This window comes from Larimichthys crocea, chromosome XI, assembly GCF_000972845.2.
Source record: "Larimichthys crocea isolate SSNF chromosome XI, L_crocea_2.0, whole genome shotgun sequence".
Classification (NCBI taxonomy): Eukaryota; Metazoa; Chordata; class Actinopteri; family Sciaenidae; genus Larimichthys; species Larimichthys crocea.
Genome location: NC_040021.1, coordinates 20893721 through 21148790, shown reverse-complemented (window position 1 = coordinate 21148790; position 255070 = coordinate 20893721). Strand labels below are relative to the sequence as shown.

The 255070-nt window shown below is 41.5% G+C and overlaps 10 protein-coding genes across 24 annotated transcripts; 6 read left to right on the top strand and 4 right to left on the bottom strand.

The window, feature by feature from the left end:
- Positions 1 to 17993: 17993 nt before the first annotated feature.
- Positions 17994 to 20916, top strand: LOC104927238 (thrombomodulin). Its single transcript, XM_010741270.3, has one exon. The coding sequence runs from the start codon at positions 18178 to 18180 to the stop codon at positions 19765 to 19767; it is 1590 nt and encodes a 529-aa protein (XP_010739572.2). The 5' UTR covers positions 17994 to 18177; the 3' UTR covers positions 19768 to 20916.
- An 828-nt stretch (positions 20917 to 21744) lies between these two features.
- Positions 21745 to 23951, top strand: thbd (thrombomodulin). Its single transcript, XM_010741269.3, has one exon. It carries the CDS (start codon positions 21967 to 21969, stop codon positions 23611 to 23613), a length of 1647 nt encoding a protein of 548 aa, XP_010739571.3. The 5' UTR covers positions 21745 to 21966; the 3' UTR covers positions 23614 to 23951.
- A 1252-nt stretch (positions 23952 to 25203) lies between these two features.
- LOC104927236 (toll-like receptor 7) lies at positions 25204 to 30834 on the top strand. The gene is made up of 6 exons (XM_019267725.2): positions 25204 to 25552; positions 26595 to 26654; positions 27038 to 27288; positions 28813 to 29006; positions 29306 to 29394; positions 29929 to 30834. The coding sequence occupies exons 1-6, from the start codon at positions 25349 to 25351 to the stop codon at positions 30172 to 30174; spliced, it is 1044 nt and encodes a 347-aa protein (XP_019123270.2). The 5' UTR covers positions 25204 to 25348; the 3' UTR covers positions 30175 to 30834.
- A 3916-nt stretch (positions 30835 to 34750) lies between these two features.
- disp1 (dispatched homolog 1 (Drosophila)) lies at positions 34751 to 117679 on the bottom strand. 4 transcript variants are annotated; one of them, XM_027283983.1, is made up of 12 exons: positions 117601 to 117679; positions 111090 to 111168; positions 89634 to 89712; positions 56923 to 57640; positions 42395 to 42424; positions 41551 to 41674; positions 40982 to 41109; positions 39153 to 39247; positions 38779 to 38876; positions 37096 to 38685; positions 36740 to 37003; positions 34751 to 36631 (listed from the first exon to the last, which is right to left on the bottom strand). In XM_027283983.1, exons 4-12 carry the CDS (start codon positions 57597 to 57599, stop codon positions 34814 to 34816), a joined length of 4824 nt encoding a protein of 1607 aa, XP_027139784.1. In that variant the 5' UTR covers positions 57600 to 57640; positions 89634 to 89712; positions 111090 to 111168; positions 117601 to 117679; the 3' UTR covers positions 34751 to 34813. The 4 variants fall into 4 exon arrangements, with proteins under 4 accessions (XP_027139784.1, XP_027139783.1, XP_027139782.1 ...); XM_027283982.1 differs by lacking the exon at positions 117601 to 117679 and adding an exon at positions 114531 to 114622; XM_027283981.1 differs by lacking the exon at positions 117601 to 117679 and adding an exon at positions 113255 to 113464.
- Positions 117680 to 117764: 85 nt separating this feature from the next.
- hmbox1b (homeobox containing 1 b) lies at positions 117765 to 137925 on the top strand. 3 transcript variants are annotated; one of them, XM_019267690.2, is made up of 10 exons: positions 117765 to 118077; positions 120081 to 120743; positions 125621 to 125706; positions 127075 to 127185; positions 130326 to 130479; positions 130705 to 130787; positions 131211 to 131306; positions 132818 to 132912; positions 133901 to 133984; positions 134610 to 137925. In XM_019267690.2, exons 2-10 carry the CDS (start codon positions 120085 to 120087, stop codon positions 134751 to 134753), a joined length of 1512 nt encoding a protein of 503 aa, XP_019123235.1. In that variant the 5' UTR covers positions 117765 to 118077; positions 120081 to 120084; the 3' UTR covers positions 134754 to 137925. The 3 variants fall into 3 exon arrangements, with proteins under 3 accessions (XP_019123235.1, XP_019123236.1, XP_019123234.1); XM_019267691.2 differs by having other exon boundaries at positions 120078 to 120743; positions 132821 to 132912; XM_019267689.2 differs by having other exon boundaries at positions 120078 to 120743.
- A 1661-nt stretch (positions 137926 to 139586) lies between these two features.
- LOC104927233 (kinesin-like protein KIF13B) lies at positions 139587 to 173804 on the bottom strand. Of its 4 annotated transcripts, XM_019267732.2 has the most exons (43): positions 173628 to 173804; positions 173277 to 173490; positions 173044 to 173133; positions 172652 to 172734; positions 171513 to 171606; positions 166785 to 166797; positions 166621 to 166681; positions 166051 to 166143; positions 164245 to 164425; positions 164056 to 164143; positions 163765 to 163899; positions 163314 to 163426; positions 162771 to 162882; positions 162080 to 162292; positions 161886 to 161996; positions 161385 to 161519; positions 161173 to 161303; positions 159957 to 160043; positions 159566 to 159756; positions 157914 to 158145; positions 157628 to 157790; positions 156841 to 156987; positions 156424 to 156573; positions 155941 to 156069; positions 155178 to 155351; positions 154913 to 155070; positions 154583 to 154715; positions 154266 to 154412; positions 154028 to 154057; positions 153828 to 153927; positions 152107 to 152233; positions 151747 to 151802; positions 151511 to 151629; positions 151251 to 151424; positions 151020 to 151112; positions 149205 to 149357; positions 148745 to 148822; positions 148369 to 148425; positions 147752 to 147845; positions 147315 to 147433; positions 143463 to 143528; positions 140900 to 142280; positions 139587 to 140806 (listed from the first exon to the last, which is right to left on the bottom strand). In XM_019267732.2, the coding sequence occupies exons 4-43, from the start codon at positions 172719 to 172721 to the stop codon at positions 140556 to 140558; spliced, it is 6159 nt and encodes a 2052-aa protein (XP_019123277.2). In that variant the 5' UTR covers positions 172722 to 172734; positions 173044 to 173133; positions 173277 to 173490; positions 173628 to 173804; the 3' UTR covers positions 139587 to 140555. The 4 variants fall into 4 exon arrangements, with proteins under 4 accessions (XP_019123277.2, XP_019123278.2, XP_019123279.2 ...); XM_019267733.2 differs by having other exon boundaries at positions 147315 to 147397; positions 173277 to 173804; XM_019267734.2 differs by lacking the exon at positions 148369 to 148425 and having other exon boundaries at positions 173277 to 173804.
- Positions 173800 to 194900, top strand: elp3 (elongator acetyltransferase complex subunit 3). Its single transcript, XM_019267735.2, has 15 exons — positions 173800 to 173821; positions 174100 to 174199; positions 175080 to 175218; positions 175448 to 175518; positions 175676 to 175739; positions 176000 to 176068; positions 176653 to 176807; positions 180899 to 181060; positions 181234 to 181360; positions 189729 to 189922; positions 190483 to 190573; positions 192236 to 192301; positions 192406 to 192633; positions 192749 to 192830; positions 193934 to 194900. The coding sequence occupies exons 1-15, from the start codon at positions 173800 to 173802 to the stop codon at positions 194023 to 194025; spliced, it is 1662 nt and encodes a 553-aa protein (XP_019123280.1). The 3' UTR covers positions 194026 to 194900.
- Positions 194901 to 197603: 2703 nt separating this feature from the next.
- si:ch211-63o20.7 (Serine/threonine-protein kinase pdik1l-B-like) lies at positions 197604 to 204739 on the bottom strand. Of its 2 annotated transcripts, none has more exons than XM_010741261.3 (4): positions 204586 to 204739; positions 203463 to 204234; positions 202576 to 202801; positions 197604 to 199806 (listed from the first exon to the last, which is right to left on the bottom strand). In XM_010741261.3, exons 2-4 carry the CDS (start codon positions 204201 to 204203, stop codon positions 199562 to 199564), a joined length of 1212 nt encoding a protein of 403 aa, XP_010739563.3. In that variant the 5' UTR covers positions 204204 to 204234; positions 204586 to 204739; the 3' UTR covers positions 197604 to 199561. The 2 variants fall into 2 exon arrangements, with proteins under 2 accessions (XP_010739563.3, XP_019123237.2); XM_019267692.2 differs by lacking the exon at positions 204586 to 204739 and adding an exon at positions 204312 to 204490.
- Positions 204740 to 204855: 116 nt separating this feature from the next.
- pnocb (prepronociceptin b) lies at positions 204856 to 232441 on the top strand. Of its 4 annotated transcripts, none has more exons than XM_010741260.3 (4): positions 204856 to 204939; positions 207086 to 207251; positions 225234 to 225429; positions 230666 to 232441. In XM_010741260.3, exons 3-4 carry the CDS (start codon positions 225292 to 225294, stop codon positions 231317 to 231319), a joined length of 792 nt encoding a protein of 263 aa, XP_010739562.2. In that variant the 5' UTR covers positions 204856 to 204939; positions 207086 to 207251; positions 225234 to 225291; the 3' UTR covers positions 231320 to 232441. The 4 variants fall into 4 exon arrangements, with proteins under 4 accessions (XP_010739562.2, XP_019123239.1, XP_027140259.1 ...); XM_019267694.2 differs by having other exon boundaries at positions 225172 to 225429; positions 230666 to 232440; XM_027284458.1 differs by lacking the exons at positions 204856 to 204939; positions 207086 to 207251 and adding an exon at positions 210623 to 210707.
- A 1911-nt stretch (positions 232442 to 234352) lies between these two features.
- znf395b (zinc finger protein 395b) lies at positions 234353 to 245844 on the bottom strand. 3 transcript variants are annotated; one of them, XM_019267695.2, is made up of 10 exons: positions 245566 to 245844; positions 242855 to 243033; positions 242113 to 242291; positions 241914 to 242026; positions 240668 to 240867; positions 240450 to 240550; positions 239000 to 239294; positions 236616 to 236735; positions 236342 to 236448; positions 234353 to 235240 (listed from the first exon to the last, which is right to left on the bottom strand). In XM_019267695.2, exons 2-10 carry the CDS (start codon positions 242984 to 242986, stop codon positions 235129 to 235131), a joined length of 1359 nt encoding a protein of 452 aa, XP_019123240.2. In that variant the 5' UTR covers positions 242987 to 243033; positions 245566 to 245844; the 3' UTR covers positions 234353 to 235128. The 3 variants fall into 3 exon arrangements, with proteins under 3 accessions (XP_019123240.2, XP_019123242.2, XP_019123241.2); XM_019267697.2 differs by having other exon boundaries at positions 236640 to 236735; XM_019267696.2 differs by having other exon boundaries at positions 239000 to 239291.
- Positions 245845 to 255070: the final 9226 nt, after the last annotated feature.

Here is a 255070-nt window from a genome sequence, read left to right as displayed (position 1 = left end):
GTTTAACAGTGCAACACACAAAAAGGGTTACAGAGAAAAGGCTCCCTGAGGAACTCTAACAGTTGGTTCTTATACATTTTTTTTTTTTAAAGGGCTTTCTCGGACACCTCCCCACTGCTACAGTTAATATCATAACATCCTTTTTTGGTTTTCAGCTCATTAATGAGCATTATGTTTTATATCCAAATAGTACTCCCCTAGCCTGTCTCTCCTAACCTTGTACTATTGATTTATAATTATCTCTCCCTGCCAGCCTCAGTAAATCACAGGCCAAATAAGGGAAGTGCACGAGACATGCAAAAGACAGGACACAGACACACTATATGAATTAAAACACATGAACCCCAGTATAATCCTAATTTTTATAACAAATAATAATAATAATAATAATAACAACAATAATGATAATAATAAAAAAGAGAGTGAATACTGGAAGTTGTTAGCTATAGCTGCAGCTGCACCCAAGTTGCCAAAATGTTTCACAGATTATATAACTAGATTCCTTCAGTGTAACACAGCTGTGGAAATAAAGAACTCCTTCAAATTTTATCTGGCTTCTAAAAGCTAAGAACGCTAAAATGAATTTGGATCTGCAGAACATGCAAAACACAAATATAACAGACTCTTTTTGGGAAGTTAAACCTGACATCACAGCAGTTCGTAAATCAGTGTCAGTATCAGGGCTGCTGCCTCAGGGTGATTCTGAGAGCTGCTAGCCTTGTTCCAGATGTGCAGAGCTGAGTGGAAAAATATGGGCTAAGAATTCACTCCTACTGCTTAGCCAGACTAAAACTCTGCAGTGCAGTGATTATTTAGTAGCCTAAAACATTAGGATCAGCCTTTGTTTCATTCAAGTTGAATCTCTGACAAAGGAAAGAACATATAAAAGGCAAGACTTCACACAGCATGGTTCAGTTTTGCATGGATTCCTAATTCTTCTCTGTTCTTTCAGGGACACTGGAGCATCCAAAATCAAGTCACAAAACCATAAAAATCTCACAAAGCACTCTTCATCTAACGCTGAATTCTCTGCTCATATTCTCAGTAGGTCCAAACAATATTTTATCCTCTTAAGCCTCAGTCAATCCTGGACAATATTTCATTATTAAATCCTCTCCATTCAGTCTGTATCATATCACTATCTGCTGATCATTTCCATCGTAACCTCACCATTCTCTTCCGGTGATATCAGTTTATTTGAGATATTTCAGCACAATTTTGATTCTGCTTTGTTCACTCTGCAGCAGCAAAGCCAAAGCTGTCGCACAAGATTTCCATTTGGGTTTCACTCACCAAGTGTTATTACCATCTTTGAACTTGGTGGAATGTTTATGTAAGAATACACCCATTTTATCAGCTTTTAACACAACCTTTGCCAGAATAATAATAATACACTATGTTATGGTTTAACATGCTTATTATTATTCTTCTTCACACAATTTGTATATTAAAACATGCATATTTAATGCATTATTTTATTCATACTGAAAGATTTTTAGATTTTTGGTACATATCCAAGGTGATACATATGTGTCTTTTGATAAATATACGTTTTAAATCCTACAACTATTGTATTTATAACTCAGCTATTGTGTGAAGTACAGCCTCATTGATATTTTTAAATGTGCAGTATTGCACTCTGATCAACAATACATGAATTCAATATGATGACACAGATTATGTTTATATTATGTTTATAGAATATATGATTTTTTTGAGTCCACACATGAAACTCCGCACATGTTTGCTATGAAAAGACTTCAAAGTGCTCACTCTTATGCTTTCTACTTTATTATGATTACGAGTATACATCAATCATTGTATTCCATACAAACTGTGTTGACTCAAATTCCAAAATGATCTATGTTACACACTGATGAACAAATCACATTTTGATGATGTGCAATGTATAAGCAGTTATGACTTATATAATGCATGAATTCCTGTTACGTTTAAGAGCAAATAAACCCACTGTGCTTGAAAACAGCACTAACACACAGTTTCTTCAGAAAATGGAAACTTGGATAGGACATGGGTACAAACAGTACATATTTTATTGGCCATGAAGACCTTCAAAGCTGAGAGTAGCTGAAGTTCAGACTGCATGTGTCATTACCATTTTGCGTCACTGATAAAATTGAATTTATGACTTTATATAATTAATTATTTTTGTTATTTTCCATAAATTAGGTTACAGAGCTTGATTGTAAAGGTACACATTCATGTAAAACTAAGATATAAGATTTATCCTAAAATTACAAGGAAATTGTTTAGTTATTTTAGTTAAATTGTTAGTACTTAAACTTTTATGTAATGACCCACATATTTAATTACACATAATTAGTCATTTTACATACATATAACTTACGAAAGCAGAAAAAATACTGCACGTATTATCAGTATTATCATAGATTGTTATTGTTGTTATTATTATTATATAATTAATGTTATTATGAATAATATAGTATTTTCTGTACAAAAATGAGGAATAAAAATGTGTCACTGACATAATACTAAGCTAGACGACACTTGGGTACCCACAGTTCCTCAGTCTCGTGTAGCAATTGAAATGGCAAGGGAACATAAATAGAAGGAAACTCAACCAGGAACCGGTGTGTTTACTCGACAGGAGAGCAGGCCAAGACAAGAAACACATTCTGAGAACTGAGAGGATTTTTAGCTTATGTAGGCTACAATTGTTGCTAATAAGACAGGAACTGAATGTCTGCTTTAAAATAAGGTGTCAGCTTGTAATATATATTGCTAACATGTGATAAGACAAATGAATCATCATCAATCTGACATAATACTTAAAATACCAAAATACTTAAAATTACTGTAAAAGGTTATTTTCTGTAAATTTACAGTTTCTTTTTACAATTTTCTGTTTTTGAATAAAAAATTCTTGCTACAATTAAATGAAAAAATAAAAAAGCTTCATTGTGGTAACAACAGGTTGAGATACCGACCTTCCTTCATACACAGCCTTAGTTATTGAGTGACTAAATCAAGTTTTGACTTAAAGTGGGATTTGAATGAAGTACATAAAAACTTTACTAAATTTTAACTTTTTCACAACCTTTGCATGCATGTTTGACACTCCTTGGTGGCCCTTATGTGCAAATGTGCAACAATAAATAAAAAAAACACAACACCAACAAATCAGAAAACACAACAACAAAACAGAAAACACAACATAAAATCAAAAAAACACAACAACAAAACAGAAAACACAACATAAAATAAAAAAAACACAACAAAACAGAAAACACAACAGCAAATCAGAAAACACAACAAAAAATAAAAAAAACACAACAGCAACAAATCAGAAAACACAACAATAAATAAAAAACACACAACACCAACAAATCAGAAAACACAACAACAAAACAGAAAACACAACATAAAATCAAAAAACACAACAAAACAGAAAACACAACAGCAAATCAGAAAACACAACAATAAATTAAAAAAACACAACAGAAAATCAAAAAACACAGCAACAAATCAGAAAACACAACAGCAAATCTGAAAACACATCAGCAAATCAGAAAATACAACAACAAAACAGAAAACACAACAACAGATTAAAAAACACAACAAATCAAAAAAAGCAACAACAACAAAACATAAAACACAACGACAAATTACTAAACTCAACAACAAAACATAAAACACAACAGCAAATCAGAAAACACAACAACAACAAAACATAAAACACAACAGCAAATCAGAAAACACAACAACAAAAGAGAGACGATAACGACATTAACCAAACTGGAAAAGGTAGGTCCACTCGGGTGATATGAATCGTCGTTGATTGGACTGGTCTTTACTTTGAACTGAAAGGACATGGTTGACACAGTAGTAGTAGTAGTAGTAGTGGCAGTTCCGGACCTGCCGGGGCAGTTGCCAGTTTCTGGGGCAGCTGCCGCTGACTGCCATGGCAACTGCTGCTGTTATAGGCATCCGTTTTTTTAATTTTTTATTTTACAAAACAGTCATCAGAGTTGTATTCATTGTGTTTTCTGATTTGTTGTTGTGTTTTCTAATTTGCCGTTGTGATTTGCACTTCAGGGCCACTGTACTGCACTGCTTCAGATGTGTCCAGCTGGAAGGAAACAGTTTCTAAACAGCCACTGTCTCTACACTGCAGGTTACTTCCTTTCTGCTCATATTTGTTTGAAATTAATGCCATGAACAAAATATGTTCCAAAGCCAGCCGAAGAAAGAAGAGCAGCAGTGTGCTCTATAACCCCATGTAGGTCAGATCATTAGGGAGGAGGCTGCTCACAAAGGGTTTATGGGGAGGCCTTGCTGTGTGGGAAAACCAGGTTCAGAATCACCAATGCATCATGTGCCAGCGAAGACTGACGGGAATCACAACCCCTTCCCCTTTCCCCCATCCCTTCAGGAGAACATATTACTGCGACCTACAAGTAACTGACTTCCCTACAAGTTATTGTTATCCAGCTATGACTCCAGGGAGCATTTTGTAAATTAATTCAAACAGATGGGTCATTTCCCATTCTCATTCCCATCCACTTACTTACTCTTTTTCTTTAATATTGTAGTACGTCTATATATATAATACGCCAAGACTGTGGAGAAAAGCACAGGATGTGTGGGAATAGTTGCCCTGCAAAGCGATGCAAACTGTAACGTGAACTCTACATGCTTTTTAGTCATGGAAAATACGCGAATTCCTTGGTAGATTAGCCCAAGACCTTTAAACTCACCATCTCCAACACATATGCACACATACAGTATACTCACCTCCAGATCACTAACAGCTGAAGTCAGACACCCTGAGATTCCCAGTAAAGTTCATTTCTGCAGAGTGACCTCTGTGCTCAGGATTATATATGTCTCCGAAGATACATATGCACATATATGAGCATAGAATGGAACACTAAAAGGTCAAGGGTTACACAAATATCTGTGCTGTATAGGAAGAGTCTGTTTATTGTAAAATGGGGGAAGGTGGAAAACAGCTGGTCCTCTAAGGCCTATTTAATATCCAAAGTTCAGCAACTTAAAGACAAATTGTTGTTTTTGTTTTTTTTCCCAGAATCAAATACTGTGTGAAAATATCCAAATGTAGAACATAATGTAAAGAAACTGCTGTTATGTGAATGTTAGTAGATGGTTCATCAAGATAAACTGTTGGTCATGCCAATTCTCTAGTTGGTGTCATTTAAAGTGACATGATATATCTTTTAAATTACAAACTTTCATTGCCACTCTGCACCCAATCAGCTTGTTCTTGCATGTAACTTTGTGCTCTGGGTACGATCACTTGTGAGAAGTACGTAACACTTGGCAGTAACGGCTAAATTCCACTAGGCGCAGATCCGTATAATCGCGGCTGTTCACCCCACCAAGCAGATCTCCCTTCAGCTCCACGGAGAATAAGTTGTCCTATTTTTGATGGACACACAAGCAGCCTGCATCAATCTGCACAAAGCAACTTGAGCTGGGCAGAAATCAGACACAGAAACAGCATAGAGAATCCGGTCGAATTTCAAATTAAAATACCCCTGCTGTCGTACAAAGAGCCAAAAGGAAAACAATTTAACTGTAGCATATTTACATATTCAGAAGCATATGTAGAATTACATAAACCAGGGGAAATGGCCAAATCTGAGCAAGTTAGCAAAGTTTGGTGAGCAAAACGCTCCCAGTGGGGTTTTAAATTGCATGGAGAACAGACTAAAAGAGCATGCCTGTGATGGAGACATGCACAGTGGGGTTTTGGCATTCATCACACGCTACAACCTATTTCACTCTTTTTTTTGTTGGTGAAACTGATTTCTGGGTCTTTTAACTCTGAGCTTCCTGGTGGACAGTAAACTAAACTACTGCAAACCATCACGTTAGCTGCTGTAAGCTCAGTTTGTAAGCCGGGCTGTGAGTTTAGAGAGACAAGAAGTAAGTTGATGGGAATAGGAGTGTTAGTGTTTGTACCACAGGATATTTGGACCACCATGAAGAGGAGGTTTTTAGACCCAGGGCGTAGAGGAATGCTGAAGGAAGCAATAGAATGTAATATACAGGTGTCCTTTAAAAAACAACAACAAATTCCTACATAACATCACTTTAAGAAGAAGAGGAGGGTGCTACAAGAGGGCACCAGTCAAACCTCAAACTGGATCCGCTGTGAACACATCAGTTTTACAATGATCAGGTGATTATAAAGGACGACAGAGGATTTTGTTGACTATTGTAGATGGTGTAAATTATTTGTTGAAAGTGACTGCTGCCTTGTGATCTGTGTCATACATCACAAAAGTAGGACATAGGTTGCTGGAATTTCCTTTAAATCTGGGGCTGTATGATCTTCCTCATTTTCAGATTTCCACTCTCACTCGTTCATCCTGTCATTCCAGCCAGCAGCATGAAAACAATCCACTAGTCAAATGTTGGACTTTTGTGTTCTCCTTTGTAGAACAAAAGCTGTGTTAAGAGCCAGAAAATGTGTGTCTGCAGCACACGTATCACATGGAAACAGTCAAATTATAACATGAAAAATCAATTTGTGTGTGTGACTTGTACTTGCATCCACCTTACAAGGGTCCACAGTGATTGTTCTTGTTTCTGGGGTCACAGGAAGTTCAGAATATTTTTGTCAGCGTGCCAAGATAGCCTTCTCAGAGGGTACAATCGTATTTACCGCAGAAGCACAGAGAACAGATGAGGGGTGTTCCTGTCCATCCCTCCATGCATCCGTCTGTCATCGGGCAGCAGTGTTCCAGGTGGAACTGGGAAGAGTGAGGAGGGAAGCTGAAGGGAAACACTGGTGTTACTGGGCATTGTGAGGAGGCACAGGGGAGGCTGAGTTTGTGGCCCTGCAAACACAATGAGATAGATTTTCCTTGTAATCAATCTGTCAGGATCAGTGTTTTTGGGAATCTGTGCATTAAACACAGTTACTGTCCTGGTTTGTAGAGCTATTTTGCAAAGACATTTTTTTCTACAAAAGTTGTTCTAAATTGTAGCCGAAACAATATTTACGCAAGGTTATAACTTTTCCAGAACAGCAGCCACTGTGGTCACACCAGGCAAATCACATGATAATGAAACATTTTCCCGTAATTTCCCAAGATTTTAATGAGTCATTTGCTGCATCAACCTACATTGCATGATTTTTGTTTCCTTGTTTTTTGTTTTTTTTGGTTACTTGGGGCAGCGAAACATCCTGAAACTACAATGACATTTTATCCCCTCATAAAGTTGTTGTGGTGAACGTGTTAGCATCAGACAGACATCTGTGGTTTGGGCTGGGCTGCTGGTTAGAGTACAGTGAGTTCATACATACATATATATATATATTGATGTATTTGCTAAAAGTAAAAATGTCTAAAATGTAGAACTGAAGGGGTGTGAATTGATCATTCTCTGATAGTTCATCACCATGACTGATCCTGTCCACATTACACAAAGTAAGTTGATTAATTGTTAATATGATCATATGAATTAGTGTAGCTTTAAAGACGTCATCATTAGGCAAGCACTAAAAGTGACTGCAAGCAGGAAATAATCATTGTGCTTCAGATATTGGGGCCAAAATGTTTTCTGATGAGCCCCGAATCTTTCAGGTTTTTAAAATAACTTAAAATTCCCATGAAAAAGAAAAATCATAGGACTGCTACACAGAGCTAACAACAGTTAGTGATTCGCCACTTAGCAATCTTTCCATCAGGAAAGTCCATAAATTACCTAGATGGTATAACAATATTCCCAGTTGGTGGCTGTGCCCAAAGCCAATCTGGTCCTGCTACTGAGCCCTGTTCTGTTGTCTGCTAATAGGAGGGTGAATAATGTGTGGCAGTAATGTGGTATAATGAAAAATAGGGCTATCACTCTTTGTGGAGCAGAACACACAATCTAAACACTGCATCTTTCACATGTTGTAACTGTAGTTTCTTCTTCATGGAACAGCAGCCTTACATTTCACTGCTGAGCAAAAAGAAACCTAGCTGGAGCTCGGATAACTTTATCATCACATACAGTGTAAATGAGAATTCCTGCATGTTTTTTCTGCATATTGCTCAGAACGTGTAAGACAGTGTGTTAAATCACTGATTTTCTTTGCTGCCTGCATAAAAAACACAATAGGAGGAAATGGAGTGAACAGTGACTTGCCAAGGAATCTGCATTATGTCTGAACACAAAACGCCACTGTTTTTTCAAGCTTTTAATGAACACAGACATTAAACCGCAATGTCTCGCTGTGATTTCCTGTTAGAAAGAAGCAAGTTTTGGGGTCTCTGGGAGAAAACAAGCCTCCGCTTGACCTGTCCTCTGCTCCTCTCCAAAACACAGAATAATCTGCATTATGAGAGACGAGGCTCATTCAGGTCAGCAGATTCCAGCAATTTACTGTGGCATGAAAAGACCAGCTGCAAGACTCCATGCAACAGAGAACAACAGAAGACACTCTGAGCTGTATTCATTATGATAGCCATTATATCTACTAATATTCATCAAATATTACTGGGCCAATCATTGTTATATTGACAATAGATCAACAGACTAAGTAACTAACTACTAAAATACTTAAAAACAAGTTAATTGGACTTTATTGGACAGGTTGGAATGTTCTCACAGCACTGGCAGACATTTATAAAAGAGTCAGTGTGCTTTGTGTAACAAGGTTTACAACTCTGTCCACTTGCCCTCCTGTTCCAAGCTTCAGGGAGAGACTATGGTGGCCAAGAAACATATTAAAAACCTACGGCTAGTGTTTGGTTTGTCCATTCTGGGAAACTGTAGAAAAGTTTCTATAGATATAAAAGGCTCATTTTAAGGTACCTAAAACATAAGGGTGACTATACAATAATGAAAACATAATTATACATAATATATTCCATTTCTGTCATTTTCTATAAAAGACACCACCCTAATCTTACACATAGATTCATTATTTTGTACACTGACAAATGCTTCATATTTTACAAACTCTTAATTTGCTTGAGAAATAAAATCTTAGGATGCACAGTGATAAGTAATAATAAGTAAAAAGTAAATACATGCTAAACCTACATGCTAAATTAAGATATTAACACTCTGTTAACTTTCATCAAACGTATACTGTATATATGTGCAGATCCAAACACAAATATGGCATATTCCCAGCTAATCTAAAAAATTGGCAAAGTTGTGGATCATCAGCAAATCTGAGGTGAGCTGAATGACACCTGGGAGCCCAAACAAGCCATATGTGACGGCACCCACCTGTCAATCAAAGTGGGCAAGCTCTTAATTCTGCATAATTTTAAGACTTAATATAATGTGAATGTGTGAGTTCTATAAAAATTCACCCTCAGTACAGTTGTCATGAACGGTGAAATTAGCTATAGAGACCAAAACTGTTTTTTGTACCAGGCTGTAAACATGTTTATTTCTGCTATGAAATGGACATTTGAACATGGAGACTTATGGAGACTGACTCGTTCTGTAGCCAGCCTCAAGTGGACGTTTGAGGAACTGCAGTTTTTGGCACAAATATTAAAGATTTCTTGAGTGAAACAACTTGTGTCTAAGCCTCATTTTCATATTGACATATGTAAAAACACAAATACTTGCTTCTTAATCACACATAGGACATATGAGCACAGAATGATGGCGCAAATAAACACCAGTGAACCCTGTTTGGAGTCTTTTAGTCTAAACTCTTTTATTTTGTTTTTTTGCATAGTAATACAGCTAAATCCTCAGTTGGTTACAAAATCTTTATACAGGAAAACCCGAGCCAGATACTTTCATGCAATCATTTCCTGTGTTCATTTCAAAATGTCTTTCCTAACTTCTGGTAGAGCTTCTGTGCCAAAGCTAATAAAACTCATCTCTGTCAGACCAGCAAGAATTTTATCCTGATAGGCTGATTTATCCTGATAGACTGATCACTCATCAATCACTCAAGAATGAAAACAAAGATGTTAAAGATGACAGAGTTTTAATATATGTTTTGCTTGTTTAACCTGAAGGCTTATGATACCACAATGTCCCAAAGGGGCATTTCCTTCCATTGAGGAGTGGGTCTATCCCCCCCCCTTGCCTGAACAGAGGACATGATTTACACAACTGATATTTATCTGTGGGTCTCACATGGTGAAACACAATATCCTCACAGCAAGTTCCTCACAGGTCAGTAAAGGTCAGAGAGAGAAAGCAAGGCACAGCCCTACCTCGAATTTCAAAACTATGACTGACTGAAAAAAGGTTGGTTTGAAGAATGGCCAAAATATTTTTGACATGATCCTGAACATGTGGGTGTTACAGCTCAGATTCAGGTTTCAGCTGTGAGAAAAGGAACATTTGAAAACAATTTCTTAGAGAAATAACAATAAAGTATATTGTTTATTAGGCAGTTTTAACATGGATGACTAAGTTTCTTTGTACTTTTTGCACTTGAGTTGACAAAAATCTCCAGTGTGACAATAGTACTAATGATAAACCACTGATTGTGACGTGGAATGAAGAAATTTTCTTCACTTTTAATGACAGAATTTCCTGTGAGGTCAACAGAACATCACTGTTGACCTCACAGGATATTTATATAGTTGGCAAGAAAAACATTGTACGCAACAGGACTAAAGTCTATCTTATCTTATCTTTAACAAGTTCACAGGTGAGCTCTTGTAATGTAGTGACATCGCTAAAAAGAAGTCCAACATGTCAGTCACAAAGGTTATAAACGAATGCCGAGATCTGCCAAAACTTAAAGCTGCCCTGTAAAGTATTTTCTACATTCAGTGTTTCTCACCAAAACCCATTGTGTGTATCACTGAGGTCAAGCAAACCTGTTGGATGCATTTTGTTGCATTTGAAACATTTGGAACATTTCAGATTATCTACTGTTTACATCCATGTTTACTAGCTTGCAGTCTTCTTCCTCTTCCCTGGCTTTGTTTATGCATCATTGCATTTCATAAAGTATTATTATGAAAAAAGGCAGGAATAGAAGTGATGACAGTGGCTGAGGTGAGTTGGAAGGAAATGGGTGGAGGCCTGACAGAGGAAATCCCAGGGATGAAACGTGGCTGACGGATTTGGTGTATGGCAAGATGGACAGGCAGGCGTCTGTATAAGCAAGCAGCCATCTGTGAATGAGGTAGTTAATCTGTTAGAAGTCACTCACCAAAAACGTGGCTCATTGTTCTGAACAAAATGAAAAGATCTGAAGGAATCTTATGGAAGTGACATTACTGAAAATGATCCATGATGAATGAGACTCCGTTGAACTAATAACAATAGATGTTTTTTAGGGTTCATTGGAAGACCCGTCAGTCATGATTGCTCATAATAATATACTGAAGCAGTAAAATTTCCACTACAGGAGACTTAAAGAAGATAGAAACCTCTACAATTTATTTATTTTTTTGTAAATTTACAGTAAATTACTTTATACTAAAGTGACTGTTGCTGTTGTGAAAAATATTGTTTTGAAAGGTAATTAAAACAAAAAAAAATCTAAATTTTTACATTATAAATAATAACAGTGATGCCAGTAGCCAGTAATCCACAGTTAATACCCACCTACAGTGATGAGCTAATACTGTTTTCTTGTTTACTTTACTTTAATTTTTATCTGTTAACATATACCAAAGCTACAGTATAACATCCATCCTTTTTCTGTAACAGCTTATCGTTATCAGGGCTGGAGACAATTCCAGCTAGCATTGGGTGACAGGTGTGTTTAGATGCTGGACAAGCTTTCAAATATTTAGTTAAAAAAAGTAAACTGTTGACTATAGTACTATAAGCATTTAGTGGCTAAATAGCCAAATATTTCCCTCAGGAGTTGGTAGAGACCAAAAACAGAGTGAAAATAAAGTGGATAATTGGACTGAATTTACCATTTGGACAAAAACACAACTCCTAATAAATGATAATGCTGCTTTGTTGTCACAATATAGTTAAGCTGGGCTCAAATGAAGACACGGGATAGAAGAGAAGTGACCTGCTGAGGTGAAGAGAAGGAATCTGGGTGGAGGCTAGTCAGAGGAAATCCCAGGGATGAAACATGGCTGATGGATTTGGCAGGCAAATAATCCTGAAACAGGATAAACCTATCCTAAATCTAGTGTACTGTATAAACTAACAGTGAGTAGTACTGTGATGCAGTGAGGACTGGCAGTTTGTCCAAAGTTCTTGAAGACAGGGAAGATGGCTTGACCACGGTTAGGTGATGATATGTCAATATTCAAAAAATCAGTTATTGCAGGTATGTAACAACCAATAATGTAAAAATGTCCAATAATGTTATACCTGCCAAAAACGTAATAATTTGGGCCATTTTAAATGTAATAAAGCCAATAACGTAATAACATGCCAATAATTTAATAAAGTTTTTGAGCCAATAATGTAATAACATTTGCCTATAATGTAATAAGTTAATAATATAATAATGTAATAAGTTATTACAACATAATAAGTTATTACGTTATTGGCATAACAAGTCTAATCAATTTAATTAAGTTGAGTCCAATTACTAAGTTATTACATTATTGGCTTTATTACATTCAAAGTGGCCAAAATGATTACATGCATAGATTACACTATTGGACGTTATCAGATTATTGGTTGCTACAAGGTATAAAAACTGTCTTTGGCTTTTCCTTCTCATATGTTATTTTGTGAAATATCAGTTAAAGCAAGTATCTGTTATCTGTTGGAACCCACTCACCAGAAAAAAACGTTGCTTATTGTTCGGAACAAAATTTTAAAAATCTGGAGAAATGATGAAAGTGTTGGTGTTGACAGTAAAGAACGGACAATATTGGAAATAATCCAAACCAGGAGTCACTAATTCTGAAGAACCATGATGAATGGCACTCTGTTGAACTAATAGATAGATAGCTAGATAGATATACTTTATTTATCCCAAGCTGGGAAATTACAGTTATACAATTAATAACAATAGATGTCAACATGATGTAAAAATCATACACTTCCTTCTCTTTTTTTAGGTGTTTATTTGAATAACCGTCATGATCACTCATAATAATAAAATAATTGTATATATATTTAATAATTGATAATAATAGTAATTCACATTTTAATATTTAATTCATAATAATTGTATTTGTTCACCTAAAACCAAGCAGTAAAACTTCAACTAGAGCTGAACTAAGGAAGATAGAAACTTACTGGCTACCAGTTACATTACTTTGCACTTTGTTAATGAAATTAGATAAAGTTACGCATATGTGTACAACTTCTCATTAACAAGATTTTAGTTGTTTAAATGTTAAAAACAAATTCAAATTATGATCATAAAGAATCTATAAGCTAATAATTGACAGCCAGTTATGACAGCACCAGAGACACGAGGTAGGATTTTGTTGATATAGACCAACAAACTAAAACCATGGAATGAATTAAAACTCAAGTATGCATGTTTACTATGACAGATTTTTTCTGCCTAATACAGAAATCAGTACTGGGGATTAAACAAAAAGCTGTAATGTTTTTCAGGAAGCTGATAAGTTGTACTATGTCTCAGAATGTCCTTTCAGTATGTGTGTGTTTACATAAGGACAGTGGTCATGTGCTCTGTGTGCCCACTGCTGCCACCCATGGCATAGCAACAAGGCTTAGTCAGTCTCTCAGGGTGTGGGTGGCATGAAGATAAATGAAAGTGTGTGTGTACGTGTGTAAATAAACCTTCACTCTCTTTCCTTTTATCCTCATCCTGGACACTGACGCCTCCCTTTTCCTCTTTGGCTGGTGACAGATTTGTAGTCCTTGGCTGTACCTTAACATCGTTGGCAACTGCCATGAAACTGAAACTTTACTTTAGGTTAAAGGTTAGGAAAACACTGTGTTCATGCTAGTAAACAAGGCTTGTGTTGTTATTGATGGGGGGACAGAGTAGATTCATTCAGACTCAAGTTTTTCTTGACAACACAGCAGGAAAAAGAGGAGCCATGGCACGGCGTTAACAAAAAACTCTCAACTTTAGCTCTTCAACATGTAAAAACCAAAGAGGAAAGTAAATGGAATGCTTCCTGAAAAGAAGCACCAAAACTTAGTTATAGTGTCTACTTGTCAACTACTACTGGCGGAATGGGTAACCAGATTTTAAGATTGTGACTGGATGTTTCCCATAGAGTTAAAAAGATCTGTGCGGACCAGTGGAATTAATCCATGTGCCTGAGTGAAATATTTGGTTATTTGGATACCATTTGGAGTCTTGGAGACATGTAGCATGTAGGTTTTACCCTAGGTGGGCAAGTGACCATACATGGTAACTTTTTTTTACTTTGATTTGCAGCCTAAAACTGAAACTTGTTTTTTTTTAAGTCAAAAAAGGATAAATCTCTTTTTATACCCACCAGTAACACTCCAGGGTTGAAATTTCCAAGTCTTTCAATGAGTGCCCTATAAAGGGTTAATATATGGAGTAATTCCTTTACTTCTTTGTCCTTAACATTTGGCCATCACTTGGGCGTATGCAATCTTTCACAGGCAGCAGGAAACTAGCAAGGCCTTCATAGGTCAGTAAAGGCAAAGCTCCTTTAACAAGTTTAATCCAAATTATGGAGTAATGTCACAAATATCCAATTGAAAACATGACTGTACCGAGGTTGTTGTTGGTGGCACTGACACCAAACACTAATACACTGTAAATGTGAAGACAAGAAAGGGCAGGCTTTGAAAAACAAAACAGTCTTCGATCACGTCTTGAACGCTCCCCTGGTTGAGCTCATTGTGGACATTAACGATAGATATCAGAGAAAATATTTAGTGAGACAGGCCTGCCCAGGTTTTGTCGCCAAGCTGGCTTCTTGTTGAGGTTCCACAGAGTGGAGTGTGTGTCATTGTATTGGACTGAATCCATGCCACCCGATGGTAGGCGTCCTGGCAAGATTTGGAATTTTCAAATGAAGCGTTCACTACTCAAATAAAAACACAGAACTGATTATTTTGTTTCTACAGCATGAACAAAGGATTCCCTTCCCTGTACGCCTCGGTCACATCCCCTCCACCCCACTCCATCCCACCACACCCCTTTCATGATGGGAAAATAAGGAGTAGCAAAATAGCATGGAACCTACCACCGCTCAATGTCTGTAATACAGACATTCTGTAGTACAGACTGTCTGTATTACAGCAATAAATCTGTTTTCATGTCTCTAAACACAAATTTGGTTACAGTTAATACTCATTTACATATTTTCCTACACTCCGTGGTTGACAGCTCATTATATCCTCTGAGTCACTCTGTGTCACTTTGGGCGGGAATCAATCGGATGTAATCACATTCCTTTAAATCTACTCAACCCAAACTCCACCTGGGAAGTGAGCAGCTGAAGAAATGAGAATGAAGGTTCTACGTAATACTTGTCACGTTTTGTGTCTGTGCCCCATGGCTATAGGAAGTGTGTCAAGCACTCTTGTTCTTTCTTCCTCTTCAAAGCTCCCTGAGGAAAACTGAAGGCAGATCTCTTCCTCCTCCGCCAGCCACACTAACCTGAGAGCAGACATAGTTATATTCTAAGAATGATGATTGATTTAGATTGACCATAAGTTAAACAATTGGTTCTCTACCTCTGAAGTTATTATTATACCTTGAGGAAGTTTGTCTGCTTTCCAAAACCATGAGTCAGTGTCGCTCCTGGAAGCAGGGCTTTTTTTAGTATGTCTATATGATCAGGTAGTTCTACATTTGAAATGATATGCTCACTGATTTGAGTGATGGTTATTAAGAAAATTATATTCATATTCTTTACTGACAGCAAGTAAAGCAGTCTGCGCAAAGTAAAAACTAATTAAAATTTGGTCTGTTTGGTCAATTGGTTGCAAAATAAGAAACTGAAAACATAACACTGACACCGTCACCATATAAAGTTGATATGGCTAACATGCTAGCAAACAATTGCTTATTTGCAGTAGGAATGGAGAATTCATTTGGAGTCACGTCTCTGTTCACCTGACAATTATTCACATATTTTTAGCTCTGTTTTGGTCTCCACTAACTCGAATGGTAAGTGTCTGGCTCTTAACCAGCTAGTGAGTAGATACCTGCATAATACGGAATCATCTCGCACTGTCCCTTAATGGATCAATATGGGACTCGATTGGTCCCATATATTCGGGGACAACTAAACTAAAAGGATTTCACAAAATATAGCAGACAAGTAAAAACAGAATTTGCGAAAGAGAACTTAGAGTAACGGGTAAGATGTCTGTCAGTCAACGTCATTGATGCCCTGTTTATGGAGTTTCCGATGCTGGCAAATACCTCAATTGAGGTCGGCCCATCCAAACGACAAGGCTGTCCAAATGCTGATCTGAATAGCAAACAGACCAAAAGTGTATTCGTCCAGTCATTGGGAATGAATACAAACTGTAACGTTTGCCACAGAATGAAGCAAAGTCCAGTCAAATTTTATTTATGTAGCAAAATGACAAAATAACAAAACACAATTTGCCTTAAAGGGCTTTGGAATCTGTTCAACATTTAACACCCTCTGTCCTTAGACCCTCAAATCGAGGGGGAAAAAATGCAGTTCTAACAAATAAAAAATGGAAGAAACCTCAAGAACATACATGTTAACAATGGTGGCTGCTAAAGAAGTTGGTATAGATACTCTTAGCATCAGTTCTATCAGAACTAGAGAGAATTACTTCAGAAGAGAAAACAATGGCACAGAAGGATTTTTCCTAAATAGAGAAAATGTTTTCATTCTTCCCCTGCCCGGCTTCAGTAGGAGTTTGACTATGTTTGTTGGTGTGATTTGTTGAAGTTTACAGTTCAGCCATGCGTTCGTTTTTTAAAAGTGTCTGCCCTTTTCCAGTTTCCAGTGACGACCTCCCAAATGGTTCTGTAGCAAACCATCTGGCACAATCTGGTTTAAGTCCGACCTGAAGCAACATTCAGCACGGGACTACCATGTCCGAGCAACACAAGGGCAGAGGATGCAGAGATGAATTGCTCGATTCATGACACCCCAGAATTCCCCAGAGGGAGATACCGTAAGTTGTTGGCAAATGTGTGTACTATTGTTATAAGATCTGACTGTGTTTAGAGTCATTATAGCGGTAGCGATAGTTACGCTGTGCTATTCTCACAAATACAGAAAGTTAAGTTCTCTGAGTCGAAGACCATGTTCAGCACGTTTGTATAGTGTGAGAGAGAAATTTAACCAACTTGAAACTTGGACATTAATCTTTCAAAAACACGGCTGCCCCATCCTTCCTGAAAGTTTTTTAGGCTGAAGGTTAAATTGGGATTTATTTTCTAATGCCTACTCTTATCAACACTTATTTCCTTTACATTCATGTTGATAGCAGCAGAGGACTTTCAGACTGAGGCGTGATAACACTGCTGGAAACAAGGTGCGTGAGATAGACGAGACTGAGCCAGAACATACGAGTTGCGGGGTTGTAAAATCAAAACAATGAGCTGAAAAAAGAAGTTAACACGCTCCATGGATCTGAGAGAACTTCAGAGTTTTTCATTACGCGTGAACGCTCTCTCAGGACACACACATTTAATTCATTGTTACTGTAAAAATATTGATAGGTGGACTTTTTAAGTTGAATTCTCTTCAGTTAAAATTGAAAAATATGAAGGTCAAATAAAACCCTGTTTAACTTTTTACATATGAAATATTATTTCACAATGATTAACATATTTTTGACAGACTATTAAACGTATTTCAAGGACAGAGAAGTGTCAAAATAAAATCTGGTAAAGATGTGTCAGTTTAATGAGAGTTTGGCAGAGGTCTCTCTGTCTGCCTTCCTACAGTATGTTATGTTGAAAAATGGTTAAAGTCCCTCATGGGGGAGGATTATGGGATTTTGGTCATCCCTTCTTAAAAGTTTGCCCAAGTGTCTATGCGCTCTGTCTCTGAGTGTGTGTGTGTGTGTGTGTGTGTGTGTGCGTGTGTAAGGGTGTGTGCGTGTGTAAGGGTGTGGGTTTGTGTGTGATGTGTGATGGGCAAGACTCTTTGATAAGCATTTTGGAAAGCATGGGGGCTGAGCAATCAGACCGGGGCTTATACCACAGGCCAGGACTTCCTTCCTCTCCTGGAGGAAAAAAAAACGTTGGAGGCTTTTATAAAATGGGGGCTATGTTCAGCTTCCAGACGCTCTGTGAGCTTCAGGTCGTCGGACACAGAAGTTTTTAAGACAATCTCCAGCTTTTCTAACGTTGACAACATGATTCTTACAAGTAACGCGTTCCTTATCAGCCTGTTTTTGCTCTGCGGGCTGGAGGAAATGGTCCTCTCACAGCACGGACATTGCGCCGAGGAGCAGTGTTATGTGCTTTTCCAGGAGCCAAAAGACTTTACAAGCGCAGAGAAAAAATGCAAAGACACGGAAGGTCGGTTATCCACGGTCATCTCAAAACACATAGACAAGATGTTAAAGAGTATACCCAGCGGAGCCAGCGGGAGTTACTGGCTGGACCTGCACAGGGCAACGGCAGATCTCCAAAACTGCTCCTCCATCGCTGTGAGGGAGGGACGGAATTTCACGGTGTCTTGGGAGCCGTGTGGTGAACAGCTGAACGGATTTCTCTGCCAATACTCACTCGGGGGCGAGAGCTGTGACGGCTTGAAGGTAGGAGCAGGCGCACAGGTGAAGTACATCGCGTACACGGGCTACGAAGTGAGAGATTCAAAAAGGTTTCCACAAGGAACCATCGCTGTAGTGGGAAAGGTTGGCAGTAAATATCCGGACTCAAAGCATGTGTGTAATAACAAAGACTGGATCCAAGCCCCCTGGTTCTGTGAGGTGCTCAACGGCGGCTGTGAGCACAAATGCGATAAAAAAACCTGCCTGTGTCCCGCGGGTCAAACCCTCCTACCCAACAAGATCACCTGTGCCGCAGATCCGTGCGCCAAGTGCGCGCACGAGTGCCAACGCTGGGGTGACACCTACGCCTGTAAGTGCCGCAAAGGCTACATTCTGGCGCCGGACAGGAAGAACTGCGTGGACGTGAATGAGTGTGTGGCGGAGAACCCGTGCACAGGTGAGGGTGAGGAGTGTGTGAACACCCGGGGAGGTTTCCAGTGCAGGTGCAAAGATGGCTTCGTAAAAGAGGACGGAGTGTGCGTGGACGTTTCAATCTGCTTCAAGTGTGAGCATTTGCTGTGTAACAAAACCAATGGGGTTTATGCGTGTCAGTGCCGTGAGGGGCACAGGGTGTCCAAGAAAAACTCTACTAAGTGTGAGATGCACTGCACAGAGAGAGAATGTCCAGCCAAATGCATCCTGAACAAGGGCCTCAGCAACAACATAACTAGTCTGGATTGTTTCTGCCCTGATGGTTACATTAGAGACGGTGCAGACAGCGCAAACAGCACTGAAATGTGCATAGACATAGATGAATGTGAGAGTGGGACAGAATGTGACCACAAGTGTGAAAATTTCTATGGTGGTTTCAGGTGTGAGTGTAATGAAGGGTTCAAGCTGCACAATGTGCACGAGTGTTTGCCCAGCGAAGAGGAAACAACGGAGAAGGGGAATGGATCAAGCTTAGGTCCTCCAAACCCCACAGCAGCCGCCAGTCACCCAGCTGCAGTGCCCTCTTACATCAAGACAGGCAGCGTCCTGGGTATCACCATGTTTCTGATGATGTGTGTGATGCTGCTGCTTTTCCTGCTCCACAAAGCATTCAAACGCTGCGGTAAATTTACGTTTTCCACCATCAAAAATCAAAATATCGATATTTTCTACCTGCAGCAGGTGACCGCGGAGACATACAAGAAGTTATCCTTTGACAAACAGTTCACAAGTGACTAGATACTCTACTTTAAGGATGTATGCTGCTTTTGCACCTCCGTCCCATGTGACATACTGTATTTTAGGGACTTTTTCACAGTTATCTCCAGGCATAAACAGTTTTTTTTATCTTTTAAAGCTGCAAGCAATCACATTTTGTCCTTCTCAATTAGGCCAATTTATGGGAGTTATGTATAACAAATGAGATGCTGTTATCCTAAAAAAAGTCCAATAGTAGTGGTACTAAATGGTTCTCATAGTGCAGTTCTCAAAATTCTCACAAATCCAGCAGTATAAACTTGTCTTTTCTTGTGAATGACAAGCTTTTCACATGACAGAACCTCCCTTTTGCCGTCTAATTACACTGCACTGAAGTTAAGTCCTTTATAGGAAAAACAAAAAGTTCCTCCATCTTTGTTCGACACTTTTATTTAGTATTAGTGATGTAACGCTCCACATATTGTTCGTTGCACACACTGTATTTGTGACTGCCGAAGTTAAAGTTATATGTTTTTATCTTTTGGTGAATTATCACTTTTATTATTGATGTTCTTTTTAGTCAAATGCACATCATGTTTTTTTTTGTTTCATGGTTTTGCGTCTGGATTTATGATGAGGGACACTATTTGTTTGGGGATGTATTGGTTGCTATAGGAACCATTGCTGATGTATATTAACTCATGGCTGTGTGCAGGAACTTTTTCACCTTCATAGACCTGATGTGTATCATTCCAAAATGACAAAGCCACACTTGATGAAGGGCCGGGTGTTTAACTTAAAGATATCTGGCAGCTTCGGCTTGATTTTGAAACACAATTCATCTTAAGACATTAAACTGTATAAACTAAAACAGTACTGTTTAATTGGCTCCTTTACCAGCTGTACATTCCCACTGACATGTAAATGAGGTTGAATGTTCTTAACTTTACTGTATAACATGTTGCTCTCTGTGCCGCAGACACTGTGCTGCAGGCTTTAAGAGATCAACTAAACATGAATGTAAATCTCCGCTGCTGTGGTCTACATATAGGAACCTCATTCTGATATGCTCAGCCACCACGTGTCTGTATAACAGGCTTATTTCAAGCTTTCACTTGTTACACTGTTTGATTCTGTGTTGGTCAGTATGTCACTGAGTGATGAATTAAAAGACTAACAGCTGCAGTCATATGGCTTGTATTGTATTTGTTTTCTATTTTGACATTAAATATTAGTAAAGTCTCCGGTATATGTCAACTTTGAATACATACAGATATATTAAGATGTTTCCTGTGGAAGACCTCCATATCAATCTTTGGTTAAATGGCTTTTCTCCAGCTGGCTCCTGTTAACTTTACACTCAAACTGCATGGTTGCTGTGAGACCCATGAACGCATCATATCTGTTTACATCAATACCACTTTAGACATTTAGGACATACAATATCTTGGATAGGACATGTTGCAGTGTCTGAGCAAGATTTATGTAAAATGTTTATAACAGCATAATTAATCCTTTTCTGTAACTGCTTATTCTTATCAGGGCGGTGGGGGGCTGGAGCCAATCACAGCTGGCACTGGGCAAGAATATAATAATTATAAATCCACATAAAATAAGAAGAGAAGCTGAACACTGATTAATAAATAATATCTGTGCAGTGAAGTCAGTGTGATAGAACATATTCATCTTCATGTATTTTTTACTCATCATCTGTATTTCTGTATTTCACTGCTGATCTATTGTCTCATATCAGATTAGAACAAACTCATGTAAACATTTTAATGGTCTAAACTTGTTTTCAGCTGGAATGACGCTCACGTTGGTCTCCAAACAAAAGTGTTGGAGAAAGTTTCTAACCTCGCTTCAAGGAAAACTGAAGTCTGACCATGAGACTAGGCTGGACTGTCTGGACTGACATGTTGTTTAGAGTGAAGCTGGGGAGGGGCTTCTGCAAACTGGTGGGCGTTGGGTAGATGCATCGCCCCCGCTCTTTTGCGTGCGCGCGGCGTACATGCGTAAAAGCCGTGCGTAAATTGGGGTTGTGGTCCGCCGTGCAGAGTAGAAACTTTGTGAAGGGCGAGCGAGCGTCGCAGTGGGATGATTAGGAGCCACTTCCTTCCTTCGCCGGGGTACTAACATGGAGTTAGATTATAAATACGAGCAAAACATTTTCTCAAACAAACAAGTCTATAGACTGCTGGAACGCGCGAGAACTTAAAGGGGCACAACTGAAGTCCAAACATGAAGGATGTTACGAGGCTGTTTGTCGTCTTGTTGACTTTCCTGATGGGAAGAGCCGGCGGGATGGAGCCGGATAGCGGTTACTGCATCGGGAACCAGTGTTTCACTGTGTACCAAGCCCATCATGATTACATGTCGGCGCAGAATCAATGCGGAGATGATCGAGGTCACTTAATGACAGTGCGCTCGACTGTAGCCCGAGATGTTCTTTCTATCTTGTTGGGGAACTCTGTGGGTCGGTTCTGGATCGGTTTGCATCGAACATCCGGGTGTCCGGACGATGCAACTCCGCTGAAAGGCTTCCAGTGGGTAACCAAAGACACAGAAAGTGACTATACCAACTGGGCGCCAGGATTCGACAGCAGCTGCTTTTCTCATCGCTGCGTCTCAGTTTCTAAAGTGGACGACTTCAAATGGAGCCAGGAGCCGTGTGACGAACAAGCAGCAGGCTTTCTCTGTGAGCACACCTTCACTCAGATGTGCAAAAGTCTAGATGCTGAAGTAGGTGAAACCGTAACCTACACGACCCCCCTGCGGTTTGCAGGGGAGGATCTGCTGTCTTTGCCGCCTGGAAGCACCGCTATCCGGGTGCCGGGTGAGACTAAATACGTCTGCGTCGAAAAGCAGTGGCTGCAGGCGCCCTGGAACTGCGAGATATTTGAAGGTGGGTGTGAGTACAAATGCGCAGAAGACTCAAATCATGCGCCCTCGTGCTACTGCCCAGCGGGACAAACCGTCAACCCTGCAAATAAAGTCACCTGCGAGGTGATCCCAGATGATCCGTGCGTGTCCCTGCGCTGTGCGCACGCCTGCGTCCAGAAGGGAGTCTCCTACGAGTGCTTTTGTGACCACGGCTTTCAGCTGGCTCAGGACGGCAGGTCGTGCGTGGACTTTAACGACTGCACGGACAAGAGGCTTTGTCCCGGAGAGAACTTCATGTGCCTGAACACGGTCGGCGGGTTTGAGTGCGTCTGCAAGGGTGGATTTAGGTTGATCGACGGCAAGTGCGTCGACGTGGATGAGTGCGTATCAGCGCCATGTGAGCACATTTGTGAAAACAGTCCCGGCAGCTACACGTGCTCCTGTTATGACGGATATAAGGAGGACCCAGAGTCACCGAATAACTGTAAACTCCACTGCGGGAAGACGGAATGCGTCGCCGAGTGCGACCCAAATGACAGGTACCAGTGTTTCTGCCCTGATGGTTATGTATCAGAGGAAAGAGAACACGAGACGGTTTGCATTGACATAGATGAGTGCTCTTCCAATTATTGTGATCAGGACTGCAAAAACACATTCGGCAGCTACGTGTGCTCATGCTCTCCAGGATACACACTGGTTAATCAGGACAAGTGCGAAAAGATCGATGATGATTCGGACGGAGATGGAGGCTCTGGAGCAACCACGACTTCGACCACCCCCTACGACACACCACCTGTGCCAAACCCAGGTCCAACAAGGAAACCCTCAGCCGTGACAGTGGGGGCTTTCGTGGGGATAATAGTGTGCACTGTGTTTTTTGTGGTCTTGGTGGTTTTTCTGGTTCATCACCTCCTCTGCAGCAGAGGGAAGATGGAGAGCGCCGCTGCGCTCAAAGTGACGGAGGAAGAGGCGCACGGTTTGCACAACGTGAAGAGTGACACTTAGAATAAAATAAAAGCACAGAGAGAGAGAGAGAGAGAGAGAGAGCACGACATGTGAATGTACAGGTGAAGCCTGGAGAGCAGACCTGCACAGACAGCTTTGGTCAGGTTTTTTTTAAGATTTCACAGGAGAAACGTGGTGGTGCCACAACTCACACACAACAACAGAAATATTACACAAATATTACAGTTTACTCTGTGGATGGATATTCACTGCCTTGGGAGACTTGGTTTTAATCTGCCATTCAGCTCACATACAACAGATGCAATGTAACTAAACAATGACAAAGAACTTTGTTCGTGGTGGAACAGTATTAAATTATATAAATGTGATGAACGAGACGTCTGTTTTTCTTTCTCTCAGCCATTCTTGCTTCAGACAAAGACTGACTGCGCCATCATGTGGAAAAATAAGCGCACTACAGGTCATCCCTGCAGAGCCTCAACTGTAAAATCAGCTCTTTGGGGGGAAGAAACAAAGTGACATGAACCTCAGTAAACTAATGTCCTCCACACACGCTGTTCAAGCACACATAAGCCTCTATAACAACATGTTTAGTGGACATGAGGTGAAGTGTTGGAGAGTAACTTATAAAAAAATGCAAACTCCCCAGAATAAAAAGTTAATAAAACATGTATATTATGAATATTTAAATTAATTCAATTTAATTATTGATTCCTAAAATGTTATTTAAGGATTGAAAATGACTGTCTTAACAAAATTATTTGTAATATTCTAATGTTTAAGTTCACAGAGGCAGTGCTATAGTATTAGAAGCAGATGTTGCAAAATAGCATTTTCCATATAGAGCACTTCTAGACCATAATATGATATGATTTACAGTGACGCAACACTTCCCACCATGAGAAAGTATTGGCAACAGTGGCAAGGAAGAACACAGCGCAGCAGCAATATTAATAACAATGACTATGTATTTTAATGGAAATATGACCAAAGGTAGTAGTAATAAAAAACAACATCAGTATTTGTAGTGAACGTCGAGCAGGACTACAGCTGCCATCTCAATCAAGGTGTAGCCTGTAATGTAATGAGAACGCAGAAAGGGAAGAGGAGAAGGAGCTAAGTTACTGTTAGTGTTAACTTCATGTACTGTTTTGTGGCTTGCTCTCTTGTTCCTAGCGTGAAGGAGAAACTACAGTGACCATGAAAAATGCTAAAAGCCCCATCTAGAGCAAACAAAACCACAACGATTCTTATTTTCAGCTGACATGAAAACATAGTTATGCATATTATATTCAATTCCCCACCAAAATCCTACACACTGGATGTGTACAGATGGAGAAGGAAGAAGGCCAGAAGAGATCAGTGCATCATAGCTGAAGGCTCTGACTCCCACACTACCTTTGGAGACTTTAGGAACCGCAAGGAACCCTGAGAGTAGTGCTCCAGTGGGGTAACAATAATAGCAGTAGTAGTTACAGAAATAGTAGTGGTCATATAAAGTACAGTAGTAGTTAAGCTACCAGTGTCAGTACCCAAGAAATACTAGCAGTGGTAGTAGTACAGTGTTGTTGTATAGCACCAGCAGCAGCACAATAGTTTGTACTTCACATTTATATGCACCTGAAGGAAAAGTAATAGATAAAAATGAATTGGATAACTACTAATAGTAAAATAATCAGTAGTGGTACCAATAAGTACCTGTAGCAGTAGTTATAGGCTGCAGGCTGAAGTAGTACAGAACTTGTCTTAGCTGTCAAAGAAACAAAGCTGGTGGATGAAGCAGTGCTATGAGGATCCACTGCAGCAGCTGAGGGGCACAGTGAGGAAAGGTCTTTCGAAAAGGGAAGAGGAGATATGTGTTCATTCTGGGGAATTGCGAAATTCCTCCATGTTGTCATGTCCGGCGGGCAGAGAGCAGGGAGAGAGGAGCTGCTGTTCAGAGAACAAACTCTTTCTCAGCATCGCAGCACCTACACAGGTAAGATTTGTTATCACCGCAGGTTACGAATGACACAGAATGTTTGTGAATTTGTGTGCACGGAACATTCATGACTGACACGGAGTGTTTGTTGTAAGTCGGTAGAAATGTTGAGCTTGTTCAAACACCGTCCTTGTTTCTGAACGACTCGAGTGCTGTTGAGATTGCGGGCAGGTGATAGAAGCTGTGTGAATGTGTCGTGTTGGCTTGCTCAGCATTACACTCGGTGTTAATGAACTTGTTTTAAACAGATTCAGCTGTCACTGAGGAAAAAACGCAGGTCGTGATAAAAACATGTCGCCCCCCACTCAGCTAAAGCACACAGAGTTTCCTCTAAGCGCTCACACAACAAGCAGACATGCTGTCATGTTTTGTGTCACAGTAATCCACGTACAGTAAATGGCGTTAGCCAGGAATATTTCAAATATATATCATTGCACTTCGATGAAGTTATGGCAGTAAAAAAAAAGAAAAGAGAATCTTGATTTTTAGTTTCTAGTGTGTGTGTGTGTGTGTGTGTGTGTGTGTGTGTGTGAGTGATCCTACATTTCCCATTGTGCAACTTGATGAACCGTTAAGGGTAATTTCTTCTGACTTTAGAAACCTCCTCCAGAGCCACAGAAGACATTGTTTTCATTTCACAGGCCATGTGTTGGGATTTGTGGGATTATTAGACAGTATAATATTAGACTTTAACTGTGTAAATCTAAACCTCAAACAGGCACTTCTAAAAATATAACTCTAGCATGGCAACAATAATCAATACAACATGACACTGTTAGAATTGTTAGCTCATGGCAAACACATCAACTGTGTGAATAGAGCTTTATTATCAAAGCTCATATGAATGGTTGTATATAGAGCGGTGTGACCGTGGACTATGAACCTGTTGAAGCAAACAGCACAGTTTTCCCTCCGTATCTTATTAAATGTTCATGTGACACCTTGTCCTTAGTAATATTTACACTCATGTGCCAATCCAACAACATTGCATCCCTCAAACGTTGCTAATTTTTGACTTTCTCTTTGGATGTCTTGCCAGGGTGAGGACAGTATGTGGACGCTTGCTATTTGGTTGGTTTTCATTGGTTTTTACCTACAGGTATGTGAATAACATTGAATAGGTCAAAACTGATCAGTTGTATTCCCAAACTGTATAGTTAGAAAACTGTAACCATAAAGGTAAAAGATAAGCAAATTCACTTTTTTTGCTGAGAGTCCAACTAATACTATTCTCATATCTGTATATTAGGCCGAATATGAAGCTACCACCAATAGATTGTTAGCTTAGCTTAGCTTAGCACAAAGACTGAAAACAGTTGTAAATGTTTTTCTAGGCTAGCTGAAAGTCAGATGGTAAAAAGCTCTGTATATTTATTGTACAGATGTGACAGTGGTGTCAGTAACTCTCAGCAATGATTCCTTTAGCTGTAGAGTTTAGTTCTTTTGTAATTTACCGACATAATGTAATGTTCCTACCTGCAGGTATCCACATGCTACCAATCATGCACTTTGTACAACCTTGTAGCTGATTGTGGCCAAAAGCACCACTACTGGGTTCCTGCTCTGCCTTTCAACATCACCCATCTTTACCTGGAGATGAACTACATCAGTGAGATCAACAGGACCTCGCTCAGAAATTATGACCAGCTGATAGAACTAGATCTTGGAATGCAGTATTCCCGAATTCTCGTCATAAGAAACAACGCTTTTCTCAGGCAGAGAAAATTGACACGGTTGGTTTTGGGAAGCAATATTAACCTTCAGCTGGAGCCAAGGGCATTTGCGGGGCTGTACAATCTACAAAACCTTTATTTGGATTTTTGCAGTTTCACAGACTCCATACTGTCAGGAGAATTTCTGCAGCCACTTTTGTCCTTAGAAATGCTTGATCTCTTTGGTAACCATATAGTGAGACTCAGGCCCGGACTGTTCTTTTCAAAACTCACAAAGTTCACAAAGCTAAACCTCAAATTAAATCAGATTCAAACATTAAGTGAAGAGGATCATCCTAAAAACCTCATAAAAGAATTGCAGAGGGCTGTTTTCAGTCCTCTGAAGGATGCAACAATTATTGACATTTCCCAAAACCAAATCACTAAGATTAATGAAAATGCCTTCAGTGGTCTTCAAGGACATTTACGTTTGCTCAACCTGTCATACAACCTCATAGGAGGAATATATTCTTACACATTCACAGATTTGACAGACCTCAGGGTGTTGGATTTGTCTAACAACAATATTGGTAAATTGGGACACGACGCATTCAATGGTCTTCCCAATTTACGAGGATTATTTCTAACAGGAAACTCACTGCGAGACCTGGGTTTTCCTGCATCATTACCAAACTTAGATTTTCTTCTTTTAGCTGACAATAAGTTAAAATCAATTTACGGTATCAGTAACTGGGGCAATAACAGTCATTATGTGAATGTTGAGGACAACAGATTAACGAACTTGGAGGATCTTTTTGTTATTTTATCTCATTTTACTCGTCTCAAGACATTCTTCTACGGTGGCAACACCATTATGTGGTGCACCCCAAAGAATGTTATAGTACCACATAATAATAGTTTGCAAGTGCTGGATCTTTATGGCAGTTCCCTGCAGATAATTTGGACGCAAGGGCATTGCCTCAACCTGTTTGATCATTTTGAAAATCTTCTTGGTCTAAATTTAAGTTTCAACTCACTTGCGACTCTACCACAAGGAATTTTCAATGGTCTACACTCAGTCATAGACATCGACCTTTCGTTTAATGCCTTAACCTATCTGCAGGTGGGTATCTTTCCGGTCAGCCTGAAAAGACTTGACCTCTCAAACAATTTCCTAGCGTCCCCAGACCCTTTGACTTTTTCGTCTCTCAGCTTTCTCAACCTGGCAGTAAATCGCTTCCACTGTGATTGCCATCTAGAGAGCTTCCTGAAGTGCCTGAATGTGACGAATCAAACTTTTCTGAGCCCACTAGAGTACAAATGTGAGTTTCCAGCTGCTCTCCATAACCTTCCTCTGCTGAACTACTCTACGATCATTGAACCATGTGAGGAAGATGATGAAAAGACTGTTCAAGAACTGAAGTCTTATCTCTTTATCTTATCCACTCTCCTTATCATCACGGTTGTCCTCAGTGGCATAGTTTACGCCCGTCTTCGAGGGCAAATATTCAGTATCTACAAAAAGATCATTGGTAGGGTTCTTGAGGGCGCAAAACCGATGCCTCCTGTGGATGAGGTACAATATGATGCTTTCCTCTGCTTTAGTGACAATGACTATGAGTGGGTGGAGGCTGCACTGCTGAAAAAGTTGGATAATCAGTTTTCAGAGGAGAACAACTTCCGCTGTTGTTTTGAGGCTAGAGACTTTCTGCCAGGCCAGGATCATCTTTCCAACATCAGAGATGCCATCTGGGGCAGTAGAAAGACTGTTTGCATTGTCTCCAAAGAGTTTCTTAAAGGTACCTGGTATCCTTTTTTTTTTTTTATCTCTGCATATAGCCAGGATAACTGTTCCCCCCTTTTGGTCTTTATGCTAAACCAAGCTAACCATCTGTAAGCTGTAGATTCACATTTAATAAATTGCAATTAGCGATTTAAAATGTTCTATTCTTTTAAAAACAAAATCCTTACTGAAAGCTAGTGTCTTTCTTATCTTTCTTCTTTTTTTTAAGCCTTCTATGAATCACAAAATTACCAAATGAAAACTTGAAACGTGAAAATAGTAAAAGAAACTGACTGGTTTAATGCCTCTTTATAGATGGATGGTGCTTGGAGGCGTTCACTTTGGCCCATGGTCGGATGCTGGAGGAGCTAACAAATGTCCTGATTATGTTGGTGGTAGGGAAGGTGTGTATTAGGCTGTTGCATTTCATTCTTTAAACTAATTCTCTGAGGGTTACTAAAATCATATTTATAAATTTAGGATTTCAATGTGTGGGTAGATATTTACATAAAGTGCAATAACTGATTTATTGGCAACTTGAACATGACACTAGTCTGGTTGCCTTTTCACAAATTGAGAAGATCCCACCAACTCCTGATGGAAATACAAAACTCTTTATCTGCTAAATACACTATGTTCAAGAGCTTGTCTTTAACTTTGTCTTTACTGCTGTTTGGTGCTGGGCAGATACCCTAGTGTACTGTAGGCATTAGAAGCTTTTTGCTGAAAAAGTATCTGCCTGTAAACTCCCTGTAGAGAAGAAACATAACCAAACATTGGTGGGAAATGAGCAATTCAGTAAACACTTTTCACCAGTAGATGTCAGGCTTCATACAGATTTAGATTAATATTGTTTTACAAATGCAGTGCAGATTTTACTGGATTGAAATTTAAGTTCTTCATTACTCACCTATATCTATAATACAATATGACTCAAGGTGGCTCACTACCAGCTGATGAAGTACAATGCAGTCAGAGCTTTCGTCCAGAAGAGGGAGTATCTAGTCTGGCCAGAGGACCCTCAGGACATGGAGTGGTATTATGAGCGGCTGGTCTCACAGATACTCAAAGACACTAAGGTGAAAAAGATTGCAGAGGATAACCCTGAGCCTGCACAGCCTGACATTCATCCTCAGGAAGAGGACGGTATTGAGCTTGATAACATCGGAGCGTATGAACTCTAAGAAAATTCACTTACCAGGATAACCTTAGTTAGTACTCAGGGTCCTCAGCAAGATGAGGAAGTGGTTCTTTCTGATTCAGCCTTTTTTCAAGGTGAAAGAGTAAAAGAGGAAGTAACGGCTTAAGAAATGCTGTAGGCAAACCTAAACAGTTTGTGTATGTAATAATATGGCATATCTTTGTGTGTGTTTAAGTTACTTATGACACTTTTATGATTTGTTTTTCTATTTTTCTGTTTTGCCTTTTTTATTTTGTCAGCATTTACAGCACTCCATGAGCTAAATGACATGTACAGTATAAAAAATGATTATGATCTTACTGAATGAATAAAATGTAGAGTAACGTGTCAAGAGTAATAACAATGTTTGGTAGGCATTTGCAAGTCAACTGTTCTCACAGCACAGATGAAGCAAAACGCTTTTTTGAATTTATTTTTGAATTTTGAAAAGAAGAATCACTGTAGTTGTTATAGATCTGCAGCTCCAGGCAGAATTATTATTTCTTTTCCAGTAAAATGTCACAGAAATAAAAAATATGAGGAATAAAGCATGGGGTCATTGTTTGGGGGCCTTTTGGAATTTTATTTACTGTCTTCACCACTAGATGGTGAGTGTTCGCTGTCTTTACTGGCTCGTCATATCAGGCTTGAGTGCTCAGCAAAAAACCTGAGCGAGTTTAGTGATCACCACATGAAGACTGTTTATAATTGCACTGGGTGTGTCTCCTTCAACAAGAATTCCTTTTTTTGGGGGGGCCTTTTTGGGCTTTATTTGATAGAGATACCTTGAAGAGTGACAGGAAATGTGGGGAGAGAGAGATGGAAAAGGACATGTGGGAAAGAGCCACAGGTCGGATTCGAACCCTGGGTTGCTGTGGCAAGGACTGAGCCTTTGTTTTTTGTTTGTTTTATTGACTTTCTTTATTGGAAGCAATTTCACAGGCAACAATATGACAGAGAGGACTTCCATTCTTTCATTTTTCCCTGGTCTTTTTATCCTACCCCACCCGAAAGAGGACAATTCTCAATGTAAATCCAATATTGACATGTGAACAGTACAGGATACATACAGAAAACACATAAATAAGGAAAATATTGAAATAAATGAGTAAATGAAATAACAAATGTTTGAAAATAATAATAATAATAATAATAAATAAGCTCAGTCGTCACAATCAGGCAGAGATGTCAAAGATTCAATATAATTTAAGAGAGGTTTCCAAGTTTTTTTCAAATGAGTTTAAGGGGACTGTGAGGACTTTGGGTTTGTTGGGAGCATAAGATGAGAGTGAATCTGAGGTCAGTCGGTTTCCTTTCATTTGAGCTGTGTGTCTGAAAACAGGAAGCTACTGGGCAGAGGAAAGCTTCCGTCCTGTTGGCCCGGCCGCCTGCATCCTCCCCAGCCTTTATGAGCCAGCTGTTCTGAACATTACAGCTATTACAGTCTGTAGGCTCCTGCTGCTTATACACTGTGGACAGTCCATTAATCTGAACACAGTGCAACATTAACATCTGTCCGGCCTACTTTTAATGTACAGTTGTTATATTCTGGGGGGATTTTTTGTACCCCCAAGATGTGGTGGGTACATGATAGATTTGAAGCTGACTGAAGGTTGATAGGTATGGAGTCCTAAAAGTGACAAAATGCAGTGAAAGATTATCAGATTATGCAAAAATAGTCCTGAATCCTTCAATAAATAAACTTTGTCATGATTAAACTTTGATGGAAAAAAGAGTCAAATCATTTGATTATAAAAGGAAAACCTTTCATTTTCAGGCCTTTTTAGTTTTCATTAATACAAGTTATTTTTTGTTGTGCTAATTTGAATCTTGGTACACAATTAATCAGTTCTCAGTTTTCCCCAAACTACGTTTCCTGTTTTCCTCCTCAGTGGTGCTTTAACGCACTGAGTGTATTCACCTAGCTAACTTCTAGGTAATTTGCAGATTCATAATTTCTTCAATCCCCCCCCCCCCAAAAAAAAAAAAAAACTTCTGTTCTGCACTGATCAAGCAAAAAAGAAGGGAAACCTGTCTCACTTACATAAATCTGGACCAGTCCAGCAGCTCCACCGAAATCTAATTTGAAAAGTGGAAGCAAATGTTTGCCTTGTAAACAAGCTCTCTCCAGCTCGGCGGCCTCTTCACAGTTATTTCAGGCCTGCAGAATATACTTAGAACAGACACACATGCTTCTGAGATTCTCCCTCACAGGGAAATGTAATAAACCCTTCCCCTATGACCATAGCTAATATTTGACCTCTGTTTAAGCAAATATAATTAGAGGGATGCCCACGCAAGCCTGAGGAGTTGATCCTCTGAGGGAAGTGGACTCATCTTCACTGCAATGATTGAGAGGAGGAGGAGGAGAATAAAGGCAGCCATGGGGGATCTGAGGCAGAGAACACAAACTGATCTCTGTGAGCCAAAATAAGATCTTTCTTTCAACACAGCAGCATCAAGTGAGCCCAGTGTGGGTGGTTTACTTACGTAATGTGTTTTATAGGGTTTGTTTGTTTGTGGAAGTTTGTTCCAAGGTTAAGGGGGTGTGACGGGGATGAGAGGAAAAAAATAGCAAAGAGCACAGTGGTACTTTTCCCTCCCTTCTCTCTGGCACCGTCGGGCTGGCTCACAGGGAAAGATTTGCAGGCTACAGGAGTGTCATCGCTTCATTTTCCAACTGCTTTTCTGAGCCAGGGCTGTGGCGGAAAAGTAGCATTTCATACTGAAACTAATGCCCCAAGATGAGTTAATCATGTTTCCAGAGAAACATGCGAAAAGTGTTCGGGGATGCAAAATAAAACAGTAAATTTGAGATGTCAAAGAAAGCCTTGAAGATGGTGTGAAAAAGATTGGCACTGTGATCTCACATCAAAAGAAATGAAGCGAAATGTGGGATCTGTGGAGCAACTTCTGACTGGAGTTCCAGAGGGTGAATGAGAGCCAAAAAAAAGCAGTGACTAACTTTAGCTTTGTGCTTCAGTATAAATTCCGATGTCTGCAAAACAGAGCTTTAACCCACTGCGCATCTTCACATGGACTAACTGAGAGCAGATCAGCCTCCACATTCCACACTGAAGAGCAGAAAGACGATCGGAGCGGATGACTACTTCTTTTCCCAGCTGACCTCTGGGGAAACAGGTGTTATCTGCACTTGGATTTAGTAGCAGAAAGAAAGAGAGAGATCGAGGGTGAAGGGGTCGTGGAAGGAAAGAGGGATGAAAAAGGAGGGATATCATGTCTACATCTGTCACCTGTTCCCAGAGAGACGGCTCAATAAGGCGCTCCACAACTGAGGGTTGGCCACGCTGGGCAGCTGCTGAGTGAATTAAATGTGCAACAACTGATTTTTGGCCACTTTGGGGCAGCAGAAACCAACCATGAATTAGCAGATGCTAGTTATCATTTGGAGTTGTGCTCCTTTAATATTCTCACAGCAGTCTGCACTCAGGTTGTGTTTCAGAGACAAAACCCGGCACAACAGTCAGCAGATTTTGTTCCAACGTTGCCCTGGAAATATTACGAAAGAGTAACTCATTCAAAATATATATTTGTTAGACAAGCAAAACCACTGCTGATGGCAGCTCGTTTGCTTGCTTAGTGCTTTGTGCCAGAGTGTTGTCTCCATGTAATTAATGCTGTCTGCCTCAGCAGGCCTAAAACATTAGAGCACTTCCTTCATGAAATGATGCACAAAACACATTAACCAGATTCCGAAAATGATTTTTATTTTTTTTATAAAATTGATTTCCAAATAGTTCCTGAATAGAAAAGATGTAGATGGATGTGGATCTATACTCACAGTAATAAAATCTGATTCTTCTTCTTGTGTAAACGAAGTCTACATGAACATTACGAGCAGCCTAGCCCAGTTTAAACCCACTAAATGACCTCAGGCCAGATGCAACAGATAGCACTGAAGGCGCCGGCAGTTATGAGACAATGAAACAGGTGTACACACTGATGATTAAAGATCTACCATCTCCTCTGAACACTGCCTCATCTCATTTTATGGTCTCAGTGTGTGTGTGTGTGTGTGTGTGTGTATATGTGTGTGTGTGTGTGTGTATGTGTATGTGTGTATGTATGTGTGTGTGCGATTGAAATAGCAGAGACAGGACAACAGTGATGTAAAAAAAAAAAAAGACATTTTAATCATACAGTACATCTGAGGCATGTGGCGACATGAACACAAGAGCACACTTACAGTTACACTAGCTCCCACAAATACAAAAAGTGTCAGGCAACGACTGTCGGCTGTGAAATGTGGCATGTTTCTGTTACGGTTGATGTGATCATATCTGATGACGTGTATCGATAATTACACACAATATCACAATATAGATACTGTACGACTTCATGTCGGTGCAAATGGCTGCTGTGTATGTAACACTTCAGTTAGTGTGTGTGAAAAGACCATTCGTTTCCCATAACGACGTAGCTTTAACGAGTGAAATCAAAAGACCTGGTGAGTACGACAGGAAACACGTAAACAATATATGAAGTTGTGAGGCACACTGAGGCACTTGGTCAACAAACACAAACCTTGTTTGATTGCACAGATACTTTGTATGTCATTCTTTTTTTTTTTTTTGGATATTTGCTCTTTGTTCTGGCGTTTTTATTAAAATATCTATCTGTCATCAACATAAGCTTTCAGAAGAGGGGTTAGTGTTTATTGCAATAGGAGGCACGCTGGTTTCACTTTTTGGCACGTTAAACTCAGAAGCTGAATTGCACTTCACTTTCAACGTCCTGTTAAAACAGTAGAGTTTCTTTGGAGAGGCGGAGGACGCCCGCTGTCTTTTGGAGTTTCGCTTGCACTTTTTGACACTTTCCTCCCGTGTGACGGGAATATTTTCAAGCTTCTCCTGGTTGCCAGGGATTTTACAACAAGCATCCGTTTGCATTGTTGTATCTGTGGTTGTGATGGAGACATGGTTATCACAACAATGGTCAGTGCCCTTTGCCTTTTGTCTTTCATGCCTGGTTGTGTGTGGTGAGCCCAGTGAGGGGGACGGGCATTGAATATGAGGTTGTTTTGAGGATGGGGTGCTGATATTTTGGCTGCTGTCGGGGCTTGAGGGTCTCGTTTCATGTTTATTGTCACCCTCTTGCCCTGCAGGCGGAGTGCCAGTGACTGAACCAGGTGCTGGGCCTGTGTCCTGGCTCAAAGCTGAACCAGCCTGCAGGCTTGCTGTGTGGACACAATACTTTCTGAGGTGGCAGCTGTGGGCAGGTCCTTGCCTCGGGGCCACTACTCTTCCTTGGGAGCAGTGGTGGAAATGGGCAGGGGGACAGTGGACGTAGTGCATACGGCACTCCATGTGTGTGTAGACTGGGTCCAGGTTTGGAGGCAACAGAGCTGTGTTCTGCTTGCCCTGGGGGTTTCCTGAGAGGGGGAAGGGCTGAGGGGTGGTAGGGCAGGATGGAGAGTCCTGGGGAGGTTGAGCACAGGAGTGGGGGGTCCACTGCTGAGGGAGGTGAGGAGCAGGAGGAGGGTCCCCACATGTGCAGTTAGTGTTCTGAGAGTACTGGCACCTGGACGGTGTGCTCAGCGTGGCTACGGGCCCGTTCTCAGGGCCAGACCTGCCAGTCTCAGCCTTGCTCTTATAATGGATGTGTGAATAAGAGCCGGTATGGTGGAGAGGAGCGATTCCATTATAGAGCTGAGCACAAACCTCCTGCTCCTCTCTGGGTTTATCTTCAGTCTTCTGACTGGATGCCAAGGGCTCCAACTCATAATGCTCCACCTCCCCGCCCCTGCTGTCCAGCTGGTACTTCCCCAGCCCAGAGCCTTTCCCTTGAGACGATGGGCTCGTGGATGTTACCTCAGAGAACACCTGACACTGCAGCTTTTTAGGTAGAGGGATCTGACCACAGGTCCCCTGGGGTCCCAGACAGCGACACATGCACTGAAAGAAGAAAGTAGCAAAGGCCCAGCTGATGCACATGATCAGCATCATGAACGTGCCCAGCTGGGTGTAGGCTAATACGGTCGAGGGCATCATCATGGCCCCTGCGACAAAGGTCGTCAGCGCCGCCATGGCGATAGCAGAGCCCATGCGGCTGAGGGAGAAAATCACCTTTCCCTCACGGTCGGGCTCAGGAGCAAGCCGGTACGCCACGCCATAGTGGACGGCAAAGTCCACAGACAATCCCACTGCGACAGAAATGGTAACGGACTCCAAGACGTTCAGCTCCCAGCCCAAAAGCACCAAAGACCCGACCGTGACGAAGATGGTCCCAGCGATTGACAGGATTGCATACAGACTGATGATGACATTCCAGGTTGTGAGGAGCATGACGCTGAAAGCCACAGCCACCGACAGCGCCATGGCAACCAGAGTGCCGTCGGACAGACTGTCCTGCAGGTCATAAAACTCCAGGTTGCTGATGTACCAGCCGTGGCTGAGGCCTGCTGGGGCGTACCGCAACTCCTCAGTGATCCAGGCATCCACCTACAACAGAACCACAATCATAAATGTGAGGAGAAACAAAACTGATCTCGAATGTAAAGTGGAAAAACAACACTAAGCGTGTACAATTTAACACGTGGCAGGCCCTACCTCACGGTAGAACTGGTACATCTTCTCATAGGCCAGTGTGAAGAGGTAGGTACTCTGGAACTCTAACACTATGGCTCTGATTGTGTCGTTGATGTCAAATCGAGGTCCAGGGGTCTTGCTATCTAGATGGTAGTTAGTACTTCGATCCAGCTCCATGATGGCTCTCTTGATGCACAACTCAAAGACATCCTGCTTGTAGGGGAAGGTGGACTGACTGCAGCAGGGGTAGACAGAAGCCTCCTCACAGTCCTGGTTCTCCATCCACTGATAAAAGAAGAGGAAGGTTGAAGTTGATGATACATACTAACGATGTCTGCTAACATACATGTCGTTACTTTAATACATGCAGTACTTGCCTGTTTGAATGTCTCGATGAAGCAGCTGGTGAAGTCCTGCTCCTCTGACTGAAACACAAAGCTCTGATTTCGGAGCTTCTGGCAGAAGTTGAGGATCCACAGCTGAGAAGCCGGACTTGCTATGTTGAAGCTGCTATCAAGAATCAGCTTTCCCTTGTTTTTGGGGTTCAGGGGGTCCCCGTTATCCACAGGTGTCACCCCCCAGATGATGGTGATAGGCATGTGAAGGTCCTCACCGTGATGGACCCTCTCGAACATAAAGAGTTTCTTGTACTCTGCGTCGTAACGCTCAAACGGGTGCGAGGATCGGAACACCTGAAACTCTGCCAGCTCCAGAGACGGGAGCTTCATCTTTGGGTTGACGCAAACCACATAGGCCCCGCCCACCGTGATGGCAAGGAACCAGAAGAGCCAGAGGTAGCGCAGTTTGATGACGATGCAGGGCAGCACCTTCTCAAAGAAGATCCTGGAGGCCTCAGAGACTGTAAACAGGCATTTGTTGGCCTTCTGACAAAGACCTGCCCAGAACGTGCGGGTGCAGAAACCTCTCTCCTGGTGCGGAGGCTTGGAGCAGGGGAACACATTGGGCAGGTAGCGTTCATGTAGCACCACCACAGCTGGAAGCCATGTCACCATGAGAATATAGTTCACCAATATGGCAGTGCCCGCGTAGACACCAAAGCAGCGTATGGCTGTGATGTTGCTCACGTAATTGGCATAAAAAGCTGCAGCGGTGGTGAAGCTGGTGACAAACATGGACAGAGCAGCATGCTGCAAGGTCACGCTGACTGTCTCTGCCAACTCAGCATGTGGCTTATCAAACTTGGTGTAGTTCCACACGTCGCAAAGCACAAAGGCGTCGTCCGCACCTATGCCTACCAGGATGATGAGAGCCGTGAGGTTCATGAAGGGGAAGAACTCAAAGTTAAAGACCATTCGGTAAAGAAAGTAAGACACGATCAGCGAGCTGATAATAGCAATTATTGTCATTAGAGTGATGAAAACTGAGCGTGTGTACACACACATCACCAGCAGGACTATCACTATGGCTATGGCAGGGTACACTGTGTCCGTGAGGAGGTAGTCCTGAAAGAGGTCGTGTTTGATGCCAAACTCAATCCCAGTCACTGTGGTGATGCCATCTGAGGAGTTCCAGTTCTCAAAGTTGTCTAAATAAATGTTCATCATAGACTCTCCTTTCTCTGTGGGGGAGAAGAGCATGCTGTATTTAAGCACAGGTGGAGGATACTCCAGGCTCTTGGGACTGAGGAAGTCTTTGTCCACCAGGAAGTGAAGGATTTGGTAGACGGCATTGTACTTGGTGCACTTCCGGGGCACGCTGGCACACTTGAGTTGGTCTTTCCGTCGCAGGGCCATGTCCCAGCAGTCGGGTCCCAGAGTGCCATTGTGGTAGTACTTGGCACACGAGCGCAGGATCTTGAGCGTGTGCGAAACGTCACGCTCTGTGATCTTCTGACAGGACGACCTGTTGGTGAGCACGGCGATGTAGTTACCGAGTGTCCAGCTGGGACAACAGGAGGCGTCATTAGTGCGCTGACAAAGACTCCAGTAGTCACGATGGGAGCGCACCTGGGAACAGAGACGAGTAATAAATACACAAGAGCCAAAAACCTGTGAAGCTTTAGAAGTTTGACTACACTAAGAGGACTGAGCTGTTTGTACCCTCGTGTTGTCCAGATTGCACATGGATTTGATGGCCTGGATGTTCCACAGGTTCTTCCCCTCAGCTGATGCGAACACCAGTCTGGAGTAACTGTCGCCTGCACAAAGAAAATAGTTTTATTACTCAATGGGAAAAGCATCTTTTCTGATTTAATAAAACCTTAGGAAATATGAGACCGACAATTCTACCATCTGCCTGACAAAGATCATGTGGCTGGAAAACAATGCAACGCAAAAGATATTCAACTAGCCTTCTGTATTCCTTTTTAAAACAGCCTACTATTGCATACATATTTTCTGAGATCAACTTGAGATTGATCTGTTAATTATGTTGGATTGGTTTAATCTCTCATTTCTATATTCAAAAATCTTACCTGGAACGTCACAGAAGAACTCTTTGCTGAAGTCCCACTCTGCTTGCCGTTTGTCTCTGTCAAAGTGGTCTTCGGACCACCTTGGCTCTTGGTGACTACAAAAACAAGTAAAACATTAGTGCTGTCTACATTACTCAGATGTGCAGTATGTTTTACAGTCAGAAATGTGATATTAATTCATTCTAAACTTGGACAATTCCAATCTTCAGACATTGTTTTCTGATTTCTTTCTCAGATCTGTTTTTCCTCAATGAGTTTTTAAGGAGTTATGACTGATGCGTTTGCCAGCACGTCTTTGCTTTAGATCATGTTTATTTTGTTCTTTGGGTTTCGCAGCACTTTGTTGGAAGAAATGTATCATTTCATTTATCATCATTTGTAAGATTTGTTTTTTAATAAAAAGGGCTGGCGATGATAATGCTGTACCCCAGGAGAAGAAAACCATTGCTAATCAGTCCAACCCAAGAAGGAACAAAGGAAGACAGAAAGTCTGTTTGCATAATCTTATAAATTACCAAGCAGACAGGCAGAGATATTGCTGTGGCTGCAGAGTCAGCATGAAACAAAGTGAAGGAAGCAGATCTGATGCTTAGTAATGAAATAAGCAGCAGTAATTGCTGTTCCCCCACAAAATCAGATGAATGACTCAATACAGCACTAGCATACTGGTGCCATTATTATAATAATCATAATAGCAGCTCTGATTGAACAAGGGGCCCAAGAGGGCGACGTGCAGACAGTTCTCTGCTGTATGTATTGCTCTGTTTTTGTGCAAGAATGACGCTGCAGCCGTGTTTTCTGTGCGGAGTAGCGCCTACATGCCGGCGAGCGGACGAGAATGGCAGAGTAATCAGGTAGCTGTCAGAGAGAGACTGAGGGGTTGACAGACGGAGGGGATGAGGCAGGGAAGCTTGCTGACAGCAGCAGTGGCCTCTCAGTACACCATGCGCACAAAAGTACACAATTACATCTGCAGACAGACGTGCGGAGCGAGATGGATGGGAAGACAAAGACAGCCACAGACGCAGCGGGAGACGGAGAGGAAGATACAGCCTGCAGCTGAAAGGATCCATTTTCTAATCAGCGGTGGAGCTGCAATCTTTAGAAATACTAATCTTAAACACATGGACACAGGACACCAAACCCGTTTCACTATGTGTGACTGCACTCACTGTCACTGTTATTCATCAGACAAAGGGCTCAGGAATCTGGTGACAAAGCTTAGAAGGCACAGCAACAATTAAAAGCAAAACGTGTTGGAACAAACACAAGTTCTGGTTTTATTGATGGGAGCAGGAAGAACTAATCAGATACGAGCAGTGATTTGAAACGGAGCATGAAGGACTGAAGAGAGATCAGTCAGAGATAGAGTTGGACGTAAACATGCAAAGACCTGCTCTTGATTAGTAAACAGACTCCCACTGACAGAACACAGTGGATGACCCTCTGGACCAATCTGCTTTTTGCCCCCCCCTCCCTTCCTCTTTCAAGAAGGGATTCAGACTTTTCCACATGTCTGTCAACAGTATCCTCTGCCCCCCTGCCCTCCCCCCTCAGTCCCCAACACCAGCTCACCCTCAACCCCTGCATGAGAGAAATAATATTTACAACGTGGGCTGGGATTGCGATGCTACATGCAGCAATACTTTGCTGTTGGTTTGTAGCTCTACAAAAATCAAGTATGCTGTATGAGAATTTTGTCACTGTGCTTGAAATATTTTTATCCTCATTTTTCCAAACAGTTTTTTGGTCTGAAGTGGACTTCATGCACTTAAACAAATGTTACAAACTCTCACGTGTGAATTGTGTAAGAGATGTGTGTGAAGTACTTTTTGGCCTGCTCGTCAGCGTATTTGAAGGGGTAGTTGGCCAGCGTGGCTTTGTAGCCCGTGTTCTTCACCATGTTGTTCCATGTGACCAGTCGCTGGCCAATGGCTGTTCCCCGTGGCTCAAAACCCTTTTGGGAAGAAAGAAAGCAAAGATCAGCAAAACAGGGTGATGAAAAGGGAACAAGTCACTGTCTGAAGTATAAATGTTTCAAAGAGACTTGCTTGGTCCGTTCAGTAGGAGTTCACAGATATACCAGTCACACATATCTGCACCTGGATTACTTTCAAAGTGAGCCGGGCTGTCAACATTACTCCTGACACACAAACTGAGTACTTTTTAAAAGGAAAACCAAATGGACCTGATGTGACACTTAATACAGAATACTGCCAAAGTACTGGTACTTGTTATATGTGCAGTGGAAAATCTCTCTAATAAAATTTGATTCTCTTTGAATAAGTCCACTTATAATTTTAAACAGCTTCTGGGCTGAAGCCATTTTGTTCTCACTCCAGAGACCACACATCCTCTGTCCTCGGGTCTCTCTGAGCATGGTGGTGTCTGTACTCACCAGCAGCGGGTCAGAGAAGTCAGGCAGGTCAGGCCCCAGGATGCCCACTAAGGCACACACCACGATGAGCACTGTGCACACCCCCAACACCACCACGGGCCAATCAGCTATCAGCTCGGCATAGCTTCAAACAAGAAGAGACTTTGAGTTAGTGAACACGGTGATGACACAGAGTACAGAACCTGACAGCTTACTCAAAGTATTTGTTATTACGAGGACAGTTCATTCCATACACTACATTTTATATGTACACATATTTAGATATGAATAGAGAGAACCAGAAGACAAATGCTCATGAGCAATTTGTTACGTGGATATTTCAGATTCTTCTCACTTAGCCCTCAGAACCCTTGAGAGCCTGCTGGCACAGGAAAGACTGAAGGTGTTCAAAATTATTACATGGGAGGTAAATGGAAAATATTAGATACAGGATTCTATTTCATCTGTGCTTAAGGCATTTTCTTGATTAGTTAAAGTGTCAGTGGTCGTTGTAGGTCTCCTTCTCTATGCAAAACACCTGTAATTTTGCCCCTAAACCTCTCTGAAAGCCCTGGAAAAGCCTTAATCCTCTATTAAACAATCTCCTGGATTAGGTTTAAGACAGCGACATTTGCTGCGGTGCAATGGAGAGATGAGGAGATCCAAGCTGCCGGTTAACAGAGGCCAGGTACAGAGAAAGACGCACAACTCCCATCGATAACTCTCATGACTCACTGCTGAGGAATGATGGCTCCACGGGAGCAGTGATGGATGGATGACAGGAATAAAGGGAGGAGGAGGAGGAGGAGAAAGCTTTGCAGTCCAGAGCATCAACACAGTAGAAACTGTTTTTGGCAGGTCTTACCTTTTGGGGAATCGAAAGGGCCTCGCAGGGCTGAAAAACAAAAAGAGGAAGATAAATCAGGTTTACATTTTGAAGTCAAAGCAACAGCCAATCAAAACCAGATTTGCCTAGGCTTTTGAGCATGAGTGGACATCTTTTCTTTATAATCCAGTCTTCTTTTTTTTCCACAGCAGCAGCACACACCTTGAGTACTGGACCACTGCAAACATTCAAACTGACGTGGCTGTCAAAACCACTTTACAGTCAACTTATAATACTCTTTGCTCATTTTTCAAATCCCTTTCAGATGGGACAGAGAAGCCTGTGTGCCACACACAGACAGCTGAGCACATGCACAAGACAGAAACATTACCGCTACAGGCTGACTGACACACACCTGAAAATTCATCACTGACCCTGAAGGATTTCTGACTGAACCAAACCAAAACTAAAGGGGTCAGCTCCACCTATAATAATAATTCCCCAGATGTTCCCAGTACATTTTTGACAACACTTCTAATCCGATCAGAACCTGTGAAGCTACATGAGAAATGTCTTCACAGTAACCTGTTCAATGTGATCAGCTCTAACACACACAGAAGGCCACATTAGCCACCGTAACACACACGCACAATTTATTTTCTTTGGATTTCTGTCCTGTAACGTGGCCTCCTGATACTGTGGTGTTTTACCCAAGCGCACACGCACGCGCACGCGCACACGCACACACACACACACACAGTCTATCTGGACTTCTCGTCAGCTCCTCTTGGGAGCGGTGGGGGAGCGTCCGGTATGCCTGAGTGCAGCAAACGCCCCGGGTGGACGGGAAGAGGAGGGAAGAAGAGGAAGTGGGAGGATCAGATATAGCCACCTGATCACAGCGGGGCTGAAGGAGATAAATGATATGGAGCTGAAGAGGTCAGGGGGGATATGAGAACTAGTGTATGTGAACAGTATACAGAGGGAGGAGAGTGACAGAGTGCCAAGAGATACTGTGATGTCCTGAATCTGCAAAGGTCTGTTAAAACGCAGTCTCGCTATGTCGCCTGTACTCACAGAGCTCAATATGCTAATGTATTAGGTAGAGCTGTGTAGCGGGGAGTCCAATCTTCACTTAAATGGGGTGGCATTAATAACCAACCCCCCTAAGATGAAAGGCAGAGACAGCGGATAGATTAGAACTGCCACAAGAAGACATCTGTGTAGATAAATGATGAGCTTTAATAGCCCAAACTAACATTTCTCAGTGCATCACAGATTATATTCACATCCCCGCTGTGCGTAAAGTGCCCTTAATTTACCCCTGAAACGCCACAGAAGAACAGGAAGCCCCTTCTGAGGTCGCCCTCCGCTGCAGCCAATCAGGTTGTTTAGCAGGACATCAGTGCTGTGATTTAAGCAATCTGGCCAGAGGGGCCAAAAGAGGCTGTTGTCGTATTTTTGCCCGTTTCGCTGTCAAAGTGAAATCTGCGGAATGTTATAATTAGTGGTAATGGGAAGCACAAATGAAGTCGAGTTATTGGCGAGGAATTTTACTCCACGGGGGTAGGTTGTAGGACGGCTGTAAATCCCTTTTGAAAGTTTCACTGGACATATTAATATGACAGCCAGATGTCAAATGGCACGGTCTCCAAATACAAGCGTTCACACACACACACACACACAAACAAAATCCTTTCATACTTCCATTTTCAAAATCTATGCAACATAAATGTGAAAACGTTACTTGGTTTAGTCATAAGTCAAAATCTGTATTTGGTTTTCAAACTCTTGCAGACTTGATGCTCTCAAATATTGAATTATTCTTGATTAGAATAATATAACTGACCTCTTCCGTCAGGTGGACTTTCCCTTCAACTAACAAAGTGACCTTTAACCTGGTTTAAACCAACAATGCCTAATGAAAGCCACATTTCCCCGCCCTTCTTTCAACTAGTAGCCAAGGGAAAGTTGTGTATTGCTAATGTAATTCCTTTCACTGTGCTCCGTCTCTTGACTTTCCATGTATGGCCTTGAACTTCAGACCTCAGGACACAGATATGGCCCAAAATGGAGGAGATGAGTTATTGGAAAAAGTTGGAATGGATTCAGGAAAGGACTTTCAGGCATATCTATTTGTCTACTGAAGGTCTGTTTTGAATTTCGGTCTGCGGCGCTTCAATCTGAATCTATTTCAGCCAATTGGAAAGACACGTAGCATACCTGAGCCAGCCATTTGGCCGCAGACTTTTAAACGATAAAGATGAGAATCCATCAAGTTAATAGCAATCATTTCTGCCGTTCTCATAAAACTCAGATGGCCTTCTCGTAGCAATTTCAGGAGATGAATTCAAGATCTGGCATGTTGAGAAGAACCTTTGAGACTTTTATTTTGGGGTCTGTCTATAAAACAAAAAGGAAACCAGGGATATAACACCATCAGACTTTATGTAGAGGAAAGGAAATGAGGAGGGTGAAGAAAACGCCACAGAGGGGTGGTGGGGTGAGAGGTAGTGTTGACTGATGATCACAGAGGCTCTAAATTCAGCAGGATGACAACCCATTGCGTCGGGTTTCCTCCCCGGCTCTCTGATCACTTCTACTCATGACATCCCCAAAGCAAACCTAAAATACAGACCGTCTCTCACCCTCAATGTCCAACTTCCTATCTCCTCAGTCACTCACTCTTTCTTTCCTTTCCTGGCTTCTGCCCTCTCTCTTATTTTCATTCCCTCTCCCCCGGCCCTGAGTAACCTTTCAGTGTTATTCTATTTACCAGAGGGAGAGTGTTTCTGGATCACTGGGCTAATTAATAAGGTAAACACAGACCGCCAGCCGCTCACTCAGCACTATGCTGACAGAGCGGAGAAGCAGTTGGGGACTGAGTGTGTGAGGGTGAGCTGTGTTTATGTGTGCGTCTGCATACAGGAGCTACACACTTTGGGGCTGCCCCAGCTGAAAGTTGAAGAACTTGAGACAAATATTTGAGGTGGTGATCCAAAAATGGTGGTCAAGAGATTTCATTGAGAGACATGTACAGCGGTGAAATGTGTCCACATCTAACATACCACATACCACATCTAAAAGGCAGAAGAGTAACCTTTTCCTAATCCTGTCGTCATAAAGACGAATGCAGGGCGATGAATCATAGAAAGGGGAATAATGGCAGACACTTTTGGACAGCCTCTCCTCAAATGCATTTATAATGTTGCACTTGTGTGTACGCTGGCCAATCCATGACTTAAGAAAGCATGATTGTTGGACTGTCGGCCCAGTTCCAATATTGGAAAGGTGTAGGTGGAGGAACGATCACACTAGCACTTCGATTTTAAGCAGATTTAGAGTCCAAACTAATCTGGGTTAAAGCTCTGACAGTGTTAGAAACTTAGGAAAAATGAGTTTGTGGAATTCTGGCAGAGGAAACCTTGAGGTGCCAAAACTTTAAAATGATTGATTACATTTTCAGAACATGAGTTGCTCTTTACATCATGGTGCTCAGTCAGACACAAGCCGTGACCAATAGTTTATAAGAACGTGGGGGCCTTATGTGAGATAAGTGTATAGTATAATATATTATTTGTGGGTGTGTAGAAAATGTCCACCTAAATATAATTCACGTTTAAATTTTAGATATTTTCATGGTCAAGGTTGTTTGAAATGTCTGAACTGAAACTAAATGTGATGTTGAACTTTTCTTTTGAATTACATTACACAGAGAACATAAGATAAGATATTGAGATGCATATTTTCCCTCATGTGAGTAAACGTGACCATATTTGCCCATGAATGTGCATGAGCATCTGTGTGTTATTGTACAGGAGTGTGTACGTGTGCCGGAGGGAGGAGAGGGTGAGGGTTCAGAGGCGAGGGGGGCGGGGGGGTTTTAACTGTCAACAGACGGGCGGGTAAATATTTTATGAACAAGGCCTTCAAGTCGGAGCAAGAGCAATTAGTGTCAACCGTCAGGCTGCTGGGCCCGCCTCACCCTGATTAGTGCCTCGCTGGAACGCTGCACACAATTAGAGGCTCGACTTAGCCATGAAATAGGTCCAGGCTACCCGGCGCTCCCGTCCAAATGACATCATGAGACTAGTTAGGCAGAAAAACTGCACTGCGCCTGATAAGTAGGCCTGTGTGTTTATATTTATACAAAGACTCTTATGGCTAAAGCAGAATACTCAGACGGATATTAACAATCCCCCAAAGTGAGCCTAAGTGTCTGCTAGGATGACATTAACAAGACTGTAAATATCAAATAGGCCCATAGGGAGTATGGAGGATAAAACTACATCAGTGTTAACGGTTTGTCAGGTGGAAACAGTTCAATAAACAATTCTAATGTTTAAAAATGAACTGTTTACGTATGCCTATGTTCATGCAGAAAATTAGGTCTATATAGGGCTTTTGAAGAAACATGATGAGTGGAACAAAAAGGCCTGAAAAATCAATTAAGATGAAATTAGTGGGGCAGCGTTTCTGTAAACAAGTAATAAAATCCAATAGTGTAAACATTTCTTTACCAATAACTCAATATATCAGAGAAAGATCCAGCCAGAGCGACAGAAGTATAAACTTTGTGTGTCAACAACAGCTCTAACCTCAAAAATGTGACAGGCAAGAACTAACAAAAGAAATCTTAAAACAAAATGTCCCGTAGGAAACCAAATCTAAAGGCCAGCGCTGCACCAGAAAAGCCGAGATAATAAGTCACAGGGAAGCTGGATGTTCGGGGGGACGTTCGCTCCAGTGCTCGCTCACGCAGTGTGATTCACGGGGCATCATGTTTCTAACAGGCCTCCAATAAACACTGGAACAGGCCTGTGCTGTTTAAACACAAAGTTTAAATGGAGGTCAGCCGGGGACACTCTCCTCTCATTATCACATGGGAGAAACCGAGGCCGAGACACGGGACCTTTCAGAGTAACGTCGTGGTAAAGGTGTACATAAGACATGTCACTGTTTGCTTCAATACATACTTTTATATGAACGTGTATGACAAAAGTTTGATTAGGATTTTTTGTGGGAATCAAGGCAGAAACTAAACTAATTGCCTTACATCTATATTCTGAAGCACTGAAAACGGACGTCGCTGTCTGTGTGTGTGTGCGTGTATCCACTGGTGAGCATGGCCTTTTCTGGCTGCACCTGCCATTCCCCCCAAATTCTTGGAGGTGAAATACGGGCGCGCACAAATTCCAGGCATACAGGCGGGATTTCAGCACTGAAGCCAATAGTTACAAGCTGTCAGTCAGTGTGACGTCTTTATTATGGCTGCTTCTCGCCTCATCTTTATGGCTTTAAGCTCGCGAATGTAGATCCGTGCAAAGCTGTGGGGCAGCTGCTTCAGAGACCTTGAAAGATCTTCACAGAACAAGGTTATTCTTTTTTTTTTTAAGTGAAGAAAAAAGCAAGGCTCTGATGTTATTTGAAGTGTAGTCATTTATGTGATTAGTGCTTTCTATGATGAGGCAATATGGTGTAGAAGTGGTGGGGAGTGCCAGCAGGGATCTCTGTTCCACACGAATGAAGGTGCCTGGCAAGAAAATCTGAATCCTGAAATCCTTCTTAACCTGCCAACCTTACACTGCATGGTTGAGTTCAACTGTGAGTGAGCCAACTTTAAGTGGGTGTGTGGCCGGTGAGAACAGCCGGGTTTTCCTTTAAGACCTCCAGAGGTGGAACCAATGGTTTTCACCTGCTGTTGCACCGGAGACCCTTTGACATCCTCCCACAGGAATCCCTTGTTTAAAAAAAAAAGAAGTCAGGCAGACAGGGAGACGAAGACCACGGGGCGGGGGTCATGATCAAACATGTGAAAGAAACCAAAGCCGAAGAACACGGTCCGCAGAGACATTTGGCTCAACCCAAAGCAGAACCCCACCTCTCCCAATACAAAGCACAGTTATTTTAAATTGGGAGGAGAAACTTGGAAGATTGTGCGCGGTGAATTCCCCTTTTTAAGCAAACGCACCTTATCAAAAACAGGATGAGTCACTTAAGCTTATTAACACAAAAAAAGACTGGTGTGTTTCATGCGTTAAGAGAAGGATGCGTGTTCAGGCAAAGGCAACAATTCTCATCTGAGGGAATTTAGCTACAGATGATTGTGCTCAACAGGTAAAACACTAAAAGACACATGAAGCCACTTTTTTTAAAGCCCCTACACCGTATACACGTCACCATCACCTCTAAAAGTAAAAACACACCAGCCAAATTAATAATAAACACACAGACAATGGTCTGCAGTCTGCTCTAAAAAGTCCAGAAAGTAAAAGGCGATATCAAGATTGTTTTGTAGAAGGGCAATTTTTCACACTGCACCACTTTCCTAACTCCATTATAACCTCATTGCACCACATCATCAATCTATCTTCCTCTCTGCTTTTGTTGTCGTTCCTTTGTGTCCGACTCGAGGCCGTCTGAGGACACGATAGCTGCGGGGTCACCGTTTGTTCTCTTTCCTTTTCTTAAGCACTCTTTCTTTTCCTCTCATCATTTGCTGGATTCTTTTTGGTTCAAAATATCTCAGGTTTGTCTGGTGATACAAAGACACCTGGTGTAGCAGACAATAGCTCCAGCCTCATTTATCAATCCTAATTTGAAAAGGATCAACTGTATCTCATTAGATGATATTATACGCTGTTTCGACCAACATGCTTTTTAGGAAACCTGGCCCCAGTTGAGTCCCTGAGGCCAGGAACCTTAATGATGATGGCCGAGTCAAAACCTGTCCTCCCTACTCCCTCAGAGAGACACTGTGTGTGTGAAAGAGAGAGAGCGATAGGAAAGGTGAGTGCTGAGGGTGGAGGGGTCTGGAAAATTCCAAGTGGAGGTTCACAAAGTGCAGCAGAGGAAATACAAGCAGAGAAAAAGGTGGTTCATAAGAAAGCTGCTGTTTATCTGAAGAAGAGGTGCTGGCTGCTTTCAAACAAACATTAATGTCAATGTAAAAATGATCTATGACATCATATACAGCATTACATACATGCATGCACCCGATATTCCATCAACTCACTGTAAACAGACAGAAAATATTATATGTTACAGAAAATATTTTCAGTGCATTTCAGTGTTTTTAAGTGAACTCCATTTAAACACTAAATGTTCTAAATGCTCAGAACAAACATTCTCACTTTGTTTTCTAACAACATACAGCGGCACGCATGACAAGTAGCACCAGCTTCTCAAATGTCAATATTTACTGATTCAAGTGCTATAGAACTAAAGTTTTAGATTACTGTCACACAAACACATCAATTTAAGTGTCAAATTTTTTTTTTCTCACTTTTTATGTCCTAAACGCCTTATCGAGGTCATAAATCAGCACAAATATTAGGTAAACTAACAGCTAAGGAGAAACATTTTTTGATTTTAGACTTTTATGTATAAGCACAATTGCTACAGTAAGTAGGCATATTATTTTGCCACAGTTTATACAGTATGCATTTATAGTGTAGCAAAATAAACAGCAAAAATCAGCAAATATTCATTCTCTTGATGTACTACCTTGTAAATAAAACAGGCTGTTTTACACCCTCTTAAAAACATCGGGGGATTCCCACACTGGCATTTAGAGGAACAGTCATTCACTGACTGCTTTGCTAATTGATTTACATGTGGTGGAGCTGGTTAGCTTATTTTAGTCTGCTGATGATGTTTTTGGTCAGGACAGTTGGGAGGAAGAGTACAGGCTTGTTCGCACCAGTCGGCTTTTTTATCTGTGTGCCTGCTGCAGCCGCAAACACAAACAGCACGTGTTTTTGGAAAAGTGTACCGAGCCTCGCCTCTCCTAAAGACGGAGCAGACAGATGCTCAGGTTTTCAGGTATGCCATGTTATTTAGGGCAGCAGCTCAAAGACTTTGGTTCTGGAATTGTTCAGTTTAAACCAGTGTCTTGGAGGTCCTGCAGTACTTGTGTTATGAACCAACAAATAACCAATATTGTTGATAATGTCGACTAATTACAACTCACTACATCCAGTCAGTAAAACATTTATTTAGCCAGTCTATGAAGTAAATCCCAAATGGATAAATGAAAATAAAGCTCCAAACCACAGTCTGGACACATGTAGGAGTTTATCCCCCTTAAGGTGCACTGATAATCTTTACCAGCCAACAGCAGCAAGCCATCTTTATCCAGCTGAGGTCTGGCTAGCTGCTCAGTCAGCTTATGAAAAGTTATGACAACGTCGTGCTCACACACCGGGCTTTGATCCGGCTTTATGGGACAGCGTGGGCCTTTGATCTGGGATGGCCATCTTTATGGGCTTTGCTTCATACTCGGGGAATATGCGGTAACACTGAGGGGGGTACAGGCAGAAATGAAAATGACAACAAGAGAGAGAGAGGAAAAGAAAAAGTGTAAGGTGAAGAAGAGGAGAGCAGAAAGGGAGGGAACATCAGGAAGATAGTTCAGCAATAGTACAAAAGGTCAGCACTGAAGTGTGCTAAATATCCAAAGACTGCTGCTGCTTAAAGGTACCTGTGGAGTTTTTGTGCACTAGTCCTTAGCCCAGCACGTTTTTACAATGTGTCCTTGATTTGTTTGCATCATTGCAAGCCTACGAGCAACAGATCACAGTACACATTACTGCTGACGGTTTCAGCTGGCAAGAAGGTCTGTATTCAACAATATTAAAAAACAAAGAGTATTTCTGGGATTCCTTTATCTCTCTCTTTACTATTAATATACTTTTACAGTATAAGGGGCAGAGCGTGAATACCGTATGGGAAATCTATTTAGTTAAGCTTGCTCTCTTAATGGCTTTTTGGCCATGGTACCACAGACCACAGTCTACTTACACAACCCCACAGAGTTTAAACCGTGAGCTGCGGTGATGTTACTCAATAACAGCCATAGATAGATGATAAAGTACACTCTCCACAGACAAAGAGAAACAGACAGGATTAAAAACATTAACCAGTGCATGACAAGTTAAAACCTGAACTGAGTTTTAATCTAAAAAAAGAAATCAAGCATAGTTCCCTTTAAACAAACTATCATACAATCCCTAAAAATAAAGTCCTGCATGGATATCTTTGTTTTTGTATTGAAAACCCCTGCATACGTCTCCACACATGTATCCTGGGCTAACCTTGTAGCTCCGAGTGTTGGAGGATTAGACATGCAGGATGTCAGTAAATCTCAGCCATCCATCACAGAGCCTTCACACAAGCCCCCGGAGCCATGAAGCGTACACATACATACGGACACGCTCTTTTTTTTTTTCTTTCCCTTTTCTCCAGATGCACTCTTCTCATTTCAGTTGAGTAACGGGGCCATTCACTGAAGATTTCTGTGTATTAAAAAAGCTAGAGAGGAAAGGAAGCCTGCAGGCTTTTAACCGACTCAGATAGCTGCTTTCTGTTTGCAAATTAACTGAAGGTAAGGCAGCCTCATTGCTATTTGACCCAACTGCTCTTAACCCTTTTGTCTTATTCCTTGTCCCTGCACTCTCTTTTCTTTCATTTCAACAGTCAGACGTATCGCAGCATATTCTCCTGCTGCGCTCATAACTTGCTCTGAAGGACTCGGCTTCAGTGTGTGTTAAAGTATTTTCAGGTGTTAAAGCAGGTGATGAAGGTCCGGTGTGGAGGTATGCATGAGGTGAAAACGCTGTTTAACAAACTTTCACTGCCTGAGGGGCTTCAAAATAGACGTGTGCTGTGTGACTTTGAGATATGCAACACACACACACACACACACACACACACACACACACACACACACACACACACACACGCGCGCGCACGCGCACACACACACACACACACACACACACGCACACTTAGAGTGTCGGGCCTTTAACTGAATGTGTGTACCTGTCAATAAGTATCTCTGATTTGTGTGCCCCATGTCCTTGATGATCCTTTACACTAAATTATTAAAGTTTTCTGCTCTTTTTGTAAAATCGGCATGTTTTGAGTACCATTGAGCCATTAGTCATATCAATATCTTTAAAATAGCACTGAAACAAGGCAGAGAGGGGCAGACTGTACTGGGATAAGGTGAAATAGTGTCACTGTAATGGGTATTCTCTTCTTGTTTTAGGAAAATAAAACCGTAAAACTCAAATATGGACCAACGTCCTTGTTAACTTGAGGATGTTCCCTACAAAGGCTGACCCCACAGCTCTTACAGCAGTATCCATCCTGGTGGAAATGTTGTTCTGAAGAGAAGCGAAAAGCGCCAGCAGGCCTCATTCGGCCCAGACGACCCGAAGGCTTTGCAAACAGTTTGCAAACAGTTGTTATTCTTGATAATGTGCAAAGCCTTGTCAAGCTGACACCCTGAAATACAGAGCACACAGATCACTTTCAGACAAACCCTTGCTGGTTGAGGCTTGCAGCTGTCTGGACAGAGAGGCAAGAGCATTGGGTGGGTGGGGGGGGTGGGGGGGGGGGGGGGGGGGTGGTAAGACAAAAAAAGAGAATAAAAGGAGAAAGAAAATTTGGGCTGTGTGCTGTTCACAAAGCTCAGAACTGTGCAGACATATATGGTGCACCAAAAATGTTCAGACCTGTCTGCTGATAAAAAGTTACTAAATTACATATGATGAACTGCTCCGCACTTTGGAGTTGTCATGTTTATCGTACAGTTTTTCCCCACGTGTCGTAGCAACCGATCCACCTGGCGCCTACAAATACTACAAAATTCAAACTTGCTTAGGATAATAAAAGCTGACCTTTCCTGAGACTGCGTCGGAGGGAGTGCGAGACGAGAATTCTTGCTATCTGACAAGGCATGAATCTAAACCAAACTTGTGGTTGCCATAAACAACAAGAGCTGTTGCGAGAGGCATCTGTGAAGAGGGCAGAAACATTTCGCTCCAGGAGTTTAGAGTGTGAGCCGGAGGGGGAAGAGAGAAAGGTTAAATATGTGATGTGACCCTGGGATGGTTAAGTGTCAGTGAGCTGTTCGGTGGCTGTTGCGGGGTCATCGTAGGTGTAGGTAGAAGCAGGTTAGGCTGAACCTTAGGTGCCCTGAAGCTACAACATTATCTGTGTTATGCTTACTCCTCCTCTGACAGCATTCTCATTGGGGGCTGCGTCTGCCGTAAGTGTGCACTTGAAGCACCAAAAGTAAAGCCTTCAAACTGTAGCTATGGTCCAAGTGTGCACACTTAACTCTAGATTAACACTTTTGGACTGCGCGCTCAGGGCACATTCGTTGGTACAACTTCTCAAAGAGGCAGCCACGGCACCAGAGAAACGGGAGCATTTCTCCTGTGCTGGGGCTCCAAGGCTTTCACCTGAAGCCTTTAAAACCTGCTGGCACACACTGAACTGACCCGGGCCAAACAGCTGACATCCCAAGGACACACTGTTTCCGTCCGATCTTAAATAATACACATAAAATGGCTGTGAGAGGTAATCTTACAGCGGAGACACAGACGTGGTCTTAATACTTTTAACAGACGCAGAGAAAGAGAGAGAGCGTGCGAGAGAGAGAGAGAGAGAGAGAGAGAGAGAGAAAAAAAGAAAGAGACAGATAAAAGACGGATGGCTGAATCTGTTTTTTTAGCCACAGCTACAGAAACTGCTGAGTTGTGCCTCGCCCTTCGCAAAGATTTGGTTTATTTCATACACGGACAAAAGCGTTTGATCATTCTCGAAATAGAAAGTACGGACTAATCTTGGTAAATGGATTAATGTTTTGTGAAGCCGAGAACAGGGGCATAAAGATCCCCTGTTGAGAAATACACATAAAAAGGTCTCCCCGGAGAGCTAACGTTACAGTTTGACTGCGTGTGTGCGTGCGTGAGAGATGTAAGTGTGCTGTGATCATAGATGTAATCCCTTGGCTAATCTGGCAGATCACAGCTCTGAGGCAGATCAAACTGATATCTGACACCATCTTGTCTGCTTCCATACCCTCAAATTATCGAGGGTATTAGGAATATATAGTATCCTGGTGCGTGTGTGTGTAAGTTATATTTAACTACCACCAAACTCCAGCAGCCTTCAGTGCAGGGGTGGAGGTCTGGAGGAGGAAGAAGACAAGGTCTGAAGGTTTTTGTTAACGTCTGGGTTCAGGGCAAAGCTATACAACCGAGACAGGTATATCGTTTCTTAATCTCACCATCTAACACACACACACACACACACACACACACATAAATATATACACACACACATACACCGACAACACTGTACAGGAAAGGGGGGAGTTTGGGATGTAGTCCTGGAGCAAACCCCGGGCCTGTAATTCAAACCTGTCATCACTGAACAAGAGGGACCTGTTTGGTAAATAAGAGAGTGGTTCAACATTAGAGACGTATACGTCCCACGCCACATCTGCTCTCCATTCTGATGTGGAACAAGAGACGGAGGAGAGAGGGACAGAGAGAAAGAGAAAGAGAGTGTTAATAGAGTGACAGAAAAAACTGAGAAAGAAAAAAAAATGAAAGTAGCAGAGAGTAGAAAAGAGAAAAAAGGCCCACAGATGCTGCTGGATGCATCTAAATGCCTGCAACACGATCCCTGTTCGGCCTCTCTGCCCACCCAGGCTTTAGTTTGTGCACACCGGGTTTGGTTGTATGTTCCTGCTGTGGCTACACAAACCTCATCTTTCAACGCCACCCACAACGTCCCTCGTTCTAATGAAAATTATGAGGGCAAGATCCAACTTTGTTTTTCGCCGAGGAAAATTCCACGTTGAGGAGTACGGAGAGGTAAAGTCTCATGCTAATCAGCTTCCCCACAACGAGCTGCTGCCGTAAAAAAGGAGCCGACATGGGTAAATAATTACTTGTGCAGAGTTTTCACCTCCTGCCTACCCTTCTCTGTGGAGATGGTAAATATAGGATTATGCAAATGATCATCATGCAAGGCATTAAATGGTTCCAGTTTCAAATGTGGTGGAAGGCCTGCGGTTTTGGAGGAAAAGGGAAAGAACCAACTCACTATATATGGATCACTTGAGGAGTTTGCCAACAAATGAGTTCAATGCTAACGTTCTGCTTTGACTGGAGAAGGCATGGTCGCCATGTGTGTGTGTATATACACACACACACACACACACACGCGCGCACACACACACACACACACACACAGGAGTGTGCTTGCATGCATGTTTCATTTAATTTGAAGAAAAACTTCCTCTCAAATGTCCTCTCATCTTGTGGATAAACTTTGCTTTGGCTGTTTGTATCCCGACAGCCAGGAGGGTCTAGCAAATGCAAGCCATATAACACTGTGAGAAAGCAGCAGTTATTTCCATGAGCTGAAAAAGATGTCAACTACCGGACCAATGCTGAGCAATCCTGTCTTGGACATGAGATATTAAACTTCATTCACGCTGCAGTTTGTGAAGGGTTAAGAGACAGAGAGACTCAAACTGTGGCGTCTAGAGACACACTGCACATGCTACACTGAGCCAAAAAATTATTGGGCTTGAGGGAACAATTCAGGCCTGTCACAAAATGTCTGAAGTGTTCTTTCCAACCGTTACAAAGAATACTCCAACGTTTTATAGAGTGTCAATAAAAACAGCATTACCGTCATTCTGAAAAAGGCCTTATGACTCAGTACGGCTTTTATTTCCTCTAACGGATGCCATCAAAGTTTCCCCCAACGTTTTTTGGGGATGAGAAAAATGCCTGTCTGCTCTGTTTGCATTACACCTGCTCGGGTATTCTCAAGTATTGCATTGTCAAAGTTGCATGCAAACCTCGGAAAATCTTCCTCAAAGAGTTTTGCCGCTCTTAATGGGAGGTCGCAGCACTTTTTTCAAATAAGGTCTGATGAACATTTAAGTGGCATGACTGATCAGCTGGTTTCCTCAGGCATTCTTAGATCCGTCATTCTGTTGCGGACTCTTCTTCTGCTTTTCAGACTGGAGAGTTGGCGCCACCGCTTATCTCATGAAACAACTCCTAATACTTGGTATGGTATTGTTCCTGGACGGAAACGGAAATTGAAGCATACATCACATTTTTTTTAGCTAAATCTATGATTGATTTGGATGGAAACGTAGCGAGTGAACGTGTTAGAGCTCAGTATTATAGCAGTACCTTCACTTTTTGAGTCCAAACTGTAGGTAGTACAAACAGCTGGTTAGATTCTCAGTTTACATATGTGAAGTCTTTCATGGCAGCTTTGCCTTATGGCAGAGAAAAACAATTATGTGTTCAAGAGCTTATTCTTCCAACATGCTGGTGTACCCTTGTAACTATTACTGGTGTCATACCATGACAGGCCTCTAATTGGAAAAAACTGTTGGTAAAAACCTTCCTGCATGGTGCCTAACAGCCGTAACCACCTACTGCATTCCAGGCCTAACATGATCCCTAAACATGTATGGGACATGGTATTAAACATGGGGGCTCAGTGAGGGGGGTTATGGGGGTCTGGGGGGCTATGAGAGACCCTCTGTTTCCCTGAGATATGTTTGGAGTCAGTAAATACACAGTCATTTACATGCATACAAGCAAACACACACACACAGTCAAGCAACAGACTTGTATGCTCAGTGCAGACAAACACACTCTGTGGAACTAGAACCTAAACACTTCAGAACACACGTATAAGATAAATAATTGTCATATCAGTCGCTCTCCCCGTACCTGATTCCAGGTGTCTGGTTCTGGAGGTGCTCCTGCCAGCGCTGGTGATGGTGGTGATGGAGACAGAGAGGGGAGGATGGGTGAGGGGGGTGGGAATGGGGGTGAGAGTATGTGCAGGCAGAGACGCAGCATGGGCAGGATGAAGCGGCCCCTGGATGGGGGACGGAGCCGGGTCCTGGGCCTGTGGCGGGATTCTGGAAGAGGGGGCAGTCCTGCTGTCCGCAGGGGCAGCAAAGGGTGGACTGGAAGTGACAGTGCTGGCAGCAGAGTGGCTGGGGCTGAAGAGTAGGGGCGGAAGAGGATGAGGAGAGGGTGGAGGGAAGGTGGCGCTTGGCCAGTCTCTGGGAGTCTATGACAGCGGGGGAAGAAGAGGCCGAGGACGGGGAAAGGTTCCTCAGGGAGCCGTTCTGCTTGACCACGCCGCCGTTTTGGCTCGGTCTGTTCGTTCTCTGGACAATGTGCGATCTCTGCTGAACTTTACACGCTGCATCCTTCACTGTGACATCTTCGTCTCCGTCTGCTGTGGGGCGCTCGCCACTGGAGGCAGCTGTGAGAGGGTCCTGGCCGTTGCTGACTGGTGTGCTGGTGTTTGTGGGGGTGTTTCCGTTGGCACTGAGAGGGTGGTGCCCTCCATTGCTCAGGGCCACAGGGTCGCCACTTGCATCGCTCAGGGCCATGGTCCTCTCCCAGAAGGCCTGGCAAGGACACAGTCACTCCTCTGAGGGACGAGAAGACAAGAGACAGAAAGAAGATGAGACTTTGTTTAAGGTTCTGCACTCTGTAAAGCAACCTTAAACAGCAGTGTGTTGGTCACAAATATAATAAAACCTAATAAAGGAACAGTTAAACATTTTGGAAAATTGATTGACTTTCAACATCAACCTCCGTCTGTCCATTAATTTAGAGGCTAAAGAAAACAGTTAGCATAGAGACGGGAGGCAGGGGGAAACAGTTAGCCTGACCCGTCTCCTGTTTGTTTAATCCACACAAAACTCATGTTTTATTGTTTCTATGTGCAGTTTTGAGCTGGATTACTTCTTGCCCACAACAGCGAATTCCTGGAGTCTTGTCGTCACCATGAGGTTACCATGCAACAAGCAGAAATCACCACTCCCGGGCAAGAAATAGTCCAATAATAAAACTGACACTGTCAATTGACACGTTGGTGTCTGGATGTATTTATGTAGTTAATAATGTGCTGATAGGTGGATTTTATTTAACTCTGGACGGAGCTAGGCTAACTTTATGCTAAGCTAAGCTAAACGCCTTCTGGCTTATGCTTCATATCTAGACATATATGATACTGATCCTCTCATCTAACTTTAAACAAGGAAGATCCTCTCATCTAACTTTAAACAAGGAAGTGGGTAAGCATATTTCATAAACTGGAGCAATATTCCTTTACAGTTTAGAATACATGATGTATTTTTTCAGCTCTGATCCTGGTGCGGGACAGGGCACTGAGACAATGACTGGACTAAATCCCAGTAGAAAGTTGGTAAGACACTGCACTTGTGATCTTTTCATCTGGTACTGACATAAAATAAACTGAGATTCAATCGAATACAACAAGAATCTTAGATTTTTTAAAAGACTGGACAGTCTAAAAACTGCGAACAACAAGTCCTCAGAAACTGAGCAGGAGAGCTGTTTCCATTCAGGATAAATGGCGCCAAGTTCCAGTATAAGTGTACACTCAGCAAGAAAAAGAATATTAAGTTGTTTTGCAAACTGAGGAAACACACTAATGACATTATAGATGTGAAAACAGTTATAAAAAGTAGCCTTCTTAACTTCTCGAATGTAGCATGTTCAACTAGGATTTGTGGACACGTAATTTAGAGTTTAATATCTGATGTGACACACATGTAATGGAAAGCCTGCTCAAGAGTCCTAAACATACAAACGGTTTGCCAACCAAGCGTAACAGAGACGCACCAACAAAGCTCATATTTGGTCTTTGCAACCATGAGACTTTTATCAAGGTGCACATTCATTTATTTATTATTTGACCCGTTTTCTCTCCACCTTTTAAGTCTATTTTTTAGCCTGTCTTGTGGGTTCAAACGCTTCACAAATAAGAGCTGAGGTAAATGATTAGAGTGGAAATGAAAACCATCGCTGACACTGCAAAAAAAAAAAAAAAAAAATTCCCAAGGCTATCTTGCAAAACAAAGAAAAACAAAACAGACAACTGCCCAGAGTCAGATAGGGAGAGAGTTTCTGATGATTAACTGAATCACTGCTGAAATATTTGGCAAACTAATGTATTACTAATAAATGAATCATCTCACTGGAGTCACAGCAGTCACATCAAATAGGGGCCATTTGAGATCAATATGATTTACAGAGCATGAATGAAACACGGCATAAATCTTCAGTGTTTGTATAGATTACAAAGGAAGAGACACTCCTGCATTAGGAGGCTAAAAAAAAAAAAGGGTTCCAACTGAGTGAGAAAAAACAGAAGGTTCACGTTATGCTACAGTTTCGGCCCCTATACATGCTCTGGCTTAAATTACAAAACACTCACAGGAGAGCGCCATGTAAAAAAGTGATTCTGTGGGATATTTTAGCAAAGCAGGGAGGGGTGAGAGCGAGGGGAGAGAAGGAGGAAAAAAAAAAAGTACATCTGCGGCTTTGTGCTGTGATATGCTTGACACACTTCAAAAGCGGTTGAGTTGTGTTTCACAGGTAATGCAGGGTCGAGGTGGGCCGTGTTGTTGGAACAGAGCCCAAAGTACAGCCCCACAGTGGAAAGTAACCTGACAGGAGCCGGGATTAAATAATCGATGTGCAAGGCTTTCGGGGCTGGACACATTTAAAAACACACACATTTAAAAAGGCAAAGTGACACTGAAGTGATTTATTGATCGTTATACAATTGAGTAGTAATACTTTTGATGCCAAAGATGGCAAAAAGTGATCTGGTTTTGGCCTCGTGTGAATATTTTCTGATTTGATTCTAGTCATGGGCCTTTGTGTCATTTTCAGCCAGTTTCTGCTTGGTACAGAAAGTTAACAGCTAAGAGTGCTGTTTGACTCCAATAACAGATCTCCATCTCTCCTCCACGTTAAGTATTATTTAACCTCTAATATACCTCTAAACAACTACACAACAAGGTGTGGAAGTGGAGAGGTCTGAAACTTGCCACTTTATGAATGCGACTGACTGCATCGACATGTATTGTGAATAACTCCTTCTTGATGCATGAACACAGCCAGGACTCCCCTATTGGTGATGCCGTCGAGAGATAAACCCTAAACTGAAGGCCGATGACGTGGAACATGTTTTCAGATGCTGCAGACCTAAACTGATTGCTGCGTGGCTGTAATAATGCACCCGTATCGTGTGAAATGAAGCCTGAAGCCACTTCAAAATGACTTTGATCTTGTGTGTCTGTTTGTAAAACTGCTAACAAAATCAATATTCACTATATTTTTAAAGAGATTTAATCGTTTTCTCCAGTTTAAGGTGAATTGTCTTCATTTCTAAAGTACACATGCTCGTCTAAATCTACACGGGTGTACACACAGGTTTTCATTTCACCCGGACCATGAGGGCAGCTAAATATTTCACCGAGAAATGGATGTGCTTGTGTTTTGAGTGCCAAGCGATACATCACGCCAGCCCCCTTTTTCCCGTCCGACACTGAGTGAAAGACACGCGGTGTATGTGACCAATGTGCTCTGTGACACCTCGACATGAGTGAGCGCTGAAACCTGAGCGTGACAGCCCCCCGTCGGGTCAGGGGTGGCTGGGAGGAGGAGAGGAAGAATAATTCCGGAGCCTGAAGAGCTCAGAATAGCAGAGGACTTAGGGAAACCCAGATGAAGTCATTAGTCTGGCTCCCACAGCTGTCAGGGGTCTGTAATGACTTCAAGAGGCAAGATGGAGAAAAAAAAGGGGAAGTATATGGAGAATATAGTGATGTGTGGCAGAGTGTGCTTAATGTTTGTGTCTGAAGGAATTTAGCTTCAGCTTTGAGTGCGTGCATGAGTGTGTGTGTACCAGAGCACTGACAGTCAGGTGAGACATCTATAGGGCAGACTGTGCGGACACAAGCAGGGTCTTGTGTCTCCCTTCAAAATAAAAGCTGACAGCTGCACCGAGCTGCGACGACGTGAAGCACTGGAACTAAAGCTCGAAAAATGCTTCCGCCACTCCGTCTATTCGGACGGAGGAAATGTAGCTGGTGTTCTGGATCAAAGAGACGCCAGAATAAATGAATTAAAGTACATTACCATTGTAGCGAGTGTAGCCTGGTAGTAATTAAGGGGACGAGAAGAAAAAGAAGAAGGTAATGGCAGTGACAAAGTAAGGGATGAATGTATATTAAGTAGTGGAATTAGGATTTCCTCCTGCTTTCTAATTTCTTTACCTCATCCTGTGATTTGGCTCAAATGTATTACATCTGGATTTCTGCACTTTGAGCACAAACATGAACTTTTAGGAAGGAGTTTCTTTAGCATTTTAAATCCACTACAGCAAAAAGAAATATCAAAAGCAAAAAGGAAGAGTCTTTGGTCGTATAAACGTGAAGTTCTTTCTAGCTGGTTTTGAAATTGTTTAAAAAAAAAAAGAAGAAGCATGAAATCAAGTGACCCTGAATCCTAAACACCCAATGCTAACGGGTCAAACTCTGTCTAGACTCCCGAAAGTGATAAAGTGTCATTTCCCCTTCACTTTCACAATAAAACCTGCAGCTTTAGAAAGGATTACTCGTGTCGGTAAGGAAACATCCTCAATGAGAAGAATTATTTAGTGTGTGTAACCTTCAAATAACCAGAAAACAACCTAAGTAATGATTCCCAGGGCGAGCACTTTGGAATAAGGCAGGTGATGACGAAGTGCTTCTTCTGCCGTCTTTCATGTGAGCTTCATGATTACGGGGTGTGAGAGAGATGGAGAAGACCTTCGGCGACAGACAGCTACGCAACACAAGGCTAGGCATCCTGCATCCCTTTAATTAAAGCTAATAGGCAGTAATTACCAGGAATCAGTCAAGAGACGGTTAATAACCACATTGCTTCTGATAATATCATCAACAACAACAACAGGCAGGAGTCGGCCCTGATAGGCAGTCTCATGCTCGATGCGGCTTCAGGACTCTTTGACATGTTTGTGGTTGTCAGGAGAGGTTTGGGACATACTTGACCCCTTTCAGGGTGTTTTTTTTTTCTTTTCCTTAGCCGGCCTTTAAACATTTCACAACTTGACGGTGCTGCCTCAAGGCTACAGCGCAGAGTCTCAAGGTAAATCAGGCAAACGCAGCAAGTCGACCTGGCGTTAATCACTCCATCAGCCTCAGGTGTCCAACACGAGCAGGGTGACAGCTGACACGGGAAAGTAAGAATCAGGGGAATTTACATCTTCAGTGTTTAAAGAATGTATGAAATGCTGCAAATGACATACATATTGTACAAAGGTGTATGATGATCTATTTTAAAAGACTGTTAAAGTTCATGTAGGAACTCTTCCCAGCGGGGTTAAAGCAGTTAGTCATTCAAACTGTAGACAAAACTGTTGTTGATAAGACAACGGTTAATGAATTTATTCCTCCATGTGATGCAGAGATGAAGTGGAGAGTAAACTTAGTCCAGCTGCTCTTTAATGGCTGGCATAAATCATAACGATAGTGAACTTATACATGTGTCAAACTCAGGTAATTTATACTAGGGTGACTGTAACATGCAGGACTGATACAGTAAACTAAGCAGAGACTCTTATGACAGTTATGTTAATAACCTCTAATAAAACTGGATATTTTTCCAGCAGCAGCTTTAGAGTCTACTGTTGGCTTGAGTGGAAATCAGTGTTACTAATCTAATTTACCACTGTCATATGAAATAATAGTTATTGCTGCTTTTCAGCGTAGCTCTATCCAGAAAACAGTGAAAGGAAAAAGACATCCGTGCACTCCAGCTTCCAGCCAAAGCTCTTGGACAGACACACTGACGCTCGGCTACGGAGTCGCATGGACCCAAACTCCCAATTTTCTCTCCACTTCTGAGCACGATAACGCACACTGCGACTGTAAACTCGCCGACTCTCTCGCCTGAAAGAAGCTCGCAGGAGTCTGGAGGAAACGTACAAACCGGGAAAGCAGACCGGGACAGCGTGCAAGGCTTGAGTATTCATCGTATCCTACCGTGTTTTGTGTCTCCCGGTTGCTTTGCGCTCGTTATCGCCGGTGGGATCTGCAGCACGCGGCGCTTCGTAACCGCCAAGAAAAATAAAAATAAAGACTCCTCCGGTTTGAGTTCAAATATCCGCAGGCGCTGTTAAAACAAACAGCACACCCCCCGAAAAGGCAACAACAAGTCTCGGGGAGAGCGGCGGGCTGTTTCTCATGGGAGTGTGTCCTGCCAGAATGACAAACAGCCACTCATACACAAGCCCCGGCTCCCTCCCTCTCTCTCTCTCTCTCTCTCTCTCTCTCTCTCTCTCTCTCTCTCTCTCTCTCTCCCTCTCCGGAGGCAGGAGGCGGTGGACTGGGCCGCACCGTGCAGCACTGATAGGACGGTCACACTCACTGCTTTAACCCGCTCGCTGCCACACCGGTGGCACGCGCCAGGGGACCGCTCGTGCGCGTTAGAAAAGTTAAAAAAATGGAAAAGCTCGAGGCCAAGGACATATATCCACAAACACAGTTAAACATAATGATATATATATATGAAGGTGAATACATGAAGGACAACATTCATATGTAAATATATATGTGTGTGTTCACGCATGTGTGAAGTGACTGTGTGCTAACCTCTTTAAATATCACTAGAAACTCATTTCTTACACATCACATTTTTAAGTTAATTAATTCAAACTAATTTCACCTGTGCTGTTGCTATGGTTACCTTACCTTTCCTTACAGATGCTACTAGCTGAGCTAGCTTACACTGGGAACTAGAAAGAGTGGTTTAAAACTAGAAAAGACAATACAAAAACAACTTTAAAATTAAAAAAAGTATTATTTAAAGAAAATAATTAATAACTTCAATCAAAGCTCTCCTCTCCAGAATAAAACAGCTAAACCTGTTGTTTGCTCACACCCCACTAAGGGACACTCTGATTTAGTCTTAAAATAAGGTTACTTTATGAAACAGTTATCAAACAATAGAATTTATCTAGATTAAACCATATTTAATAGAGCTGGCATTCACCAACCCTACTTACACATACAGTAATCAGTCTTTAATTATTTGAAATTCGGCCACATAATCGTTTAATAAGGCCACTCCCGTTCTTAAGTCATCAGTTTATTTAAATTATAGATTACTGTTCAAATGTGTTGGCTGCTGTTTGAGGTTTAGTTTAATAACTACTTTAAAATGCTCTGTGCGCCTGCCCAACCAAGGCAACAAAAGCCCTGGTTTTACTCAAAGCTCAGAGGGGGTGGAACTGTCCAGATACATCCTCAACTTCATTGTCTAACTATTTTCATTTTAGAGTCCAATATTACCCCCTGGATCAAGGTTAAGAACACAGCTCATGTCAAACATTTCATGAACAGTGTTGAAAATATTCAAATAATTAGTTCACCCTGCTAGGCTCATAAATAAAAGCATCAATTAAAGCATACAGTTAACAGTTTCTGTCTTTTCTTGTGTGCTTTTTGGGGGTTTGGAATGACAAACAAAATATTTAAAATATTTACTGATTGAAAAAGATGCTCCCACATGATAAATGTGGTCAGATAAGTGTGTTTGTTTTATGTCCTATTGCCCATTATAAATGAGAAAAAGCCTCCCGTTATGTCTTTGATTAGAAGACTATGAAACAGTTGATTTATGAAGCAGAGGCGGCATGGCACATGTAACGTTTACAAAGCCAGGAAACATGCACAATACAATGCGTTTACTTAGGACCAAATGCACAAATTGTAACCTCATGCTGGGCACAATGCTGAAATCACATTAAAATGAATTATAGTATGTCATCCTAATTTTGTACAATTTAATCAGGGGGCCCCGATTTGTTAGAAGAAATACTCAATTTTTACAGACTGGAGACTTTTCTGGATGCACAAACAACTGCTTCTTCTCAGCAGGGGAGGAGGTTTATCACAGGGAACTCTGGAAAGGCAGAGGGCCATACCTGGCTTTAATTTCAGCTGTCCACCAGGATTAGGACACAGTTCATATAGCAAGCTGTAATCATCTGCAGTAGTGAGGCGCTCTTTCACAGCTGGCCCTGAGGCCAGTCACAGCCTAAGCCATTTAGTGCTTTGTAGTTGTCTCTAATAATAATAACCTGGTCCTAATAAGTTCAGTTTATTGTGCTTTTCTTTTGTCTCTTACATTGTGATTTGTTTCCATACTCATCAGGCATGTATTCTTTGTATTCTTTGTGGTTTGTGTTTTAAAACTATATTCTGATTTTGGAGTTATATCGCCATTAGATCACTGTCTGAGAATCAACAACACCAATAACCTTGTCTTCACACTGCAGTCTCTAAGAATCAGCTCGCTGCTGTTGTTTTCGCGATCCAAACACACTCTATAACATGCTGCTGAGGCTCAGGTCCAGCTCCCTGTGGGCACAGCAGAAAGGGAGCTGCCTTTGAGTTACAATGCAGCTCATCGCCGTTCCACTGATGGTGGTCGTGCGGCCGGTCAGCTCAGGACATCATCTGAAATAACACCACAAAGCCCTTTCAGTGCTAACACCACTGTCCAGCTTCTTTCCTCCAACCAAGAAGAACACTAAGTTGATATGCGGTGTTAAAATGTGTTAGAGAAGCCGAGTTTGGGTTCAGCTATCCAGAGCCAAGGTCTGCCCGCATGGAGCTAAAGAAGGAACCACATCAAAGGCCGCACTGTACCAGGAAGGACGGAGGCCCTGGTGAAAGCACAACGGCCCCTGGGATGATTGCACACAACTCATCAAAGTGACAGGTTTAGCGGACAACAAAAAAAAAAAGGAGGGGGAACAGTTAAAGAAGGAGGGAGAGAGGCATGGGAGGACAAGATGTTTCGAAACCGTTTAAGGCTTTTGCATGGCATGTCAAAAATAATTTTTCCAAGGCTAATTCCAAATTTTGGGGTTAGAATAACTATCATTCCCTTTCATTGCGGATTGGTTGACTGAAGAAAATGTGGTGCACAGAGCAGACATGCAGCCCAAACAGCAAATTGTTGTTTTCTCTCCATGTCTAACATACAGAGAAGGGCATAAACCTCAAACAGCTGCAAAAAAAAGAGGAGAAAACAAGGAAGGAAAAAAACTCACCACAAAAGTCTTCATCCTGTAAGTTTAAACATGATCCAACTCGTTGTGTGATTTGAAAGCACATTAACAGTGATCTAATAGCAGAGTGTTCAGAGGCCGAATCGTAATGTGCTTCGACATAAATGCAGGAAGGCAGCAGGTAATCCTAGAAGCCCTCAGAGCATTGGAGCTACCCCTGCATGTGATAATGTCTGGCTAACGAGAAAGAGAAGGAAAGCGGGGACCATGAAAGAAAAAATGGGAGCTGAAAGAGTGCGTAAAAACGGAGGAATAAGAGTGGCTGAGTGTACACTATGTGAACAACTCAATGAACAAAGAGTCAAAGTATGACTATAACTGATTGAATGAGAGAAATAAGGCCTACAGGCGCTCTGAGGCAGCACTGCTCACATTGCTCCCTGGCTTCTGTAGGGCTGAGATGCGGAAGCCAGGGAAACCCTATCCCTTCGACACCTTGGCTGTGAGGACGGACATCTCCCACCCGATTAGTGCGGAGCCCCCTGATGTCTGCCCACAGGGACCCAATGGGGGCTGAGGAATAGCTGAAACCAAAATGAGAGCTAATGTGTAAGTTACTCTACATTCAGATCTTGGAACAGGAGTCTTCGTATATGGTTGGATTTCATCTCTGAGTCTCTGCTGTAGACTGAAAGCCTGATGAAAAAAACTATTTATTGTATAGAATATGCATGAGGAAAGCTTGATTTAGCGCTCATAAGGAACCATGTGTTTCACACATGTGCACATGTTTTAGTTTGTTGTGAGGGGATGGTGTAATCCATTGGTTTTTCTACTGTGCATTTTCTTTGTAATGTTTCCAAGTACTGTGGGCCTATATGTAGCTTTGCATGTGTACACTGTGATGTATTGTAAGCTGTGGAGTCAGCTTGTCTATGACAGTTTGGACCTCGGAGTTATGAAGACCTGTGGTTGGTTGTTTTTTTTTTTCTATTGTCACAATGTAAAGTTGAGTTTATGGAAACATCAAAATCGTGTTAATTCATTTCCTAACACGTTTGGAACTAAACATGAGCATTTCTTTTCACAGGGCCAAGTCTATCTTTTGTTAACTGTGACATGTAAATGTGCATTGTTGACCTTCTTGACAACGCTGACCACTGAAACAGTCCAAAATGGAGGGAGCTATCATGTCTTATTAGCTGAGTCACACTGTCCACTCTTAGTAACAGTTGGAGCATGCGCTTTGGAAAACATGAATGATTTTTAGAATGATAGTTAAGAGAAGGACAGAAGTCAGTGGTACAAATTGGGACAAGTGGGACACCCATTTTCCACTGGAACCCTACGAGGCACGTCTCCATCACATAGTGGTTGCAACACTGTTTCGGTCCATTCTCCAGGCGACTTCAAACCCACCAGGAGCATTCAGAAGTGGAGCGTTTTTCCACCAGACTTTGTTAACTTGCTCAGATCTGGTCATTTTATGTGCTTCTAAACATGTAAATATTCTACATAGTTAGATTGTTGTTACGATTGGAAGTTTACACAGGGTGTTTTATTTTGAAAGTCGACCGGATTCTCTATGCTGTTACTTTGTCTGACTCCCAGCCAGCTCGATTTGTCTGTGCAGATTGACACAGGCTGCTTGTGGCGTCTGTCAATAACAAAAACAGCTTTGTATTCACAGCGGATCAGAACAGAGACCAGAGTGCAGAGTGGCACGGTGAAATTGTGCATGGTCATGAAATAGGTGGTTCTGGAAGCATAGTGACATACTGATACTTTCAGAAGTGTTTTACTCTAAAAAAAGTGGTATAAAATTTGATGGTGTGACAGCTGATATAATCACTCCCAGCATTTTGGACCTTGAGGTTCTGTGGTATTGTCAAGATGTTTCACAATCGGTCAACATGTGGAAACTTTATGTGAAAGCTCTGGGACGATTTAGCCTCCACAAGCAAATCAAGTGATTGCAGGGACTCTATTGAAATGAACTGATTTTGGTTAGAATGTCTGCTGATCGACTTCGTAATACAGCTGTCACTACAGAAAAGGTTGACATTTGACCTGCGACAAACAGAAGATGCATGTACTGAATTATGCCTGATATGATCATGTGCAGACTCAGAGGACGGGGGCAGAACATGCGAGTGGAGCAGCCATGTTGCCGTGGCTGTGCAGAGACATACTGCATCCAGATGACCTGTCTGTTTCTTATCATTTCCTTTAATACACAACGCAGAGATAAAAGAAAATGACAGACACAATGGTGAGGGGAGAAGAAGTGAAAACTCTTGGCTCCAACTATAAGAGATTGGCAGAGCGGCTAGCTGCACTTCTAGTCAACATTCTTCTCTGAGGTGCTGACTGGCAGCTCAAAGGTGTGAATGACATCACATGCACATGTTTGACTCACAATGGTTGGCAGGTGCAGAACCTAATGGCGAGGATACTTGTTGATTTGTGGATGATAAAATGATTTTAATGTGCTATGATTTTGAAACTAACGGAGAAAATAAACCGAAGGGGAGCCAAGAAACGTCACTATATCAATCAGCCCGTTAACAGATAGCCAAGGAATGTCTGAACTGAAACTGAACTGATTTTAAAAAAAAAAAAACAAAAAAAAAAAAACATGGATTAATTTTTTTAATTTAAAAAACATTTCCCCTCTGCTGTCGGTGTTGAGCCACTTTTATCAAAATCATTGTACTATACTGACTGATAAACCCTAGCCGTCTAATAGAGCCACAAAAGTAGCATTGTGACATTCATATACACACTTTATATTTCTACAGTAAATTGTGTAACTGTATTCAAGAGTTTTTTCTTTACTCGAGAGGAGTAATGGCTAAATTCCACCAGGCACAGATGCAATGCATTTTAAGTGTGCAGTGGCCACTGGAGCTATTCACAGCCATTCTAGTCAATGTCTGAAACCGCACCAAGTCCGTCTCAGAGGTGTCCTAGAAGCGGCTCTTCACTCTTCTCCACCAAGAATATGAGGCTATATATATACATAAACCAAGGAAAATGTACAAATCTGAACAAGTTAACAAACTCTGGCAGGCAGAACACTCCTGAAACACTCCTGGTGGGCTTTGAAGTCACATGGAAAATGGAGACGTGCCTGGTGGGGTTCCGCCTCAAGTCCCAACATGGGGATCAGGAGCTTAACAAGGGCTCGCTAGATCAATCTGAGGGATCCTGAGACAATTCAAAGAATAGATGTTAGAGAGATAGCAGGCTGTACTTTGAGCTAAATGCTAACATGCTCACAATAAGAATGCCAACATGCCATTTCACCGGAAATCACGTAAGATACATGATTTTGGTGGCAGAACTTAAGGAGAGTTGTTATTAGGATACATCATCTGGGCACCATGAATGCATGCCTATATATCACAGAGATGCAGTGAAAGAGAGCATGTTATATAGACGGTCTCTGGAGAATTTTCTGAAAAGTGGATCACCATTTTTAAGATGGATGCTTGCCTTTAGGATGGGGATCATCCATACGGTACCGTCAGGTTTACAAATTGAAAGCAGAATCAATACTGGCCAGCTGCGATTATTTGGCAGAAGAACAAGACAAGTGTAAAAATAAGAAACAGAGGCCTGTTGTTCACATTCAAACATGCACACTTCTTGCACAAACTAGGCTCAGCCTTCTAATTACAGCTGCTTTTCCTGAGGATTTCACATGGTGTCAGGGGCTTTGGAGCAGCCTTTGTCGTTCTTCAACACACATCACCCTGGTCTTTCTTCCCCCCTCCACTCCACTCCACCTCTCTCCCTCCACTTTTCTCAAGTGCCTGAGCAACTTCCTAGTCTGGGAAAAGACACAGTTCAATCAAAACTTTTCTTTCTGTTGTTTTTCAGAGGGAGAGAGGGGTATGGAGGGGAGGGATGGACCAAGAGAGGAGAAAGTAAAGAAGGGAGAGTGGTGGTATGTAAACGCAGGGTTCTTATCAAGTAGAAGAGAGGCAGCAGCAGGACAAGCAGAGTCTGTCTGCAAACTGCAGTGCAGAGAGGCAGAAAAGAGATCTTAATTTGTTTGAACAGAGTCCTGGTTTGATCTCCGACACAAACAGGGCAAGAGGGACGTTATGCAGCACGGAAAGAGGTCAGAAAGGAGGGAAGGAGAAGAAGCAGATGGATAGACATACAGAGGAGAGAGAGAAAGACAGACAGACAGTTCACACAAAGGACTGCTTAGGAGGAATTTGGTGGACAGATGTTTGTGTGTGTGAATTAATGGAAGAGAGTTCCTCTTTGAGGGGAGCAAAGTTAGCGTTTGCTCATAAGGAGAAGAGCCTTTGAGGAACTGCCCAAACATACACAAAGCCAGGAGCTTTTTTTACACTCCGCACCCCCCAGCTCGACTCAACAAACACTTTGTGTGTGTGCGTACCTCTGGGAAGGGGAGGCAGTGGAGTCAAGTCGAGCCAGCTTTATTTATATAGCCCAATATCACAAATCACAAATTCGCCTTCACAATCTGGACTCCTGATTTGTGCAAGGAACAACTCCCCAAAATACCTTTAACAACGGGGGAAGAAAAAAAGAAAAAAATGGAAGAAATGTCAGGATGAACAACAGAGGAGGGATCCCGCTGCCAAGACAGACAGACACTGTTGATCGTCCTGTCCACTGTGAGCGATCAGGATGACAAATGTGACAGGAGTATTTTGTGTCTGTTTGTTTAACTGACACATGCGTATTCCCTGTCCAAAAAATCTTTCTGCAGATGCGAGGGCGTAATGCAACATGTCCGCCTCATTTTGTTTGACTAGTGACTTTCTCTTGAGCTTTGTAATCTTTGCATTCCCCTATATGTAATGTTCATTCATCCATCACTCAGGTACCAATGAAACTGAATAGAATCTTCAGCTGGGTTATAGTGCATCACCAATACAGAAAATTATTTGAAATCATTCTTTTTGAATTTTTTTGGTTTAATGGCACAATGATCATTTTTATTGTGAGGGCTTTAACTAACAGTCATTTTCATTACTGACCATCTGATTATCTAATATCATGGTCTATAAAATCTTAAAATGCTTATTTTGTATTATATAATGTCAAAAAAGTATATAAGTATATATATATATATATATATATATATAAGATAATACCATACACACATACACACTACACACACACATACAATAACAGAAAAGCAGCAATTCCACACCTCTGAGGAGCTGGAAGTGTGTCATTACACTTGATAAATGACTTAGAATAATTAATTATCATATTGACTGACTGCTCCATTAATCAATTAAATGTTCCAGCTCTAATAAAAATCTTATTTGCAAGGTCAATATACAGTATTTTAAACAGCTTATATGCTGACTGCTTAAAACCAAACTTCCATTCTCACAGGTGAACAAATGAAGGTAGGAAAATGTTTAAAAATGTTTTTCAAAATAAGTGTATTTCAAATGTTTGGAGGATTTGAGACATTTGAAGGCAGGGAAGGTCAGAACACTGGAGCTCATGATGTCTGTGCGATAACAGTAAGAGTGCAGAGCAGAAACGGGTCTGGAGAAAAACTGATAAAAACTTGAAAGATCGCATCTGTGTGTCAAATTTCTCTGGGGGCCTCCGAGGGCGGGGGACTAGATAGCCTTGGGGAGGAAAAAACGGGGGAGAGGAAGAAGGAAAAAAAAAAAAAAAAAAAAAAAAAAAAAGATCATGACATTTTTTTGTGTGGTTGAAAATGTTGGCGGGGGTGTGAGATCACATCCTGCTGCCATAAACCTTCTGACAGCAAGAAATACTGAGGTGGATGTGAGGAGACAAGATGAAGGTTAAAGAGAACACGCTGTGAGAATGAAGGACAGAAAGGACGTCAGGGTGAGAGAAGACATAAAACACTCTCTGGCTCTCCAGCATACAAGACATACTGAAGCTGAAGTGTCGCTGAAGTGTCACCACAGTCGGCAGCTGGAATGCAGACAAGGCCGGTCTATAGACTCTAGTGACTTCCAGGCCACTTCAAAGCCTGTTCTCCTTCTCAATCGTCATCTGCTCCTCTGGGATCTCCACGTTGCCGACCTTATCGCAGACAGATGAGCTTAATATACGAGCTACGCTTGACTTCACAGGGCGTTCATCACGTGCTCTTCTGCGGCGTTTCGTGTAGGACTGTTTTCCATCAGATCCATTCAGATCTTATCCGCTGTGCTGTTTTTTGAACAGTGTTATTTGTGTCTGACCACAAGAATATCACACAGGGCTGCCGCAAAACACATTTATAATACCGACTGTCTGTTTTGTTGCTATTGGTATCTTATTCACCCCGGCCGCAGCCACCGCAAATGACTAAAAGACCTGTGGGATGCTGTTTAGAGTTATTACTACACTTCTGAAAAGTGTCACTGTGAGAGCTCGTTACACAAGCCAGTCAAAATGGCTTGTACCAAACTGTGCCAAAAAAAATCTGTTTTTGTTTGCTCTATTGTTTCTACTGTACGCTCCAAAGAATCTCTAACAATGTGCCACTGTTAGCTTCAGAGCCCTGATCTCAAGTAGATCTGCGGTCTGAAATCTTCTATTTTTACTCTGAGTTTGGTCAGAGGAGGCGGTCAGCGGAGGTATTCTGTTTTTCGTCAACACTGTCAAGTGCTGCTTTGATGAATTACAGCTGAGCGCATGTACGACGTGATCCATCAATCACCTGCTCACCTGAATCGGATCCGTCACATCTCGTTATCTTTGTTTTCACTCGACGGCCGTCGACCTTATATTTTATTAAACCTTTGATGAGAAATGTTGTGATGTTAGAGTTGCTCTGCATCTCAGAGGGAGAAGACATTTGCTGGTAAAATGGTTATAGTTATAATACAGTTACAGTTAGAATTGTGCAATGTCCCCTGTGTATGACAAAAAAAACAAAAACAAAAGTCTGGCACGCTCTGTCCTACACTGCAATTTGTTGTGCTACACAGAGGATACTTCAGTTTTTATGGCCATGTCCCTCTCACAGAGGACTGGGTAGAACGCTCTGCTCTGAGAACGTAGCCCTTGGCACATCACCACAGTGCCTGAAACAAAGATGCTGGTGCCAAGGCAAATGGAGTGACTTCATCCTGTGTCATCTCACTGAAGGACGAGTGGGCTCTTGGAGGGCCCTCTGGGGGTTGGGGGTGTACAGAGCTGGGTAGGAAGGAGCTCAATTAGACTCACTAAAAAGGCTTTCTGGCTCCGGATCGCTGGTCTACGTGTACGTTAGACAGAGGGGTATAATTTATACAGCATCTACTCCATTGTTACGCTAAATTGTACCCCTTCAACATCAGCCTCGTCTTCAATGGATGCTGTCGTAACACTTTTCGAGCAGCGGGCCAAAAAGGCCAAAGTAGAGAGGACGTAAGGCAAATACAAGTGACAGAGCCCTTGAGTGCATGAGGCATGTATGCAGGGTGTGTGTGTGAGAGTGTGTGAGCGCGAGTTGTGAGAGAGAGTTGTTTCTGGTTCTGGGGGTGGTTAGAGCCGAGCTCAGGGCACTTGGAGCCATTCCCGCTCCCTGCGGAGAGGTGTGCGCCAGCGAGACGGGAACCAGGGCCTCTGCAGCTGCTCTGCGAAACACACACACACACACACACACACACACACACACACACGCACACACACACACGCACACACACACACGCACACACACACACGCGCACACACACACGCGCACACACACACACACACACACACCAGTCTAACACAATGTTCATTTCACATCTCCCTCATAGCCTCGCCTCTCTATCTCTACCTCTGTCTCACACTTTGTGCCTTAAATTCTCTCCCTCTTCATTTTCCTACAAACTCCGCGAGCGAGAGGATCACAACAGAAGCTGAGCGCTGATAAACTGAACAAGTGTGTAACATAAATGAAGAAAAGGAGACTACATTTCTTCTCATTTCTCTCCCTACCTGCTGGCAGATAAGTAGACAGAGTGGTCTAATGTAGAGCTGAAACAATTAGTTACAATTTGATCAACAGAAAACTAATTAACTAATTTTGTTTTAATTCAATTATTAAACCAGAAATGCCAAATATGATCTCATTTCAGCTTCTCAAAAGTTACAATCAATTTTCTCTTAAATAATTAAATTAAATTATTGAAAATAAAACGTACTTGAATGTTTGTCATAGAAATAAGCATCATGAAACCACAGCTTTATACTTTGTCAATTATTTTACTCTATAGCAGCTACTGGAAGATAATTTCCACTTTACTTCACTGGCCATTACTGCTGGTGATCATCAGCCTGCATAACATCTTTATGAATAAAGCGTTTCTCTTATAGATCTTATGGCGTGAATGTGATGCATTCTATATGTCCACCAGAAGCGCCACAGTCTGTTTCAGAAGTGGCTATTCTATTTTTTATTGGAAGCACCCCCACATCAATCATCAGCAGGCCGTTAGTCAGACACACAAAAGACACAGGTTGATGTTCAAAATAAAACACCCTGTGCAAATTTCCAATGGTAAAAGCAGTAAGAGGGCAGTGAACTGCAACAGGTTATCAAAGTGTGCAGGCACAAAGCTCTGCACTTGCTACAGGTAGGGTTTGAAATGGAGTGGACCAAAACACCATCTTGGCTGTGACATGACAGATGTGCCCAGAGGGTTCTGCCATTTAGGATTTGACCAAGCACCGACTATTTATTCACAGATTTTTAAAGATTATTCATGCTGCTTTGCAAACTGCCAAGACTTGAAGAATAAACTTTGATTCCAAGAGATTATTTATTATTATTTCAGGCTATTTGTGTGCCTCAAACTTAGAAAGTAAAAACTCCACCTGAACAGCTGATGAGGACAGTAGGTTACAGTCTGAAATATAACAGAAGATTTTTACAGAGAGGTGAGAGAGCAGCCAGTCTGGTTGAGGAGCAGCTGAGAGATGCTGTCTGACTTTTGGTTCATGATATTTTAAGGACAATGTGAATGGCATTACTAAAATAACACTGCAGGGACTGGATATAAAAAAAAAGCCTGAGTGCATGTCAGGTCCAGGAGCACTTCATTGGAGCAACCTAAAATAAAAAGAAAACTGCAAAGAAGAAAAGGGGAAAAAAAAGAATGTGAAGAATTCATCTCGACTTTCTGTGAACTGTCTCTCACTCGGGTTCATTTATCCGATTCATTTATCTTGTGTGTCTGGGTCTCACAGAAAGATACTTATTGTGTGCAAATCTGTGTGTGTGTGTGTGTGTGTGTGCAAAAGTGTGTATAACTGACCGTGCCTGTGTGTGTGTGTGTCAGGTCAGGTGTTGAGTGTCAAAGCGAGTACCAGCACAGCGTAATAGAGACATGGTGGGAAAGCAGCAGGCCTGACACCAGTGGGCTCAATGATAAATGTGTGCTTTGACAAATGGACCCTAGAAATAATCCCATATAAGTACTCCTGTGTCTCTCACCACACACACACACACACACACACACACACACACACACACACACACACTGAGCTCTGTAAATGAGGTGCAGTAAATGTAGGTGAAGGAAGAAAAGCAGGAGCAGACAACGTGAGAGAATACGTTACTGTATGAAATCTTTCGGCTCATCAAAGACGCCGTCTTTAAAAATAAACAAACTGTACTCCAACAATACCGGCGCCCCTTTCTCCTCCTGACAGCTCATCCACTTCACACAACATCTGACTCCTCCGCGACCACTGAGCCTCGACAACCAAAAACAAACTGTGCATCAAACGGGAAACTGATACAGTATCATGAGGGAGGGAAGAGCCTACAGGTGTCTGTGTACAGGTGTGTGTGTGTGTGTGTGTGAGAGATACAGCGTGCATGCTGTGTGAAAACATGCGGGCATGTACGGGGGTGTGTATCCGTCAGCCCCGTCCGTCCATGCCACTACTTGCAGAGCAGACGTTCGCTGTGGACACATGAGGGTATGTCTGTCTGTGCCGTGCGTGCACATGCATACTCGTTGGACCAAAGGTCTGTTTGCAATTTTTTTTTTCATCTTTCTCTTTCTCATGTGAGAAAACAAGTTGTTAGTATTATTATTATGAGTCAAATGGTGGGTACAGCTTTTTGGCACCGGGAAGCGAGGCGGCAGAGAGGAACCGTAATGCTGAAAAAATGAAAATAAGTGGAAAGTTGTCCAGTTTCCTTTCGCCAATGCTGACTTTATTAGCTGTCTGTATATGTCCATAAATATTTATAAACAGTGTTAAATTGCTATAAAAGCAGACGAGGGGGAAAAAAACTCCACACCCTCAAAATGACGGGGCCCAGTCTTGGTCTGGCATTAATCTCAGAGTCATTAAAAATGAGGGGGAAATTATTAGTGACAGGCTTATGGAATTACATCATGCTTCGGGTCAATGGGCCTACCCTTACAGGAATAATAATTGGAGGACCAGAGGTACACCAGTGATATCTGTAGCTTTGGATCGGTGTCGATCCAGCACTGCAAAGCCTTGAGTTGGCTAAAACTTTAACTGGTTTTCACCACAGGCCAAAGGCAGGTCAACATTTGGTTAACAACATCATATGACCTTTTGTGGTTTGGGGGCATATTTCTGCTTTACCTGGTCTATGACTTATTTCTACATTAGATACATAGACCTGACTTCCAGTCAGAGCGACGTCATGTCCAAGTTGCAACCTCCGTGACTCTGAAGTGAAAAGACTCCTGTTCCTCGAGGCTGGCTCTAGAAGTGAGTCAGTCTCCATAAGCCCCCGTGTTTAACATGTCCAACTTCCCAGCAGAAATAAACATGTTTACAGCCTGGTCTCTATAGCTAATTTCCACACACCAACTGTACTGAGAATGACATTTTTTAAACTCTCCTCTCCTCAAATTATATCAAGGCTTCAAGTTATGCAGAATTAACAAGCGTGGCCACTTTAACTGACAGGGATGTGCTGTTACAGATGGTTTGTTTGAGCACCCAGGCGTCATTTAGCACGCCTGAGGTCCACCGATGATCCACATCTTTCCTGATTTTTAGATTAGCCTGGAGACGGAAGAGGCAGGACCAGAGGCACCACACTGACCGTCAAAACGCGGCTTCAGAAACCTGTGGGTGACTTCACACATACACCGTCCATTCTTTAAAGTGTCAGTGGCACAACCACAGTTAGTGACCAACAGGTAGTGTTTCAAGCCATGAATACACTCAAAAAAGAAAAAGTGCTATTCAATCTGCAGAGCTCAGTAGCCAGGTTGAACAACTTCGGGCTGAATCACAAGTCCCATTGAACAAGGCAATAGCAGAGTGGACTCTGTAATGATTGGCCATTTAGACTCCATTACTACCCTTGAAGAAGAAATTATCGGCATGAAAGAGAGTTGACAAAGTGAAAACTGAACCGAACGATGACAACAAACCACCAGCCTTAGTAGTGATATGCCACTACTTTTCTGAAAAAGAGGAGATCATGAAGAAAGCCAAAGAAATGACGTCTGTGACAACAGGTTTCACATCATACCTCATTTCACCCAGGCGCAGATTTTATTAAGGCCAGGGGGTTACTCTGAAACTGTGAGGGAGTCTGCTACCGCTTGAGATACCGAACTGTTTTGAAGATTAAAAACAAGAAGGAAGGGAGAGGTGTTAATGTTGGCTTCAATATTCCACAGTCCAATTTCTTTAGGTCCTTTCTTTGGGCTTTTCAAAGAGATTTCAGTGTCAGTGCTTCAATTACATGTGCTATATTAACTTTTCAAAAAAATATCTTAAAAGCTGAGCCTAGAGCTTTGTAGGATAAATGCTAAGTGCACTTAACATGACATTCTTTAAATCTTAGGTTATTATCTCAAAATTCCATCAATAAGCTGGATGATGTGAGAGTGCTGCAAAAAAAAAATGTATTTTTCCATTAACAGCCTGCTTTCTGTTTCATGATCATCTGTCAGAGTTGAAGTTAAACTAGTATCAGAACCTCTACCTTTAATTTTCTTTTTTGAAACATTAAAGTATAACTCCACACGTACCACAGTAATTCCACTTATGCCTGAAATGTGCACATGCGTCACATGTTTCCAACAAAGAGAGCCTTAAAGCCAAGTCAAGTGTCTCATAAACATGCAGTTTTCTGGCAGGCACCAGCCACATCCCCGCCAACCCTTCACCCCCCGCCATTTCACACCATATCTGACATATTAGTGTCTCGTTATGGATCTCCGCCAAAACTAATCTTATTGGGTCAATTAACAAGCCTACAGAGAGGCAAAGCGTGCCAACAAACCGATGTCCTTGATTTGATTTGCTTGCTGCCTTTCGTTAAAAAAAATAAAAAAAATAAATACTCACAGGCTGTGTATTCTCATTAGCTAAGAATATAAGAATGTGTGTTTATGAAATTGGAGCATTGCAGATAAGAGTCAGCAGATAGCAGCCAAAAGAAAGGTTATATTTCATACCAGAATGTCGTGATTCTGTTGTGCTTGGAGTGTCAATCCCCATCGGTTGTCTTTTCTTCAATCTGCCAAACTCAGCTGCAAACTCAACTTGCGTAAGAGCTAAAAAGGGAAAATTCACTGCAGCCTGACCAGTATCAGTATCAGTTCTTGACTGTTCTGGATGATCTTCCCACCCATAAATTAGATTTTGCCCCCTCCAGACTTAAATGCCCTTTGTTCCTACTGCAACATCAGATAGTTGGGTAAGTATTTAACAACTGAGCCTATCCAACGTTTCCATATTTGACCATGAGGAATGTTCAACCGCTTAATTATCCCTCAAACTGAACATGTGTGGAAGCACCTGCTAGTAATATACTCGGTTAGTCACTGGAGTAAGTGTTTCCTTCATCGTATATTACAAGACATTCTGTGCTGAATATATTTCAGTATTTCTGCTTCATCTCTATATAGCTGCATCCATACTGCTGCTTAAAGATGCAGTCAGCTTTCTGCTGTGAATCTGTGTCTGTTTTCCGTTTGTGACAGGTCCTGTTTCCAGTGCCATGGTGGACTATACTGTACATCAGTAAAGTCTGTTGCAACATTATTCAAATGACATTTTACATTAAACACAGGAGAGCCACTTGTCCTGATTCTGTTTCACAGTAGAGACAGAAAACAGATAATAAGGCTTCTATTATTTGTTTCTCTCCCCTCCAAATCACTGTCAATCTTTCTTTCTGGACATGTATTGTGCAATAATGTAGGGTCCATCTATCTGCCAGCCTCCATACCAGTCGCCAGGCCTTTGGGCCATTAATGTCTCTTAAAGAGTGGTGGCATGTGACACGAGGAACAATGACCCTCTTCAGCACCGTCTGTTTCCATGAAGCATCAGCCAGGCTCTCTCCTCAACACGTGGCTATTAATTGTGCTGTGCTGTGGTAGGGTTTAATAGACACTAATCTTACTCTGCAGAGGAGATTACTGAAAGAAACTTCAGGGCTCAAGGGCACTGATTGAATTTTACTACTTGTCTGCCATCTTTTAAGGCAATCTCATTACGTTGACTTGACAGCACAATAACTTGGTGTAACGTACTGTACTAGCTACTGTAACTCTTATTTCTTTTTTTGGTTGCAGTTGCTGATATAAACAAGAATATGGTTGCATACAGACAGGTGATGAATCGCATAGTGTAAATTGCAAGCCAGCTGGTACATGAACTGAACAAGGCCAGAACACACACAGGTAGAGTATCAGAGTTTATCCCATGAATCCACCTGGATGGTCTCAGAGGCATTTCAGGCTGACTGTGGAGGGTGTGACCGCTCTGATTGGAGGCTGCAGTGTGACTGCAGGCTGCGTTTTTTTCCAAAAGTTGGAACTGACTTAACTTTTCTGCCACAGGATGCTGTTTGGTGGACACCCTGCAAATGATACAATTCAGCTTACTAATAATGACAATGCCAATATGCTAATGTTTAACAGGCATTATGCATTCAATGTTCACCATATTAACATGCTAATATTTGCTAATTAGCACTAAACACAAAATACTAATGGGATGACGGGGCTGTTGTTAGTTTTGCAGGTCAAATAAAGAGCTTTGGTTGATGACGGCAATAGATCAAAAGTAATGGGATAACTAAAGTTATTACAATTTACTCTGAGGGCGGCAAGAGTGGCTAAACCACGTTTCAGGTCATTTTACTGAGAAGTCTTTAGGCTACATCATCTGGGCACCATGAATGCCTGTGATCTTCCTGTGGATAGGTGAAAACTTTGACCTGCTGGTGGCACTAGATGAAAAATTGGGGGAGTACCAACAAAGCTGGACCAAAGTTTGTCAACCCATCAAATATTTGTCAAGACAAAGAACAGTCAACCTCATGGTGATACTAGAGGAAAAGTCATCAAGACACATCATCTGGGAATCATGGCAATCCATCCAGGAGTTCTGAACGTTGCCATCCCTAGAGTCACAACAGTACTGTTCAAATAAGAGTTCAAATGCTAAATGTGAGTTAATTCAAGTGTTCACCCAAAACCTGAATTAGCAGTCTTGTGAGGAAACTTGTGTGAAATGTGTTTCAAACTTGGATTCAGTCCATCAAGTGTCAGAACAAACAGTACTGGTGGTGTAATCTAACCACTAACTTAGGGAATGTATTTCTCCACAATATTCTGAGGCTCCATCTTAATCTTCCCGCAACCCATCTTTAGGCCCCGACTGACACCAGCCTTGTCTGCAGGCCTTGGATGAGCTCTGGTCAAAGTCTCTTTCTCCCCCAAGCTGGCCATTGTTGTGGGGGCTGATAAATATTTACTCTTCCCAGCTTGGCAGGGAAATGAGTGGGAGGGGAGAGGGACCCATTGTGACAGAGGGGTCAGAGACACTGACAAGTCAGCAGGGTCCTTCCTTCCCCACTGGCACCTAAAACCCCAATACACTATTGGCTCTCCACTGGGACAGATCCAGTAATGGTTAGAGCTGGGACGTTTGTGTGGGTGTGTGTGTCTGATGGAGGTGGAGTAACAGAAAAGAGAGGGGATGGGGGGGGTTAAAAGAGACTGAGACAGGCAGACAGTCAAGAAGACGACCACAGAAAGAGACACAGGGAAAAAAAGAGAAGAAAAAGAGAGCGCTTTTGAAAAGGAGAGTGGAGAAGGTTCCCCTTAGAGAGCTGTTTACATGACAGACCACCAGCGGAACTCACAAGACAATGAAGCAAAGAGGATCCACAACACCAGACAATGCCGACTGAAAGAAAAGAGGCGCTGGTGTTATGAATACACATGTCCCTCCAGGCTTCATCTCCCTACTTAGCCACTATTCAACAAAAGAAACCCAATAGTCATTTTTCCATGGCAGAACAAAACAGGACTTTACGGGGGCAGCCAAATTGAAATTGTCTGTGTCAAAGCATCAATATTTGTTTAGTTACAAGTTCTAAAATGAAAAAATAGAGTTGCTGCTTGTAGTGGTCTGTGGGAAGTCCAGTGAGAAAGAACATGAGTCAGACTTCTAGACCTCAATCGGACCTCACTGTCCTCAAACACATCTCCATTAATGTACCTATTAGAAGTCAGTGAGGAGAGAAAGGATTTAAATCACAGGGTAAAAAAAAAAATCCACGTGTTTGAATATCTGTTACTGTGAAAATAATCTTTCATGTCCACACTCACACATACATGTACAGTGGGGTCAGCCAGGTGTCAAACATTAGTGTACAGGTCAGGCTTCCTACTCGTGTGATCAAGGCCGGTCTTTCTTTAACAAAACCTCAGCAACCTACAACAATAAACAGAGCTCAGATTAGCATTGATCTGAAGCTGTGTGTCCGTGCCTTTCCTTCATTCATCATTTCCTCTCCTGTTCTCTGCTTATAAGATCTGTTTCCTGTCTGGGAGAGGCTTGGACGTGAACAGAGAGTCGGTGAATTCAAAGCAAACGTTTCTCAGACTGTGGGGCTGAATTATACATGAGACTGGTAAAACTACATACTGTGGATCTATGAGAGAAGACGGGTACTACACCAAACAGAGCGCAGTGTTTGTGAGCTACTCTGTCAAAGGAAGTTACACAGGAGTCAGTATAGTCCAACAGAAGCTAAAGCTCCTTTCATTTACAATAATAATCTGACCAACAGTGTCTCCGTATATTTCCAGTGCATGGATGAATAAATGAATATCCAGTAAAACATATAGCATGTGAGCAAATGAATCCTAACTGTCCAACGACCTGTCACTCAATGCTTGTCCACTGTATGATATTATAGAAACAGGCAGCAGAAACAACAGAAAACATTGAAACCGATGTGAAATAGGGTCTTTAGTTCCACTGTCAGAGAAGGAGGCGAGTGTCCGCCACACTCACAATGGCTTCAATGGAAAAATAAATGTTAAATCCATCAGTGATGCAGCCTGAGAGACAACAGAAAATACTTATTCCTCTGTGTCAACCATCACTTTACCAGATAGATAAAGCCAGCAATGTCACATATTCCAGTATGATCACACTGCGAGTGAATGTTGCTCACATCCATTTTTTCCTTCCATATCTCATCTGATCCTTGTACTGTATTATATGGTATACGTTACAATCACATAAAACAATCAAATACTCACATTTTAAAAGCTAGGAAAAGTGAACATTTACTGAAATAATTCATCAGTTATCAAAATTGTTTCATATTCCTCTTCTGATGATTATTCCTTTCAGTTCTAAACCTTATCCTTTTTTATCTTAAATTCTGATTTTTATATGCAGAACCGAGGATTGAACCTGAGTGCTTTGAGTGCTGACCAAGAGGTGTCCATTAAAAATTGTGTCGACTATCAATCAGATTCTCAAGCCTCTTAACATATTTTATGATCAAATAAATCAAGAATTCTGTTGTCTTTAGAGAAACTCCTTTGACTAACTCAGTTGCATTCAGCAGCATGTATTCCGCGTCTAGAGTCTACAATCAGGCTAGTGTCTCTGTGAGGTTGGACAGCAGGGTTTTTGCAGTAAATGCTAATGCTAGTAAATGTTACGAATGCTCACAATGTCATTGTTTAGCAGTTATGATGTTGAACATTTTAGTTTAGTGGGTTAGCATGCTTGTCAGTTTAACTTATCCACTGGAGACCATGGATGTCTGTATGAAATTTCATTGCAGTACATGTAATAGGATCAAAGTGGTGGACTGAATGTCAAACAGACTGACATTGACATCACACTTACTAATACTAAAATGTATTGTTGTGGTATCTACACTGAAATTAGTAAAAAAGAAATCCAATCTAATCGATATGAAGCAATCTTCGTATGCGTTGTTAAATCTCATACATATGTGGAACTGTGGCAATGACCACATCAGAATCAATGTTAACTTCTTAAATCACTCCTAATGAATCATTTGACACATTTCAGTGCTGGCACTGAAGAAATGCTGAACCCGAGGTGTTAAGTTGAGAGACAGCCTACTCCTGCACCCTCAGCACTGTATCATACGTCAGAGGAACAAGAAAGAAAGAAAAAAAAAAAAGAAGTCTCATATAACCATTATTGTGCACAATAACTCTGCAACCACTTGGCTGGATGCAACATCTGGTATGTGTCCAACATCCAATAGCAGAATGAGCAGCATCTGTAGCCTGATGATTCCATCCGCTTCATTAGACTTCCATTAAATAAGTATACTGTATATTTTTCTCCTAATAATTTCTTCATTAGCACCAGCTGGACTCTGTCTCCCATTTTTCATATAATCATACAACATGCAAGAAAGGGTTTGGTGATCAGGAATAATTCGGTCATGGGTCGTCCCTCCAATGCAAAGGTTCTGAATCATTCATGTCACTCCTTGGACTCTGATAAGATACTTATATACTTATATACTTTTTGGTAATTTATGTACATAAGGGTTTGGCCATTCACTGATAGGACTGGATGAATATGTTGGCTAATAATGTGCTAAGAATCCATTTCCAAGTTCAAAATATTTGGAAAACCACGTCTGAGGTTTTTAAAAGCATCTGTTATTGATAAATAACCAACTCAAATATTCCAGAAAGTTTCAACATTAGCAGTTTCTCATCACATTTATTGTCCCTCAATATTAATATGTGGTTTCATTACACCAAGAAAGGTTAATCATAAATCAAACCGTGGACATATATAACAAGTTAAATCATATTTTGGCTGCAGAGCCGCCTCCATCTGAGCGTGTGCACTGATGTCATTTCAGTACACCTGTGTCTTGTTATATCGAGGAGTGGTGTTTTCCTAACGCCTCCCTATCGCATCAAGGAACACAACAGATTATTAAAATCAACAAATCATAAACTTTAATGGAGACATCATCCAGGGCCGTCGCAGCTGAAGCTTCTAATGAAGCAAAAAACATGAGATTGTCTGCCAACATGAGGTTGTTGGACATGAAACGGCTGGCAGAGGCGTCTTCAGACAGACGCACTGTAGCATAGATAAACATCCCCCAACCATTCATTAGGCTAATAAAGCCTGCTGGATAACCTGAGGCCTTGGATGATGGAGCGGCAGTCATTTACAACTCTCCACGATCAAAGTTAAGCAGTTTTGTGTGTTGTGTGTTGGAGGGGGAGGCACAATGAGCTGGCTGCCAGGCTCAGCCCAAATGTACAGTCAGCCTAGTAATCAAGGGTTCCCATGCACGAGACAGTCAACACAGCTGCTAGCGAAGAAAAGGAAGGGAGGGAGGATCAATTGCTGGTTCCTGGCAGGCTTATTTGAGTCGGCATGTGAAGAGACATTTGAATAAATCACAGAATTGTTCATGAAATGCATTTTTACTGTCCCTCTAGCCACCTCCTTGGTATGTGTGGTGTGTATTTGCCTGGTCCATTGTTCAGCAATTACATGAATCCATCTGAGAATGGTTTGGGGATGGACGGACTCTACTGTCTAGAACAGTGATCAGAGAGCTCACGTGATGTGATTTGTCTGGGCTAACACTGCATGTGACTTCAACTGCAATAAGGGCCTCCGTACAAAGTGACTGTAATACAACATTATTCATCAGCATTTATGACGTGAGACAATTCCTCAGGCAGTCATCATTGTACGTTCGATTTATATTTGTGATAATTATTCAGAGCAGAACTTTGCAACGTCATGAAAAATAAAAGAAAATGTTCCAAGTTTGAACAAGTTGAAACAAAGAAAAAGAAAAAAATATTTGTCTTCAGTTGCAGTCAGGAAACAGCACGAGTACAGGCAGCAGAGTCGTTGAAACACCAGGCTGAATGCTTTGGATACCGTGATACTGTCACACCGGTATGTCAAGTTGAGTTTTTGTCCTGTCTCCATGTTTGTTTTGTGACTTCCTGTTTTATTTTGGAAATTAACTCTCCTCTCGTTTCAGGTCACTTGCCCTTCCTCATGTGTCACCAGTCGGATTGTCTCCCCTGATTCCTGATTGTGTCCACCTGTCCCCCATTTCCCTCCATGTGTTTATAGTCTGCGTCTCCCTTTGTATTGTGCCAGTGTGTCAAGTCTGTTGTCCTGATCACCAGCTCTCGTCATAGTCAAGTCGGAATTAATCTTGTAGTCTAGGTTTATGTTTTTTTCTAGTTCTTTAAAAGAGTGATTTTTTTGTTGGCCCTGCCTTATTGTAGTTTTAGTTTAGTTTGTGTCTATTTTGATCATCCCTCTTCGTGAGGCGCTTTTTGTTTTCCCAGTGTTAAGAAATAAAGTCATCTGCTTCATCCCGTACTCTGTGTCCCGTACCGGCCCAACTATATATATATATTAGGGCTGTCAATCGATTAAAAAAAATTAACTAATTAATCGCAAAAATTTCTGGAATTAATCGCGATTAATCGCGATTAATCTATCAATAAATGTATCAATAAATTAAATGCATTTTTCTGAGACTGAAGCTTATAATGAATATTTATTTATGTAAAATGATCAAATTAATGTAGAATAAACACAGATAAAGTATATGAAATTCATTCATTTTATTGGCTTAAGGTGCACATATGCACAGTGCAAACAGAAAAAAGCCAGAATGAGGAAATATACTGACTAGTGCCACACTCCTGTAGTGTAGACTGGGTGTTTTGCTTTGAGGTGATTTGTTAAAGTCGTGTTACTTCTGTGGAATTTAAATTCGGCTTTGCAAACTGTGCAAATTGCCTTGTTTTTGTCCAACGAGCCATCGGGCAACTTTTTAAAATGAAATGTTCCCCCTAAAAGTCCTTATGCATCTTTACACCACAGACTCTCCTTTAGTTAGGATAGATCATAGACATATATACATAGACGCCTCACTGAGCAGGTTGGTCCGTTGCTGCGATACGTTAACATGTCCGCCATATTGGATGTGGCAGATCTGCCCGTAAACTAATACAAGCAGGGCCGGTTTTAGCTGTGGGCAATGTGGGCGACCGCCCAGGGCGCAGTCTCCGTGAGGGCTTTAAGTTAATGCCTCTTATACACCCATTCACACACACACACTAATATATCTGGGAAACAAAGCTCTACTTTGCCACATCCAAAATGGCGGCCGCCACCGGAAGTAAACAAAACCGCGTTAATTGCGTTAATTTTTTTTAACGCGTTAATTTTACAACGGTCTTTGATCGCAACGATTGCAAGATAAAATACAGCATTCATGTCACAAATGAATCCACCAGTATTGCCCCTGCAGCAGCACTTTGCATTGACGTCGTATTGTACCAGCTGAGCCATCCGCTCTGGACCTGTCGCATCGTACTGCAATACATTGTAGCAAACACCCTGCGTTGAACTGTTTGATGGCTGCACTGTAGGATCCAATCAGCTCTGAGTGGAGCATTCTACATCACCCTGCATTGAATCAAGTTAATAAATCTACTAACATCACTTTAATTTGATGGTCGCATTATTTTTTTTTAGCTCTTTTACTAAGTACCTCAAATTACTTCCCTTATGCAACCGCTACTATGTTAATCACTGTAATTTTGGTCTACTTGATTATGACCACAGTTTCCTGTAGGAAATGATGACACTCAGAGAGAGAACACATGCAGAGGAAAATAATTCAAGTTGATTTAACATGTACGGCGAGTTTAAAGAGCCAAACACTGCTGAGCACCACGCCACTGAAAAATCAAATAGTTAATTATTATTTGCACATTTCCACTTTCTGAGCTGGCTTCAGTGGAGTTAGCCCTGGACTAAAGGTCAGTGTTTATTTCCTCTTGGGCTCCGAAAAGCTTTTCAAAGGCTGTGAAGTCTATTAGAGGGAGAGTCCAAGCAGCTGCACGCAGGAGAAGCTGGGCCGGGCAGCGCCGAAGCCTCCAGTCCAGCAGAATCAACAACAGACGCTGTCCATGTTACAAAGCAGCCACAGCTGCTCTTTTCTAGCCGCTCTCCAAATTCAACCACGATTACACACACACGCAATGATCACACACAATCATAAATGAATCCAGGCACACACACGTTACGCAGCCGAGCCTTTACACATGTGACACACGCATGAAAAAAAAAAAAAAGGTGCACAAACAAGAACAAAACCACAAAACATACTCGCGAACACTGTCTACATCTATTTTACGCATAGTTGCACACAAACTGGTGTGTGTTTCCTACATCTTAACATGACGAGGCAGCTAATGTGAAGGAATGAGGAGAAGAGGGAGGACAGACTGGCGTCCAACTTGAACCTGCTGAGCCTCTGAACAGAGAGAGTTGTTGGCTGACTGACACAGGCCTGAAAGGCTTTCAGCAGGTCAGGGCAGAGCGAAGCAGAAAGACAGATTGAGTGAGTATGAGAGAGAAATGTGTCTTTGTGTGTGTGTGTGTGTGTGTGTGTGTGTGTGTGTGTGTGTGTGTGTGTGTCTGTGTGTGTCTGAAACCAAGTCAAGAGCAATTGGGTTAGTGAGAGAAGTGTGTGCATGTGTGTGTGTGTGCTGGTGATAACCTGAGCGTGCACGGCTGTGCTGAGTTTCAACATGAAGTCATGTGTTGGACGAGGTAGAAAAGGGACACAGTTTGCCGTGAACTGTTGATACTATTTTTCTTGGTGGGGATAATGTGTGAACAGTCATACACCATCACACACTGCTATAACCGCAAATCATCTAACAAGCATGTTTGGACAGTAAAATTACACTCAATTTGCACGTCAAAATGAGCGGGTCATACTGAAGCATCCAAAACACATTAAAAAGGCGGCTGACAGACGCATGTTCTCTGGATACTTTCTGCACTATGACTCCATCTTAAAAGGTCTGTGAGGGCACGGCGAGCTGTGAGCCGTGGGTAAACACGTTTACCTTGCTAGCTGACCCAGCTGTAGCGAGGTGAAGAACAAACATCCTCACCTTTAACCGGAGGCTTGTCTGGACTCGCCAGACGGAGGCACGGGGGGGGGGACCAGGAACGACTGCTTTACTGCTCGGTGCCTAACTCTCCTGCATATTTTCTTTATTAGGCTGCTCGGGATCAAGGTACACTGATTAATACGGACTTCCGACTGTTAGGTAGTACTAGTCTGTACAGCACTGAGCCAAGGGGAGGATGAGTTTCATGTTGGCTTTGTTATAACTGCTTTCTTCAAAGGCTTTTGACGTGATGACATCAAACGGAAATGATCAGCTTGGACGAATAAAATATAGTAAATGAATCATTTAACAAATCAGAAGCCCTGCTTTAGTCCTGGCTTTTTGTTAGTGAATACTTAGGTCTAAAGCTCGGAGTGGTGAGTCATACACTGTTCCTACATGACCCGTCATTCATCAAGTCAATGACTCAAAGCAAATAGCTGTCAGAATAAAAATACTTTTGCACTATGTGTGAATTATTAATACTTCTATTGAAATGTTTTGCAGAGCGTTTTCCTTAACTGTGCCCACAAATCAATAAATAACAGGACACAGCCTCCAGACTTCCTCCTTTAAACCAGGACATTTAGTCATTTAGCTGACGCCAAGGAGACTCACAAAAAAGGGAAACAGTCAAGGTACAGTGTGACGAGGACATGTTAGTGCAGCAATAAGTACTGTGACAGTTCAAGAGGGGGGTACATTTAGCATGTCCAGTTGTTGGTAGTGGTGGAGAAGAAGAGCTGGAGGTCTTCAGGAGGTTTTTGAAGGTAGAGAAGGACGCCAATGATCTGGTAGGAACTGGTAGTGCGTTCCACCAAAGGGGAACAACGGACGGGAAAAGTCTGGATTGCCTTGAGCAAGCGGGTGGCAGATCCAGCAGTCGTTCATAGGAGGGATGCAAGGATTGTGAAGTCACATATGCCTGTATAAGGGAATTCAAGTAGGTGGGTGCAGAACCGGAGACTACTTCGTAGTCAGCATTAATGATTTGAAATGAATGTGGGCTGCTACAGGTAGCCTGTGGAGCTCGATGTGCAGCGGGGTAACGTGACCTTTGGGGTTGATTGAAGACTGACAGCTCTGCAGGTGAGATGGTTCTCTGTGTGTCTACAACCTTTATCCATGTTCTCATAGAGTCTACACTGTTTTCACCTTGAGGAACTTTTCAGGCCATAAAAGAAGGACTGTCAATTCTCAGTCAAAGCTAGTGTGAATTGTGTGACGTGCATTATGGAAACAAATCTACAGCATGACGCTTTGCTTTGTTGACACTGTGTCCCATGTCTTACCTGTCGGATGACAATGGACCATGCTCTGCATCTATTCATGCGTTCAGACTCTCAGAACTCCTCACAGAAACAGGTAAATCTGTAGAGAGATGCAAAGATGATATTCATCTGTTACTGGATTTATTTCAGTATATATCAATCACAATTACAGTCAAGACTGAAGCCTTGACCAACAAAAAAAAAAAAAAAAACTGGAGGAGTAGCAAGAATGTAGAAAGCAAAACTACTACAATGGGTGCATCTGTTTCTTAAATAGGGGGGGAAAAAAACTTGCTAATTTTCCATGAAAATCAGTTGGAAACAAGCGGTTCAAAACTTTCCAGCCGCAGAGACTCGCCTGCAAAACAAGTGATGGAAGAGAAATTATTTTAATTGGCAGTGAAGGCAGTTGAGAGAAAGACTGAGAATGCGTTCACAAAGTGCTCCTCAGACCTCAGCGAGCCTGGTGGATGCAATGCGCACGTACAGGACAACAACAGAAACCACGCAGACCCAAACAAACAGTAAACCTGCAAGTCCTTTTCCTTCAGCTCTCTATTTATAACATGCTGACCCTCCAGCTGAAAGGTTACGCCTCTGCTGGGTCCTCGGTCTGCTAATAAGGTCTGAGGAGGTCACTTAATGGTGAAGATTACACAAACTGACAGAACAACACTCTCATAGTATAGTAAGGAGTATTTTGCACTTGTAGGAGACGTTACAGGTGATGATTTGACATGTTAGGTGAGAGAAGATAAAGCTCTTCGAAGAAGGGAAAGAACTGTCTGTGACGCCAATCCAGTATGGTAAAGGTAGCCTAATAACAAGTTATAATATGTACTTGCGTATGTCTAATAGCTCTACAGAACAGAAGGCCATTCAAACCCAACATATGGTCCACATCACCAATTACCAAGGTGTGTGTCGATAGGACGAAGATGAAGAGAGTGGTAGCCACAGAGGGAGGTGAAATATGGACAGATGAGGAGAGGAGGGGCTTTTAGCCAATTTAGAGCAACAAGCTCGGGTCAGAGGGGCCTATTTTACCCAACGTAATGGCTCAAAGTTCCTCCCCAGTCTCCCTGTCGAAAACAGTGAACGTGTAGACAACTAAATTATTTAAAACTATATAATAGTTTACACACAGACAACATGTTATTGAGAGCTGCCTTGGGAGAAACAATGGCTCAAATCCTCAAAATGTTTGACTCACAAAAGGCAAGAATGTAAGTACTAAAATGAGTTTTTAATCAAAAACATGTTGCTGTTTTCTTTCCATTCAGATATGACTGTTCCGTGAATATCAAGCGTTTTACTGTGTGTCCCATGTGGTCTGTGTTACGAGGAAATAAATCTGGTTTTACGTCACTGATGCGGACACACCAAGGTAAAGTGTGTACAATGTATATAAGAGCAAACTTTACATGTTTATTCTTGAGGATTCAAATGAACTTTCAAAAGAGGCAAATATCAAGCGTTAGACAGTTGTTGTGTGGGTTTTATGTTACAGGGATCAAAAGGTTTCTTACAGGAAAGAAAACATCAGCATGTTGGGTAGAGTACAGTGGAGGACAGTAAAAAGAAGAAGCTGTTGAACTTTGAAGGAGAGGGAGAGATAATAAGTATGTAACAGGGATAACTAGGAAGATGATAAGTATAAACATTTCAAAGAACAATTCAAATCAAAAGTAGGACCACACTCCCGGGGTTCAGAATAATAAGAAGTGCTAATATGGATTACTTTCTTTGTCTTTATCCCTCCAACTTATTCAGTGTTGCTTAAACATGTAAAATGACTGTGTTTGGCCTGGGCCTGCATACTGATTTTGTGCCAGGAAGATCCTGACCAACACTAATTAATTCGCATCTACCCCAGGTCAATGGTAGGCCCGGTCAAGTATGTGTGCACCAATTAATCCAATGGCTCGAGTCACTGTCTGCTTCCCTTTCCAAAAGAGTCAATCAAATTCTGGGGATCCAAGTCCAGAATTCTCCCTCCAAAACTTTAAGTGTAAAGGCAGCTTTGAAAATAGTACTATTCCATGGAAAGGGCTGATCAAAACCTCAAGTCACTGGTTTTACAATAATAGGCTTAGGCTAAAAGGAACTGCTCCCCAAATTCCTACCTTTCTACAATTCTGAAAATGTTCCCTTTGAGCCTGTAAAGACACAAACAATCTGTTGATTCAGTGGCAGAATCCTTTCCCCTAAGCCGCTATTTGCTTTAGCGGCGATGACACAAGGGGAGGAATTTGAGCAATGCCTGTGTATCGTAGACTCATTTCCTCCAAGCGAGAGCCATCTCCAGACAGACAAGACAGCGCTGAGCCTGTGCTTCTGGCTCCAGGTCAGCCATTATCCTGCAGACATGTTATAGACTGGTGTTCCTATATTGAAGGGTACACTCACGACTGTTCCCTAACCATTTATTCAGAACAAGTAGCAAACATGTAACGGCACGAAGCATTCATACATGGAAACACTTTCAATCAGCCATGAAACTATATTTTCCAGTGACCTCAGACTCAACATGGATGAAAGCCCATCACTCATCACTTGTTTGTTTTGTCTGAATAATGAGCGGCACCCGATCGTTGCCTATCAAGACGATAAATTCATGTGAAGACACCGACTATCTTTGAACACACCCTAATCCCCGCTCCTTTATTATTTTCAAAGATTATTTTGTGCCTATAGGATTCCTGAAGGCTTACGCTCTCCTTCTGCACAAATGGAGGCTCTCCCAATTGTAAGGCATCAAAGTGGCCTCATAACTGCACCGCTTTCAAGTACAAAATGAAAAGCGTGAAAAGCCAGAGCACGCTCTCTCTGCGATGGGATCAACTCAAACTCAAGCAGCCTTGAGAAAACTTTGCTTGTTCAATAGGGGATCAATGCCAAGAATTATTGTGGCGCTTTGCCATTTGTGCACAGTCTCCCTTTCTCTCTGGCCCTCCCTGATATTTTCCACTGGCGGGTGAATGATATGTCATGAATACATGCTAGTAAAGTACTATGTGTAGTTTAAAGAGCATTGAAGGATGCCATTTTTCCTCAAAAAAAAAAAAAGAAAAGAAAGAAATGGAATGGGCTGCGCAAGTAGATAAGCAATCTTTGTACTTCATGGATACCAGCCAGGAAGCATCAACCCAACTCCTCTCTCCGCTTGGGTCTTTTTTCAGCTGTTCGATTTCATGCCAGATATGTAAATTGCTTCTGAAAGTCACACAGGAGCTCATACGGGACCAGCCAGTTTCTAAAAGGCAACAAAAAAATGAAGCCTGTATCAGATGACATAGGGATATCAACATGGGAGATCTGCAGTGATGAAAGCAGCGGCGTATAGACAGAGTTGCAAAAGGCAACAGCAAGACCATAACAGGCTATGGTAATGTGGACTTAACAAATTAAACGATCACAGGATGAGGGCGTTGTTGTTTAAAAGGATGAATGAACTTTAGAATCAAGTCGGCTCTCAGTTTTAATCCCATTACAAAGTGTAAAAGCCACCGTATTGAACTGACTTTTACAGACTTCTGGAATACTTTGTCCCAAGTGTTGGCAGTAAAAAACACAGATGAATGCCCACATGTGCAGGCAAGTGCACATCCACCCACATGCACACCTGTCACCTCAATCTTTTGTGGGTGGATCATTCACTCTAGTGCTACTAAAACATCTTAGCCAGATAAAGACGTGCAAGAAGGAAGGCAACGAGTTCTAAAGAACAAAAGAGCTGGTTTCTTGGAAACAGGGCACAGCATTTGCCTCGAAGATCAGACAAGGACACTGGCGAGGCCAAGGAAATGATAAAGATCTGAATCTGATAAAGAAATTAATTATTAACATGAAAACTATTTGCAAAGTTAACTCCTCAGCTGAGGTCAATTTTCAGACAACAACAAAGCTCGTGGAATCTGTAAAGTTGGGAAGCGAGTGGCCTGACACCTGAGGAGAATCAGTCTGGCTTTTGTTTATGTTTCTGTTTTTCCACCGAAATGACAAATGGGCATCAGAGCAGGCATGAGCACACAAGACGGCGGCGGCCTTGCAGCTGTTCCTGTGTGCCTTAGTACTGTCACTGTTTGTGTTCCCAGGAGAGGCGGACAAAGCTCTTCCAGGTCGCCCACTAACCTGCCTTCTCATTACCAAAGGTCATCCTGCTGGAACACAAAGCTGACCTCTCATGCCAAAGGTTACTTAGTGAAGAGGAGGAGGGGGATTAGGAGGAAAAAGAGGAGTGGGGAAGGTGAGCGAGCGTAAGGAACGATCATCCTGTCTCACCCCTCACTTTCATATAACCTCATCATCCATCTTCCTGGATCGACACTCTCATGTTAGAAATGATCTTGACTTCCTTGCACATCTCAATGCCAAAATAATGCCAAATGATCAGATATAAAAACTCCAAATAAGGCCCCTTTAACATTCTGATGTGAAACTTTTCTACTACCACTCCCTCTTGTTTCCAGGTTAGGTGTTTGGCATTTGGAACAGGCTGGGGTGAATGCCTATAGATGGCATTGCTCTTAGATCACAGCAAGCTCATTAGCTCTGGCCCGCTGTTGCGTTCACTCAAACCAGACCAAAGACGTGATCCGGTGGAAATTCAAAGAGGGTAGGAGGAGGGAGGGGTGCGAGGGAACAGATATGTTTCCTTGGATAAGGCAAAGCCTAATAATGACTTCCTGTATTTAGCCTGGAAAACAAAACAGAGAGGCACCATGGCCAATGGTGCGAACACAAGAGCTGTCCAAGAGTGCTGTAATGCCTTCGATACAACGTAATCCATCTCTAAGGTTATGTACAGTAGACATGAGTATAATGGGGCTGGGTGTATGTTAGGGGGTTACAACATCTGGATCTTGTAGTACATGCCTCTGGAGTTTCTGACAGTCTCAATAGAGCAACAACCCCCTCTGAGTTCATCCACACTGCTTCCCCCTCCTCTTGTTTGCTCCTTCCTTCTTCCTTTCCTTACATCCTCCATTCTTTACCCCTTTCCTTCAGGGCCATGTGAAAACTCCCAATTACCAGAAACACAAGAAGTGCTAACGGTTGGACATGAACTTGGAATATGCAAAACACAGGAGCCCTTAACAGGGGCCATGCTGAAATGTGATTGAATGCGTCAGCAGGTCGTAAAAGGCCCCCTCAAGATCAATGTAATTATGAAAGCTTTACGTGGAGGACTTTCCGGACTGGAGAGTGACCGGCGACCGGAGGAGGAGGCGGAGGGTGCCGCCAGCATTATGTTCCACCAACAGAACCCCCTTTTTAACCAAACAAGTGGAGAATAACCAAAGTCTTCCAGCTGCCTTCCATCAGCAGCCATAATAGACGAGGGGAAAGAAAGACAGGACGAAAGAAAAGAGGTTTGTAACACCTGCAGCAGGGTGCCAGCAAACATTCCTTGGTCCTCCGGCCCCTTGGTGATGCACTCTATAAATCCTTGTGATTAGCTACAGTAGCGGGCCTAAGTGCCACTTAAATCAAACCCCAAAGGGGAAGTTGTTGTGACCTCCGTGCTTTGGAAATGTGATTTAGGCCCAAGTGATTATTACAAAAACAAAGCTAGTTCTGTTGCTCTAATAAGAGAGGATGGAAGGAGGAAGGGTGTGATGGAAGTGTACGAGAAGGAGTAGTGAGCGTGACAGCAGGTTTGCAAGAATAAGCCATTATTTGAAGAATTAATGACAATCAGGAGAAATAACTCCCTGTCATTAAGCTATTAAGTAAACTTCAACTAAAAGTAAGTGCATTATGCTTCAGTGTTCTGGGAACACTACACACCCAAACAAGACACAGATGTGCATGTCAGAGCTAAGCCAATGTTTTAATATAGCAAATGAAATATGAAAACTGTGTAGTTTGTGAGTCTGCTTTTGCTCCAAAATCTTAAATCAGCATCTAGCCATATATCATGTTTTCAAAGCTTCTCCCACTGGACAGCATCACCGAAAAGTGAAAAGCAAAGAGGGGAGAAGGGGTGGGAGCTGTAAATTAGACTAAAAGCGATGTCACTCAAATATCCACCGATTCATGACATGCCGGGATAATCACAACATTAACCTGAACCACATTTTAGTCAATAAATGAGAATGCGACTGACCCCAGAGACAAAACTCACACAAATCACTATTAAAAGGCCACCAAATGAAGCAGCGGGCTCGAGTCTCCAGAGATCTATAAATCCGTTGTGCTTACGGTAACAGCAGAGATGGCACAGCTCAGGTCTGACCTGCCAGAGTATTGTTGACAGCCGACAATGACCAGAACCAACTGCACTCTGACTTGTAGGAGAGCAAACTGTATTTCTACATGCAATCTGTCAGCAGGCTCGTAGTCCAACATCAGTCACACATAATACTACTTTCTTCTAGATTCTAGTAAAGAATAATTTGCCTGTGATTATATAAAAACCAGGCGATAACTATCAAGCAGTTTCTACCTCAACCCACAAACGTGTTCTGATAAAGTTTTAATGAGAATGCAAAGTGACACACATCCCTATTCTTCTCTGCACGTCACCTCAATCATAACTTATTAGTCGAGCTATCTAAGTGGCAGAGGTAGTCGGGCAATCAGACCACTTTGGTCTTGTTGGGCTAGGATTTTAGAACAAAACAAACTTAAATATATTCATGTTTATTATGTGCAAGAAAACAAACAAAAGAAAAACCAAATGGCTATACAGTGATGCTGATAGTTGTAACATGGTCAAAAGATATTTGTCAGTGAATCCTGTGTTTTCTTATGCTGTGTTGTAATTACATACTGTAGAGCCAAATAAATCTAATCTCTCACTGTAGTTAGAATTCTGTATATGTGCATGTTCTCTGCTGTATTTGTAGTTCAGTATATTTATATAAAATAGTATATCTTAATATGCTAGCAAGAGTAATGATTAGAAAATTACTGATAAAGGAAAGCACTGTCCCACAAGACATCACACGACAGCCCAAACAATATACTGTACATTCATCTGATATTGATCTATCACATAATTATTATTTATTTTTACACAGAACATAATGCAGAAAAATATAATAATACTAATAATAATAATAATATAAGAATAAGAATAATAAAATAATAATAATAATAATTATTAATTATTAGTGATTATTATTATTATTATTATTAATTATATTCTAATTAAGTTTTTTTTGTACATTTATTTTATTTTAAATTAACTGTAAAATATCCTGCCTACATTACATATACTTGTCAAGTGTTTTATGGATCGTTGAAAAAGAAGTGTGTTTATTTATAGAAAGAATATTAACTGATAAATTTGATTTGATGTTTCTAAATTTGTTTTATCTTCTTACTCCCAAAAGCCCAGTAATGTTCAGGCTCTGCATCACATCATCATGTATCATAACTGGAGCTACTCATAGCAGAAAAGACAGAAACATAATATTATTAAATCCATGAAAAGTTAGTTAGAAATTAATTTTAACATTTTCATTTTAATAATATTTGTTTTATCCGACCAATAGTCTAAAGCATGCATTTTATATAAAATGATCATAATCTATAATCAGAATGTAGAATAGAAAGCTACAAAGATTGTGACTTTCGATATCAGTACAGCGTATTGTTTTTTCTTCTGAGGACAGTTTACTTGGAAACTTGAAAAGTTAAAACATCGAGCATACTGTGTCAGCTACAGACCAGAACAGGAACATCTAACGTCATGAAACCTCGACCCTTCATCTTCAAACACACAACCGAATGAAGAGTATGTGTTCACATACAAAGACTGCAAGGAGAGGAACACCACACACACACACACACACACACACACACACACACACACACACACACACACACCAACGTGTGTCAAACACTATGCAATGCTCTGGAGTTGGCCTTGACAGCTGAGGACATCCTGTGAGGGGGCTCGTGTCTCTGCTGGCAGCCAGGGACGATCAACAGTAGAGTCCTACAGGGTGACGTAAGACTTGCCAAGAGTTGTGTGCATTCATCTGTATGCGTATGGGCTCTCATGCTCTCAGAGAGCAGGCTGTCTGGCTTCCAGCCACATGTCCTAATAGGCCTGAGTTTCTTAAGACAACAGGAACAACTAACTTGTCGTAAGTTACGAAACACCCCAGAGCCTGTTTTTATGGAGAAATACTGGTTTCATTAACTTGACACAGACAATGTACGATGTGTGAAAATTAATTTGATCATTTATGAATCATTTGTTATTTTTAAAGCCAAAAAAACAATAAGTCACTGATTGTGCCTTCTGAAATGTTAATATCAAAAATAGTTTTTTCCTGTTGTATAAATCTGACGTTTGTTGGTTTTGGACTGTTGGTGAGCCAACAAGATAATCAATTAATTAAAAAAGATAATTGATAGTTGCAGGAAAGAATGTACCCTCGCCTCTCGCAAAGCGAGGTCACTCTAAACTCTTCTCTGTGGTCGTCCCCAAATGGTGGAATGACCTACCAACGGCTACTAGAACAGCAACATCCCTTTCTACCTTTAAAAAACTTGTAAAAACCTTTCTGTTTCGAGAATGCTTCCCTGCCTAACAAAACTAACAAAACTAACAACTATTCTGTGCTCCTTTACACCTTTCTCAGCTTATGTCCTCCTCTGTAAGTCGCTTTGGATAAAATCGTCTGCTAAATGTAATGTAATGTAATGTAATGTGAAGAATTAAACTGCAATAAAAGAAAAGATCAATGTTACAAAAAACAAAACAAAACAAAAAAAAAAAGCGACAGGGGCCTTAACAGGCCTGTGTTACAAACAGCTCCGCATATCCTGCCTCTACCCAGCACTGTCATGCAGAGCGGACCACAGAGACCATATAATGGGGACTGAGGAGTTGCCAGCACCCCAGTGAGTGCCATTAGTAAATATACCCGAACACAGAAGCCAGGCAGCCGGCTTTGCCAGAACCCTCAGCCCCCACAGCCCCTAACCTGAGACTGGCCAGGGTCACCCACTCAGAGTGCCGCTCTGTTCGTGGGGCTGCTGCGTCCACCAGTATTCCAAAACATTAATGAAACGCCGTACTGAAGACAGCTTTGAAGCACTGCTCCTATTCAGTGTGCTCCATCCTGGCTGCCAAGGAAATGCAAGCCAAATGTTGCTGTAGTTCACTTAATGTTGATGTACCATATGCATATATGTGCCATATGTCATTGTTTGTACGCAGGTGTGTCCATATGACTTTATCACACTGGCATGCAGCGTAGTGAACATGTTTTTTGTCCATTTTAATCCATATGGAAGAAGGCTGAGGAACTCGCTGGCTGAGAAAGAAAATGATCTGGCTCCACTCTAGCAGGCTAAAGTGTAAAACAAAAACAGACGGGAATCTCAGCGTTACTTAAATTAAACACAGTTAAATCACAACGGAACTGGCGACTTGTCCAGAGTGTACCCGCCTCTCACGGGGTGCACCCTGCCAGCTGGGAATGGCTCCAGTCCCCTGCGACCATGATGAGGATAAGCGGTTATGGAAAATGGATGAAAATCTCTAAATGAGCTCTGAAATCCTGGCTGCGGATCTCGACTACTTCTCAGAGGAAAGGAAGAAGGACACTGCAAGATAAGACTAAGATAAGGACGTAAAAAAGCAAATGCAGGGAAAAAGGAGGGAACTGAAAGAAAGTGACAGAACTGAAGAGAGGGAGGGAGGCATGTTAAATCGCTCTGCTTGGCAGCAGCTCTACAGTCAGCCTTTTAGTCCAATTTATGGATGGCCTTAAGCTACACAAAAAGGTCTGAAACTAAAGAAATGGATCACCAAGGCTGACCCTCCACCATCTATCACTCCATCTGTACCCATCCATCCACCTCTGTATTGTGACCCAAACAACAGGCCTTACAGGGTCAGTGGCTTGGGCCAGGGCCAAGATTGCTCTCTTTCTTTCTTCCTTCCTTCCTTCCCCTTCCCTTCCCTTCCCTTCCCTTCCCTGGAAGCACCTTCCCACCCTCATGAACCCTCTCTGGTTTGTGTCAGTCTAACGAACAGTCTCTTAACTGTTCTATGGCAAGAAAGCAGATGGAACCCTGAGACGATTTACAGTGCACAGAGACAGAAAATGAAGGAGGGAAGAGGGCAGCTGGGTTGAAAAGGGGAGTACGAAATGCACTCTCAAAATGTTCCTTTGGCCAGCGAGCCCAAAATATGCCTGACATTTGCACATTTTTCCAATTTATCTCTTATTGAATTAAGGTTTCAGACTGCTGGACGCCATTCAATAGAATACAGCAGAGGAAGAAGAGAAAGACAGAGTGAAAGAGACGCGTGTCAGAGGAAGGACTAAATCTGTGCACTCCCTCTTAAAAACGGTCATATATAATAAACATGAACGATGATGGTGTTGGGAGCACAGCCTCCTCTGAAGATACAATCACACTGAGACCTATTTAATCTACGAGCTCCGTGCTACAATGGACACCTAACGAAGCTGAACTCCACCCAATAGAAAATGCATCAGCTACATTTTGTTTCTGTGAGGTAATTATCACGGGAAGGTTAAAATTTATATAAATATTGTCAAGATCTGGCCTCAGTGTTGAAGCTGATATGTAGAGGGCCTCTCCAGACTATGTGTTCATCATATCATCAGGGGTGGATTTAGAAAATTGGGGGCCTTTGGAAAGCTCATGGGGCCTCCGTCATGGGGCCTCCGTCATGTCTTATTTATCCACTCTCTGTAACTGAGAATATGGGCCTTTGTAAAACAAGTACTATATGTTATATTCAAGTAAAACTATTAATACCAGATAAAGTTTTTAAACAAAGGAAAATTATATGAAATGATAAAATATGGTGCACCATTATAGATTAGACTGCCTCCAGTGCATACAGTTGTTAGAATAACAGTAAAATCAGACTTTGCATGTTCATGCATCAGTAATAATACAATTGGGCAATATCACACGAGAGGGAGTGTCGTTATACTGAATATTAGCATGGCTTTGATTCAGTTGTGCAAACAGGAAGCAGGAAACCAAGTATACAATTTATCTTTATAGATTATAATGATGCTGAATTAACAAGTAGACTGTCATCATATGACATAATTTATATTGTGTTTCTAGAGTGATGTGTTTTTACAGTCACATAAAGAATTATCAAAATATCTTATTTCTTAAAGGGAGTTTGGTGTAATGTTTTCCCCAGGCGGAACAGGGAGCTTTAATTTAATTCATACTGCTAATGTTTATTTGTTAACTTTTTGTCAACACTACAGAAATACTAGGTAACTTTTAAGCATGGTACGGTTGTCTGAGGTTGGTTTGATTAATTGATGTGTATTGATTACTAATGGTGGCTGATCAGGCTTATTATCAGTTCATTGTATTCAGTTTTCTAGCAGCAGTATGCAATAAATGGTTGATCTTTGTGTGTGATTACCTTACCCAATGATAAAGTCCACGCCTGAAAATCATTGTTCCTGGAGAAGTAGCACAGGAAGCATGACGTAAAGCAAAATCTCATGGCAAACCACTTGTTGAATGTACCAACGTCCTGGCAGTGATGAAAGAGGCCAGAGGAGGAAAACGCTTTTTCTATGGAGGGGTTTGAATAGGCCAATTCTCCATCTGTGATTGTTAAGGTCCAGTTTTCCGTCGGCTCTGTCGCAGGGCACATTCTCAGGTATTATGAGTCTCTGCAGTGTCAGAAAAACTGAACTAAGGAGCAAAGGGTTCACTCACATAATGCAGACGCTGTGTTAGGAGAATGAGTAATGACAAAAGTTTTCACAGAGAAGGTCAGTCGGGAAGTGACATTTTCAGAACAGAAAGACTTTGAGAAGAATAAAAATGTCAAAATATCACCTCTGCCGTTTTCTAAAACACTATGTCATCGAGCCCGTAGGCCCAAAGTGCTGAAAGGACACAGGGGACTGTCTGATCTTTTAAATTAATTCATTTTCAAACATTTCTTTCCCTCAGTATTTGCCAATGTGAATGGTAACTCAGGATGATAACATACCGATTAATTTTCCTTCACCTGCACCACTTTAATATCTTGGCCATGAGGAATCTGCTAAGTGGGCGGTGACACAGTCAGAGGCTTGTCAGCAATGATTAAGCTGTGTGGTGCAATTTGGTGTAAAGTATTAGGGGAATTCTGACTTGTCCTGTCCATCAGCTTAGAGAAGGTTAATGGTGCACCGTGTGAGGCGCAACTGTATTCTCTGACTTTACTAAGCTACGTTCTTTTGCTTTAGATGATGTGCTGACTAGTTATATCAGTACAAGAGCAAAGCATTATATTGTTTCATCTTAGAACTGCTGCCATATTTTCATTTCTTTTACATGTTTCTAACAGTACAAGTTTTGCCCAAAGCCTCAAAGAAAGTAATGATTTGTTTGATCCCAATTAATGACACCCCCTAATGTAACACCATACAGCTGCCAACAGGTGCAAGCTTCTGGCCACAAAATTAGAAATTATGAGAGCCACTAATAAAAAAGAAAAAAAGAAAAGATAAACAAGACTCAATAATTAATGAGTGCCGATGAATGAATCCAGCACCAAAATCCACATTCCTCCCTCCTCAAACGTATACCATCAGGGATTCCAAGAACATTGTGTGTCCACACTAGTAAGGTTTTAACCTTTGATAGAATACTAGTATAAAACAAAAACAATTTTCAATACCTGTGTTGATACCACAACAAAAAGAAAAACAGGTCAACGCAGACAAAATAAGATTTTTTTTTTGGTTTACCTGCACACAATGCTGGTACAGAAAAAGTCACTGAATATATTGTTTCATTTGTCCAGCTTCGAGTTTAAAATCTGATAGCAGATCTGCTTTGGTTCTTTCAATACTATACGAAAGTACAGAAGTAGCGATACTTAGATAACCTAAGTTAAGCCGATTAATCAGCGAAATAAAAAGTTATTTCCTAATTGTTCCACAGTGATTACATTCAGCACAGACTGACCAGAAATGTGCTCAATTACAACCTGGTCCGAAAGCAAGCTGTACCCTCCACCTATCGCTGGGCCAGCTGGCAGGATCCACATTTGTCCATCAATATAATCATAGTCTTACTGACAGAATATGAATCCAACTTTATATGCCAACGTCAACTAAATTCTCAATGCGGCCAATAAAACATGTCATCACTTGATTTTTGTTGGAGTTATGGTTATTGGGGTGCGTGTTGTCTCTACTTTGTGATGTAAAACTGTATAAAAGCCATCAGGAAATTACTTTCTTTATCAATAAAAAACAAAAGAGACAACATTAGAAAATCTGGGCTGAGTTACTGTAAATGTTTTCATCTTTTTGGAGGAAAAAGGATCAACTATGTTAAGTGACTGAGACAAAGGAAATCAGAGGCAAGGTGCTGAGAGCGCCCCTGAGACTCAGTGGACAGTTAAATATTCCATATGTCCAACATTACTCAAACTTTGGCTCACATAGGTTCCTTTGGGGCCGAGCCCTTTCAACCGTTCAACACTAATGGGCTGACAGAGCGCCATTACTATATCCTCTCTGTATTGTGAGAAACAGGACAGAGGTGGGAGTCAAAGTGACAGACAGACATGGAAAAGGGCAAGAGACAGAAAAACAGAGCTGGCAGAGATGGGAATGACTCAACAATGCTGAAACACACAATCAAGAGCTCTGTTCCTTTGTTCTCTTATTATGCAGCACGACACACTCCATCTAACGCAGAATTTTTGTTTGTTTATGGCAACACTCTCCTTCGGTTCTTTGTTTTTGTCCATATGCTAACCCAAAGTGAAGGTGACCGTGTCCATATACACTCCCAAGACGAGCTACACTCTGCCAATTCATTAACTATCCACCCCTTTTAATCAGATTCCTGACGGTCAATGCCAAACACCAATGACAATGATATTACATCAGGCAGAGACGACTAAGAGAGGATGTGATAAACAGAACACAACTTATAAAGTAGATTGGTTGGCTTGTCTGAGTAATTGAATAGCTTCAACTGTCTAACAATGGCACATCATGGCGTGACTTTAACGTTTCAATCTATGCTGCACATTTCAGTAACTGAATAAACAGTTACAACACTGTTGGCCATTTCCAGAAAAGGAACCATGTACAGTCTTTAACAGACTTTCCTCTTCAGTTCAGGCATTTATAGTTTAGCAAAACAAGAAACTTCTTTCCAGTTTGATTTTAAATTTTTGTTTTACAACAACATTTAATAGGACTGCAAATATGGGAATGTCCAAAGATCCAAAACTTGGATGTTATATAAAATGTTTGATACCAAAGTCCCCTTAAAACCAAACTCTGTGTGCTTGGAATATATCCCAAGGACTTAATACAGACATCGAAACAGATTAAACTCCTCGACTTTGGACTACGAACGAGGAGGGCTGTCGCAATGTGTTGAAGAGTACTGATGCACCATCATGAATGGTTGGAGAATAGATAAGGCAGCTTTTGGATTGTATTGGTCTGATATTACATTGCTAAAGGAAAGTGGAAAGATTTTGTCAAGTTCTGGGAACTGAACACAAATATAATTAAGGATGGAAATGTAGGCTTTACCTGAAAGGAAAGTGTAAATAATGGAGGGAAACAGTTCATTTTATTAATATTCTACACTATATCATTGCACGTTGAATTGATGTCAGTATATGTGGATGTGTGTTTGGTATTGTTACTGTGCTTTCTTGATCAGATGTTCTAAGAAAAAAAATGCAATTATTAAATTAATAATTAAATGCAAATGTTGCTCAATAGATGCAATGAGCTTGAGTGCAGCTTGTACTGAGTTCTCTGAGAGTTTCTAAATTGGCAGCCTGAGAGTAACAGTACAGGGTGCGATAACTGCAGAACAGCAGAATCAGTCGTCTGTGCCTGAACAAGCTGTCCATTTATGAAGACCTTCAGCTCTGTTTTGCATACAGGCCTCAGTGAAGAAGAATAAGGCGTGTTCAGGGGGTAACCGAGCCCCTGACTGGGAGGCATATGAGCCAAATATGATTCGACAAGGCCCAGAGCTGCGGGGTCAGGCCGCGGCGAGGAACATGTGTCCCTAGGAGGGAATGCCTTGTTGCTCTCTCAGCCAGTCAACATTCTCCGGTTTGTGCAACAAATCCTAATGAGGCTGTTCTCTGTGGGGGAACCGGGGCCCTGTCCATGGGGATTTGTCTGAAGAGCTAAACAACCAAGGAAAGATGCAGTGAAGCAACTCACTCGCTTACACTCTCTATTTCACACACACAAACCAAGACTGATGAGGCGAGGGAAGCCAAATGGTGTTCTGCAGGCAAACACATGGCAAGGGATTAAAACAGTCTCTGCGCAGAAAAGGGAGGCATAAAATGTTAAGCAGAAAATACAAGCTGATGTGTGAGTGATGGCCCATGATGAAATATCTATTTGGTTAAGCTACTGGCAGTAGGTTAAGAAAGCATGCGTAGACTTAAAAAATCCAGTCAGGATGTCCGCAATGTAAACTCGTGGTTTGGTCAGTCCAGATTTATGTGCAGTTCAAATAACTTAAATTTTACTGCTGGGACACCAAATGTAATATAGTGCAGAAAAAGGCTAATCAGTCTAAGTCCGGGGGATCATTACAAATCAGATAGGCTGGTGGAATAATATCAATTTGATAAAAATATGGCACACAAATGTCAAAACTAAATACAGAGAAGTTTCCATCTGTAGTTGATATTCCTACAAACTCAATACAGTCCAACAGAAATCACTGAGAAGAGACAGCGGGATGGAAAAATATCGATGTTCAAAGACATTCTCGTGTTTCTGATCTGTCGTTGGGGTCAGTCCACCTGAACCGCATTCATTCTTTTTCCCCTTTCTGTGCCTCTTCCTTTTCCTCAGGAAAACTGTGAAGGCAAAGCTCAGATGAAAAGTCAGATTGATATATATTACGATGATACACGCTGACAACTCTGTTGGACTGCAGTCCACTTTTTTTTTCTGAGCGGGGGTAAAATAAAATAGTGGCACTAATACGCAACACCTGTTCCTCCTCGGCATTCGTCAGTATATCAAATATACAAACAGTGACAGCTGTGGTGCAGCAGTGATATGGCCATGCTCCGGGCCTGCGTGGTGCAGGAGACAGAGGCAGGGGTTGTTTCTCAGAGCACTTATTCCCACACAGGGCCCTCCCCAGGTCAGATAGCTGAAAGCCGAGTGTAGTGGCCAGAGCATTTAATATTTCACATGTGCTTTTTAAGGAGCACCAGGCGCTATTGATTTCTTTAATCTACAGCCCGGGAACCAAAAAGGAAAAGGGCCTATCGGCCAGCCTGCTTTCAATTATGAGGTCCGCAAAGACACTGAGATAGGGGGTTGATGTGATGGATGGTTTGCGAGATGCCATGATAGGATCCATGCCTCTGTCTGCTGAGGCTCAAGTTTGCCTGGTAGGATCATCGGCATGCCAGAGACACACCCAAAACTCAAGTCCGGCTACTATCAAAGAAGGAATGTAATCAGGATGTTATTAGAAGAATCTGGCTTGAGCGTGAAGTACTTAAGTATACCTCTTCATACCTGAGTGGCTTTGAACATATCTGATCTAACAGATCATCAGAAGTCATTTATAAAAATCTCTGAGGGACAGGAAGTACGACCAAAACAAGATGGAGAGACTACAGCCATGCTAGCAATACTTGGAGGCTGAACTTAGACACAGCAATCCAAGCTAGATGCTAATATGCCTTCACTGGCTGCTAACATTTGCCCTCACGATTGCACTACATGTGAAGATAAAGGACCACCAAAGTTTTTATAATTCATCTTGAGGGAGACATAAATGTGTGCACCAAATGTCATGGCAATCCAGTGAATAGTTGTTGAGACATTTCACTCAAAACCTTATGTCAATGTCATGCTAGTGCTAGAGGAAAGGTCAGGGGATCACTCAAGTCTTGTGTACAAGAATCATAAATGTCTGTGCCAAATGTTGCGTCAATCCTTCTGATAGATGTGGAGATATTTCACGCAATTTACAAGATTTTGACCTGTGGATGGTGCAGAAGGAAGAGGCAGGAGATCACTACAATCTTTAGCAATCCTCCCTCTGGGCACTGTGGATATCTGCACCACATTACATGGCAATACATCAAACATTGTCAGGATGTTTCACTAAAAGCCAAAAATGTTAACCTGCTGGTGACGATGGAGGAAAAATTGAGAATCATCCTCTGGGGACTGTGAATGTCTGTAGAAAATTTCATGGCAGATCTACCAACAGCCCAACATTGTCACCCCTAGAGTTATGCTACTAGCATGGCTGAAAGGTTACTTCTAAAGGATGAATGAGGACTGGAAAGGACGAAAAAGGGACTGGAGAAAACCTGTGACTCTTCACCTGGTCAGAGTGAACTAATTCTTGCAACAGGATACTTAAAATAAATGGTATGGCAGCTGGAGCCTGCATGCTAAACTTCTTCTAAATGACTGTGTATGTGTAATGGAGGAAGTTGGTAGATAAATCTAGCATTAGTAGTCAGTAGTCAAAACTATTTTAGAAAGTCATCCGGTGATTCAGCTTAGAAGAAAAACAAACACCCATTTTTAGTTCACAGACAATGTGAAATTGGCTTATACGACATATTTCGTCGTCTTAGTCAGTCCTTTCTTTGTCCTCTTCACCTCTGGGGTTTTAAGAAATATGTGACAGGCAAGAGCACAAGATATGCAGCTATTTATATGTTTATCCGTCATTTAATAACTCAAAACTAATTCAAAACAGGACTCGCTGCACTGAATTTGAATGTGGAGTTATGATATCTTATTTCTCATGAGGTCATTAAACTGGATGTATTCTTGAATTACTGGTTACATTTTTTTGAAAAGTAGCCATCTAAAATTACAGTCAAATGTAGTGCAAAGTTAGGTTTGCTGTTTCAACTGTGTACGTTAAACAATGAATGTGAGTTCAGCGTAAATTTTCACTATGCATTCTTCATTTCATCGTACATAGGGCTGAGATTGAGAGGATTCTACATATAATCAAAAGCTCCAAAACAACTATTAAATGGAACTCATGGTGAGACTGTTTGGGCTTGTAGGAGATGTTGCTACAAGTAATCAAAGTCAATCATTTGAATTGATTAACTAGCTCCTCATGTTTCTTATGTAGCTTTCAGTCAGCACTTCTGTCCTTCTAACTTGTGTTTTGCCTTTGACTGATTCAAAAGGGAGTTTTGATTGACCAGGGAGGCTGTTTGATTCAGGGAAAAATTTAAGAGGGACTCTCAACTTTTTAATTAATTATCTACCAACCAAAGCATTTACACAATCTTGAGAAATTCAATTTAAAATGTCCAGGGTGTAGGATTTAGTGGCATAAATAAAGAGAGAGAGTTGTAGAACGCATCCAACTGAATTTTCGCTTCGCTTCCAAGGATGTAGGACAAACTACAGTAGGCACGAGAACTTGTGAAAGACCCTATGTAGAACCAGCGTCTAGTTTGTCCATTCTGGGCTACTGTAGAAACATCATTTAGCGACACCATGGACTAATTCCTTCTGTAGACATTAAAGGCTTACTCTAAGGTAGCTAAGGTAACAAACACACAATGATTCTTATTTTCAGAATGGTTTTACACAAATGAAAACATAGTTATGAATACCACTAAAATCAGAGCTAAAAGAAGGTGAATATTAAATATTTATTTTAAATGTTTTTTAAAAGTCTGTTTGCTAAAAACCACATCACATCACATCAACTTGTTTCCGCTGCCCACAAGTGGCCAAAGATGTTCCTATTACAAACTACAGGCTTAACACCCAACAGGTTGACAGACTACTTCCAATGGATCTGCTCACAGATTAGTCAGACTATTCTCCCATGAAAAGTGCAAAACTTTGAAATCTGAGTCCCAGGTTGAATTTCATCCTCACTGAAAGCTAAATATTTATCTCAGACTAATCTAAATCCATGTCCCGACAGGCCTGATAGTAAAATGCTTTGTGTCCCTACTGTTGGGAGAACATCTCTCTCTCTCGGCTGTCAGCACCAAAAGACACAAATCCATACTGTGTAGCAGTGTGATGTCTGCATGGAGACAGACAGAGATTAGGCATGCCTATCCCATGGGTGTCCGCAAGATTCACCAGTGTCTCCATCCTTCAGCTCGACATCAAACAGCACAGCGCGACAGTTTGAATTATAGACAGCAAGTGTGCAGTCATGCCTCCGGTGGCAACCATCTCCCAGCCCGATTACCCTGTGCCACCCCGAGTAGAAAAAACACAGGATACAGCCCACAGCAAGGCTAGATAAATTACTATACCAACAACTGCACATTAGCAACAGGACAAAAGGTCTTTCGGGTCAGCAGCTTGTTTGATGGCTCAATCCCTCAACTACGATGCCAGTTTGAGACAATTTATAATGAAAGCTGCTCTGCCAATCATTTGTATTACAATTGGTTTAAAATATAATGGGACCATGTGTTTTACTGTATCTTTTCCCCCCGTCCATACATGTAATCTATAAGGCAGACGATATTGATATCTGATGTCCTGAGTCAAAATGCAGGTGCTTTTCAGACAGGTCTACCTTTTATTGCCTCTGTTTCCAACTTTTCAGACTGTTTGTGCATTACCTCACTTTCCTTTACCGCCATTGCTCAGAGAATATTTCCCTGCCAAAGAGTGCAATCGGGAAAGATTACAGCATATTATCAGCAGATGGACAAAAGACGATTCAGAGCAGGCTATTAGCGTGCAGATGACACATGGGATTCATTCTGAGGCAATGGAGATGAATGCTGGTGTCCTCAGCGCGAGGTAACAGTGGTAAATGGAGCAAAAGAAATACAAAGAAACACTGATAACACAACAGATGCCGCTGCGGAAAATAGCAATTTTGTTAACTGTTACTGGCAAAATCCAAAGATACAAATGACAGCTTCTTCCTGGGAGGATTTACTTACTGTTACTTACTGACGTTAGCAGGCAAACTGAGGCTACAAGAGCAAATTAGGGGCATCATAAATACCATCCAAAACTCTGGATTGGTTTCAGGACTTTTTGCAGAATGGTGACACAAATATAGCATAAAGACTGATTTAGAAACAGAAAGGCCAACTTACAAAAAAGATATGAAAAGAGAAAAAAAAAAAGCTTGCCCAGATGGAGATAGGCCAGAAATGAGATGGCAAGCAGCTGTTAAAGCCAGCTGTCTGGGGCAGTTGTTCATAAGGGCTGGGAGGCCAGGATGGAGGGATTCAGAGAAATTTGCAAGAGAGGAGGGAAAGAAGGTGGGGTGGGTAAAGATATAACAAGCTGACAGAGGGTTGACGGGGAGGGAGGAAAGTGAAAAGAGCTGAGAGGACTGAGTTTAAAGTCAATGTGTTCACTGTGGTGGTGAAGGGGCAGTGGGGACACATTTATCTGAACAAATCAGTCAGGCAGACTTGGCCCTGTCCCTGATTGCAGGTTCTCTTTAAATTGCAGAAATCAAACAGATAACTGCTCTGAGAACAGACTCCAGCTCCTTATACGGGATTATAAAAAAAAGAAACTCACGACAGAGCCATATTACAGAGAAACTGAACAGCACTGAGATCATTATCACACCCATACAGTTTGGTAAACAAGCCACTGACATATATGTACTAATACTTCCATGACTTCATTCAACTCATGGGAGGTTTTGGCCACAAAACACCATCTGTTAGTGCTAAAAGAATTCATTTAACAAATAATCAGCTTCTGTGTATTTTCGGAGATAAAACCAGAGTTGTTTTAGTCCTCACAAGGTTTCATGGAACTGACATAAAGCCGTAAAAAGCCCTACAGCCATTTCACTGAATTACTATTATCTAAGTAATAATAGTTGCTGATGGTTCTGTGGTCCCTCACCATCCTAGCTAACTTTCTTTACTGTACCCACAGTATGTTAAAGTCTATGTAACGGCAATTCCACGTTTTCCATGAAGTTTTCCCTGCTCTCTTGCACAACAGCGTTCGGCCAAAGTATTCTCTCTCTCTCTCTCTCTCTCTCTCTCTCTGCGTTGCGGACGCCCACTGAAATGAATTGAAAGAAAGACCTCTGTTTTTGCCACGGCAAGCTAGCAGTGTCATGTAGATGGCTTACACAGAACTCACAGATGTGTACTTTTGTTGATGAAGGCGATTATAAGTTCATACACAAATATACATCAAACACACATGAGGCTGTCCCATGGGAAAGTACAGGACTACTGGGCTGATGGAATAGCAGGCATGAGTCTGCCCCCTAGTGGTCTTTTCTGAACTATGCATGAGGACCACAAAGAGGGAGGACAGCCCAGCATCAGGGATGACAGTACATATGGATGGGATGATGTCACTCTAACTTCTGGAAATCAGCAGTAGAATTCAAGTAACTTAAAGTACATGGCTGTAAACTAACTAACGTACGCTCTCACTTATTTTGAAAGAATATGAATAAAGCATCATCGATGGTCTTGTGTGTACGGCTTTGAAAGATGTTGAACATGTTCCAGATACTTACTGTAAATTCTTCAGATGAACTCTGTGGGTCTTTGTTTGACAGCAACACGCTGATCTCACCTGGCAGCCTCCGCGAAACTCTGATGATGAAGAGAGACACATTAACAAATCAGTAAAAAACACCAACAACACTTCCAGGCAGATGAAATATTTCCCACGCAAAGCTGTAGATCAACAGAAACTGCATTTGCAAGCAACACCTGGCCTGACAAAACATTTTTGATAGGACTGTATAAAACTCAACACACAAACTGAACACTAAGAAGCACTTGTAGTGATGGAACAAGTCGGGACGGCACACTGTTGCATATTTATCAAGGAAAGTGGTTGAGACACAGGAGCAGACCTTGCCAATGGCGATCCAAGTTAGCAAAACTCAATGTTAAACTCTCAGCAAGCATCTCATAGGTTCACCAAGACTGTGGCTGGCAGCAGTGTTAAAGCTGCAGAGACACTCCTGACCAGAGGACAGACACTAACAGTGCAACAGTTTGTCGCTAATGCCGAAGACGCCAAATACCCCTGTTGCCAGGCCACTGACCCGGGCTCTTTGCCTTTCATTTTCCACTTGTGTTTCTAAACAGTTTGTTTGGCTCGAGGGCTGCTGGTCACGTTCATATGATGCTGAGAAGTTATAAGGAAGGGATTAGTTGTGGCTAATGCTCCTGAGAGAAACACTTTCACAGCAAACTATTGACACAGAGCTTAGCAACCAGTCCACATGCACACGGTGTTAAAGATCTCTGACCATAAACAAGTCCCTCACTTGCACTTGAGACTGAGATTTCATGACAAATTCAACTAAATTCAATATCTATCCCCGGCACAATTTAATACCTCCTGGGAGTATGTAAATGTTACCGGACATCTTTCAGTGTATTTGTGATTACGTAGGTTAACACAGGGTTAACAATACAATGAAATGTGTCGGAGGAGAAACAGGTCAGCTCAGCAGTAAGAGCACTAGATGCGATAACAGTGCTAGACATGGTAGATAAAAAATAAGCTAAAAACGGGAGTGATAAGAACAAAATAACAAAATAAAAAGTGCACTATACACTGTAGAAGTAAAATGTAATAGTGACAAGTGTGTACAGAGTATTAAAAGAAGTATTACTGTATCGATAAATATTAGTTTAATATATAAATAAGAGGAAAACTGGGATACAGGATTGTGATGATAGAGGCTTTTCACAGGGTCAGCACAGGTGTTACCAATGATACTAATTAAGGTTTAGTTCCATTTATGGCAGCAGAGAACTGGACCTTAATTAGTATCATTGGTAACACCTGTGTTGACCATCATGTCAAAATGGCTGCTGTGAAAAAGGTCTATTATTTAAGAGGCTGTTTCCAGGGACGTGACTAAGGCAAAAGTTATATAAGAAGTGGTTGGTACGGGTTTAGTCTGCTGAGGTGTCAGATCATCTGGAGCTGACTGACACTGAGGTTGGACTTCCCTTTCCTGCAAACATAACTCCTGCTCCCACAGGACAGGCAGACAGGTGTTCAAATAAAAAAACTTCTCTTCACAACAGCGAGCTGGACCAGGCTCCGTTATACTGTGGGACAATGCAGCCGGACACAGGAGAGATTTATATAACACACAAAGTTTTCGACATTCCTGACTGGAGAGCAGAACGTGAACCACCCTTTATATTGTTTCCCATTTTAGCGACCTGACACACTGATGTAAATGTTATCTACACTTCTCATTCGCACCTGTTAACGTAGCAAGTGCTAAAACTGAGCGCACGCTCGCTCCTGTGTTCAATTTAAAGTGTTGTTTTTGAGTTTTTAATATCAGTTTCGTGCCTGAACATATGTTTTTATGTCAATTAAGGTGACGCTATCATTATAGCTTCGGCCTTAACGTTATGTCAAATCACAGCAGACCCTATCAGCCAAGCTAGCGTTAACCTTTAACAGCAGAGCTTCGTCGTGTGAACCCGAACCACCCTTCATGTCCCATTATCTGTTCGAGTCCCCAAACTCTGGATGTTAAGCTTCATTTTGAAACCACCAAAACAACCCGGAGCTGGCGTCTGCTCTCTCTGTGCTAGCTCACGTTAGCTGACTGCCGCTGCTAGCCGCTGCCAGCTAACCTCGCTGTCCAAAACAGCTGGCTGAACAACAGCGGCTCGTTTCACCAGCATGCATACTCACATGGGCACACACCACCGGGCAGGAAGGCACAACACTCACCGACAACTAAACGGGCGATAAGAAAAGTATCCCCGGTCCTCCTCTTGAGTTTTGCCGGATGCTGGTGTATCCACTATCCGAGCATCAAACCATGTTGAGTGGGCAGCTGCGCACTGAGTTCTTGTTTGCACTCGAAAGCCATTAGGAGGAAAAATGTAGGGAACTTTGAAGGGAGCTAGGAGGAAACAAAGTGCCCTTTCCTCTTATCTGCGAGTAGTCTGTGTAGTGGTAAAGTATTTTTATATTATTCTGGTAGTTTTTCTCGTAATTATTTAAGTAGTTTATCCTTTTGTAGTGTTCTTATACTTCAACAAAAAGGACAAAGAGGTACATTTATGGCTGAAGGAAAAGTGTATGTTTATAGGCTTTAAAGACAACTATTACTGATGCTACAAAATACTGAATGATCATGTAAAATAACAGCTCAGATGTGTTCTTGGCAGAAGGTAACATTTTATCAGTCAATTAATAAATTACTATAACTATAATAACTATTTTAGCAATAATAAAAGTAATAGAAATGTCCAATTTCAGCTTCTAAAATGTGAATATTCTCTGGTTTCTTTAGTCCTCTATGACAGTAAACTGAATACCTGGATTCTGGACAAAACAAGACTCACTATTACTACCTTTAGTCATATCTCCATCAAAGCTTATAGTTATCATTTTATTGCTAGATTCATTCTGCTCAAGGTTTGTGCCTGTTAAAAGGATGTTATTCCTTGCCGCTGTCACCAAATGTTTGCTCGTGGTGGGAAGTGTTGGGTCTCTGTAAATCATAATATGGATGTGTATGGTCTGGACGAGCTCTATACTGTATGTAAAGTGTCATGACATAACTGATTTTTGTTGGTCTTGGGTTTCGGGAAACAATGATCAACATTTTCTGACATTATGGACCAAATAACTAATTAATTCATTTGGAAGAAAAAGAACAGGTTAATCAATAATGTAAATAATCATTAGCTGTAGCCCTAAAATATATATTTATAAGCACAAATGATTGTTTTATTGGCTTTCTTCCAAAGTAATGCACCTGACAAGATGTTTCTGGAACATAATCAATGGGCAGGAGACAGGAGGAGGTGGAGGGAGATGGAAGCCAAGAAAAAAAGAGGAGGAAAGTGGCAAAAGCAAAGTACTCTCAGAAATTACAAGCCATTAAGGTGGTTGTAGTCTCCCTCTGCTGTTCAAACGTGCATTAAAAGACAGTACATCAGGGTCAACTCATAAATACCTTTCACTCTCACTGCCTGCAGTGTACACAAGCACATGGCGGCTGCTACCGGTGCACATTTCCAGGATTAGTCAGGTAATAGACTTTTCTCATCGCAGTCTTTTCGACTTGTCGGGGCAGGAAACCCACAGGTGTGACTAATAACATTAATTAATGATGGCTCAGTTGTGAGTGCATGTCAGTGAGCCGAGCGTGCATAATACTGAAGCCCTAAAACATGCATGCCTGAATTGAATGAATTCTAATGAGTTATCCTCTTAGGTCCACCTGTGTTTGTACTTTGTATTAGCTTTATGAAAACATGTATTATTGAGTTTTTCTTTAATATTAGGGTGGGGAATGTAGGGAGATGTGCAGCGGCGAACTGCAGCAAGACAAAAGCAATTACAATACATTATACAACAATGATTTTGGCACTAACAGAGCCTCATAAAAGCTTATGGTTTCAATGTATCTACAGCAAAGGAGCACTGACATTCATTTTTATTTTCTTATTGTAGCCGTTCTTGTTTCCATAGAAATCTAACTCTTCTGATTTACAATAGTCCAGAGAGGTCCAATTAATTTGATGTTTTTATACGTGACATTTATTTGCAATACTTGTACTTTCTCAAACTGGATACATTTTCAGGCTTTTAAATTATGGCGGTTGCACAGTGGTTATTTTCTAGCGTCAGTGCTAGGAGCAAAAGCTTGACATTTATGATTTTTTTTTTTTCTTCAGACAAAAAGAATGACTTCATTTTCCCCACTAGGAAGACTCACACTCAGATTACTTAACTGAATTTCACAGAAACATCTGGTGCTGTATAAATACTTTCAAAGTATCAAAATGCACAATCCACAGGGAAAAGCACACAGTCCATATTCACAGACTCTGCCTTTAAACGCGCCATCAGGACTTCTGTAAGGTTGTGATGTCACTATACAGTTAATGCTCTCAGCCACGACCCACCCAGACCCACTATCCATGAAGTCTACAATCTGTTACCTGTGTTTGGCCTTGGCGTGTGTCAAACAAAAAACAGTCAGCCAATCAGAAGAGAGGCTCATTAATACTAATGAGACAAAACAACCTGTTCTTGCTACAGCTTCAAAGAGAAGTGCGATGTAAAGCTACATTTACGTTTCTGTGGTACTTTAAATCACGAATATGGATGTAACAATATGTAAAAATCTGGCATCTCGATTATAGTGACCAAATTATCACGGTTAACGATATTATCGCGATATTCTTAATTGCTGTACAAATTTCCAAAAAACACATACATTGAAATAATTTCACAAATTCTTGTGATTTTCTTATCATACGAAAACATTAGAAGCCAAAATATTATTAAAATGAAATTAAAATAATCCACCGTGATAATGGTATTAATTTATACATAAACGGTAATCACGGTATCACGTAAAATTACACTGTGATTTACTGTAATACCTGTAACTGTTACATCCCTAATTACGAACAACTTATATCTTCATATAAACATCAAGACTTCAATTAAAAACACGGGGAAAGTGTGACATATGGGACCTTTAAAGTACAAAGTGATGGTGAGTTGGAGATGGAGTTTTTTTGTGGACAGAATTCAGTTTGTTTTCATGAGTTTCACAACTGTGACAGCACTGAAGAAACCAAATTAGAACAATATATAAAGAACATGAGAGATCCACAAGCCAACTAATTTATTCTCCCAGGATTATTTCTGGTTGCTGTAGTTGTCACATGGGGGCAGTATGACCACCAGGCTGTAAATTGCACAGATTCTGCATAGCAGCGTTCACACCTCATTTACAAAATCTGCGGTGCTCCATTCTGAATAAAAGCTATAATATATCTCATATAGTCAACTGTAAATATGGCACCATAAGCACATTATATGAGCCCTATGAGTCCATTATGCATTATTCATGACTGTTAGGTCATAGACGACTGCTTGAACAGCATTAATATTCATCATATTCTATTGTGAGCTACAAATGTTTCAAAAAGCTTCTGACTGCTTAACACCTCCACTGGGTCTGACTCTTCTTCACGAGCACTCTGACTGCTATTAAAAGAGAGTAGAGCACTTGTTATTTGCCTTGCCTTACTCTGATTTTCACTGACCTCAGGATCAAACTATGCATTAGACGATTACCGTCCATAGGATTGTACCTGACACTTAACATGTTCCTCTTCCAGGCAGCTCTGACTGGAGCTGTCTCTTTGTCTAAAGTCTCAACAGCGAGTATAAAACATATAAAGCAGTGTAGTCTAAAGACGACATAGTGTCACCAAACTTGCTTTTCTGGAGTGTACAGCAAAAATGATATGAGTAGTGTAACTGCATATAACTCTGCAGGCGAAGCAGGTGCAGGCTGAGATGAAGCAGAAACAGCACAGCAAAAAATATTAATGGTTGACTTAAATGGGCTGTGTTTTTCACTCGAAATGTCTAATTGATGCGCATGCTAAGTTAGCCACCTGGATCCATTTCCCCTCCAGAATTAAGCCTCTTTTAATTTCTCCTTAATGCTGACCTTCTTCCACCTAAAACCAGCTGAGTAAACAGCCCCCACCTCCCAACACCCCCTCCTATGCATATCTGAAACATTAAGCGCTAAAAATATGTAAATAGGTCTATATGTTTGCAAGGTTTGAAACTTAATTTCAGTCTTGTTGGGGTGTGCTTATCACTTATAGCTCACAGATTATTAATATCCAGAGCCAGTGAGCTGGTGTTGTCAATGCAGCCTTGTTTATATGTCTTTTTTTTTTAAACTTTCTTACATAAAAAATGAATAAATATTAATTACATATTATATATACATATTTTATTTACATATCATTGTGTTTAATGAATTTTATTGTGACTCCTGAGGCATGTTTCTTACATTTTGGAGTGTCCCATACTAAAGTGATGTGATGATATTCTGCTAATCTCTCTCCTTGGTTGTTGATCCAGCACCACCAACTTAATTATCATCTGTTACACTTAATTGGAATAATAAATCACCTTGTTTTGAAGTTTTTAAGTACTATTTTACAAACCACAGTACCATTACACATGTAATCTATTACTTTTACCTTCCAGGTGGTCTGTGAGGCAGACCCCCAGTCCCACAGCGCTCCTGCTCCTCCTCCTCCTCCTCCTCCTCCTCAGCAGCAGCAGCAGAGGCTTCAGCCGCTGTGGTCACATTAAAAACTGCATCGCCTTTTTGTGACAACTGTAGATCAGCGAGCCATCAGCTCCCCCCCCCTCCGCTCTCGTGTCAGGGATTTGTAGTCTTTAGCGTAAAGAACGCAGCCGCGTGGTAGCGGCCTGTGCGAGAGCAAGACTACAGTTCCCTCAGAGCTACTCGGAGGTGTTAGTTGTCAATATGGCTGTTGTCAGACAGACAAAGCAGAGAGGCAAATAATTCGCCTCTGATTAGAAATCCTTGGAAAGGGGTCGGACAGGGCACAGTAATCAAACTGCTTTATTGTTCGGCTGCAGTAAAAAGACACCGCGGGTCTTTGCTCGAGTTCCAAAGTTAAATGGTTAAGTGGACGATTTGAACCGAGGTAAGTCATGTACTTTGCTATCTGCAACACCGAAAGTGATGTTATTAATATCAAACGTTAGCCAGCGACGGCGGCTAACGTCAGCTAGTATCAGCGTTGGCATGGTTAGCATGTTGTGCTAATCACTCCACAAGCCCGAGCGCTGCCAGAAGGTTCAAGTTTGCTAGCCGTCCTCCCGAGATGCCCACGGGCTTGTTGTCAGTCTAAAGACGTGCTTGTGGAAAACGGTAGAAAGTCATTCCGTGTTGCACCGGGCTGGCTCGTTTTTTTTTGTTGTTGTTGTTTTTTAAATGTGAACGTGCCGGGGCATTGTCCGTGTGCCACCAGAAACATTTGCTAACGTTAGCTTTTTGGGCAAAGGGCGTGAAAGCTGGCATCACCGGCGGCTTTCCTGCAGCGCAGACACGAGCGACAGATCTGTGCTCCCACTGCAGGCCCCGGAGTCAGCAAAACAACAACACATGGAGGAAAAAAGAGAGACAGCACCGAGTGTAAACCTTTTTTTAAAGACTCGAAAAAGTTCCACTGTAGTGCCACTGAGACGAGTTTAGTTAGGGAGGTTTGGACTTGGACGCATGCAACCTGTATTTGGATGAGAAAGCTTCAGTTTTTCTTTGCTTGCAAATCTTGTTGGACTCTTTAATAAAACGATAATCCGGTAGGGATGTGGCCAAAATGAAGTTTGCTTAAGCATCTGTCAAAAAACAGGCCCACTCCAGCTGCTCCTGTCTTATATTCACTTCATAAAAGTCTTAACTTTTTAAAAATATTTTGACCCCACATGTCCTGTGAGCCACAGGCGTTGATTTAAAGGTTGAGTCAGTGTTTTAAAGCAGTCAAACCAACTTGAACAAAGTGAATAGTTAACCCTGTGAATACTTAAACCAGCACGGGTAATGATTCCACCAGAAGAACACAGCCCCGCTTTGTGTGCCACGCTCTCATCTCGCCGGGACGTGACAGGTTTCATGGTTTAACCGTGCCCGGTAATGATCCACAGCGTCTGTAACCTTCCTTGTGAATTCTTAATGATAACTAAAGAGACTAGTTAATGTTCACTGAGCCACCCCGTGGTGCAGAAGATGTGTTTTCAAAGTGACTTTCCCCTGCATTTGTTCTCCAAATGCTTCCTCCGTGTTAGTTTCCTTTTAACTTCCAAACACACTCTCAGGTCATGTCTTTTTTTTTTCGCCCTCCCCTGTCCTCTGCACCGCTCAGTCTAACACAGATGTATAAAAATGCCAGTGACCCCTTTTAAACCATTTATCATATCAGCATTGGCCCGGCGCTGGCACGGAAGATGGAAAATCTGCCGCAGTCTGATTCCAGTTGCATTGATTTTGAGCACGGCAAATTGCTTATGAAAAACATACAGCGTGGGTGGTGTGTGTGTGTGTGTGTGTGTGTGTGTGCAGAGCCGGGGATATATTGTAGCTCTTAAAGAACGGCAGTCAGAATGTTAAGATAGCATCAGCTGTCAAGGTGACTCTGGCACTCTGCGTGTGTTGCCTGCTGCTTCCCAAAAATAGCCGATTTTTATGCCCTGCCCCTCCCTCCCCTTTTTCTTTCACACTTCTATCTCTCGCTCTTGTCTTCCTTTTCTTACTTGCTGCCTCTTTATGTTCTTCTTGCAGTCACCCCTCCTCCTCCTCCTCCTTTCCCACCCCTCTCTTTTCCACTTTATCCCTCTAACTCTCCTCCGCTACCTTTCCTCTGCCTCACTCCTCCTTTTCCCCATCATTCTCGTTTTTCTTCCCTCATCTGCAACTGCGTTCCTTTTCACTCTTTCCTACTTAATCCTCTCCTTTCCTCCTGTCTCTTTTCCGCCTGACTTTTCCTCCTCGCTCCTCCTGTTCTCCGCCTCTTCTTTCTCTTCCCGTTTCCCACCTAGACCTTTAAACATCCTCACTCACTTGGCTTTTCCTTAACTTCCCTCCCCCTGCATTTCCTGTTTCCTCTCCCCTCTGTCTCACAACCTGTCTCTCTTGTCTCTCATCCAGCAGCAGGATGTCTGAGTTCAGTGAGGAGCCGCGCTTCACTATTGAGCAGATAGATCTGCTGCAGCGGCTGCGTCGCACCGGCATGACCAAGCAGGAGATCCTGCACGCGCTCGACACTCTGGACCGGCTGGACCGGGAGCACGGCGACAAGTTCGGCCGCCGCACCTCTTCCTCTTCCTCCTCCTCCTCCTCTTACGGAGTAGGCGGGGCCAACAACAACTCTGCCTCTAATACTACTACATCATTCAACAATAACAACACTGCCTCGGCAACCACCACCTCTTCCGTGTCATGCAACGGCAACAACAACAGCGGCGAGGCCGTCGTGGGCGAGCTCACGGCGACCGCCGCGTCTTCCACGACCTCCAAAATCTCCACCGCCACGCAGACGCAGTTCGCCAGCGCAGGGGGACTCTCGCCCTCTCCCAGCAACAGCTACGATACCTCCCCGCCTCCGGGGCCGCCTCCGCCTTCCGCCATCTTGCCCTCACCGGTCTCACTGGTGGCTCTATCTCAGAACGGCCGGGATAGCCTGGCCGCTACACCCAACGGAAAGCTGTCTCCTCCAAGGTACCCGGTGAACAGCGCAGCCGCAGCGCGAGCGTTCGGGTTCGAAGCTACAGAAGAGGACCTGGATATCGACGACAAGGTGGAGGAGCTGTTGAGGTGAGTGGTGACGGGGGTGGAGCGAGCTCTGAAACTTTGTTTGGGAAACTTTTGACTTGTACTAGTTTGTCCAACTTGATTTCGGTGCCTGTAGAACATTAACATGAAGTAGATTACGGTGACTAGACGGCATCTGAGGCTGTGGATGTGAATTCCCATCATATCTACTGACGCTGTCAGCGAATGTTCATGTGGGTAAGGCACTAAAGATGCTTCTAAAAGCAACCTTGAAGGCTCTTATCCGTCTTTTCTGACTGGTGCATTGTCATTCTGAATGGCTCGTTGCAGTTGTGTTGGTCGGAGTCTTTATTGGCAGTGAAGGGCTGCGACGACGAGGCAAATAAATGGCACCAAGTGGAAATTCCACTGAAGCTCCTTTGTGTGCAGCTGCTGTCAGAACACATAGATGTTTGAAAAAAAAAAACTTGAGTGCATTCTTGACCTTTTGGAAATGGCAACTGAGAAAAGGACCTCAACCACAAAGTTGATTTAGTTCTGGAGCTTTTGATCACATCTCATGATCTTCATCTTTGACTTAGAATGGCTCCCTGAACATTTTAAAGACTTCTGGCATAAGAGCCGAGGTTCAAAGTTCATCCTTGATCCTGGAAACAAAAGCATCTCACCAAAAAGTCCATTTAGTAGCTGTGTTGGAGCTTTCGGTCAATGAACTTCATCGTTGGTGTATTCCACGCCATGATTATTTGTCAAAGCAAACTGGAAACTGGTAGAGACTTCTGTGTGAGAGGTTACCTTTAACGTGCACTTCTATGTAGCCTTCACTCTTCCGGTGGTTGAACTGCAGATAAAAAGCTGTCTCGCTCTTAACGTGGTTGGTATGTTCTACATTATCTGGCAGTGTTGTTCATTTTTCATTACCCTTGTTGCAGTTCCAGTAGAGAGAGACAGCGTCTGCTAGATTACATGAGCCAGTTCAAGGAGACTGATCTTGTTGGCCTTGATGTGTATTTACATTTTTTGAGAAGGTGGAGCTACAGCGAGACCCTCAAGATCACTACTGAGCTGGTAGTTATCAAAACACTTTAAAAAAAAGGGCAGGAATAACTTAATTTATTATCAATCAATTATCAATTCCTCAATTAATGGATTTGTCGCTTTTGTCCGTAAAATGACACAAAATGGTGAAAATGGTTCTCACGGTTGACGTCACACCAACAAGCCAACACCCTCAGGCCTTCAGATCAAACCTTTTTTTTTTTTTTTTAAGCTTTTGGTAATGACTCATTTTAAACAAATGCAAATAAATGAACAAAATAATGTTTATTGGACATGTATGTACAATTGTGCAGTATCAGTTTTTGTAGTTGGAGTACATTTTTAATAGCAGAGGTCATGTCGTCATTTATCACCTCATCCACGATGGCGAGCGTTCATCCTCTCGTGGTTTCTGAGTCTGTGAACGGCCTCTTCTTCTTTGCCAGACTCCATGGTACACTAAGGAAAGGAAGATGCAATCACGCTCTGAACTCTAGCGTCCCTCTGAGTATTTTTTAACGCACTCATTGCAAATTAAACACATTGGTTTGGCGTGTGGAGATGTTTTGGAAAGCACTGATTTGTGAACGATATAACTGGCTGCGTGACCACATCTGTAAACATCCTGCCTGGTCAATACCACTCACGTGCACTTCTCACCAGAGATGAGGGGGAAGCGAGACGTCTTACTCGTTAGCCATGCTACGTAGTTTACATATTTTGTCACACATCAAATTTGTGATAGAACCGCCGAATGGCTTGGCAGCTGCGACTTCACCAGATGTGGCTTGCGGGACGCCAGTTGAATAGGCCAGACACAAGGAGAAGAAAAAGCAGCCAATCCTCACAATGGAAACGCTGGAATCAGTGATTGACTACGCCTCGATTCCCCCGGGCACGGTTCTGTTGTGGTCCAGGCCTCAGAAGTGGATCGTTTTGGCTGCCACATTTTGTTAACTTGCTCAGATTTGGTTTGGATTTACATGCTGCTACCACGAGTGAGAAGGCTATGTAGTCATATTGCTTCCTTTCACTCTGTTTTTATGATTGGGAGTCTGCACAGGGTGTTTTATTTTGAAAACTGATTCTCTTTGCCATTCATGTGTCTGAGTCAGTGGTGTAGTAGTCGAAATCAGTTTTGGTCTCAAGACCACTTTATAAAGGCATCGGTCTCGTCTCATCTTGGTCTTAGACAAAGAGGACTCTGGACTCTGGATTTTAGTTCAGGACCAAAACTGAGGGGATGACTAATAATTGTCTGTGCATTCTCCCATTTATTTGTTAACTGTCTGAGAGCAGTCATCAGCCAAATGTTCTGGAATAAAATTTGGTTTCCTAAACCACAAAGAGTTCGTCTGCAAAATAAGCATCTGAAAGAAGACGCAGTGGTTTGTAAACACTGCAAGGTGACGCAATGTGGCAACCACACTTCACCCGAGGATATAAGCTACTTAAGTGCCCTGTATGCTGTCTGGTTTTGGCCACGACTCTTTCTCGGTTCAGTTGGTCTTGAATACAACGCTGGTTCGGAGTTCTAGCCTGGATCTGCCCCGTGCTGCTTGACACGACCGGGTCGCGGCTTCTGTTAAAAGTAGACCAGCTGTGTATTCTCCGCAGAGCCGAGCGACGCTTCTGGGACGCATCTGAAGAGCACTGCAGTGCAAGCATAGTCTAGAAGGACTGCGATGAGCCCCGCCGGCCGCATCGTGGAACTATACAGTTAGTGCGACGAACACAACAGTAGTTGCTGATTTAACTCTCTATTGATTGACTAATCAATGAATCAACAAATCATTTCAGCTCTCTGCTTGACTCCGAAGCAGAATTGTGCATTTACCTCAATTCTCTTGCGAGTTTGTGAAACATTAGTCAGTAGCACTTTAGCACTTTTTTTTTTTGGAATTGTGCAATAAGCAAGATAAACGACAGCTCAGTTGAGCAAACGAAGAAGAAACAGAAAAAGTGAAGTGTGCTGCCTTCCTTTCTTTTAAGCACGGCAGGACCACATGACAGCTGTGATTAGCACATTTGTCTTGTGCAGCATGTACCACATAAAGATGTGCATCCTGTGATGGAGCATCAGAGGAGCGGAGAGCGGCATGAAGGCGTTCTTGTTGAAATTGTGCCTACAGTCAACAAAGAGTGTCTCGCATGAAAAGGGAAGCATTCTGCTGCAGATGTTTGAGAAGCCTTCAGGGTTCACGATGACATTTGCTCAGGAGGAAGGAAGAGAAGGCTTTACAGGCGCGCACCTCCAGAGACATGACATGAAATCATACACAGTAACATCTGAAATCACGTGCTCAGGAGCTACTTAGGCGCGTTACACTGACAGTTCCAGTGTTCATAATCGACAGTCAGCATGTTAGACACCTCCTCTCTTCCCCGGAGCACTTTAGACATTAGCTCCTCTCTCCTCCTGCCGCCTCCCGGCTGCCCCTGTACGAACAGTCAGAGTAAGAATAGACATTTAGAGCTCAGGCTCTCCCCTCAGCTCTGCACAAGCTGTCCCGTTGCTCATTCACGCTGCCTCTGCATTAAATTACATGTCCTCTTTAGACAGGCCGAGAAGTTAAGAAGCGCTCAAAAGCCCTCGTTCCTCTCTCCGCCTGTAGGACTCTCCAGCGTCTCGCTCGGCGGGGCTGTGGGGGCGTGACACGAGGTTTCAGCTTATCAACAATCCCACGGTGCCCTTCTGATTTCTCCTCTCTTTTTAAGTGCACATTTCCTTCTCTGCAGGGGTTCGGCCTTTGAGTTGGCATCACACACATCACCCCTCCTCCACCTCCTCCTCATTCCTCCTCCCTCCTCCACTTCCCACTCTTCCTCAGTCTTGTACAGCAGCTTGTGCTACATTGATTCACTGGTGTCGATACAAGCAGCGTTTTTGAGCTCTAATTTTAGCTGCGCCGCAAGAGGCTGGTGTGGAGGATATTGATGCTGGATGTCAAGAGTCGTGACGCATTTTCATTTCAGAAATATGCTAACGGAGAAGTCAGGACTTTGCGTTCTCCATTTTGACTGTGTCTGGGCTACTGCCTAGTTCAAAGGATGCTGTGATTGTATGGTTTGAGCACCAGTGCTGTTAAAGTTGGGGGTGATTGTTGTGGGGGCTGTGCCCATTGGAACTGTTTAAAAAGTATGCACATCAGAAGATCACCAACCAGGTCACACATTTGACAGATGTTGAAAATTTGCACCAGGATTAGGAATAAAGCCAAGGCGGTTACGTGTGTGTGTGTGTGTGTGTGTGTGTGTGTGTGTGTGTGTGTACACACGTTATTGTGTATGTATAAGGGAGGGGATTGGGCTCGTAGCCAGAAAGCGGGGTGGGTACACTGTGTGACTGCACATGTTCACTCTCTACCCTCCGTTCCTGCAAGTCTGTGCATGTTTTATTATATTTTTTTTTCTCCCCCGGCTGGGGATAGTGGAAACGTATCCGGCAAATACATTTGGAAAATATAGATTACTTGATTGTGGCTCAGTTCATTTAAATTCATACAGCCGTTCTCTTTGTGATCTGCTGAAATGCAACGCTGATTATGTGGGAGCCATAAAAAGAAGGGGAAAAAAAGAACAATGCATCGATAATGCTGTCAAAATGCACCTCAGATTAAAATGGAGCCTTGGCTTTGGAGGTTTCCCAATATAGAAACACACATTTGATTTTAAGAATACGCCCAAGCATGTAACCTTTTGTCATTACAGCAACAGAACACGAGTAACTGCATGTAAAAGCTGAATTTCTGTCCATACTGTAGTGATCCGGACCTTTCCTGATGTAAAACACCAGCCTGGTATCTTGAGATTTTCCTGCTGACAGTGTATAAAGATGTATCACTGTGTGCTTACTTGTGTGTGCGTGTGTGTGTTTGCAGGAGGGACAGCAGCATGGTGAAAGAGGAGATCAAAGCGTTCCTGGGGAACAGGAGGATCTCTCAGGCAGTGGTGGCACAAGTTACCGGTGAGCAGCAACACTGACACTCTGAAACCATGTTGTTGCTTTCAGCCGTTTCCTGTTGCATACATACTGTCATTTTGTCCTTGGCGCACATTTATTTGTTGAATGTTCACCTCTGCAGTTATAATGTACTTGTTATGCAATATGCGAACTGGGATTTTAAGCAAAGTTAGGGAGAAGCAGTAGATGTCATTTGGAAAATCATTTCAGACACAAAGTAAATGTTTTTTGCATGTCTTTAAAAAAGGGATCTTTCAATCATTTTGGGCACTCATAAGTAGTGAATACCACAGACGTTGTCCCCTGACCGCAACTACTTGCAAAGTGTGTGTAAAACCTGAGCGATTTCAATTATCATTGCACATTTGATTTCAGTGATTTTTGTTTCTCAGACTATTTAATAATGGGTTTTGTTCATGCATAATAAGTGCTAATGCATTCAGCGTTGTTCAGTCACTGGTGCAGTTTTCTAGGCTGTCTGGAATTTCATCTGTGTTTCAACAGAGAATTTTACATGACTGTTTCAGTGTTGCAGAGTGAAAAAAGAAGAAAATCTGTACAATAATATTGCAAATCTACTGTACCTACAATACCAGTCAAAGTTTGGACACGCCTTCTCGTTCAATGTTTTTTGTAGATTAACACTGAGGACATTAAAACTATAAAGTAGCACATGGAAATATTTGGTTTTAAAAAAGAAAAATATGTTTTATATTTTAGATTCTTCAAAGTAGTCACCTTTTCTTTGACAGCTTTGCACAATTTCAGCTTCATGAGGTAGCTCACAGTCAGATTGTTGCAAATAAACCACTACTGAGGGAAACTAACATGAAGAAGAGAACTGTTTGGGACAAGGACTCAACATTAGATGAGTGGAAACCTGTACTTTGGTCTTGTGAGTCCAAATTTGAGATTTTTGGTTCTTATCTTATGTCTTTGAGACGCCAAGAAGGTGATTAGATTGCATCTACATGTGTGGTTCCCGCCGTGAATCTGCTTTATTCTAAATGCAAGGCTACTATGGCTACCATTAAGCTTAGTGTTCATCTACAATGTAGGAAATAATAAAAAATAAACCAAAAAGCACTGATTGAGAGGATGTGTTCAAACCTTTGACTGGTACTGTAAGTTAGTTGAACAAAATATCAAGCATCCACTAGAGACGAGTCAGAGTATTTCTGTGGCTACAACTCGTGTGAGAGACAAGTGATCGGAGAAGAAATAAATTCAGAGCTAAGGAGGGAGAAAACACTTTCTCGCTCTAGTATTCCCCTCTGTCTCCTCTTGAATTCTTCCAAGGGTTGTCTACACATTGTACCGGGGCTTGATGCAAAACACTCTGTTGTAATTCGATGTCTGGCTGCTTTCCAGGCATCAGCCAGAGCAGGATCTCCCATTGGCTGCTGCAGCACGGCTCTGACCTGAGCGAGCAGAAGAAGAGGGCCTTTTACCGCTGGTACACACTGGAGAAAACCACACCAGGTACACCCAAGTCTTTAGACCCTCGCATCGCTCACTCTTGACTCGCTTCCTTCAAAGCAAGGCAGGCAGCAGGTGCCGAGAGAGAGGGCAAACAATTAAACGTATAGAGCAAACACACTCAATCTGGCACGGGCTAACAATGCCAGCGTTGTCATCATGCTCTTACAGGAAACTCTTTATTTAGTCGCTCGGAATACTCATCCAAAGCTATGGTTGACTTGATGAGGAAAAGTTGAGGAGTGTTAAACTTGGATGTAAAGATAGCACAGGAGTTAGACTCACTAATCACAGCGGGGTGGGGGGGGCAGCTACAGGAAAACGCTCTGCTGCCAGCAGTTTCCTGTTAGACTGTTAATGAGATAAGTAGAGGTAGACGGCGTCTTGTGGTGTATGTGGTGCAGTGAGATGTCCCATATGCGAAGCCTCAGTTTCACGTAATATGTCATACGTTGGGAGAAGCTTCTTGAAGTGTAAAATGAAGCGAAGGCTGGTGGAGATAAGATTGTAACGGCAGCTGAAATGTTGTGTATTGTGGTCAGGGTTCATTTCGGCACCTGATTTCCATTTTTAGAAGGAAATGTGTGTTAGTCGTAGCCAAATTTCAGTCATTTGTTTTTGGTTATCTGCTACAGCTGTAGTCAAAGTCTCGTTGTTTAGAATTTTGAGTTGTGTGTTGTGTTACCAGAGTTACAGTCGTCCTGGTCCATCACAAGATCATTTTTGGACCTTTGAACCTTTATTTGATAGGACAGTTTAAGAATGACAAGAAGAGAGAGAGATGCATGGTGGATAGGGTTGCAAAATATCGTGAATTTTCAAAGTTGGAAACTCTCCATGGAAATTAACAGGAATTTATGGGAATAAACAGGGAATTTGCTAAATTTAAGGTTGACCGTTAACAGGACACTTAAGTATAGTTGGGGAAAATGTATTTTAGCATAATCTTGACAAAAACAACCGAACAACAGATTTTATAAAAGTACACTTGTACTCTGCTATACCTCAATCACATGCACATAGCACACTGCTTACTGCAGGGCTATACAGATGATTTGTAGAACCCTGGACCACGCTTTGGAGCCCACTCAGCCCAGAGCACAAGACTACTGAAGTCATACATTTGAGCTTATGGAGTGCATACATAATATTGTTCAATAAAATAATTAAAACTTGATAAAGTGTGTGTTATAATGTGATGTATTTTGCATGGATGTCTGCTTATGACAAAACAAAATGTCTGTGTTTATGTTTGGATATGATACAGTTTGTTGAAATTACACCCAGTTTCCAGTTAATTTCCATAAATTTCCAAAATTCCCCAGTGTAACTTCCCATGGAAATCAATTTGTCCTAACTCTGCTCAGTAAACCCAGGTAGCCTTAAGTTTACTAAAAAGAAATGCTGAACAGTGTCTGTGTTTAACTTGAGAAAAGTGATTTTTCTTTGGTGAACATCTAGAGGAAAACTGTTGACTGCCAACATCCTTGACCTTACCCTCCCTTCACAACTGAAAGTAACATTAATGTTCTGAAGTCAAGTATGCGGTCCTTTAGGACACACGAGTCACAAGTCTTCAGAAGCAAGGTCAAGATTCAAGTTCAGGTCGAAATGCTGAAAATATATTTGAACGTGTCAGTTTTGGTTGAAAGTATAAACTCAAAAGGCCGTGCGTTGTACTCCAGCAGGGGGTGTCTGTAAACGCATTGCATGCTCTGATACCCAGTTGTGGTAGGGAAACAGGGCACGAGAACGATCGTTCTCTCCGTTAAACGGAAAACTGGGAACCAGCGAGCCGTGAGCGGATAATCAGGACACCAAACCATCTGAGAATTAATGCAAGGAAGCGTTTCGGATTCCAAAACCACAGATAGAAAAATCAAGGATGAAAGTATAGTCGTTTATTTCCTTTTTACAGCGACGACAACAAATCTGAAATCTTTACATGTTCATTGCGTTCTAGGGTCTAATTTTTGAATGTGCATGCCGTGTCTGTCTGATCTTTTATTGTTCCACATTAGTACTTGACACTTGAAGTCTTCAGGGAGCGAAATCATGAGTAAGTCGAGTCTGAGTGCAATCAGGTCTCAATTTATCATTTTTGTGGCTCAAGTCCAACTCGATGCCAAGTCTTGAGTCAACAGCTCTGAAACCTCCTTCTGTTTTTAAACTGTCATGTTGAATTAGAGTTCACGTCCAGAGACTAAAGTGAATCTTAGTTTTGTCTCAGGTAGTCTTTAAGTGTCAGTTTTGGTGCTGTGAAGATGGACACGCGGTCCAAGGATGAGTCTGTCATCTTCCGCGATCTTAAATCCACACTTCACTCTAAACGGTTAACAGCAAAAACAACAGGCCTCGCGCTGGCCTCGGGATGCGTATATGTGTGCGCGCTTTGTATCAACCTATAGCCAGGCAGCAGACATCCCACGCCTTGTCCTCTGCGGCATGTTCCTCTGTGGAGCCCTGCCAACACCGACAGCAGTGGAAAACTGCTCTATGCTATTTATGGCCAGACTGAGCCCGGCCCAGCTCAGCCCAGCCCAGCCCCGCACACACACACACACACACACGGCTCCATCACTGCTGCAGAGAAAACTGATGCCCCATTCATGCCGTTCTGATAACCTGGACTGTTGCAGGGCGACCCAGTTAGGCGTTGTTCACGCTGTCCGCTGTCAGATTAGGTGACAATGCTGCATGTGAGCTTGTGACCCCGCAATACACCAAAGCTTTTAGCTTCAACATGGCGAGTTTTATGAGTTTAAGTGCAAATGAATCCTTTTTGGTGTGGTTTTCTTTTCTGCTGTGGTCGTGATTCGAGATGAGGCGGTGCAGTCTTTGTCAGCACTATTCAGTCAGAGTTTATAATCAAAATGTATCGTGAGCAAGAGGCGACGTGCATTTTCACATACATTTTCATGAAGGGATGGGCTGAGCTGTGCCCTGTTCATCTGTCAAAACAGCCACCGCACACATTATTACTAAATATATATATATTTGAGACTTTTCTGGCACAGTTTGTACTTTCAATCCACACACTCGCCTGCAAACTGTGCGTCTGTGTGTTCTGATCTGATCATGGCCTGACTCCTCCTGATACGCGTATCTTATCTAACCAGTGACTCTATCACCGTTCCCCCCAGGTGCCACTCTAAACATGCGGCCAGCTCCGTTACCTATGGAGGAAATGGAGTGGAGGCAAACCCCACCTCCCATCACCACTGCCCCCGGAACCTTCCGCTTGCGTCGAGGAAGTCGCTTCACTTGGAGAAAAGAGTGCCTGGCCGTGATGGAGAGGTGGGCAGCACATTAAAGATCATAAACGGGAGTTTGTTTCATAACTTCTCTCCTTATTTCCACACGGAGTTGAGGAGACATGGCAGCCTGTGACTCTCGCCTCAGAGTCTCAATATTGGCTCGGCTGTGGCGCACACATAGCAAACAGCAGTAACTCGGCTTTGTTGACATCGTCCTTGTGTAGTGAAATTAATTTAATCAGTGTGACTCTCCTGCTATTTATAGCTACTTCAACGACAACCAGTACCCAGATGAGGCCAAACGGGAGGAGATAGCAAACGCCTGCAATGCTGTTATTCAGAAACCAGGTAAACCACAGAAACCAGGAATGTGGAAGAATTTTGTAACATATTTGTAACAGATAATTGATGTATATATTCTTTTACAAAGCTTACTTATTTGTTATATTTGCTGGTTCTTTTGTGACCACAGCATTGTGGATTGAATGTTTTCTGGGCTTTATCTCATTTTTACAGACATCTGTGTCACATCTGCCGCATGGTGTCTTATATATTTTATAGATATTTCAGCACCATCAGTGACAAGACAGTCGTGTATTATAAAAGCACAAATAAGAGAGGAATTCACAGCAAGAGGGAGCAGACCGATGATTAAAAACAGCCCAAAATGAAATAAAAAGATTAGAACAACATTGTGTCAGTGGAAGAAATTCAGGCGTGTGTGTGTGTGTGATGCACGCAGTGACCCGACTGTCATGTGATTTGTTTCAGGGAAGAAGCTGTCCGATCTGGAGAGGGTCACCTCCCTGAAAGTTTACAACTGGTTCGCCAACCGTCGCAAAGAGATCAAGAGACGGGCTAACATTGGTAATGTCACAAACGACCACTGGCGCTTTTAATTGCAGCTTTTAATTACGCCCCTTTGTGTTAACATGACTCTTTCATATTTAATAACAGCAATTCTAACATTCCTCTTACGCACCGAATGGCTTGCCATCTATTCATTCCATCACTATAATTAGTTCGATGATTGTTAATCAGTCATCTGCCATCTGTAATGACCTCTGGCAGAGTATCCCCATAACTGCTGTGAAATTATAGAATTCCTCTTGCGTTAACCTAGAAGCCGGTTAAATTTGTAAAATAGAGGCTCCATTACTCGCTTGCTGAAGAGTGCCGAAGCTGCTGAACAGATTCGGTATCATTTGGCCAGTCTGTGCTAATATGTGGTCATATATAATCCTCTACAGCAGTGAGTCCAACAGCCTAGTTAGATGAGCTTGAGTACCTCTTCATCAACACCATCCATCATTTCTCAAATGTGTTCACTGCAATTGATTTTAAACAGAAGTTCTTAATAAGTGTCGATTATGTAAAGTGGATGTTCTTACAATGTTTTTTTTTCTTTTTTTTTCGCTTGGGTTGTTTGGTCAACTTGCATTTGTGCTCACGCCGCATGGTGCATGACCTGTATCTGTCTAAACTACATATCCAACATTTTTTTTTACTTTCATTTATTTGCTTGCTCTCTAGTTTCCATGCACTCTCAACATGACTCAATATGTCCTCGGCCACTTTATTAGGTACACCTGTACAGTTCAATGCACTGGTTCTATGGTACAATGAACGACGCCTAGATCTGCCACCCAAATGCTCAGGGTTGTTGTTCCCTGTTGGTGTAACATGCTAACAGTCCCTCTCTGCCCTTCAAAAAACTCCAGTAGACCAGTAGATATAATATATTGGTACACCACTTCCCTGTAGTGGTACTTGAATCTCTGTAATTAAAACGATAAAGTATCTTCTTATTAGGAATAAACCTATGCTACAGTATTTTAACGTCTGTCTAGATGGTATTACCTAGAGAGACTTTATGAGCTGGCACACGGTGTAACAAGTTTGATGCATCCCAATACAACAATTCTGCCATTGAGTCTACTTTTATGGTTCCCGAGTGTTTCTTTGACTCAGTCATAAAGGTGATAATTCTATGTTTAGCGTAGAGGTCACAGTTAGTGGCAAAGGAGAAAAAGTTCCTGTGAATCAAATGTAGTCCAGAACAGTACCACCTTTAACTCTGATCTCTGTAATAAACATAGAACTGGATAAAATGTCACCAAAAAATGAACATCATAAACGTTGTGAAAAGTGGAATTTATGGCAGAGCTTATGTATTGAATTGTATTAGATTGTACAGGTGTAGCTACAGTAATAAAGAGGCCACTGAGTTTATATTCTAAAATCAAGTCTTCACATCTATTGTTCATTTTTTTTCGTTTAGCGGCTCTACAGTCTCAGAATCACTGCTCTGTAGTATGTATTAAAGGGCGTTATTAGCGATCCATCGTAAATCTAATGATCCATCCTCTTCCTCCAAGAAGCCACAATCCTGGAGAGTCATGGGATAGACGTCCAGAGTCCAGGGGGACACTCCAACAGCGACGACATCGATGGAAACGACTTCTCAGAGCAGGTAGAGAGAGATTAAAGATCCCAAAAGACTCATGAAACCAGATTTATGTTCCAGACAGTACTGTAAACGACTGGTCTGATTAAAGAGAAAGAGGTCACTCCTCCTCGGTTACGGCTTCCTTTTGTACCGTCTGTTTTTTATTTATTCATTTCTATTTTTTTGTTTTTTATGTTTTTATGGATCAGCCTTTTGCCAGCCATTCACATCCATCCCTTGGCGAAAGGCTCTTCTTGGATGGCATTCAGTGTTCCAGTCATTAGTCAAACGTGATTTTGCATTTCTTTTTTTTTTACTTTTACACATCTTTCGTTCCAACTAAACAATACACATCAGTTGATTTTACTAATTAGTTTCGTCTCTTTGGTGAAACGTGTAAATAATTGAAATCAGCAGCGTGTGGTGTTTGTTCCGAGCTGAACCCCGCGGCTTCGCCACCACATTACTGTTCAGAGATTCACACCAAAAGACAAACTGCAAGAACATTTGAACTGCTGTTTTCCTTCACATGCATATACCCATCCCCAAATATAGAAAGCACATAAAGTTCTTCATTTATTTTTATTTCTTTTTTCTTTTTCTGGAGAATCGCTGCTCAAGGCTGTAGCTCATGGCACGTTAATTAACAAAAGCTCACTCTCTTCTGCTTTTTCCTGTAACCATTGGAAACTTAAGCTGGAGCAACGGAAAACAGCAATGCTCTGTATTATTGGAGAAACCTCCATGATAAAGATTGTGTTTCAGTTTAAGCCCTGAAGCTTTCGTATTTATTACACAATGTGCAAACTCTCCTGTCAAGTTAAGGCGGCTGAGAGGGAAGACAGCGAGTTTAAGTTAACTGTAGCTACTGAGGAATGAACAGAGTGTGTTTAATCTGTTTTCGTCCAGAAAACTAGATATGCATTCTGAATATTTTGAATTATTTCTATAATTAAACTTGATTTTTTTGTTTAATCATGCTCAGCTAAATGGCTACATTTACCTCCTCCAGGCATGTGACCTACCCTATTTTGACAAGCGACCTCTCAGCCGACCTTTTGGCCTTTACCGACTGGAGCCCACCTCGCCAACACAGGTAGGCCCACACACAAATATGCAAATATGTTGACAACCCTGCAATTTCAGGCCATATTTTCTGTTTTCGCTGCCATGCCGAGCTGCTCTGACGAGCATTACATCAGTAACGTCTTCATGCCTGTGGTTGCATGCAGCGTCGCTCTCCAGGGCAGTCCAAAAAAAGGCCAAGGGAAACACAGTCAGATCGGACGGAGGTTAAAAGAGGTCCTCTCATCACAATTATCCTCTGATTGCATGTCTTTAAATAGCTGTCAGTGTACAGTAATCAGGCAGGATGTCGCTTAAAAGCAGATTTTGATGCCTGATGTCATAGACACGTTAACGATTCCAGCTCATAGACGCGATAAACGCACCGTTTAATTCATTCCTTACACTTCAGCTCCTTTGGAAACGCTAAAAACTGGTGGAGAATCCAAAGCTCAATAGGCCCAGCGTGCCTGGTTACAGCTGCTAACCTATCATTGGACAAAATATCAATTGCCGTCAAACCATCCGCTGGTCAGCATGGTAGCAAAAACTTAGACAAAAAGATGAGTCCTGTCCACTAAAATAAATTTTTCTTTCACATTTTAAATTCTTTCATGTCTTGACCTCGGCCTTCCCGCTTTCCCTCTCCACCTCAGGATGACAGCGCAGCGCACAGCGAGCACCAGGACCCCATCTCTCTGGCTGTGGAGATGGCTGCCGTCAACCACACCATACTGGCCCTGTCCAGAACCGGAGGGGTCCCCAACGATATCAAGACGGAGTCCCTGGAGGACGAATGAACTGCACAGGAACTGGGACGGAGGGAGCGGTTGAGAAGTGGGGGAAAGGGGAAGGAGGAGTAGAAAAGGTGGGGAAAGGGTGGGGGGGCTAAAAAACAAAAGAAAAAGAGACCAAAATAATTCTACTTAGTAAACTGAACCCCCCCTCCACCCTCCCACCAACTGTTCCTTCTCTCTCAGCTTCCCTCCTCCCACAAAGTCCATGTAAACAGTAATTACCCACTACCCCCACCTCCACCCTACCCAACATATTGACACAGCTGGCGGAAATGGGTCACTATACGTCCTCAGATCTTTGTGAAAAAGTTCCACGGAAAGAAGAAAAGGGGGCGATCCAAGCCCCTTAACCTCCAAAAACGGTGGTCCTCAACTGGGATTGTCTCCAAGGAACCCCCCCCCCCCCTCTCTCTCCCCTCAATACACTCTCTCCTCACAGGATACCTCTTCTCTTTCCTCTTCCTCTTCCTTATTGCCCTTCTCCTGCCTGGTTGTCTGAGCCGATCCTCAGTCTATCTCACCTCAGCGTCAACCTCAGAAATATAACGTGTACTGTATATATAATATATATATGGTTCTTATGGTTCTCAGTCACACTCACCTCATGGTGTGCTACCTACCTACCTACCTACCTACCTACATAACCCTCAAAATTCAACCTCTTCATCGTGCAATTCATCGGAAGAGCCGCCTCAAGCCATTGTCTGGGGAAAGATGGATGGCGAGAGTTTCCCTCTCTGGCACCGAGGCGCTAAGAAAGGATACCGGCAGACGGAACTGTCCAGTCACTGTCTTCTACCCTCTATAGTTATCATTCCTCAGCGGAGTGGCTTTTTGTTTTCCTACAGTAGAGCTGCTGTTGGATGAAAACCTCTAAAAAGTCAGCTAAAAAAGAAGTAGCCTTAATTTTCATACAGACAACTACACCTTTTACTTTTTGCAGTATACAGCAGGTTTTGAAGTTTGTTGTTTTTTCTCCCCCTGACAACGAGGAAGAACAAGAAACTTTTTAGTACGCTTAAAGAATAAAAGAGGATTAATGTCAAGTCCAACAGCAGCAGCAGAGGTTTTAGTTCCTTCAGCTGCATTTCCTTCCGTTTTTTAGCCCAAACGGCAACTGGATATACAATCATTTAGCTTCCCAGTGACACTATCGTTAAGTACTCGAGGCTATGAGAATCAGTTTAGGGTCAATGTGATAATCAAGCAAACTTAAGCTATCTAATAAGGGGAAATTGTGCTTTGTTTAAATGTCATCCATGCCAAAGGAAAAGCTAACAGGCTAAGCTAAGACTGATCTGAAAATGGTGTCCGCGTTCATCCAAAGCGATCCCTGCGGACTCCGTTTGGCGTCCACAGGTCGTTTCTCGCGCTCAGTGAAGCTTCTTGACGTGACACTACAGCAGGCCTGTGCCAGTAAAGAATAGGTATTAGCAGCCAGATATATAATGATAAAAATACCCCTAAGCTATTTACTACTTGTTCTGTGACGCTGCCTCTTTATAATAGCCTAAAGAATGTGCTTTCAGAAGATTTTTTTAATATCAGTGGTATCAAATTAGACTAAATCCACACTGGAAATGGTTTTAGAATATCAGAACTTCGGAGGCAAGTTTTGTTTTTATTTCATCTATATAGCTTCAAAGGTAAAGGCACCACTTTGAAGGAAATCAAAGAGGTTTAAAGCTGTAATATCTGAAATCATTTTCCACCTTTTTTTTGTCCCGGGTGGAACTTTTCCAAAACCATATCTAATTGAAGATCATCATAATGTCATAAGCAGAGACAAAGTCCTGTTTCTGGGGGCTTACTTATTGTCAAGTAATTAGTGCTATTTTCAGTCTGAGACTGAAATCTGACCTTCAGGTGAGAAAGTTAAAGTAATAGTTTAGATTTTCTGGGGGGAAATCGACTTATTGGCTCTTTTTGTCAAAAGTTAGAAGACTGATATCACTTTCACGCCTATATGTAAATACGAAGCCAGGAGACAGTTAGGTTAGCACAAAGACTGAAACAGAAGGAAACTACGAGCATGGCTCTGTCCAAAGGTCAACAATCTTCTTACCAGCACGTCTGCAGCTCATCTATTAGCCTGCTACATTCAGTTTTTATTAAAGCCGTACATAAAAATGGAGTTTAAAAAACGTCAATTTGACAGCTAGCTACATACCGACACTATTTTTGGCACAGCGAGTTCCTGTGTTCTTTTTATACTTTTACAGGAGACAAAATATGTTAATTAGTGAGCTTTTGAGGTGCCAGTAGAAAGACATGTTGTCCTTTGGACAGCCCGGCTAGCTGTTTCCCTCTGCCAAAGCGAACTGTAGCTTCACAGTTAGCTTGCAGAATACAACACAAACTGTCATTTTTACCGTTCATTGTTCGTATGAATTTGAAATACAAGACACAAAGTGTTAATTAGTGAGCTGTAGAAGTGTTTATTACATTTGGACTATTAGCTATTAGCTTTATCTTAAGCTAACTGCCTCCATGCTGTAGCTTCATATTTGGCGTACAGACATCAAAGTGGTATTATTTTTCTCAACTAGAAAGCTAATAAGTCTATTCCCCAAATTGTCAAACTCTTGCTTTTTAAAAAAAACAAACAAAACAAAAAAAAAACCTGCCTTCACGATGGTTTTGGAGAATTGGGAAAATATTCTACAAAGCAGGATTAAACAAAGCAGTCGGCCACAAACTCTGAGACAGAAATCTCGGTGTGATTTCAGATATAGACATTCATGATGTATCCAATAATCCTGCTTGTAGAATAGCTCCCAGCCCTGGGCTCTAGTCTAGTAAAGCTCTATTTAAATCTATTGCTTCTGTGTGTACGAAGCTGCGAATACAGTGACTCAGTCCTGGGACCTGTGTTTCACAAAAGAAAGGGTTGAAAGATAAAAACAATATGTATTTATACTCATTTTTTATGGTAATGTACAAAAAAAGAATGACATATGTTTTGAAATGAAACATGCTTTTATTGTTAAATTAATCATGCTTTTTAATTTCTCCTGACTTATTTTTATGTTATCATTTTAAACCATTTTTTATTTTTTTTTTATTTTGTCATCCCTTATTTGACTGAACAACAGTCTCCCCCCTGTTTGTGTCTGAGATAGTAAGCTATTTTGTGAAAGATGAATGACGATGCACCTTATTTAAAAAAAAAAAAGAAAAGGAAAAAAAAAGAACCGCTCCTGACTAAGCTTAAAATGTAAACCTCCCTCCCCTGAGCCTTCTTTTGAAACGGCAAACGTCCAGTTTACTATTACGGGGTCGGTGTGAAGAAAACATTTCGATACAGCTGCTTTACACACCTCGTCATTTAAATCAAAGCCCCAGTATGTGCTATTCTCTCCTTTTTAAAACGCCACACCAAACTCCTGTAAAATTGAGCATTTTAATGTCGACCTCCCTCTTAACAAAAAAGTGCATATCTCATAAAATATGGTGTAGAGAAATGGCTAAATGTCACTAACAATTACATTATTTATTATTCTGACCCCATTATTAGGTTTGTAAGAAAACACAATTCCAAGTTCCATCTTTACGGAAGCCCTAAGCGGTCAGACATTCATACATTTTAAATTTAAGTTATTTTCATTTGTTTTCTTGATATCGAATTATTTAGGTCATTATGTTGAAATAACAAATGTTATCTTGAGATAACATTTGTTATTTCGAGATAATAACATAAATAACTTAAGAATACAAATTAAATGAATTTTGTTATTGTAAAACAGAGACTATAAAATGTATGAATGTATAAACTCTTGAGGCTTCTGTATTCTAGTTTAATTCCTGTAGTATTTGGGGTTATTAGAAACACAATAAAATTGTGTTTCGATGATGTAGTTAGGTGAAATGCGTTCCATATGTGGAACTAAAAAAAGAAAAAGAAACCAAACTCAGTTCTCCAAGTGTGACCAAAAAGTTTGAACTCACAAGGTGAACTATTCTTTAAGAGCTCAGACTCAGAATGGACTTTACTCAGTTGCCAAGCACACAGAGTATGTTGAAGAAATACTATTTAAAGTAACCGACAAACCCTTTTACTATTAGAAGGATTTTTCATGGAGTTTGGTGTTACGTTCCCTCCCCATACAAAGATTATTGTATGTTAGACATAGTGAAATAAGTGGTGCGTGGAAGGAAAAGACTACAAAGAGTGCATTTAGAGATTATTCTCTCACTAAAAGACACTTTCAAATGAATTGCCTTAGTGTTTGAGAGATGCCATGGCCCAATTAGCAAGAGTTTTAATCCAGCAGTATTTTATGTGAGAGTTCAAGCTTGACAGAAAATGTTTATGGGATGGAAGAATGAACCCTCAGGTGCTCAAGACGTAAAGATTCTGTGCTTTTCCAAGAGGAAAAAAAAAAAGAAAACTGGAAACGGATTAATCTGAATAACAGACTGAAACAAGCTCTCCCCCACCCAATGTTGTGTGTACTCCAGTGGTAGTGCTTACTCTGAAGGGATGTCCTCTCGTGGTGTGTCAGGGTAAACATGTCTACATGTCCTTCTGTATCCCCAGTGAAAAACACCATCTTCATCCCAATATAGCTCCGAAAAAGAGGACTGAATGCTGTTGTATCAATCTCAAATCTAGTTATGTTCAAAATTACTGTATTGCCCATTTCAGAATTTAGTGCCTTTTTTGGACAGTAGACTGTTCTGTAATTAAGATGTAGTATATATACATTTTTTTGTACAGTTTCTTTGTTCATTTTTTTAACTTGTGTTTATTTTAGTATGATATATATAATGTACAAGAGAATAAAGCTATATCAATGAGACTTTCCAGGTTTGTTGCTTTCATCACACATTGGCTGATAGCAGAATGAAATTTATTTAAATATAAAAAATTACTTTTGATTTTCCATTACAAATATCATGTCTTCATCTTTAAATAAATAAAAAGCCCGGCAGTCAAAAAGATCAACTTGAATGCAGAAGTACAAAATATCTTACTCAAACAAAAATTAATACTTAATACAATAAACACAATCCCTCAAGTATTCTCATCACGTACAAATCAACATGTTCCCATACAAACAATTCAAAAGACTGCAGCTCTCTTTAAAAACATGTCGCTTCCAATTAATCTTGACACATTTGCTTTCAGACAAAGCTGATTTAAGAAAAAGTTGTAGAATTTCAAAGAAGTGCAAGTATTTTTCTCTAAAAACAGTAGAAATACACATTCAAGACCTAAAACAAGCTCCAGTTAACTGGTGTTCAACCTACCAGCAGCACAGTATTTGGTGGTATAACACAAAGGCAACTTTGTTGAGTAGTAGTCGTAATATTTCAAAGGCACAAGAATGAAATATTAGCACATCCAATCAAACGATACCAGTCGGTACAAGCAGTTTACGATACTATCCAAACGTGCAGCTGCATCATAGATTTTGAACAGTAGTAGAAGTATGAGCATATCAAGGTGTAGTGTAAGCAATATCAGACATTAAAATTAAATTAATTGCAAACAAAATGGTTATTCGAATCTACATACCTAAAAACATTCACATTCTCTGATAAAACATTCAATAGTTTTCTGTAGTACGATAAGTAAGGATACCTATGGTTCCCTCTCCCGACAGGGGAACAACAACAACTGTGTGTCGACTTAAACTTACAGTGAAGGAGCAGATACAGTGAAGCCTGTAGTTGATCTTCCCAAATAAAACACTATATTGTCACTCTTTCTAAAAGATTACCCTATAATCACATCAACCAGCAGCTGCATGTGGGTGATGGGTGAGTGGGTGTCCAGCAATTATCAAGATACCGAGCCTCTCAAGTGTTCCATGACTTGCGGTTCTCTCCTCTGCTACGTCCGGTTGATGCCCCCCCACCTTCGCCTTTGGCCAGAGCAGTAAGGGCTGCCAGGTTTGGGCTGGATCCAGACAGATTGGCGCTACGCCGCTTTTGCTGCTGGCGACGGCGCTTGGCGCCACCCCGGCTCACCCTGTCTGGCTTTACCAGGACTCCATAACCAGGATTACAGTGGAAGTAGTGCTTGCCACCAACTGAACCGTCATTCTTTCCTGGAGAAAGGCGGAGAAAGGTTTGTTTGAGATTCTGAATGGTGATGGAACTAATGTATCGATACAGACAGGATCAGGTGCTGTTCTACTTACCTGCTGGTACCTCTAGTTCCACTCCCACCCAGGTACCCTCTGCAAAATCTGTGGGTCCAACATAACGGACGGTGCCGCTCTTATTGGTCCCCACAGTCACAAACTCCCCTTCTTTCAACCAGTCAGGAAGAACAGTGTTGGCAGCTGAATCTCCTTCCTCAGAGTCAGAGATGATTTCCAAACTTTCCATTGGCACAGAGAGGTTAAGTCCTGCCCCAAGGCTGCTGGCCCGGCCCACCTGTGTCGGCTTATCCTCATCCTCACCTAGAATACGCTGAAAGGACTTGAGGTCTGAAGACTTGACTTTCTGGATCTTGAAAGGGTTTGCCACTGAAACATCAGGTTTGGAAGGTAAGACACTGGACACAGAAGGATCTGGAGCTGTGGTGGCTTTTGTAGATGCATTGGCAGGTGCTTCCTGTTGGACTTCAGCTATGGTTGTGGATGAAGTCGGGATGGAGGCATTGTTTGGGTTTAAGACATCCGAAGTGGCCTGTTCATCAGATGAAGTTAGAACTGGATTCCCAGGTGAGGCAGGAGCTGAAACTAAGACTTCAGGCACAACTGGGATCAGGTTTGGAGCTGGGTCTTGAGCATTGTCCACAGTTGTTTGGTCTTGTTTGGGCTGCAGTGGCTGAGGGACGATAGGCTCAGACTGATCCTCTTCTGTAGATGGTTGTGTTTCGTAGTGGAGTGACAGTTCAGCTTCTGTCTTGTCTGTTGCAGCTGGCTCGAGTTCTTCTGTCTGAGGGGTTTCTGGTTTTGAGTGGTCTGTCTGTGAAACCTCTGTCTGTTTGGTTTCATTCTCTTGTACGAACAATGAATCTTCAAGTGGGTCCAAACTGACAAATTGTTTTGGTTCAGTAGGGCTAATTGTCGAGTCTTGCTTTTGTTTGGTCTGGCATGGTAAGTCTGATTCTCCAGCTGAATTAGATTCTTTCAACTGGACTGATGGAGACAAATTTGATTCTTGTTGACTCAGGTTTGAATCTGATGGAGTGTTGTCTGGTTTGGGTGGTGGTGAGTCATTTTTTTCTTCAGCTTCTTTATCGCCTGAAACCAATAAAGATTCCTGGAGCCCTGATTGGTCCACAAGAAAAGATTCAGGACAAGTCACTTTATTGTCCTCTTCCTCTTCATCTGGCACCGCCTCAAAGCCGTCAGATCTGCTGCCGGATGACGGAGGCAGGTCCCAGCTCAGTGTGTAGACTTCTGACAGCGTTGCTGTAGATATACTAGTCGAGATGTATCCGCTTGATGCTTCGCTCACTGGGCTGTGGGTGGAGTCGTCTTCTGTCTCTGGGATGATTGGGGGTGGTAGGGGCACAGATCTGGGGCTCTCTGTTTGGAGGTCCGGAGGAATGATTTCTTCAATGGGAACCTAAGAAGGAAACCATGGCAACAAAGGGATTCATGACTCAAAATGCAACGAAAGTCTCCATCTGAAATCTAACACGTACGTTGCAATAGATTTCTACATACCGTATATTTTGTTTCTAGTTAGAAGACAAGAGTTTGTGTTCTGCTAGACCAAAAAACTGATAAAATTGGGTTCATTATACCACCTCAAGGAACTGCAGGAATTACATTAGTGTACTATGGGTTTGAATTACTGATTAGAATGCCTTTCCACCTGCACCTGTTTTTTTTGTTGGACAGACAACCCTTTCCACACTCAACGCAAGTATTTTGGACTAACTACTGAGGAAAATATATGCTCTTTGGTACTGGCCATGTAGCGGTGGGTTTATCTGAGCTTCTTCACTGATAAAAGCCACTTGCTGCTGCTGAAAACAACGCTAAAGAGCTGCAAGACACTAAAAAGTACAGCTACAGTACAGTAAAGGTACCTCAGGACAGCTGAGAGTTGGGTGATAATTCTTGGAGGGATCATTATAAAGTGACCTCTTTCACATTACAGTGTTCTGATCCATTCTTAATACAGTATATTGATGAGAGCAGCTTTAAGGTGGTCTCTAAAAACCTGTACATAATGCTACACTGAGTCTAATTAAAGTAATTTATTGCTCTTGTTTGATCCCAAATGTGTCTCCCAGTTACTGCATAACAGTAAAAACAAAAACACAACAACACGGGAGAAAAGTCACATTTAGGAACATAATAGTCCAAAAATAACTGCCTCAGTGGCGACCCCCACCCACCACCACCTCCCTCTCCCATAAAGCAAAAACCTCATCTAAACATAATAAATAAGATTACAGTAAAATAATAATAAAAACAGTATAATTACAACACTGCTGTCATAATTAAACTGCTTTTATTATTGTACTTTTATTAATTATTTCTTGAAATAATCTGCCAGCCTAGGGTGGTTTTGGCACCATCCCTTTTTACAGATAGCAAAATATTGTTTAGAAAAGTGTCGGTATGCTTGTGATTCAGTGGTTCCTACTTAGAAAATGTGTTTTTTCCAAGATGATAAATGCATGGTATGGCCACACTCAGCAGGTTAGATAAGGAGTAACACGCTATTTTTCAAAAATAGTTTACGTACCGGTACATATAGATATGTAAAACACCACCTGGGCTTGGAAGAACTTACAGGCTGCTGCTGCTTGCTCATGCCCTCTTCAACGCTGGCTGACTGCACCATGATGCGAGGCAAACTCTGCATCAGGAAAAGGGGAATAATAAAAAAAAAAGGACGTTCAGTTAATGACATTTTAAATCAAACAACAAATCTGTAAATCAGAGCTGAAGAAGATTTCAAGATGAAATCATGAGTGAGTCAGTGTCATTTCATTCCGGTTCAAACCTGCAGATCAGATACGAATATAAGCCTGTCGATGTCTAAACCTGTTCATTACACAGTGAGCATGAAGCGGTGATTAGCTGCTGTGAGGGAATTGTAAAGCTCACGCTTCAGTCTGACAGTGGAACAGAAACGCAGCCTGTGGGGGGAGAAAAATTATCTCAGATTCTAAAAAGATGACAGATACTGTCGGCTCAACATCACACTGTACTGTTCTCTCTGGCAGCCTCACAGAATACTAAACTGGGATAACTAACTAGGCCAGCTGGCCATCTGTTACGACATATTAGGAGTGCACGGACGTGTTATTATTGCCTATGATCAGATTAGTGGATCAATACATTAGAAATGTTGAATTTATTGTAGTGATCAGCAGTCAAGATGTTGATATGAGTTGCAGAAAGTGCAATAAAAATATTTGTTCATCAGATCACTCAGACATATAATTATGATAAACTGGTAAAACAATCAGGATAATTGCACCATAATTATAATTGCACCCATAATCATTTATCCCTTTTCAGCATTTTAGTTACCTCTTTAACATTCAATACGATGTGTCAGCTGATTAAATACTGTGTGTGATTTGCCTCTTAACATTTTTTTAGTTCTTAAGAGGGTAATAAAAAAAATCCTCATCTTATATCTTGAGATATTTTAGGACATTTAATAAATTAGGACAATTGTTTGACTGTGTGCGCCGCAGACAGTCACAGGATATTAATCAGGATGATTGTTTGACTCTCATGCACACATTCCGAGGGAATTAACGCCTCATTCTTTCAAACACTGCAGATCAAGTGGTTTGATTCGTCTCTCTTTGTGATTTCGCTCCGAGCTGAGTAACAACCTACATGGACAATACGTCTACGGTCAGAGAGTAGGTCAAACACGTCTATCCTAGCGCTCTCTGGCTCAGGACAGTGAACCTGCAATCAATAAAACACCTCAGGTAAATGGACTGTACTTATACAGCAACTTTATAGCCTTTCGACCACTCGAGGCACTTTTTAACGCTACCATTCATACATCATCTTCGACATGCAGATCGGAGGGACTGGAGATCAAACCGGCGATCTCCTGATTAGTGTACGTGAATGGCTGCCTCTTTCATCATTGTTTTACTTCAGACAGATACATATTATGTTTATTTTTGTTTTTTTTATTATTAGAAACATGAAATGTAGTCAGCACATTAAAATAATTAATTATTTAAGACATTTCGGAGGTGTCTAAGATAAGTTTCAAGTCCTTCAGGTCAAGTTCAAGTCACATTACAAGTCATAAAAGACACACTGATGGTCAAGATGCAAGTTTTTCACATCTCTGCTGTCCGTAAGATGACACTCTCCTACAATGAGGTGCCAAGGTCGCTTACAGCTTGTGCAGTGCACAGCCGATTAAGTAAATTACCCATGTTAACGTGACAATGCTAATGAGCAGAATTTTTGTTTGGCTGGTAAGTTTACCATGTTCACCATCTTATCGCGTTAACGTGTCTTATGGGGGTATGAATGTCTGAACCATATTTCATGGCTATCCATCCACTAGTTGTGAAGATTTCTCACTTTAAAAACCATAAATGTCAGCCTCACAGTGGTGAAAGAGGAAAAAACCAGGGGATCACTGAAGTCAGCACACGTCAGGTACATGGACTCCATCAAGTTGATGTGGAGATATTTTACTCTAAGTGAAAACGTATAGAGCTGCTCCAAAGTCAGTACGATTCAGCTTCAGCGAAGCAAGAATGTCTCGACTGAATGTCAGAGCAATCAATCTAATACTTTCAGTTCAGTTTTTTTAGCGTTACAGTCTGAACCAATGTGGTGGACTAACCCACATATTTGTGACCTATTTTCAAAGATTTACGTCTTCAGTAAGGAAGCTTGAGACTGAGTGCCACGGACGAGGTACACAAGTTGGAAAGTATTGAGAGACAGACTAATACATGGTTGGCTATGTCAGCAGTACTACAAATATAGAGTACCACCAGCCTTATCCTTTAATAGTGTGTTTTATATGAGTGAAACCAAAAACTTTCAGGACTGGATTTGTGGATTTTGCCAAGTCAGAAATGTTTTTGCTTCTCAAGTCTCAGCAGTCAGGTCCAAGTCAAGTCTCAAGTCCTCATTTTTGTGGGCAAGATTTGGATTGTTATTCTCGTTAGTGTCCAACATGTAAGCTGCAGTTCACCAGACATTTAAACCTTTGTGAATGGGATTCATAAATTCAATGAAATCCCTCCACAGCCAGGTGCTGAGATCAGGCCTACAATCAGCCGCTCTTCCTATTTACATCAACAGCCTGCTAATATTTGCAATACTCCAGGCTTTTGTTTTTGTGTTTGACCTTTCTAAACATCTGTGGCAGGCAGGGAGGAGTGAAGCACTAATTAGGGCAATGGCCTCAAACAATGCACCAACAAGACCCGACGGGTTCCCGTTCCAACCGAACACCACGGCACATGATTTCCCTGATTAGCTTCCCTCCGCGGCTCAAGGTGCTAATCAGTCAAATCAAACGCTGTAGTGTTTGGCTGCGATGAAAGAGCGGCAGACTCCCGGGTCTCGATGGCACATGATTGGAGATCAGTGGATGAGGAGGAGGTGGCGAATGAGCTGGAGGAGTGGAGGAGGAGGAGGGGTGACGCACGAGTGCGACGATGTTCACCTGCTCCTAATTAACCCTCCTCTTAACACAGTGTGCTCCTGTCTCAGCAGGGGCTGTTTGTGGAGTCTCAAACACTGTACAGCATGTCAATCACACACCCAGCTATGTTTGTTCTGTATGTGCTGATAGTTCTGGTCTTAACCCAGGTACTCAAGAAACCTGGGTTTGATTCAACGAACATACTGGCAGCAGTACCGTTTGGTCTTAACACAAAGACTGGAATACTGAATGGTCAAAACTGACGCAGCAGAGATACATCCTGATTTTTAGTCAAAATCAACTGTATGTGTTCAATGTGTGCAGGCTTCTTTTCTCAGTGGTATCAACAAAGATGCTGATTTGATGAAACTATTTGTGTTGGCGGAGTAAAATAAAAGTATAAATAAACAAACAAATCATAATCTGTTATAATTACTTATTAAGGTCAGATAACAAATGGTGCTTGTAGAACTGTTGTATAAAAGCAATATCACACTCGAGGTTGTGCTGATATACTAAATATCAGCACACTGTGATTAACTTCGACAGCTATGAAAGAATCACAGTCGCGCTGGGATTCAGTACAACATCACAAACGTCGAGTGTGATATTGCTCAGTTAAAATTCTGGTATGATGATGACAACCTAATTTCAAAGTCAGCCTGCAGCCTGACACACCCCCCGACGAAGGACATGATGAGGTCAAAACAAAAGTGTTAATCGTGACTATCACCTCCATTTTTGCAAACTTCTGAAAACCACTCATCTCGGGCACTGAGGCATTTATACACTTTATCTATTTATTATTTGCGTTTCAATCTTCATAAGCTCTGTTTCCATGGCAACAGAAGAAATAGGACTAGCTGCTGATGAGTAGAGGGGATATTTAGATTCAGGCTGCAGTGATGCATATAAACTTTAAATCCCTGATAAGACGTGGGGCAGAATACGAGCTTAAATCCAGAGCGCTGTGAGTTTACTGAATGACTGTACCTGCTGATGGACAGCTGTCTGGTCTCTACTATCTTCCTTCCCACCAGGAAGCAGCGACTTCAACAGCTTGGGCACGGCCTTCACTGGAGGGAGATAAGACGCAGCAAAGCCTGAATGCGCTGATGGAGGGGACGGAGAAAAGAGAGAAGAAGAAGAGGAGGTTGCGGGAGCAGAGATGGAGAAAACAAGGGCAGAAGGAAGAAGAGGAGTATGAAAAGATTACGTTTTTGAGGCAGGGAGGAGGGAAAATTGGGAGATGTGTTAGTAAACATGTAAACAAGTGCCAAATTAAGATTCAGAGCAAAAGGACAGATATAGTTGTCCACGGGCTAAAGCCGAAAGCAGAGCTGATGACATCAAAAGGCAGAAAATAGGGAAAGATAAGTCACAGCCAGAGAAAGAACCCATTTAGAAGATAACGCCTTTATCGGTCGTACCTGTTTCTGGGTTCAGGTTCTGGGATGTGGAGCTGGGCAGTGTCCGTCTAGATGGAGGAGGCGCCACAGAAAGATCCTGGTGGCTCTCCCAGCCCTGCACACAGAAGAGGAACAGACACTCAGAAGATAAAACAAACACACACACACACACACACACACACACGGCTTAAAAGGAGCATTTCAGTAATCTCTGACCTTTAGCAACCCCTAATGGTGACCAGGAAGTACTGCATCAACACTTCAACCATTTATTCAGTACCTTTAACTAATTAGTTCAACTGTATCCATTACTTTGAGCTAATGTTGACCACTGTAATGACTTATCATTTACCTTTAGATAATTATTACAACCACTGATTCATCATTTAGCACTCACTTGCTAACATGTAACGTTCACTGACGTTACAACTGACTCAATATGTGTAGTCGTAATTTAGAAATTAAGTCCTGCTGTAGATACAATGTGTCTAAATGTTGGACATCATCAGTCTTTAGTCTGTATCATGGAGACAATCTGTCAAATATGAAACAGAAAATTCAGGAGAAATAAATAACTGTAAGGCTAACGCATGATTAATAGATGAAGAGGGTTAGTGGACACAGTTTATGAGTCTCACCTTGATGTCACTGAGCCTGTGAGTGGATGAGTAGAGCTCCAGACTGCTGGCTGACAGCTGGTTAAAAGGTTTAGAGAGTTAGAGGCACGGTGTTAGACACGTTAACAACGGCGAAGAAGGGACCGTATGAAGAAAGGAGAACCTGAACTCCAGACAAACCCAAACTACTTTGCTTCTGGTGGTTAGCAGCAGTATTTAGTTGTAGTTGTAGCAGACATCAGATCAGTATGGTTAGAAAACACTACACAGAGAGGACAGATGAATATTGAAGACACACTAATGAGGAGCAGTTTTTTCAACGTCATGGTTTAAATCGGTTCTGTCGAAGCACCTGAACTGTCCCTTTAACATTTGGGTCATTGAAGTAAAAGCTTACCCGGTTGATGTTTGGAGAGCTCAGGCAGCGTCTGGGAGCTTTCCCTCTGACTGCCAGCTGTTCTCTCACAGCCACCTCCTACACACATGCACACGCACACACACACACACACAGAAATGTGTTATGTAAGCATTTTTAATTGTGTGATTTATGGCAACACCATCACTTAGTGTCTTCATTGGCCGCTTTGTATTATGTGGATTAATTAGCTCTATTTGTTTCTTTTTTGGCAGGCTAGAAAGGAAAATGTTCCAATTCTGCCTCTGGGTGACATTTTCCAGAATGAGTGAAAAAGACAATGAGGATTTAATGTGCTCATGCTCCGGCTGAATATCAATCAGTGGAAGGCGCTTTAATGAGAGACTGGTCAGACGTTTAGGTATTCTGAGTGGACTCGATGCTGCTGAATACTAAATGTGCTTTTAATGTTTGGAGGTTCACATGAGCAGTATTTCCTGACCTGTCTGAGTCTGTCCAGAGTGAGGATGTTCTCTACAGCTAGCACGCTGCGGAGGTATTTCTCTATGGCCGCCTCGCTGTCAGCTGACTGGTCGTCCTCAGTGCTGGCAGCCAGCCTAGCCAGCATCTCCCTGTCCTCTGGACCGTGGATGTCCTGTGGGAGCAAGGGGGGGGGTGCAGACAGAGGGCAGGGTACTACTTAATGTGCTTACCGCCAGCTCTTAATTCAGCCTGCTGGGGTTTCATGTATTTACATTATCCTGCCTATCACGCCGATGCTTACCACGATATTTAGCATGCCTCACAAAAATGGTGAAGGTTTTATTACGAGCCACAATCTTTTACAAGCTCCCGCCGCTGATGTGAGAATGGCTGCGGATAGAATCTGTGAGCTGCGCTGTAGTGGAAGTGTAATTACAGCAAAAACAAACAACTACAGTGCAGAACAGCACGCGGACACACACTGACCAGGACGCTTATTCAGAAAACAAGGCCACAGAGCGTAGCCAATCAGCATTAAATATTCAACAGCGCTGCGTCAAAAAGAAAGAAAGGCCTATGTACATAAAGGAGTTTCTTTTAGCACGTGCACTCTGTTTTTTCTAGAAAAATAAGTGCATGAACATTATGCTTTTAATTGTTGTTTATTTATCAGAGGCCAGTTAATTTGAGCTGACTCGGCTTTCTTTGTTTTTCTGACTATGTAAATGACTCATCAGTTTAAATTTGTTTTTAACTTGAACCTGAGGGGATTCCACTGTGTTCATCTACGCCGTTATCACTCGCCATGGTGCATTGCGGCAATTTGGGGTTGTTCTATATAGGCCTGTTTACACCTGGTATGAACCTGCTGGAGTGGACAGCTCTAAGCGCAGGTGTTACTGTACCCAAGATGCACTGGGGACGCATTGAGATCCAATTGTTCAGATCCTGTTCAGAGGTGGTCTCTCATTTCTTTTCAGTGCATACTGCCTACTCAACTGTCGCCGGTATGTTCACATAAAACACACCGTCTTTGGTTCACTATGATGCAAATGATGCGTTAAGCAAGAGATATTTGTGAACACACTGCGTGATCTGATCTCACCGCTGAACTATCTCCGTTAAAAAAATAGTGTAGTTCAGGTAGTTACGATTTCTTAATCTTTCTTGTCCTCTAGTTTCTTTCTTTTCGGTCAGTTGGTCACAATAAAGTCCCCAGACTCCTTTAGAAATCTTGCAATTTGAGTCTAAGAAAGACTTAAACTTTATATTTTGAATTATTTGGGTCTTTTTGTCAATTTGGCAAATGATAAAAATGAAGTCATTTCTTTCTTTGCGTAAAAAAACAGTGTGTGTGTTTGTCCCAGTGAGTTAACTCTAGTGTTGGGACGCTAGTCAAAAACAACACTGCATTTGGTCTTTGCACTCAGGACTGGTGTGTGTTTATGTGCATACAGAGCGGGAAAGTGAGTGATCACTTGAGATTCATGTTGAGACGCATTTTGCAAAACATTTGTATATTTACTTAGTGGCCAATCACCATTTTACAGAGATAATATTTAGTGTTGAATTTATTGTTACAGTGGTGCATTGTTCAAAGTCTAGTTACATGCACCTTCCAGCAGTCAAAAAAAACAAAAAAACATAACATTAGAATATGCAGTGTTGGTGCAGTTTGTCACTTTGAAGTGATGGATGTGTCGTTAAAGCTCTCTTCTATTCTGCTCTTCAGGGTTTTTTTAAGCAGCTGTAGACTTGCATTATCTTGGAAAGATGATTCATTCATTTCATTGTACTTTCTCCCTAACAAGTAACTTCCTGGTCTGGTACTTACCCCCGGGATGTTAGAAACGATTTCAAAGGTGACTCCACAGCCGGGGATGGTGCTGCGCTGAGACATCCTCTTCAGGAGGCTCTGAGCAAAACCCTGCCACACCGACACACAAGCACATGTTCTCAAATCAACTAATCACTGCATTAGTAGACACGTGATTGAGAAAGGAAGAGCGCAAATGTGTTATTAGGTCAGCTTGTTCCAGTCCATCATGCCTCGCGGGCCACCCACCTGTCTTCCGGCTACGTTGACGCAGATGCGTTTCCGGAGCACCAGCTGCATGTGGGCCGGGTGGCTCAGCTGAACCACCGCGGACACAGTCAGGTAGACCCTCTGGTCAGCCGATGCGCGACTAAGCTGGGGGCAGTCGTGGACTGTCGAGTCCCAGGAAGCCTCCACCTTCACCTGGACCACATTGAAAAGCGGTCTTTTGAGTTAGAGAGAGACAAGACATACGAGATGGAAACTCTGAAAATCAATCGTCACCTTACCTCTGGATCGTAGTGCTTAACAATATGAAGGTCAAAGAATTCGTCATCGTCCTCCCCACTGAGTAAAGCATCCAGCCCCCCGGCCAACGGGGCTGAGAGACTAGACTGGAAATCATCAGCTAAGGGGGGAAAAAGACAGATGACAAAGACACAAAAGAAAGCCGGTTCATTAGTTATTAAGACACCGGAGCATTTTGCCAAATTGCGAGCACAAACGACGATAAAGAACAACGTACCACTGAGATCCAGGAACAAGACAGGAATGTGTGTTTCCATTCCAGGAACAGGAACCCTGTGGAGAAACAGCACCGTCAGCACAGTGACTGGCTCCGACACAGAGCGGCTAACAGCTCCCTCCACTCACCCTGACTAGTTACAAAAAAGCTGTCCTCAAGCAACACCAAGCAATTAACACCCAGCTAAGTGGATCTGATGAGTAGAAAATGAGAAAATCGAGAACTTTTCTGACCACAGCTGAACAAAATTAGAGCTACTAAGTGTGAAAAGAAGTATTGTGTTCTTCGATTAAAAAAAATTAATAAAAACTGCTGCAGTAATTAATTTTCCTTCACACACAGACACACACAGACACACACCTCTCTACCGGAGCTCCTGGGATGCCGCTGCCAGCTGACGGCACCAGAACGGCATTGCGTTCTTCGGTGAGTGTTAGACGACACTCAAGCAGCTGAGACTCTCTCTCGACATCGTCCTCTGACTTATCTACAAACACATGAGAGCAAACACAAGTAACTAAACACCTCAAAAAATGAATGCACTAAAGAGAAACACTTCTGCATCTTCGTCTGATCTTAAAGGCGGAGGGTTTTGGATTGAATGCAATGATATGGATTGAATATAAACAATGTGACACCTGATAAACATTACATACATTTGATTAATTATTTACAGTTTTAAACACCGAATATTAACAATTCTATGCCAAGTTGGCGTCATAGTTAATTCTAATCATTTTTTATTAGAATTGACAAAACTATGACAGAACACATGGAATTATGTAGTAAATTTTAAAAAGTGTAAACAAAGCAAAATATGTTTTGATGCAGAATGTTGTGGTAGCCATGCTGGTAAAATGCATCTTGAATTTTGAATAAATTGCCAACTGCGGCACCTCCTCCTCCAACCACACATGTAGATACCATATGTTCAGCTTCTCTGTATATCACCAATACACACACCAAAAATCTCATATTGGACTCATCAGACCATCCACTTTTCTAATGTCATTCACTGTGTTTCTTGGCTCAAACAGCTCTCTTCTTTGTGTGGTTTCCCTCAGTTGTAGTTTCTTTGCAGCAGTTCGACCACAAAAGCCTGACTCACACCGTCTCCTCTGAGCAGCTGAAGTTGAGATGTGTCTGTTACTTGAACTACTAGAAGCATTTATGTGAGCTCTAATCTGAGGTGCCTTTAACTGACGATTTATGAGGTTGGTAACTCTAATGAACTTCTCTTCAGCAGGCTTTCCTCATGAGTTTCATCATAGTATTTGTGAGTTCTTGAAATTTTCCGTACTTAGTGACTTTCATGTTTTAAAGTAATGATGGCCTGTCATTTCTCTTTACTTGGTTGAGTGGCTCCTGCGATAATATGGATTACTAAGGTAGTCAAATAAGGCTATTTATTGTATGGCAACCCGGTCTCTGAACAACACATCTGATCTATCTCAAATGCATTAAGAAGGCAAGAAATTCCACTGATTAACTTCTGACAACCTGTTAATTAAACACCCTTCCAGGCGACTTCCTCATGAAGCTGACTGAAAGAATGCCAAGAGTGTATAAAGCTGTCATTGAAGAAAAAGCAGCTACGAAAATATAATAAAACATATTTTATGTGCATGTGTTATTTCATAGTTGTGATGTCGTCAGTGTTAATCTACAATGTAGAAAATAATAAAAAAGAAAGAAAACACTTGAATGAGAAGGTGTGTCCAAACTTTTGACTGGCGCTGAAAAAGAATCTATATTTGCTTCTTCATTGTGGCTTTATATTAATGGTGACATCGCTGACACTCGGTTATGACAAATGTTAGAAAGCAGCACTTGTGCTGTAAAATTATATGCTGGGAAATCCATTTTAATCAGCGGAATATGAGAAAGGAAGAATGAAGTACCAGTTGATCTTTCAAATCTGAATTACACTGAGCGGCGGGAGGAAACGACACGTTACCATAAAAAGCGCAAACTGACAAGAAAATGGATGAGAGGAAATATTTCTGCTATCAATCATTTTTGCAATCAATCATTTATGCTTCCACAGCAGAGCTGTGTTCAGAAATGCATGATGACTGTACCTGGTTTGCAAACTATCTTCTGGAGCTGCTGGTCCAGATATTCCTGCCTCTGAGTGAGAATGTACAACCACTGTTCCCTCATCCTCTCCAGATCTACCTCCTACACACACAGACAGAAATACATATGTCAGTTGTACAAAAACAGTTTGATTTTACTGTTTATATAAGAAGTTCACTTCATTAGTTGATCATCTACTTACTTGGTAGCTGTCCATGTCTTCATCTTCACCCTAAAATTTTAATTGACAGAGAAACAGAGTCAAACTGTGCTATTTAGGTCAGCGAGGGGAAATCTGAGGAAAGGTGGCAGGCGCACATATTCATGAGAACCGTGAAAGGCATGAAACCTAACGATAACGCTGATTTTATTTCCAGAAATTCTCTCATCCAACACATTTTTAACTAAATAACAACAACTAGAGTAGATTCCCTCCTCACCCATTGTGATCCGCTGCCTCTCGGGGGATGCATCTGTCGGATCTTGACGTCTCCGATAGAAACGGAGAGGATGGAGGCAGCGATGAGAGGCATGGTGCCAGAGTCCGGTACTGAACGCACCTCCACCTGAACCCGACGGGACTGACCCTGTAAGGACAGATTTACATGAGAGGATAGTCGCTTCTTTAGATGTGTTCTCTGTTGATCCATCAGCTGATTGACACCTTCCTCATATGTTCACATGATCAGTATACGTTGAAAAATGCTCGCATTCCAATGAGTAAACCACAAATACTAATAATTAAGATCCATGATACCTGTCGGAGCTGGAAGATTCCTCCTGTTCGTACGTCTTTAGCTGGAAGAACCTCCACAGCTGTGAACTCTCCGGCCTCGTTTAGCTCCATCAGCTGCACCCACAGCTCCAGTCGACGGGTCACCTCGCTCCATCTGCAGATACAGCGTGGACACACCATTTTTTAACCTCACTATAAAATGTTCTATTGTAACATCTAGAGAGCTGATAATGTGTGGCATAAAGCTTTGGAAGATGCAGCAGATGGATCTCACCATCTCTTTGCGTGTCTCGTGTATTTTGAATCAGTTCTGATGACTTCATGATCGTGTGTGTGTTTGTGTCACTGCACCTTTCTCTGAGGGATCTGGTCTTGGCTTGAATCACTCCCAGGTCCCACAGTGCCAGGTTCCTGCGATGGTTGGCCTGCTTGTGACCGTACACTTCAATAGCCACTGCGCCATCGGCCAAAAATTCCACAAACTCCTCCGACACTGTCACAGACAACTCCTGAAAAAAGTTCAAAATAAGACGAGGATTCACATTTTCTTACTGATACTGATAATCACTGATGTTTTTTTGTTCATTTTTTAACTGATTTGGTGTAGTTTTGTTACCTTGGCGCTGTCGAAGACCACTGTGCACTGAGGGTCTTTGGAGGTGGAGGATAAGCCGGATGGCTCCATCTCTGGAGCGATGAACACCGGCTCCACCTGCCCCCAGAAGTGGTACTGACAGAAGACGAAGTTTGACAGGTGGCGAGGCAGACCGTTGGCGTGGAGGATTTTCACCTGAGAGAGGGGAGAGGAGAAAATGCATTCATCTACACAGAAACACAAACGATATGATCTGTAGGGACCACAGAGAGAACTTTTATGTATTTTAACTGCTTAACGAGATCGTTTCAGAAATGTGTTGCTAACTTAATTCTAGTTTGGGTCTCTCATAAAGTCAATACATTATTTTTACACAAAGGGAAAAGGCCGCAGGTCACACATTAGAATTAGTAGCAGAGACTTTGTTTTTACTTCATACCATAAGAAAAACAGAAGCAATAGATGACCAGGATATAAAGCCCAAGCCCAGAGTTAATTAAACTTTCCACAGTGCAGTGAGCAGGAGAAACTGGCAATAGAGAGAAGACACCACAGTCTGACTGCCTGACAGATCCATTATTAAACTGGAACTATTTTCCCACTGGCAATACTCGAAGTTATTGTCACTACAGCTCCTGCTTGTAGGATGCTGACTTACACGTCAGTGAGAGGAGGTGTAGGATTCAGATCATCAGGTGGGCTGAATGTCTCCCTGGATTCGGCTCATTTAGAACTAAATCACACAATAAACAGATGAATGAAGCTGCGTTTGCTTCTTTCTCACCACACAGTCCAGCCTGCGCTCCTGTGGATCTCTGTCTGCGACGTTCTGCTGAGTGTCACACTGTCCCGGACCGTCAGCCTCAGAGCTCTCCGTACCACGCCACACCTCCACATGCAGCCGACCTGCCACCTGCCACACACACACACACACACACACACACACACACACATTTATCATCAGTCAGTCCAACATTCAACATTTTTTCACATCTACTTAGACACATTGAGTAATATAAATCTAATTTGCTGCTTTAAAACATCACTTGTGGCTCTTTGGCCAACCTTAAACCTGCATTACTAATGATTTTGAACACTAGCTCTGTTTTGTTCTCCACCAACTCCCAACATCAAAACACATCAAAGAAAGTCCACTCGGTTCAAAAGAACAGGTGAATCTGAGCCAGTAAGAAGCAGGCTACAAAAGGGAGAGTTTGTAACATTTCACTTTAAGTCATCTTGTCCTTTGCACCCAGTGTTCTCCTACCTCTCCCTTCTGGTTGATGATGGGCACTGCATACTGAAGCTTGACGTCGTAGAACAGGCAGGCCAGGAAGACGTTGGCCACGCCGATCAGGCTGTGGTTCTCCTGCTCATCGAAGAACGGGTCGGCACGCTTGAAATAAGACCGCATCACCTGGGTATGACATAAAATAAATATATTTGATGAACAAATCACTTTTTTTTACTGCTATAAATCTCTATTTATCTCAAACAGACTGAGTTTAGCAGATTTGATGATGTTTTATCTGCAGTTTTTTATTTTCACTTCTTTTAAAATGGGATGCAAAATGGCACAGATAAACGGACATATCTACATACAAAACTGAGTACTCTACAGATTATAATGTAATTCATCCTATATCTCTCTATGCGTCTTACAGGCTCTGATTAATTCACTCACAGGGTTGTCTTCGTCAAAGTCCTTCCACTCCTGGTAGAGCTCCCTCATGTCCACCAGCCTGTTCTCCATCTTTTCCAGAGCCCAGATCTGCTTCCCTTTACCTTTACGACGGACCTGGATGGCTGGCTCGCTCAATACTGCATCACGCTGTGAAGACAGGGAAGAGAGTAATTCAAGTGATGTACTATACATTAAACAAATTTAACTGCCACCTTGACCAAACCCTGCGAGTATACGAGAGCCTTTTCCTTTCTTCTGAAGTAAATGGTTTACGTTAATTTGCCTACAGCAAAAGGAGTAGCAGCGTCTGTTAGAAGTCAATTCAGGTACTTTAAGAACACTTAGTGGCTGATTGCAGCATTTGCATTAAAATTCTCTGAGTCTAAACTCAAACAAATCTGAGCACAGCGACATGATAAATATATTTAAGATACGTATATGTAAGTTTTCATGAGTAGAACAATAATCCAGTGATCGTTGTCGGTACATCTTTGGGTACACTGCAAACAGTTAATATCTGATTAAGCAGACTGAAAGAGAGTGTCTCGTACTTTGACATCTTGTTCCTTGGCTGTTCTGGTGATTGAATTTTGGATTTTAGTAAGTGGCTTTTTAAAATGTTTTCTCCATCTTAAACTTACCCTACGCCCCTCCTGCAAGCTCACATCTTAACTTTTTTTGGGGACATTACATGGACTTAAACTTAGACAAACTATCCCCAATTAACTGGTCTTTAGCCCGAACTTTGTCCCTGAAGGTAGCTTAAGTCAGACACACACTCCCATACCTTCCTGTTGGCATCCAGGTTGGCAGCAGGTATCTGCAGAGTAACCAGGTACTCTGTCCTCTTGTTAAGCTCCTCAGCTATGAATCCAGCCTCTTGTGCCAGCAGGTTGGCCCGAACTATCTGCTCCTTCAGACGCCGCAGGCTGCGAGTCATCATTGCTTCTCTGAACGGCACAGACACACACATGCAAGTTTTATAAAGCACTACGGAAATGTTTCCCCCCCCCTAAAGACTTAACAGTCAGCAGGGTTTAGTGAGTGTTTCACATCGTCCACTTGTATCTCACCTGTCCTCGCTCCAGCGCCGCATTCGTTTCTGAGTGGTGGGTGACGTCACAGCAGCTGCTGAGCCGGGCAGCAGGCCCGTCGGGTCGAGGAGGTGGGAGGGTTTCTCCGGAGTGAGCCTTCGGCGGAGCTGCTGCAGCTCCTGTTCGTACATCTGCCTCTGCCGCTCCAGGGCGCAGCGCTTCTCCTCCTCGTGCTGTCTCTCCAGCGTCTGTAAGACCGACTGCAAGGGGTCTGAGGTGGAGGAGGAGTCGCCAGAGGATGGATAGATGGAGGAGGGACGAGGAGGAACAAGAGGAGGTTTATTTTTCTTTCTTATAGAAGTAAAAAAAAAAAACATAGCATTTAAAAAAAAAGAAAGAAAATTCTGTTATTGTTGTCACCCCCAAACAAACTAGAGCTGCTTCACAGGGCTGCACTGTGGGTCCAAAAGTTCAATATTTACTTCATTAGCTCAATATTGGCAAGCACAGTCTTTAGTCTGAACACTGCAGGCTCACTGCAGAACACTGTGGAAAATGGATCAGATTATGGGCTAAATACTGAACTTGTGGAGCCACATTGGAATCATTAATAATTTGGGGCCTAAATATTTGGATTAACTTAATGGGCATCCCGTGCTATTGATAAAAGCTGTAAAAAAAAAAAAAAAAAAAAAAAAAAGTGTCCCAGTTAACTTAAAGGATAACTCAAAAATAACAAAAGAGCAAAACAGATAATAGACAGAATGAGAGTGATTCATTGTTTGTGTATCCAAAGTTTTTTTATATATATTTATACAGACACGGTGGAGAACACTGCGTTCATTTTGTTCACAGTAGTTAAAGGTCCAGTGTGTAATATTGAGACCCTTTATTTTCTGAATAAGGCAGAACTGGGATATAATATTCATAACTATGTTTTCATACATGTATACTTCCTGAAAATAAGAATCTTTTTAAATCTTTTTGTCCTTTTTTATTATCCTTGTATATCCACAGAGGGAGTGGGTTGAAACACAGTAGCCCAGAACAGACAAACTAAAAACTGACTGTAGACAGGCGCCTTTCAAGTGTTTCTCCTTTACACTATGTAGGCGAGGGTGATGTGTGGAGATGCAGTGATTACACCACTGGATGCAACTAAATGCTACACAATGGACCTTTACATAATTTGTATAAATGCAGAATTATTTGAGCTCTTTCGCTCTCCTTGGCCTCTTTCAATGACCCATAGATAAATGATGTAGAGTGGTAAAGAGGTCAGAAAAACACAAGTTTACAGATTTCCGCTCCCATGTCAAGTATTTTTAGATCATGCAAACTAAATCTAAACATTTACATTTACAGACTTTAGCATTTTATCCTATCCGGCTAGTTTCCCTGAATGGACAATCCAACTAAAACAGATTCAAACTGAAGTTCAAAGTCATGTAAAGTGTCTCTGTACATACACACTGTCACAGCTTTAGTGACAGTCGGTTATGATGAAGTGCTAGCTGTGTAAATATGCAGAGTAATGCACTGTCACTGTTTACCACAACTGCCGACCTAAACATGCTCAGAGGAAGCTCCTGGGCTAAAGCACATCAGTGTGTATTTCATCATACTGTATTAAGCATAAGTTTGGTTTCTTGCCGAAGCGCACCTTTATGATGGTCTGATGTTTGACTCACCGTTGTTGCCCATGCCTTTCATCATGACTTCGGCCTGGGCAAACTCATAGCCGAAGCTCAGCTCACTCGACACGTCGCTGGAAGCGTCCAAGTCCACCTCCAGTCGCCCGGTGCTCAAGCACGTCTTCATCGCAGTGCCGCCCTCCTCGTCCTCACCTCCCCCGTGGACCATATGCCTCGGCAGACTGATCCTGTGTGTGTGCATGAGTGGGTGTTTGTTGTGTGTGGATGTATGTGAGAAAGCGAGTGAAAGAAAGAGGAAGTGCGATGTGGCGGAAAATAGGAAGAGACACAAAGAAGAGTTTGTGATCACATGTAAATAAACTCGGATGGTGTTTAGAAATCAAATGGCACACAGATGCAGATTCAACACTCTGCAGGTGAAACAGACCTGAAGAAGTGGTTGTTTCCCCACAGGATGCGGTCACCGTGATGAATCTGGACTGGATTGGTGACTGCAGAACCATTCACACATGTTCTACAGGTGGAGAAAGAAGATTTACACAACATGAGACAACATTCGAGATGAGAAAAGATGAGACTGGAGTCGCTGCAAAGCTGAAAAAACAGGTTTGCCAGAGAATTTCTATGAACGTTTAATATACTGTTTATAGATTTCTGGTAATTTTGACTGGATTGGACAGCAACAGGTTGGTGTACAGTGCTGGAACTTAATAACCTTGCAAGGAGTCACAAGATTACAAAAACACAAGATCACGCAAGAATGAGCTTGTGTCCGACCAAACGGCGTTTTGAGGAACTACAGGCAGTTGATAAGGTATAAATAGGTACATGTGAGAAGTGACCAGTTCCTCAAAAACAACAATGGCGGCTGCTAAACAGGTTAGCGTAAATAAGATTAAGATGGTTCCTCCAATCACCTGGCCTGTATGTATCGATTTGATTTTGGTTTCCAATGACGTCTTCCCGATACTTTGTTACACAGATCTGGTTAATACATTTTTGTTACTGACCAAATTGTTTCTTGAGCACTGAATATCAGTTCTTATTTATTCTTCAGTTTCTTTTCTGCAAAGATATCAAGAAATTTCACTATGCTATTGGAAACTCAAGAAGAAATTTAAGTTATCATTTCGTCATTTGCTGAGCCGTTTGTGAAACTTGTTGATATTCCCAAACCTTTCCAGACGTTTACTTAAAGCAGCACTTTTTGGCAACTTGGGAGCCACAAAACAAGCTGTAAACACGACGCTGACATGCTGTATTCACGTCATGAAGGCTTTACGGCACGCTTGTTAGCAAACAAACAGCTATCTATGATGACATAGAAGATGAGAGCCATGAGATGGAACTAAAACAATGAGCTAAAATGGAGGGGAAATGAAGAGTAACATGAAACATAGAACATCCAATAGCACAGTTTGAAAATCCTCCTCCAAGACGCCTTTTTAGGATAAACTTGACATTTAAGTATTTTTATCCTGTAGTGTCAGGCGTGCTGAGCAGGAATAATTTCTCAGTGTTGTGCTATTAAAAAAATATGAGAAAGCAAAGTCAGTGGTGCACAGAGAGGTTCTCCATGAAGTTACATCGATCAGTCATACATGGCTTGCGGTGCTGTTGAGGTGAGGATTCAGGGTACATACCGAGCGTTGCGGTGAGGAGTGAGCATCACGCCGTCGCTTTCTGTGATGTCGATGACACAGTGCTCAGCTTGGATGGCCATGCCGCACAGCTGGATGTCCTGCGAGTTGGCTGAGCCCACACGAGTGTGTTCCTGGACACAGAACGCACTGTTACAGAACATGTGTACACGGTACAGTAAGCAGCACTGGGCTGTGTGTGTCCGGTACTGTACCTTTAGGTAGTACACCAGCAGCTCGTTGAGGGCGGGGTCGGCGTTGAGGTTGACCAGGAAACACTTGTCGTCCACCACTCGGATCCCAGAGGACTGCAGGGAAATGCCCAGACTCTCCAGCTGCCTCTGACGCTCCTGCAAGAAACATATTTAAGATTTAATACACGGACTGATTCGATGATTATTCTAACCTTTAGCTGCTTGATGAAAGAGGGTCAAAAAAAAAGGAGCTGAGCTGAAAATGAATGAATAAAAGTTGAAGATGAACTGAATGAGCAGAATAAAAATCAGCTGATAATGACTCACATTTTAACTTCACCTCCTCAGTTTAAGTGTGTTTATTGAGTGGACAAAGTTTATGAAGTTCTCTATAAATATAACAAGAATACGTTTTTTTTTAAACCATTGCTCTCTGCAGGAGTAACAGTGTGTGTGTGTGTGTGTGTGTGTGTGTGTGTGTGTGTGTGTGTTTGTGTGTTTGTGTGTGTGTTTGTGTGTTACCTGTGCAATAGCCTCAGTCTTCCTGAGTTTATCCTCCCAGGTGACCGTCATTTCTTGAATTAGTTTCTCAGACTCCTCCAGCCGCTCCTTCAGCTCGGGGGCCTTCATAGACTGAGATTGACAGAAGTGGTGTCACACTCTCCACATATCACCAGGTTATTTACAAAGTTTGCAGAGGTTAAAGCGATCCGAACCTCAGCCTCGGTAAGCTGCTCCCTCAGTTTCTCCACTTCCTCCCGGAGCTCTCGGATGATCCTGGCGTTGGGGTCTTCGTTGACGACGGCGTGGTTGACGATGCTCTTGGCCCTGTCAGCGTAACGCAGGGTGGACAGCGTCTCGTCGTAGTTGTCTGCGGCAGGGCTGATGGTGGCGACCATGGCCGTGCGGCTGTTCCCTCCCAGGCTGTCCTGCAGGTAGAAACACGGCTTTTACGTCAGTGACGATCACAAAACCTCGGAGACAAATCTCAGACTGCACCCACTACTTAGGTTTATTAAGAATTACTAAATGTGTGAGCAGTGTCTAATTTATGAGCATGCTGTGTGAGGGGGATCAGGATTTCTGCTAGGCTACATTTAACACCATTACAATGCTACACGGAGCCAAATGAAACGCTCATTTAAAAACCGAAAATTAAAAACTCAAACTTGGCAAAAGGAGCCTCTTTGCAATAGAGCAGAGCTAATGAAAAAAATAATCAGCAGAGCTTTGAAATGGGCGGAATAAAAAAAGAAAAGAAAATTAATTCTGCAGAGCCTTTAAAGTCCAGTTTCTTTAGATTTAAATAATTCATATTGTACTCGTACCCTGTTGTGCAATAATGTGGGCGTGCAGACAGAAATGACTATCCATATGAAACAGGGTTTGTTATTTTTCTTTGTGTACCTTGAGCAGCCAGGTGAGCACAGAGTCTCTGTAGGGAACAAACTTATTCTTGTTCTTCCCTGCTCCCTGGTCAGCCAAGGCCGAGATGACTAAACCCAGAGTGCTGAGAGACCTGCAGGGGGGGGGCAAAAAGAGAAAGACATGAGGGGGGGTGGGGATCAAGAGGGAAATAAATAGAGAGAAGGGAGGGAAGTATTATGGATGGATTATGGAGAATGTAACAGAACAACAACAAAAAAGAAAACGCAAATCATCAAGGCAGTCTTGGCTGATAAGGTTTCAGGCTCACGGGGGCGTGTGTAGTGTAAATATGTTTCTCTTTATGTTAGTCGGTAGTATATAAGAGAAATGACCTTCTGTCTAGCAGAAAGAAAAGATAAGCCAGTGAGATAAACCAAAAACCACTGACTGTAGTAGTGAAAACAAACACAACCCTTCTGCCTGGCCACGTAATTTAGCTTTCTCAAGCAAAAAAAAATGGATGGTTGAGGGTCAGGTCTTTAGTGTTGTGCCATTTATTTATTTTCTGTTCTGGCGACTCACTTATTGATGTTGCTCCCTTCTTTCAGACGTTCCCCCGCCGCTCCCGTCTTGGCTGCCCGCTCGCTGCCAGCCAGATCCACCAGACTCAGCTTGCTCACCTTCTCTCCACTCGTCTGGAGCAGACACAGAAACACACACACGATGATGTTAAACTTTACTTCTAAAAATCACTCCATCTTTTCCGCTCAAAGTAAAATTGAAGATCTCTGCATTTATTGGGCAGAGGTTGACTTAAAAACACGATGTAATATTGAGTGTCCGGTACTTTTCAATCATAAAACAGAACGTAAAACCAGAAATCATCATCAAAGAGCAACATACAGTATACAGTATTATAAGTATGTATAATAAAGTGTGTCAATGGACATTTTACGTAAAGGTTAGTTAGTTAGTTAGTAAGTTAAAAAGCATTGTTACGATCCTGCTAAATGTGTGTGTGAGTGTGTCTTACCCCGGACTTTAGGTCCATGAGTGTGTGTGTGAGGATGATGTTGAACACAGCGTGGGATCTGCTGCTCTCTTCATTCATATTCGTTGCCGCCACCGTGCGAGATTTATTTCCCTCTGACATCAGAGACTCAATGTCCTGTCAGAGACACAGACACACAAACAAACAAACAATAAACAAACAAACATCTTGTACCCGCACTTTATGAAATATCTTGGTTCCCTTGGCAGCACAACGTGATGAAAGCAAAAGACAAACAGACATAGTTCATGAAGTATTTTAGAAATACAGTACCTTGTAGCTGGCCACTGCCAGGCGAGACAGGCCATCGACATAAGGCCCAAAAACGCTGTGTTCTCTCACTCTCAGTGCTTGTCGACTTCTACAGAGAGAAGACAGTTATTAATGCTGCATCCCTTCAGTCCTACTCCCAAATATACTTATCTAATGACTGCAGGGACCTGCGCATGTACAGCTCCTCACCCTTTGGGGTCGAGCAGGTCTCGGACCTTCTCGTTGTAAATCTCCATGAAGGAGACCTCCACAGTGAAGCTCTCCCCCTCCTGGGCCTCCTGCACAGTCCTGCTGAACAGGGAGCTGCAGAGCCGAGGGATCAGACCGGGCTGCTCCGCCGAGCCCATCATGGTGTACGACTTCCCAGAACCTGCAGACACACACACACACACACAAACAAACAGTTATAGTTTACAAATCCAAATATAAAGCAGAAAACCAATCAAGCATGTAATGTCCTATTTAACATTAAAAACAGTCTATTCATGTACACGTTTCTTTCTGTGGAGAAAATGACAGATCTTAGTGATTTGGAGCTGTTGAAGCAAGTGAGAGATAAAAAAAAAAAAAGCTAAATCATAAAATAAATTAATACTCCGGAGAGCACTGCTAATGATTCTGCTGTACGCATGACTATAAATAAAATGATGTACCACAACACCTCATAAGCTTTCATGAAAATGCAACGAGGATGAATTAACACTCTGGAATAAGATGGAAAAATAAGTGTGTGTGAGATTCAGATGAAACACCCTCAATTCAAAAAAACAAACAAATTAAACTTCTTGTTTAAACTGAGTCTGATGATGATTTCTGATGAAATTCATATGTTGGCTCTCCATGTGAATGACAGTGTGCTTTGTTAAAAGTAAAGTTTATGGATAGAAAAGGTTTGCGTGTCAAAAAGGTATACAGGAGCTGCTCCTGCTTAGAGAACCAAGATTGTTTATATCAATATTCAACAATGGCAACCACCAGTCTGGAGTACATGTCTTCTTAAATGGTACAACACAGCAAAGGGGACATTTGAATGTGTGTGTGTGTGTGTGTGTGTGTGTGTGTGTGTGTGTGTGAACTAATTGCTCAGAGTCATTTAAATGTCCCTGTAAGTCATGCTAATTTGCACAATAATAATTGGGCCATGGAAAAGGCTCAAGTGAACAGAACACAGCCAGTACTTATGTTAACTGTTAGACAGAAGCTGTCATTGAGGCTAATGTCAGTTTAAATAAAAAGGAAAAAAAAGTCACACTATACACTCAATTGTTTGCTTTTTAGACTGATTTACATGTCCATGGTGATCACACATTATTAGAAATACCTCTCTGCAGTTAAATTCAATTGAACCATAAACTGCCACCTCCACAATGTCCAGAGAGTTGATTCAACATCTCCAGTTTTCGATTTAACAGTGGCAAAAAGAAGCTTTATTTGGGACATATTCTAATATTAGAGACAGGACTTTATTTCTCATTTAAAACCTCCTCTGTGTTTACCCTTTGTAAACGAGAGACTCGTGTCAGGTGTTCATCTATGCCTTTTCTTCTCAAACAATATTAAGCCACCATGAATCATTTATAGGCAGGCTTTTAAAGATGTGAAAATATATTTAGTTTCGTTGGGTGTAGCTGTTCAGGAGTACATGACTCCAAGGTTGTACTGATGAAATTAGTTCTGTGGAAATGTAAATTATACTATGTAAAATTATACTGAATTTAGCATGTGAACCATTTTCTCAGCACTCTTAATGTGTTCTCCTGGCCTGTGTTAGCCAGCATGGACAAATTAAGGCCAATCACTATTATTAGAACACATGAGAATTTATGGTATAACATAACCGTTCATCTAAAGGCTTGGAACATTTAGATGTATATGTATGTGTGAGTGTGCCTTCACTGAACTTAACATACTTCAAGCACAACATTAACACGGTGCTACTATTATACTATACTTCTATTAGTATTAACTAGGAGCCATAAAATGTTTGAATCTCACCCGTCTGTCCATAAGCAAAGATGCAGGCGTTGTAGCCCATGAAGGCGTTGTCCAGCAGACTGTCCCCAAGGCACTGGAACACTACATCCTGGCCTGCACACACATCAGAAAAAAAACACACTTTAACATCTCAAAGTACAGAGTGCAACATTAAACTATACTTCCAAGAGAAGTTTAGAAAGAGAAAAACACTTGTCTGCAGTTCTTCATATCCAAACATGACTTACTGCTCTCCCTCTCCCATCATGCTCAGAATAGACATGATGGGATTTTTGTTCTGATTCAATACATCTGACACGGGCTGCTGAACTATTTATACCTCTCACACTGTGTGTGAAGAAACCCCCTGGCAATAGTTTTGTTCACCCCCTCTGCAATATACAGGACCACAGAACTAAGCCGGAGGTAAACAATGTATAACTCTTCATCTCGCCCTTCTTTCTCTTTCGACTCCATAAATAGTTCAGAATATCAGGAAACATTCTGTCGGGAGATAAGTTAAAGCGATGAGTCACCGAGCGGGGATGTTACATGAAGCTAAAAACAGACCCACTGTGTCAACGTGCTAACCTGCAAACTTGTCTTTCTGAGATTCATCCATCGACCAGAAGCAGTGGTCATAGGCAAAAACCTGAAGAGAAGATACAAGAGAGTTATATTCAATTATCAAATGTTTACAATGAAAAGATCATCGTTATGTCATTTAACTTTGTTAAGTTTGATTCGCCACTCACCTTCGGCTGACTCCTGAATGTAACAGAGAGAAGAAGAAGAAACAAAAATATCAGTAAACAATTGATGTTAAAATAAACATGAACATGTCGACCAAGCTAAACACTATTTAAAATTTTCCTGCCTCTCTATCACAGGCCTGTGGGATTTACACACTAGAGGGAACTTCACAAGGCGAGAACATGTGAAAATATTCATCACACAGCAACACCATGGCAGCGTTCATTCATCTGACATTCTAGATAAGACGCACCTTTAAAAAGATTCAGAGCAAAGCTAAAGGAACGTTTGTAGGCAAAGCAAAGCAAGAGCCCCGAGGCCTTTTCAATATTCACTTAAAGTCAGCTGAGTCCTGATTCAGCAAAACTAGCACTTCACTTTCACACATTCACACCTGGAAGCAGTCCGGGTAGTAGCTGTTAAAGTAAGGTTAGGATTACTTCTTCATTGTCACCCACTAACATGTTCCCAGATGGTCATCGACCTTTAGGACATAAGACTGCTTCTCTAACCAGTAGGCCGCTGGTTCCCAACCTTTAGGTCACAAGCTCATTTTAGTTGGTTGTCAGATGGCTCTGGAATAAGATGATGTACGTGTATTTATTAAAAATAAAACTACTTTGCAGATTTATATCTATCTTGTGCTTCTCTGGGGGAAAAAAACAGTTTTCTGCCTCTAGGCAGTCGATTATAACTAATGAAGCAAACAGAGGAGAAAGACTGGTTTGTTCACTGGTTAGTTACAAGAATCTAAGCCAGATGACATGACTTTTTGTTGGAAAGGCATTTCCCCTCTTGATCTGAATGAGTCATATCAGGTATCCTCCCTTAAAAGTCTATTAATCTGCCACATCATCTCATAATCCGCCCTTTAACATTGCTCCGGCCTGCACCGGTGCTGTACGTCTCACTGGATGAGTGACGACGCTGTGACTTATTGTGTCTTAATAGATACTTGATGTTCACTAACTGTTCTGTGGCAGATCAGAAAAGTACAGCGAACAACCCTGAAACACAGAAACAGCAGAGCTAGCGAATACTGGAGCTCTGACACAACTCCAGGTCAAAGTCAGTGGAGTAAGGAGGGAGAGTTTCAAGGATACAGAGTCAAAGGTGTTTTAATCGTGGCGAGGGCTTAAAAATCTGTCAAGGTGACTAATCCTCTTTGGCTCACTGCGAATGAAGTGGGGAATGTGACTTTCTCAGAGCCTTCCAGTGTCCCTGAGACCTGGGCCGAGACTAAATCTCTGCATTCTTACCGGAGCACTTTTAAAGCACAGTCACTACGTTTTAGGTTCAACCCAGTGCAGCCAACAACAACATCCCATGCATCAGTCAGCACATTATCACATTCCGGCGAGCAAACGTCAAATTTAATTATCAAAACATGTTCTAGGCTCTGCGGTGTTGTCCGTCAGCAGGGTGGCATTCATGTTAGAGTGTGATCTGGTTTAAGCTGAAGGTGTAGGTTCAGTTTAACACATGAAAATTAGATTTTGTGGTTTAATAATTACATATATTCAATACACCACCATACATACACCAGTACTAATCACACTGCGCTGGTAAAAACACAATTCTGTTCTTTTGAAGCAGCTATAATCAATATTTCTATATTAATTATGGCCCACGTATTACATGTATGAGGAAAGGGTGCCTTCTTTCTATGAAATGTTTTAGCTTCTCTAAGCTCATTGTTTTGACTTTCCCATCGTCTTTTTTTCTTCACTCTGGGAACATTTTCAGCCACAGCAGGCATCTGTTTTTAGCAAGAAGAACCTACTGTTCGCTCTCTGCCTTGCGCCATACAGCAGACAGACAAAGTTAGTAACCAGCTAAATTTGGGCTTGTGATTGAACATAGTGCAGTATTTAGCAGCTAAATGGACAGCAGATGGTGGAGACAAAAAACTGAGCCAAAACTGGAGACTGTGTATCCCACAAGGTGAAAATGTGTTTGTTGGTTACTGAGGGGTGGGGCTGGGCTGCAAACTACACTTGATTAATAACACCAGCTAACTAAAACTTGTCCATAAACTCACCGTTCTGGCTGTGATTTTAAGAAATCTTCATGTTCAGAGACATTTCCACACAGTCATACGAACTACAAAAACACTTAATCCTTTTGGCAAATCTATTTGAGTTGGCCACCCAAACTGTGAGAAACACAGATTGTTATGTTTGTTATGGTAAAATCAATCATACTTGAACATGGGCACAGAGTCTCCAGGGACACCTCCTTTGAACTGAGGTACCAAACATAACTCAAAACACACAGTCTTCACTCAGGCAGAAATATCAATTTGGGGTTAAAGAAGAAGAAGAAAAAAAAAAAAAGACTGCAAATTTAGTCATGGCCACACACATGGGGGGGCTGTAATGAAACAAGGCCTCCCTATGTTGGCTTGGCTGGTCCATGAAAGAGCAACATTAAGTCCTGTCCTCTCCTGGGCCGGCGAGGACATTCCTGAGATAACTGGCAGAGCCTCACAGCTCCAAGGAGTCACTATAAAGGAGAGGGAGGAGGACGGTAGGTCAGCAAGTCTGTGACCAGCAACATGTAAGCCTACACAACTATTCCAGATTTAAGCGGTCTGATAATACAAAGCCCTGGGTGGATGATCACAAACATTACAGATTCTGTGCAAGTTCTCAAAGTCAGGATATACAACAAGCAAATCTTTGCGATTGCAGAAACAGATAAAAAAAGTGGGCTTCTTATCAAAGCCGGGTTTAGATAAGAAAGCCTTTTTCTAAACATTATTCTGCAGAGCCTGATAAATATTCCTGCAACAATTCAGGGTCTGTTTATTGCGTGTGTAATAAAAATGGGATCCATGAAACTATAGTTTTACAAGCCTGCTGACTATCGGTGGGCTCCACGGTTATAAAAGCAGACCCAAGGATTTATTAATCTCTACCATCTTGAGGGTCTGACAGCCACAGCTGTATTCCTGGCTGCAGCTACCAAGGGAAGGCCGTAACATATCAACACCCCCTGAGGGCTCATGCTGCAATTCTGTTAAACCTGTCGGGCAGCGAGCTGACTAAGCAGAAACCTTGTGGAATTGGCTAGTGAATGATCCTCCAACAAACAACCCCTTTCTGTAACACTGATTATGCTCATAATAGAACACAGTCTCCTGGGAAACTAATCAAGAGTGCCTTAACACAGAAACTGATGCTCACTAGTTAAAAATACCTGCTGCTGTTAAAAAAATCTGTGTGTTTCTGCTTACTGTGAAGTGCTTGTCTGTGTTGCACTGAGCCTGTAAAACCTGTTCACACTGAGCCCCCAAAGGGTAAGCATACCTCAGCTGAAGCGTGTCGGGGCAGAAGAGACACACACATGCCAAAAAAAAATAAAAAATGCATAGGATACCTATGAAATATGAGACTCTCTTTCTACAAAGAAAAAGATTGTTACTCTGGAGGGAATTGCCCCGAGGCTTATTTACTGAACTAGGTAACTTGAGAAGGGGCCAAAACCTCCAGAGAGCATCTACCTATGCAGCTCTGACTCCCTGCCTGCAAGGAGGAGAGAGGACTGGACTGCTTGGTCAACAACAAATGTACATGGGAGACATACAACACGTGGCCCGGTGGCATGTGTTGATACACTGCACTAAAATTATAGTAACGAACAAAGACAAATCTCCACACCGACTGGACTTATAAATTGTAACTCATGTTCTGAGTCTTGAATCTGAGTATTTACAGCTCAGTGCTGCTACCTGAGCAGCGCTGAGCTGGAACAGACACACCCTTTGTAAAGAGAGGTCTGATGCAGGAAGGAGGAAGGAGGAGGAAGAATGGAAAGGAGTAATAGAAGGAGGATGGGTGGGGCGATGGTAAGATTTGAGATAACCTGATGGGCTGGTTAGAGTCTGCATGACCTCTTCTGCCAGTAATCCTGAGGGAACTCCTATACTGGAATTCCTATGAACACATTTTTTCCTGGTATTTCATCAGGACCTTCACGCACTGTACACGCTGCTACCTGGTGTGCTACAGGGCATGGCCATGTATACAAAACAAAACAAAACATCAACCCCCCAATGTATAGAACTTAAATTCCAAGTAGTGGTTCTGTCTTGTTGCCATCCTATCTCAGGAGGCTTAATAGAAAATGTGAAAAAATATTAAAAATGCATTTAAAAGAGTGTTGCAAAAACAGGGGGGTAAAATAATACCATACCATACTTCCATAATCGATTTTCATGCATATTCACATCCCCTGATGAAGACTGTGTGATATGGTCCAAGCCTCAGAAAAAGCTAGTAAGTGGACCTTGAATTGGGAGTCAAACTTCTATTTCAGAGGTCAAAAATGAACTTGCTTAACTTTCATGCCAAAATGGACAAAGAATCCTAGAAACACGACGGATAAAATCACAACAGCTACTATGCTCATGTGTCAACAGAGCCATCAGACCAACACCAACAAGTCTGAGGTTATGTGTCAACAGAGCCATCAGACCAACACCAACAAGTCTGAGGTTAGGTTCAAGTCCTAAACTTTGTCTTCAGTGTCTAAACATGTTTCATGAACAAGAGACTATGCCAAACAAATAATAATGTCAATTCCCACGGTGACCACACTGTGGACAGATTAGCCCCTGCTAAGGGGGAAGCGAAAAAATAGGAAATAATATCCAAATGCAAAATAAAACTAAGCCTCTTGAAGTTGCATGATTATGGTTTAACCTGATTACGTGTGTTGCAGCTTACCGAGGGTCTCCTTTGTTCATGCTGGTGATGGCCGGATGCAGAACTGTCTGGTTCCCCTCCATCTCCACCACACATTTTGTCTTCAGCTCTTTCTCTGGATTGGAACAGAAGTCGGTGTGAAAATGATAACATGGAAAATATGCTTTGCCCTGCAGTACAGGGCTGTTGACAAGAGTTAGGCTTAATGTATTCATTCTCAGACCTAAACAAAGACGTGAAACGTGCAGTGAACAAAACTGCTTTTGCAAAAGCATCGTAACACACTGTTAAAACAGTTTAAAGAGCATGTATGCACTCGATTTCATAACTCTCCTCTGTAGTCAGTGACACCACTTTCATAAGAAACAACAGGTGGCATACAGTGTGTGTGTGTGTGTGTGCCAGTTCCTCGTGATCATAACACAAACTGTCCAACATGGAGAGGCAGGAAATAGTTTTATTGATGGTGATTCATCCAGGACTCGCCTGTGCAAACATTACAACCAATTCACTGCTCCCTCGCTACAGAAAGGAAAAGCGGGGTCGCCGCTCCTCTTCCTCATTCCTACCTACAGTCGAAGGTTTTTTAAAGGCGGAGACAGCGCTGTAACGTCTTGTCAGAGCAGGAATTGAGGCACGTGTGTCATCACATTTTCCATTGCTACACTTGATTTTGAAAGGCATATTACTAACTTTAACAACCCGATTAAAACGGTGACACATTGGACTCAATTAAAGGTAAGTTTGAGGCAGTTTGACAGAGTCTTTTAACAGACATGTTAAAGTGAGTGAAAGTGTCACCGTTCATGCATTATAGTCCCTTTTCTGTAAGGATGTGATGTCACTATCCCTTCTCATGTTTTTCCATTTCCACTCCTACAGCCCTCTGGCCAAAACCTTTTCCAAAAGAGGGGCAAAACAGACCTTTTCAGAGCCTGACGGGGGGGAAAAGCAACCCTGGAAAACACAGGAATGAAGCCTCTATTGTTTGGAGAAAACTACTAATTCACCCTGACTTCACAAACAGAGAGAGAGATGCAGTGTTGATGAATCTTTCTTTCATTTGGAGCTGGAAAAACACACTAATGCTTGACTGTATGGTCCGAGTCAGAACTGCTATAAAGTGACTTGTCACAAGGTTTGTGTGACATTGCACTCACCTCTCCTGTTCATTGGTCGCACACGAACAGCGACCTTTACATTGGAGACATTGTGGCTGTTGTCATCCATGGTGCCACCTGACCTGTTGCAAATGAATGAATGGACACAAGTTTAAATAAAAAAAAAAAACAGTTACTCTTTATTTAATGCGTTTGTTCAAATATATGCGTATTTTTTCCTAATGACACCTGAACACATCATTTTATTATTTTACACCGCGGCTTCACGGCGCGAGACACACAAGTGTGTAAATAAGCGCAATAAACTACGCGCTCGTGCTTTATTATAACAATATTTACACTTAAACACAACTCAAATTATCCTGTACACACTTCCACGGAGACATAACAAGCTGGAGCACGAACTGTAATGTTGAGAGTGGTGAACAAACCGTGTGAAAGACTGCGCAGTTGTTTCCCTGTCCGACGCCCACAGGCACCTTAAAGTACATACAGCAGCTAGCCCGGGACGCTAACGAGAGCTGAGAGAGAGAGAGAGAGAGAGAGAGAGAGAGAGAGAGAGAGAGAGAGAGAGGAGGGGGGTGGTATTTTCATAATGACAGCTCATAAATGTAACTGACCCCAGTGCAGTGTACTGTATCTGTAAGTGTGAGAAAACACTCACGGCAGGACGCGGTTCGTTCCCTCGGCTCCTCCACCTGTTGCATTTCCTGAAAGTTCCCGCAGAGCTCCGTCAGTGAGCCCCGCTGCTCAGAGGGATTTACCGTGAGACTTAAGTTGCGCTCTGCAGAGTCGCTGCTGCGCCGTGAGAGGAGATCCAGCGCCACAGTGTGGATCTACACGCGTAACATGGTCTGCGCTTCATTTACCCCAGAACGCTAAAAAAATAAATAACTAATACTCATGTTCATCAAACTGATTCAACAGAGGTAGAACCGCTGCACCGCTGAAAGCTTTCAGACATTTAACTTTAATAAAGCAAAAACAATCAAATTCATCATTGCCCCGACTTTACGTTATTTTACGACGCTTTGGATTGCCGCACGGTAGAAGCTGTGCTCCGTCGCAACGTGGAGTTGTTTACTCTCGGTGACAGAAATCTCCGGTAAGAAAAAAAAAAAACTGACGTAACTTCTCAAACCGGAGTCCACCCCGTTACAAACCGGACCGTGTGCCTGCAGGAGGAAATGGGGAAGCCGAAGAAAAAGAGTGAGTGTGTGACAGTGAGTGTTTAAAGTGTCTGAACCGGCTCAGGCTGGCTGTAGCTTGTTGCTAATGCTAACTACAAGCCTCATAATAACTCTGTGTGACGCTTTAGTTATATTTCTCCTGCATGATAAACACTGAACTCATGCTGTTATTGTAAACTACACCGTCACTTATTAAACTGTAACTAACTAACTCTGTAACTACGCAGTTTGTAAACGCAGCTTCTCTGTGTGTCTGTGTTGAAGTCTCACTATATATCGATTATTGCTGTTTGTCAGGTGACCTCAGCCGAGCTGAGCTGATGATGATGACCATTGCTGATGTCATCAAGCAGCTGGTAGAGGCCCATGAAGACGGCAAAGACATCAACCTCAACAAGTAGGTCCTCCTCAGTGCAGCTCACTTCGGTTCAAGCTACACGCCACCAGCCTTCCAGCAGACTAAATATAAAATAGTGTTTATTACATATTTCTATAATCGATCAAATCCCTGTAGCTTCAAGACAGTGCTGAAGAATCATAGACAGTCATGCAGTGAAGTCTGACTATTCGTATGATGAATCCAGCCCAGCTCATCAGCTTGAAGTCAGTCAGTCTTTCATCATTTTCATTTATTACAGAGAAGATGTTACTTTTGAAAGTGAAGTAACACCTCCACATCTATTCACTTAGGTGATATGTACATACATTTACACCCACACAGTGACATAGAACTAAAGAGGAAAATCCATCAGATTGGTGTGAATGATACCAAAAACCAAATCAAAACACGAAAACAACAACAGAGGAAATCTAACCCATGTGTGCCCAAGATAAACACTTTGATGAGCTATGATCTAGATGAACATTCAAATAAAATCCTATAGCATTTTATCAAAAAAAACATTTCCAACCTCCATTTGGACTTCATAGAATTGGAAATTTACTCCCTCCCTCTCGTATTTTCGCCTCTCCAGTGAGTTTTCAATTCTTGTAAAGTATCAAATTATAATTAGCTCTCTCTCTTTCTCACACACACACACACACACACCCTCCAATAAATAGTCGAGATAGAGAATTGACCTCTGTTTCACCCATGTATTTATACTTAAAATAGCTTAGAGTGATCAGTATTGGGTATTTTATTGTATTTCTTTTACTCTTAATTGGAAGTTTGAGTAATAGCCCTTTTCCGGGATTATGAATGACTACAAAGATGCTCTCGTACTACCATGTACACCAGACTGTGTCATTTACCCATGATTCCTATCTGTCAAAAGAGTGAAGACTAAGACTTCAGCTAAATACGGACTTGAAGCCCAGCCTCGATTGGTGGACATCATCGCTGCCGTTCCGCCACAGTACCGTCGTGCTCTGGTGCCCAAACTGAAGGCCAAACCCATCCGCACTGCCAGCGGGGTATGTAGCCGTGAAGTTCCCGTGTGTCGCTCTGACCTGGGGTCAGCAGTTTAATGCTGAGCTCTGTAACAAAGCTGTTGGCAGTAGTTTGAACTAACAGTCAGTCTAAAAAATGCAGCTCTTGTGTCTTGCGTTTCTTTACATTGTCCTGATAGTTTCTTGGAGCAGTTGATGAACCTCTCAAAGGTTGAAGGTTTCATCAGCTCTAAATATTCTGTCTCTGTCACAGATCGCAGTTGTGGCTGTGATGTGCAAACCACATCGATGTCCCCACATCAGCTTTACAGGCAACATCTGTGTGTAAGTGTCTCTGATCATTGATTACATTCATTTAAGACTGACTTGGATTTTGTTAACTGAAGACATGAGCATCATATGACTGTGTTCATTTATGAAACTTATGAATAGAAGCTTGTTTATTGATGTTCGACCAATGTATCAACTTCTGCTCTGGCAGCTACTGTCCTGGTGGACCAGACTCAGACTTTGAGTACTCCACACAGTCTTACACCGGCTATGAGGTACGTTTCATTCTGCCTCAGTGTCTGAACATGTGTTCTGCTCTCCTGTGGAAAATGTGCTTATGTCTGTGTAAATCCATAACTCTGATATATTATGTATGTTACTGTGGCAGCTCCCGTACTCGTGTTTTTACTGTCATTGTAGCATTTACAGTTAGTAGTACAAAGTCTTACTTCAGATCGAACATTGTGTTTTGAGGATTTGATCTGACTTTCATGATGTGATTTTTGATTTTTTTTTTAATCTTCCCTTCTGATAGCCAACGTCCATGAGAGCGATCCGAGCACGTTATGACCCCTACCTTCAGACCAGACATCGTGTGGAGCAGGTCAGTGGAACCTTGCACTGTGCCTCCCTCAATCTGTTGAATCTTCACACATCTGCCTCTGTGGAATCTGAAGTTTTCTCTTTACACAGTCACAAGATGTACTTGTTGCTAAAAATGCCATTTCCCTAAATCTTCAGTGCAGAGATAGTCTAGCATTGATAATATATTTAGTATACAGTAATGAGTGTCACGGCTTTTACCCGCCTGCCAGGACCTGACTCCAATTATGCCATTATTTGAATTTATGGCTGCATTAGTCTCATGCAAAGCCACTCATTAAAGCAACAGTTCATGTAAAAATCTGTGCTGTCTGAATCTCAATTTGCCACACTTCTCATGCTTTTCATTGAGTTTTGGCTGTTGGAAGTCAATTGCTGCTTAAAGTATAATTCTAATTTATTTTCCAGGCTATTACTATCAGTCGTAATAAGTGTTATTGTGGGGAACAAGTCATTATTTAGTTCACTTCGCTGCACTTAACTGTTAACCCGAGCTCATAAAATCGAATGAAACAGAAGTTATGTCTTCAGACTGCTCTGCTGGTGCTTCAAAAAGCAGCTGTGTGTTTTCTGTGTGTTGTGTAGCTGAAGCAGCTGGGTCACAGCGTAGATAAGGTGGAGTTCATTGTGATGGGTGGGACCTTCATGGCTCTGGCTGAGGACTACAGAGACTACTTCATCAGGAACCTACATGACGCCTTGTCAGGACACACCTCCAACAACGTGGCCGAGGCCGTCAGGTACTCTTCAGCAGTCAAGTTTTATTTGTGCTGTTGGTTGAATACAACAGGCATTGTGAAGGTGTCACTTTCCCCACTATGTTCAGAATAAAGTAAGGAAGGACATTTATTTTTCAATGTCATGCACAAAAGGTGCCAGAAACACTGTTCCTTTAACACATCAAACATAAAGCACCCTCCTACACTGATGGTAGACCTTCAACACAAAGAAAGCGAATTGACACTTTGTCTGTATACAGGAACTTTAATCTGCATAATCAGACATAAAAAATAAATCAGTGCATTCATTCATTCATGCCAACATGTCATGAAAAAGCAGATATCCATTGTTGTCATTCATTGGACAATAGAACAAAAGGTGCATTTCATTTTCAACCTCATCTGGAATCAAGTGAAAGCATCCACTTTCCACCTCCAGATGCAGGATGCCACATGGCAACTGTGCTCTGCATGATCAGTCCTCTTAATCAGTTTATGTTCTTAATTTTGGTTTACACAAAACTTCAGATGACCATTTCTGTTGGTATTTTTCTAATAATATTGTTTTAATTTGACTGAAATCCCAAGATAATTTATCATTTTATCCATCCAGAATGAAAATAATCATTAGTTGTAGTCTCTATACTTTGAATACTTGAAGTACATATTCCTGATTATACTCACACACTCTTTTGTTTATTGCAGGACTTTTACTTGTAACAGAGTATTGTTACGGTGTGGTATTAGTACTTGTACTTAAGGAAATGATCTTAATACTTCCTCCATCACTGTTTGTCCCTTCAGCTCAGCACCATTTAAATTCATCCATAGTACGAGATTATGGAGATACACTACTAGCAATTTTGATACTATTTTTACATGAATCTTTTCTGTCTTTATATACATTATATATATATTATATCTATATAACACCCATTGAACCTGCTCTGTATCTGAGAGTATTTAACAATCCACCAGAGGGAGCTGTTCTACCATTTGTAGTATTTTATTTAGTATTCCATTCATTCATTTAGCTTTCCTCATTTCCAGGATATTTCTTTTCCCATTACCATGTGACAGTGAGTGACATCATCCAGATTTACTTACATCAACTTAAAATAAAACTATGGCTCATCGTGAAGTATTAAGTTTTATTTTACAAGGCAGTGTGACCGACTTCTTTCCAAATTTTGTCATTTTCAGAAGAATCCTTTCAAATATTCTGCGGGTTATTTTGACAGTTAATTAATTAATCTTTTAGTTTAGGCACATCCTCACATTTGAGAAGCTGAAACCAGAAAATGTTTGGAAAATTTCCTTTATAAATCACTTGAAAATGATCAAATTCTAAGTTCAGTTAATCCATTGTTTAACTAATCGCTTCTCTAATTTGTTCAACAATATTTATCCCATTACTCACCCTTCCAGCCACTCCCAACAGCTTTCTTTGTGTATTATGCAACATTGCACCATCATGTGTTTACATTCACTTCATTCCATCACACTAACCTCAACATCAAACAATAGAAAGCTAAGATACGACAATTATCTCCATGCATTAAAACTGCTGAATGAACATCTTCAGGACTGAAGAGCGAGGCAGCTCTCAGTAAGTCGTCCTCCGTTACTTCTATTGATTCCTCACTTATAGCGAGTCACGCCAGCTTTGAATGCAATCAGCGTCCGCTCAGTATGGATGAGCCGCAACTTTCCAGATGACTTGGAGAAGATTTAAAGTCAAAGTAGAAGCACTAGCATTTGTTGGAGAGTTGAAGACGTCATGCAGACGATTTGACCAAATAATGGCTTTTTCACGGGGCTGAGGCTGTTTGTTTGGCAGCGGAGGCTACGTAATTCTCTAAAGTCTGATAAGACCCCCGAGGCTAGTTTGTGTGTTTGTATGTCTTTCTTCCCTTGTGTGTGTGTGTGTGTGTGTGTGTGTGTGTGTGTAAGCTAAGTTTGACTGAATTTACCCCGCTCTGCTATCTTCGTTAAGATGCTGTGATTGGGGTAATTGTGGCGGCTGCTGCTCAATTTCTGATGGAGGAGGCTCTTGGTTTGGCTGGGGACAGCTCTTATCTCCACCTTTGTTTGTTTGTGTGTGTGTGTGTGTGTGTGTTTATATTTGTCATGTTTGCGTGCCTGCGTGCATGATGCTCACATCTTTGTTTCTCACCATGCCCAGCCCGCTCCTGATCTGATCACAGCAGCGAGATACCTCCAGATAATCGCCTGAGATAATAGACTTTTTATTGATTCATCTCATACAATCTGATCATCCTCTCTGGAGCATAAACTCCTGTAATTGGTGTAAATCAGGCAGCAGACTGTAAAAGATGGACATTTATTGCCAGCAGATACAGATTCAGAAGGAATATTAGCTGGCATGAGGGGAGCTAATGGTCATTGGAGCAGCTGGGGTGGAGAAAATGACAGCTGGCTGGTGTGCGGGGATGAGACGTGTCTGTTCTGCCCGCTTCTTACTTTTTTTTTCTTTCTTTTTTTTGTTTGCGATTTAGACCAGTGACAATAAGGTTAGAAGTAGCGGCAGAGTCCGATTCAAGCTAGATGAAGTTCAGGATGGCCGCATCACTTTTTACATCCGGCTGCTTCTTTTAGTGCCGTATAGCTTCTTTAGTCAGCAGACCTGCTGCTGTATGGCCACACTGTGTGGACTGAACTCAGTTTGGTTGATGATCATATAATGCACTTTCTTTTACTAATATTTAATAATGAAAATAAAAGAATTAATGAATTGTGAAGGGAGGGTGACATAAAAAGACAGTGAACAGAAGGAGATGGAGTTTAAGGACTGATCCGAGGCAGTTGCTGACTGCTGTAATGTATGAATGTAGCATTTAAAGCAGTTCAGCATATTTAGTGTGGTTGATTTATTTAAATAATTCTTGCAATTCAAGGGTCGTATCTTTAAGTTTTAAAGTGACAGCTCAATAAATGTATGTATTTTTCACAATGAGTAGACAAATATACTTTTGTTAGGATATTGTAAAAGTTTATTACAAAAGAAATATAGAAATGCTAATTCAGTATATATCATTTTATTCTACCGCCATATACAGAATATTAGACCCTCATCTTATATCAGCTTATAGACCTATCACAGCTCTATGCAATGGGTGCCAGGACAAGCAGCAGCCTCCATGGCTATGAAGTAAAAACAGTTTTTGGTACTTCCACCAAATATTCTGGTTTAAGTTGTATTATGGCTTAAAGTTATGCAGAATTAAGAGTGTAGTTGCTTTGATTGACAGGTAGGTGCTGTCACAGGTGGTTTGTTTGAGCACCCAGGCGTCATTCAGCTCCACCCATGATCCACATCTTTTCCCATTCTTAGATTAGCTGGGACTCGGCAGAGGCAAGGCTGCCAAGATGGTGACAGCCATAGCCACGACACGACACACTGAGCTTCAGAAACAGCTCTTCAGAAACCAGAAAAACGTTCACATAGTGTCAGTATACATGTGGTCCAATATGGTTCGACATAGAAACTTGAAGGATAAGTGCAACAAAAGTGTTCTATGGCTTTGGCCCCACAAGTCTATTCTTCCTTTTTAAAAAGTGCAGTTGAAAGCAGACATTACTAGTAATGAAAAAGTCAATAAAAGCTCTCTTGTGGAATCATTTGTCATTGAATGCTGTCTCCATCCGCTCACCACCTTTAAGTTCGCCCGGCACTCGTTTTTCCACCCACCTGGGGGGCAACGCATCAGGCTATAAACACAACATTGACATGTTTCAGCACGGTCAGGACTCCCAGTATAAATGACAATCATTTAAGTGTTTAACTTGTTGTCGACACAAAGTAAACACCCATTAATGTCTCATTTAACATTTCTTTGCATTCCAAACATTTCTTTCTAGTTTCCTCTCTTGCATTAGAGTATCCTTAATGCGAGGTTAGGCTTAACTGTGTGGCTAATGAGCCGTGCAACCTCACAGCATGTAAATTGATGTTGCTTAATGATCCCAACATATAGAGCAGTCCAAAATAGTCCCCGAGACTAAGTAGTCAAAGAAAGAAACCTTCTGACCTCAAAGCAAGAGTGATACTGTAATATCACAAGATGACTGAGATCGTGTTCTCCTTGCAGGTACTCTGAGCGCAGTAACACCAAGTGTGTGGGAATCACCATTGAGACGCGGCCCGACTACTGCCTCAAGCGACACCTCAGCGACATGTTGGGCTACGGCTGCACCCGGCTGGAGATAGGAGTCCAGAGTGTGTATGAAGACGTGGCCCGCGACACCAACAGGTCAGCAGGTTGGGGGGGGAGGGGAGTGAACGGACGGACGTAGATAAGAAACCAGACATGGTGTGATATCAGCCGCTCTGATGCTGGGTGATGATTAATGTTTTTACCTTCGGGCTTTTTTTTAAATGTATTTGTGTATTTCTGTGTTTTGTACGTGTGTTTGTTCCATCCAGAGGCCACACGGTGCGAGCTGTGTGCGAGTCTTTCCACCTTTCGAAGGACGCTGGCTTCAAAGTAGTCGCCCACATGATGCCAGATCTGCCTAACGTGGGCATGGAGAGGGACGTGGAGCAGTTCATTGTAAGCATTCATAAATATCACCGGCTTATTTTTCACATTTTAGATCATTTATACAGAAGTACATGTGGAGCTGGTCATCTTTCTGGCTGCCAGGTCTCTTTCAGCTTAGGTATTATCTTCAAGATTCAAGATTCAAGATTCAAGTTTTTATTTGTCACATGCCTAAAAGTACAGGTACAGTGGCAGTGAAATGAAGGTGACTGTCGCGACTGTGCAAAAAAACACTCAAAAGGATAAAAAGAAAATAAGATAGAAAAGAAGAATAAATAAAAATGTAAGATAGAAATAGCAAAACTAGAAAAATAAATAAACTAGAAAAAAGATATACACCACTATGTTACTATATTTACAACATTTACAACTATGTACATCTGTTGATGTGTTGCGGTTTTAATAAAGAAATGTCCACAGAAGCATTATGCTCTTAAAAAATAATTATTATTGATATCATACACTGTAAGTGAAGTGCATAGCACAGGTAAACTGACCAGAGTTTCAGAATTATTTGGTTCTTGTGGTTTCAAGGCTGTGTGATACTACCTTAAATTTATATCACAGCATAATAATAAGCATTTTTTTGCTTATTAATAATAGGCATAATAATGTTTGTTTGTTTTCAGTGTGGCGATTTGTAAAAACGACTATCAAAGACACCTTTCTAAACTAATTTATACAGTCCAAATGTATTCAAAGACACCTTTCTAAACTAATTTATACAGTCCAAATGTATCATTCTTTGTTATTTACAATGGAGCCATTATTTAATTGTATTATAGTGAGTTCAGCACTTGGTAGAGTCTGTTTGAATACCAGCGCTCCAAACTAAATCATCCATTATCTTTCCGACCTTTGACAGCGGTGACTGAGATGTCACAGCTGATGATGTACAGGTACGTGTGATAAATGAAGGACTACAGATGTAATGAACGGCTGCTCTCACAGAGCAAAATGTCACTTCTTCTTCTTCTTTTCTTTGACGGGAGTATTGATATGCAAACAGGGTGGACTGTGTCTTCGTCCATTTATGTCTGACTGTGGGAGTGCAAACGAGGACACAGAACCATGCGAGGACACAGCTTCATATATCAAGCTAAAATGAATTTTAGGTTAGCTTTGGCATATTTCTGTCTGAGTGTAGTGATTCTGCACAGTGCTGTGCTTCTGATCCCTGGGTGAAATCTTTGTGGCTTTGTGTTACAAACCATTTATTCTGGTTTAACCACTGCCTTCAGGCTGGAATCAGCAGAGTTATAGTCTGTGTCAATCGCTGCTGCTGTCAGAGCTCATTCTTTTTTTTTCTATTTTTGATATTTTCGCTATCCTCAGACAGTTTAATAGTGTAGATATAGACGAGACGGAGGAAGAGGGAGGACGGGTGTGTTACATGGTATGTGGCTTAACCACTAGATTACCAGGACGTCCATCAAAGCATCTTCTTAAAGATTCCTCATACACTGAGACGTGTTTGGTTAGTTAGATTGGAAACAACTGCCAGTCATCACACAGCATGCACATAGCTCTATAATCTGTATGCTAATCTTTTTCTATAAATATGTATCTTAAGTGCGTTAAGTTAAGCTGGTTCATTTTATATGACAATAATAAAATCATTATTACTTAAACATTATCTTTAAGATATGATCTTTTCTCTTCAGATTCAGGTAATGGAAAAAAGCAGAATTAAAGGTCCAGTGTGTCACATTTAGGGGGCTCTATTACAGAATATGGCACAATGTATTATAATATTATGAATATATATATTTCATTAGTGTATTGTCACATGAAAATAAGAATTATGTTTTATGCAACCTTTTATGCATACAGACTATGGGTCCCCTTTCACAGAGTCCACCATGTTAAACCGGCTTGTTTCTACAGTAGCACTGTTGAACACTGGTTCAAGACACATTACGTGTACGCCATAGTTTCTGCTCCAAGCTAAGAAGGAAACAGCGACACGCCAGTTTGCAGTCGGCAACTACACTGTGAGAAAATCCAGAATTAGAATAACAGCAGTAAACGTATGAAGCCAGTTGATCATTAAATTTATTGTTTTTGACACTCGCAATCACGTCTTTTTTTGCCTGGCGTCACGGTGCGTCATCACTACTTTCCTCACAGTGGTACAGTAACAAGTAAATCCTACATGTAGCATCTCAAAATAGAAACCGAAAAGCTGTGACAGTCGACACACTGTGATACGACTCAATAGAATATCCTGTCAGATGTCGCTCAGCAGCAGGTTCACTTTGCAGCTCTGATTGGAAACGCAGCTAAAATATAAATGAGCAGAAGCAGACAGAACTCCTTCCCGACGTGCCTGACTGTAGGATGTAGATGATGACACAGGTTCATTTGGTTTAGGAGGCTCATTTGGTTTATTTTTACACTGATAAAATAGAAATCAAGTGATGGAGAAGAAAATGCATTACTAATTGGTGCAGGTGAGACTCTGACGCACCCTGTGACTCTTATCGAAATGTGCCACTCGTCATCTCAGAGCCAGTAATAGTAACAATTCCTCTGCCAGTCTCTAGCAGTTAATACAACAGTTTGCGTTTTTTTTTTACTGCTATTTCTGATTACCAGCAGTGTGCTGCCTCACAGGGTTTTGCATTACAATGGAGCTGTCTACAGAGGTGAAACAATCAGAACCTCCATTTTCCTCTATAATGAGCCACAAATGAAACAAGAAAAGACAACCAGAAGAGAGGTTGAAAATTTAGATGTAAAGTGGAAACCACTCAGAGAAGCTGACACTAAGCCGGCTAAATTTTAAATCTCTTTTCTCTCCATTGTGGTCCTCAGTCCACAACAACACTGTAAAACTAAGTTTTTCAAAAATAGTCCCTATCAGTGATGCACGGGTCCATGTTTGATCGACCTGCACCGACTGACATTTTAAACTAACCCGCCTGAACTCGGACCACAGCAAATAATTGTGAAATATTGTACCCAACCTGCTTCCTGACCCGCATTTTAAAAAGTAGTCTATACTTTCTCTACCTGCTGTAGAGCTCGTGGCATCTTCGCGCCAGTTAGTCAGCCAATAAAGTCTGTGTATTTCACAGAAAGTTTTGTCTACTACATAAATTACAAAACTTTACTCGGCATCTTTATTTCAAACGACCCGACCGACCGTGACCGGAATATCATTAAAAATATTGTTTGGTGACTCGTGACTGTGGGCGACCACGGGCACCCGCTCAATTTGGATCAACCCGCACATCACTGGTCCCTATAGTGAATGAATAAATAAAAACATCTGTGTGGCAGCAAATTTAGACATTTTTTGATACAAAGTCACTTTTAGGCTGGAGGTTGGATGGTAGCAAATCAGTACCAATGTCTTGTGCGTTAAGTATGAAGATGGACCCGAGAATTTTTTTTTTTTTTTAGCTTTGCATAAGGACTGGAAGCAGGAGGAAAAAGCTAGTCCAAAGTTAAGCTAGCATCTGTGATAGGCTTAGCCACAGTTTAGCTTTGAGCTAAATGCTAACGTCAGCTTGCTAACACAAACATCACACTGACTGATGTTTAGCAGGTATAATGCTTTCCATGGTCACCGTATTTCTATAGGCTAACATTTGCTAATTGGCGCCAAACATCAAAGCACATTATTAGCTTTGCAAGTGTTTGGCCAACATAAAGTTAGATGAAAAGTCAGGCTCATCAGTGTTAGCATTTCATCCTCTGAGGACCATGATTGAACACATTTTGTGGCCTTCCATTCAGCAGTTTTTAAGATTTCAGATTTCTGGACCAAAGTGGTGGACCATTGGACTCACATGCCATCCCAAGAGTCATGCTGCTACCCAGCATGGCTAAAAATCTACCTACGTGCATCTTTTTAAACATACTAAATCTAATATTTTAACTATGGGCAGAGCTGAAATGTATTTAACAGTTTCTCTGTAATCCCTTTAAGACATTGAGTTTGGCTGTATAAAAATTCTGCTGTCAAATGGTGACATTTCTAAAGCTGATAACAGTGAAATAAATGGAAAATATGATAGTTTAGTCATTTATTTTTTCACATGAACAAATGACAACTAAACCGGTCAGTGAAAACAGAGACATTCTTCCTAAGTTTTCTTTGTCATGTCTTCACTGCAGTTTCTTGTTAGATATCAGCGGACGCACATACTGATGCTGATATATCTGTGATCAGTATAATGTGTTTTAATTACAGCCCAGCCGATATATCAGCCAATATTAGCTCATCAATCGTGAGCAGGAAAGGACAGAATGCAGGTTTAATGAGCTGAGACTCTGCAGAAAAAAAAAAACCCAGAATGTCCGCCCCTCTGCTGACCAGATGTCAGCTCTGATGCACCGTTTTGTTGTTTAATCACAGAAAGAGGACAACGAAGAAGAGATTTAACCGCTGTGTCATTGATTTTTCTGGAAACGCGAGATTGGACGCCGGAGTTATTTAGAGTTGTGTGAAAGCAAAGCGCTATTTCTTTCTGTCCTTTTAGAGGTTATTTTTGTGCGTTGTTGTTCGCACTGAGGAGGAAAGCAGGGAAACTTACTGTATAGTGATGAAGGCGTTCAGGACACCTCCAATCTTCTGAGCATCAGCAGCTCGGAGTTCTTCATTTTTCAGAGAAAAAGATTTAAGTTAGGAAGAGAGGCTGTGTCTTCCTGGAGATTTGTTACATTACCGCTATGTGGGTGTTTACTGAACCACTTCTGTGTGTGAATGTGTGTTTGATGGTAATATGGAGGGCAGCAGCAGGTCGCCACAGTGAGAGGAAGCAGATTAAATGTGTATTTGGCCGTCAGAGTCTCTTTCTTTACTTTCCTTTAACACTTCCTCTGTCACTTCTCCTCTCTGTGTTTTCTCCCAGTGTGCCGTCTCAATATTTCCTCTTTCCTGTCTCCTTGTTTGTGTCTTTCCCCTCCTGCTTTTTCTCTCGTCTCCATTATCTTTCGCTTTATCTTTCTCTTTCCTCTCCAGTCGTAACTTTTCACTTGACGCGTTCTCCTCTCTTGTCAGACACCCTCTCTTCTTCCCATCTTCTTCCCTGTCACTTCATCCATCTCCCCTCTCTCATCTGCCTCTCTCCCCTCCCCTCCCATTACCCTGACACTTTCAGATGATACAACTTGTGCGTGGCTGGCTCCCCTTTGCTCCTCCTCATCATATCTAATCTTCCATGTCACGCTTCGTGTTGGTGAGTGGGGGGGAGAAAAAAAATGCAGGTCCTTAAACATCTTCTCTCCAGGATACAAACTAAGCATCTCTGGGTTTTTTCCTGGAATCCATAAAAATTCACTGCAACACTTTGAACACAAGAAGACAGGAAGTAGAAATAATGGAAAATATTAGAAAATATGGTGTTTTTCATTTGGACCTCAGAATGATGAGTCATTTATATTTTTAACAAGTAAATGTACACGTAAGTCAAGCCTGCTTACATTTGGCTTACATTAAAGGTACCCTCTGCATTTTTGACCACTGGTAGCATGATGTGTTTTTAGGAGTGGGTCCATGTTTTGTTTACAGTCATGCAAAGGTGTGATGCAATACTAATCTATGATTGCTGGTGGCAATCACTATCTTAGTATTAGTACTACTGCCTCTGCTGCCTCCGTGGGTGGAGCTGAGGCGCCTGATGCCTGGTTGCTCAAATGAGCCTGTGATGGCACCCACCTGTCAATCAAAAAAGCAGCCATGCTGTTAATTATGCATAAGTCTTCATATAATTTGAACAGGTGAATTCTCTAAAAATTCACCCTCAGTACAGCTGTCATGAACGGGGAAACTATCTATAGAGACCAAAACAGTTTTTTGTACCAGGCTGTAAACATGTTTACTGCTGTGAAGGTGGACATTTGAACATGGGGACTTATGGAGACTGACTCATTCTGTAGCCAGCCTCAAATGGGCGTTTGAGGAACTGTAGTTTTTCAAACTTTTATGTTTGCTTCACTTCACAGCCAAAGAGGTTGATGCCTGGTGGTAGCAATTAAAATATACCAAGGGTAAATGTGTGGACAACGCAGGATTTTGAATAATATTAAAAAATGGCGTTGCAAGATCAAAAGACTAAATGTTGCGTAAAAAGGGGCTGCTTGTTAGCGTCTTTTAGCTCATTGCTTTGATTTTTTTTCTCCCTATGACTTCATTATTCTGGCTCACTGCTCTCATCAGCATCATTTTCACCTGCGGCCAGCAGCTGTTTTCAGCAAAAAATAACCTTATAAATCCATTCTGCTCTGCCTGCCCAACACCAAACAGCAGACAGACACAGATAGCTAGCACCTGGTGAACATAGTAGAGTATTTAGCAGCTAAAGAGACAGATATTTCTCTCGGGGCTTGGTAGAGACCAAAAACTGACCTAAAATGAGTGTAAACACTGAACTTGCATTCATTAGGTTATGAGAAACACAACTCCAAATGAATTATAATGTTGCTGCGCAGATGATACGTCAGTGTTGTGTTTTACAGGATGTTGCACTGCCCCCAAGTGGCCAAAAAGCAGCAACTACAGGTTTAATTTAATGATAAGATTAGCAGTTTATAGTTTATGAAGCACAATGATGGCAAATTTCTGTCAGCGCTCCTGTTTTTCTTATTTAGAAATACTAGTATCAAATATGTATTTGACCCAAAACGTCTGATTCTCTACAAAACAAAACTTAACCAGAATAATAATAAAGATAAACACACACAAAAAGCTACACTCAGAGGCTTTATGGGAAATGAAAACAATTTTGTTGAATGGGTGGAAAATCTGGATGAATATTTGTTATCTCAAGACTGAGCAAAACATTTGTGGTGATAATTTTAGCCGCAATTTGTGCAGCCCGTCCTACGCCAAGACTCCAGCTGCCCCGTGACCCTTTAAAGGATTAAGCAGGAAAATATAATGAATGAATGATAATTCCAGCTTGTAGATTTAGTTTTCTTTCGGTATCCAATTTGATGAGGATGGGAAGCAAATGCTGCAAGTATGATGCAAACAGCAGCTGAGGTTTGAGGGCTGTTTATTTAAATATAAAACAGCCTCCATGAAAATCAGTAATAACAATTCAATTCAGGCCGTCTCCGGACAGAGCTCTTCGGTATTGGTTGCCAATTTAAGGAAGCAGGGATCTCTTCGTTTGTTTGCATTAATCACATTCATTCAAACACGTGTCCGTTTTCAGCCGTTATCTTCTGCTTGTATGTATTATACAGCCGGGATGAAGGGCCCGTTTAGGAGCCGCAGTAGGCAGCAGCAGGAGAAACGTTGCATCCTCCTTGCATCTATCGTGACTGTCCTGATAATGAAATTCGATTACAACTTCCTCCCAGCCTGAGATCCTCTCTCACTTATCTCTCTTGTACAGATGCTCCCTGTCCCAGGGGACGCATCCTTAACAGGGTTCCTCTCCACCGACCAACAGTCGACAGTCTGATATGTGATCCAAAATGGAAGCAGGTGCAAAAAAAAAACCTAAAATAGTGTCTAGTCTCCTTCTTTTTTCTTTTTTTTTTTATGGAAGCATTGTTATTTGTCAGACTGGCTCCCTCCTTCCCTTCAGGTTAAGTGTGGGGCCATGTGGGACATGTCCTCGTGTGATTATGAGCTGTGACGAGAGAGAGTGAGAGAGATTATAAGATGCTGATAATGCGGCCTATTTTGGAGAATGCGCCTCCATTCCAGATCTTCACGGTTCTGATCATGATATTCCGTGCAGGGGGGGAGGAGAATGACTGGAAATCACACTGATTCCCTCCACTGCACTATACCAGACACCAACATTTGTTTCCTTCAATTGAATAACCGAGCACTGTCTGCTTTTACATTTAGGAGTCGTGTCTTTGCAAATGGACCCTTTTCTATTGAATGTTCTGTGTTTTGTTTTTTTTGTTTTCTTTTTTTTTTCAATGATGCTGTCTGGTCCCGTAAGAAAAGCCACATGCGTCTCTTTATAAACACATTTCTTTCCTTTCTCCTCGTCTTTTTTCTTTTCTTTTTTATTTTCCCCCCTTTTTTTTCTCAATTTAAAGAAGTTGCGTATCTCATTGTTAGCATGACAGTCACATTTATCGCTGCAGATAAGGCGGTGCACAATGAACGTCAGTCCATAATAAAGTGTGGTAAAAACAGATAATGTCAGATAAATTGATTCATTGTTGCTCTTCATGCTGAAATCCTTCAACCTGAATGCGCCTGGCGGTTTGTTACACGGAACCATCTGGGAAGTTGCAAACTGTTTGGAAGCAGGCACTTTAAAAAAAATGTTATAGCTGCCAGTAGTTCTTCATGGGACAGCTGATGGATTCTCACGTGATTTCCAGACCGAGCGTGGATGTGGAGAGATGTTGTCTGATTCAATTCTTAACATGGATCTTTCCGTGTTTCCCGCAGGAGTTTTTTGAGAATCCAGCATTCAGGCCAGACGGTTTGAAGCTGTACCCAACACTGGTGATCCGAGGTACGGGCTTGTATGAGCTGTGGAAGACGGGCCGGTACAAGAGCTACACACCCAGTGCACTGGTGGACCTGGTCGCCCGAATCCTGGCGCTGGTGCCCCCGTGGACACGAGTCTACCGGGTTCAGAGGTGAGACGATGAATAGAACTGATGGTGATAGTTGGACTAGTTGGATTAATATTTCTCATAGTAGAGATGCTACACAGGTAACAGTAAGTAAAATTATCAGCTAAACATCTATGTGACCATTTTACAGCAGCCAAAACAAAACTCCAACATGATTATTTGCTCTTTGTCTGCTGTGAACAGTGTTGCCAAAACAGCTTATCATATCATTAATGAGTTTGTTTTTTGCTTTTCTGCCCTCTAGTGGTCAAAAGTGTCATGCTGCAGCTTTAAGTTTGGGGCACTAAACCTGAATAAATTAATCCAAAAACTTGCATGTCAGGGTTTTAAATTTAGTTGCAATTAGCAGCAACTTAGGGGTGGTAATTGTGGTTCATTAGTGTTGTCTGATGCAAGTTGCTTGTGCCACTGCCTCTGTTTGGGAAAGCCCCACCAAATAAATGTTGTTTTTTGAAATACAGACCAGACCCCTCCCGAGACGGACATTTTGTTGTTTTTTTTGATTGAACTATTCTTCCATCATCAGTCTTTTCTCTGTTTCCTGCTCTTGTCCCGCCTTTCAGGGACATCCCCATGCCGCTGGTGAGCTCCGGAGTGGAACACGGCAACCTGAGAGAGTTGGCACTGGCCAGGATGAAGGACATGGGCACTGAGGTGAGACTTAAAGGTCTCTCGCATTGGACTAAAAGACACCGTGTCAGCTTATTCCGAGTGCTGAAGCTAATAGACTTTTTCCAGCTGGGACGCAATCCAAACCGTACTGTAGAACTCTGTAGGCTGCCAACTGACAAATGCTGACTGAATATTTCGCATACATTGCTATGATAGAGTACGATGACAGATTAAAAAATCCTGCCGCGTGTAGTTCAGAAACTGTCGGAGCATAGAATTGGAGCACCCTCTCTTTCATGCCCCACACAATTATTGAATTCATAAAGAAAGTAGATGACAACTTTAGTAGAAGTTCATCCAGTCTGAAAACACCGGGCCGGGGTGCAGCTAACAGACTGAGCAACACAACACGTAAGGCAGAGGACCTCTTACCACCTGTCATCAAATAAGCCTCAGGACAAAATGATTTGTCCAAGCTGGTCATCAGAAAACACCCATTGGGTATAGAACCTCCTGTAACTTTTATTGACCGTCAGGCTGAAACAACTTCACACTAAAGTCAGCTACGTCTGCTCTTATCCCACCAGCACCATTAATAAAACATTTACCCTTGGTACATTTTTATCACATTATTCTTTAATGAAGATCGCATTAATTATGACTTGCAAGGTCTCTTTCTACAGACGGAGCCTTTGTTTTTGTACAGACGGAGTGGTGGCAGCCACCTCAGAGACGTGTTACATCTTCCGTCATATATTGCACTTCATTTGCACCAAACTGGATATTGAGTTCAAATTATTCGACCTAGTTCTCCTAGTTTTCAAAACTTTTCCATCCAGCTTGCACCTTAAAGAAACTATTCCAAAACATGGTGGACTCCAAACATAATAAACCAATACACCTAATAAAAACATAGTTATGCATATTTTTCTGCCATATTCTGTAGATATAACCCCCGTAATCTGACATACTGGATGTTTTGAAGTGATAATCCTTAGGATTTCAGTCCTAAACTGATTTCGCAACACCAATCGGGTTCAGGACAGCAAACACTTGTTGAGCAGCTCTTTTGAAATACTGAAGAAGAGCAACTGGTGCATCAGTGCAGCCAAACATACTCATATTGTTTTCATTTTTAAGAAAAAAGTCAGTAATCAGTATTTTTCCATCATGCCATGAGCAGCCACACTCTGCTGCACTCTGCGTCAGTATATTTCCACACAACTTCAGGACAAGGTTACCTTGCTGAGGAGTGCCCGTCACCTGCAGCCTGTTCCTGAATGTTCCATTACTCACTGACAGATTTCAAACTGATCTTGGTTAAAAAAAAAGAAGAAAAAAAAAAAATGTTGCCCTGTTCTGTTGAAGCATTTTTTTTGATGAATGATCACTGTCTGCGAAAGCTCGGTGACGAACGCGTTGTGTTTCCTGTGACTGCTTCACAGAACCGTGCGTTTTGCCACTTGATTGCTCTTAATGTGGGAAATGTGAATTAGCATTGTACAACTCTGACACAGCTGCACGAGAGTGAAGAGTGAGGTAGAGATACGAACAGGAACTCTGGATTAAATGCTGCGTCATTGCCTGTGTGTCCCTTGTGCACATGAAGGCAATTTAAATCTAATCAGAGATGGCGGAGCCCGCCACAAATAACGAAAACTACTAACTGTTCTGACACATGCTTGTGTTTGTGTGTGTGTGCAGTGTCGAGACGTGAGAACCAGAGAAGTTGGTATTCAGGAGATCCACCACAAAGTCAGACCTTATCAGGTAATGGACAGCGTCCTGGAGCTTTATTGTTCAAGACACTGATTATAATGCAGTTATGTTTGTCAGACCAGTCCATTGACTAACAAAGAGTCCTGTGCATTCAGGTGGAGCTGGTGCGGAGGGACTACGTAGCTAACGGCGGTTGGGAGACCTTCCTCTCCTACGAGGACCCGGAGCAGGACATTTTGATTGGCCTGCTGCGTCTGCGTCGCTGCTCCCCGCAGTCCTTCCGTCCAGAGCTCAAAGGAGGCGTGTCCATCGTCCGCGAGCTGCACGTTTACGGCAGCGTCGTCCCCGTCAGCAGCCGAGACCCCAGCAAGTTTCAGCATCAGGTGGTTATACACAGATGCACTCTACGTAGAAAGTAGTCCTCTATCAGCTGTGAATTTTAAGTAAGACTTCACTAAGTAACTCTCTTTATTTGCTCCTCTCCCTCCTCCTTGTCAGGGTTTTGGTATGATGCTGATGGAGGAGGCAGAGAGAATTGCCAGAGATGAACACGGCTCAAGCAAACTGGCTGTTATCTCAGGTGAGACACAAAACGGCTTCATTTATCCTCTCCTTGGACATCAGAAAATATACGTATCGCAAGTCAAAATAGTTTGGCATGTGTGTATTTGAGAGCACCATACAGTATATCCAATACATATATAATAGTGCAACAACAAGTGTGTAGTGTCAGGTCCTAGTGGCATATAAATCGGAGAGTGTGGTGATTAATAAACACACTCAGCCAATCCCATCACTGTGAAACAGCTGAGCCAATCACAGTTCAACGAATCGTGAGGGAGATAACAGGAGGAAATCATACCGTCTCCATCGCGTCGTCTGGATGGTGTGGAGCAGCACGACGTGAACACACAGTCAGAGGCAGATGGTGTTTTCAAAAAGTGAATTAGTACAGTGATGATAGGAGAAAATAATAAACTCTAGTTTATTGAAGCAGTTTTATCTTCCAGCGTAAGTGGTGACATCACATCGTCTTTGCTGGCAGCAGCGCTTGCACACGTTTGCTAAAATAAGTTGGAAACGAGGCTGTGACGAAGACGATTAACGAGCCGTGGTAATGGGACATTTCCCACATAAACCGGCAGAATAACGAGTTTTAGAGGACCTGTCTACTTACGTGAAGGTGTGTGTGGTTATTTGGTGACAGCATGGTGTCATTCGCATCTAATTTTAATGAAGGTAAACTCGAGCTGGACTCATAAATTAAGAGAGATTAAGAGATCGATGCGCTAAGCATTCATTTGTGATGCTGATTTAAGTTTTTAATCGACATTTATTTACATTTTCTGCATCGTTTCCTTGTTGCTGTGTGTTTGCTACACGTATTCGTTCAGCAAACTGACAGCAGAGTGATGCTGTGCCAGGAACGGACGTAGTTCTGAGATGTGAGTGGCATATTTACGGCTGAACAATAAACGTGTCAAGCTCTCTCTCTCTCTCTCTGGTGAACAAATTACGTGATGGTGCTTCTAAATGAGTCCAACGTTTCAAATTTCTTGTGAGTTAACAGCTGAAATATACAAATACATACATCTGTACTGAGCTCTGATTGTCTGATATTATCACTGAGTCAGTGTTACGGTTTCACGCTGGCCTTGTCTTCTTCTCTGGTGTGTTTTGCAGGCGTAGGAACAAGGAACTACTACAGGAAGATGGGCTACGAGTTGGAGGGACCGTATATGGTGAAGGACCTGTACGGACCTGGAATGGACTGAACCTGGGCTGTTTTTATCTGGACAGTGTTTTTTTTTTTTATTATTTATCAAGGCCATATTCTCTGGAGTCAGTTTCTGAAGTAGTGAAACTTTTTCTGTTTCTTGCATCAGAGGAGATAATGGTTGGATTTTTTTCTCTCGGTCGATGCTTTTTTATCACACGCACACCAGACGATGCTGTTGCATCTTCTCTGTGTTATGCAGATAAGGAGACGCTGTGGGTGTAAGGAATAAACTCAAGTTATTTAGGAGAGTCTTGAACTGCTTCTGCAGGAGACGAATGGTTAAAAAAAAGTTCTTCTCTCCATAAACAGATATGTTTTTAGTACAGCATGTTTGTATTTTTAGCTCTTCACAGTGAAATAAATGGGTAACACCAGTGCCTTTTTTCAGTGAATGTTTCAGCCTGACAAAGAAACGAGAACAATCCTGCTGAGACATTTTTAATTCTACTCAAATGTTACATGTCTGACAGAGGACAAATACTGTGTCTAGCGGTGTCCCTTTGATAATATTTGTGTGTTTCTTCCAGGATGAGAAACCTGTTTAGCATCACGCTTTGAGTTAATCATGTTTATGTTGCAATTAAATAGAAAACCCATTATGAGTCAAGCGTTCATTAACGCTTGGCAGCGGATGAATGAAGTGTCCTCACTGGGCAGCCGTTGTGTAATTGCTCAATTTTGATTTATAGGGCAGGAAATTGAATATTAGTGTTACATAAATTGCTTTTTAAAGCCCCACAGATAATCCTATTTCTTGTTTTTTTTTTCTGTCATGTGTCTTGGACTTCATAGATTCTGGTAAACTCCAGATGTTGAACGCATCATTTGACCATTTCTATCCCCAAAGAATAAAGTATATTTCACTTTCTGCTCCTGCTTTGTGAGAGAACTTCTTGATGAAGACATTTCACTAATTAAATCCTAAATGACAGAATAGCCAAAAAGGTTTTCGCCTCCAGAGAAAGGTCACATCATAAGAGTGGCTCCTATAATGTATTCCCCAATGTCAAGGGTGCTGGCCCTAGCAGGAGACCCCTGATGATTGCCCTATGAGAGTGTTTTACTGGCTCATTTGACACAGCCTTTCCAATTACATCTCCATCAGTTACCTGTCTATTGAACATTGACTGAATGCTGTGTTCAGCCACACTGTTACTGGAAAGGCTTTGTCATTTGAGAAATAGCTAGCAATAAAGCGCAAAATGTGGCGACCTATGTCTCATATAGATTCCCAAGTGCACGGGGCGATTGAAGCTGAACAGCCGCGCGTAATTTCCTGGATGCGGCCCCTGTGTCGTGACTGTGCTGTGTGTTGGTGTTGCAGTCCTGACGCATTGTGGAATAGGCCACGCTCAGGCTTTCTCTCCACGCTTGCTCACTCCTGCTATCAGTTGTGAAATCGGAAAGGACTTTCCCCTCTCTCCGCTCGCATTCGCTGAGTCTGTGCCGAGCTGATCCGTGCTGTGGAGGAGGCAGAGTTTTGGTTTAATCTTCACTGCGACATGAGCAGAAGTGAAGCAAGTTCAATTAAACTGCTGAAGTGGAGGTTACAGCACCTGCCTACAACAATTGCCTGAGTGAAAGGAGAGAAATAAAGATCTAGGTGTGTGTTGATGTTGCACATTTTCTACTCTTTCCCCAAGTGTATGCATTATCTGATTTCAATTTATTGTACTTTAGACTACTTAAGTTTTAAAAGACTGGAATGGATCTGGATGCCAGACATCACTAGTAGTCACTGCTTTTCTGTTAGCCATTCAAATATACCTACTGTAAAAACACATGCTATCACTTGTAGAGGTCCAGGCTATAAAATCATTCCTTTAATATCCATATTGGTTCTGAACATAGTTGTCCATCATAGCTCACGTGTACTGCACACAAGTCAGTCTGTTTGCTTAAAAAGCTGTCTGGAATTACAGATGTATTGCTGTGATAGCAGCTTAGCTTTGGCTCTATTTATTTAATGGATTGCTGTAAAGTTCATGATTCTCTCGTGATCTCCTGCCATCATCGGGTTAAAATTGTAGTGTGCCAAACATCTGAACAACTAATTCAACTCTCATTCCCATCGGCCTTGGCTCTACTTTGTGTTAAATACTAATTAACTAAAATCAACACAGTGGGTACAGTCAAATAGTCAAAAAATGAGCTCCTAAGTCCTTTCCTAACCACTTTTCCTAGACCTTGAAAACGTCACGAGGCCAAGGAAAGATGTGAAGGAGAGTTCATAAGGAGTTAGGAAAAGACAACTGCTCTTACATCATTATGCAGTGGTAAAACTACAAAGTTCAGAAGATGGACTACAAAACGCACACCTCTGATACTTACTAGATACTCTCCATGCTGTTTCATGCAGGAAATATAAGCGTGGACAACCCGGTTAAAGATATGACTTCATTATCAACGTCAGAATATTCGCTCACCCTCCTGTCCACTCATATAGAAACATATTAGCAAGTTATGGCAAAGATATGATTAATCAGCAACAGTAACTTCATGATGATCTGCATTTTTTTACTGTGTGTGTGAACGCAGCTCCACACTTGACAACAGAGCACACTTCATGTTAAAAGTTTTTACATCACGTCAACACATCTGTCACACTCTCTCTGTACCACATTACCTCCTCTACTTTCGTAAAGGATGGTCCAATGTATCCAACGCTAAAGGAGATGATCATTGAAGCTCCTTCCCTTAACAGTTTGAGAATACAAACAGCTCTTATCATGGCGGCTACGTTAATACTTCCGGGTCATTTCACTCAGTGAGGAAGGTTCCTGAGCAAATTTGACTATTCGACCGGACCCTGTGTCTTAAATGTAGCCTTACAAAGCTAGCATTGTCACAGACTCATATTGTTTTAAAGGAGCAGTGTGTAGGATTTAGTTGCATCTAGCTGTGTAGTTGCTGATTGCAATCCCCTCAAATCATTCATGACATGAAGAATGTGAATGTGTGACCCTCGCCATCTATAGAACTTAGAAATGCTCATTCTAAGAAAAATATTCAACTTATTTACTAACTTATTCCATTATATGCTAATGAAAACATAGTCATGCATATTACATTATATTATATTAGTTCCATGTCCTCTAAATAAAGCCTCCTAAATCTGACACACTGGACCTTTAAGTTTCATTTCCCCACTGTACTTGTAACGCATTACACCCTAAACTTCAGTACCATCAATTCCTCTAAAGTCTTGAGAAATGTGGAGGTCAAAAGTCATCTGTGTGAACTATTGCCTGGCCAGCCGAGCGTGAACAGTCACTCACACCAGTAAAAGGTCACCGATCAGTCAGAGACAGCCTTTTCGAGCCGCGAGCAGAGAGGTCAGGTGAGCAAACCTCACTAGCTTAAATCTCCACTTGTCCCTCTGACGTCCACGTCACAGACGCTGCTGAGCTCACTCGTCTCGTCACGAGGACGGGCTGAGAAAATACGTGACAGGATGGTTGTAAAGCATGAACTTTACATCACAGTCGTGACAGTTTCATGTTTATTTAAATGACGGTGAATTTAAAAAGTGTTTCTGGACACAGTTCATGTTTTAATGCACATCCTTTTTTCTTTTTTGACAAAGAAACTGTGAAATAAGTAGCCATCTAAGATTGCGTATCTTCTGTCAAAGACTAAGACTGATGGCCAGTAATAAATGCTGTGGACTCAGCATGGATATGATCAACAACAATCCTAATGTCTGGCTTTAATTTCCTGCTCATGAGGGGACGGTATATTAGTGATCGTTAGTCACCAGGAGCCTGGTGCTGCCAGACCTTTAAGTTTCCAGTGCAGAGATCACAAAAATGCTCACACAGTTTGACTAAAACTTACAACAACCTAAAACATTACTGACTCAAAGCAAGCTTACAAAAAAATATACATTTTCAAGTCATATTTAAATCTCTGAATGTTAAAAATGTAAATACACAAAGCAAAAAAATACAAACACCAGTAGTAAGTTAGCCCTGCAATAAATACTGCTGTATTTTAAAAAGGTCCAGTGTGTCAGATTTACGGGGCTCTATTTACAAAATATATTAGAGAGAACAATAAGAATAATTCTGTTTTTGTTACCTCAGAATGAGCCTCTTATAATTAAAGATGATCCAGGTCCTATTCCACAGATTGCTGAACCACCGTGTTTCTACAGCAGCACAGAATGGACAAACTAAACACTGAGTCCAGATATGGCCTTTCACCGTTTTCATGACTACTGTAGTTCCTCTTTCGTGCTAGGACGAGGAAGGTGAGACAAAGGGGTTGTAATCAGCAACCACACCGCTACATGTCACCAAATCTTACACGCTGGTCCGTTAAAGATTTTCCATTTACAAGCGTAAAAGGAAGAACTACAGTGGCAATGAAAATTGCAAAAAACATAAACATGCTCTAGAGTCAGTGTTTAGTTTGTCCATACAGGCTACCGTACAAATGGTGATTCAACATGGCGGACTCTGTAGAAGAGGACCCGTGGCGTCTGTAGACATAAAAGGCTCAGTCACAGGTAACAAAAACATAATGATTATTTTCAGGTGATTATACATTAATGAAAAATCATACTCGTAATCATACAAAATTTCTGACACATTCTGCTAATAGTCTCTTTAAGTCTGACACAGTGGTCCTTTAAGGTTTTGTGTTAGCCGTTTGTATACCGACTCTAACCTGTCGTACATTTTGAGGCTGTACTTTGTGTTGCCATTGAGTTGAAGGTTATGTTGACATGTGTTATATAATCATATCATGTCCATATTTTTGGAGGAAAAAAAAACAAAAAACACCACCAACTACAGCCTCAAACATTAACACAGTGTTGAATTGATGCCTGTTGCTGACACAGTGTCATTAAGAGTTAAAATTAATTTATTAGTGTCACAAAGATAGTATTTATTACAGGACTACTACTCTGGATTATATTATAATAGACAAAGTTTTTTGGTCACTTTACATATTTAAGACATGGAGATCCAGTGAACTGTGCAATGCTACATCAATGTGTGGTGGAAATATGTGAAGAAGCACAAAGAAATGAAATGCTAGCTACAATTTTCAACGAGTCATGTCCACAAATCAAGTCAAAAGCAACGCCCAGAAGCTGTGATGGGGAGTCACCAAACAAGAAGCAGCAGCAGTGATCCCTCGCATTTCATTTCAGTTACGTATACACACGCATGCTACAATTGATTTTCTGTCTCAAGCATTCAAACTTCAAGCAGCATGGTGCTTACATCAAATACAGCTTGAGTAGGTACCACCAGACCTCTATATGGACCTCCTCTGTTTCATTCATTTCCCTTTTCGTGGTTTCCTACACAGTTTATGAATCAAGCTTCTGTTTCTGCGACAAAAATAGCACCTGCAGTCCCATAAAATCATACATATTTCTTATCCCCACCTCCCTTTGGCAGTAAAGTGGCTGTTTCTTACACATGTAGAAGCACTGCGATCAGGGAGCCCATAGTCAATATTTCCATGTAGTGGCTATAGTGGTTATAGCCATTACGGTCTCTTAAGCCCACTTTCTGTCAGTGGGAGTCCTTCTTCAGAGCAGAGCACACTCTGGCCTCCAGCTGCTCTGCGAGGGGCCGGGCATCCGGGTTTGAGGCGAGCATGTCTAAAAGCAGGGTGCACGTGGCCGGACCAGGGGGCGGTGGCAGCGGGGGTGCTCTCTTAAACTTCATAGGGATGCACAGCTGGAGGTCGGCGTTCTCACACAAGGCTTCCCCGAGCGGCATCAGCCAGCCTGAGCGACCCTTACATACGTACGCACCTACAGAGGAAACACGAGGGAAACGCATTGTTATTAAACAGGAACAATGCAATCATAATCAACAAACCAACAAACTATTTTTAAAAAATCCATACATGTATTTTCTTGTTTCATAATCACGTTCATTCAGTTTTAAGATTTAGATTCAACTTGATGTGTGCTTAAGCTTCACTGCCACGCCAATGTCATGAAATGTTTGACACTTTTGGTTGAAATAATCTAACATCACATCTTGTCTGATCTTCTTGTGGATTAAATATCGACAGCTGTCCTACTTGTGGTTGTGTCACAGCCAAAAACTGGAACACGGTTGGCTCCAAAAGCAGCTGTGAAGCAGTATGAAGTGTGTATGAAGTGTGTGTTGAGAGTTTGGCATGTTGACCCCTTTCAGGAGAGGGGCACTTGCCTGATTACATGTGTGTAATACAGGCACCAGGACAGAATGTGTAAATAAGAAGTTACATCTTGACGTTCTATGTCAATATAATTTAAATATATATGATTTTATAGAGACGAAAATCAACAGATGTGTTTCAGTCGTCATTGTTGTTAAAAAGCAACAGTTTGCTTTATAATGAGCTACAACCTGCTTGCTGCTACTGATGTGCAGTGTGGGTAATGTAGGCTCTACCAAGTGAACTCAAAAGAATGCAGCAGTCAGTTCTGTGTGTCCGATAGTGGTTTGTACACAGGTACACGTGGAGATGTTGGTCACTGTGGAGTACTGTTCCAGTTTTTTAAGTAAATGAACGTGTGGGTGATGCGATACACGCTCCCTCCACTGGTTTAACTCCCAGGTGGATGTAGCGCACCGAGAAACACAGCAAGGTGCCAGCAGAGGCAATGAAGACTGCTAACAGGTCAACATGAATGTACACAATTTTTTTATGAGGAAGAACATGTAGGGAGTTTGTCGTGTGCAACAGTGACACCATGAAGTACACCCAAAACTCTGCAGTGCACAAAGGAGATGGAGGAGCTGCTCACAGCTGGAAAAACTCAAAACTAAATTTGGAAGTTGGTGAAACATCTCCACGAACACTTCAGAAAACAGTAAATAAATATTTATTTGACATTTTTGGAAATCTTTCTGGCTGACTGAGCCTCACAAGTTGAAGTTCCCAGATGAGCTTCCTCTTCTTACTTCATGCTATCAGTACTTTGGGTTTTTTTGGCTGCTGATCAGAATACTTAAGTAAGATAAAACTTTGGGCTCTAATAACCTGAATTGGTCATTTGTCTTTGTTTGACATTTTCTTGACTAAATGATCGAAAAAAAAGTTTGTAGATTAATGAGGAGGAAAAAAATCATTAGCTGCATGCCTAAAAAAATTAAAGAGGATTATCTGAAAGTAATTAAAATGCATCAATTGTTACTTAATCACAAGATTTTTTTTTTTTTTTATATAGTATAGTATAGTCCGCTTTTTAGTAAATTAATTTTAAATAGTAACACACTCCTGATAATGCTCTACACTGAACTCCTGTCCTGCCCTGTCACTTGAGGGGACGTCCACAGTCAAGTATCATGCTGACCTGCTCAAAGCTCAGCAATGACTTCCTAACCAGGCCGAGCAGAGAGCAGACGCTGCTTCCAGCACCAAGCTTCAACAAGGTAAAGACATAGTGCTAGTGTCTTGCTCCTTGACTATATTCTCTCTGCCCCCCTGCCCAGTCAAATCACTGTGTGGGTCTTAAGAGAGGATAACGTAAAATAATGAAGCATTTTATCTGTCGGTGAAGCCTCCAGCTGCCTCTGCCCATTTTCTCACTGACAAAGAGGATTGCGATCGGAGCTGCTAAATTCCATTTTTGCCTTTTTCACATTTTTATTTGAATCCACTGGAACCTCTCTCTCCATCCAATCATGACCATTCTCATTCAGCCTAATGGAGTATCACTGACTCGGGGAGGTCCTGGTGAACTAAACTTGGGGATAATGGTTCATATCTTCCTGCCTCCAGGTCAGTTCTGGACGCACCCATTTTTGTGAGACCTCTGTATTGCAACCATTTCATTACTCTCCGACGGTGCAGAACTGAGCCCTGCGTACATTAAGACGCCTCCTCATCCTGTAGCCATGCGGGGCTTCAGACAGGAAATAGGACATTAAAAGCAGAGATTAAAATCTAAATGCTGGTCTGCAGAGCTATACTGAAATGCATGGCACTGTATTGAACTGGCCAGAGCTTTGCTCACTACACCAAGTTCTATGCAATGACAGGTAATGTAAAACAATCTCAAATAATGATAAATGACACAAATACCAACACATTGAATCACCTTCTTAAATGTAATTGATCTTCTTTAATGTATGCTGATAAAAAGATGTTAAAGGATTAGGAAGCTGAATTACACTGTCAGCTTGTATTATCAGAAACAGAGCTACTATAATCCATATCAAAATGTACATAACATCAATCATTCACCTCTTTGCCATTTAGATTCATGATTGTACCGCCAGTGGGTGATGAATTCATGATGTATAGCAGGTGACATTTTTAATATGTGCCAGTTCATTAAGTCAAACACGATTCAGTGTGATGCGTCATCAACCTGCCCGAGCACACACTCAACCTTTCAGCACGACAGGCATGTGCTGATGTGTTACCTGACATGTTAACACACAAAGACACACTGAATCTGTATTCACATATTTGCATATTGTAGGTGTGTATCTCTACTGCCCCAGTCGAGTCAACTGTTCTGTTTCGGGAAAGACGGCCGTAGATCTCGATCTACTCTATAAAGTCTCCACTGGACACTTACCCAGTTGTTCCTGCGTGGTCCCCTCCTCCACAAAGGTGATTCTCTCCAGGACCGCCCAGAACAACACGCCCAGCGAGAAGATGTCTGCCTGGGCTGTGTAGGGCAGACCACCCCACACCTCTGGAGCCATGTAGAAGTCAGAGCCACAGGTCGAGGAAAAGTGCTGCCTGGTCAGATCACCACCCACCAGACCTTCAGTCATCTTGCTCAGACCAAAGTCTGCCACCTAGAGGATGGACAGGGCACTTCATTACGATTGGTGTTGGCATTAAACTTTCCCCACAAATACGTGAGGAACTTTCCTCAGCCTACTTATGTAAAAAGAGCTCATTAATACATCCTTTTATGTTTTCTGATATTTTCTGTACCAAATGATTAATTTCATCATTAATGGAGAAATTTATTGACAGACAAATACGTGAAGGAAATAATCCTTTGTTGTTGCAGTTGTCATTATTTTTAAGTATACCATTAGCATTACAGATGAAGGCTTTCAAAGGTCAAATATACATTAAGTGTGTTTTTAAAATGTCATATCCTGTAAGATATGTTTTTACCCCTCAAACAGTCTGCGTGAGTGGCAGAATTTTACTTTCTGACCACACATTTCCCCCAGTGTGACATGAACCTGATCAACAGTTTCTCAGTATTTTAATTGTATGGGCACACAGGGATTTTTAGTTCCATTCATTCTATCATATTGCTTCCTGTTAAGATTGTTTTTTGTGTCTTGAGTTCATTGCTGCTTTGAAACACCCCTGGGAAGAAAACCACATTACAAACTATGACACTTCAGATGTATTAGTTTCCTAATAATTTGTGTACTGGCGCAAGGATAACGCCACTTGCACTGACGTAAACATCATCACGTCACAACACACACACACCTTGACGACGGGGCCTTTTGGTGTCACGCACACCAGCACGTTGTCAGGCTTCAGGTCTCGGTGGGTGATACCCAGACTGTGCAGGAAGGCCACGGCACTGCAGAGCTGTCGCACCACGCTGTGGTTACGCTGGGCATCTGGTGGCCTGGAGAGCAGGTACTGATTCAAGTCTCCCCCGTCACAGTACTCCATCACAAGCCACAGGGCCAAGCAATACAGGGGCCCCGGCTCCTCTTCCTCCCTCTGGGCCGGTCTCTTCCTGGCTCTGTTTTGAGGCCTTTGTGGAGTTAAAGAATCAGACGCATTTGATTTAGACTTCTCCTGAAGCTTAGCCCTGGCCTGGACAGTGTTGCTCCTATCCTTAAGTCTAGAGACAGATTTGTTCTTCCTCTGGGTGTTGGACTGAGAGTTACTCCTTTCCTGGCTTTGTTGTGCTCCAACTACACTGCCCTTCAGCACGCTCTCAACTAGACGTAGAGGCAGTTTTCCAGGTTTTAGCGGCTTCAGGCTCCTTGGCCCCGTCTGCAGGAGACAGCTGTGGAGCACAATGACATTGACGTGGTTCTTGGCTGTGGCTCTCATGGCCCACAGCTCCTGCAGGTAGAGTTCAATGCACTCCGGGCTGCTGCAGGGCAGTCTTTTGATAGCCACCCTCTGTCCTGTTTTGGCCATATGGCCCTCAAACACCACACCATAGCTGCCTCGTCCCACTTCTTTCTCTAAAGTGTAGAGCTCCTCCATCTGCCACAGGAGCTGGAGCCGGATGTGAATGCTGACAAAAACAAAATAACTGAGGTTAGCACGATAAACATGACATGTAGAGCGTAAGTTTATATTTACGTTACGTACATTACGTTGTTACGCGTGCTTAATCAAGCTCAGCTGGTGACTAACTAACGTCAGTTACGTTGTCCCAGTATAACTAATCTTTACCTGTTCCTGTTTAATATACAGATAACGGTACATATGTTTCATATAATATACGAACATTAAGTTCAAAGTGGTCTCGAGACCATATTAAGTGAGTTATAGCTCGCGCTGGGCGATGACTTTAACATGGCGCTGCGGCTCAGTAACGTCAAGTTTAAAAAGGAAGTGAAACACAAAGCTCCGTGAGACTTACCAACAAGACTTCAGCTCACATAACCAGCAATGAATCTGCAGACTACTAGATTAACGAGTCATCTCGCACCATTTTAAACCAATTTTAGTCTTTTTTTTAGTTTCTTTTTTTATTGTTGACAAACAACGGAGGCAGGACAACGCCGAGCAGACGCCAAACGCAGACAAACTTCCGTGTCTAAATTCGGAGCGTCCCGCTTTGTGCGTACGTGCAACGTGATTGGCGACAGACATTCATGCGCGTGTTGTGATTGGTTGGTAGCGGAGCCGTTGAGTGTGATTCGAATTTGTCCAAGCGACAACCGCTAACGAGGAAGTTGTCACGTACTGTCAGCTGGCTTCATGGTTTTTAAAGGTATTGAGACGGACTATTGTTTTCAGAAGGAGTTAAAACTGTTAAAGAAGCACTTATTTTACGGGATGGCGATACATTTTAACAACATAAGGTGATAGTTGCTCAAATGCCAAACTACGCAGTCCTTATGTTGCCAGGTTTGTCAGACGTGTCAGTCATTTGTAGTGATGGGAATTTAGGATCTTTTTAGTGAGCCGGATCATTTGACTCGGCTCACCAAGAAGAGCCGGCTCTATCGGCTCCCAAACGGCTCCTTATTTTATCACTAATACCTTTTAAAAAACAGCCAAATTTAGCACTATTATGATTTGTATATGTGTATACATATATCACTTTAATTATTTAATACATCCTTGATAATGAAGTATTCAAAAGTAATAATAAATTGCTCTAGCCAATTGTTTTCATTGCATTTAACGGCTCGCGGACAGGAGCAAGCTCTCATCATTCACTTAAAAGAGCCGGCTCGTTCATATCGATACATCACTAGTCATTTGTAGACATAAGCAGATATTAGCATCTGTCTTGTGACAACAACCATGGAAATACTTAATTTTATATCTAAATAGCCAAGTTAATGAAGTATCTGAATGTTATTTGGATTTAATATCTATATTACAAATTGAAATGTTGTGTTTTTGCCCTATTTTGAAGAACTTTTAGTCTCATTTGGCTATTCATTAGTTTCCATAGCTCAGAGAGATAAAGAACAACTAAGTACCTGGCCAAAAGTATTTTGACAGAGTCACACATTAGACTAAAATATGTGCTTCAGTGGGTCCCCATTCTCTGCACTGACAAACATTTTGTGAAAAGGCATTATGGGGAGTGCTGAGAATACCTTTGTAAAGTGATGTGATCTGAATCACTAGTCTATTATAAGCCAGGACAGTTTTGTATTCGATCCATTTCATTTGACTAAAAAACAGAAAAACACCAAACTTCCCTCATTGCTGCAGTCCCATTTAATCACAAAAGACCTCCTGAACAAAACACACACCTATACACACGCACACAATAAGTGGGTGCTGCAACAGTATCGACTATTTTTTTGGTGGAGGCACGGCAACAGTGGTGATGACAGATAACAGCACTGGTGTGTGTGTGTGTTTGTTCTTCTGAGAGAATATAATAGGAAACATGGTGATTCATTGCACTGAAGCACACTGTGAAAGAAAAGAGCAGCTTTGAAGTGTACGTGCGTCTGATATGTGTGCGTGTGCACGCTTATGTGATCCATAGCTTTTATCAGCGATGCCAATCATGAATACTCTTCATTACTTGAGGAAGATGGAGCCAGTCACACTTGACTTATTTTTATCTTGAAGCAAATGCCCTCTATTCTATTATCATATCTCACATGCTTTGACAGATATCTGGATGCAGACATTGAAAATAATATAGAGTGCATTCTGCATGGAGAATTTATTAAGGAACTGTTTTGTGGGAACCACACAAAGGAGCCAGAATTGGATTTTCCCGACAAATTCAATAAAGAATTCCAGGCACTCCCAAAAAAGATGTTAATGAGCGCAACGAGAATTATAGTTTTAATCACCTCTGTTTTCAGACTAATTGTGTTTCAGTGGGGGCTTTGCTTGCTAATTATGGAGTCCACCAACAGGAGGGGCAACAGTAATTATTTCCTTGATTGAGGTCGAAACCCTTGCATTTAATCCTGATGTCTGTCCCGCACTGCTCACACATAAGAGTAAACATCAGTAAACAACTTCTTAGCATCTCGTAGTCAATTTCACAGCTGTCTTTTTTTTTAAATGATGGCTTTCCTGCTCAGTAAGCCAGCTTCTTGTTGCAAAGTCTGCCATCTTGTCTTTTACCAGCATCTCCTATTGTGTGAACCCAATGTTTATACATGAAATCTGGTACCTTGGTATCTGCAGCTGGCACTGAAAAGGAAGGTTATGCAATCAGATTGATATATAGGCTACAGATGTGTGAAATACTGCTGTGTGTCTCACCGAATGCTTGCGCTCTGAAAGTTTTTCAGTGGTTGACGCTGCAGATTTTCCAAAACAGAGGTGTAATTCTTCTTGCATGCAAAATTAAGGCGGCTTTTGGGGATGGTAATGTAATTCTTCATTTTTTAGGCCCCTCCTGTTAATAACAGTCACTTGTGTCTTGACAGGTGAAAGCCCCGAGATGCTATAAACCTCGCAGAGCACCCCCACCTTTGGTTTCACATCATTGGGTTTAATTGAGGAGGAGGACGGTAAAACACCTCAGCTGAGCGAGATGGAGAGGAGACGAGGAGTTCAACTCTAAAATGAACAGCGGACACGAGCCAAATACTGGTTAGTTTTGGTTGCAGCTGTCTGTGAGTTCTAAACTCTTTTGGCAGGGAGCCCACCAGCCATCAGTCAGCATTTCTATCCATCTTTAGAACCACTTTGGGCTCCAAAAAACCTTTTAAATCTAGCTGTTAGTGTAAGAAGTAAAAGTTTAACTTGGTGTTGCAGCCATTAAACCAATAAAGTGAAATGCACTGTATATGCAAATTTATGCATATGCAAATTTAGGGAAATGCTGCCAGGTGCTTATGTCGCTTTATTGGAAAATAGAGTTCATTATAGGGAACTGTCTTGGGACAGATAATACATTTAAACTGATTGCATAATAAGTTTTTTCTTTTATGTCAGCTATCATTCTCTGCAGATTTTTAAAATGGTGCATATAAAACATAGTGCAACACCCATTAAAAGGTGTTGTTTCTTTCTTATTAAAGCATTTTATACATCATTCCCTGATTCATGGTAAAAGGATGATTGAAGTGCTGATAAGAATAATTATTTATCATGTTTCCATTGATACAAATCAATACATTTTATTTTAACAGAATAAATGAACTGCTTTAATGTTGTGATATGGCTGTTTGGAAAGCAATTACACATTTTTATAGAGGGTTATTTGCGTTACTAATCCTGGAGAATTGTTGAACGGTGAAAAGAGCAACCTATGCCAGAACCTCAGGGTGTACGTGAGGAAACAAACGTACTGCCTGATCTCTGACACCATCACAGCTCCTCACATTTTCAGATTAACTACCCCAAGTTTTGAGACGAAATCTGTGTTAGCTGGTTTTACTTGCTTTATGCTCATGACATCAATCATCATGCATCCCAAACCTGTTTTTTAATGTGACGTGGTGCCAAGTTAAGTGTGACCCTCCCTGTCATCGAGGTAATCACTGCCTCTTGGTCACCAGAGGAAGCATTTGTGGACATTGGACAGCCAGTGGATAACAGCGATATCAATGACAGACAGGCCCTGAACCAGCTGCTTGTTCTTCAGGGCTCCTTATCTCAGCCTCACTGAGGGCTCTGTCTATGTACCCAATTCATCCATCACTATCAGACCACACACAGGTTCAGGGCAGGCATTCACACTTTTGCAGGGAGCTAGACCTAATGTCAGCTTATGATGAGGAGGTGTAACTTCAAGACCAAAATAGTAGGGTTTTGCTGTGGCTGCTGTAATTCTCAGAGACATAGCCTAATCATTGTTATTTCCATCACATGTATTAACAATCGTTTGATACTGAGTCGTTAGCCACACTTACTAACATGGCTCTAGGGCAATGTTGGTCAGTTGGTCAAATTGGTTAGTCCAAAATTTTGGTGTAGACTGAAATATCTCAACAATATTGAAATTAATTGATGTGGAATTTTGTATAGATATTCCTGGTCCCCAGAGGATGAATTCCCATTACTTTGGTGATCCCCTGACTTTTCATTTAGCCCTGCAGTGAGTTTGACGTTTCTGGTTTGCAGTGAAAGGTCTCGACAGCTATTGGATGGATTGCCTGAAGTTACAGTTATTAGTTACAGATATTCATGGATCCCAGAGGATGAATCCCAGTGATTCCCTTACTTTTCAAGTAGTGCAACCAGCAGGTAATTTTTCACTTATCCATGAAATATCTCATACATCTACTAGATGGATTGGCACAAATGTTTGCATAGATGATCTTGGTTCTCCAACAATCTAGCCTAATGACTTTGACAATCCCCTGACTTTTTCTCTAGTGCTACCACGAGGTATATAGTTGTGGTTTTGAGTTATAAAATTCAACAACTAGTTAATAGATGAGATATAGCACAAACATTCATGTCCCCATCAGCAAAACTTGTAATAACCTTTTTGAACTGAATGTTTTAACTAGACACTTTATCAGGTCAAAATATGAAATTGTATAGTATAGTAATAGTATTTTGGTGTATAACCAAACACTAAAATACTAAACTAAGATTCTGAATGTGCTGAACATTATCCCTGCTAAACATCATGATATATTATATTTAGTTCAAAGCTCCTGATGTTGCAATAACCGGAAACCAGTTGTTAGCACAACATTGAAATGTCATCACCTTTTAAGTTGTTATGGCTACTTTGATAGAAAAAGGTTTCTTATTTACACATCCAGCAGTTATGGAGCAACGTTATCGTCCATTTAGAGTTGTGTTTTTAAGTAAGCAACAACATTCATCCTCTTTTAGCTCTGTTTTTGTACTCCACCAACTCTTGAGGGAAACATCTGGCCTTAGCTGCTAAATGCTCTACCATGTTCTTCGGTTTGTCACTGTGCCCAGTGATGTTGATGGCTCAACAGCTAAACAATGAGCTAAAACATGTGATCAAGCTTTGTAAAGCCAAGAGGAGCTGCTGAGTCAGGTTTTGGTAGGTTCATCACTATGAGCGACTCCTTTAGCATTGTCGTGACTCTAGAGTCCCACTCTAGATAGGGCCTTTCACGTTTTCTGTGTTTCACAACCATTGTATTTTATCCTTCATGTTAGGAAGAAGATGGTAGCAATCAGCCACTGAATGGCAAGATTCCACTAAATCCTACACACTGGTCCTTTTAAATATTCTAAAAATATTGACTGTAGTCTTCTTAAATAGAGCATCACAGTGCTGCTCATCATTATTCATTATCACCAACACTCAAATGAATTATAGACCACAGGCCACAAAGAAAACTCTCAGGACCTCGGGGTAGGTCTTGTTTTCCATCCCCAAATCTCCTGCATGACTCATACTAACCTCCTGTCTGCAGTCCCATACCGGCTGCTCGCTATATCCATTAACTGACCTGCTCTACATTGTTTGGTTATTTTATTCACAAGAATAATAAAGTCTCTATTCTATTCAGGTGTGCCATCACTACCAACAAAGAGTGTTGTTTTGTCTGTCCCAACACAAACAACCTTATTGATCCAGGATCATTTCCATGGCACTGCTTTTCTAGCTTATATTTAACTTGCATTTTTAGACATCCAATTTGAAGGGCTATTGTTTGCCTGACCTTGGCAGCAGGTTGGCGTCGAGGTTGTGGGTTTTTTGGACACCTTAGACATAGGAATTCTGGATCAATCTCACAGTGGATGATGCATATTTTTAGAGCCCCATTAGTTGGCTCAATGAAGGCGAAACCAGTGGCGTAGGCAATGCCTCCTACGTCAGAGCGGGCCACGGCTTGTGTGTCTGTCCGGGGTTTGTGCGTAACAGAATGGGGGAATCCACCCCTCTCTCTAGCTCTCCTCTATGGTGATGTGACCGGGGAAGGGAGGGGGGGAGAGAACTGGAGGGTTGAGCCAGGAGGGAAGGGGTGTGCCATTATAAGAAGCCTCAGAGGAGGCATGCGTTCAGTTGTTGAAACCCTTAGCCTACGGATACGAGCTGAGCCACCAAAGTCTCCTGTAGACACAGAAGGAGGACTCTGAGAGAATATCTTTACGTCACAGATACAGGTAAGGAAGTGCTCAAGTGTGACTTTCTTTCATATGAGTGTGAGCCTTACCTGTGTGTAGAGATTGTGCAGTTAAATAAATAGGAGATGAGAAAAGATAGTTGTTTGCAGATGACAGAACAGTTAATTGGGAAAGGACTTGTTGTCTCATGTATGCTCAAGCCACTAGTTAATAGATCCTGGGGGAATGCTGTCATTTAAGGACAACCACTGTTAGGATTCTTCCTCTTTCATTTTTATCGCTTGTCGGTTTTGCTTCATCCGTTTCTGGCTCTGTGATTTTGGATTTTGACCTCGGAGGTGATTCTGTAAATAACCATCCTCACCTGGAGTAATCTTTTTTTTTTCCATTACTCCGTCTCCCTGCGGCTCTAAAGGCACCACAGTCACCGTCAGCAGTACCCACATCGCACCTGATTACCACTTAATTAACAAGAGAGAAAGTCCCGGATCGTGCTGAGAAAGCTGTTAGTCACTCAGCTGCACTTTGTATTGTTCTTTGGTGTTACTGATTTTAATCTGTGAAAGTAGAAAAAGATGTAAAATATTCAAATAAATAAAAAATTGTGATAAAAAATTAGATTAATGATTATACAAGATAAAAATGCATTTTAAAAAACATTCATCTAGTCCTTGTTTTGCCCTAATATTTCAACTGAATTCCTCAAAGGAGCATGGTGGACGTCAGTGAATGTCACCCCCGAAAGCAGCTTATTTATGGAGTGTTGTATGTCACATTAAATACATCACACTAAAGCTTCAAAGAAACATTGACAAAAGCTATTTTATTCCTCTTAAAGCAGCTCCAATGTCAACCCGAACAAGTGAGGTGAAAAAAACAAGAATGAGTTTGAATGCTGTTATTATGCTAAGCGCATGATAATGATGATTTTAATGATAATGGTAATGAATGTGCATAATCTTTTCCCATTATCAGTAAAGACGGTACTCGCGCAGACAGGGGAGAAAATGTGGGGTTAATGTGCCATTCACAGATAAATGACTCCACAGTGGGGAAATGTTTAATGAAGAATGCAACATGTTTACAGAACACAGTCAAATACAGTGTTTTAGAGTGACGGACTGATTTACTTAAGTGATTTGCGTGGTCAGAGTCATCCTGTTTGTGTTGAGTTTTGTTCATTTAGTGCATATAAAAGGGATTTAGTGTTTTTCTTAGAGACATTATCTGCTGAAAATAGCTCAAAAATTATATTTATATGCTTGAAGGGCCTATTTAACAAAATTTGTTTGTTTTAATACTTGATAACAGATCGTGCAAAGATCCATAAAAACTCATCTTATTTTTGTAAATCCAATTCCACATTCCATGAATCTTAAATAGGTTTAACCTAATCATACGTCACGTTTCTGGAAAAGAATATTATGAATTTATTTGCAGTTTATTTACTCTGATTTTTTTGCCAGTACATCAACAACATTCTCTATTTAATTAACTTAAAAAAGCTTTTAAGATCTCTGCTGCCTTCACAAAAATTGAACTGATGACACCGTTAACAGGATTTTTGGCATCATATTCATAAACACTTGTAGCTTTACGCACACAAATCCTCCTCATGATCAGAGGATGACTTACCGAGCAATAAGAACAGCGAGTTTGCCACACATTGCCCGTATCTGTTGGCCTCATTGCACAAGCTTGTTGCAGTTCATCACTTTCTCCAGCCTCATTGCCCTCACCTTGATAAAAGTAGGGAGCTCGTCTGGTCGAGTTAGATTGCTTCCCCTCGGCTCCATGTCCAATGGATTAGTGCAGGTGTCAACGCAGCTTAACAGTAACCAGATCAATGATGACACCACGTCAGCTGCCTAACACTGCAAAATACAGTGGGGCTGTAAGTAACGCTTGCAGGACTGAGCGCATCATTAAGGACTTAATGTCCCTGTTGTGTTAGAACCTTTGTTTTCCACAAAGTCAGCAGCTGAATTAGTTTTAAGCATCCACATTTTCAAAGAAGTTTTTTAGAGTTTGTTCTACATGCTTTGGCTTGATTTCAGAGCCATGTAACATTTCCCCCTGCATCACTGCATGTCTCTGCCTGTTATTTAGCTAAATAACCTGAACCCCCTCTATAACTTTGAGGAGTGACGACATCAAAGTGTCAAGATTCACATTAGTGCGTTCACAAGCAGCACCCATCTCCCCGCGGACTCCCACGGTTTTATCAGCCAAACTGAAAGGTGATGTGTCTGTGCTGCACTCTGCTCTCTCCTGGTGTCCCATCATCCAAAGTTGAATTGCACTGAGGGAATATTATTTTGAAGCTATTAACACAGCTTCATGGGGACTAAATGAGATAATCGTTGGTATGATTTCTCTCTATGAAGGACATATTTGATTGCTGAGGAGATGTCACCCAGTTGAGCGTCTACCCTCAGGTGCAAATGTGTTCCCAATTAAAAGAAACCCTGCGAGCACATTGATGGGAACAATAGTAATGATATGCTCAATTGATCTGATATGATGGCTCCTCGGAAAGGAGCCAGAGATGAATATAAAGAGTATCATATCTCCACTTAATATTTGTACAAATGTGTATTTGAGAGTGTTATAGCCTATGCGGGATATGAGGAAAAAAGATGCAGTTTATTATATTTTCACGCAATTATTTTCTGCTCTACCATCTACATAAGATAAGATTTCCTTAAGGCACATAGTTATCCAGGCGCAGGAATTATGATTCTTTCAGTAGATATGATTACATTAAGGCCAGGAGAAAACCAGAGATAAAAAAACATCTCTATTGCACGTTATCTAAAGCTTCTTTGCTTGGATTTTGCTGCAAATACAGCATCATCATAACCTCAGTGCCCTTTACTTTTGACCACTTTACCCTTTATGATCCTTATAATCTGTCAATTCTGCTTCTGTATGAAATAACTCCACTCAAATGCTGCAAAGAGGCAGGTACAGTAATCAGTACAATCATGAAAACCGGTAGAGCTGTAGCAGACACGTCCAAATCGGATTAAGCACATTCTCTCAGATTAGACATTTGAGGATGCTTCCTGCAAAGGAAAGGGCACAACGGCAAGCGCAGGAGAAATCCTTCTCCTCCAAACTCTCCACTGAGTCACGCACTGTTTGTCTGTGGCTGCACAGACTGGATTTACGCTGCTGTGTGAGAGATGCTCCTGTGGCTACGTGTGTGTAAATCCTCCTCAAACTGAAGGTTTTTGGAGGAGAGACTTGCTGTTGGTGTTGGTTGGTGGTATTGCATGATTCTGGTGGTTTTCTGTGTGAGTTCTGAGGTCCAGGGCAGTGACAAAATGAAAGGGGAACATCAGTTTTCAGTAATTTCTCAAGGGAAAAATGCCAAATATTTGCTCTTTTTGGCTTCTAAAATCTGAAGATTTGTTGCTTTTCAAAGATATAGACAGTTAAACACATCAGGGTAATGTCAGTTAATGCTGTTTTAGTTGGCAGGAACAGTTGGTGGTTTCAGAAGTGAAGAGTCCTTTTTATCATTTTAATCCTTTTTAGTTTCATTAGTACTTTATGATACATAATGTTGCATATTTAATACAAAGATCAATGTACCTTACTGTCTTGTCTGTTACTGATGTTCAATTCTAGCTTCTTTTTAAGTTAATATTTGTAGATCATTATATTACCTGAAAAGCCCTGAGGGGTGGGGGGATAATTGACAATCTTCACCAATATGATAGGGCAGCCTGTAAAGAGGACCTGTGAAAGTGAAGGGGGCAGAAATTGTTATAGCGTGAGAGGGCAATGCAACGTAAAACTCTGGAAACAGACTTGTAGATTTAGATGAGTTTATTGTAATAGACAGACGTTGTTCAAACAGGCACTATCAGGCAAGGTGTATCCTGTTTTCTGGTACTTTATTTTGGTGGGATTCCTGCTCATGTCGACACACCTTCTAGAACAGTGGTTCTTAACCTGGGTTCGATCGAACCCTAGGGGTTCGGTGAGTGGGTCTCAGGGGTTCGGTGAAGCCTCCGCCCTGGAATTTTTTATACCATTTGTTACAACATATCTTTGTGAGCAATCTTTTTTGAGGATGCTGGACATAAAAACTAAGAAAAGGAATAGACTTGCTGTGAAAATGACATGAGACTGGCACTTGCCAAGGTGAAGCCACGCATATCTGAACTGGTCTCTCAAAGGCAACAGCAGAAGTCACACTGAGGTAAGTTGTTGTGAGTTCATGCACTGTGTTGGTTTTGTTATTTGAACAAGGTGATGTCAATGCACGGTTCATTTTGTGCACCAGTAAAAAAAATCATATTTTATTTTTTACTAAAGAAGGGTTCGGTGAATGAGCATATGAAACTGGTGGGGTTCGGTACCTCCAACAAGGTTAAGAACCACTGTTCTAGAAGTAATTCAGTCAGGGTTGGCATCTTAAAAGAGTTTATTAAGTACAGTCTAATTACAGGTAGTCGATGACCTATGAGAGATACAGTATCTGGCCTGATGAGTCACCACACAATGAGCACTAGTTTGTTGCAGAAGCATGACCACTCAAGCATGACTGCAGTGAAAGTGGGAGCAGACGTTTCAGAAGTTTTATTTCTGTGCGCAGTTAAACCACTTGTTATGTTGAGGGATGCAAGGAGCTAAAGCCAATCCCAGCAGACACTGGGAGAAAAGCGGGTTACACCATAGACAGGTCGGCAGCCTGGAACCAATTTAGGATGACCAAAATGAACTGCTTCAGCTTTACAAGGGTTACAGAGGTTACTGTAAAGTGGAGAATGACAGAGGAACAAAGGGAAAGCCATAGCTGTGAGCTGGATGCAGAAGAGGATTATAAAGACAAGGCACCAACATGACTAACAGTGTTTCAGTAATGTGGTTAAAAGCTAGAATCATATTTTGTGAGAGGGGGAAAAAATCACACCAAAAGATCCACTTAGCTTTGTTCTTAGCTTTCACATCCTGCAGTGGATGGAGTCTGCTCAGTTGTCACAGAAAGAATCACATCGATTTCTCAAAGAGACAACTTGACCCTCCTGTTATTAAAGGATCGGCTCATTCAAAATGACAAAAAAACATATTTCTTTATCTACTGGGTGGCATTTACCCATGCAGACAGTCTTAGTTTGATCTGGTCAGGTTCAGAGTCCACTTGAGAATGGAATTTTGTTTAAAAAATTGCATTTCAATAATTCAGCAGCAATGTGCCTTAGCAAAACCGCTGGAACTTCTTTCTACCAAAGGAAATAGGATTCTGTGCAAATCTGATATTATTTATATATTTGTTTTTCCAATTATGTTTTGCTGGCAACATTTTTCGAGCAAAGTAAGGTCTTTATTATTATTATTTATTACATGAGACCCGTCTGTGGTTATGTCTCAACAACAAAAGATCATTGGTTCAAATTTTCAGTGAAATACATTGTTTCTTTTGAAAAATGAAACCCACGTTCTTTCCTTAATCTTAACCGAGTGCTTTAGTTGCCGAAGCGCAACCATAAAAATGTTTAGTAATGCATTAAATGCTACAAGCAGATGTTGTATTGCTTGAGTGGGAATTTAAATGGAAACCAGAAATACAATGCTAGTGAACTTTTTACTGTTTAGTTTCAACATTTTGTGACTTGGCAGGCACGTTTCCTCATTATGTTAATAAAAAACATAATTCAGGTGACGAGGTTGTACCTGCGTACAGCTGTAATCTCAGGTTAAATAGAGTTGGTCAACCCATAATACAAAAAAACATGTTTTCTGATTTACCTCTAGTGGTGCATGTATATAACCGTGCAGAAAGTTCTGGTTTTATTTGCTCATCTTCTGAGATGTCCCACTTTGCCATTCACCTCTGCTAATGGAGGTGAATGACATTTCAATTGTTGCACTCACAGCATTGGAAAATGGAAAAAGGAAGAGATATTTTCAGCAGCGTCTATTCTCAAGGAGTAATGTCTCTGTTACTCTGGATAATCCACAGATCTTGGTGTCAACAGTTTTCATACAGCACCACTGTCTGCTATAGAAATTGTCCTGATGAGAGCGTTCTGTGGGATGCTGTTGATGGAAAAAGATGTTTCAAGGTCATAAAATGTTTTCTTTTGTATGAGCTTCACAAAGAAACTTCCATTTACCTCAACTGTTTTGTGATGGAGACCAAAACCTTAAAACCTGGGAAAGGAAAACCAAAATCCAGAAAGTTTTTTTTGTAAATTGTAAACTAACCCCTTAAAAAGCTGACTTTGACTGTTCTGATTTCATACTTTCTTCCCAGACATCCAGAGAAACATGTCAGAAGAAACTATGAATTATGAATCGTTATTATGAGCCCCATCTTTGTCTTTCTCCACACTCCATTCAGACACTAAACCGCTTTTTTCATTGGTCCATTATATCACATCAACGAATTTTCAACAAGCGATTACAGAATGTAAGGTGATAAAACACTCATGAATCTCCTCAGGTTATGAGGAATTAATCAAGTTCCATTAATGGCCCATGAGATATATTAGGTACAGCAGAGATTTTAATCATTTTCCATCCTACAAAGGGACCACATCTTCATGCCATTTGTCTTTGGTGGCTCCTGGTTCCAGTTTGGCCTTTAATAAGATATACACACCACTGTAAACCTCTGCAATATGTCATTAAAGATAAAAGATCTCAGCTATAATTCACAGACGTGGAAATAGAGAAGGAGAAACGCTGGGAGATGAGTGGAAGAAGAAGAAAAGAAAGGGAGTGTTGACGCGAAAGCGGAGCAAGGAGAACCGGAAAGTGGATGCAAAGAGGGAGCAGGAAGGAAACAGAGGGAGAGAGACCCCTAGGTTATCTATGCATTAGCAGACTCCTTTGTGTTTTTCAGCTTCATGCAGACGACTAATGGATGAGATAGAGTGAGTCAGAGCTTTGTCAGAGACGAGCACAGAGCTTTTCTTCTCCACCACTCACATTCATGACACCTTGGCCTCCTCTCCACCCTTCATTAACGCTACTAATGCTAATTTATCCCACCGTTAGCTTTATTAATACACTTTACTTTGCGACTCTGTACACAGTGTACAGGCTCCCACTATCATTCATGCACTTGTGCAAAAAGGTTTGTCTTTAGGGAGTGTATAAAAAGTATTGTGGCTGAGGGAAGGCCTGAATTTAATATTGTATTTTATCAAAACGTAAAATACCACCTGTTGTGTTATTTAAATTTTCTTTGTACCCTCTCCTTGACTGCAATTCCCTCCCTCTTATATCTCAAGACATGCTGTTCATGGCAAATGAAGCAGCAACCTCCGTGGCTGTGAAGTCACGCCTATGCAGAAGTGCCAAAAAAATGCAGTTCCTCAAACAGCCACTTGAGGCTGGCTGCAGAACAAGTCATTCTCCATAAGCCTCTGTGTTAAAACGTCCAACTTCACAGCACAACATGTTACAAAAAAAAACTGTTTTGGTCTCTATAGCATTCACCTGTTCAAGTTATATTAACCACCACCAATGATCCACATCTTTAGATTAGATTAGCCGGCAGGGGGAAGAGGGATGACTACCAAGATGATGGCGGCCAGAGCTGCACATTCTGAGCTTCAAAACACCTCTGCAGTAACCTGTGTGACAGCATGGATACAACGTCCATTCTTTATACTGTCAGTGTGGCAAAAAAAAGAAAAGAAAATGGCTTCTCCATATTTTTAAGAAAAAAACTTCTATCCTGTCAATGTGCCTCTATGCACCCTTTTCTTGTTCCTTTTTTCTTTTTTTAACAGTAAAACTGATCTCACAAAGAATACAATAGAATAGAATAATAGAATAAATAAGAATAATATCTTAGACGATCTCACCAATTTTCCCAAATTTTTCAATTCCCCAAATTTTTGGACTAATTTTCAATAAGACAAAGAAGAAACGGATAACTCCTACTTTTTTGCCCCCTTACTGCCCTTAATAATTTTCACACGGTCCCTTAAGTGACAGTAAACTCATGGAACATTACTCCAGATCTTCCTGCTCTTATGTATTTTAGGCTCAGACAAAGAATGTACCCAGAAAACAAAAACTAAATGCATGAGAAAGTAGCCCTTTCATGAATGCTCTGATTGCTTCCTGTTTGACTGAAAGGGGAAAACATTTTGTCTTGAAAACACGAAACATTTTCAGGGTCTTAGTTAACTCTAATGGAAGCACAAACCTGTACATTTGTTTGGGAGAGAACTGGGTAAAAGCATTCATTTGTGCAAGATGGAAAGACTCATCTAAAAGTGGAGGGACATCAGGTCCTTTGCTACAGTCCATTTTCTTTTTGCTTTCATGCCAGCATTCATTTAGAGGCACAAGGTTGTTTGTATTCGTGAATGATGAAAATCTATTTTCAAATGAAGCTCTCTGTAATGATTTCTCAGGCTCCGTGGACGGATCATGCTGTCTTGGTGCTGTGTGTGTGGGGGGGGGACCTGGTGTGCAGGAGCCACTCATTCCCAGCTATCACCACTTCCATGTACATTACATCATATATCAGCGCTCTGCACCCAGTCAACTGCGTGCTCTGTCAGCTAGATTATGCAAATGATATGAAAAGTTAAAGATAGCTGCAATAGTATTCAGATTTATAGGCAATGGTGGCTAAAATGGACCGTTGGCAATATCAAGACCAAGAATTATATCATTACTGAAATAGAGCAGAGAGAGCAGTGTGTAGGTTCATGGCTCAGTGTCACAGATCCGAGTGTTCAATTTGAAGTTATTGAGATATGGAAAAGCTGTGACTCTCTCTGGCCCCTGGATGTCAGGAGCTCCTGGGCACAATGACAGGCCCATTTTGTAATCCATGCATGCCGAGGAAAGTGAGGCATGAGGGTGAATTTAAAAATATCATTACACATCACTGATTACCTGAATCACTGCAATTACTCCAAAGTAATGCATTTTTTGTTGCCCAATAAGATTTAACTTCTCATATTCAGATCATATCCCCATTTCATATCCCCATTTAATAAAGTGTTTCAATTACAAATGACCATTTCACACCAAATCACTGGCAATCCTACATTATCCAGGGCTTCTCAACCTTTTAATGCCTGACCCTGTTTTAGGTGCCAACATTCTCACAACCGCAGAAAGTTAGCCAAGTTTTCTTTGATGATTGCATACTTTGGTATTCTGACCTCATGAACATTGACAAAGCTATATTTACCATGTTCACCATCTTGGTTTAGCATGTTAGCAAGGAACATGAATGTCTGTAATGTAATTGCACGACAGTCCATCCAATGGCTATAGAGACATCTGATTTAAAACCACAAATGTTAACCTCATGGTAGCACAGAGGAGAAGTCAGGTCATTAGGATTCATCCGTTTAGAATCATGGATGTCTGCATATGTGAAATATTTCAGTCTAGACCACAGTGACTGACCAACTGACATACCAATATATCCTGAGAGCCATGCTGCTAACATCTATTGTCATGTGCACTAGGTGACTCACACAGGGTCGTGACCAAAAGATGAGAAACTCTTCCAGCGAAGAACCAAACTCTGCTCACCACTTGATTTAAATTCTCCACCTTTATATTATCAAAGTTCATCCAAGTAAAAAAAATAATATGCTCAAGCCTTCAGTGAGCAAAACTAAGTAAATTAAAGGTGAAGTCCAATTTCCAATTTCAAGTTAGGGAACTCACAAAAAGACTTGTTAAAAATGAAGCAGCATATATCCTGAATTTTACTCCCTAGTATAGGAGAAGCTTCAAAAACACTAAATCCTACATTTACCATAATGCAACATGATAGCATCTTTATTAGATCCTCCCAACCACATAAATGCCCTCATTTATATTAAAGAAAAGCCAACATTAGTAGTTTGACATACAGGCAATCAAAAAAGGTGCACAGCATTTTTTAAACACCTCTCACCATTCCCTTTCTGTGTAAATGATTTTGTGTGGCAGTAAATCGCATGATTATAGATTCTTCCATATGAATATAGAATATTATTCTGTGATACACAGCTCAAGATAAAGCAATCTAATGATCACAGTGCTGAAAGCAGAGATTCAGAACATCTTCTGTGAGTTTTGCTCTGCCTTATTCTGTTTCTAACATGTTCACTTACTCTCAGAGGAAGAAAATAAAGTAGCTCACATTCTCCTAAATTGCTCCTTGTTTGCCTGCATGCATTTCTATTCGGCTGCACTGAGGAATCAACTGAGGCAATTTTATCCCAAAATTTGGACAAAATCGAAACCTGTCATATTCACTGTATCAGACAGACAGCTAGACCTCAGATATACACAGCCTGCATGAGGCCATCCTGATGGAGAATATTGCTCTACATAAAACACGTTCAGTGTAGCAAAGTCAGAGCAGGGCACTCTCCTGTTAATGGGATGCGTTATTGAGTGGTAAAGGGTTAAGTGCGCCGTGCTGTGTGGGGACAAGAGGTGTGCAAATAGAGGTGAGTGTGTGATAAATAAACATCAAGCAAGTGCAGTCACTTTTAACCCATCCTGTGTCAACAAGTCAAACCAATACAAATCATTACAACCAGCTCACTATTGCACCTGCTATCAACATGTCAAGGCGACAGATTGATGACACTGTTGCCCATTAACACTTAATATCCTTGTCAATTGTTTCTCGCTGACAATAACAGCTTCCATTCAAAAGAGCCTCGGTGCCAGGTGATGGCTTGGTAACTCATTCCAGAGGGTTTTAGACGGATATAAATCACTCTTCTGCCAATACATTGAAAGACAGATGTAGCTAAATTAATACTTGTTCAACAATCAAGGTAATTACAATGAAAGACTAAATTCAACATAACTCGTTATGGAGATTTTGTAAAAATCATCAATAATCAAGAATTCTTTGATAAGCTGAATTGAACCAGGGCATTAAAGCAACATTGTGTAACTTTCCTACCACAGAATAACCGATTTTAAGTCATTTTGATGCTACACTGACTCTGCACCCTGTACACGTGTTTCTACATTATGTAATTTTGAGCTAGTGTCGTGCCAGAACCAGAGCCTTCTATGCTTCTATGAATATAGCTAATGGCAAAAAAAACCCCCAAAGAGGACGTCAATGAAGGAAGCTAAGTAGAGAAACACTTACTTGATGTTTGGCTGTTAGTAAAGTCCTTCTAGTTTTTGATCATAAGGGATATAATTCCTGTTGCACTTTGAAACTGGGGACACTAAATTGCAAAAATACTAATTTTTACTCTTTAAATATGTATTCATATTAGCATCTTATGCTTTCATCCTACAAATGTACTCGAAATACAGGAGAAGCAAATAATGTAAAATGCTGAACCAGCTTTGTAAAATGTAAAAAGTTCTAAAGCTTTATGTGAATATATTTTGTTGAATGCATGTCTTTGATAATGTGCTATTCCACCATCTCCATATTGTTTAGCTAAAAGCCCAAATCACAATGTCTAACATAAACCTCTGAATGTGTGGAGGCAAACAAATGGACATCCATTGTTTAATTATAAAGCTCATGATAGACATTGCACGACTTGACAAAAAGCTCACAGTGCAGCCCCAAATGGCTCTTCATATTAATACCCACTGGTTTGAAATGTTTGAAAGCCACATCATTGTAATGCTGGAGCGTATCCAGGGGCCTACACCATCACTTACACTGTACTGGTTTACTCATTTGTTCAACTTACTTAGTAAGGGGCTCTTAAGGGAAAACATAACAATATCAAATGGGCTTAGTCAGCAGGCAGGCAAATGATCATTGCACAAAACATCCCAGCAAAGCAAACAAACAGGCCCCTCTAATGATTTCCCATGAAGCCATTTATATATTTGTAAATGGGCCGCAGTCACACGCGACCTGCTTCATATGCTATTGACTACGAGTGGGAATGTGGTAAAGTGGAAGTGGTCACGGCATGCTAGTTTTTACTTATTTATTTATTTGTACTTCAGTGCAGCCATCAATACCCTCAATACAATACCCACTCTGTGAATGGTCGATATGAAGTCTACTTTGGGACTGTGTCGCTGTAATTTCAGATGCTTGTTTTCATCAAAACTGTGAAAACGTTGTGTGTGGGTTTCATTGAAACAAATGAAGCTGTCAATGGGTCAACATTAACAGCAGTTTTTAATCTTTAATGTTACATAACCTTGCATACAGGAATTCTTATCATTGTAAATGTAGATCTCATTCCCAATATAGGGCTTCATTATTTATCCGGCTTATTTTATCCTCATTATATTCATTTTTCAGCTTTGTTGTTTGTATAGAGATCAACACATTATATGTGACCTCAAGTTTAACTTGAGCAATAATAACTTACAAAAACTTCCAGAATAAATATTCATAAACAGTCATATAAAGTGTATCACTGCTCCAGCTTGGGTTTTATTCAGCATGCATTACTCAACAGCAAGACCTAATTATACAATATGTAAGCTGCACACACAGTTAAAAGTTAATGCATTTTTGTGGGCCCTGCAATGTCCTTGAACATTCGTCTTACGTTTCTGGTAAATAACAAAAATAATTTGCTACTTATTATATATAATTTGCTACTTATTACAGGGTCAATAGAGACAATGGCCCGATAAAGTTACTAGAGTTTAGTTGATTTAGTTAAGTTGATTAATGCTCCATTTAATCCAAGTTAATATTCAGCTGTGCACTGCCTGTGAGACTCTTGAGGATACACAAATAATTACTCTGAATTAATTATTTTGTAGTGTACTGTCACTTTTTCCTTTGGGTAGGACCAAATGGCACAGTTCTTTCAAGGAACTTGTGATTTTCCTAAAATAAACTGTGACTAAACTGGGAGCTGGAGTCAGTAGATCTAAAAACATGTTCCTGAAAGACGGTAATTTTACCAGAATGAAGCTTTGCATAGACCTTCACTGCTCATGGAACAAACTTAATTAAATTACATTTCTTCTTCTTTTTACAGGAATGCTTATGTACATACAGTCTGTTTATTTTTTTCATTGGTTGTTCAGGTTATTGTAGATATATTATGCCAAAATTCAACTGTAGCATTTTTTAAAAGATAAATCAATATTTTTAGATCAACAATAGATAAAATGACTATGTGTGTGAAAGGTATCTTGTAGTGGCAAACTATCACCTGAATCCACAGTTCCCCTCTGCTGCATTTTAGCATCTTTCTGCTATTTGTTTTGATTTTACAGTCTCAAAGTTTACTGTACATTTCCATCGCTATGTTTAAAAAACAAACCAAAACTGCACACTATCTGCTTAGCACCAAACAGCAGATAGATAAAGTTAGCAACTAGCTGCTGAACATAGTGGAGCATTTAGCAGTTAAAGAACTTTTTCCTACAAGTTAGTAGCAACTAAAACAGAGCTAAAGTTAATATTGCTGTGTCATTTTTCCAGGTAGACATGAATACAACTCTGAATGAATGCTAATGTTGCTTTATATCTGTTACTTTTCAACTTTCTATGAACAACCATATCAACTTGTGTTGATGTTAATATATCAGTGCAGCATTTCCACTGCCCCCAAGTGTCCAAAAAACAGTTAATGCAGATTTAAAGAGTTAGGGTTCTACTTCACTGCCTTTTCCCGCAGCATATCTCAGCATGTTCACACCACCTGTTGATCAGAGTGTATGTCGCCTCCATGGTTACATCCCTTACAGGTGCCAAGATCAATAAAATTGATTAAAAAAAAGCTCCATACCACTGTTAATGGTCAAAAACTCTGCAGTGGTGTGGATACATCCTCATAACTGAACATAAAGCAGTATGTTGGTCCATCATAGCCACGGTCTTGGTTCATAAACCTGCAGAGCCCATGGCAAATGTTTCTGGGGAGGCTGAAGCAATCTATGATGTCCTTTTTTCCCTCTGTTATCTCTGTGTTATTGGATGATATAGCAGTGAGTGACGGTGTAGATGGGGGTCAGGGAGTGGGGGTCAAACAACAAACACAGTGCTCCTGGTTCACAGATTGTAGACAGCTGGATCTTCTGGAGTTTATTCATCTTATCTTCCACCAGCTTACACACAAATGAAGTTTTACAATGTCTTTTTCCACACCTAACATCTATTATCTAGTTGGAACTGACATGTTTTACTCCAACACAGACACTAATGCTCTCCCTCCTGCCATCTCCCATCACACTGAATAAAACTGTTACTACTCTATCCCTCCACCAAGTGGCTTTTGTTGCTACATGGCACGACCCATGACGACCCTGATCTCCTCAAACACAGATCCACTCAACTTCTGCTGTAGCGTATGATTTCCATCTGTGATCCTCTCCCCCAGCCTGCAGTGGCCACTTCCTGCCCACTGGGGGAAAAAAAGCCATTTTCTCATTTATTGCCTCAGGTTGTGCTCTCTCTACATCCCACCCACATTGTCCATCTCCTGGTGTTGGCTGAACACTCTTCCACCACCAACGCTTTGACTGACCGCCCAAATCCAGCTAATGATCCCTATGAAATGGAAACTGATGCAATATTCCTGTCTCACTGTTTTTCTCCCCGTAGGCTGGAATCACATCCCGTAGGCTTTACCTCCCTGTTTCTCCAGCTGTTGACCCTTGTTTCAGACTCATCTCTTCTACCTGCTGGGCTCCTGTTTGTCCCTGCCTGCCTGTGTGCTGAGCGATGAAGATCCCTCTGTGGTACCTGGTGGTGCTGTTGGCATGTCTCTTCACCCCTGGACGCGGCGATTGCCAGGGGGAGTGTGTGGCCTGCGGTCTGCTCCTACAGCAGCAGGAGCTGCAGCATGCCTTCAACACCATGGTGAGTGTGTACAGTACGTGTGTGTGTATGTGTCGACGTGAGTCATTGTTGATAATAGCATCCGCTTAACGCCTTGTCAGCACTGTAGTGTGTGTGTCAGTGATGGTACAGCTGCAGCAAGCCTTCAACACATAGAAGTGTGTTTGTGTTTATTGAAGTCATTTTCAGTCATGATAACAGCCTCTGCGTAAAGTGTTCTGTATAGTTTGATAGTGCTCGTCTGTGTATATGGAGTTAATATGAATGGAATTAATATATATGGAGGCAACATAGGGGAGGAAGGCAGTGTGTCTCACATAATGAAATTTCTTTTCCAAAGCAGTCACATTTTTCCTATTTATTATCTGTTTTTCTAGACACCAAATGATACAAAACCACAATAAATGAAAAAGCGACCGCTCGAATTCAATTTAGATCTGTTGCATAGTGGTTATAACTTCAGATAGAGTTAGAAAACTTCACCAAACGATGCACGAATATAAAGCTGTCCTTCAACAGTTGGCTTTTTCAGAGATACATTGTTTCAACTGCACAAAACTGGTATAGTTTCTGTCTCATAGTGGAGGGGCTTTATTTGCATGTGTGAGCATCTCCAGCACTTGTGCAGCGCTTTGTCACCAACGCAAAGAGATGCGAGTCTGTGCACAGAGAGAATGCGGTCAGCTCTCCGAAACTCGAACCCAAAACTTCAGTGCGTCACACAATCTCATTTCCAAACAGTGCGAGACGAGTCAGCGGGTAAAAATAGTCCGTGGGCGTCCATGAATAGCTGCAGGACGGCTAATTTAGCTGATAATGATGCAGAGAAAGACAGCTGGGACCTTTTTGGGAGTTGTAATAGAACTCTGTAATTGACTGCTGCTCAGTATCATCAGCCCGGGCTTACACTGGTGACTGACACATTTTTATCAGTTCCTCATTGTGTTAGCTGCTTTCCCATTGAGCCACAGATGGAATCCACTGAGCAATTCCATTGTTTCCTACTCCAGCCTGAAAGAGTGTGAGCGAAGCCGCTGGTGTTTATTATGTCATGTCATTGATTTATTAGAGCTCACACCTACACACTCATGAACGCGTCCGTACGCTCACCCAGACACACACACCAACACCTAGCATTTCACACTATCACCCTCTCCTCTCACTGCATTCATTGTGTAATGCTAATCTTAAAGGTAAATGCCATCTTTTGTGCTAATTATCCGCGACACAGCTATTATTTACATAATCTGCAGTTTCTGCATATTGTCTGGTGTATTAAAACTCATTACAGACTTGAAAAAGCCTCAGTACTCCAATGTGCAACAGTGCATTTAACTTGATTCAACTTTACTATCTTCGCACACAGTTGGCACCAGAACAAAGAAATAGTTTAGGGACTAACCAGCATGCAAGCAGCAATGCACAGAATGAACGACAGACCAAAGAGCAGTGATGGCATGCACATACACAATAAACACAAAATACCAAAAATAAAGCAGCTATGGGTCTTAATTGTTTTAAATATAGAGTCTGACTGAACATTTTTGTGGCCCTACTCATTATTCAACCCCCTCCAACCCATTTGACGGTTTTGTTGTTTCTTTTAAAGTAACATGACGTAGAAATTGGTATTTTTACAATTTAGCACCGCCGGTTTCAGAGTGCAATAACACTGTGTTAATGCTGCCAGACTGCAAGACTGTTCACAGGTGGCACAGCTGACACATTGTCACTGTTTATCCAGGGTCCTTGTTTTAATGTTGATTGAATCTATTTTTGTAGATTTGCGTGTTATTTCTTGCGTTGTAACTTATCACGTACGCCGTCTCGCACATTCACAAACTGTGAATAAAAGAAACAAGAGGACAGTTGAAGGAAATTTAGCTCCACATGCTTCACCTGTACACAAATAACATCTGATCAACATAAACAACTCAGATCAACATGTCAAAGTCAAAAATACAGGAATGCACAGTACCTACACCCACCCACGTCCGTCCACACAGGCTCACTTATGCTTGTTTAACACAGTTGTTTAGGTCTTACATTTTTTAAAAGTGTATAGCAACTCTGTTATCATACTGTATGAATACAAAACACATCTGTGTTACCTTTGAGATAAGTTTTGTTTTAGTCACATCCAAGGATCACAGATGGTTTTGTCCTTTTTGCTACGTGTAATAGGATGACATGTGACTCCTACATGGCACAGAGGGGTGGCCATTTAAATTTCAAGGGTGACCCTTGAACCCTAGTTCCTTCTGCTCCCTGTAAACCCCTGAGGAGTTTCCTCACTTTAACTTACAACAACCTAATCTAAATATGCTTTGTTTAGACTTTATTTGACAGATTAAAGGACATGCGATGCGAGTCCTGGTACTAGTCCTAAGTGCTGATCCTGAAGCATACTGTTCTGACAAAACAAAATATAATCGAAGCATCCTCACGATGAGGTGCTCTCACAACCGTTTTATCCTCTGGCTTTTACAAGTATATAAATACATGACTACATGCACACACACGCACACATACACACATCTGCTCTCGCTCATAAACTCCTTTAGATTGCTCCATTGATCTGACGTGGAGAATCCCCTGGTGTGCTCATTTCATTTACGATGGATAATTAATTTCCGTTGATAGATTCACAGCGGAACTCCCTCTTCTCTCATTCCTTTGATGTGAGCAGGTTTTCCGATAACAATGCAATTTATCTCATTTGAGCGGGATTTGACGAGTAAATGGGATTTGCTTCTTACCTCAAACTGAAATTTAACTCGGAGGGCTCTGGAGTTTAAGAAAGGGGACAAGGGAAAGATGTGTGTGCATAAATCTCTGGAGCGAGGTGGCTGTAGCCTATTTTCAGATATATTTACTGTGAAGAAAAACTAATGTACTGTGGTTTTCCACATTTAAGGGCAAATGAAAAACTGAGTCTCATTCTGAGGGTAAAAATTAGGGTCATATTATTTTCACGTAGCCTAAAATGAATCTTCTTCTTCTTCTTCTTCTTCTTCTTTTTCTTTTTCTTATACTGGTAAGGTTGTGGTGTTCAGGAATGAATCCAAATAAGGTTCAATTTCAAAAACACTATACATATATACATACATACATATATATAATTTTTAGAGCAAAAATATCATTACCAGATACATACATATATATAATTTTTAGAGCAAAAATATCATTACCAGAAGTTGAAGAGCCAATATGAAAGAAAAAAAAAAGTCATTTTGTCAGCAAAGGGCATAATTTATCTGCTGTCCTTCAAACTAATTTGTAATTTCTTCCAATTTTGTGCTGTCAGTCATTTTGCAGACGTAGATGTCACATTTATCAAATGATGGACATCTCATATTGGCACATAAGTTTCCATATACGCTGAATGCAGCAGGAACAAGGCCCATTAACTCCCATGACACCTGGTTCATCCAGGTCAAGAGACTGTTTTCTCAGCCTGCGTCTGGTTGTACAGCAAAGTAATAAGAGTCGTCGACTTTAAAAGGAAGTGTGATTTCATGCCATGAATGAGCTGCTGACCATAGACAGAATATTTACATACAGGCACTAAAAGTTATGCAAAGATCTTTCATTAACATAACTTGTTTCCTTTTTTGCTGCAAGTAAGTAAAAAAGCTTTTTTTTAAATTGTTTTATTAAATGTTAGAGGTAAATGTTTACCTCATCTTTCCTACTGACTGACTGATACTGGTAAGGCAACATGCACACAGAAGGTGTCCATTGACACATTCTTAAGGCTGCACATTCAATATTTTCATAGGAGAAATGACTCCAATTACTATGTGTAATGCGAAAGGAGTAGAAACTCATAGAAACAAACCCACAGAGAATGAACCAGCTCTCCAGTTCCCCATAGCCCCGCACAGCATCTTAGCATCTTTCAGCTTATTGTTTTGGTTCTTTGGTCCACAACTTTTGTTCAGTCTCACCACTCTCATCAACCCCCTTTCCAACCCAACAGGCTGCTATCTTCAGCCAAAAAGTAATGGTAGGCCTACTGAAAGCTACTTGCTCAGCAAACAGCAATAAAAAACTAGCAAGTAGCTAGTAAACCAAGTAAAACATTTCGTGGCTGAAGACTAGTTAAATTTTTTTAAGATCAAAAGAGAGCTAAAAGGAGATCACTCATTTGACTTACATTCATTTGAGTTTTACCCCCAAGTAGCCATAAAAAAGCTGATTTATGTAGATTTAAGCATTGAACATTGATATAAGATAGTTCTGTCTTTACATGCTCTCATTAGGAAGAATCATCTCAAATCAGATGCAGATTATACCCACAACTACCTCCCTCTCAACTCCCACTAAAGCCCTCAGATCGTCCCCACCCAGTAGTAGTGTCTCCATACACAAACAGCCTCCTGGAGTCCATTAGACAGGCTGAGTCTGTTGATACTTTTAAGATGCACTTTAAGATATTTTCATTCTCTGACTTTTAACTGCATTTAAACTGTATTTCCAAAATGTCGTTATTTTTTTATTCTGTCTGTCTTTGTAAAGCACTTTGATGCAAAAAAAAAATAAAATCAAAAAAACTTTGCTTTTAAAAGATTAAAACAAAAAATCAACTTGGAAGTTACGATAACATTAATACTGATAATGTTGATGTGGCTCCATAACATGCGGCTGTTAGCATCAGTATTGTGGGAGATAAAACTAGTAGGATAATCAAATCTGATGGACAATTTACAATGCTGTGCTACTATAGCATGTTAAACGGTATCTTGGTAATCTATAAAGCATAAAACAACATGATGTCAGTGGGGATATTTCAGTTTCCACTCAAATAGCATGTAAATTCACATCTCACTGCTGGATTCCTGTGTAGTTTCTTTTCTGTGTGCTCTGTCACAGATTCCGCTCCTAAAGAATTAAAAATGATGTTTTTTGGTGAATGAGGCATTTACTCACTTTGAGTGGCGTACGTTGTCATTCCCACTGTGGTCGTCATGTGTTCTTTAGGCCTTCGTGTTGCTGCCTGTGGGGATTTAACTCTTCGAATGACTTCATTGTGTTGCCATAATGAGAAACAGACCCAATACTCGCAAATCAAACACTAGGATGCTCAGCAGCCTCACTCAAGCGGCTCAATCTATGGATAAGGGCTTCTCAGGTGTTAGAAACAGTTGCCATGGCTACACGTTACTCTGAGTAAACACAAATAAACAGTTTTAAGTTACTCAAATGAATCCTATGTATGCATGACCTTAACACACACTCTCTTCTTCCTCTGCAGGTGTGTTTGTTGGAGTGTGAGGGTCACGTCTCCTCCTCGCTCACATGGGAGGTGTGTAAACGTGCCGTGAGGCTCTCGCATCACCCCACGCTTTCCGAGGGAGGCGCTCTGTTCAAGAGAACAGGAGAGGAGCTGGAGCTGACCTCTCTGGACCTGAACTCAGACAGTGAACTGCTGCAGTCTGCAGCCGCAGAGCACTACCAGGAGGGGGATCAGGATGAGACACCCTTTGAGCAGCGCAGTGTCCAGTATGACTCATCACTGCTGGATTCCTCAGAGGAGGGGGAGGGCCTGCAGGGTCTGGATCTCAGTCTGGCGGACGAAGAGAGGAAGCTGAGGGAGGAGAGGAACGCGGAGAGTGACAGCCAGTTAGAGGGGGACGAGGATGACACCTCAGAGGCCGTCACCTTGTCCAAACGCTTTGGTGGCTTTCAGAGGGGGCGCCACGGATACAGGAAGCTGATTGGCTCACCCATGAGGCCCTTACAAAAGCGCTATGGCGGGTTCATAGGTGTCCGGAAATCTGCCCGCAAATGGAACAGTCAGAAACGGGTGAACCAGCTGCTCAGGCAGTACCTGGGCATGAGGAGCAGTCGCAGTGGCAGGTTCAACAACGTCCCTGTAACTCGGGTTTGGAGGCAAAACAAACTGTAATGTCTTTCTGTTGCTCTCACAGAATCCTGCCCCAGTTACCTCAACCAATCATGTTTTCAGCAGCTCACTCCAATTTGACGTCACCATCGTCATCAGAAGAACAGACTCCGCCATCTCGCTGCACCTCTCTTTGTGTCTCTAAGTAACAAGGAATGTTTTGACCGTGATGTCCTTCTTATTACGCATATTTACATGCCATTCTGTGAAATAAAAGAATTAGAGAAGTGCAATTGAATATATTTTTGTCTGTTGGTTCACTGCGAGGTGAGACCCGAGGGTGTGACTCTTCATGCATGTGTGGGTGGCTTGAGCAGTTGTTTTGCACTCTTGTAGTTTGTGTTATGAGAACTGTTACTAATGTTCAGCTCTCATGAAGTGGACTTCCCCTTTTTAAAATTGTGTTTTGTAGATTTGGGACTAAACAAATCACGTACAAATGTTTGCTAATCTTCCCACGTGTCTGAGCAGAAACATGCAGTAGAATCAAATTGGAAGTGGACCAGCACTGCGCTTTCAAGATGGTTCAATCAGATGTAAATATCGGACAATGGGAGTGCTGAAGCACAAACTGTTAATTACTGGTGTAAAAATCTAATTTTCTGGCTAAGTAACTTAATTAATTAAACACAATGGATGTAAAATTGGTTTTCTGAACTTTCAAACTCACCAAAACTCTGCATATCTCCTAAAAAAAATCCCTTTTCCCATTGCTTCACTCTGAGTATTGACAAAAAAAAAATGTCTTTTTCCTTTCTATTGTATTCTAATTTGGAGCATTAAGCAGAGGTTATCAATGTAAACCTCACAAAATGATGAGTTCCTCTTGAGGAAATGAGCCGCAGGTTGGTAGACTCCCACGGGCGCCTTTCAGTGGAACAATACTGTCCTCTAGTGTGTGAGGAAGAAACATGTTGCCCAAGGAGACTGACTCGGGATCAGTTTGTGCCATGTTATGTAATTCTCTGGACTGACTCATTCTGACTGCAGTTATATTGAATTATTAGAAATAAGATGACAAACATACAAATTCTAAATTCACGGCTGATACAAACTAAACACTCCTCGTCTGTTATATGGGCTGAAATATGTGCCACCAGAAACTGAATCTGAATCATTTATATTTGAATTTGAATTGCTTAACGTGAATAATTGCATTAAAAAACTGAATTTGAATTGTAATTTGAAATTGAATTTATTAGTTCGGAACTGAACAATCAGTTCTCAAAATTCAATTTCCATTTCCTGTGACAAACATCTGGGTAGCTGAGGCAGAGCAAGCAAGCACAGATACACAGGACGCCTGCATTTCTGAACATGTAACAGTGGTCATTTGTTGCAACTTGCCACCCGCCATTAAATGGAGGAAGAACTTCTCTATGGCGTTATATTTGAGTTTAGTGTTGCCACCCGTCCCGTTTTTCCCAGAATTGTTCTGTTTTTTCATCAGCTGTCCCAGGGGAAAGAAAAATCTCTTCTGGGATGCAATTTGTTCCGTTTTGGGGGGAAATGTAGAAACTTAATTTGGTTTCCTTCGTTCTGAAGTCCAGAAAGGTCCCCATGTTTCTCAACTACCTGGATGTGTGTGACAGAAAATTGAATTTGAATTTTGAGAACTGAATGTTCAGTTCCGATTTAATAAATTCAATTTCAAGTTACAATTCAGATTCAGTTTTTCAATGCAATGATTCAAATTAAGCAATTCAAATTCAAATATAAATGATTCAAATTCACTTTCTGGTGGCACATATTTCAGCCCAGTGTTAGCTCTCATCCTCAGTATTAGTAATGTCTGTATGGCAACGGACTGTGTGAAAATCATCAGGGTCAGAACTTTTTTAAAGAAAGCAATGCATTCTGCAGTGTTATTCATATTTTTTTTGGACCCTTCGGTTGACTGAGAGAAAAATAACGTGTTTCCTCCAAATGTCTCAAAGAATTGAACTGAATTAGTAAAACTGACTTCACTCTTTAAGGCTAAACGAAGGAAAAGTGTAGAGAATTGTCAGGACAATTGTAATAATAATATGTAAATAGCATAATTATTTTTACTATAGCCATGACTATGTAAATTACAAGTGTAATCATAAATTTCCACATTTTTGACAAATTTTTTCAAAAAGAGCTGAGAGACTGACCTGGTCTGAGCACCAATAATATTTTCTTTCCACCGCCAGATTCCAAATATTAACAATATAACTTCAAATTACAATGATAAATATAATTCTGTAGCAAAAAAGCTAAACAAAAAAAAACAATTCTCACTGCCTCTAATGATTTTCATACAGTCCCTAACTTACCCTGTAGTTTCAGAAAAGAGGAAGCAATAATTTAAAGTGTTGCCAAGGTGGAATTCAGGAATAAGGAGAAACTGATCCTCAGTCAGCTCTCAAACATTTCTCCACCACAGGCTTTTTGCCAAGCTGTTCACATCACTTATTGTACTTAAGTGCATGAAGCTGGAAAGTGGCAGGGCCATTGGGTGTGTATCACACTGTGGGATGGACTAAATGACATCAGCTCTGAAAGGCATCATCTTAATGTACCATTTAAGAGCAGAGGGATGAAATGAAATGTGCATGTCAGCTGTGGTTATTATACAGAACAAGATGTTGTCTGCTTGGGTGAAAAAAACAAACAAAAAATCTGTTCATTTGTTTTGCCATGAAGATATTTTCCTCCACTAGCAGGTCACATCCATTCTTTTGCATCTTAATAGTGTTTACTAGTGTTTGATTATTGAGATGTAATAATGTATACAAATGAGCGTGGGTGGAGAGTGTGAGTGTGACTGTGCACGTGCATGTGTGTGTGTGTGTGCGTTTCCCTGTCGATACAACCCAAAAAAAAAAAAAATGGAATTTGTGAATACAGTGTACATTTCAGACCACATTTCTAACATTATACCATTGTTCTGAGTCTTCATACAAAATGTGTATAGAGAAAACAACAATAAAATAGTTTGCTATTTCTTTTGTGGACTGTCATGCAGGAGAAGAAGAAGAAGGAGAAGGAGAAGAAGAAACATACGTTTTAAATTCAGTGCTTTTTAATTTGTGTTTGACAATATATTTCCTCTTTTTTATTGCTATTACAAACTCATTCCCCTAATGCTAATCCCATTGTCACGACTCCATAGCTTCACGGATAAAACCTTTAACACTGGTCGTATGCCAACACAGGACGGAAATAGGTACTTGGTTGAGTCAAACCAAATGTAGCTTATTCTTGTGAGTTTATATTCCAACAAAGTGCCAAAAAACATGAAATTACAAAAAAAGAAAAGAAAAAAAAAAAGCCCAATACACGGGCTGAACGAGACGATAAAAAAAAAAAAAAAAAAGGTATAAAATACTTGTACGTAACTCAAAGCACACAATATCATGTACATCATAACCACTGTGTAACCACTGGAAGAGAGGATTGGAATAAAGGAAACAGCCAAGTAGCAGTCTAATACAGTGGAGCTACAGGGGCAGTAATATGACCTTTGGATAAAGTAGGAGAGTATTGTAGGCTTGTAGCACATCACATGGTCAAGGTCAGCCAACAGCTAGCACCAACGCAGACTTCAGTTTTCAGGATCAAGTTACAAAGATACAGAAAACTCCAATTGCATTTTAGGAAAGAAAATAAAAAGGTTGAAAGTAAAAAAAAAACAACACATGTAGTAAAAGAACAGTTGTTTTCTTGATGGCTCTCGGGCCCTGATTTATAACCTCTTTTTGATAAAAGTCTCTTTTATCACTCATTCGTCCATCCACCTCATTGTGTCTCACGCTTTCTCCTTCACGCAGCTGTTTCTTTTTTTTTTAGTCGGGGAAGCGTTGGCAGGCTTTTTTCCAGCGGCAGGCGGTGCACCACTGATCCTTGCGCTCCACTCCGTACACCTTGCGGCACTTTTTGGCCTCCCCGCGACCCTTCCTGCAGATGTAAAGACACAAATGATGCGGATGAGAAGGCGAGGGTAGGAAAGGTTTGCTGCCACACGCGGTTTGATGTGATCAATCTCTACAAAAATGAGACTGAGGGGGAAATAGACTGATAACAAAATGAAAAGGTGATTGAATCAGTTTTATCTTTCCTGGCCGAGCCGTGGAAATGTGAATTTACGGACGGCAGCAAAGTGGGTGATAAAATGACAACCTGGAGGAGAAAGATAGTGGATGGATACTGCAATCAAAATCAATAAAGCTTTATTTGTAGAGCTTCATCTTATGGCACCTTACTGACCTGCATTGTCTTTATGCACAATCTACAATGTAGAGTTTAATAACAGCATCACCACTGAACTTGAAAACACCAGGAGCAGGCCACAAGCTTGAAAATCAATTCATAGCTTGAGACATTTTTCAAGCAGAAATGTCAAATCTTCCTCAGTTTCAGTTGTGAGAATTTGCTGTTTTTCTGTCTTATGTGAGAATACATTGAATATCTTTAGATTTTTGAAGGTTTGTCAGACCAAACAAGAAATTTGATGACGTCACTGTGGAATTTAGGAATTGCAATGGGCCTGACCACGACTTTCTGACAGACCACAGACCAGACAAATGATTGATTGATTGAAAAAGAATTGGCAATTATGAAAACAAACATTTTGACACAGAGACATTGGGCAACAACTAAAATGAAGTTTGTTTTCTGGAGGTATAAAATGTTAAAACCAGTAACGTTAGAGTAACCTATGCCTATTCGCTCAGTTCAGTCAAGGAACACAAAAATGCAAAATTTAAAATATGATTACAATTGTTAATGCTATGATGCAACACAACAAAATATGATATTATGCAGTTTTTAACTCAAAGTTATGAATTTACACCAGCAACTGAACTGAAGGCCTCCTGAGTTGTTTTTCATTTTTCCTCCAGCAACATCATCAGATCATTCTGTTTGCCCAATACTTTGGTTTATGACTAAATAATGACTCTAAACTCACTCAAACATTACCTGCTAAACGTCAGCATATTAGCATTTAGCTGGCTGGCAGGTGTTGAAATTTTAAAAGCAGGTTAGGTGACGCCTCACCTGAAGGAGCAGTGAGTGCGGGAGGGCGACGCACTCATCGGCTGCAGCCTGTTCTGTTGGAGCCACTGTTCCCCGACGCTGACAGACCGGCAACGAGGTTTCACCATCTGAAGAGACAACCACAGATTAAGTACAACAGCAGTCCTCAATGGAGAACAAGTCCTGAAGGATACAAAAACTGTAGTTATTTACACATCAGCTGTAGTAAATCGGATCTTGAGTATGTTTTACAGATCATAGGATCATATGCAATTAAGTCTTATAAGTCTTTTACCAGTGAACTGTCTTCAAGACCCACCGGAGTGTTACTGTGTCCAGAGACGGAGGCTGTGGGGGTCCAACCCTGGCAGCCGGGGCTTCTGGCGGTCACAGATACCTGGACGGGGCTACAGGCCTGGAAGGAGCAGGAGAGACGAGCCAACACATGATTCAGCACATCTGTAGGACATTCAACTGTCTGACAACCTGTTTCATATGAAAAGTTACTAAGTTTAATCTTTAATTCAATTTTAATTTTGGACTAAAAACTGCTTCAACCAATTTTCTGGCCACTTGGGGGCAGCAGAAACAAGCTATTATATATAGTGAGCACGTTCACTAACATAATATGTTACATATTCTGCAGACACAGAGCAACATTAGCATTCATTTGCCGTTCTGTTTCTGACTACATGCTGAATTTGAATTAAATAATCCATAGAGCTAACTCCATTTAGCTCTGTTTTGACCTCCACCAAGATCTGACTGTTTAGGTGCTCAATGCTTTGATATTTTCACAAGCTTGTTACTAGCTCTGTTGATTTTGGTGTTCCTTGAGAGTTTTTCAGTGTTTTTAGAGGAGTTCTTGATAGTGAAGCAAAACTGTAGTTGTAGTTGGGTGCCATAAAAACAAAGCAAAGGGCTAAAAGACGCTAAAACAGGTTAATTCGGAATTTAACTATTTTATATATTTTGCATTAAATATATTTATGATGATCCAACAGAAGTGACACCGCAAGTGATTCAGAAGAGTAAATATACCACAACCCGCCGCAATTTAGATTTTAATTAAATAAATGTACAGCTCAAAGTAGCAGGAATAGATGTCCGAGACCGTCTCGCTGTTCCAGAAACACCACTCCAACACACACATTTCTAACTTGAAACACTGGTCTTGTCCTCCTTGCATCAGCCAAACTGACAACTAGTAACAAATAATCCATTTATGGCTTTTGATTCTGTCCAGTTACTGTAACAAACAGACTGCCACACTGAATGATCTCTTCCTGTGATGCTGTTCACATTCCCTCTGTCCCATTTCTCCTCTCGACAACCCTGACCTCTCTGAACAAAACTCATCCTGCTGCATTCCTACCACCCCACCCCATAGCGTACACAGAAGTAGATGGGGAAATTTGTTGAAAATGCACTTATGTGCACAAAATAAAACATGATGACGGAGAGTGTCCTGAGACAGAAGAAAGGAGCCAGCGTGAGTTCAACGCTCTGGTCAAACATTTCAAACCACAAGCGGCCACCAGCAGTGACACACATAGTAAACACTGCTCCACCAGCAGCACTGACCCACAATTCAACCCACACTCTAGCTTCAGTTGGACTCCACCATACAAATGTGGCACAACCTTTTTAAACGTGAGAATCAAAGTTTGCTCTGAACATTTTTCTTTGTAGGTTGAATCAGTCCAAAGTGCGTATAAATGTTTGCATATCGTGCCCTAACCGCTGTTCGACTACACGCTGGAAGAATCCACGTTGTGCCTTTCTGCCTTTTACAGGCTGCTGAGAGTCGAGTGTCCTTGGGGGAGCGAGCAAGCCGACAGCTTACTCTCTCACTGTCACAAAGCATCCATTAACAGGCTCAGTGGTGCAGGGTAAATGCAGGTCACCAGTGAAATCTGCTGCTTTGTGATGTATAAACAAAGTTGTAGCTCATTGGCTCATCAGAGGGGTATTAACATGGGCACGCTGATTAAGGAGGACCTCTGAAACAGCACCATAACCATGTAACATGAACAGAAACTCCAGTAAAATGATTTTTTTTTTTTTTTAATGGAATCTAGTTACTGTACATTCTTTTCTGTTTTCATTTCCAGCCTGATTTCATGGGAAACATCAGTGAATTCGGGCAACAGGAAACGGTCATGTTTGGTAAGGCAAATTCCTCTATTCACACACTACAATCTAAGCATGACATTTAATAATTCATGCCAACAAGGGCCTCGCTGTCTCCTTTCATCGCACTCAAATAGTTTCAGCCTCCAAAACACTGCCTGCTTTCAATGATTAACTCAAACGTTGGGAAGCAAACAATTATTCACTGAAATTAAGGCACTTTAATCTACAATTAAAACAGATATTTGACCTCAACAAATTACTTGTTGAGGTCAAACTGATTAGCATCTTCTCAGCCCACAAAAAACATTTAGATAACGAGAAATCATTAAATGAATCTCTATTCAAATTAGGACAAATTAAATTTTAGGAGGGTGAGTTTTATAGCTGGTTGAGTACGTCTACATCTGCCCACGCTGTCCAAATGAATCATCTGGTATGATGGTATGAAGAAGAAACGTGATAATAAAACATAAATACTAGTTATGGTCTGGGAGGAACCTCTGTCACCCCCTCAGACACTGACATCAACACTGCTGCACCCACCTGATAGAGATGCTCCGAGTGGATCTGCCAGAAGCTGCTGGGGGCCGACTGGCTGAGCGAACTGGGCCTGCTCGGGCCGGGCCCGGAGCTGGAGTTGGATCTGGGCCTGTGAGCCGGAGGGATCTGGAGCCCTAAGGCAGAAGGAGAACCGCTGGATGCCCAACTGAGATGAGAGGACGAGGCCTGGCCCAGAGCCTGCTGGGAAGGAGCTGGAGTGGAGTTGGGGTCCACAGTCTCACAGGAGATCTTAGTGTAGTAGAAGTCCTCTTCTCTCTGGGACTGGTCTGACCCACTGCTGTGTGTGTGGTAGTGTGTGTGTGTGTGTGTGTGTGTGTGTGTGTGTGTTTGGCAGATGGAGGGACAGTAAAAAAGAGTGAGTTACTGGTTTGGTCAGTTACTGAATGCAGCACTTACTGTGGCCCAGATATGAAATCTTTCATCACTTCATGTACTGACTGTAACTAAGTCAGAGCTCTTTCACAACCTGAAAATTTTATTCCCTCTTGTTTTTTTAATGTTGTTTTGCAGCTCTGAAATGTTCCACAGGGGTAAACTGTCTGGTTTCCACCTCCCCTCAGACAATGGAGGATCTGAGACACTAAAATGAAACAATAAAATGATCTGATATTCGCCTCTGTATGAATAGATAGACCTCGATAATTCCTTCATATTCTATAAACTACATGACAAGCAGGACACCACATATTAGCAACAGTCCATATCAAACCTCAAGACTTTTTCGGTGCAGACTGAAAATGTCTGCAGCACAAATATCCAAAAATCTGGTTAATAATTTTGTTGACTAATTCTTAAAGCGGACAGTTACTGAGAAACACTATTTTATGAAGGACACACACACATAAAGGGATTATAGACCATGCAAAGATGCAGAGATGGTCGACTGATTGGCAGACAGGCAGCAACACCCTGGGAGCAGTTAGCCTTGCTGAAGGGCACCTAAGCAATGCCCAGGAGGTGAACTGGCACCTCTCCAGCTACCAGTCCACCCACCATACTGTGGTCCATGCCGGCCAAGTCCCTACGGACTGGCTTGGGGAACCTGTGGGTTGACGGAGAAGGGAGGATAGTCCAACCCTTTTCACCTCAGATATACAATATATTTTAATTCATCCATCTATTGAAACATTGTAATGTTTAAAAATATAGTTGTGAAATGGCATGATTCATGTGAGGTGTTTTATTTTAGTCATGAATGTAGCCCCAGTAGAGCGGACTGGAATAAACAGCATACACAGTTTTGTTGTGTTCGCCACATAATAATTTGGAGACAGTGGAAGAACATGAGCCTTTTTTCAATTCACTTCAACCTCAGAAAAGTATTATTTTGGTATTAATAATTAAACTCAGGTATTGTGTCAGCTCCAGCATTAAAACATTTCAATCAACTCCTAGCTGATTGTCTATGTAAATCAGAAGTTTTTCCACTCACCCCAGATGCAGCACACGGATATGTCTTTTTATTCCGACTGAAGACGTTAGCACCTTGCCACAACTGGGCCACAGACACTTATACACACCTCGGAAAGAGCTCTGTGAGAGACAGAGGACATAAAATAAAGACAGAGTGAGACGTGACATACTTCCTTTGAGATCATGTTTCCACCATATGGTGATAAAATTTTGAAGGGATCACGTAGAGATATGTACTTTTGGCTTTTTGGCATTAAGCTCTTCTCCCTGCTCCAGTTCCATATGTAGGCCTTCATCGGGACTGCTGTCCATCTCTGTGACGGACGGCGAGGGGGCGGGGCTCACATTGCCGTGGTCCCAGCTCCAGTAGCCGCTGCTGCCGCTGTCCGAGAGCTCGCCGCCACCGCACTCCATGTCAGCTGGTGACGATGAGCCGGCTGGAAAACACAAAGACGATGTTAGTTTACTCACCTCTTGTCCTTTTTACCTAACGGTTTCCTCTCAATACTGACGTAAACACTGCCATCATGGTTATTTTTGATGACTTTATGGTTCAGATATCAAATATTTTTTGTTTCTTTGTGGTTAAAATAGTCAGTGTGCATTTGGGACTGCTTTCTCTGCCCATCATACACAGAACAGCAGGTGTCCCACACTGGTGCCAAGGTTGTGATGTGTCTATTTACCACCTCTTTGCTCTGTTCCACATTTGTTCAAATGAGATTTTTCACATTGCCAAAAATATTTTAAATACAAATAATCTTTTTTCTGCACACTTTATTCTAGGTTAAACAGGGAACGTAGACTTAGACTAGTTACTACAATTACTACAATCAGTCCTGCAAGTTTCTTTATTTATCATACATATTGTTAGTACACCAGGATTTTTAAGTCCAGTGACCCATAGTTTATGATGGCTAATGTTAGTTAAATTTAGCTAACTTTAGCCAGATTACTGAGTTGGTTGGTGGTTATAAGACCCACATAATACTACTTGTAATACTATTGAATTTAAGATTATACCTATATATGAAAAAAGCAATGTTCAGCTACAGTTGCAAAATTTTAACTAAAATTACAGCTACAGCTGTATGACACATTTTGCAAAAAACAAGTTTGTTATATTTTACTATCTGATTCCACTGTGACTTTTTAAAGAGGCTTTCTTTAAAGTGGATATTTGCTTTGCACTTGGTTTGGTGGGAACATATCTTGTTTTGCTAAGAGAGCTCAGAAAAATCTGAGCCAGGTACCATTTTCTAATAAGGTACCCATTATAAATGATTTGTAAGTTTTAATGAATGTCTTTGTTATAGATCAATTATAAGCCTTTACTAAGAATAACCTTGGGGTTGCCAGGTGCTGAAATCTCCCCTTGACTTTTAGAACATTACCAGTGGATTTCTAAGTAAAACCAGAAAACTCGTTTGTTCTTAATAATGGCTTTTAAATGACTTATAATGCATTAGTAAATGTTTTTTACCTGGTCCAGGATCTGTTTGTGGAGGACTCTGGACCACAGGGTTGCAGGACAGACTGGTCAGAACCATGGCTGCCATGATCTCATCCATCTCCACCGACTCTGGACTGCGGAAACTGGAGATAATGTAAAGAGACATCATTAGACTCTACTGTGATAAAATGCACCCTCACACACTCGTGTACTGTCACTGCTCCCTCACCTGTATGGCGCCTCTCCAGTAGCTGTCGCGTTGCTAAGGTGCATTGTGGGTCCCATAGTTTGTAAAGGAGCAGCCAGGTTGCTCCAGCCTCGCTCGGCCTCCTTCTGCGGCAGGTGAACTGATGTCTTGTTCCTGTGATGCCCACGCCCTGCGAGTGCTTTCTCTGCCTGGACACAGCTCTGTGTGGACACGTTAGGACAGCGGTAATGAAACAATGAGTTCAAAAACAACACGTCCAGCCAGTAAATGAATGGATGGAGTAACCCATACTTTTATGTGGGTTAAGCTGTTTACATGAGCAGCTGAAAGAATGTTTCCTGTCCATCTGTGGTGTCCTGCCTGCAGACAGCACGATCTGCCAGTATGGCAGTATGGAGAGGGTGTGGGTGCCAGTCTCTGACCAGATAGTTCATTACGTCTAACACAGGTGGAGGAAATAATCAGCCTTTTGTAGATGCTCTTTCTTTTCCTCAAACTGGACTTTAAACGTTGGACGGTGTGGCCTTTTTTCTCATGTTAATGTGCACCCTATCATCAAAATGCACCCATAATGCCACGCAATCCTGAACACTGCGTCCTGTAACCACTGACAGCTGTGTTTACCCATACTGCCTGTTCGACTGAATGGATGCATAGATGATGAATGTATATATAGAAAGAGGGTTGTAAAACACAATAAAACAAATGTAAAAGGTTAATCATCTCAGGTAAGCTGAATGAGAGTCCCTTTCCGTATACTCACCAGAGTCTGCTGCCTGTCTGGCACATTGTTGTTGTGCGTTGTTGTAGAGACGCAGGCCTGTAGTCCCGGTGGGCAGACTGGCGTCCCGCCTGGCCCTGCTTCAGCTCTGCCCTCAGGTCCCATAGCTGCCATGGTGCTGCTGCACACAGTGGGGGGACTCAGCACAGTGTCACACCTCCCTGTAGACAAACCACCAGGGACAGCGAGATGAGATTTGAACCAATCAAACTGTCTGTCTGCATTTTTAAATGTTTCTACGACAATGCCATATTCAGAGCAGCAGAAATCGAGATATGCCGACTTTGAGTTTTCAAAACACTGGATCCTACATTTCCCATAATGCCACTTAGTGTCTTTGATTTAAACCTCCTATTTCCACCTACATGGCCACTTCAAACTCTAGACTTCCAGTTTGTGTCAAGCCAAAGATAACCCTGATGACATCATCAGGTACAAATGTGTGGAGTGCCCCTTTAAATTAAGTGTTTACATCAATTATATAATATTCCTCAAAAAGTGACTTTTGTTTGATATCTGCACAGCTTCTGTCTTAAAAGCATTAAGTGGTGAAAGGTAAAGATTATTTCCATAGAGAAAAAAATGTGCTCATGATGAACCATGGTATTCAGTGATAAATACTGCTCCCCCCGATGAATAAACAGAAGGCAGCTTCACCGACTAGTGAGTGTTGGCAAACACTCATGCACTCATTCCATCTTGCGTCTCTCTGCCTGACAGAAACATCACAGGGGATTTGAAAATGATTGCAGGAATTTGAAGTGAACACAGAGTTTGTGTGGATGTAGTTCGCGGCTGAAGCAGACTCATGCTGTAGTTTTGTTGTCCACTCTAACAGACTGCGTGACTGATAACGCGCTCCACAGACCTGATCTGACGTGTGGGTGCTTTCACTGTGGCCGATAGCCCATAGAGGTAAAATGGGGGCAATGCTGCATTCAGGTCACGTAGGAATAATGCTGAATAAGGTATTCACCATTTACTGTGTTTTAAGTATTATGACAAGTTTAGGTTGTCAGAATCAATAACCTTAAGTTTCCTGAAGAGTGTGATTGGTCATGACCTGTTATTTCATACTCAGACCACATATTTGAAACCACATGTGCAAGATGATTGACATCAGGGCACATCTGAGGTCACATCACAGCAAATAAACCAGTAAAAATAATAACAGTAATGAAGAGAAAAGAATGTATCGATTAATGAAATTAAAAAATTCTGTTTTTGATCCTCAGATTTGAAGCCTTTGTCAGTCCTTTATTGCACGCTGAATATTTTTAAAGCTTGTTTGTTGAGCAAAACAAACAATTTTAAGATGTTGCCTTAAAAAATTGGAAAAATTGGGAGGGCATCCTTCATTATTCACTATCTGAAATTTTTGAAAAACAACAGATTAAAAATTACTGAAAATAATTAGTAAATAACTAAATAAATAGTTAGTTGCAGCCCTAAACAGTAAAAAATAAAGTTTATTGTGGTTATGATAATGAAGATTATTTGTTTGTTTGTATTACATTGGTATATTTTGTAGCCTATTGTTATTATTAATAGTATTTATTATTGAATGTGATAATACTGTGATGCAATGTATACAATGTATTATTATTATTACCATTAATTGTAGTCATGGTTAGTTAGTTAGTAGTAATTAGTTGTAGTAGTATTACACTGTTTTATATTAAAGTGAATAGTGTTGTAGTAGTATTACACTGTTTTATATTAAAGTGAATAGTGTTGAAAAAATACTATTTACTTTTGATAAACCTCCACAACAGAAATGTCCTATCATGGAGGTGGAGGTCTAGTGTAGCAGTGCCAAGATCTCGAGTTGTTTACCACAAACAGTATTACCAACGAGAAAGCTCAAATTTCCCATTTTTGTATGCACACGCGGACGCAGCACAAAGCCCGATTTTCCCCCACCTCTCCTCCAATCAGCGTCCAGCTTCAGTAGTAAACAAGTGGCATAGTGTGGGCGGGCAGCCGCCGCTCATTGGCTGTCTTCTGGTTTTCAGACACACACCCTCTTTCTGACAACGTGTTCAGACACGAGTTTCGCCGGGAGGGACTGAGCTGGACGAGGGAATACTGCTGGAAATAACCGCAATTTGAACGCAAAGACAATAAAACCGCAGTGAAAATGTCAAAATGCAAAATATGACACATGGTGCAGCCATCAGCTGCAGGGTTAAAGTGTAATATGTGTACAGTGATGCTGAAATTCACAAAAATAATAATAATAACGTCACCCCCCTCTGGTGTATCTGGTGTAGTAGAGGTAATCAAACTCATATTCATGGAGGCTTAACAAGAGCTTACACACATTATACTGAGGCAGTGAAACCCTGGGAGTCCTCGTTAAGTACTTAAATGACTGCAAATGTGGTGCAAGTTGCGCACGATGAAAGATCTTCAGAGGAAACCTCACTTTCCCAAACAAACCTCACATGGACATTGTTTATAACGCTGCTTATGATGTGTTTTATGATATTAACAGACTGGAAGTCGGTTTATCATCCTTCAACTACATCACCGATCTCCACCCGGCAACGCAGATTGAGATCAGGAGAAACACCCCCCTCCCTCCTCCAGCTCACACCGCCGAAGGAAAACAAGATTTTTTTTTCTATAGTGCATGAAAAACAAACATCCGATCAGACGCATAAACAACATATTTTCATGTATTTACTCACTCGGTCCGCGGAGACCTCTGTCCTTTCCGTCCTGTCCAAACTGCCTGGCTGTCCCGCCGCTCGCCGGCTCTTCGGTCTGCCGGGGGAAGAGGGGGGTTGGTCGGTCGGATACGCGCCTACGTGTGTCTGCTGGGTGAACCAATGCAGGCGGTGACAGCTGGACGGAGCGCAGAGATATCAACCTGCAGCGCGCTGTGCACAAAAGGATGATCTAGGTGAGGGGTTACCAGAGCAGCAGAGGCAGCAGAGGCAGCATCCTCCACTCTCTGCCTGTCTGTCTGTCTGTCTGCCTGCCTGCCTGTCTGTCTGTCTTAAACACACATGAATGTGTATGTTTGTTTATCTCCCGTTTCTCGTTAGAAATAGTGTTGATGCTTTGGATTCTGTCCTTGATGAACGAAGAAATAACACACCAAATGTAGATTTTCCAGCTTGAAATAAATTGCATTGACTTGACAGAGATTCAAGTATATTTCTGCCACAAAATATCCCCAGATTTTATCAAGATGCTACACAAATATCAGTGCAAATACAGAAATAATACAGAAATGGTCACTCAGACATCACTCTTCATTGGGAAGTGCCAATAGAAATGCCATAAAACTGATATTTATTGAGGGATAATGCAAAAATATGCGATTTATTGTAGTGCTGCTTTTAATCTGACACAGAGAAAGAGCTGTCCTTTAAATTTTATTGAACAAAATTGATTGAAATAGCTACAAACTAACAGCACACAACATATCAACCCCCAACATCACATGATGAATTCCCTGCATAGAGATCAAACACTACTTGCATGTGTGTTTCCAGTGTGTGTGTGTGTGTGTGTGTGTGTGTGTGTGTGTGTGTTGGAGAGACCGGATTAGTGTCGGCTGTCTGAACCCTCTCCACCAGACATCCAGTCAGCAGGGATTTTAGGGTCTGAGCACTGACACAGTCAGAAAGAGAGAGAGAGAAACCCAATCTTAGTCCCAATCGGATCCCCAAAAAGCAGACAGGATTCCTTCTTTTCCTGTTTCATTCATTAATGACACCATGTGAGCTCGACAGGCCTTCTGGAAACTGCCCTGACTGGTTAGACAGACTGAGACTGATGTCATGAACGGGTAATGAATTAGCAGTAAGCAGTGTGTTTTAACAAGATGCTAAAGTGTTATTTTACAAGGGTCACTGGGTAAATGTTGCAATCAGTTTGGATGGGTGGTGCTGCTTACAGTTTGGGCGGAGTCTGCAAATTGGTTGAATTTTAGATCAATACAAAATAAGATATCTTCCGTTAGAAATAATAGCACCCACCAAGTCAACACTAAGAGTGTACAGCCACACGACAGGATGACATTGCTAACATGTTTATGCTTGTTATTGTTTATTATCTTAGCGTGTTAACTTTTTTTTATAATTGGGCTAATTTAGCACTAAAGAAGAAGTACAGCCAAAGCTGATTGGAATGTTATTTAGTCAAATGACATTTTTGATGCTAGGTGAAGTCAGGGGATTTCCAAAGTAAATAAAACTCCTCATGAATGTTTCTGCCAAATTTCATGACAATTTATTCCAATAGTTGCTGAGACATCACAATCAAAACCAAACATTTCCACCTTATTTCACTAAGAAAAGATCTCTGTCAACCCCATGGTGACAATGGAGGGAAAGTCAGGAGATCGCCAAAGTCAGGAAGATTCATTATCTGGGAACCAACCATGGTCATCTGTACCAATTTGTATGGCAACCATCCAATAATTGTTGAGGCATTTCACTAAGAATCAGCTCTGTCAACCTCTTTGTGGTGCCAGAGGAAAAAATAGGGGCTCACTAAAGTCAAGGAGATTCATCCTCTGAGGAACATGAACGTCTATCCGTTGTTGAGATATTTCAGGCTGCACCAAAGTCTTGTTAAAGGCAACTGCTGAACAGGAAGTGTCTGAGTGTCTACTAGCTAGCTACTATTTTAAGACACTCAAACAGTTTTAGTCTTTATAGTTAGTTTGAAATGACATTGCCTTTGGTACAAGGGACTTAAAACCCCAACAACTCCATTTCAGATCTTCGTTTGTCTATAAAATGAAACATCAGTGACTATAAATATGTATACATAATATATATAACAATATGTTTGGGAGTCAAACAGACCTTAGTTATTATTTATTTTAAGTTTAACACTCAAAAGCTAATCTGCTTTATCGGGACTATGTAGGTGTGGTTTGATTAGATTGACTGACAGTGACCAAACAACTAGCAGTCCCTACATTTTGATTCAAATGTTGTTCAGTGGTGTACTGAAATATCTGACATTACTATTGCCATGCACATTTCTAAAACAGTGAGAATCAGACAAACACACTGAGTGTGGTGAGAGAAGCAATAAGTATCACTGACATCAAGTGTTGTTCAACTTGGGTGTGTTTTATTTGGATAGTTCAGTGAAGTGATATGGGAATGCATGGCAACAACTATGACAACTGGCATTACAAGAATGACAGCTCCTCCTTACTTTGAGGTTTTGTGACCTTTGGTTCACTTACTGAATTCTCAGTGACTCGGGTGCCACACCCATCTCATCACAATCAGCCAGGATGGGACAGAAAGATGGCTTTTGAACTGTCTTTGTTTTCAGGACAAACAGACCCACAAGTATCATGAATGTCATCCAGGTTTACAATGAAAGTGATTCTACAGCACAGACTTTATTTGCATCAGGGACTATTCAGCAGCAGAGTGAGAAACACAGGAACCAAAACAAGGAAGTATACAAAGAATACAGACAGAAAGATGATCCCTCCATTGAAAATCAATGCACACCAAAGAAAACTCCCCTGTTATCACAGCTTATGAGTGTTAACACAATATATTACATAACCAAAAGTCACTCCCTCCATTATCTTCCATTACCCTGGCACAACAAATAGCAACAGTGTAGTAAAATAGCATAGTTTTACATGCTTTATCCCAGATATTTCATTACTTACCCTAACCCTGCTGTTGTGTTCTAGAGCTTTGCATAGTTTGATGCATTTTCTCACTGTTCAGTCTCTGGTTTCCGTTGGTTTCCATAAAGTATGTAAATCAGTTAGCAGTCTCTTGAAACTTTGCTGAACTTTGTTGTACCATCATTTAATGTTTACTGTGATGGATTACAAAATACAGACATGAGTGAAAACTAGTGGCTGGCCGGAATAATACATCAAATAATACAAAACGTTACAGTATGCTATCGATTGAAAAGGCTGGTAAACATATGAAGAATATATTGACATTTTGGGATGCACACTTACTAGTTTCCTTGCCCTGTCTAAGATGAGAAGATGATACAACTGTCATATCTCTTTGTAAAATATGAAGGTACAGCCAGCAGTCATTTAGCTTAGCTTAGCACAAAGACTGGAAACAGGGCTGATAAGTGATAATGGGTGAGCTTTAGAAATTCTTCTAGCTTAGCGTAGCTAAATTTTGATTTATTTACCTCTGGACAAAGCTAAACGGGGGTGTTACCCCATGCTTCAGTTCTTTGTCCTAAGCTGAGTTTATCATTTTCAAGCTGCAGTTTCATGTTTTGCAGACAGAGTGATGTGGATTTTCTCATCTAACGCTCTACAAGAAAGCCAATAAGTGTATTTCACAAAATGTCAAACTAATTAAAGTAAGTAAACACAATCTGGAGTAAACAAGCTACTGTAATGGTCCTTAAACTGTTGTCCTGCACTGCATTCTACTCAGGAAAGAGCTTCATGAAAATTACATAATTTGATCAGCTCCTTGTACTGGGTTCACTTAATCGAGGGAAATAGTACTTTCGTAACTATATCTGCATCCTGGAAAGAGCAGCCTGTCCTATCAGCTTACTGGCTGGACAACAAAGTCACCAGTGTTAAAAATCGACATGAGTAGGCGACGGTCAGGGGTAATTCGACACATGACCATTTTAGCAGCCACCCTGCAGTTATATTAGCTCCAAGACTGGACAAATCAACACCTGTTAATATCTCAACTCCAAATATCTGCCAAGACAAAATTAACATAGATGAACACTAGCAAGTTTGCTGCTTTCAAGGCTGTTTACAGTATTTGGCAGTGTTTTCAAGTTTGGGCAGAGTCACAACAAATGTATTATATTATATATGTATTATTAAAGTTATTTATAAAGTTAAAATATACATGTTTATATTCACTGATTTCTGATCCTGTGTAGATAATGACAAAAAGAAAAGAATGGTAAGAACATGCAGAATCTAAACTCTTAAAAAAATATAATGTAAAATACTCAGAGGAGTCGCTACAAAGTCTGTCAAAGTCTGTCAAAGTAAGATGAATTCAGATGCCATAAATGAAAGACGACTTAAAAAAAAGGTTCTTCTTTTAAGACTGGATCCAGATAAGTGAAGCCTGTCATGAGGAAAAAGTATGGATAGTAGCTCAGGGCTGGCAGAGGACAGGGCCAACTTTCCCTCCTACTCATCCTCTCTTTTGCCGACTGTCTGTCCATTTGGAACAATGTAAAGTGTGGAAAACTGTGCATTATGATGTGATGTTGATCTTCCAGCTTCTTGCTTTTGAACTTGGGAATTTCTGCTTTCTGTGAAGTGTTTGTTGTGTGGTTTTGAGGGGTTTAGTGTTCAGGAGTGTAACTGGCTGGTTAGTGGGTTGCTGCATGAGGTCTCTCCAGTGTGCTGGGAGGCATGTCTGCGTGGTTCCTCCAATTTACAGTGTCTGCGTCTGGAAATTTTGATGAGAAAATGTAAGTGAAGCGCAAATGTCTGATTGAACATTTATTTCAATTTACAGAGAAACTCACCACCGGTTCCTCCTGTCTTTGTGGTCCCGTTGACGCCATCGGTCTGTCAAAGTAAAAGATAGAAAAAGTTATGAGGACAATAAGGGCAAGGGACATGCTGTCAGTAGAATCTACAGCTAGCAGATGGCTATCTTAACTTAGCTCAGCTTAGCTTTGCCTGGCTTAGCTTAGTTTATCTTAGACTTAGTCTTAAACCTGGCTCTGTCTAAAGGTAAACAAATCCACCTGCGGGCATCCATAGAGCTAAGTAATCAATACACTATGTCTTACTTATTACCCGGCTTTGTTGAATACTCAATTCTGATTGGTCAATTACAGCAATGCCAACTGGGATCGGCTCCAGCTCCAGTTCTTTTTGCTGTTCATGAAAGAACAAGAGAGAGGAGAGAACTTTTGCATACCTCACCTTAATCTGGAACAAGTAACTATAGCATGTAGCTCTGCATTTGTCAAGTGTAAATAACAAAACGTGAACGGAGGTTGTCGTAATCTCCCAGTTAAAATTCTAGGCAGATCATCATTCTTATATCTGTAAAAGCTTTAAAATGAGATGCTACAGAAATGTTAGATAATGATTATATTTTAAATATTGATTGATGTCAAGTACACCACTAATGGATTATCTGTGAGCTTAATTGGTGTATCCTTCTTTAGAAAACTAGGATGGTCCATGACTGTGGAAAAACAATGTGTAGTTTACACTGTAGACCACAAACACAGCTCTAAGGTTGAAGTTTTAGAAAATAATTGCAATCTATACTACAATCTGCCACACATATGTAAATGATGAATGCTGATCAGAATGTTTCCATCTTGGAACTTGTTTTACTCATGGTATGCAGTGTTCCCATCAAACTCCATCTCTCGCAATGCAGGAAAGAAAAAGCAACTGGAGTGGAGCAAAACAACTTTTCATGACCAACAATGGTTTTCTTTTTTATCAATGCAGATTGGCAGACTGTTTTCCTCCTTCCATGCCTGTGGTACTATTGTGCATGTTATCAGAAGGAGTTGGTGCTATTTGGACCTAAGTGAGAGGACACCACACTCCCTGCATTAAGGTGAAGCGCTACAATTTGTAGCTTTATGCTGGTGTCTTCTGATATTGATTAGACACTGATTTGGTGATTTTGCTTCTGAATCCCTCTGCACTCCTGCTGGATGCAAACATTGTTTGGCATAATAAAATGTCCCAAATGCAGCACAGCATATTAAATTGACATTTGCATGTATCATGCCTGCATAGCTCTTCACAGAGTAGTCTTCCTAATGATGCAAGATAGCGGTGGGTTCATTCTCCTGGATGCTCCTGTTTTGTTCAGCTAGTGTCCACCTACACCTGTTTTTGCCAAATGTCTGTCTTTATCTCCAGGAGGTGTAACATGCTGCTGGTTTTTGACGTGACCTTTCACTCTGTTCATTTGGTGGTATTAAATAATCCCATTAATTCTGTTGGAGCATACACATTTTGACATTTAATTTCAGAATTGACTTAATTACATTAAAAAGCACTGAACGTCCTGAGCCCTTTTATACTCAAGGAAGGATATACTGCTCTATAATTAACGCTATAGGAAGCCAAGTGATTGCATTTGGAGCCCCTAAATTTTGTGAAAACCTATGAGAGATCATCAAACTTTGCCAAATAGTGGCTACGGTCTCTCTACAGCCTCTACTGTCCCCCTGCAGATTGGGAAAACTGAACTGGAGTAAGAGGAAGAAGGGAAATAAGCAGTTTATACCGTTGTGCCATTCACATCATAAGCATTGCCAGAGTTCCTGTGGATGACAACAAAGAAAATTAGAGCTTATCAAGTGTCAAGATGGTATCCCATAAATGTGTGTACACAGTTTGTGTGTGGGGTTAAAGTTTCATACAGTCCTATGTACATATGTAAATTTGCTTTATGGCTCAAGGCCTCTAAAACTCTTTCTGTCCGTAACTTGTTTCCATCTGGCACTATTTCTTTTCTTCCAAAAAGACTTTGTGTCTATAATGACGATCATGCTGTAAATCCTTATTCATATCTAAACTTAGTTGGATTTGATTAGACCTATTAGATCTGAGTGGTTCAGCTAAGCACAGGTTGAATTTCCCATTCAACTGTTTAAGTTTGGGTTGACCAAACTGTCATTAAAAACTTCAGATTCGAAGTAAAGTTTTGGCTCTTACAAAAAAGCTTAGAATAACCTGGACTAGCTATTTTTAGCCAGCCCTTAATTTACCTAACAAAAGTTTTAATATTATGTTCTGGAGAGAGCTGTCATTTTACTGGTCAGCATTCATAGACATGACTTGTTTTGACACTAGACATGGACTTGCCTTGACATGATATGTTTCTTTGACAAGACATCTGAGCACTTGGACTTGCTTGACAGTTTTTTTGGGACTGGCTTTGACAAGACACGTGACTTGACCTGAACTTTCTTAGTCAAGATTTGAGACAGAACTTGAACTTGCTTTGGAAAGACACCTGGACTTGCACTCAAGGACTTGTGACTTTCTTTTTTAAAGACTGGAGACTTGACTTAGGGTCTTTGACAAGACTTTCGACTTGATTTGAGACTTGCTTTGAGAAGACTACACAAAGTTCAGCACTTTAGTTTAGAGTTAGTTAGATTACAAATCAGACTCCCGTTTCCTCAAAATCTGTGTATCTTTCCTTGAGGTCTTAACTAAATCATCACACATGTGTGCACTGGTGTGTTCTCCTCCTTTATGTAAATAACTTTATTGATTCTCATCTATCACTACAGTCCCATGCCAGTTTTATTCCACTGAATGACAAAACTAGCCCTGGAATGTTGGCCAGAAACAGACTGCAGAAGATAAGACTATTGTTTCACCCCACAGTAACTCTGTCACTGCGACTGGTATGTTTGGTATGAGAACCACAGCATGGGCGTTGAAACACACACGTGCACACATACATGCTTATGAAAACACCTATGTACGTGTGCACAAACACACACACAAAGAACTCGTAAAGACCATCATTAAAAGTTAATGTTCTAAGCCCTGCCCAGTTGACTCAACTTCCTCTGCCTTAAAATGATATATTACAATCATACTTCACTGCCTCGTCTTCAAACAGGCAACGCCCTTCATTAAAAAATCACCTATCGAGTCGAGCAAGTCTTAGTTTTGTTCCTTCTGAAAAGTGATGAATGACAATTAAAGCCTTGCAAGTTTGCGGACAAGAAAATTAATGAGTGAGCAGCCACTCCAAACAGGATAGGACTTGTTTCATACTGGGTGGCACTGTTGATCAGGATTACTCATACATTAGGTGACATGGTTCTTAATTCTTTTAAGTCTCTTTGAGTGACAGCATTCGGGAGTGCACACGTTCAAAGGCAGTTTACATTTTCTAGTGTAGTAGAGAAACCCACACATGACCCAGCACAAATATATGATATAATATAAGTAAAGTCACATTTCCCTCACCTGTGACACCTGGCGCAAAGTCCAACAAGAGTGATGCTGAGAATGAGGAAGACGACAAGGGAGATGATGCCCACCTCTGGGGATGAAAACCAACCCAGCATATCAACTGTTCCTATTGGAGCCATTGTCCTCGTGCTCTGTAAAGAATGGCAAGACCATGCCAAAAGTGTCAAATGAGTAGGCACACATTGTTAAAGTACAACTCATGAGAAACTAAAGTGGGTCATGGGAAATTTTTACAATTTTTTTTTCTATTTGACACAATCCTGACGATGTTCAGTCAACATACAGTCTCTCATGTTAAAATCCAGCACTATTCAGGTGAACATACTCTTCACAAAGACCCATAATGAATATAGCAAAGAAAGATATATAAAGAAAGAAAATCCAGGGTTTATAACTTACGCTGTATGCTGCTTGACTCAGGGTTGTCTCAACTGCTGTCAGTCATCTAACTGTGTTAACTTTATGTGGCTCACAGCTGGTAGGCGGACAGACTTAGGGAGGGACTCCGTTTATTGGTGTCCTGTCTCTTATGAAGGAGGTGTTGACAGAAGCTTATGAACAGCCCATTGTGTTTTTTGTCATCAAAGAATTACATCCACACCTGAGCGCTGCTGCACCTGACGTGCCTGTGGCTTCTAGGAATGTTGGAATTTGTGTTTTAGCCATAAAATAATGGAACTTCGAAAGCTGTAATGAAGAGTAAATAAATTGATATGAGACTTTTTCAGATTGGAAATACTTCTGTTGGGGAAAACTGGGAGCTGAACAAACAACTGATGTTGTGTATTGTAGCCACCTGCCAGGGAAAAGCTGCTTAGGCAGACATCCACACCCACACACAAGCACATGTTCAAACAACACCTCCCCCTAGCAGCAGTGTACATGACTGCAGAAAATTGGCAGCTCATTGCAGACCAAGGGCAATGTCACACTCCAGTCTTTACATATGTAAAATATAGTTAAATATGCAGACAATTTTGCTGTGCTGTGTTCCTGAGTTTTGATTAATACATTACTTATCACATTATCTCAACTTTATATAATACTTCTGCTATAAAAGGTCTTAAATGAATAAAATAAATATATTCATATTTTTAATTTCACATTGGCTCGTAGATGGATATATGCTAAATACACAGCAAATGGCAAGAGAAAATATGTTCTGTTCTTGTGTTATACATACTGTATCTTCCTCCTTCTTGTACACTGTACTAAGAGCTGATTGGCTCAAACTACTGAAATCATACTCACAAGGGAGG

Bases quoted from the DNA above. Each gene is read 5' to 3' on its own strand.
- LOC104927238 (XM_010741270.3), top strand. From the start codon at position 18,178: ATGATTCTTACAAGTAACGCGTTCCTTATCAGCCTGTTTTTGCTCTGC.
- thbd (XM_010741269.3), top strand. From the start codon at position 21,967: ATGAAGGATGTTACGAGGCTGTTTGTCGTCTTGTTGACTTTCCTGATG.
- LOC104927236 (XM_019267725.2), top strand. From the start codon at position 25,349: ATGAAGCAGTGCTATGAGGATCCACTGCAGCAGCTGAGGGGCACAGTG. The intron at 26,655-27,037 runs GTATGTGAATAA...TCCTACCTGCAG, and splicing joins TCATTGGTTTTTACCTACAG to GTATCCACATGCTACCAATC. The intron at 27,289-28,812 runs GTTGGTTTTGGG...CCTCTGCTTTAG, and splicing joins AGGCAGAGAAAATTGACACG to TGACAATGACTATGAGTGGG.
- disp1 (XM_027283983.1), bottom strand. From the start codon at position 57,599: ATGGCCCTGAGCGATGCAAGTGGCGACCCTGTGGCCCTGAGCAATGGA. The intron at 42,425-56,922 runs GTACGGGGAGAG...TTTGTTTTTCAG, and splicing joins AACCAGACACCTGGAATCAG to CCCTGCGAGGCCCTTTCGAT. The intron at 38,686-38,778 runs GTACAAACAGCT...CTCTGTTCCCAG, and splicing joins GCAATCTGGACAACACGAGG to GTGCGCTCCCATCGTGACTA.
- hmbox1b (XM_019267690.2), top strand. From the start codon at position 120,085: ATGTCTGAGTTCAGTGAGGAGCCGCGCTTCACTATTGAGCAGATAGAT. The intron at 131,307-132,817 runs GTAATGTCACAA...TCTTCCTCCAAG, and splicing joins CAAGAGACGGGCTAACATTG to AAGCCACAATCCTGGAGAGT. The intron at 133,985-134,609 runs GTAGGCCCACAC...TCTCCACCTCAG, and splicing joins AGCCCACCTCGCCAACACAG to GATGACAGCGCAGCGCACAG.
- LOC104927233 (XM_019267732.2), bottom strand. From the start codon at position 172,721: ATGGATGACAACAGCCACAATGTCTCCAATGTAAAGGTCGCTGTTCGT. The intron at 156,574-156,840 runs GTGAGTGAATTA...TGTCATACCCAG, and splicing joins ACTTTGACGAAGACAACCCT to GTGATGCGGTCTTATTTCAA. The intron at 151,113-151,250 runs GTGGGTGGCCCG...TCGGTGTGGCAG, and splicing joins TCAACGTAGCCGGAAGACAG to GGTTTTGCTCAGAGCCTCCT.
- elp3 (XM_019267735.2), top strand. From the start codon at position 173,800: ATGGGGAAGCCGAAGAAAAAGA. The intron at 176,808-180,898 runs GTACTCTTCAGC...TTCTCCTTGCAG, and splicing joins AACGTGGCCGAGGCCGTCAG to GTACTCTGAGCGCAGTAACA. The intron at 192,634-192,748 runs GTGGTTATACAC...CCTCCTTGTCAG, and splicing joins CCAGCAAGTTTCAGCATCAG to GGTTTTGGTATGATGCTGAT.
- si:ch211-63o20.7 (XM_010741261.3), bottom strand. From the start codon at position 204,203: ATGGAGGAGCTCTACACTTTAGAGAAAGAAGTGGGACGAGGCAGCTAT. The intron at 202,802-203,462 runs GTGTGTGTGTGT...TCCATCCTCTAG, and splicing joins CAAAAGGCCCCGTCGTCAAG to GTGGCAGACTTTGGTCTGAG. The intron at 199,807-202,575 runs GTAAGTGTCCAG...TTTCCTCTGTAG, and splicing joins GACCACGCAGGAACAACTGG to GTGCGTACGTATGTAAGGGT.
- pnocb (XM_010741260.3), top strand. From the start codon at position 225,292: ATGAAGATCCCTCTGTGGTACCTGGTGGTGCTGTTGGCATGTCTCTTC. The intron at 225,430-230,665 runs GTGAGTGTGTAC...CTTCCTCTGCAG, and splicing joins AGCATGCCTTCAACACCATG to GTGTGTTTGTTGGAGTGTGA.
- znf395b (XM_019267695.2), bottom strand. From the start codon at position 242,986: ATGGCAGCTATGGGACCTGAGGGCAGAGCTGAAGCAGGGCCAGGCGGG. The intron at 240,868-241,913 runs GTAAAAAACATT...TGTGTTTTCCAG, and splicing joins ACAAACAGATCCTGGACCAG to CCGGCTCATCGTCACCAGCT. The intron at 239,295-240,449 runs GTGAGTGGAAAA...CCACACACACAG, and splicing joins ATCCGTGTGCTGCATCTGGG to CAGTGGGTCAGACCAGTCCC.